At 38.3% G+C, this 288,358-nt stretch overlaps 1 long non-coding RNA gene across 1 annotated transcript; it reads right to left on the bottom strand.

The window, feature by feature from the left end:
• Window positions 1-63,711: 63,711 nt before the first annotated feature.
• Window positions 63,712-229,110, bottom strand: LOC121494468. Its single transcript, XR_005988813.1, has 3 exons — window positions 228,977-229,110; window positions 170,838-170,957; window positions 63,712-63,778 (listed from the first exon to the last, which is right to left on the bottom strand). It is a non-coding gene; the product is annotated as an uncharacterized LOC121494468 (long non-coding RNA).
• Window positions 229,111-288,358: the final 59,248 nt, after the last annotated feature.

Here is a 288,358-nt window from a genome sequence, read left to right as displayed (position 1 = left end):
AAAAGAACCTCTCCTTAGAGACCTCCTTTGAATCTTTCATGAGAGACAGACTGAAAACTATGTGATTAAAAATGTGTGGAGAAGTTCTGAGGTAGAAGTACAGGGAGCCACGGGGGGAAACACAGCAGGGTCATCTGAGCCCATCAGGGGGCCAGGCAACACTTCCTACGAGCTGTGAGTTTTAAACATAATCACTAATGGATGCAGAGGATTTAGGCAGAAAGAATACTCTTGGCAGGAAAAAATGGTTTGTGGAAAAGACCAGAAACGAGAGGGGATATATAAAAGAAATTCTGTGTGGCCAGAGCCTGGAGCTCCCGTGTCTGGGACTGGAACCCAACAGCATGAGTCTGGAGAGACAGCACAGCAAAGACTGTCAAGGACCATGCTAGAAACTGGACGTCATCCTAAGGGCAATGAAAAGGACTGGTCGGTCTTCTAGTAGGAGATTAATTGAATTAGTTTGGGGATTGAGACACATTTAGGCAGGTTGTGAGTTAGAAAAAACAAAAACAAAAACTGGATACAAGACCTATTCCCAAGCTGAGCCTGCTAGCCAAGTGAGGAATGATGCTTAGCTGGATTAGGGGACAGTGGTAAGAGTAAGGCCATATGAAGAGATATAAGACCATGATCAGTGGCAGGTACATGGACAGAGGGAGCGTGCCGAGGTGGTCAGGATGACTTCTGAGTGTCTGAGGCAATCCTGTGCTTGGTAAGCGTCATTCACTGAGATGGTAAAGCAGTCAGACTGGGGTCCTGTTAGATGGTGTTTTGGCTAGAGATCCCAGAAACATCTGACTCTTGTCCAAACATAGTTACAGAGAAGGTCCCTGAAGATCCAGTGGAAATGTATTTAAAAAATATAAAAGACAAGTAAACTAAAGAACATTAGCAGGGCTTTGGCTCCAAAGGACAGAGTGAAATTTAAAAGATGTGATGGATCACACAGGAAAATCCTGCATCCCTAGGCAAAAAGCCTTGGTTTTGCTGTTCTTTTCCTGCCAAGGCTGACATCGTCTCATATTCCACTAGCTTTTGTATTTTTGCCATAAGTCCTCATAATAGATTATAAGTTTCTTGAGAACTGTTGATTTGTTTGATACTCATGATTTCTTTATTCATACAGCAAATACTGAGTGTTCAGTGTATACATGGCCCTCTGCTGAATGGTGAGATTATAAGAAGTCTATTTAAGCTGGTGGGGGAGAATGACAAGGATCTAGGAAAGCGGGAATTGAATCAGTGCTTTTTTTTTTTTTTTAAGATTTATTTGTTTGAGAAAGAGAGCATGCACACGTAAGTTGGGGGAGAGAGGCAGAGGGAGAAGGAGAGAATCCTCAAGCCGACTCCCTGCTGAGCACAGAGTCCAATCAGTCCCAGGAGCCTGAAATCATGACCTGAGATGACACCAAGAATCAGTCACCCAACTGACTGAGCCATCCCAGTGCCCCCAGAATCTGTGCTCTTATGGAGCCATTCAGCAGGATCCCATGGGCTCAGGACAGATCCTGAACCCAGGGGATGGGAATTTGACAGAATCAAGCTCAATGTTGTTCATAAAATATGGTACATATTTGGGCAGCCCGGGTGGCTCAGCGGTTTAGCGCCGCCTTCAGCCCAGGGCCTGATCCTGGAGACCCGGGATCGAGTCCCAAGTCAGGCTCCCTGCATGGAGCCTGCTTCTCCCTCTGCCTGTGTCTCTATGTCTCTCATGAATAAATAAAAATCTTTTAAAAAATCAGTTGTATTAAAAAATATGGCACATATTTGATGAATTAATTTTTTCTCTCATATTTGAGAATCCTCATTCTTTTCTCTGATATTAAGGCCTTTAATAAACACTTCTCAAAACCCATATTTTTTTCCCCATTATATCTTGGCTTACTCCTAGCAGATTATGTTTTCATATATTAGGTGAGGAGGTGTGCTGAGGAAAATGTGTGGTGTGGCCATGAAGGAAAAAGACTGATCTCCCCAAGTTATATCCAAAACAAAACAAAACAAAACAAAGCAATTAAAGCCTCAGTCCTGTTTCTTTGATAGACCGCACAGGTATAGGATACCCCAGTCCTATTTTACAGGAAAACAAAAAGATTAACCTGAGTCTAGTATTTAGATGTCTGATAGGCTCTGAGTACCTTTTGATGATTGTATAGACAAGCTTGGATTTATGAAAATTAATTTCATAATAGAGCAATTTACCTCTACTGCTTTCTGTTTTTAAGAAAATAAATCACACTTAATTGAAATATATGTAATATTAGTAGAAAAATAACTATCTTCCAGATTTTGTGCTGCCATCAGCACAAATGATCATTTAAAAAAATCTGCTGAGGCTTTTCACCAAACAATGCTGGAACAAGTGGACATTCATAGGGGAAATAATGAACATTGGCAGAAATCTCATACTTTAAAAAAAAATTAACTGAACATGGATCATAAACTTTATATGTGGAAAAAAAAACCTGTTAACACCTTTAGGAAAAAAAAATCTTCAGAATCTAGGTCTTAGACTGCAGACCCAAAGTACAATCCATAAAGGGAAAAAGTGACACACAGGATCCCAACAGAATTAAAAATTTTTGCTCTGTAGGTGATCGTCTTGAGATCAAAAGCAAGCTACTGACTGGGGGGAAATATTTGCAAGCCACACCTCTGACAGAGGATTAGTATCTAGAAAATACAAAGATCTCTCAAAACTCAATATTGTAACAACAAACAATCCCACTGGAAAGTGGACAAGAGACATAAACAGACATTTGACTTAAGAGAATAAACAGACAGTAAACAAGCACATGAGAAGATATTCATTGTATTTGGTTGTGAGGGAAATGTGAATTTAAATCACAGAGAGATATCCCTATTCACCTATCACAAAGGCCCAAACAAAAAACAGTAGAAACATCAAATACTGTCAAGAATGTGAAAGAACAAGAGGAGACATGTGTTGTTGGTTGGAAGGGAAACTGGTATTAGCCACTCTGGGAAACAGTTTGCTAGTTTCTTATTACAACCACCACATGACCCCACGGTCACACTCGTGGGCATTTTCTTCAGGGGAATAAACATTTCTATTACCCGCCCCCAAAATATGTACACAATGTTCACAGATGCTTTGTGAGAGCCCAGAACTGTGAATGACCCAGCTGACCTTCAACAGGTGAAAAGTTAAACTGTGGCACATTGATATAATGGAATATTGCTAAGCAACAAGAAGGATATGGTTACAGATACACCCAACAATTTAGATGAACTTCCAGAGAATTATGTTGCATGAAAAAAGCCAATCTCAAACGTTTCATACTGTATGACTACAGTGATATTACACTCTTGAAATTACAAGCTTATTGAACTAGCAAAGAGACCAGTGATGCCAGGTGTCAGAGTGTGGGAGGAGAGGTGGTTATGGGGGTGGCTACAAAAGGGCAAGACAAGGATCCTTGTGGGGATGGAACTCTTCATCCTGAGTGTATTAGTATCAGTATCTTAGTTGTGACATTGTAGCATCGCTTTGCAAGATATTATCATTGGGACAAACTGGAGAGAAGGTACCTTGGATCCCTCTGCATTATTTCCAACTTCGTGTGAACCAGCAATTATCTTAAAATAAAAAGTTTAATTTAAAAATGTCACCTGTATTAATACCAAAAATACTACAACCATGAATTTCTACAAAAGGCTTTTAATGAAGTTTACTCCCTGAGTGTTCAGGGAAGGTAGAAATTTAGTTTAGCTAAGAAATAACTTCATTTATTACCAAGAAACACAATCTGCTCTATTTATTTGGGCACCCCCCCCCACATATCTATATGAAGGGTTAGTGATTACTTTTTAAAAGGATTTTTAAAAATTTATTCATGAGAACACAGAGAGAGAGAGAGGCAGAGACACAGGCAGAGGGAGAAGCAGGCTCACTGTGGGGAGCCTGATGCAGGACTCGATCCCAGGACCCTGATATCACGACCTGAGCCAAAGGCAGGTGCTGAACTACTGAGCCACCCAGGCATCACAGTGACTATTTTTATAAACCAAATCTTCCATGTATCTCTCAGAACTCTTTAAGTTGTCAATCACAGAAAAATCCCACTTAAATGGCATGAACAGAAAAGAGAATAATATTTGGCTCATGAAATTAAAATACCTGGAGGAAGATCTTCTGGCATCGTTTGACTTATGCATGGTTATCATGTTCATAGACCTGTAGCTCCATTTCTATACAATTCTGTCCACTCCATCCTCAACTATACGTCATCTTTATCCTCAGGTTGGATTTCTCACAATACAACAGTTCTAGAACTTACATCTTTAAGCCACACCATTGGCTTTCTTCTCAGGGAAGAGAAAAGACTTTCCTTCTATGGGACCCTCAGCTCCTTTGCCTCTCATTGTTCTAAACTGAATCACTATTCCATCCTGAAACTAAGGCCAGGGTAATAGGAAATGCTGAATGGCTCGAGAAAATGAGGTCCAACCTTCAGGCTGAGGTGGGGTTAACCCAGGGATGCGCTGGACCTGGTGAGGACTTAGTTGCTGGAATCCATCACTGAATTTTCAGGAATTCTGGAAGCGGTTGTAAAAGACAGCTACCAATAAAACTTAAATTATAAAACTTGTAATTAAGGTATACTAAAAATAAAGTGATAATACCCCAAATTCATATTTTCCTAATCATTTTATTATGATCTCTGCTCTTGAGTGTATTTATTTCTATAGTAACTGTGTGGTGGAAATACTGTATCAAGAGGTACTAACTGTGCATGTTTTACCCATCTGCATCCGGGGATATCATTTTAGTGGCCTTAGGTTGGACACCATGGGGATATTTACACCATGTACACTAGATAGACACAAGGACTCAGGGCTTTTTTTCTCATCTTGGTGAGCCTGTTATTACACCATTACTGGCACAACACTGGGCTAACCTCATGCAAGGCACATGGCTGGGAAATGTGGATGATCCTTTGGCAAAGTGGAGAAGAAAATGCTGCTGGCAAGGGTATAGCGCACTGTCTACCATGTTCCAGAGGACTAGTGCACTTTCTAGATCCCTCCTTCAATTATTTTATATAGCGCTCTAGAGATTCATTGAGAGGTTCATAATCAGAGGCCAAAGTAAGAGAACTGGCTTTAGAGAACTGATTTCCTTCATTGTGTACTCTTCCTTCTGAACTACTCCTAAGCAAGAGCAAACTGAGTGAATTCCGAAACTGATTTGCATGACACCAAAATCCCCCTGTGAGGTAATGGGCTTTCCATGCTGAGTAGGCCAGAGGCGGACTCGCTGCTTGGAGACTTCTGGGTACTGATTGTGCTTTTCTTTCCTACAGGAAATGATGCTATGATACTGCCTTGTTGTTGTTGAATCAGACTCAAGAGCCAGGAAAGCCCAATATTTGTGAACATCCCCTTAAGTGGAAACACTCATACGGAGAATGCATAAAATCCTTCTGAATGGTAATGCTGTTCCCATTTACCAAGGTTCTCAAACATCTCACAACCCTACCTAGTACAGCTAACACACACAGCCCCTAAGAGATTTCATGGGACCAAGGAACACCGCAGTGATCTATTTTGCATCTGCCCTTCTCTGTGGCCAGTGCTTTCACCTAGATTCCATATTCATAACCCCAATTATCTCTCTGGAGTCTGGCTTCAGGTATATATAGAAGACTGTGTTCTGCTGGGTACCTTTATAGGTTTGGATATGCAGCTTTGCTGGGGAACACTAAATTATTTACGTAATAGAGGGAGAGGTATCTGGCCTTCTTGATTAATCAGAGTGAATAGATCTGGAGGCTATGTTTATTCTCTAGTTTAATCCAGTGCATTAGAGAAAAAGTATCCATGCATTGGACTCTTGTGTCTTGGGAGGTTTTTGATGACTGCTTCAATTTCCTCCCTGGTTATTGGCCTGTTCAGGTTTTCTATTTCTTCCTGCTCCAGTTTTGGTAGTTTGTGGCTTTCCAGGAATGCGTCCATTTCTTCTAGATTTCCTAATTTATTGGCGTACAGCTGTTCATAATATGTTTTTAAAATCGTTTGTATTTCCTTGGTGTTGGTAGTGATGTCCCCTTTCTCATTCATGATTTTATTAATTTGAGTCTTCTCTCTCTTCTTTTTAATAAGGTTGGCTAATGGTTTATCTATCTTATTAATTCTTTCAAAGAACCAACTCCTGGTTCTGTTGATCTGTTCCACAGTTCTTTTGGTCTCGATATCATTGAGTTCTGCTCGAATTTTAATTAACTCTCTTCTTCTGCTGGGGGTGGGGTCTATTTGTTGCTTTTTCTCTAGTTCCTTTATGTGTAAGGTGAGCTTTTGAATTTGAGATCTTTCCAGTTTTTGAATGGATGCTTGTATTGCGATGTATTTCCCCCTCAGGACTGCTTTTGCTGCATCCCAAAGATTTTGAACGGTTGTATCTTCATTTTCATTAGTTTCCATGAATCTTTTTAATTCTTCCTTAATTTCCTGGTTGACCTTTTCATCTTTTAGCAGGATGGTCCTTAACCTCCACGTGTTTGTGGTCCTTCCATATTTCTTGTTGTGATTAAGTTCCAATTTCAAGGCATTATGGTCTGAGAATATACAGGGGACTATCCCGATCTTTTGGTATCGGTTCAGACCCGATTTGTGACCCAGTATGTGGTCTATTCTGGAGAAAGTTCCATGTGCACTTGAGAAGAATGTGTATTCAGTTGAGTTTGGATGTAAAGTTCTGTAGATATCTGTGAAATCCATCTGGTCCAGTGTATCATTTAAAGCTCTCGTTTCTTTGGAGATGTTGTGCTTAGAAGACCTATCCAGGGTAGAAAGAGCTAGATTGAAGTCACCAAGTATAAGTGTATTATTATCAAGGTATTTCTTGAGTTTGGTTATTAATTGGTTTAAATATTTGGCAGCTCCCACATTCGGGGCATATATATTGAGGAGTGTTAAGTCCTCTTGTTGGATAGATCCTTTGAGTATGAGATAGTGTCCCTCTTCATCTCTCACTATAGTCTTCGGGGTAAATTTTAATTTATCTGATATAAGGATGGCAACCCCTGCTTTCTTTTGAGGACCATTTGAATGGTAAATGGTTCTCCAACCTTTTATTTTCAGGTTGTAGGTGTCCTTCTGTCTAAAATGAGTCTCTTGTAGACAGCAAATAGATGGGTCCTGCTTTTTTATCCAGTCTGAAACCCTGCGCCTTTTGATGGGGTCATTAAGCCCGTTCACATTCAGAGTTACTATTGATAGATATGAGTTTAGTGTCATCATATCTATTCAGTCCTTGTTTTTGTGGATTGTTCCACTGAACTTCTTCTTAAAGGGGAATTTTAAGAGTCCCCCTTAAAATTTCTTGCAGAGCTGGTTTGGAGGTTACATATTCTTTCAGTTCCTGCCTGTCTTGGAAGCTCTTTATCTCTCCTTCCATTTTGAATGAAAGCCTTGCGGGGTAAAGTATTCTTGGTTGCATGTTCTTTTCATTTAGGACCCTGAATATATCCTGCCAGCCCTTTCTGGCCTGCCAGGTCTCTGTGGAGAGGTCTGCTGTTACCCTAATATTCCTCCCCATAAAAGTCAGGGACTTTTTTTCTCTTGCTGCTTTAAGGATCTTCTCCTTATCTTTGGAATTTGCAAGCTTCACTATTAAATGTCGAGGTGTTGAACGGTTTTTGTTGATTTTAGGGGGGGATCTCTCTATTTCCTGGATCTGAATGCCTGTTTCCCTTCCCAGATTCGGAAAGTTTTCAGCTAGGATTTGTTCAAATACATATTCTGGCCCTCTGTCCCTTTCCGCGCCCTCAGGAACCCCAATTAAACGTAGGTTTTTCTTCCTCAGGCTGTCATTTATTTCCCTTAATCTATCCTCATGGTCTTTTAATTGCCTGTCTCTTTTTTCCTCAGTTTCCCTCTTTGCCATCAACTTGTCTTCTATGTCACTCACTCGTTCTTCCACCTCGTCAAGCCTCGTGGTTAGGACTTCTAGCTTGGATTGCATCTCATTTAATTGATTTTTAATTTCTGCCTGATTAGATCTAAATTCTGCAGTCATGAAGTCTCTTGAGTCCTTTATGGTTTTTTCTAGAGCCACCAGTAGCTGTAAAATAGTGCTTCTGAATTGGCTTTCTGACATTGAATTGTAATCCATATTTTGTAACTCTGTGGGAGAGAGGGCTGTTTCTGATTCTTTTTTTTTGAGGGGTTTTCCTTCTGGTCATTTTGCTCAGTGCAGAGTGGCCAAAAACAAGTTGTATTGGGAAAAGGAGAAAAAGAGAGAGAAGGAAAGAAAAGAGAAAAAGAAAAAAGAGAAAGAAGAAAAAAATAGGGGAAAAAGAGAAGAAAAAGAAAGAAAAAGAAAGAAAGGAGAAAAAAGAAAAAAGGGGGGGTGGGGGAAGCAATCATAAATCAAGAAGAAAGAGAGGGAAAAAAAGCACAAAACAAAACAAAAACAAAAACAAAAAAAACAAAAAACAAAAAACAAAAAAAACCACGGGGGAGTATCTTCCGATTCTGTGTAGTTTAAGTCCCTTGACTTCCCTTGGAACTGGTCCGTCTCGCTGGTCTTCTGGGGGAGGGGCCTGCTGTGCTGATTCTCAGGTGTTAGCACTTGGGGGAGCTGCTCTGCCCCTGCCTGGTGCAGGGCTCGGTGGGGGTTGTTCACCCCGTGAGGCCCCGGGAGGAAGCCCCAGTGGCGGGGGCAGCTCTGGGACCCTCGAGTCAGCTCCCGCAGTAGCTCCGGGGCTCTCCGTCTGCAGGGCCTGGAGGCTCCGGGGCGGGGCCGCTGATCTGCTCAGTTCCAGGCAGGAGCGTCCTTGGTGTCCTGGGCCCTCCCGGCCTCTGCCTGTCCCGGGGGAGGCCGGATCCTGGGCTGTGTCCCGGCGCCCTGTGCTCCGGGGCCTGCGCTGTTGGATTCGCGCTCCCGGCGGTGCAGCCCCCTCCGCGGAGCCGCCGCCCGAGCCTCTCTGAGCTGTTCCCGGAGCCGCGCAGCCCCCTCCGCGCGGAGCTTCTTCCTCTGCGCGAGCCGCCGCCGCTGAGCTGTTCCCGGAGCCGCGCAGCCCCCTCCGCGGAGCCGCCGCCCGAGCCCCTCCGAGCTGTTCCCGGAGCCGCGCAGCCCCCTCCGCGGAGCTTCTTCCTCCGCCCGAGCCGCCGCCGCCGAGCTGTTCCCGGAGCCCCGCAGCCCCCTCCGCGGAGCCGCCGCCCGAGCCCCTCCGAGCTGCTCCGGGTCCCGCCGAGCGCTGCAGCCCTTAGGGAGCTCGGCGCACTCTCCCGGGGCGCGGTTCCTCTGTTACTGTCCCAGGGAGCCCGAGGGCGTCCCCGCCTTTCTGGGGATCCTGCTCCAATTCCCGGGGAGCCCCTTTCCGCGGGGAAGGTCGGTGCAGCTCCTGCTCCTCCGGGACGGGGCTCTCCTGTCCTGGGGACACTCGCCCCGGCCTCAGCCCGGCTCCTCGCGGGGCCCCTCCCCCTCGGAGGCCTTTTGTTCCTTTATTTCTTTTTCCCCGTCTTCCTACCTTGATAGAAGCGCGAACTCTTCTCACTGGAGCGTTCCAGCTGGTCTCTCTTTAAATCTCAGGCCGAATTCGTAGGTTTTCAGGATGATTGGATGGTTTTCTAGGTAATTTGCTGAGGACAGGTGACCTGGAGACCCTACTCCTCCGCCATCTTGCCCCTCCCCCAGTATCCATGCATTGGAGAAAAACCTAGAAGGCACAGCTGTGGAATTTGCAGCAAATCTGCAAATCTTGTCAGCAAACTCCCGGGACTTGCACAGACCATGGAGTGGTGAGGGCTGTGTAAACAGTGCCAGGCTATCCAGGGTGTGCGCTCCCACTCAGGGTGCACATGTATATAAACGATGTTAAAATGTTTCCAATTATTTTCCTTAGCGGATGAAGCATTCTCTCCACCATCTTGTATGGATTATTTATTTACTTAACAAATTATGTCTACAAAAGTGGGTTCCACTAATTCTCAAGAAAACACTGGAAACCTTGAAGTTTGTTCAACCTCTGGGAAGTTTCCTAAGGAGTTGGTGAAATCTCCCTTTTGGAGACTTCCATAGAAATTAGTTAATTATTTTGCAAAGTCAAGTTTAATGGCAGCCTTACTGATTTACCAATGGAAAACTGGTTGGTGGTATTTAGCAAAGCAAACCATGCACACACTCTGTGACCCAGCAAGCTCACTCTTGGGTATATACCCAACAGAAAGACATACGTATCTTTACCAAAAGATGTGTACTAGAATATGGATAGTAGCATTACTCTCAATAGCTGAAGACGAGAGATAACACAAATGTCCATCTATAGTAGGTGGACAAATGAGTCATAGTATTGCTACATAAAGGGATACCACAAAGCAAGAACAACGAGCAATCTACAACTAGATGAGTCTCACAATGACGAATATCTCACAATGTGATGTGCCAACACTGAGGAAGAGTGTACATACTGATGATTGCTTCATATAAGGTTCTCAAGCTGACAAATCTAACAGATATCACTGGGAGTGCTGGTAATGATGGTAAGTGGCATGACAGGGCTTCTTGGATGGTGCTAATTTCTTGACTTGGGAATGGTTATTCCACCTTAGAAAAATACTCTTAGCTGCTTAATTATGTATGCACGATAGTATATTGAATGTTCCCCTTGCCCCCAGTCTACATACACATCAAACCCTGGAGCCTGTGAATAGCAACTTGTTTGGTAAAAGGATCTTTACAGATGTAATGAAGTTAAAGGTATTGAAATCATGAGATCATTTGGGATTAACAAGGTAGGCCATAAATTCAAGACAAGGGTCCTTATAAGAGACCCAAAGCGGGGTGCCTGGGTCACACAGTCAGCTAAGTATCTGACTCTTGGTTTCAGCTCAGGTGTGATCTCAGGGTCATGAGATCCAGCCCCACTGTGGGCTCTGTGCTCAGCGTGGAGTCTGTTTGAGATTCTCTCTCCTTTTCTCTCTTCCCCTTACGCTTCTGTTCTTTGTCTCTAAAATAAATAAATAAATCTTTTTCTAAAAAAAGAGACACAGACAGAAAAGAAGGCAATGTGATGACAGAGGCAGAGTGATGTGCTAGGGCTACAGGCCAGACACACAGCGAAGGACACACAGTGGATGTGGAGATAAATGCAGAGATTGAAGCCATGTGGCCATAAGCCAAAGATGGCCTAAGCCTCTAGAAGTTGACACACGGGAATGGAACAGATCCTCCCCCGGAACCTCTTGAGAGAGTGGGGCCACTGCAACCCCCTGATTTAGAACTTCTTCTAGCCTCTAGCACCGTGAGAGAACAAAGTTATGATTTACTTCCCCAAGTTTGTGGCAATTTGTTAAAATATCCCCAGGAAACGACTACATCTACCTTCTGCATATTTGCTATATTTCATCGCAGTCTCCTCTGAAAGGGTACCCTTTCATTTAGCAGGTGGTTGACAGTGAGGCAAATATCATTTTAGCTTGATCTCTTCCAGGCATTTTACCTGCTTACAATAGGTAAGAGGATGTGTTTCCACCTGTGCATATGCATCGTCTCTCTTTCTGAAAAAGAAGCATCCAGTCCTGCCCACACAACCTGCTGCCACATGCCACACTGGATTCTGTCCTCACTGTTTATTTCTGCATGGAGGGCAGTTCTCATGAACCTTCCAGGTTTAAGAAGAAGGTAGGGCCATAATCTGAAGAAAGCCTGAGACAACAGGATACCCAATTTTTTGCATGGTACTGTGCATAAAGAAACACAGTCAACATGACTAAACCCAGTGTGATCTTTACTTACATCTGAGTAAGTAAAGAAAAACATTCCAATATAATGGCTTCATAATTTACTTCAACCATTTAAAAAATCTTTCCCTCTTGTTCCCTCTAACTCCGTATCTCTCACACTTCTTAGGCACCCAAAGGGGCCTATGTGCGCTCTCCCCCAAATCTCCATGAAAATCTCTCCTCTAAAGTGAGCCAACGAGAGTTTTACATTTCCTCCTACTCTTCGCTCTTGCCTCTGGTTTTCCTTCTCTCTCAGAAACAAACTGTGACTTCTTCTTTTGAAAATTCTGCATTTCTTCCTCTTGTTCTTGCTTTGTCTCCTGTTCTCTACCAGCAAGATGGAGGAACTGAGCTCAGAGGCTTACTTTCTCTCTTGGAAACCAGGGCTGAGGCCAAGTGAACAGAGGCTTCTATTTCGCTGAGGGGTTGGGGCGAGTGGGTGGGCATACAGATAAACAGGCTGTAAAGGCTTCGACACTAGTACCTTATTTTATCCACATCATATGAATATCACATAAAGTAACAGAACTCAAACTGGCCAATGAAAATCCTTTGACTGGGATCCCTGGGTGGCGCAGTGGTTTAGCGCCTGCCTTTGGCCCCGGGCGCGATCCTGGAGACCTGGGATCGAATCCCACGTCAGGTTCCCGGTGCATGGAGCCTGCTTCTCCCTCCAACTGTGTCTCTGCTTCTCTCTCTCTCTCTCTCTCTCTCTCTCTCTCTCTCTCTCTCTCTCTCATAAATAAAAAAGAAAGAAAGAAAGAAAATCCTTTGACTGATTTTCCTAACTTTTTTCCTCTGGAATGCCAGCTTCTATCTCAGTGGTAAGAGAAGGCAGACAAATACTATTTCTCAAGGCCCAAGCACTGCCATGGATATTTTACACACTTAACTTTCAGTGCAACCTGGTGATTATGGAGTTTTTAATTTCAACTTTGCAAAAGAGGATCTAAAGAAACAGAATATTAAGGATCACAGGTGTAAAATTTTTATCAGGCCAGGATTCGAATACAGAATTGTCTGCTGCCAAAGCCTAGGCCTGCTTTCTGCTTAAATCATTCATCAACAGTATTCATGGAGCACCCACTAGGTCACCAGACACTGTGTTGGGTGTAGAAATTACAGAGATAGAAGACATAGCTGCTGACCTTGAGGAGCTGCACTGCCCAAATGTTTCCCCTGTACCTCTCACACTCTATCCCCTAGTTTCTGCAAATTCTGGAATCATATCTTGGTGCCTTGCCTATTTGCTTTCATTACTTGCTATGATCCACAAGAATAAAAACTCCTTCTATAGATGCTTCATTGAACATATAGCATTTATATATCAATTGAGTAATGAGCAATAGTTTTTAAGTAAGTTCTAGAGGCCAATCACTGAGCTAGACACTGTACCACGGGAGACACAAAATGAATGAGACACAGTAACCCTCCAACTGTTTGCTTTCTGCTGGGGAAGGCAGCCATGACCAATGTCTTGGTAACTACAAGTAGGGAGAAGGCTTATAGCAGACGAAAGCATTTGCTGCAGGCAACAAAGTGTGAGGCATGATGAAACTACTGGTACGTTTATATGGAGTGGACAGCTTATACTGTAATTATATAGACAGATCTGGAGAGAAGGTCAGAGTATCTGTTGAGATTTGGGTGGTTCAACATTTATTTCTCAGATCGAAAAAAACCCATGAATTACTGATTTTTTTTTTTTTTTTTTGCAATACTATCCGGGAAAATCCATGTGCCTCAAATATGGAAACTGGCTTTTCATGTCCAATTTTCCAGTTTCATTAATGGTTTATGTTTTATACCTTTTATATGAGTTAGGTAGGAAACAATGATCATAAGAAGGACATCAAGATAGAAGCAAGAAGAAGGTAGGGCCAAAATCTAACAACAGATGACAGAGATAGATGGGTTTATTTCTCCTCATTCTTTCAGACACAATTGCTTAGTTCCAGGCAAACAAGGCTTGATTTTCCGAGAATGTGTTTGCAACAAGGCGATATTGTGTATACATATGGAATGCTTTTGTGCACTGAATACTTGGTCTAGAATGCCTTAATGTTTACAACATTCACAGTTTGGGGTTTTTGCTTTTTACACAAGTAATACATGAATAAATTCTGATTAAAAAAATGATAGCCTTCCTTTTCATAGCTTCCTCTACCTTTCATATTCTTTCTCTAACCCTCAATCTTACGCTATGCTTCAGGGGTGACTATACTTCATAGAGAGATATGCAGCCTTCTGGACCTTCTTCTATGGATTTATTCAGTTACAGATACACACTTATTTGATATGTAGTTTTGTGTTACTTTTTTAGATAATAAAAATTATGCAAAAATATGTAAAAATTATGTAACCCCCCCTCCCAGCACTTACTGTTCTTACAGTTCTTAGACTGTATTTGCTTTTTTCATTTAACATTTAACATTTAACCTGGAAAACTTTTTAAGTCAGTATGTGTGTGTGTATCTATCTATATCTATATCTATATCTATATCTATCTATATCTATATCTATAATCTATACCTATCTATCTATATCTATCTATATCTATATCTATCTATCTATCTATCTATCTATCTATCTATTTCCAAGCTGCTGGTCAGACATAAGCTGCTGGATGAAATTCTGTAGTATGAATATAGCATAATTATTTTTAACCAGACCTTTACAGATGAAATACTGGGTTTCTAATTTTTCACTATTATACACTGTTTTGCAATGGGCTCCCTGGTACGTACCACTTTAGGACCAAGTGGGAGTATTTCTTTAGGATAACACTTGGAAGCAGAATTTTGAGAAATACTGTCAAGCTTTCCTCTCCTCTCCTGCCCTAATTTACATGTCTAATAATAGTGTAGTATTGTGTCTATTCCCTAGATTTTTACCAGTACTACATATTATTAATATGTAAAAGTTTTGCAGATTGCTAGGTTGACAACAGAGTATCGTGTTTTAAATTTATATTTCTCTGATTACTACCAAGTTTAAACAAAATCTTCATGTATTTATTAGCTATTTGTATATTTTCTTCTATGAATTGCCTTTTGTCAGTCTCTGACTGGGGGGAAAGCCTTGCTGAGATTTCTGTATAAAACACCTGAAAAGACCATGCCCAAATTTTGAAAGGACATAATGCTAATATGACTAACTTTCAGCTTTACTTGGTAATTTCTCTATATTAAAATTCACTATCTTTTAACATCCAAGGATATTATAGGACTTACCAGAATTGCCACTTTTGTTTTGGCTTTTCCTCTTTGGTGCTCTCTTTTTGTATATTTGCTTTCAGATTTGAAGAATTCTCTTATGCCTAGATTCTTATTCATTTACAGTAAAAGAGAGTAAGTGATAACCAAGAGCTCTTCTCATTTGTAACCTAGGTCTGCTACAGAATAACCCTTACACAAATATAAGCAAATCACCCCTTCTCTCCTCCTTTTATTTCCTCTCTGTCCTGAGAAAAAGAGCCAGCCCACCCTACTTTGCCTGCTCCTCCCTGTCCCCTGGCTCCTGGCCCCTGCTGAGCAGCTCCATCTGGATCTCCACTGCTTAAGGACTGGTCAGCATTCAGAACTCAGATGCAACTTCTCCAACTGGGATGATGTTGTTAGGACAAAAGTGGCTTCAGAGAGGGAAATTAGAGGGAATTAGAAACCTAAAACTGGATCTTGAATAGGGGCTTTTATTGACTGTCAAGAGGGAAAAAGATAAAAACTCAAGCTTTTCATCCAGGGTTTATCTGAGTTCCTAGTATTGCTTCCCTCGTGACTCCCCCTCTGCTCCCTATGTTTAGTGAGAGGGCAAGTTTTCAGATGAATACAGCCACAGGTGTTATCTAACATCTTATAAGTGACCTTGACTCAGAATCACCCAGTCAAGCTGTTCTTGAATGCTAGGTCCACAGAAACTGTGAAATATATAAATAAATTATTATTGCTTTAGCTGCTTGGGGAATTTGTTATACAACATTAGCTAACAACCACAAGCTGTATGGCCTTGGGCAGTGTCCATATGTGTAAGCTGATACTAACAGAACTTCCTTTATAGGATTATTGATAAGATTATATGGGTTAATACATGTCAAGTGTGTATATTAGTACCCAGCATATAGTAATTACTACATATTTGCTGGATATGAGTTATTTTTCACCATGCCAATCTGCACTATGTCCAGCCTTTTTAGGAAAAAAATTTCTCAGCCTGGCTTAAGTGCCCAGTCATGCCCATCTTCCATGGCTAGGACATTGTTGTCTACAGCATCTTGTTGACTCAAGTTTGGGTTGTGTGGACTAAAGAGCCTCATTCTTATTTTGTGAATTAAATATTAATTATGCCTAATGATATCATAGTATAAACCCCTATTATCCTAACCCACAATGGATACTAGTCCTTTGTATTCCTCTACAATTCCCTTCTCATCTGTTTACTTCATTCAAGCACCTTCCCAAACAGAAGAGCTTCCTGCTCCCAATCCTCACCCTTGAGTTTCAAATCTTGAGCTTTCAAGGTTTTGATGCAGTCAGTAGAGGGAAGATGAGATCTTCCTAACCAAAGGGTGACTATTATGGGGAGAGGTTCTTTTCTGTCCTTGGGATTTATTTGCCTTCCTCTCAGAGGTAGACATTCGGCACCTGTGTGCTTGACAGAGGATAGGACTTGAAAGGTCATTTCACCCAATCTCTCGTTTTAGAGACAAAGCTCTCAAGTGACCGGAACTTGGCAGTGGCTACTGAAACCAAGGCTGGGACCGAAGCAGTTTCCTTGACCTTGAGTCCCTTTTGTCCAGCACTTAATCCTTCCTTTTGTGAGGATGCAGCAACTGGATGAGAACAGTTTTCATTGGCCACTGGGCTTGGGGTGTCTTTGCCATCAACAGCATTCCTGTCTATTTCCCTCAGTCTCAATAAATTGGAACAAGGCTGACGTCTCCCCCTCTCCTGTTTCCCAGCAGGATCATGACCTCATAGCAGGACGGTTACCAATTTCATGTCCAGTGTGTTTGAAATCTTTTAGAGCCAAAGAGGTTTGTGTTGCTAATTTTTCTCCGCAATAATGCTCTGTGGTTATGGAACAGTCCTTGGACTTGAAACACTGCTTTACTTGGAGACTTTTCCTTTTCATTTGTGAACACTAATGGGGAAGGTGATTTATTCACAGAACCCTGAAGGTTCTAGATGTTTTGCTTGCCAATTTATGGGTAAGATTCTAAAAGTGGCTAATTAGCAGATTCTACATCTGGTAGCTGTACTGGCTGGGTAAAGCATCAGGCACAGTCACGAGACTCCAAAGGGGATTTTCACAATTATTTTAGAGACTATAAGGAAATGCTCTCTAAATAAACTAGTAAGAACACGTTCTTGCTGAAAATCAGTCTGAATCTGGCCTTCCAATTTGTAGCCAAAGAAAAAAGGTGGGGGGAAGGAATAAAAGCATCTAGACGTCCTTTAACCATCAAACTGCAAACACAAGAGGTATGCCTGGATATGGGAAATCTGCAAATGTAGGAAGCGATGAAACAAATTAGCAACAGAAGCACTAGCTCGCCTCTCCTTCGTGGCACTGTTATTAAAGTTCAAATGTCTTTGATATGATTAAAATAATCTTTTTAGGATACTGCCACATTGGAAGAACCACAAAAGGATGCTGAATGAGTTGAGAGGAATACACAAGTGGATCAGCAAGATGACAGCTGCTGCATTGAAATCGGGATTGTAATATGTCAGTTTGCAACCCATCACATATAATCCAGACAGAGACATAGCTTCTCGTCTGCCTCATTATGATTTCCTTCTGTCTGGTGCGGTTTGGGTCACATCTGTTGGCTGCATTCTCATCTTCGTGAGATCTGCATTGAGTGATAGTTTAAACCCCGTGTTTATCTATGTCTGTGGTTCTTACTTCTCTTCCAGGGAAGTCTTCAGAGAAGCCCAGTATCCCCTGATGCGAGTGACTTGGTTTTATTAATCCACAGTGGGTGCCTGCATTTGGGCAATTCCATATGTTTCATGCTAGGATACTAGATGCATTCATTATGTGTACCTTTTAGTCCCTATCATCTCAGGAAAAAATAATCTGAGAAAATACGAGCTTCCTAAGAACTTCTTGTATATCTCACACTGACGTGAAACACAACTGTTCACAATAAATAAAACAAGCTGCTTGACTTTTGCCTGTTTTCTACTCATACACTGCTTTGTCTCCCATGATAAAAGATTGAGAAACATTGAATATGTTCAAGCCTAGGAAATCCTTTTGCATTTCATCCATTGCTAATGTTTCATATCTGCTCATTGAATCTAACCCTTGATTTCTGTTGTAGACATATGTAATCTGAAGGCATGCAACATTTTGCAAATGTTGGCCCATATTTTTATTTCATAAGGTCTTATTTGGTCTGTCGACCAAATTTTGATTACTTCCATATTGCTCTTAATTGCCTTAATATCCCCAAAGACATTCCTATTTTGTGCATCCCTTTATCTTTGCTTCTTTTATCTCTTGCTGTGAGAGTACAAAATTGCTGACATACTCAATGTATTTAAATCCTGAGTGTTGCAGAAGAGTTTTCAAATCTGTTTTAATTTTCTGATACTCAGCTGAGGACCATTACACATTCTGTTCAGTTAATCTGTTTTTAATCATATCTGTAAGTGCTAACGTTGTACATGAGAGAAATGGTGCATAAAGTAAAACCAGACCAACTGTATTTTAGCATACATCAAGTTAAATTCTTACTTTGTTCTACCTATAAATGTTATTGTCTTATAGTTGTGCTGTTTTGACTTATGATAGAACTTCTCTACAAAGAATTTATGATACTCTACTGAAAAGCGCAGCTTATGCATGTTAAAAATATTTGTTAATTATTACCCATCCTCTTGCTACCACAGTGAAAACTGGGGAATCTAAGTGTGCTTTTAATTCTATTTCTTAATGTATCAGCTAAGATGCATTTAGTGCAGATATGTAATTGCATAAACAGTGGTGTGTGGACCATTAGAACATAACTCTAACTTAACTGTAACTTTACTTAACACAAATTCCCAAAGATCCAGTTTCCTTCAATCCTTTTGTTCTTTCATCCTTGGGTAGTCTGTGTTATTTCCTTTATAGTCACACCTCAGGTACTATATCCCCACACTAGAGTGATGAAGTAAGAAGAGAAAGGACAGGAGCAAAACCCTTGCCCACTCCCTGCAGGGAAACTTTCTTGGAAGCCCTAGGCAGTCTTCCCCTCATGTCTTATCTTCTTGGGACTGAGTCACAAGTCACAAATTCATCCGTAGACCAATTATTAGCAAAAACGTAAGAGCTCATGGTGACTGGCTTAAACCAACCATGATTATACTGGGCCTCTGCATCCTCCTGCTTTATCAGAGTTCTCTTGGCAAGGAATGATGAGGCTGGATAGTGGGTAGCAAGAAAGGATAGCTGTCGTCCACATGTAATGATTCTGCTTAGGTCGTATCAACAGATATTTGGGCCTGAAAAGTCAGCTAAAAATGTTCTCAAGTGCTACATATTTACACATTATTCTTTGTGTCTTAAAAATGCATGTTTTGGGGGCAGCCCGGGTGGCTCGGCGGTTTAGTGCTACCTTCAGCCCAGGGCCTGATCCTGGAGACCCGGGATGGAGTCCCATGTCGGGCTCCCTTCATGGAGCCTGCTTCTCCCTCTGACTGTCTCTCTGTCTCTCATGAATAAATCAATAAAATCTTTTTAAAAATATATGCATGTTTTGTTACATGGTTTTCTCCCTGAGCACTATGAAATACCTCATTCTGCACACACATTAGAGAAAGAAGCAAAGGCCCTGAAGTGGGTGGGATGTGGAATAAAAACAGGAAAAAAAAAAAAGATGTCTAGACTGTAAGATACTTTCACTTGCAAAATCTCTTTTGTGTACACTATCAATGCTGCTTTTTGTTTTGGCCTACCAATGATAAATTATTTCTTCAGAATGGGCCTCTAGATCTCAGTGGATGAAGAGTTGCCTTCAGTAGGCTGTAATTCTGCTTCAGAGTTTCTACATGAATAAATATTGAAATGTGGAAAATGAGAGTCTTCAGCCATTCATCTTCTCACTCACTCCTCTAGCTCTTCATGGGCATTTGGTCCTCTGTTTGTTCTGAGTTAGAACACAAGTAAGTAGAACAAGCTAACTCTTAATCTTAGTGTAGCCTCTGAGTTGACAATTAAATACCCTTAGCTGCCTATCCAAAGGCTGGGAAAAAGAACCACCCAAGACACTTGCTAGCTTTATTTTGAAATTAAAAAAAAAAAAAAAAAAGATAACCATTGGTATTAGGGTTCTCTTGGGTAACAACAGAAATTCATTTCAAACTAACTTAAAACACAGGATTTGGGGGAAGAATATTGGAATAGTACAGAGACTCAAGAGGAAAATTCAATAATCAAAACTCTGGAGAGGCATTAGTGACCTAAGTTAGGGACTCCAAGCGCCCATGGGAAGCTCTTTGCATTTGTCCTTCTTTCTGAGCACTGGTTTCATTGTTCTCAGGTCATTGTTTCCCATACCACCAGGGCCAGGGGCATGGGCACCCTCTGGATGACATCCTTACAGTAGTATAATCAAGAGAGGATGGCAGCCTGGGTGGCTCAGCGTTTTAGCGCCGCCTTCAGCCCAGGGTGTGATCCTGGAGACCCGGGATCGAGTCCCATGTTGGGCTCCCTGCAAGGAGCCTGCTTCTCCCTCTGCCTGTGTCTCTGCTTCTCTCTCTCTCTGTCTCTCATGAATAAATAAATAGAATCTTTAAAGAAAAAAAAAGAGAGAGAGGAAAACACTCTTTTTCTCCAGTCAATGTTTTAAAGATTCTGAAAAGGCACTATGGTTTTTCTGGCTTGTGTCATGCTTATAATGGCCACTATCACCCCAGGTAGGGAATCAATGGATGAGAAGGGAATAGAGGAAGAAGTCCTATAATTAGCCTGTCTTGGATTATGTTTTAGGCTCATGGTTAGGATTGCTAGGACTGCACCACATACTCTCCTATTAGAAGCATGGCTTTGAAGAAATACTTCCTGAAGAAAGGAGTTGTTTGTTCTCAGTGGACCAACTGGCAAATGTCCACTATAACACAGATGGGTAACATAGGCTTCATTTAGAGTGTGTGATTTAGCTGTGTGTGTGTGTGTGTGTGTGTGTGTGTGTGTGTGTGTGTGTATCCAATACGGCAGACTAGTAAATGATGCTCCCCGGGATTCTGTGCTGAGCTGGGATGGGTTCAACGCATGTTAAAGACCCCAGGGTGTATGATCCAGAGTCAATTTGGAGAACCAGCTTAAGACTCTCTTAGGCCCTTGCAGTTGGGCTCTACACGGTGATACCAAAACTGCTCACCTATAAACTATCAAGTCCTCCTAACTCCACCCAACAGCAATATGTCCCCAGCTCATTATTACCAGCCTCTCTGCAGAGCTTAAATTCATTTATTCGTCAGTGTATTCAACCACTCAACAATATTATTTGATGAATCCTAGAGACTGTGCAAAAGATAAAGTCTGTCTTTTCGGGGATAGTTTTATGTGAGAAACCAGGAATAAAGAAGTAAACCAGAGAATGGGTAATTTACTCGCCACTTGCAATAATGCTATAAAGGAAATAAATGGGATGCTGTAACAGAGAATAAGTGTTTATGAAAGATCTACCTAAATAGTGTTTATGTGTCCATAACTCTCCGTGAAGGAAAAAGCCTCTCCCCACTGAGAGCTTTGGTGCCAGGCTTGCATCTGTTCTGCCATCAAGCTCCAGGATCTCTCCTTCTCTGCACATGCTTTCTTCTCCCTATTCTTGTGACATGGGCATCTCCTGAGACCACGTAACTAAGTAGATGCTTTCAACACTTCCAGACCCTCCTTTGATACTCTGAGGGTCCTTCCTCATTTATCTTCCATCTCCTATTATTTCTCTTGCTATGCATGGAAATTAAATTATTGATTTTATTCAAACCTCCTCCCCCAAGATAAATGCCTACGAGAGAGTAAAGATCCCGCTGGGAGATAAGTGGTCAGGGGGAAGGATGACAGGTGTAGGAGAGGTCTTCCCTGTACTTCTCAAGTTGCCAAAGCAACGGCATAGTTCGATTTCTCTGAGCTGACCTGCCATGTGTTAGGGTGAGGCGGTCCTCACTTTTCCCTGTGTGCCCACTATCTCTTTTTCTATTTATATCATTTAGTTTTGGCTATAAACACACTATGATGCTTACAAACAAAGACTGTCATCAGATTTCTTCAATATATAATGGTATTAAAAACAAACCCAGGTAGACACCGGGGTGGCTCAGTGGTTGAGCATCTGCCTTCAGCTCAGGACATGATTCAGGGTCCGAGATGGAGTCCTGCATCAGGCTCCCCACAGGGAGCCTGCTTCTCCCTCTGCCTGTGTCTCTGCCTCTCTCTCTGTGTCTCTCATGAATAAATAAAATCTTAAAACAAAACAAAACAAAAAAACAATCCTAGGGCTGTTTGGACTTGAGACAACTTTCACCTATCACTGGATACTTTTAAAACCCTTTCAGTAATGTTCCTCATCCTCCCATGCAGAGGAATGCCAGGCTCTGTTCACTCACCAGGCAACCAGAGTCCAGGACGTGGGCCAAGCTCATCATGTCACAGCTTCTATGTTTTCTCTCAGAATGAATTGGTATTTGCCTCATTTCCAAACTGGTCCTCAGTTTCGTAATGATGGAAGTCAGTCACCAAAATCTTGGTGGAGTTTCCCTGAATCCAGGCTGTGCTGATGTAAATTATGGGTCCGAAAGGAGTTTGTGGCTTGGAGAAATGATATTTTATTGAAAATATTCTGGTAATGTTTATAAGGCACATTAAGCACTTTTAGTGTATTTTAAAAATCAAGGAAAATTACTTGGTAATAAAACAAGTCTTCCAAGGAAATTGTTTTGAAAGTTGTGGTCCAACATTCCCAAAAGCAAGTAATGAGACTCCTAGCCCTAGAGCCACAGCGTGATCAATCTCTCGGAGACTGAGCCTTTATTAATTCTTCTCCTTCTTTCCTTCCACAGGCTACCTTCTAATACTTTGTTTGCTTTTCTCGTCTTCTCTCTGTTGCCACAATATTGTTTAGCTAGCAGGCTCAATTTTTCTAAGTATTACCTAATAGGGTCTTCCTTTATTATGATACACTTCCGCTGAAATCCCTAGACTCCTCCATTTCTTGAGTCTGTCTTACTAGAGAGTCAGTCCATCATGCAACAATAGAGAGAATTTACTAAATGTTTACCATGTGAACAGAATGGGTGAGGTTGAGAGATATGCATAAACACACAAAAATGACAAAGGAACAAAGGAGTAGCAAACAGTCAGTGAATGACTGCAGGATGGATAGGGCTATCCAATTGGATCAGATTCATTAGAGGAGACATTGTGGAAGAGAACAATTGAGAATGGAGCACTAAAGGGAGGTCTAAAGTCCGGCCAGCTGGGAGTAGCTCTTTCTGTTGCCCTGCAGAGTTATAATGAGAGTCACCTCAAGAAATATACTTCTAACAGCCATCTTAAGAATAGTCCTGGTACCATCTGGACTCTTGAGTGTTCAACTGGTTTCCTAGCCTGTGTATGTGACTCAGAGCCAGGGTCTCAAAGAAACACTTTGCAGGAACATTCTCAAAGTGTCCACAAGAATAAATTTTTAATGCCTTACCATAATTTCAGATTCCGGTTCAAACTCCTTACTGTGAAAACCATGAGTATTTGCAGTCAGGCTAAACATCTCTTTTTAATCCTGGGAAGCCTGGGTCCTCACCATGCTGAACTTTTAGCAGTTTGTAGAATGTGCCAGGTATTCTCATATGCTGCTGTCTTAGTTTTGAATTCTCCTCTCATTGTTCTCTGATGGTCAAACACTTCTTGCTTACATTCCAAATGCCTTCTCTGTCTCCTTCTTGCAGGGCTAAGCAGTCTATCCACTGTATTCTGCAAATACAGTGATCAAATCTCCTCTACAGACTTAGCACAGTGTATCAGCATTTGGGGGAGAACATGCCTTTAGACCTATCACACTGTTAACTCCCCAGGGCTGAGAATATGTTTTATTAGATTTATAACCTACATCCTTAGTACCACAAAGGGCAGATGGTAGGTGTTCACATCATGTTTACTGAATAAGAACTGCTGTTCAGCTTTCTGCAGGCCTATGTTCCCTTAGGGCTGTGATTTTCCCTTTTATAAGTTCTTGACAATGAGAGAGATTTCATCTAAATATACACAGCAATGCAGAGAATTTCAAAAATTCCAAAGAATTTGGGATTATTGTTAATCTCAAATTCTTAAGATACTTGTTATACCTGACTTGCTTTGTCAGTTTAAACACACAGAAATCTATTAATATTGCCTCAACTCACTCAGCAGACTCTTATTTCTTGTGCATGTTCATTAAAGTGTTCATAAGTATAGGCATTCTGATAAACAGCTGAAATAAAAGTACTGAATGAGGGGCACTTGGGGTGGTGCAGCCTATTAACTGTCCAACTCTTGTTTTCAGCTCAGGTTGTGATCTTGGGGTCATGGGATTGAGCCTTATATCCAGCTGCACAGAGCAGAGTCTAAAGATTCTCTGTTCCTCTCCCTCTGCTCCTTCCTCTGCTTTCTCTCTCTCAAAATAATAAATTAAAAAAAAGAGTAGTGAATGAGTTTGATATTGCAAAATAAAAGTATATGGAAAGTTGGTGATTTTGTATGTTGCTTCCTAGTTTAATATCTATTTTACTCTTTTACAATATATACACTTGATACCATGCATTCACCATTTTCCCTACTATTGAGTATTTTATTTGCACTTCATGCTTATTTCCTAAAAGTCCTAAGGATAAACATTCTTGCAGCTTATCAATGAACCTATGGAAAAGATTCAAATGTAGCTCATGTTTTTATATATATATGTATATCTGTGTACATATGGAGGATTTGTATAGAATATTTTTATTTTTGTATTGTTACCTAGAAGGTTTTAGAGCTAAACACAATGGTTTCAGAACTAAGCATTGTGAATTCTACTTTAAAGGGTTTTGTAAGCTAGTGGTGAAAACAGAAGTTGCACTGACATAATTGAAGGAGAAGCAAAAAATATCACAAAAGTGGTATGGGGAAAAAATGACATGGAAGTTCCCTCATCGTGGGAAATAATAGGGGTTGGGAAGTGTCACATATTTACCTGTACTTAAAGAAGACAGGAGAAAGATATTCCTGGCACCACAAAAAATGAGCAAAGGGAAGTGGCTGACTTGGGATCTGTCAGTCATTCATCTTGGCCACGGTGTAGAGTGGACTGGATCTTTCTTTAACCAGGATGTCATTTGGCACATCTACCTTAATTCATAAATCTGAATTTAAATTAAAGTGAGAAAAATAGTCCAACATCCCACATTTTAAAGCCTATGCTTCAGTTGTTCACTCTCTGGTTTTGAGAAACAGAGATGAAGTCAATACATAGAGCTATGCCAAACCTGGATTTGGGTACAAGTTTATCTGTAGGGACATATTTCCTATTTCTGAAGAATACATTATGGATATACTTCGCTTAGAGAGAGACATTGTCCATAATGAAGAAACATGAGCTGCAGATGGGTTGATTTCAAGGTTCACCCTACAATAGTCACATAGGCAGAAGATTGAAATAGGGCTTATTCTCTTTTTGTCTGTCCCCTTGAATAATGAGAGTCGCAAGGGGTAGGGGATGGGAATCATTCTTTATTTAGCAATGGATTTGGTGTAGCATCATAGCAGCATAGGTAAGAGAACAGGTGCAACTGGAAACACAGAAGACCAGATCAGAGAAAGAAGGGACACAAGAAGTAGTAGCAGCAAGGGTGGCTCTAAGTGGATCACAATGTTGGCAAAATCAAACCTTGATAGCATTAATCTCCCTTCCTTTCCTCAACCCACCCCCATTGCCATAGGTCAGTGCTACAGTCTCTTCTTGTAGGCATCTGTCTGGAGTTGGTGGTCCTATAAAGACCCAGGAGGGAGCTGAGCATCAAAGTATGTGAAGGGAAAACTGCTAGAGTTACAAGAAAGAAACAGATGAACTTGTTACTGCTGGAGACTTTAACACCTTTCTATCAGAAATGGAAAGTTGCAGCATGCAGAAAATCAGTAAGGACACATTTCAACTCAAGAGTACTTAAAAAAAACTGGATATCTTGACATGTATCTACTACTTATCCTACAACAGAGGGATTACACATTCTCTTTAAGCTCCTAGGATACGGTCACCAAGACAGACCACATTCTGGGCCATACAACATACCTTAACTAAAAAAACCCCACAAAAAAAACAAAACAACAACAAAAAAACAAACCAACATACCTTAACCAATTTAGCAGAATACAAATCATACAATGTCTGCTCTCAGACCACAGTGAAATTAAACTAGAAATCAATAGCTTTAAAAAGATAGCTAGAAAATGCCCAAATACTTGGGGACTCAAGTTCTAGCGAACACAAGGGCCTGAGAAAAAAATGTCTTGAAAAGTTAAAAATATTTTGAATGAATTAAAAATTAAAACATGACTCACCAAATTTGCAAGATGCAGCAAACGTGGTGCTTAGAGGGAAATTGATAGCACTGAATGTTCATATTAGAAAAAGAAGAAAGATATAAAAATTAGTGATCTAAGTTTCTACTTTAGGAAAACAGAAAAAAAAAGAGCCAGTTAAATCCAAAGTAAGCAAAAGATAAGAAATGAGAATTAGAGCAGAAATCATTGAAATTGAAAACAGGAATCATAGAGGGTATCAGTGAAACCAAAAGCTAGTTGTTTGAAAATATCAATAAAATTGACAAGTTTTTAGGCAGGCTAAGGAGAGAGAGAGAGAGAAAGTGAGAGGCAATGAGGGAGAGAGCAAAAGTGAGAGAGTGAGAATGAGAGAAAGAGAGAGAAATGCAAATTATTGATAACAAAAACAAAAGTGGAGACATTACTATACATTACTACAGATACCATGGATGTTAAAATGATAACAAATTAACATTATGAATGGTTTTATGGACACAAATTTGATGATCTAGATAAAATGGACCAATACCTTGAATGACACAATCTCTCAAAATTTATACAAGAAGAAATACACAGTCAATAGGCTTATATCTACTAATGAAATTGAATCAACAATAACTTTCCAAAACAGAAGCCACTAGACTCAGATACATACACTGGTGAATTATACCAAGCATTTAAAGAAGAAATTATATGAATTCTCTAATTTCTTCTAGAAAATAGAAGCAGAGGGTATATTTTTCTCTAATTTTTTCTAAAAAATAGAAGCAGAGGGTATATTTCCTAATTCATTCTATGAGACCAGCATAACCAGACAAAAACATTACAGGAAATGAAAGCTAGAGACCACTATTTTTTATTAACATAGATGCAAAAATCCTCAAGAAAATATTAGTAAATCAAATGCAACAAAATATTAAAAGTCTTTATACACCATGACCAAATAGGATTTGTCACAAATATACAAGGCTAGTTCAACATTCAAAAATCAATTAATAGGCTAAAGAAGAAAAATCTTATGATCATCTTAAAAGATGTAGAAAAAGCACTTGACAAAATTCAATATCCCTACCTGATACAAACTTTTTGTGAACTAGGGATAGAGAGGAACTTTCTTACCCTGATCAAATAGATCTACAAAACTCTACATACTGAATGGTGAGAAACTCAAAGCTTTCCTGCTACAATCAGGAACAAGGCAAGGATGTTCACCTGCCAGCCACTGCTGCCTTTCAATATTGTAATGGAAGTCCTAGCTAATGCAATGAGATAAGGAAAAGAAATAAAATGTATGCATATTTAGACTGAATACCTAAAGCTGTCTTTGTTTGCAGTCCACTTAATTGTCCTTGTACAAAGTCTGAAAGAATTGAGAAAAAACTCTGAAACTAATAAGTGATTATAACAAGTTTTCGGGATTTAAGGAAAATAAGATATTCATGCAATTTTCAGTTATCATTACTTGAATTACTTATGATTTATAAAGAGAAAATATACACATATCAGAGACATCTACAGTCATTAGCTTAAAATGGTCAAACTTCATACTATCACCAGGGGGCAAATGGACATGTTTCTTTTAATGTGATGTTTTTCTTGATGTACAACACAGCTCTGTAATGCTCCCAACAAAAATCTTCAACTTGAGTCTAACCATAAGGAATACATCAAAATAATCTGAAATGTGTCATATATTCTATAACATAATAGCCTTGGAATCTTCAAAACTGTTCCAAAAATCAGAAAAGGTGGGGGCAACATTCTAGATCAGAAAGGAATTGGGACACATTTTCTGTGAAAGGCAGATAGCAAATCTTTCATCCTTTGTGGGTCACATAAGCTCTCTGTGTGGTGTTCTTCCTTGTTTTTGTTTATTTTATTTTTGTTTGGTTTTATAACTTTTTAAAAATGTAAAAATCCTTGTTAGATTGAGAAACAAAAACAAACTATGCAGAATTGTCCCATGGGCCATAATTTGATGACTGCTGTTCTAGATTTAAAAGAAAAATGAAGAAATAAAACAGCCAAAAGCAATTTGCAAACCTTGAATGAATCCTAGATTGAAAAACAAACCAGCTATAAAAGTCATTTTGGGACTAACAGGAGAAATGTAAATGTGGTTTGTATATTAGAAGATACTTTTGAACTACTGTTCGTTTTTTTTTTTTAGGTATGACAATGGCACTGTGGTTACACTGGAAGATGTCATTTTCAGCAATGCCTACTGAAATATTCTTTTTTTTTAAGGATTTTATTTATTTATTCATGAGACACACACACACACAGACAGAGACACAGGCAGAGGGAGAAGCAGGCTCCACGCAGGGAGCCCAATGTGGGACTCAAACCCGAGTCTCCAGGATCAGGCCCTGCCTGGACTGAAGAAGCGCTAAATTGCTGAGCCACCCAGGCTGCCTGCCTACTGAAATATTCTTAAGAGGATTGTCACAACAACTGCAACTTGCTTTTAAATATTTTAGGGAAAAAAAACAAAAACAAAACCAATAAATAAATAAATAAATAAATAAATATTTTAGGGAAAATAAATAGAAGTAAAATAAATACTTGGAGTAAAAAAACATTTCTTTAAAAAATTTATTTAAATTCAATTAATTCACATATAATATATAATATATAATAATATAATATATATATCATAATATATATAATAATATATATAATAATAATATATTATTAGTTTCAGAGGCAGAATTCAGGGATTCATGAATTGCATATAACACCCAGTGCTCATTACATCACATGCCCGTCACCCAGTTACCCCATCTCCACACCCCTGCCTTTCTAGCAACTCTGTTTCCTATAGTTAAGAATCTTTTATGGTTTCTCTCCTTCTCTGATTTTGTCTTATTTTACTTTTCCCTTCCTTCTCCTATGATCCTGTGTTTTGTTTCTTAAATAATAAATGTTCTTAAATGATTGGACATACATCCAATTTACTTAGTCTTTTGTAAGAAAAAGACATCTGGAGAAATAAAGATCATAGAAATTAATTGCCAGATTCTAGGCAGGAATGAATGAAATCAAATCTGTAGAATATAATTTAAAAGTGATTTATAAGTATTTCATTTGTTTATTGATTTAGTAGGGGGGAGCAGTTAGGGGCAGATGCAGAGGGAGATAGAGAATCCTAAGCAGGCTCCATGCTGAGGTGGGGCTCGATCTCATGACCTCAGGATCACACAGAGAGCTTATGTGATCTGAAATGAACAGTCAGACACTTATCTGACTGAGACACCCAGGTGTCCCAGTATTTTAAAATTTGGGTCATACATGAACAATCAGAGAGGAAAGAAAAGAATATATTAGCTTAAGAGTAAAAAAAAGAAGTATTAAGAGAATCATAATCACAATTTATCATTTGAATTTCAAGTCCGAATTCTGAATTTACAAACATCATGAAGACTATTACTCAAACCTCATTTTGCAGATAAGAAAGCCACTGCCTAGAGAGGATCTGTTCTATGTTTAAATTTATTAAACAGTTAGTAGTAAAAGAGCAGGAACTGTAATGCACAATACATGTGTCTTCCCACTGTATTGTGGCTGCTTAGTATAGCTCAAAATTACATATTTGCTAAAGCTCTCATTTACCTTAATTTGTAAAATTAGCTTTCCTACCAATTCCTTCAACCACAGCAAACTGTTTAATAGTTTTCTTTTTTACTTGTGACCATCACTGTGTTGATAAAGAATGAATAAGAAAATGAGCTATTTACTGGAAATTATGCAGTAAGTTCAGGTTACATGCATAAATAATTCGATAAACATCCTCTTAAACATCTAGCCCCTTGCCTCTTGTAGAAACACAACAAAACTAGCTTACTTAGCTTTATGAAGTCAAAGAAAGGGATCCTGGTTTATTTGTTGATGATTACATGGTAAACCACAGGAGATGTCAAGAAAACGTCTATTTGTAAAACTCTCAATGTCTTGTAGAGGTTCCTCTGAATCAGGACAATTTTTCCCTCATTGTCCCAAACAAAGTTGAACTTGTTAGCAACTGATTGATGATTAAATACACCACACTCAAAGCTAAAGGGGCTAAAAGATAGGATTGAGAGAGAGGAAGAAATGAGAGAGCTTTAAGACACAGAGAACCCATGGTGGAAAGAGACTCATCAGAAAGCAAGTGAAGCCGAGGATTTCTCCTCCCCTAGGACAAGAGGGAGAATTTTATGATTGGCTTTGTGAAACAGAGAATGAAGAGCCAGGGGCTTTGAAGACCATTTTACATTTTGTGGATGTGGATTTCCTCTAGTTTTATATTCAAAATTACTTCTTCATTTGGAAAAAAACATAAGTTGCATGTTAATAGTATCCTTAAGTTTCTAATAGCTGGAATTATTAAAGTTCCAATTAGATTACATTGGAGTTTGACATCCAAGGACATTTCTATTCAAAAGAGATTGCTGGGTAGTCTGCTCTGCAAATATCTTTGATGTCTTTACCAAAAGATGTCTTTTCAATGTAAAAAGAAAGGAGCAGTGGCTGTCTGTAGCTGCCTTTAGTGTGAGAATGTGCTGGAATATTTTATTGTTGGGTTGGCATTGAAGTCTGCTGTGAAATGATTTTTATGAATGCTATTTCCTGGGAAGCTCACAGTACTGAGAATTGCATGTCATGAGGCCATGATCCCAAGGAGCAGAAATCAAATAAATAAAGGTCTTGGGGAATTATGGCCTATGGGATATATTTTCTTCCCAAAATGAGTCCATAGTTCACTTTGATGGTGAGTTTAAATGGATCATACAAGAACAGAAAAATACATCTATCTTTAAGTGGTAACAAAGTTCCATTTAAGAATTTCCCCCATAAAATAATATCTGAGGTCTGAAATTCTAATAGCAAAAATAAGACAAGAAGAGGGAATAGTTACTCTGGTAGAGGACATGGCTTAATACACTGTTTTACAGCTTTTGATTTAATGACATTCCTATTTAGGAAATGGGAAATGGCAACATAGAGCATGCTTGAGGATTCTTTTCTACCAGCCATATCAAACGAGGTTCTCCTTAAGGAGAAGTAGGCTAACTGCAAAAAAGGAAAGATTAAAATGGTCTGGCTATTGTTGCAGAGAGAGGGATCAGCTTTACCTGGACACAGGATGGCAAGAACTACTGGTTAAACTCTGGGTCAGTGCAATCATCTCCAAAGCAGAATATATTGGGATTCTAAAATATATATATTCTCATATCCTTACCCTACAGAACGCTGGGCATATGCTCAGCAGGTCTCGCTCAAGGAAATTTTGTAACTATCTTCCAGATAATTTTAAGGAGGAGGCATATTTTAGACCATGATGAGAGAACAATAATTAACAAAAGCTTCATATTCAAATGAGACACAGACATCCTTCAGACATTCATATTCTGACAGACTATTAGGTTGACTCATTCAGTTGTTAATGACAATGAATTGGGCAACCCTTTGTAATACACACTAGGATTTTAAATGATTAGGGCAATTTGTAGATTGGAGCAGAACCCAAGTTACATCTAAAAGTAATAAATACAGGATTTGTCAAGCTGCAGTAAAAGGAAAAGAAAGTTTCTGAGTAAGTTTTTCCCATCGAAGTGCCATGAGAATCAAAGGATATATTCGATGAGGAAAATATGACAAATAACTATGCGAATATTAGGAAAAATTAATCAATGCCAAGTAGAAGTAAATATATGTGCTTTCAATGATTATGAAGCATTTCAAACAATGTTAATAATTTTGTATCCTATTATATGTATATTCTACAAATCTGCTGTTAAAAATGAGGCAAAGAATATCAAACATAAACATTGCCAGACACAAGGTTGAATCTCAGTATTAAAGGAAATAAGAGATATTATAGTAGAGCTCTTAAACAAGGATAATATTGATATCCTTTATCCAAGGTTGATAAAATTCTCTAGGCCTCTTTTAAGAAATAATCCTTTAGAATACATTGTAAGCTCAGGATGTGGGTTCCTGTCCAGCATGCAAGGCCAGGATTGTGAAGTCCCCCAAGCATTAAAAATAATAAGGACAAAAATAATGGCTACTCTAAGACTCACAATAAGAGAGCATTATACAAAATGCTTTATCTGCTCTAGTTCCCTTTACTCCCAAAGATCAGTGTGGGAATTCTTTTTCCCATTAAAAAGAAGGCAAAGTAACTCATCCCAGGTCATGCAGATAGGTAATAGCCAAGAGAGCTAACTCTGAATCCACTCAGTAACCTGAATTGTCACTTCCGCATTGGAGTTCAAATTAGAGAAGACATGGACCCCTCTTTTCTGTGTAAAGTCATTACGAAGTTCTAAATGTAAGCAGCTCCTGTTTCAGTGCTGCTTTGTTGGGAATACAAATCTTTAGGGTTCCTTTACATTTTGCTGACTGTGAGAGGCTCAGATTTTAGGGGGCAAGGTTTTTGCATCCTCTCCCAATGGGTAAATTTGGGAGGTAGCTAGAAGATAAAGCAAATTTGGATCCATGCATGAGACAGACATGGAGGTGCTCCAATCATCTGCCAACAGGGACTTCCAGAAGAACCTTTAAGGTGACAGAAATGATTGGTCCCCTTTCCTATGTCCCACTTGCTGAACTGTGCTCATCTGGAGAATATAAGTATCAACAAAAAAGTCTTCCCCCTGATTCATAAATGAAGACGAATAGGACCGAGGCTCAAAAATGTTCTCATTTGACTGTTGTTGGATATTTTGGTATAATCTACTCAGAATTATTTTTAAAAGTCTCCAGGACAAAAGACCTTGCAAAAATATTCAAGGGAGTTCCAAATAGTTATAGTAGTAATCTTCTTGCCTACATGATTACCAGCTGAGCAAAATTATGATACGGAGTTTGGTGTCTAGAGCTGCCATTTACTAGAGTCATTCTCAGAGACCCATCAAGTGGTTATCATAACAGTACATCCAAATTCTCAACTAGAATTTTTATTGTGAATTGAGATTCATACAGAACATGTAACCTCTTTTTTATTAGGGTACTCCAAAAGTCAAATAGGAAATAGCAAGAAAACAAAATTTAAGAAAAAAACCCCAAAGGAAATACTAACATAAATATTCTATGTGATCTCTGCTGTAGATATTTTAATAGACACCTTGAGACACCATAAATCCAATCTCAAAACTTACCTCTCTGTCATGTGCTTTCTGATCTCTCACCTCCCCTATCAATTTACAAATATTTGAGTTTGTGAAAGATAAAATGCACCCAACAATTAAGGAGATAAACCTTTTGCCTCTTCTCTAGTATTCAGATATCTGGTAAAAAAAACAAAACAACAATAAAACAAAACCTAGCCATTTTGCATTTTAAAAGACTTACAAATCCATTTTTCCTCCATTCTCAGAGCCTCTGGCTATTTGATTCAGGCTCAGAACACCAATGACTTGGGCTTTTAAAGTAGTCTCTTACTTCGCTTACTACATGCATATCTGGAATTCATCTTCTAAACTACCTCAGTTATTTTTCTAAAATCACAAATCTGATCATCATAATTTCCTAGTGAGAACACTCCCATGACCAAAAAAGATAAAGTCTGAACTTCACTAGGTTATTTAGGACTCTTTGTAATCTGTCCTCAGTTTATAGTCCTCATTCTCTGTGACACTCCTGACCCCCCTCCTCCACACCCATTCCTTAGATACTTGTGCTAGGTTGTATCTGTTCTTCAAATCCGTGACCCTGAAACTAATCATCCAGAGGCATGATAAAACATAGATGTTTGAGTCTCAATCCCAGAGTATTGGATTCAGGAATTCCGAATTGGGGTCTGACTTTATATTTCTCACCAATTCCCAAATGATGTTGCTGCTGTTGGTCTGAGTACAACACTTTAATAATCATTCTCTAAAGCAAGTCAAAGTTTCAACTAAGTGAAACCCTTCAACTCAGCTCAAAATCACTTTTGTTTCCTTTTCTTGGTGGGGATTCTCTTGTCCAATTCCTAAATTTATGTACAACTTCTTCTAGGTTTATAAGTGTTATTTATAATACAGAAACTGTAGTTAATCTGGTTGTCCTCTTCCTTTGACTATAAGCTCTTTAAGGGTAGAGAGTATTCTATAATAATTTTTATATTCCTAGACTTGGCACATTGGAGAGGAACTCAATCTCCTCTACTGAATGAATGAAAGTTGGTGGTATTATATTTGCATTCCTGACTGGGCTATTTTCCAGATATAGAATTGGCCATCCTGCCTGTTAACTTTAAAAGCTACTGGTACATGTATTTCAGTGACCTTTTGATAACATTTCACAGCTCTTAACAATGCACCAAAGGGAATTTTAAAGCAACCCTAATCTTACATTCTAATGAACAAAAGAAACATACATGACAGGTAGTCAGAAATCAGTCTGATGAAATTCAGTACAACATGAAACAAAAGACTTTAAAATTATCCTGGAAGTTTTACGGGTCCTTGCCCCACATCATCTCCTTGCTAAAGGTGTGGCTACCTGATGAAAACATAATGAGGATACCGTGTCAGTTAACTGAAAAACATAAGGTGAGTGAATACACAGTCAAAATAGTGGCTTGGCAATGTGTTGAGTGAGCAAGTAGATGATTTATTATTTCACCTTCAACTGTTCTTTCATTGTGAAGAGTCTAAAGGGCATATATGGATTTATATGATTCACAGAGATGAAGAAAGGATTCTTAGGGAAGGGTGATCTCTCTACTTACTTATTTTTTGAGAGAGAGAGAGTACATGTGTGCAGTTGGGGAGTGGGACAGAGGGAGAGGGAGAGAGAGAGAGAGAGAGAGAGAGAGAGCCCAACATAGTGCTCAATCTCACAACCCTGAGATCATGACCTGAGTCAAAATCGTCAGATGCTTAACTGACTGAGCCACCCAGGTGCCCCTCTCTTCTTGCTTTTAACTCATGATCAAGTTAGTGACTAAGCCAACAAACAGGCTAAGCCTGAATCTTTACTTCTACTTGACTGACACTGGGTCCTTGGAACTCTTGCTCCAATGACCAGAAGAACATATTTCAACATAAAATGCAAGGTAAGGATAGTTTTCTCACCCAGAGGCGAGCAAGGAGAACATAGTCCTAGGATGCTGATTGGTATGGTGAGAGTGGGTGGTGTGGGACAGGCAATAGAGCTGGTCAGGAGAACTAACCCAGATTGGGAAGGAACTTGAATATCATGCCGTGGAACCTGGATTTGATTCTGCAGGCATTTCAAAGCCAATGACCTAATTCCAGATGGGGAATTAGAGAAACTAGAAGCAGAAAGACTATAAGTCCTAAGACTGGGTCCTGATCCACTGCCGAATGGGGAAGAATATTTCAGAGAAAGAATTCATAGAACTTAGTGACTGTATTAGGTAGCATTCTCCAGAGAAACAGAACCAAAAAGGAGACCCAAAGAAGAGCCAATATTACAATTCCAAGACTGTTGGCTTCCTTTATGTCTAGGAGTGAGGAGTGGAGGAGAGGTCATTTTTTGTACTCTGAAGGCATTTAACTAATTGGATGAGACCCACCCACACTATGGAGGACAATGTGCTTCATTCAATGGTTTATCAATTTAAATGTCCAAGTCATCCACAAAAATCTTCAATAGAAACATCCAGAATAATGTGTGATCATTTCTAGACACTGTGGCACAGTGAAGCTCATACAAAAAGTTAATCACAGTGACCAACTGGATGGAGAAATAAGGGTGAAGAAGATAAAGGACCGATGGATGGGTGGTATTCAGCTTGGATATTTGAGTAAATGGTGATGCTTTTAATTAAGACAAGAGTCTTGAGATGAGGGGCAAATTTTGGTGAGAGGAATTTTTTTGTTACTCAAGGAACACTTCTTGGTCATCAAGTTTGCGCCAAGTACTAAGCCAAGAGCTCTTCTTTTTGTAGTATGTGTGGGAGGGAATAAATATACAGAAAATATCATATTAAGAGGAACCATCAGATAGGGATTAAGCATGTGCTTTAGAAGCAGAGACACTTAAATTCGGTAACTTGGACCAGCTGCTAAACACCTAAGTCTCAGTTTGCTTGTGTGTAAAGTTAGGTGTTCTGAGAATTAGAGATTCTATCTATCTATCTATCTATCTATCTATCTATCTATCTATCTATCATCTATCCATACATATTACATAATTATAACAATATATGATTATATATGTATGACATATATAAAATCTCTAATTCTTGGAAAGCCTTGGATATATATGGTACCTGCCAGTGCCCCTTAGTAGTTCATTAAGAAGTATTTCCAAAAGATTTAGCTGTATTTTGACTGTATTAATTGTTGTAACTAATGCACAATGTTAAACAAATATGAGACAGATTTTCCCTAGTGTCATGACAATCTCAAGGGACACAGTTACTGGAAGAGTACTAAGTGACTCTATCTTCTGTTACAGAATGCTAAATGGCTCCATGGTGACTTGAAGCAGATAATGTAGCTCCCAAGGGAACTGTGTTAGAACCAAGAAGTACCTGTGGTACTTGTCTCACTAGAGTCTGTTATTTACTTGGGAAACAATGTTAAAAGGAACTAGTAGTACATGTATAATATTATATTAGAGTTCACAAAGGTCCTAAATGTTTAAATCTAGAAAACCAGTTCAGGGCCTTCTTAAGTCATTTAATTAGAGCTGCTAGGATTACATATTACAAATACACATTTGTACATACAGACTCGTTTAACCAATATGGAAGCAAATTGTACTGGTCGATGCTATAATTCAGTATATTTTGACTACTCGTTAATAAATAGATAATACAGAGTGAATGCACTGTGGATGTTTTAAAATCCAAGGTGGATCAGAAAGCTATGGCCCTTGCCCAACTCTGTTTCATTGCCAGTATTGGTATATAAGTTTTACTGAAACACAGCCATGCTCATTTGTTTAGTTTTGTCTATGGCTGCCTTCACTCTACAATGGCAGAGTTGCACATGAGAAAGATTCCATATGGCCTGCAGAGCCTAAAATATTTACTCTCTGGTGCTTTAGAGAAAAAGTTTCTTGACCCTTCACTAAAAGGATTTTGGAAACATGGCTTTACATCAGAGTTTAAAAAAGCTCACACGCTGTGAAGTCCAGGCATAAAGAGCAACTATAAATTCACGCTGATTAGATGTAAAGGTAGATCGCATGGAGGTGAGGCTGGGGGATATCTGAGGTATGAACAGTACCAGAGAATCCACTCCTGTCTGTGTTTGCCAAAGAGAAATGCAAGCCCCTGCATACCACCTCTTCCAAATTTGGAAAGGAAGACATGTTTCTATTCTTTTAGTTGACTTTCCAGTTTCAGAGTCATTTTCAGGATAAGCCAAAGAGGTCTGGCCACCATTCCCCCCCTCTGGCTTAGAAGCTAAGGAAAAGAGTGCTGTAAAAACAATAGGTAAGAAGTGGAATGAAGAAAGCACACAGCCAACTCTGATTTGTCATATATGCCCCCTTTATGCAAAGGCTCAGTGGACAGACTGAATGTGTGTACTGCAAAGAATGACAGAAGTGTGGAAGGAGAAGAGCACCAGGCACATCCATCAACTTCAATATAAACTCCACAGTTCCAAGGAGATGATGTCTGAAGAGAGGGAGGACACGGACATGGCAGTATCTGCAGGAGGCTGAGCAACTGAAAGAAGGAAAAAAAAAAAAAAAAAAAACACTTACCTGAGCTGCCAAATCACAGCAGATGGTGTGATCTGAAGGGAGATAAACATTAAGGCTGGGAAAGCAAGCAATTCATCCTGTCAGCTTTCAAAGGCTGGTGCAACTGAAAGATCAGCCCAAGAACTGGGTAGAAACCGTACAACAGCAATGTTTGACAACAATCAAACCTGTCTACCAGACAGGTGATGGAGGGTAACCTGCTGAGGAGAGAGGAGCCCCTCTAGCAATGGGAAAGACTCCCACAACTGTTTGGAGTTAAAGAGCAGAAATGAACCAGATGTGAGAAATTGGACGCAAATAGGGCATGCTCTACGGAAAACACAAATCGGTAGACAAATGAAGTGATAACTCTCTTCAGTCACAACACAGAGGAATGAGGTAGCCTTGGGCTGGGAGAGAATGTGAAGATTCTGAGTTGTTTTTCCTGGTTCCTGGCTCCCAAGATGACGCTGAGGATCTGGAGTAAGTCATGGCCAGAAGCACTGGCAGGATAGCAGAGTTGGGGTGGCTGGTCTGCAGTATGTCTTTGAGAGGCTGCCTCCATTCTTATATGATTTCCCATTCACTTATTTAGGTATTCATTGATTCCCTCTTGCATTTATTGTGTAAATATTTACCTAGGTAAATACCTGATTAAGTACCAGACACTGTCCTTGGTGCTGGAGCTAAAACAGTGAACAAGACACTTTTTCCCCTTCCCCGAGCTTGTATTCTATTGAGGGAGACATCATTTAATAGCTTATGTGGCCTGTTCTTCATTTTCTCTTTTATAGAAAGTATATAATCATATGTGCTTTTACTTGTAGCATGGTGTAAGAAGTTTTGAGAAATTCCTATAAGGCAGAGTAAAAAGTGTGTCAGAATTACTATAATTAGCATTCTTATATCTATTTCCCAGGCTCTGTTGGTGTCATCTTGCTAATAAGAAAATTTGATAATGCCATTCCCTAATTTGATGTCTTTTTATTATTGGAAACATGGGTCTGTAAGCTTTTTCTGCAGAGGTTTAGGTAGTAAATATGTCAGGCTTTGTGAGCCATAGAGTCTCTCTCACAACTATTCAACTCTACTGTTGCAGTACAAAAACAGCCACAGACCGTGTATATATGAATGACTGGCTGTATTCCAATAAAACTTTATTTACAAAAACAGGTGGTGGGCTGAGCTTGGCCCGGCGGTTGAAGTATGCCAACCCCTGATCCAGTCTAAAGCATAAGGTTCAGACTCTTAGTATAACACACAGTCTGATCTCTAATTGTAATTCCATCTCATCGTCTTGCATTCCTCCTGTAAAAATAAATAATTTGCTATTTCTTGAACCATAACATAATTTCCAATCTACCTTTTAAAAGTGATGACATGCTTACTATAGATTACTCAAATAATGCAGTTACCTAAAAATTGAATCAGAGTCTACTATTCATATGATTGTAGGACTTTAATTTTCCATTCATAAATGTCATCTAATGCATAGATTTTATCTTTTTCTTTTTAATGCTTGCTTATTATCTTATTTACAGGTGAACCACAATTTAACCAATCACTGCCCTTCAAGCTTCCTGGCCTTGTGCAAGCTGCTTTCTCTTATGAGACTTTCCTTGCCTATTTGACAATCTTCTTACGCTCAAGAGCCAGCTTAAATATAACTTTCTCTGTAAAATCTGTCCCTCATTTCCTAGGTAAAATTCACTCTGTTCTCATTTATAACTCCACTATAGCTCTTCAAGAATCTAAGGAGAAGTGTGTTAGGTATTAATAGATGAAGTTCAATGAGTATTTATTAGATGCCAGACATTTTTCAAAGCACTTAATCTGTATTAAATATATAAAGAATCTGGTTTTTTAGTGGCATTATCAAATCGCTGATGATGTCTTTTATTCTAAATTTTATACAGGGTGAGTTGATTTTTTTCTCTTACATGGAGGCAAAAGAATCCCACCTTACAAAGTATTCAGGAATTCCCACCATTGTGCATTGACCCTGGCAGGTGCAATATAAAAGCCGCTTTCTCTTTCCTTTTAAGCAATAAGTTCCCTGACTGTGGTCATCAGACCTTAATCACGTAGGTATCACCAGGGGCCAGGGTAATAATTTCCTCATGGTGGAATCTCAATAAATATCTGCCTAGTGAGTTAATGACTCGCTATACAGATGAGATAATTTACTGAATGGAATGGAGCTGGACAACTTAATACCTTTCCTGAATCCAGTTTCTTCATCTTCAAGGGGTTTACTGTTTTAACTGCTTTGTGGATGTAAAAGATTAGGGGGAAACAACATGGTGATATTACAAACTTGAGTGCTAGTAATTCAAGTTCTAGCATACACAGGCTGCAGTTTTTCAGAACTTAAGTCGTTAGCAGAGAGCCTTAATTTAAAACACAATCATACTACATGTTATACGAAATTTAAAAAGGACAGTTATTATTATTTTTTTTTAGATTTTTTTTAAAAAGCCTCCTGAACTAGTATCAAGACAAGAGAGTCATAGGTGATTAACTTCTGTGCAGAGCTGGTTCCCTGGCAGCTCATCAATGTCTATTAGCATCCTTCTTTGAATGCCACTATTTAGATGAACAAAGGTGGTGTCCACCACCAAGGAGAGAAGTTGAATTGAGTATCTCACAGCAGTGCACATCTCCATGACAGGGAGAGTATAGAGTGGGCACTGATTCTTGATTTATAGGCTATTTTAAGAATGGATCTCAGGACAGGCAGTAAATTAAGAGCAAACCTGCACTGGTCATGTATTTTATAGCTTCCTGTGAGTGGCAAGATAGCCAATAATAACAACAATTATTCATAAAGCCAGGCACTGTGCCAAGTGTGTTACAAATAGTTTCTCATTTAATCCCCATGATGACACTAGGATATAGTTTTTTTTAATCCCATTTTACAGATGAGTAAATTGAGACCCAGGTTAGATGCATTAAGGTGCCTATGGCCATGCAGGTAGTGACAGTACCAGATTTGAGTCTCTCTGATTCAAGGCCCATGTTCCATTTCACTAAAGCATTCATGGCATCAGCATTCAAATAAAGAAGTCAGATCTAACTTCCTGTTTTCCTAATAGAATCTGGATGCAGTTTCATCTCATAAATCATCATTTAAGAAAGGAATTAGATGGTCCAAGCTGTTGGTCTTCAGCTCCACAGCCTAAAGTGTTTGATTAGTAGAGCGTGTGGACATGATGAGCTACTTATAAGAGCATATAACCCTTCTCTCTTCAAGAGCCTAAGGATGTGGGAGATTATTGCCTCATAGAGAAATTCCAGGAATGAGAAAGGCAGGAAAATGATGACTGGTGAGATTTATATTCATTTTTCTCAATATGACGGCAATTCACAGAATGACTCAGTTATGGACCTGGCTCCCTCTTTATATGACTTGAGGTCAAATGAATGGTACCTCTAACATCTACATGTGCCTTCAGAGCCAGGACGATATTCCCAGACCTGCATGACCTCAAGAGCAAAGCAACTTATGTGGCCACATAGGTTTACCAGTTGTCATCTAGGAGATCCACCCCCACGTAGGAAGCACTGCAAAGCATGACCTCTACTGTCAGCACAGAGGATGAGGCTGCCAGGGGACAAATCTGTTAGTCACTGACCTATCTGCACATGGTGTGAGCAGAAACACTGTCTTTTCAAGGATGTTTGTGTGGTGGACAGCCTTGGAAGACAGAGATAGTATCTTCCTGTAGAGCAGAGGTCTGGTCTGCCTACTGTTCAGTATAAGACAGGGACAGGGCTCAGTCAGGTTTGCTTGCAGCCCATGACAAAAGATGCATGTTCCTCATCCGGGCTGCAAAGCAACAGTGTACTCGGCGTCTACCTGAGCCACTCTGCATCACCACGTGGCAAGTGGTGTGTGTAAGGGAGATCGACGTGAACATGAAGCTCATGCTGTTTGCTATACTATGAGTAATAAAGTCCTCTGTCTCTGCCCCAGGGGTCTGTGTTTTCTGTCAGGTTCACTTGTTTGCTTGCAAGCAGAGTAAAATCTCTGATCCTTCAGTCTTGACACATGCTTACTGATCAACAGCTCCTCGGAGCTCAAGATTGTCCTAATGTTGTATTTAGAGAACTGCAGCCCAAAGGACCTCTCCTTTATTCTATCTTTAAAAGCTTTATTATTATTATTATTATTATTATTATTATATCATCATCATCATCATCATCATCATCACCATCATCATCATCATCATCATCATCATAGAGTAGCCTGAGTGTCACCCAGGTTCCACCATTTCAAAAATTAAGCATGCTCAGGGAGTGAATTTTCTATTTCTCACAGGTCCTGAGTTACTTATTTCCATATAGAAATCCTTGCAAACAGACATGACCCTTGGCGGGGAACACAGTCCAACCCTTTCTCCTCCCAAGTCCTTAAGCCCATCAGAAAAGTTTTGATGAGTAAGGGTCTGTCCTTAAAGAAAATGTAAATTAGGCTGAGCTAGTTAATGAGATGATGGCTTATTTGTCCTTAACTGGTTGTGGACCTCTCCACACACAAGTGTTGAATCCATGCCTGTAACTAGCTGGGAGCATCTGCCTCAAGCCTGTCTTCTCTGAAATGTATGGAAGCATTTTTTCCAAGGCAACCACTCTCTTTTGCTGCAACACTGGTTGTGATAGTGAGGACGGGTAGGATTTCAGGTTGCTGGTTTCAGGAAACCAGCCCACTTTTATCTCAAGAACTTTTTAACTTAAACCTGAACTTTCAGAGGAATTATCCCTAAAACACCTTCCTGTGTCTCTCCCTTCATTATCGGTATGTTTATAGGAAGTAGTAAATATTTGTTTTATGACATGACAATGACCTTCAGTTTTCAATAGATATGCGTTATTGCCTCTACTCTTGAATTCTTGAACCCCCAAATGATGACTTTTTAGGTGACCACTGAAAAGACTCTCAGTTTCTCTTCTAATGCTATGGTTTGCTTGACCTAATGGAAGCATGGAAGCATCAGCATATTGGTACACAATTTCATCTTTTTTTTTTAAATTTTTTATTTATTTATGATAGTCACAGAGAGAGAGAGAGAGAGAGAGGCAGAGACACAGGCAGAGGGAGAAGCAGGCTCCATGCACTGGGAGCCCGACGTGGGACTCGATCCCGGGTTGCCAGGATCGCGCCCTGGGCCAAAGGCAGGCGCCAAACCGCTGCGCCTCCCAGGGATCCCCTACAATTTCATCTTTAAAAAACTTAAATAACTTTATACTCCCCTCATCCGTATCTCCCAGAAAAAGAAATGTTTTTTTTTTTTTCAGTAGTGATGGTAGGAATACTTGGACCACAGCAACTTTTTTTAAAAGAAGATTTTACTTACTTATTTTTGAGAGAGATACAGAAGCCAAGCATCAGCAGGGGGAGGGGCAGAGGGAGAAGGAGAAGCAGACTCCCCGCCAAGCAGGGAGCTGGACACGGGGCTCAATCCTAGGACCCTGGTATCAAGTCCTGAGCCAAAGGCAGACACTTTACTTACTGAGCCACCCAGGTGCCCCAGCACTGCAACTTTTATTAAAACTCTGCCTCCTACCCCTTAACAGCTAAAGTTCCTTGTAGCCTCTCATTCTCCTACACCAACACCAGGTCTTTCCTATCCATATGCCAAGTTATGCACAACCTCTTAGATCTTTGATCCTCACTGTCCAGACCACATGACACCTCCCATCTCATCACGTCCCTGGGCCAACCGTCCTCGCTTCCAGCCAGTAGTATAGCACCTCCAACAGCCTCTGCGAGACTATAGAGCTGTTTTATATTGGATTGGTTTTCTCTTGAGAACAGACTTCAGGAGCAGGTGCACTTTCATCCTTTGGAGATGCTATGCTGGCTACCCCCAAATGCTTCGTTCAAAAAGGAGAAGGAAGGAGACTTTGACCTCTTTGCATGTGATTATTATTTTTTTTTATTCTGTCTTACTGGCCTTGTATTCATCTCTGCTAACTCTCTAACATCTTGTAGCTGATGATGTTATCACCTGATGGTTAAGGGCAACTGTTCCATGTTTTGATTCTATATTTGGGTTTGGTCCCTTGCTCCATTGGATAGAATTTCTTCTTAACAGCTCATATTCCCAGGGAGTTTATACAAGCTTTCTCAGCTGGTTCGGCAGGACAGTTAATTAGCACAGTCACCTCAGCTGTGCTGACATTGGTTGATGAGACCAGTGTAAAACCAGAAATGTTTTGGAATGATAGGCTGTGTGAACTGATGCCAAAAGAGCCCTGCTGCCTTTTCCTCTTCTGTTCAAAATATGTTTAATTGTAGCTCTCCTTCCAAAGTACAGATAACACTAGTGATTAAAAAACAACAACAACCAATACCCCCTCCCCCAAACCCACAACTGGTATTAGAGCAAGCCAGATAGGAGATAATCACTGGCCGTTAAACAAATCTTATTTCCAAAGAGACAATATAGAGTTGTATGGGTTTGAAAGCACAAAATGATGTTATTTTTATCTTGCAATCCAGTTCCACATATGGCAATCCTGCTGAGCAGTGTGACCAGGCAAAGTTGAGGGACTTGTTACAGTGAGTTTATTAGCTGCAATGGGAACTTGTTCCAGTTAATTTGTGCCAGGAGGCTGTTATATGCAAATCACCAACATGGTACTGAGTTGGTTCACAAGCAAATGTCAGGACAGAATGGAGAACTGTCTCCATATTCTTCTAAAAGAAACTCAATGGTATTATTTCACCCTACTGTTTTTTGGAGACATCTTAAAAGTTGCTTGCCATGTCCTGGTAATCAGAAAGGAAATATCTGAGATGAATTAAGGTCATCATAATTTAACACCCTGGGTAATTCATGTAAGGTGCCACTTTCAGAAACTGCAGAATTGTAACTCCTCCTTAACCAAGAAGAAGGTGGTTCCCTACCAGTCTGAGGTACTCTGGAGTATTTCTTATTTATTTTTGTTTTTAAAAGTTTTTTTAAATTGATTTATTCATGAGAGACACAGAAAGAAAGGTAGAGACATAGGCAGAGGGAGAAGCAGGCTTTCTGTGGGGAGCCTGATATAGGACTTGATCCCAGGACCCCGGGATCACAACCTGAGTCAAAGGCAGATGCTCAATCACTAAGCCACCAGGCACTCCACTCTGGAGTATTTGGCTTCAATTTATTGGACTAGTGTTGTTAGTTCTGCTAGTGTTGTTAGTCTCTGCCCTTCTCCTAAGGGCACCTGACATAAGTGCTTTGGCAAAGCATAAGGACATTGCTCAACAGGAGTACTTCTTGGGGAATGGTGACTGGTTGTGTTCAGCACATGTTCTCTCAACACCAAGTTTTTGGACCTTTTTTTAAAAAAAATTTCAGTCACAAAAGGAAGGACATTCAATCAGGTGCATTGGGGACTAAAGAAGACGACCAGGGAGAGGGCTACATCCAATTAAGTGGTCATTTTACAGGAAGACTTATGCTTCCCTAGGACTTCCAGTCTCAGCTTGGAGTTTACATATTTACATGTTTCCTTCAGATGTTTCCTGGCATACTTGAAATGTTCCTAAGAGGCTTTCCTAGACTGTCACTGTTGCTAGAGTCCTCATCTTTTCAGTTTGGCACATGAGACTACAAGAAGTCTACTCAAGGTTGATATTCCAGGGTCTGGCTGTACTGGTGACATTTAGACACCACCTATATCTTGGAGGGTGATATGGGTTTATCTGTTTGAGGAAAATATTACTTCAATTCTCATTTCTCTGTATTAAAAAAAAAAAATGAAAGCAGTATCCTGAGCTGAGATAGCTTTAATGATTTAATCATTCCAACTAAGAAGATATTTAGATGTGCATGTAGCGTAAAAGAGACATAAAAGAGAGCCGAGAAATATGTGTGTGTATGAGGCCCATTTACCCTCTCCAGGCCAAATAGAAATTTTGCAGAACCACTGAGCTTTTGACAACTGTGAAGATATTTTAAATAGTCCCTCATGTTCCACAACACTTTTATGTATCTCAACCAGTCAACGGCAGTTGAATGCACAGAATATTCAGATTTTTAAAATAGTTTCTCCCCCAGAGTATGGCAATCATTTTTACCTCATTGGTAGTTTAATGCCCAATAAATTATTTAAAATCAGAAACTAAACAACATGTGGTCTGACAAGCCGACTCCTGTTCTGCCTTTTAAAAATTCTTCAACAAACATCAGTTGAAGGCCTCCTGGGCTCTATCTGGACTTCGGTTGATTGCCTTGTCACGTCAAGCTCCACTAGAAGAGTCTGGGTATCTCTGCACAGACAGAGCACCTTGTATGTCTGAATGTGAGGTGTTAATCCTCCAGTGGAGAAGGAAATCTTTTTCCAAGTTCTTGCCACACGTTACCTCCTGTATCATCATGGAAGCAGGTCCAGGGGAAAATGATTCAGATACCCTCTGACCTAACAGATCTTTTATCCTGTTTTCCTTTTAACAATAATGATATCGTAACATTGATATTGGTGATTCAGACTTTGCCAAAAATGGTCTTATTAACTAAGCAGATAAAGGAAATATTGCCACATGCAGCTCACTAGAATGCTTTGATAAAAGTCTCCCTTTGTCTGGCAAATGAAGCTAAGGAAACTCTCTGTTTCCTGATATCTACATATCATTGTGAGCCAGGGTTTTGAAACCTTTTGCCTTCAAAACAAAGAGCTGAAGTCAAAAAACGACAGGCGCATGCCCACATCCAAGTCCCATGTTCTATGTCTGCTTAAAGACAAACTCCGGCTGACTTCATATTGAAATTTACTTTTGGACACAATCTAATCTGACCTGTTTTTTGCACATTTTTGGATGGATTTAAATTAAATTTAGGAAATAGCCACAAATATTTGCATGAAAAATGAAAGTGAGCTGTGCAAAATACACTTTTTCCTAAAGATTGTTTTTCTATTTTGACTTCATGAGGGAGAGTCAATACGAATGCATAATTTTGTTGCTCAGCTCATGGGCATTTTCAAAGAGGACCCACATACTAAAAAAATCCGATTGCAAAAAAACCAAGACAAAACAAAAAGTCAGATTCCCATAGGGGTCTATGTCCCAAAGAAAGGTTAAGTATCACTGTGTTAAACCGTGAACTCTGGAGAAGTTTCTGGTTAAAAGAAATACGTAGTCTTGTATAGCCTTCCATGAGAAGTGGCTGCTCACAAACATTGAATGAAACCACCAGCTAGAAGTAATTACTTAGAGCTTTGCACTTAGAGGATGCATTTCCTCTCATGGACCCAATCTTTTCCACAACGTGACAGGTAATTTGGTCTCAGAGCAAAGTGGCAGACCTGAGTAAGGCTCAAATAAAGGGAGAGGACTCACCAGTTCATTAAAACCAGTGAATACAACTCACTCCATTGTGAATATTGTAGATACATGTCTCCCCATACTGCGAACATCTTCAAATTATTGTCTATTTATTTATTTAGCGGGATGAGGCATAAAATGGAAGGACATACCATTGTGCAAAACTGCCAGCTGTATAAGGATGTAGGGAATACTGCTGAGGTTGACAGGGTGTGGACAGAGATCCTATTACTGCCTTGGGTCTTCCTCACTCTCTCCTCCCTCTGTCACCCACCCTCACTCTCTTCCTTGCCCCCTTCCCCGGCCCTGTGTTCTCATGTTAGCACCAGCCTCAGATTATAGGAAAGCTATAGCTCTGTAAATGGCCTGAGGGAGGGACAGGCTCACATTTCATTCGCCTGGAAATTTAGAATTACAAATTAATCTACAGGAAACAATTGCTTGAGCAATTTAAAACTGATGTGGGCAACAGTCCACCCAGTCCCCTTCCAGTGGATGCCAAGGCGGAGTGACGGAGGGGGCTGGTGTGCTGTATTGTGCCTCTTCATGCAGGGCCTCACCGACAACATTTTAGCTTCCTTGAAGGGTTAAGGAGGTAATTGAAAATGTGTATAGCATTATGCTTCTAATACAGCTACATTCATTTTTGACTTGATGAAATTATCAGCTATTTAACAGCCTTTTACGTTGTTTTGACTGCAACATTTTCCTTTATTCCTTAATGTAAAAATGCCAACTGCAGGATTCCTGTTTGCTGGTGGGGGTTGGCTGCTAAAAAGAAGCCTAGACAAGGTGATACACACACAAGATGTGCTCTCAGGAGACAGGTGCTACTTTTGACTCTTTGGAAATTACTAGAACATTTAAATTAATTTCTCTCTCTCTCTCTCACTTAGCATCTGCTGAAATATTTGCTTAGGTGAAAAGACCTCGGATCCAGTGTTTTTTATGTTGAAAGCGACAAGCATCTTTACACACTTTGCTTTATTCAGTTTTATTCATGTATAAATGGTATGTCAGCAACATTTCAAGAAGTGATATAAAGTATTGATTTTATATCCATGATAGATTCCTGCGTTTTGAAAACTTGGGCAATTAGGAGTCACAGTTTTCTCTATTAGTTTTTAAGGGCCCCAACAGAGGACAGAGCCAGCTCTAGGCATGGTTAATTTTAACGTGTGTATAAGGAGACTTCATTACATAGCCAGTATTTTAGTTAAGTTTTATCTTGGTAGTAGTAGCACATTCTTTCTGTTACTACTCCTTGTGACGGCCAGCCTTCACTGATACCTCTTTCATTATAACTCAAATCAAAGACAATCATGGAGAGTCTGAACAAAGTGGGAGTTCTTAAGAAGGAAAGACTTTTTACAAGAGAAGGACTGGGGAAGCTTTCTGGCATTGCCCGGGTATTGGAGAAAAGGGTAGGATGTGGGTGGGCCTGGATGAGGGAGGAACATTCTGATCACAGCTAGAGTGAAGTGATGGTGAATGACAGTGTGCACATTGGATGCTGTGCAGACGTGCTGGGAACGCTGTGGAACCCAAGCCAGATGGGGGGCAGAGAAGTATCCTGGAAGGTGGGTGGAGGCAGACCATGGATGGCCTGTCTCGAGCTGGTGAGTGTGCAATTCTTCACCAGCTGGTGGAAAGTCGCTGAGGACTCTGGAACTCAGGGTACTGTGGCATACGGTCCACTCATATCTTCCAGCCCAGAAGCAGAAAAGATTTGGGAAGAGAGATCAGAAGACAGGCAAATGTGAGTCAGCACCAATTCCCTCTCCCCCCACCCGTTTTTTTTTTTTTTTTTAAGATTTTTTTATTTATTCATGAGAGACACAGAGAAAGGCAGAGACGACACAGGCTTCCCAAAGGGACTCTGGGATCATGACCTGAGCCAAAGGCAGACACTCAACCACTCAGCCACCCAGGTGTCCCCCTACTTTCTTTGTTAAGACCAAAGAATAACTTTAAAAAGAGAAAGCAGAATATATCATGATACATTCTAGAAAAGCTCTAATCTTTTGGTCTTAAATTTTCTTTTTGTGTCATAATCACATGAAGATCCCCATGTCTTTTCCTGTCTTTCTCTTCACTTCTCTGCTGGCCACACCCCTCTTGTCTCTACTTAGCCTCATGAGGGGGCATTCTCATCACCAAGCTTTATGGAACCCAGTGCCGAATTTCCTAGACCCAAAGATGCTTTCATGTGACTGGATGTGAGATGACACAACTTAGCTCAAGTTGGTCATCAGCAAACAATTTATTGTTGTTGTTATTATTATTATTGTTATTGTTGTTATTATTATTATTATTTTGCTTAGCTCTGTAGCTCTATGATTCTAATCTTCTCATCTGCCTGGAAATTCTGTTCCCCAGTTTGAAGGGCAGTGATCTCAACAGATGGGACAGTGACCCTTTCAAATAATCTATATTATTACATGCCTCTGATAGGAAATTAAGAGCTCTAATCTTACTTTCTAATGGAACCAGTAACTTATGGGACTCATTAGTTAACTAGCCCCTTTAATGACCGGTGCTTACCAAAAAGCATAGGGATTTTAGTTTTATGTTCAAAGCTCTGTTTCAGAATAGAAGGAAGGTATTTGCTGAATTGACCAGCTTATCCTCAGTCATGCATATATCTTTCCCTCAAAATTATTCTTGCTTTTCTTGGTTTAACCTATGTCTGCTGATGAATTCCTTGCTACATACTTTCTTTCCATGGACAACTAACCAATATATTTAGTCTCTCTACCAGGAAAGAACATAAAACACAACATGACTTTTATACAGTATTTTTTATTTATAAAATTGACCTTTTGCTTGAATGGACAGTTTTCCTCTTTATATTTGATGCATACAACCGGGAACATAATCAGAAGATTCCTATTGATTGTTCTGAAGCAATTTAGTTCTGGTCATGGTTGTACTGGATTTGCAATTATACTGAGGAGAGGTATTATTGACTGGGCCTGGTAATTACCACACTGACATGGGATTCAGCCAGAGGTGAAACTACCCTACAGCTCCATGTTGGTGTTTCTCTTATAAAAGATTTGCGCCGGTTCTTCCAAACTACGGAAGAGCAACATATGATGCTATGCATGTTTTAGTCACACAATTTATTTCACTATGCAGTTCATTTACTTTTGAGTATAAGCAGCTTGAGATACCTGACTTAGGAGGGGGCAAACATTCAGGAGGTTAATTATCGACCCATGACACATACACTTTTGTCTAGTAAAACAAATAGGTCACCTTTTGTATTAAAACAATGGTTTCTGGACAGGTCTTATAAGTAGATGGATTACTCTTGCATGTGTTTAATCAGATTGAATGTGGCCTTAAGTAGTGAGTCTATTTTTAATATGAATTTGAATTTCTTAGTTCATGTTAAATAAATAGTAGTGGATAGCCCCCTAGCAATAACTCTGTGTTTATGCTTAGAAAACAGAAATGTTTTATGCACAGTAAACTCAGGTATAATTGGTAGTTTTCAGTAAGAAATTCAGGGAAACATGCATATAAATAAAGGTTATGTGGAACAAGCATTCTCTTTTACTTAACAGCGAGCCTGTATATAAAGAAAAAAGTGCTAATGTGAAAATCCACTGGTCCAAATGCAGAGAAGGTTGGCTTAACTATAGACAGCAGGGTATGCACACAGAAAACAGGAAATGAAAAATATATTGTTCATACTTCGCTTATGATTAACAAAAATCTACAAGTTCAAAGTAACTCCCGAATAGTAATTCCCAAATATTATGCCTCTGCATTTTACCTAATATGCTTACTTTTATTTCCTAATTAAAGTTAATATGATCGGAGTAAACCATAGGAATATTGTAAATGAGACTCTTCATATCTAGAACAGAAGGCTATTCTCTATCAACTTTTTTTTTTCTTTAAAGATTTTACCCATTTATTCATGAGAGACACAGAGAGAGAGAGAGAGAGAGGAAGAGACATAGGCAGAGGGAGACACAGAGTCCATGCAGGGAGCCTGATGCAGGACTTGATTCTGGGACTCTAGGATCACACCCTGAGCCGAAGGCAGACACTCAATCTCTGAGCCACCCAGGCATCCCTTCTATCAACTATTGATGCAATATGCCTTCAGGTTTTGTTTAAAAAAATACAAATTATGATTATAACTTGAAAGTTCAAATGGGAAACATTGTCAGTTGCTTCTGCCTGTAGAAAAAAATTCATTTAATTTGCAAAATCCAGATATTTCTTCTTTGCTCTTTTGGTCAGTTTTAGATCTGTTGTACTTGTATCTGAAGCTGGTTTATTTCACCAAAGATTCAATTCAATGAAAGACTACTGTTTTTTCATTGTCTCATGAACTGCAGTAATTCTAGGATCAATATAACACCCTTAAAGGGGTTGTACTCATATCTTTCTGGACAGAACTGTTATTATTATAGAGTGTAGATAGGATAGTTCTTTAACAGAAGATCCATCCAACAACTAAGAAATTCCTCATAGAGCTAAGAGATCTTGATCACATGACATTTCTGATATCATCTACCCCAGCCACAAAAGCACCAATTTAGGAAAAGGCGTATTGTAGAAGATGTAGCCCAACCATGTCCAATCCATCAGACTCTCATGTGAACCAGACTATTAAGAAATCTGTGTTTGCTACCTTATGAGTAAGACAATGTTTTAGAAGACTAGCTTTGGGGCACCTGGGTGGCTCAGTCTGTTAAGCATCTGCCTTCTCCTCAGGTCATGATCTCAGGGTCCTGGGATAAAGCCCAGCATCAAGCCTCGCATTGGGTTCCCTGCTCCTCAGGGAGTCTGTTTCTCCCTCTCTCTTCTGACCCTCCCCCACCACCATCCTGTTCACATACTCTCTCTCTCTTTCTCTCTCTATCTCAAATAAATACAATCTTAAAAAAAAAAAAAAAAAGAAGACTAGCTTTGAGGAGCTGGACCAAATAGAGATAAAGCCGTATTAAATGATTTCATTGTGGTGCAATTAACACAAAGAAGATAAATAACTGAACTTTGTGGTTATAGGACGCACACAAATTTCTGCACAGTTATATTGCCAGGAGGGCCCCTGGCCTCTCAGGGAGCCTTAGAGTACTGATGACTCGGTGCAAACCCATTACCACCACTCAGAAAAACAATGTTCATCAGGGAAAACAGTGAAACTGTCTTAGCTAGAGATACTTGAGGAAATATGGCAAATTAGACTGCGTCCCGGCTTCTGACATGTGAGAGGAGCATGAAGAAGGGAGGCTTTCTCTTCTGGCATGCAGAAATCACTGAGGATGCAATAACTCAGATGAGCAAGTTTTATCTGAGGTATTCAGACAATTTGGGCAAAAGCAAACGTTTGGTTTAAATTAAGTGGATAAGAGACTCAGTTCCTTACTTTGTTTTTGTTGACAGGCCTGGGTTGATGCATGCAGAGAAGACGAACAAGTATTTCCTACTTGAGACTCATTAAAATATTTGCAGAGCTTTACTACTATTTGCGAAGATCATGCAGGGAGATGTTAGATACAGAATATCTTAATCTCTTTAACTGGACTCTACGCTCCTGCCTGCCATAGAGGGATTCTCATATTTCTTAGCCATTCTATATCTAGCACAGTACAGAGCATATAGGGACCAACCTCGGATTCTCTGTTAAATAAAATTAGTAATTAGTCACTATTACTATTGCTATCTTCCTTTGCTATAGAATATTTGAACCCCTCCTTGTATGTTATACAGAATTATCAGTTAAGAACAAAATAAAAGTTTGAGTGGAGTCAAAACATCTAAGTGATTTTTTTTTTTTTTAGAGGATTTTGCGGGCAGCCAGGGTTGCTCAACGGTTTAGCGCCACATTCGGCCCAGGACGTGATCCTGGGGACCGGGGATGGAGGGCTCCCTGCATGGAGTCTGCTTCTCCCTCTGCCTGTGTCTCTGCCTCTCTCTCTTTCTGTCTCTCTCATGAATAAATAAAAAATCTTTAAAAAAAAGAGGATTTTGCAGACAGAACAAAAGATGTTGTGTAATTTTCAAACTAACATAAAATTGAAATGAAGGGGCAGCAGAAACTGGGGCAAATAATCCACTTCTTCCCCACCCAAGGTAGGTGCCCTTAACATTCTCAAAAATCATACCAACAGTGATATAGTTAACTCAGCATTTTGGGTACTTTTAAACTTCAATGATCTTTTAGCAAGTCTTATTATCTTGGGACAGCTTGATGCTCCATGATGTTACCCTAATCATTTAAAAAAATTATTTAGGGGCACCTGGGTGGCTCAGTGGTTGAGTGTCTTCCTTCCACTCAGGTGGTGATCCCAGGGTGCTGGGATTGAGTCTTGTATCCAGCTGCCCGTAGGGAGCCTGCTTCTCCCTCTGCCTCTCTGTGTCTCTAATGAATAAATAAAATATTTTTAAAAACGATTTTATTTATTTGAAAGAGAGCGAGTTTGAGAGGAAGCACAAATTGGGGGAGGGACAAAAGGAGAGGGAGAAGCAGACTCCCCGCTGAGCAGAGAGCCCACCATGGGGCTTGGTCCTAGGACCCTGAGATCATGACCTGAGCCCAAGGCAGATGATGCTTAACAGATAGAGCCACCCAGGTGCCCCTACCTTGATCAATCATTTAAAACACGAAGCTTCAATTAGTAGTCTCAGAACAAAGAGAAATGCAAACGGACAGATTTAAAACTAACAACAAAAGCTACCTTCTCGGAAAAGGACTGCACTTGTGTGAGTTTCATACAAAAGCGCAGAAACTAAAGTATGACACAAGGTGCTGTCTTTCTCTTCATAGACGCACCTGTATGGATGTGCATTGATATATCGAAAGGCGGCAGTCACCATTTTAAATCCAGCTACCTGGGGGATCCCTGGGTGGCTCAGCGGTTTAGCCCCGCCTCAGGGGCTAACCCAGGCCCAGGGCGCGATCCTGGAATCCCGGATCGAATCCCACGTCGGGCTCCCGGCATGGAGCCTGCTTCTCCCTCTGCCTGTGTCTCTGCCTCTCTCTCTCTCTTTCATAAATAAATCTTTAAAAAAAGAGAAATAATAAATAGAGCTACCTGGGTGTCTGAAAGTCAGTATCACACAGCTTAATCTATTTTAAAAAAAATATTTTATTTATTTATTCATGAGAGACACAGAGAGAGAAGCAGAGACACAGGCAGAGGGAGAAGCAGGCTCCCCTGGGGGAGCCCAACGGGAGACTCGATCAGGCCAGGATCACGCCCCGAGCCAAAGGCAGATGCTCAACCGCTGAGCCCCGCAGGCGCCCCGCTCACTCTAATTTTGCCAGAGTTGTGGGGGCCTGCGGAACTCTTATATTTGCAAAAACTGACTTAGAACTTTAATGCGCGGTAACACGGGATTGACCCAGGTGGGGTTTTCTTTAGAAATGAGGCGCTTGGGAAACCGTGAATCCTCTTTGGAGGGACCCCTGTATGTCCCCTCCAGCCCGTGTGCGCGGCGCCCGGCCCGTGGCCTGCGGGGGCACCGCGGGGCGCGGTCAGCCGCTGAGATGGCGAGCCGCGTGCCTGAGGAATGCTGCACCGAACTGTTGCTCCTGTCATTAAAAACTCAACTAGGCAGAAAGCTAGGAACGGCGCAGTTGACAAAGATAAAGCCGAGAGCTCTGTGGCTTATCCTTAATTAGGTGTTGGCATTGGTTCTTGTCAAACAACGGGCCGAGTGTGCGCTGCAGCACACTGACGCACGCAGGCAGCCCTAGTCACAGCTGGAGAGAACACAAAGTGCATTCAAGCTGGCACTGAAAGGGATTTAGATAAGTACTCGAGGTAACAAAAATCGAAAAAGGAGCATGATAGCAATGGAAGCTTTAGATGAATTGCAACTGAGTGCACCTTTATTACAGCTTATCAGCCTCCAGACAGCTACAGACCGACCTTCCTAGCGCATTTCTCTTCGTGCTCTCCTGGATTAAAGGTCAAAGTAACTCAAATTTATACGTCCTGTCTCGCTGTCTCGGGCTCTCCCGTGGCTCACACCGAGGCACCACACAGTTCAGGGATCGGGTGTCCCCGGCATGAAAGCTTCTGCTCTTTGACGGAGGCAAAGCCCTTTTCTCATCCAAGAGGTTCCATTTATTTAAAATAATTCTCTTGCGGGGGAGAGGTTGCAAATAAGGCGCGATGGAAAGGTCACAACAACGCTACTGGCAGAAATCCGCGCCCCGCAATGGGCCATCCCTAACCGCTCTGGTCCATAGGGTGGTTCTCTTCTGCGTCCATTTGACATATCTGAAGACCTAATATCCTGGTTTATTAGAACACTGTCTATATGGATTCTCAACATACACAAAAGCTGTGTGTTTTCATAATATGTATAAGCACTTCAGACGGTAAGCTGTGCACATTGCAGCTAGCAGATGGTAGCTCTTATCGCAGATAAAAGCACATATATATGTTTCTGTAACTACACCCTCAGAGAGAACGGATAAGAGAAGAATCCTCTCCACATCACAGCTTACATTACCCATCTACTTAGGCAGCAAACAGCATATGTTTTACTGCTGTGGAAAGGCTGTACTTGGGAGGAAAATATGATTAAAATAAATGTAGAAATAACCCAATGGATACATTTTTTTTAAAAAAAAAAGTGTGCTCAATCCTGGAAGTTGGGAGTGTGTGTGTGTGTGTGTGTGTGTGTGTGTGTAGCAGGGGAACTTTGCATATTCGGAAAGTTACAATAAAGAGCACATCTTGGGGTTGTCAGATCACATGCAAGATGCCCAGTTAAACTTCAAATGAACAGTGAATAAATGTTTGACGTAAGTATTATACCACTATTGCATATTCCACGGTTCATGCAATATCTGGGCTACACTTCTACTAAAACATCATAAGGCGTGTATCAGAAATTTAAATTTAAATGGGCGTCCTGTATTTTAATTTGCTAAATCTGACAACCACAGATCCTAGCTGCAGTTATTGAAGTGTTTAACCAGTGTTCCCAGTGTTCCAGGTGAAGGAAACCGTCAACAGGAATATCTATTTTGGAGTAGGTATGGGAATGATTCCAGGCTCTGTGTGTACACAAAACCAGCAAGGGTCTTGAGCATTTGTTTGAATGCTGCAGTCAATAAGAGACAGTATGGATAATTTAGGACACATATACTGCACCCCCCCCCCCCACTCCCCAACCCTGCCTCTAGAAGTTTAGATCCCGGTTTGGAATTATCTGGATAATTGTTTCACATGGGTATCTAACTCAGCTTTTTAAAAAAATTATTTATGAATTTGGTTTATTATTTCAGACTAAGATCTATTTGCACTCATAAAAAAGGAGACAGACTTTAAACACTCCACATGTACACATTTGTATTCTTATGGTGAGATCAGCATTCAACTAGAAGGTTAAATGGAGTTCAGATAATTTCTTGTTTTATTCTTTGCTCTGGCTTTTGTCTCATGTCTTGCAGCAAAACTGAATAAAGATGTCTCCATTTTACACCCGAAGATTCAATTACTTTTCGAATGCCGGGTAAACATCTGCAGATGAACGATCTTAACAAATGTATTTTGATTCCACACAAACTTATGTGACACTTTTGTTTTCTCTCTCTGAGAGCAGAGAATAGATTCAAGTCTGCTTTTCTGAGCCTGAGCACTGCATTTTTGGCAGACAGCCAGCCAATCTCTGCAGTCCAATGAAACTCTGATCCCATCTGCTCCAGCAGTGCAATATATTCCACTTCAGGTCAAAAGCAGGGAGCCAGCAGTATTAACATTACACTAATCTGGAAAGACATTTTCACTGGGCTAGATAGGCTAATGTTACACAGGCTTTCAAAGCTCCAAGGGTAAGGAGCAACAGTAATTGTCGGGGGAATACTCAGTGGGCAGTGGATTCTGGCCGAGAATATTCCAAGATGAGGCTAGATGGATGGATGTAAAGAATGAGGGAAAAAAGAACTATCTCTTAAAAAGCACAAGCCACTATCTTGTCAGGCGGGTATCTTCAATACAGCTTTGAATCATATAGTTAGCAATACAAGCTCTTTTATTCTTTTTTTTTTCAGGGGGTTGTTTACTCCTGTTCCCAAAACTTAAATGTGTGTGTGCCCATGCATGTGTGCATACTCACATGCAGGCACACATGCACGCACACACACTGCCTCAAAGCCTACTAATAATTGATGAAGACTACAATCTCCATTACAAAACCTGATGGAAATGGATTCCTCTCAGTATAACCTTGGCATTATGAAACCAGAACCATTCCCAAGCTCCTAAAAGATTTTTTAAATAAAAGGAAGCATGTGTCTAACCTCTCTCCTCCCCACCCCCAACCCTCCTAACTATTTTGCTGTTTGTAGAAAATATGTTCAGTTTGGGGATATACAGCTCTGTAATCAATTGCTCGTTAAACATAACCTACCAAGGACTTTATTATAGGCCCTTGATGCAAAATATACTGAGGGAAAATACTCTGAGAGCAGATTAATGTATACAGTGGAAATTTAATACCAGTAACCAAATGGGTCTTTCTCATTTCCCTAGTTCTGTGGTTGGGGGTGGGGGGAAGTAGTTTAAGATTCATGCCTTTAGGCACATCAGAAACCATTAAGAACTACATTTCAGGAAATTGTAATGAATAAAAATTCAATTTAGACTCCTTGATTTTCTTTTAGCAGAAGACGAAAAATGTTGGGCTGGAAATGAACTGTTTGAAAATCCCCACAATTAGGAAGTATACAGCTATGTTTTTGCCATAATTTAAAGTTATTCAGAGTTGATGTGAAAAACTACTTTGCGCCAGAATAATAGATTTTCCTCTATTTGTAACTATGCGATCTCTATAATGTAAGAAAGTAACAAAACATACACATAATCTCAATTTTCTTTCCTGGTAACAGAAGCCAAAATAGAGGATCGTATATTTTGAATAAGTTTTCGCTTATCTTTCTTTTTTTTAAAAACTTAAATATGAAAGCTGTTTGGAAATTAGTAAAAAAAAAAAAAAAAAAGGACTTTTCAACCTCAGAAAGTAATAAAAATCTGGCAAGCATTTTTATTGTACCGGTTTAACACTTAGCGTCCCTATCTTGTCACGAAAAATCGCTTGTACAAGGCACTAAATTTGCAGAGAATTGAAGACCCTCCCCCTCTAACCTTTTTTTTTTTAGTTCCTCCGTCTAAATGGAAAATTCACACAGGGCACAGATGAATGAATATGCATGAGTCTTCATGCATTGATATACATATGATTTCTCGTCTACAAAGACTGGTTTGGAAGACTTGTTATCTGACCAGGAAAGCCTGTAGTAAGTTGAGATAACGGAGACCGACTCCCATCCCCTCAGCCTTTGCAATTGCTTTATATTCTAATCACTGCACTAAGCATCTGTCCCCGGCAGGCAGCTTGTTCAATCTAGCAGATAACGGATGAATGCAGCCCACGGTGGCTGCTGGCCCTTCGCGCCGGAGCTGGCGGTCCATTCCTCTGATTAAACAGGCAGCGGGAAGGAGCTCTCGGAGCTGTAATTGCCTCCGTTATGAAACATCTTCACCTGTTAGCCAAAGCTAAGTTGAATCACAGCAGAAATTATTAACAGTGGCTGTTTTCAAGCCAGCTTAATTTGAGCCGATGCTGCTGTTCACTTAACACAGATGAATCGGTGTGCAGGACAAGAGCCTAAGCGGAGATGACACCCCGATGAATATTCGCTCCCAGCCCTGCTGCGGGGAGCTGGCTCGCGCAACCACACACAATTGTCCGAAAGCGAAACGGGGCTGGGCCCCTCTGCCTCCCCTCGTGTCGCAGGAGAACTTCCTGACCGGTGGCAGCTTGTGACAGCTAAATCATTTTTTCAATTAGTTTCCACCAATGTTGGCAAACAAACTGTTTTTTTTTGGGGGGGGGGGGAGGGGGCGTGCACGATGCTGTTGGAAACACTACCCTGCTTCAAACGTGGCCAGAAACCCTCTTCTCCAAGAGCCGAAAAGGCATTAAAATTTAATGGTCTGCTTTCATTTTCTCTGCAGTGTGCTTCAAGATGATTATAAATTATAGCATTCTGCTTACTTTTGACGGAATAAGTCATGTATCAGCATTTGATTTAGAAGCAATGTGTGCTTGACATATGAAACACATCTTGCAGATGTGATTTATCACAGAGCTCTTTTTTTTTTTTTTTCCCAGAAGAAAATAGTGGTGCAGGAGGGTCACCGCTGTGACAGTAACAGCCATCCTTAGAGTGGGGGTATGACTGTAGCTCCAGAGAATGAATTGTAAAAGTCTGAGAAGTCTGAATATAACCAGATTTTCCCAATTGAGGAATCCCTTTGTGTGTTCTCTGAAGCTTGACACTGTTCTCCAAGATTTTGCTTTATTTATTTATTTTTTAATTTTTTTTCTGGGAAAAGAGGAGCCAGCCATTACTAGATATGGGAGTATTGTTTCCCAAAGTGGAGGGGGGCGTTTGGGACAAGAGGTTCTCCTGCAATCCCAGGGCCGTTTGGGAAGTTGCTGGTTTGTAGGGTCTCCTCTGGCAGAGGGGACCAGGGGTTGAGGGCAGAGGCAGGGTTTTTCAGTTGAGTGGGTGTGGGGCTAGAGGCATGGAATATAAAGGCAGTGCCTGACTCTCATCAGCTCTTCTATTTCTTTGCTTTACAGGTTATGTTTGCTGGCAAACCGAACTGCAACCTAGCCAATCCATTTATATCAGCATCTTTTTACCATGGGTTCTGATGGCGACAGCCAAAAGCATTGTGTGGGGCCCTAGTGATCACTAAGTGGTTTAACCAAACCATCGGCTGCACCATGTTTTATTTATCAAGTCTCACTAATCACTACAACTGAGCTGCAAAAATCCCCCATATTATTTCAAAATCATCCTCTTACAGTACAAGGTGTAACTTAGAAATACATTCCCCTTCTTTGTCTGTCTATCTTTGTCAAACCAAATGTACATGTCACTCATCTCTGTGCAGCTTTATCCACACCTCCAGTTGCTTATTCATGACCTTATCTGTCTAGACAGTTTATTCTGGTACTTGTGATGTTATAGTGTAATTATCTGTGGTCTTTCCCCCTCCTCCTACTATATTTTCTTAAATAAATATAGTTAAATATTATTTTCTAAATAAATGTAGTTAATGGTAACTCTTAACCATTTTCTTTTCCTCAGTCACTAGTATACAGCCTGGCACAAATAGATTCTCATTAACATTTCTGAGTGAATCAATGTTGAGTGAATAAGTGTATAAATGAATACATGTGTAAATGAATGAATACTTCGGGCCCAAGGAAGAAGTGAGAGTGCAAAGCAGTGCTGACAATAGTCCCCTATCTGTTTCTTCTTTTCATATGGAAAAAGAAATACTAGTTTTTAGCTGGGCATATGGCTTTCTGGAATAAAGACTTCATTTCCCAGACTGCCTTGCAGCTAGAGACAGCCATTTTCTAGATGTAGTCAATGGGATGTGGGTGAAAATGGTATGGTAAGTGACTGACCTTGCTCATGGCCGGGAAGAGGTTTAAGAACTCGAGCACTGGCAGTCATTTTGGACTCTAGGGTGCCATTTGGACTGAAAACCCTGTAAAGCAGAACAACAAGACAAGGAATTTGAGGCTTTGAGACCACAGAGAGTAAGTATATAAGCCCTGCACGGATTACTTCCAGGTTTCCAGAATATGGGAAGGGGGGCAAAACAACTACCCCATATCATGCAATATTGAATTGAAATCCTTACTAGGGTTTACCAGTAGGACTAGCTACATCATTTGTGACATTCCATGTGAATAATTTTTGAACAGAGGAGCTCACTGGTCAAAAAACTGTTAAGAATTTCAAGACAGGAGGAGGAAAGATGAAAGGAAGCTCAGAACTTGTGTGATAGAAGCACCCCTGAGTGCTAGGCCTAATACCATCTGACAATTGCCAAAACTTCTCTAAACTCATTTTGCATCAATCCTATTAAACTTACCTACTAAACTTTAGCTACATCAGCCTTCTTTCTGTTTCCTGAAAGTCCTAAATCCTTTCCTGCCTTACTTAGGACATTTGCACTTGGCTCCTCCAAGCTGAGAACACTCTGCCATAGATGACTACAATCCTCGCCCTTCTCATGCTGGTTCCTGCTCTGCCTTTATGAGACAACAAATCAATGTGACCTCCATACAAGAGTCCTCTTTCGGACCTCTTTACCCCCAGGGTTCTAAGTGCCTTTTTACTTCTTCTGTAGCACACCTAGACCAGTAACCCATTATATTGCTTCCTTGTTTGTTTCCTTTTAAAAACTACCCCGTTCTCCTGACTACAATATAAGCTTCCAGAGGGTAGGTACTTTCTGTGCCTTACTCACTGCTAAGAAATCACAGTGCTCCTTAGAACGGCTGAGGAGCTGTCTAAATATTTGATGTAGGGTGAAGGAAGCCAACCTCAAGCACGTGGGCAGTTGAACTAGATCACTTGGGTTCAAGAAGAGATTTCTGTTTTTAAAACATTTTACCAATTTATCCTATAATTACTTGATTTTCCGTATTTGGTTATATGGAAGTGGCCATGCAAAGATAGAGTTATGTGTGAAAATGTTTCTTGGATTTGTCAGATAAGTGAAAAAGGAGAGATCTCCTCTTTGCTGGACATCTGTCTGTATTGTGATGAACACACACACACACATACACACACACCCTGAGAACAAAAACTACCTATTCTTCTCTCTCACAGTTTACTGTCTATACTAACATGACTAACATATTAAGTATTCCTTATCTTCATTAGCATAGCTGTACTCTTCCAAGAGAGTCTTGCCCAAGTAAATTAATGAGATTATTCATTACAAGAACTTTATGAAATATCCATCAATTTTCAAGAAAAAGCGACAACAAATATTTTTTGCCCTCAGATTCTTTGACTCCCTTACCTCCAAAACCATTACTGGTTCTTCCCACCAATTGTGGACTTTTATCATGATCCTTAACCAACTCTAATCAAGTCCCCGCATTGGAAGACCCTTTTTAGAACAAACTTTCCACTCTCAATAAATTTTGATTTTGCCTTTCCTTTCCAAGATCCTGTCAAAGGCAAGGTGGTATTCTCCATTACTGTAATAAGCAATTCAGCTTTATCTTCTCAAGGGTTATATTGCTAACAGTTGGGGAACTGGTGTTTGACAAGTTTCATGCAGTTCTTTCTTTACAAAAAAAAAGTATGAGCTTATGAATATGATTTTTCAGAATGATCAGTCACAATTATTTGGAGAGATAAAAAAAATGCACACCCTCTTTCTTTCTCTCAAAAGAAGTTCTGGCCTTATAAACATATCAAGATCAAAGGCTTATATAAATGGTAACGTACAATACCCTTGTAAGTCAGAGAATATACAAACATATTTCCACACTCTCATTGCCAAATATGGCAGCCATTAGACACATGTGGCTATTGAGCACTTGACAAGTGCCTAGTCTGAATTGAGATGTGACCTAAGTGTATACCCCAGATTTAATGATTTAGTTTGAGGAAAGAATGGAAAGCATGTAAATAATAATTTTTTATAAGATTATTTAAAAGTAGTATTTTGGATATAGTGCAATATATGGATGTAATAAAATAGAATACTTTGATGTAATGTATACTGCATATGCATTAAATATATATAATATTAAAATTAATCTTAACCATTTCTACTTGTTAAAACTATGGCAAATACATAATTCCAAATGACATACGTTGCTTATATCACATTTCTATCAGACAATGCTGCTTTCTCTCTCTAGTTAAAAAGACACATAAAAACCAACTGTGGCAAACTGCATTATCAGTAGGGAGGCATGATATATATATATCATATATATATATATACACATATTTTATATGTGTATATATACACACATATTACATATATACACACACACATATATAATACACATATTTTGTCTTAGTTCTTCAACATTAAATGCTTATTTAAAGGTCCTTACTAATATGACCATAGACAATACTTTCAAAGCATAAAATATTCTTGGTAAATGCACTTTCCTGGTCTACTGGAAAGCATTAAGGGGAATTACCCATAAAGGTTGAAAATCATTTATGAGTTGTTTTGTTTTTGAATTAAATTTTAGTGGAAATTCTTCCATAGCTGACTTTGCAAGAGATATTTAATGAAATGCACCAAACAAGGAACCCCACACATTAATGCAACTGTGTAAAAAGCCAGGTAGATCTGTGATCCAACATGTAATTCAATTGTGCCAAGAGGCAGATGTAATCTGTCATTTTTCTCTATAGTTGGCTCTTTCGTCTGAAGAATGAGGACTGCCTAGTGTTCACATTGTGGAGCATAGAGAAAATATGCCTATCCCCCTTCTGTCCTCTTATCTGCTTCAAAATACCCTAAACCCACTGGTGTGAGTTCATCAGGGTGGTATACAATTTCTTCTTGGAAGATGCTTCTGGAAGGATAATGCTTACTTTTGACTAGGGTGAGACAGGGATGCGACAGTCTTGGCCACCGACTAAAGTTAAATCGGAACAGGGGCAGCACTGGGGCAAAGGTTTCTGACCTGAGGTGAAAGAAGAGAGAAAAGCTTGTTAGCACAAGTGAATACATAAAATGTCTCAGTACCCTGAGAGGAAGGAACGTCATGCTTTACCACTAAAGACAAGAAAACTCCACTTCATTGCCACTTAATCTTCTGCAACATGAGAGTCAAACGGAGAGACCACATAGCCCCCATCGGGTGACTAAGGTACTTGCTTAATTTTAATGTGTTGAGTTTTTGAGTTTCATCCTTCAAAGTGTTTCGTCCTCTGAAACTGTTTTCACGTTGCATATGTTTGACAGTAGTTTCTAATGTTAAAGTTCTCACATGTTGATAATGTAATGTCAATAAACCATAATTTCAACAGCAAATCTCTATTTCTAAGCTGTTCCCATCTAGAAGTTTTCTCATGTTTGAAACAGAGAAATAGGACATGATTGGGTAACAACATGATAGAGTAGTTCTGAACTTGGACTCTTCAACTCAGCTATTCTGGCAGCGTTGTGACTCTTTCCTTGATGAAACTTCCTTAACACTGTTCTGTGGTGTAAGGAATCAAGAAAAAAGTACTCTGAGAGCATTTCACAAGAAAATCATTTGCCCTTCCATGGTCCTTCTAAGTCACAGAACTGCTGCTTCCTTGAATACCTCACATCCCCATACCACTATTTTCTGAGGAAAAGAGAAAACCTCTAAGGCTGGAAAATTAGTCTTTGTCCCACTTTATGGGCTGAATTGTGTCCTCTTCAAATTCATATGCTGAAGTCACAACTTCCCACTAGCTCAGTATGTAACTGTATTTGGAAATAGGAACTTATTTAAAGAGGTGATTCAGTTAAAATGAAGTCATTAGGGAGGGCCTCAAATCAATAGGACTGGTGTCCTCATAAGAAGATGACATTAGGAGACAGAACCTCATGGAAGGAAGATCATATGGAGACCTCAATAGGAGAAGATGTCCATCTCCTTAGCCAAGGAGAGTAGCAGCCTCGAGAGAAACCAACCCCGCCAACACCTTGATCTCAGACTTCTAAACTCCATAATTTTGAGAAAGTGAACTTCCTTTGTTCAAACCATCCAGTCTATGGTACTTTATTATGGAAGCCCTAGTCAACAAGCATTCAGAATTCTGAAGCAAAAGTTTTGAGGGTCACTTTGATTCAACTAGCTGAGGCTGTGTGCCACCCCTGACCATTGCGACCAACAGCAGTAGGATTTGCCCCTGGATCTGGGAATGGGGAGGAGCTCTTCTCCAACCAAACCCTGGGGCTGAAGTTTGGGTGGGAGGATTCTTCTATGGCAAGTCTATAGGAATGGGCTCACCTTTTGTACCTACAACATTCAGAAAAATAGAGAATGCAACTCCTAGGATGGTGTTCTGTTCAAAGTCATGAAGATACGATGTTTAATCAGGCAAATTCTCCTACCATCACTGGAGATCTCTGTGTGGTTCATGAGTTCACTTCCTTGAGCCAACTGTGTGCTCCTGAAGCCTGCAACTATTTTTAAAATGTAACCTCTCCTTCAATATAGGCTATCCTTTACTCACAGTCTTACTTTAATCCAGGTATTTTGGGTTCTCTTACCACAGCCTGAATTTACAGCTGAGGACCAATAGTAAAAGAGGACTCACTAATTTACTACATTTGCCCCCATGGCAAAAGCCCATTGAGAGGATTTTATTGAAGAAGGAAATGGAGATCATACACTGCACATCATATAACAAATAATTTAGGAATACCTGGGTGGCTCAGTGGTTGAGCATCTGCCTTTGGCTTGGGGCATGATCCTGGGGTCCTGGGATCAAGTTCCGCATCAGGTTCCCTGCAGGGAGCCTGCTTTTCCCTCTGCCTGTGTCTCTGCCTCTCTCTGTGTCTCTCATGAATAAATGAATAATATCTTTGGAAAAAAAAAACCCAGTTTAATAAAACTCCTTACTGAAGATGAGCCAGCACCCTGCTCCTTTTTTGACCTCTCCATGCCCTCCACACCAGCGCGTGACTGCTTCAGGGCCTGGTCCGGATGGCTGCTACTGCTCAGAGTCTCTTCCTTGGAAGTCTACATGGCTACCATCCTCCCTAAGGCTTTTTGTTCAAACCCCATCTCATCTGTGAGGGCTCCTTTGACCACAGTGCTCTCTCTCTCTCTCTCTCTCTCTCTCTCTGTCTTACTTAATTTTGCAGCATTGTACTTGCCCTATATATTTCCTTGCTTCTAGGTCCATTATCTGCCTCCCTCTTTCAGAAGCTTCACAAGGGTGGGAAATTTTGTGTGTTCTATTTCCTGCTATATCTTTCATGATTTAAAATGCTGTCTGGGAAATAAGTCATGCAGTGAATTTTTGTTTAATGAACTCATGTGTTTTTCTCTTCAATAGCCAGTCACTGGGTCTTTTGCCACTGACACCTCCCCTACATGCCTCTCAACCCCAATGTCTACCGAGATAGAATTGCCTTAGAAGGCAGTAAGATGGTATGAAATATATGTGTGTATTTGTGTATATTACAATACATGTATTATATTTTATTATGTCTGTATTATACAAAAACCTGGCCCTTGAACCATGTGGGGGTTAGGGGCATGAGCCCTCCATGCAGTTCAAAAATCCACATACAACTTTTGATTCCCTCAGAATTTAACTACCAATAGCCTACTGCTGAACAGAAGCCTTCCTGACAACATAAACAGTCAACTAACAGGGTTTGTATGTTACATTATATACAATATTCTTACCATAAAGTAAGCTAGAGAAAATAGTAGGAAAATCACAATGAAGAAAAAATACATGTATAGCAATGTACTGTATTTATATTTAAAAAATCAGTGTATAAGTGGACCTGCTCAGTTCAAAGCCTTGTTCTTCAATGTCAACTGCATATGTATGTCCATGTGTACGTCTATGTTCATTCAGATACACTTGTTCTGTGATACTGTCCCTCTGTCTTGATTGCTTGAATCACCTGCCTGCCAGCAGGGGAAAAAACCACATGATCTTTCCAGGCTGAATCCAAGTTTCCCACTTGGTGACCCAGTGAAGCTATTTCTCTCCCAGTGAATAGTGTAAACATAAGAACCCAATGTTTTCTCATGTCTCCTTCAGTTGCTGATCAAAGAGAAGTCATAGCCATCAAATGATCACATTGGGGTGTTTTCTTTTTTTCAGCAGAATGTTTGTATCACTCTGAGATTTGTTTTATACTTTGAATTCATTTGCTTTCTTGAACCTTTAAAAAAACGACAGTACATTTCCCTTTGTCTTTTATATAAGACTCAATTTTTTTTAACATTGTCATAAGGCTCCCATAATCTGAAACCCATCTATGTGATTACTTTCCTCCTCAATCTTTCTTTCTTTCTTTCTTTCTTTCTTTCTTTCTTTCTTTCTTTCTTTCTTTCTTTCTTCCTTTCTTTCTTCCTTTCTTTCTTTCTTTCTTTCTTTCTTTCTTTCTTTCTTTCTTTCTTTCTTTCTTTCTTTCTTTCTTTCTTTCCCATATACTCTGGCTTCTTTCTTCCTCAAGCTTCCTATGCTCCCTCTCAGAACACACCACAGAATTTGAAGGTGAGGTTGAGCAGTTATGCTTGTCTTGATGTTTAAAGTCCAAATCCTTGAGCTGCCCCACACAGCACCAATACTCCTCTACCTCTAAGGCATAAAAAGGGGCTGACACAGAATTAGCTTCATGAAAATCAGTTGGGGTTCATTAGGTATAGGGAGAAGATGGAAAAATCATGAATTTTATGACATTCTTCTGGTACTCAGGCCAGATTCTCTGGTTGATGGAAAGAGGGAGCAGGTAATTTCCATAAGCATGAGGATGCACAGCAAGGTTTTTCTGACCTGACAGAGTCTTTTAAGTGTGGGACAGTCATGGTTTCACCAGTTACTATCCCATCATCATAGAAGAAGAAAGCCAGCATTAGAAGTACTAGTACCTATAAGAATCCTTTTCTATGTTCTTGGCATAGAAAAGGCAAGCTCAAAGGCAGCTCAGCACTTTTTTGCCATATGCAGCCCCCCACACCGTGCTCAAGATTGCAGCTGCTCCTCTTATGCTATCAGGGGAGCCAGGGTTACTAGGCAGAGAATTCTGTGACACACAGGTCTTTTCATATGCACTTTGCTTTGGCTCTGATGCTTACCCTGTGCTTGTTAACCTTTCCATAGGCCTCTAAACTCCATGAACACAGTGATAATGTTTATTTCGTTCACAACTCTATCTCCAGTGGCTAACATAATACCTTGTACATCATAGCACATAGTAATTATTCCTTACACTTATAAATGAATCTTTCATAGAACAAAATGTATACAATGAATAAAACTGATAAAAGGAAGAAAATTTGACACGTGGCTTTCCAAAGTCATGTACATGTAAGGCATTTTAGCTACCGTAGTCAGATATCATGACAGAAATCACAGAGGACATGCACATTTCCACTTGTGATAAACCACTGGTATGATATAGATAGGATTGGAAATCATACACTAAATTAAAATAACTATTTCTTAAGCATATGCAATTTGCTGTCACTTCAGTCAAAATTTCCCTACTTATTATAACACCCAATATTTAGTTCTTCTACTAAAGACACTAAAGTTCATTAAGGTTAAGGACTTTGACCAAACTGACACTGCTGGTTGGGTGCCTCAGTTGGTACTTCAGTATAGTGTACTCTTCCTGGCAAAAAGTCAGTAGCTTCTGTTTATATTTCCACAACAGAGTAACTGATGTGGCCATCCCAGGGGCTGTACTGGGATTCAGAAGATCCTGGAGGATAGTTCATAAGATGTTTTAGATAGCTCCATGATCTGAAATCTCACAAGGGCTAATGTAGCCAGAGCAGAGGGCGTTTTGGCTACAGACTGAAAAGGAAGAAAGAAGAAAGACTCAAGAGAAAATGGGAGGAGGTTTATGGGAGTGGCTGCCATCACCCAGAACATCTGTTTTCTGTAAGTGCCGGGGTAACACAGAACAGCTTTGGAAAATGTAGTTAGACCTGGGGTACAAGAACAATGGGAGCTTTCTATGTCAGATGACATGCCAGTATTCTAAATGAAAGAACTGATCTCTTAAATAGGATCCCTTCCTTTTTTAAACTTCTTTTACTTGACAGGGTTTCACTTCCAATCTCATTTGTGGTGATGCTAGGACCAACCTTTCAGAGAAGCTGTAAGGGAGATCTGTGTTTTGGTTTACATACCTGGAGGATGGGTTATGTAAGACTTATTTTTTACCAGAGCAGCTAGAACTACCCCCTCATTCCTTCTCAATCCTTCCCAAGTAAATAGGACTCAAAAGCAGGATCAGAGACAAGGAGCAAGAACAAGTCTTCATAAGAACCTAAGAAACTATAGACTCATGTGAATTGAGAGTTAAGTGTGGAGACCTGGAAGGGTCCAGGACACTGAGACAGGTTGAGGCCATTGAGGCTGCAGCTCAAGTGGACAGGCTTAGCCGCCGAAGTTCTCATAGTCATTCATTCATTCATTCATTCACTCATTCATTCCTTTTATATTTCAAATACGCAATGGAGAAAGGGAAAAGAACACTCAATAAATAGAAGGAGGAAGTATAGATCATTAGAGGTGTGAGGGTGAGAAAGAAGAATTGAATAGTAGTTTTGGGGGGGCCATACAGTGAAGTAAAAGTCCTCCAGTTTGTTTTAGGCAGTCACATGAGTGAAGAGACTGAGGATCTAGGAGTGATTAATAAAACAATGCCTGGATGATGTGATAAGACTCTATACCCAGATGGAGGAGTTGGGTTTGACAAGCTATAGGATACTTCTTCCTTTGAGACAGAGGGAGGAGATACTACTGTTTAACTCTTTCAGGAGGTCCTGTTCCAGAAAATCCAAGGTATGCTGTTTATTAAATAATCTAAAACACCAATTAGCTTCATATATTGTCATGGATCAATGATTAAAAGTTATTATGGAATGGGTAAATTATAAATCATCTAATGCTTCAACAATATTTACTTATTATTAAGATTTTGGGGTATAAAATCTTACAAAAAATACCCAGTTTCCACCCTCAGTGGACTAACAGAGTAATGGTGACAGGTAAGTAAATAGATCTTTACGAAGGTGCTTAACACAGTGATGAAGCTTGCACTGGGTATTATAGGTACCCCGAGGAGAGGTATCCTTCAGTGGCCGGATATATATTCATGTATGTATTTGGGTATACATGTTAATATCAGAAAAGAAGTTTTGGAAGTAATGTAATGAGGTAAACACATTTTAAAACTTTTACAACTTACTTAAAAAATTCACACGAGTATAATACATGTGCACGAGTATAATACATGTATAGAAAAGAAATTAAAAGAAACCAGAATGAATCCTTTTATCCAAAATACAGTATCACCAAAGAGTACTGGACTTAGTGTCAGACTTTGATGTGTGTGTGTGTGTGTGTGTATGTGTGTTTGTGAAAGACAGACAGACAGACAGACACTTTGGACAAACTTTATCACATCTCTGAGTATCAGTTTCCTCATCTGAAAAATGAAGAGGTTGGCTTCCAAGGCTGCTTAATCTCTGACAGCTTCTAAATCCAAGAATCTAAATCCAAATTAATATAGCACTGAGAGTATAAGTGATTTCTAATTGCTGAAGTATGAAAATTTTAAATAGGAAGACAAAATGGTCTACATAATTAGCTCTGACATATGTCTCCCTTTATGACAAAGGTCAGTCATTTCAATTTCCTCTGTCTTGCTTGCTCTGTCCCCAAAATGGGGATCACACTCTTGATACCTGCCTTTTTTTTTTTTCACGAATCTTTTGTCCAGATTAATAAGGACCTTATTTCCCTGAAGGAAATAGCTCACATGTTGGAGGTACATTAATTCTTTTAGGCCATTAGGGCACCATTTACTTAATTTGATTTCAAAGTGACAGCCATGTACCCTATTTTCCTTAGCAAGCTCATGACTTGCTTCAGTTTGAAATGCAGGAATGCTATTTAGAAGAAAGAGTATCAATAATCACAGAATCTCTAAAGAGATGCAGTTATGCTTTCATTTCCAGGTGTTTTTTCTCTTTAAAATATCACGCAGTTATTTACAACAGGCATTTAATTTCCCTTTACGTATCATTTACCAGATGGGAGACAGAGCTCAAGGTGGGAAAATTGTGAGATTTTATAAAATTAATTCTCAGAAGGACTGCTTTAGACTCATCTGAGGATATTAGAATCTTTATTAGGAGATACACAACAGGGGCACCTAGATGGCTCAGTGGTTGAACGTCTGCCTTTGGCTCAGGGTATGATTGCAGGGTCCTGGGATCAAGTTTCGCATCAGGCTCCCCACAGGGAGCCTGCTTCTCCCTCTACCTATGTCTTTGGTTCTCTTTCTGTGTCTCTCATGAATAAATAAATAAAATCTTAAAAAAAGTAGATACCCAACATAACTCAAAAACCTTTGCTACCAACCTGTTCTTCACTAGCAAGAAGGTGGCAGTTGGTCACTGCAATGTAAATATGCCATTTGGAGCTACAACATTTGCTGAATGAATTCAAGTCAAAGAACATCAGTTTAGTGCAAACTACCAGCAAGGCACTGTGTTAAAGGATATGAAGATTCCCTAAAAAGGTCTACAATTTAGAAGGATGGAAATCTGCAATCTCCCTAACTTCAAGAGGGGTCTAATTAGTGGTTCAAAGAGCTGTGGGAATTCAGAGCAGAGGCAGAAATGATAGAAAAACAGCACCTTTTTGGTGAGTCTTCACTCTACTGAAATAAAATATTCCCATTCAAGTATGAAGAGGGGAAAAGTCTGTCTTGAATTTTTCTCCCACAGCTTGAAAGAAGGAGACCTTAACTGTTGACAGAACACCATGCCTACATTTACCTCCCCAGATAGCGTCAAAGAGACAGATTGTATTGTTACTGGAATTACTGCAGACTGTGGCACTGAGGAATCACTGCTTGCTTCCTTTCAAGGTTTAACTTCTCCAACTAGTGTCCCATTCATGACTACAAGATCTAGAGGAGAAGTGGAATCTCTAGGTGCTTTCCAATTTGGACACGGACACTTGTGCGGAAATAGCAATTTTCCCTTCCTTCTCCTTTTCCCTGCTTGACATTTTAGCCTCCATTTTAGAGTGGAAGGAGAATGGATGCTAAAATGGAGAACTGGACCATTTAAAGTCTTAGAAGACTATGACTGCCCCTTCTGTTTTTCTGAAGCAATCTTACGAAGTAAATAACTAAAATGCTTGGAAAAAAAGTAAGAAAAATATTTTAAAAATTGCTAAGAAGTAGAGTAAGTATGTTATGTGTCAGATAATGCCATTTGATTTTCAAAAGTAGTTTTATATAGTTACAAGGCTAGTGGTATAGTGTAAAATTTCTGTTCCACATCCTTGCCAACATTGGGTAATATCTAACCTTTAAATTTTTAGTAATCAGTTGTGTGTAAAATGGTTTCCTAGTATGGTTTAATTTGCATTCTTCTGATTATAAATGAGATTAAGCATCTTTTCGCATGCTTATTTCCCTCTCCAATTATGGGCTTGAATTTTTTTTTTTTTAGCTTTTTTATCTTGTCGATGAGTAGGCATTCTTTCTGTGCTTATGATTCTAATTCTTTATGTATTATATGTATTGCTAGCTTCCTTCTATAATTTGTGGTTTATCTTTTCACTTTTTTTTATAATGAGTGTTGATAAACTAGAATTCTAAATTTAATGAGGTTAATCAATTTTATTTCCTGTATTTTGGGTTTTTTGTATCTTGAATTAAAAAACACTTTCTTGTCCCAAGATCATAAAGATATTCTTGTATATTGTCTTATTAGAAGTTATCAAGAATTGAAAATTTTGTGTAAGTCCACTCTTTCACTGAGATGTGGTTGGGATTGGGTCAGAATAATGATAGTTAAGAGTTGGAGAAAAAAGCAGGAGGAGGATTTTGAGGCAATAGTTTCAAAGAATCTTAGAGTGTAAACTATTGATACTTTCCTTCTAAGAATTGTTGGGTCATTGGGAAAATTCTTGTAATAAACTACCGAACCACTCACTTGGGTAAGAAAGAGTGAAGAAATGCTATGAAGACAATGGAATAGCACAGTCGTGTTAATAATGTCAATAGGTGTGGTTTTAGTTCTCACTGTCTAGGCTCAGTATGGAGGTAGAAGGTTTCACTCCTAAATATATTTCTGTTCTGGGCTGTCTATTTTGTTCCTTTGGTTATTTGTCTGTGCTTGCTCCAATACCATCCTTTCTTAAAAAGTATTCTATAAGTCACAATATCTGGTAAGTTAAGGGCCTTTCATCTTGGTTGTTTTTTTATTTATTTTTATCAGTTTCTTCAATATTCATGACTCTTTCCATAACAATTTAGAATTAGCTTCCCAAACTCCTTTACACATATACAAATGTATGTATGTGGAATTTGTCATAATTCTGATTAAATTTGTAGTGAGATACTGATAAATTGTGGCAGAAATGATTACAATATTTAGTCTTCTACATACATTACAGTTAGGTGTAAAGAAAAATTTTGCTTCTTTCTATGGATCACTCAGAATTTTATCTGACTGCTATAATTGGGTATTATTTACTATATATTCAGTCTATGAAAGAATACTACTTAAGGGCGGATAATACAATTTATCTTATTCTACTTTTAGACTGTGGACGTAAGAAATTATATGTCTCATCTTCTTTAATATAGAAACAGAAAACCATGAGATCCATAAGCTTGAATTTAACTCTAGCTCTTAAAAATCATGCTGTAGTCAGAGACCCTAGGTCTTCAATTAGTAATGGTCAGCAAAGAATCTGGGCAGGATAAGAAACTGGTGACTCAGGGTTCATGATGAGACAAGGCTCTGAACTATGAAAGCAGTTGGAACTGGACAGAGAAAGATGAAGCTAAGAATGTTTGTCTTAGATATACCACAAGTATTAAGGGTGTTAAGAATCAGAATGAAAGCCTTTTAGCGTCAGATTTATGGTTCTTATCAGAAATTCCTGAAGCTAGGTATAAAAAATTCACTTGAGGTGTGAATTTCCATTATTACTCGGAGAATATCAGAATCCTTGTTTCTGTGTTTTTCTTGAAGCATGTTTATAATAATTGGCTTTAACAGCGTCATTAAAAAATGAACTGGAAATTAAATGCCACTCTTTTGAACAACCAATAAATTAAGGAAGAAATCACAAGGGGTATTAGAAAAATATCTTGAGAGAAATAAGAATGAAAACACAATATACTGAATTATATGATATACAGCAAAAGCAGTACTAATTGTAAGTTCATAGCAATAAATGCCTACATTAAAAATGAAGAAAGACCTCAAATCAGTAACCTATGTTTCTGCTTCAAAGAACTAGAAAGAGGAGGACAAACTATGCCCCAAATTAGCAGAAGAAACAAAATAAGAAAGATTGGAGCAGAAATAAATTAAATAAAACCCAGAAAACCATAAAAAAATCAATAAAATTAAGAGTGAGATTTTTAAAAAGATTAATAAGTTGGCAAACCCTTAGCTCGACTAACTACGGAAAAAACAGAAAAGGCCCAAATCAATAAAATCAGATATGAAAGAAGAGAATTTACAACTAATGCCACAGAGATTAAAAAAAGCTCATAATAGACAACTATGAACAATTATATGTCAACAATATAGAAGAAATAAACAAATTCTTAGTCACATACAACCTGCCAAAACTAAGTCATGAAGAAATGGCAAATCTGAACATATGTACAGCCAGTGTGAAGACTGAAGCTATAATAAAACATCTCCTAACAAGGAAAAGCCAGATTACATGGCTCTGCTAGTAAATTTTACCAAACACTTAATGAAAGATTAGTAACGTCAATTCTCCTCAAACTCTTTCAAAAAATTGAATAAGAGGAAACACTTTCAAACTCATTTCATGAGGCCAGCATTAGCCTGATACCAAAGCCAGTAAGGATATCACAAGAAAAGAAAAGAAAGGCCAATAATAATGCTGAATATAGATGTAAAAATCCTCATAAAGTATTAAAAAACTGACTCCCACAGCACACAAAAAGAATCATATACCATGAGCAAGTGGGATTCATCCCAGGGATGTAAGGATAGTTCAACATACAAAAATCAATGTGATATACTACATTCATAGAATTGAGTCTAAAAATCACATGATCATCTCAACAGATACAGTAAAAACATTTGACAAAATTCAATACCTTTTCATGTTAAAAACTCTCCACAAACTAGGATAGAAGGAAAGTACTTCAAAATAGTAAAGAACAAATGAATATAGAAAAAACTATAGCTAATATCATTCTTAATAGTGAAAAACTGAAAGCTTTTTCTCCAAGATCAGAAACAGGTAAGAATGCCTACATTAACCACTTCTGTTCAACATAGTACTCAAAGTCCCAGCCAGAGCAGGGAGTTAAGAAAAAAGAAATAAAAGGTACTGAAATTGGACAAGAAAAAGTGTTCCTGTTAACAGATGATATGATCTTATACATAGAAAACCCTAAAGACTCCATCACAAAACTGATCAAACTAATAAACAAATCCAGTAAAGCTGCAGAATATATCAGCATACAAACTTTAGTCATATTTCTGTACACTAACAATGAACTATTTGAAAAGGAAAGGAGGAAAACAATCCCATTTACAGTGCACCAGAAAGAATTAAAATACTTGGGGATAAACATAACTATGGAGTGTGAAAGACTTGTATATTAAAAACTATGAAACGTTATTTAAAGAAATTAGAAAAGATACAAATGTAAAGATACCCATGTTCATGGATTAGAGGACTCCATATGGTTATATATGCACATATTACCCAAAGCAATCAACAGATTCAGTGTAATATCTACCAAAATCCTGGCAGCATTTAAAAAACAGAAAGAGAAATAACAATTTTACAATTCATATTGAACCACAAAAGACAACAAATAATTGAGAAAGAACAATAAAGCTGGAGGCATCACACTTTCTGATTTAAAATATATTACAAAGCTGCAGTAATCAAAACAATATGGCACTGGCATAAAGTCACATATACCAATGGAACAGAATAGAAAACTCAGAAATAGACCCATACATAGTCAACTGACTTTTGACAAGGGTGCCAAGAATACATGAAGAAAGGATAGTCTTTTCAACAAATTGTATTGGGAAAACTGTATATCCTCATGCAAAAGACTAAAACTGTACCCTTATCTTATACCATACACAAAAAATTAACTTAAATGAATTAAAGACTTAAGTAGAAGACCTGAAACTATAAAACCTCTAGAAGAAAATACAGGGGAAAGCCTTCATGATACTGGTCTTGGCAATGATTTCATGGATATGGTACCAAAAGCACAGGTAACAAAAGCAAGTAGGGCTGCTTCAAACTAAAAGCTTCTGTATAGTAAAGGACACAATAAAATATGTGAAAAGGCAACCTACAGAAGGGGAGAACATCTTTGCTAACCATATATCTGATAAAGGGTTAATGTCCAAAATACATAAGGAACTCCTATAACTCAACAGCGAACAAACAAAAAAGCAAAACAAAACAAAAAGCCCCCTAATAATTCCATGAAAAATTGGGATAAGGACTTGAATAGACATTTCTCTAAAGAAGAGATACAAATAGTCTACAGGTTTTTTTTAAGATTTTATTAATTAATGTATTTATTTAGAGAGTGAGTGGGGGGAGGGGCAGAAAAAGAAGGAGAGAGAATCCCAAACAGACTCCGTGCTGAATGCAGAGCCTGACATAAGACTCAGTCCCATGACTCTGAGATCATGACCTGAGCTGAAATCAAGAGTCAGATGCTTAACTGACTGAGCCACCCAGGTGCCCTGAAAACAATGTTTAACATCACTAATCAATAAGGAAATGTGAATCAAAACCACAATATGATACCAAATTGTACTCATTAAGGCGGCCACTAGGAAAACATAGAAAATAACAAGTGTTGGCAAAGATGTCAAGAAATTGGAATCCTGTGTACTGTTGATGGGAATGTAAATTGATAGAGTTGCTATGACGAACTGTGTGGAGGTTTCCTCAAAAAAATAAAAAATAGGCTTACCAAATGATCAAGCAATCACACTTCTAGGTCTATATTCAAAAGAACTGAAAACAGGATCTTGAAGGGAAATTTGCATATGTGTTCTCGTTAGCATTATTCACAGTAACTAAGATGTGGAAGCCACCTAAACATGCATCGAAAGATGAATGGTTCAAGACAATGTGTATGTGCACACAGTGGACTATTATTCAGCCTTAAATAAAAAGGAAATCCTGTCGTATTTTATAACACAAATGAACTTTGGGGGACATTTACCCAGTGAAACAAGGAAGTCACAAAAAGATAAATACTAAATCATCCTACTTATATAAGGTATCCAAAGTATTCAGTCTTAGAAATAGGAAGTAGAATGGTGGTTGTCAAGGAAAGGGGGGAAGGGAGAAAAGTTGAGCTATATAATGGGTATAGAGCTTTATTTTGCAAGATAAAAAAGTGAACTCTCATCTAATTTAGCAATTATAAGCTCTTTGCGTCAACTGGTGAGAGTGATCAGAATAGTGGCTTATACTGGGTGTAGGATAAATGCTCAATCTTAGTTCAACTAAACAATGCACACTGCCAAAAGGGAAGAAGTTTATTTACAAATCTGTAGAGTAGAGCAGTGTTTCTCAGCACTTAAAAATGCATTGCCAGAGTGCCTGGGTGGCTCCGTTAAGTGTCTGCCTTCAGCTCAGGTCATGATGTCAGGGTCCTGGGATTGAGCCCCATGTTGGGTTTTCTGCTCAGGGGGGAGCCTGCTTCTCCCTCTCCCTCTGCAGCTCCCCCTGCTTGTGCTCTCTTTTTCTTTAACAGATAAATAAAATCTATAAATAAATAAATAAATAGATAAATAGATAAATAAATAAATAAATAAATAAATAAATAAATAAATAAATAAATATTGTTTTCAGCCAAGCCCAAAATATCTCCCTGTCTTTTGATATTATTTGGAATTTAAAACTAAATGATAGAGCATGAATAAAAATGTGTGCCCATCTCTCACTGATTGTGAAACCCTCCTCAAGTAATTATATTCTCAGGCTTGGAAATGCTGCTGGAATCTAAAGCAAAGATGAGAATAAAGACTCAGATGCTTGTCATTTTCCTCTTTTTAATCCATGGCAGGCATGGACCATGTCACTTTCTTTTCCAGTGAGCCCAGACACAGTATCTGAACTCTTCTCAACACCACCTTCTACACAGCTACATTGATAATATTGAATTGGGGTTGGCCTGTAAGGTGAGATCAATTTTATTTTTTTAAAATTTTTTTTTTATTGGAGTTCAATTTGCCAACATATAGTATAACACCCAGTGCTCATCCCGTCAAGTGCCCCCATCAGTGCCCGTCACCCAGTCACCCCATCCCCCACCCAGCTCCCCTTCCACTTCCCCTTGTTCTTTTCCCAGAGTTAGGGGTCTCTCATATCCTGTCACCCTCACTGATATTTCCCACTCATTTTCTCTTCTTCCCCTTTATTCCCTTTCACTATTTTTTATATTCCCCAAATGAATGAGACCATATATGTTTGTCTTTCTCCGATTGACTTACTTCACTCAGTATAATACCCTCCAGGTCCATCCACGTCAAAGCAAATGGTGAGTATTCGTTGTTTCTAATGGCTGAGGAATATTCCATTGTATACATAGACCACATCTTCTTTATCCATTCATCTCTCAGTGGACACCGAGGCTCCTTCCACAGTTTGGCTATTGTGGACATTGCTGCTATAAACATCGGGGTGCAGGTGTCCTGGCATTTCATTGCATCTGCATCTTTGGGGTAAATCCCCAGCAGTGCAATTGCTGGGTTGTAGGGCAGGTCTATTTTTAACTCTGAGGAACCTCCACACAGTTTTCCAGAGTGGCTGCACCAGTTCACATTCCCACCAACAGTGCAAGAGGGTTCCCCTTTCTCCACATCCTCTCCAACATTTGTTGTTTCCTGTCTGGTTAATTTTCACCATTTGCACTGGTGTGAGGTGGTGTCTCATTGTGGTTTTGATGAGATCAACTTTCCATTCTTAGTTTAGGGTGTAATTTCCAGGTACCTGAATTTACATGTAAGGGTCTGTCAATCAAAATAATGAGCATACCGATATAACACATAGCACACTCAGACTCTGAATGAAGGAGCTACTCCTCACTTCACTGCATCTCCTGTAAGCTCTTAAAAGTGTACCTGGTCCAAGCATCTGCAAATAGGAGAACATGGACATTCTAGACATTGGAAATATCTTTTTTTTTAAGATTTTATTCATTCATTCATTCATTCATTCATTCATTCATTTATTCATTTATTCATGAGAGACATACACAGGCAGAGGGAGAAGCAGGCTCCTCGCAGGGAGCCTGATGCAGAACTCTATCCCAGGACCCCAGGATCACGACCTGAGCCAAAGGCAGATGCTTAACCACTGAGCTACCCAAGCATCCCAGAAATATGTTGAAAAGATAATAGAACTGTATTTGGAGGATATACACGCAATAATGTGAAGTCTTTAACATTTACCATATAGATCCATATATGATAACATTTAAAGAACATACAAGGGAATCTGCTTTCAGCCTCTGTCTCCCAGGATGGCAGGGCAGTTACTGAATCCAATGGGCAGGCTGTGGAATAGTGCCCATGAACATGTGTTCCGCAGTACCATAGCCAAATATACTGCACATCTGCTTCTTACTCCAGGGCTGAAAAAGTTTTTTGTTTTTATCTTTCCTAGGAAGATGCACTTTTACCTTTCACATCCAAGAACGCTTTGTCTGTGGACTAACACTAGCATCTTTCTGATCTGTATTAAACAGCAAGGTCTTTACAAGTCATTGAGCTGGGTCTGTGTACATGTGGGGAGGTGGGTTGGAGGTGGCATTAGGCTGAGAAGGGAGAAAATAACCCATTAAAATTTATTCTTTTAGTTCAACAAATGTTACTGGGAGACCACTACATGTCAGGCACTTTCTGGATTCTAGGAATAAAGTTAGAAAGAAAACAAAGTTATTGACTGTCCTCCATCTTCTTGACATTTTTGTTTGAGGAGAGAAGGATGAACAAATAAGTAAAATCTACTGTGTGTTTATGGGGAATGAATGTTACTTAGAAAAACAAAGCAGTGCAAGGGGATAGGTTATAGCCAGGTAGGGGTGATTATTTGTTCTAGAAAGGTCCTCAAGTATGTCAGTGATGACATTTGAGCTGAGGACTGGAGGGAGTGAGGGTGGAAGCCTTGTGGATGGAGACCAGAGGGAAGGGCTTTGCAAGCAGAGGCCATGGACTGAAACAAGTTGAGGAAAGTTATGTGGCCATGGAATTGAGTGAGGGGAAAGTCGGGGGGAGAGGAGGTCCTAGAGTTCGAGAGGGAGCTAGAGAGTCATTGCCCTAGATGTCATTCTAACATCTCAATTTTCTCTGAGAGAGTTGAGAAGGTTTTTTGTGTTTGAGTAGAGGAAGGGCATGGCTATTGTTCTAGGTGAAAAGGACCCCTCTGGCTGTTATCTCCCTTAAATGACATTGAACACTGTGCTGCCAGCACAAGTTGCCCCTCCGGGAGCCCTTCTGGGTCTATTTTGGGGGCATGCAGAGACAATGGGAAGGAGATCTAGCTGGTGCAGTAGGACAGTGAACTTCTTGCCCTACTGTTAGGGGAGACATTTGCATTTCCCAAAAAGTCTTTCTAGACACCATAGATCCCTCAGGAACAGCGAAAGGTGGCTGCTTGAAGCCGTTGTTGAATGACCACCTAGGCAACCAACTTATTGGAGGTGTGAACAACATTCCAGAGCATTCTCCTTCCATTATCTCTACTTGGCTTTAGCCATTTCCAGCAGCAAGGACCTCCTTTGAAAGTCGAGCTGTCAGGGTAGCTGCCCTGAATGAAGGACTGCTGAAAGGCAGGATGTGTGGCCGAACAATCCCCCGTCCTACAAACATTAACAAAGTCTGCAGTCCTGAGTCAGCTTATGGAGTCTTGAGAGACTCTTCCCTGCCCAGTTGTTACTGAGACAAAATCTGCCAGGTCAATTTGGAAAAAAAAAATACTTCCCCCCCGCTTCAGTCTGGCTTTCTTATGAGAAATAATCTCTGACTTTGTTGGTCATTGATAGTCTGCTTTTTTGGCAGAGGTCAGTGCTCCTTATATTTTCCATTGACATCTAAGGTCAGCAAACACCAGAGAAAGAGATTCTATATTGCAGATCCTGTATGGCAGCTGACTTCCTCATCCAGCTCAGGAGTCAGGCTTAGGAAGTCACTGGTTAAAATGTACAGAGTCGTCTCTGACCTGTCTCAAGGGCCCAGACTCACAAAAATATAGCTAAATCTGACAGACATTGTCATTTCAAGAATGAGACCCTTTGGTTTTCCTGTTTCCTGGTTTTCCTCCCCTTTGAGCAGTTCACTGAAACAGCGTATATCCTACAGACTGAAGCAGGTGGAACTCAGCATCTACCGAGTTCTCCTCCATATCAATTTAACTGAAGATAGAAGAGAGAGACAGACAGACAGACAGACAGAAAGACCCTAGAGCTGTCAGACCTTTAAACTGGGAAGCACCCTTGACAGAATAAAGCAAAGAAAAACTAAGACTTGTTATTGCTGTAATTTCACTGAGGGGCGGTGTCTTGCTTTTTTTTTTTTTTTCTTTCATCTGGTTGTTTTGCAAGCTTGGCATTATGGAAGAAAAATAGAATGTCAATAAATTCAACTTTGAACATCTATTCAATGAGTTATTTCCTAGTAGGAGGGAAAAAAATTGAACCAGCTGAGGCAGTCTAAAGGGAGACCGTGTAAATGACTTGTAACTAAGGGGATATGACCCTCTGCATAATTCATAATCATTAGTCTAAGTGACACTTCTGCAGTCACTCCACCAGGGCACTTGAACATGGCGGGGCTGGGACCCATGCAGGCCACTCAGCAGCCATCCCTGTGTGATCAGGTTTCTCTGAAAGACGACTCCCTGAAAGGCTAGATTTGGGCTGCAGGGGTTTTTTTTTTTTTAAATGCAAGTTGCTGGCTCAGCTTCATCATGTGTGCAATTTAAGGGTTGCTCAAGTGATTCTTTAAAACTGCATAAAAGCAATTCTGCTGTGCCTAGGAGACAGTATTGCTATAATGTTCTGTGCATACATCTGCATGATTTCTCAGAGCTAATTCAAATTTAATGCATTGGTAATTCCTTTTCTGCCGAAGCCACCCAGCAGTAATCTGAAGGTTACAGAATGATCTTCCAGCTCCAATAACACTTTTAGACTAGCATAAATGGAGAGGCAGGAATATAATGGGCAGAATTAGGCTTGCAATGATACATTCCACCCTCATTACCACTCTGACTGAGGCTGACCAGAGTTTAGAGTGTTTTTAGAAGGATAATCATAATAGAGTTTTAATAAAACTGAAAGTCAAGCTATAGTGGTCTTTTATCAGAGACGGTGTAATAACCAAAATGACAGCATATGAACAACTTAGAAAATATTTCCCTAGCAAATGGAAAGACCGTTCTCAGGGTAAAATTAAAGCTTTGATTAGAACACTTAGAAGAAACCAACTCACAAGTTTATGGGGCATCAGAGAATAATAACTTAGCTTGGATGTCATAAAAATATTGACATCTAATTAAGGACCATATGAATAATAACAAGAATAAAGTGGGGAGTGTTTTTTAAATTTTTAATAAACTTTTAAATTTTATAATAAAATTAGATTTTTATAGAAAAATTGTGAAGATAGTACAGAGTTCCCAGAGGCCTCAGGCCTGTTTCTCCAATTATTAATGTTTCACATTACTGTGGTACATTTGTCATAATGGATGAACCAATATTCATACATTATTATTAATTAAAGCCCATATTGTATTCAGATTTCCTTAGTTTCTACCTACGCCCTTTTGCTATTCTGAGATTCCCATCCAGGATACCATGATAGCTGAAATGTTGCCTTACATTTCTCCTCCTATGACAGTTTCTCAGACTCACCTTATTTTTGATGACCTTGACATTTTGGAGGAGTACTGCTCAGGGGTTCTGGAGAGGGTCCCCAAATTGGGACTTGTCTGACGGTTTTCTCATGATTAGGGTTTACAGGCTTTTGAAAAGACCACAGAGGACAAGTTCCATGCCTGTCACATCATATCAAGGGCACATGCTATCAACATGACTTATCACTGTTGATGTTAACCTTGATCACCTGGCTGAGGTAGCGTTTGGCAGGCTGATCTATCTTCCTGTTTTCTATACTATATCCTTCGGGAAAAGATTACTCTTTGCAACCCACATTTAAGAAGTAGGGAATTATACAGATAATATTGTACTTGAATTATCTAGAATTGTTCTTCAGAGGAAATTTGTCTAGTCTCCCCATTTATTCCATCATTTATTATAATTATTATCAATATATTAATATGGATTCATGGATGTTTATTTTGTGTTTTGTGTTATAATCCAATATTATCTTATTTTATCGTTCAAACTGTTACAATTTTGGCCATCTGGAACTTTGTCAGTTGGCTTCTATTTCCCTTTGATATAGAGACTGTTTTTTTAAAGATTTTATTTATTTGAGAGAAAGAGACAGAGATACCAAGAGAGCGCACAAGCAGAGAGGAAAGAGAGAGAAGCAGACTCCCTGCTGAGCGGGGAGCCCAATGTAGGACTCGATCCCAAGACCCTGGGACCATGACCCTAGCTGAAGACAGATGCTTAACTGACTGAACCACCCAGGTGCCCTGGTTTCTTTTTATTATATGTTCACTTGTTTTATTGAGCACTTTCTTACTTTCTGGCACTACAGGATGCTCCAAACTCATCTTGTTATATTTTCTGTTCAAATTCTAGAATCAGCAATTTCTCCAAGGATGCTGGTTCTCTTTACTGGAGAACAGAATTAGAAAACAAAATCTGGGAGCTAGGTACACTGGTTGCTCCTGAGGTATTATTGTTTCTATGTCTTCTTGGCTAAAAGAGCAAGGAAGCACATGTGTGTAAAGTAACTCATGTTTGGTACTGTATCTAAAAATGTTTCTGTGTCTGTAGAAAATATAACATGAGTTCATACTGAGGTCTCCAAGCCTAATATTCATAAATCACCATCGATTCCTCCCTCCTTTATCTGTAGCCTCCCACTCCAATACTAATAAACTTGGCCAACTTAGGAGTATTTTCCCCACTTACTTTGTGACCTCGGTGAGAGTTCCTAACTCAAAGTCTGTCCTGTGTGACCCTCTCTTATCCTCTCCTATCTGGTGTAGAATGTCTTTCTATTCCGACTCAATATATTGACATATCTCAAAAGTTTAAAGGTAATGAGCTCATGGGCCATTTCTGAAGTGAGTCCATGCCAAGGGTTTAGTAGAGTCTTATCCTTAAATGGGATTCCCTCAAGACTTAAAAAAAAATTGTGAAAGAGATGGCACAGCCTTACTCTATGGTGGTTAAACAAAAGCATTTGGCTTTCAGTGTTGTCAAACTAGTAAACTTCATAGGATTAAAATCACTAAAAGCTGTTTTTCCCTGAAACCAAGTATTAGTCATTGGCAGATGTTATCTGTTAGTAAAAGGATTGCAACCAATAAATGCTGGGGATCAAGGTCCTACTTAATACAAAAACCTGACATCATCTGTGTCACTTACAAATCTGGTATTAATTATTTGATAAGCTTGGGGCTGATTTTGTAACACAGACATTTTGTTGTATGAATGGTGAATGTCAAGGATGACTTATTACCCTGAACACATTTAAAAGGAAGGCTAATATGATTTCTTACAGGAAAGACCCAATGGCAGCTGTACCAGAGTGAATTACACTGTTGTGTGCACTGTACAAGACTTATTTTTCCAGAGCCAGAGAAAAAGAATAAGGCATAGGCATATCTTCATAGTGATGGTGTTTTGGCTTCTCTGATTTTTGGATTACAAATCCAGGAAAAGAAAAAAAAAACAAAACAGAGGACAGGGAGGAGTGCATCTTAGCAATCTGAAACCAGGGTCTTTTAGTCCACAATGAACTCATGAAATTTCAGTTCACAACAACAAAACAAAAACAAAACAAAACCACCTTTAATAGAATACCAAGTTGAGAGGACATGGAGAATGATGTCAACATTATCATCTAACACAGCTGGATTTTCTGTCCTAACAACTTTATAAGGAGACATCTCAGAACATAAGTTGTATAATTCATTGCTTTGTTTGTTTGTTTTTTGTGAACATGAGTGATGTTGAATATGGCTCGTTAAGGAAAAAACAAATCAACACGGAACCAAAAATCAAACTTCACGAGACTGACTAAACAACAGTATATAGATATAGTATATAGATACTGTATGTATGTAGCATATGGTATATAGTATACTATATACTACACTGTATAGTACAGTATATAGATATTTCCTTAAAGTTCAGTTTATATTGTGGTTGTTTACCCCAAAAAGAAGAGTAATCTTTGAATAAAGCAGAGGGTAAGTTGAAGCAAGCATGTGGTCCCTGAGCAGACCCTCCCTGCCTGTCTGCAAAAGCAGAGATTTATAAAAGGAAATGAGATCTCTGGCAGAAACAATCCCTGTCTGCTCCTGGTTGATCTGTTCTCTGGAAACTCCTAATTGTCCATATCCTATGTTGACAATTTTATAAACAATATTGTTACTGAGCATATAGTTTTATTTCCAGCATAGTCACACATCATCTAGGCAAACTGGCACCTGTTTTTTTGAACAAAAATACAGGTTTCATAGTCATAGCGGGTCGATGAGGCAGGAGGTGAACAGAATATACCCAAGCTTCATAAGAAAGGCTGAAGCTCTGTTTGCCTCTGAAAGCTGGTGTTAGAATGAAGTCACATGCATGATTATCAAGAGGCATCTGAAAGCCACCGCCTCCTACTATACCTGATTGTGTTCCACCTGCTACAGCAAGGCACACTCAGCCCAAGAGCTGCAATGGGGACTCTAGTGACCCTTTGGAAACACCATTTAGTCGCTATGGGTTTCTATGACCACTCAATACAGTGATGACTAAGTAATGGTCCATACTGTGCTGGAGAATCAGGGTGTGACAAATATTTGAGAATATGAATGACATGAAAGTTAGCCATTATTCTTAGTCCCAACTCCCCCCCCCCCTACCTTTTTAAGGAGTTCAATTACTATGGCTGATTTAAGCAGAAGAAAGGAGTATTTGTTGAGAAATGATTGATAAACATGCTGATTTCATTGAGTTTATGTGGCTAAATATATAAGGCAGCACACCTGCCCCCCCCCCCCCCATGGTACTCTATGCATGAAAGCTTCACTCTTAGTTTTCTTGGGTAGGGTACTCCTAAAACTTGAAAGCTTGATTCCCCCATCCAAATATTTTTTATTCCATAGGCTTCAACAGTAAATTTGATAGAGTCATTCAGAGTATAAATAAAAACAATAAAATGAAATGAGAATAATCACAAAATATGATTTGGTCCTTTCTCTTTCCATTTTATGAACCAGATATTATCAACACTTAACTTTTAAAGATACAGTGATTTTTAGTTCCATGATAATGTTCAAATCTATTAGTATGGTATAAAGATTTCTTCAAAATCTGTGTCCAAAAATGGCTACACATAAGGGCACCTGGGTGACTCAGTGGTTGGGTGTCTGCCTTTGGCTCAGATCATGATCCCGGGGTCCTGGGATCAAATCCCACATCAGGTTCCCCGCAGGGAGCCTGCTTCTCCCTCTGCCTGTGTCTCTGCCTCTCTCTTCCTCGAATAAATAAAATGTTTTTTAAAAAAAACAAAAATGGCTACATATGTTATGAAAATATGCTCAATTATACTCTTTTTAAGAGAAATACAAATAAACAATCCAGAAGTGAAATGTTCCCCTATTCTATGAGAAAATTTTAAAGGCTTCATGATATCCAAAGCTTCTGACAGTTCTGTGGGAAGAAGAGCACACTTGATAAACTATTGAGGGAAGGAAAACTTGTTGCAGAGTCTAAAAAGTTATTTAGCCAAGACATTTATATACTAAGATATTGATAACATTGCAATTAACACAAAATCCAGAAAGCTATGCAAAAAAACCATCAATCAAATCACTTGTTTTAACTCTACAGTAGAATATAGTAGAATATGATGCAGCTGCCAAAAATACTCTGAAAGTTCTATATGTGTTGCTGTGGGAGGATCTACAAATGTGTTATAATGCTTCCAAAAAACCATCAAGATGCAGAAGAGCATGTAAGGTATAATTTATTTTATTTAAAAATTCAAATTATTCAAAATACTCCTTCCTTAAAGGAAACTCAAAAAACTATTAAGCATAATTCCCTTTGGAGAGACACATCAGAGAAGAGAAAGTGATGTCTTTTACCTCCTTCTTGTCTTTTTATGTATGATTTAACAAAAAAACCATACATACATTTGTGATTTTATTTAGAACCTTGTCAACAAGGCTAGTTAATTGTTGAGATTATGAATTCTTTTTGCTTTCTTTTAAGATTTATTTATTTGAGAGAGAGCATGAGCTAGGGAAGGGGGAGAGGGAGAGGGAGAAGAAGTGCTCAACCCTGGGATCATGACTTGAGTCAAAGGCAGGCACTTAACTGACTGAGGCCCCCAGGTGCCCCTTATTTTTTTGCTTTCTTCTTCTTACTTCAGTATATTTAAAATTTTGTGACACGTGCTATTTAAAATTTGGAATAAAGACTAAGTTGTCTTTTTAGCTCCCTTTCTTCCTACTCCATCCCCCTCCAACAACTTAATTTGCTATTTTTAAAATGGGTCATATATTTTCATTTCTTTGCATATAATGCTTTGTGCTGGGAATACTTTCCTCCCTCTTTGTGAATCTGGTAAACTCCCCTCCATGATTTCATAGCAACTCAAATATTCTGAGTCTGCTTTGTTCTTGGTATATGCACTGTTTAACCTAGTGTCGACCAAATGTTACTTGGCATTAATTAATTTCCCTAAAATGTTCTAAGTATTATGGCACTACTTTTAAAGATGCTTAATACTAAGAGTTTAAGAAAGATTTTTTTTTATAAGCTCCTCTTGGTAAAGTTTATAATAGCTTTGGTTTCTGTACAGAATCTGTGATATTCTGAATCTGAAGACACTTGATAACAATAGCGTAATGATACTCATATCCCTATTTATACCTTACAGGTTCATCCAGCGATACCCTAAATCTCATGTCCAACCTCCCCCATGTGAAATACTTGTCCCTGCTTTTAATAGACATTAAATGTGCAGGCTGGGGCTCAGAATTTTTCTTTTCTTTCTTTTTTTTTTTTTAACCTGCAGGGCAGACTGTAGCAGCAGAACTAAGGGAGAAGTAATGGAGTGCACTGCGTGAGAAATTTACATTATTATCTGGCAGTAGATTGGTTTACTTACTCTGTATCCACCAGCTCTGTCCCTTGATAATCACCTTCACACTCAGCTGCACTTCAGAGCTTGTTTACCATGTTGCAATGATGTTTATTCCCTGAGTTTATTTGATGTTGGCCATTTGAAAACATTATCATTTAAATTGGTTCCTGTAACTAATGAGCATATGTTTCATATGTGTTTCACAGGAATGAGCCAGGGGAAGTATCAGTGTGAGAGGACGGTTTCTGTAGGTAGTTATTTCAGCCACAGTATCATGTCAAATTTTAAACTGTTCAGGTGCTAAGGGGGGAGATCTGGCATGAAGTGATAACAGAATTTTGTGAGAACTAAGGAAAAAAAACAACTTGAAACCAAAGCTGAGATCATTATAAGCTAACTTAAGAGAAATCTTGAATGCAGAATCTTGAGACTTGCTTTGGGACATTGTGAGTCTACTGAATGACATAAGTATTCCCTTCAAACTTGCTGGAGGGAGATGACAAGAATGTCAAATTCCTCTCTACAACTACAGACTGCTGTAGTGGGTTACCCTGAATGCAAGCGTGCAGAATATAGTTATCTATAATGACATTGTGAAGGGTGAGGCTTGGTACCCAAAGCAATCCCCCTCAACTAGGAGAACATGAAATGACTGCACTGAAAGTGAAGAGAAAGAGAAAGGTGAGTAGGAATGAGAGGTAGACTCTGAAATATGATTTCGTGGAACTAGAAAACTAAAAAAAAAAAAATTCAAGTGTGAATTCGCCACTCAGTATGTCTCCAATGCCCTTCTGGGGTGCCACCCCCATATTTCCCTGGAGAATCACGTCCTCCCTGGCACTTAGCTCAGTGTTTTGGATACGGCTGACTTCTCTGACCCTGAGGAGGGCACTAATTCTACTCAGTCAGAGTCTTGTCTTCTCTTGGCCTCAGAGCCTAGCTCAAGCATTAGTGTGTAACCCAGTCAGAGTCCATGAAATCTAAGACTCTTGGCAGGGATTTCTGATAAATATGTATACATTGTCCTGTAGACGTGGACCTAGGGGAGTCAGATAGCTCTGATATACAAAAGGGACAAGAAGTGAGCTAAGATCTGAAGAAGGATCAGGCCCTGTGGCACTCTGCCACAGATGAAGCTACATTCATCCAGGACTTCTTAGTAACATGACCCAATAATGTGACTCTGCCTATTTGGGTTTAGCTTGGATTTTCGGTCTCTTGCAATGAAAAGCATTCTGATGCACTATAGAAATATTTAGATCAGTATTTCATGTAAAAATGGATATAATGAAAGTTTCATGGTCTTCAAAGCTCTGAACCAGATACTAACTAATCTAGAACCTAATCATAATGTCAATGAACTATTCAAGAAGAGTTTAGACAATAGCTGCAAACATGGCGGTTGGCATCACTTAGGTGTTTTTCATTATCTTTTCAGCTTTGGATAGTATTTTTCATTACCTGTACATATGCATATTTAAAATGTCAATTGTACTCCTTTTGCTAGAACAAGTGTGGCAACTGACTCTCTATTAAACAAGCAGGAGTTTAACACCTTAAACAGCTTTTTAAACAAGTGAAAAACTTTAGCTTTATTATTGGGTCAAAAGGCTATGAAAGTTCAAACGATATTATTGGCATTTTTTTCAGCTCTGCTATAAATACGTGTAATAGTTACATGATTCCTTGGCAAATATTCATGACTATAAATTACACTAAGCAGAGTGTGCACTTAATGACAGAACAGTACTTTTCATTGTATAATAAACTCTGAAAGCATTTGCTACAATAAAAGAAACAACATTCATAAACCTTAGCTTGGGAACTGGATTTTCATTAATAGCTCTACATGCTGCTCTAGGAAGATGGCTGTCCTAGATATAGAGATAGTCATGCATAGGAGATGCTACAGAATAAATGTCGGTGTCCCCCTCCCCTCAATTCATATGTACATCAACGACCTAGGTATATCTTGGGATTCCATTTCAATAAAGCTCAAAGGTTAGCAAAGCTAAGTAACGTATTGTTGAGGAATATATACACATGAGCTAAATTCCTTTTTAAAGGCAAAGAAAAAAGCATAAGCAACAAAAGCAGAAGTAAACTAGTAAGATTAGATCAAACTAAAGAGTTTCTGCATAGCAAAGGAAACTAATAAGAAGGCAACTTACCGAATGGTAGAAAATATCTGCAAATCATAAACCTAATAAAGGATTCATATCCAAAATATTTAAAAACTCACACCATCCAATAGAAAACAACAACAGTCAATTGACTCAATTGAGAAAATGAGCAGAGAATCTGAATAGGCATTTTTCCAAGAAGACATACAGAAGGCCAACAGATACATGAAAAAATGCTCAACATCACTTATTATCAGGTAAATGCAAATCAAAACCACAGTGAGATACCGTCTCACACCTGTCAGAATGATTATGATGAAAAATAAAAGAAATAACAAGTGTTGGTGAGGATGTGGAAAAAAGGAAACCGCCACGCACTGTTGGTAGGAATGTAAATTGGTGCAGCCACTCTGGAAAACAGCATGGAAGTTCCTCAAAAAGTAAAAATAAAACTACCATATGATCCAGCAATTTTACTTCTGGGTTTTTATCCAAAGAAAATAAAAATGCTAATTCAAAAAGATATATGTATCCCCATGCTCACTGCAGCATTAACTACAATGGCCAAGATAGGAGAAGATAGAGCCCCTGTGTCCACCAACAGATGAGTGGATAAAGATGTGGCATATATACACAACGGAATATTATTCAGCCATAAAGAGAAGGAAATCTTGTCATTTGTCCAATACGGATGAACCCTGAGAACATTCTGCTAGGTGACTTAAGTCAGAGAAGAATAAATACTGTCTGATCTCACTTATATGCGAAATCTAAAAAAAAGGAAAGCAAAACACCAAGTGAATAGATTCAGAGAACAGATTGATGGATGCCAGAAGTGGGGGATGGAGAGAGGTGAAATGAGTAAAGGGAGCCAAAAGGTACAGATTTCTAGCTAAGAAATAAGTCATGCAGATATAGGTATAGCATAATGACCATAGCTAATAATGTTGTATTACATATTTGAATGTTGCTAAAAGAGTAAATTTTATGAGGTCTCATCATAAGAAGAGCAGTTTTAACTGTGTATGATGATGGATGTTAATGGATGTTAACTATTGCGGTGACCTTTTCATAATATATGCAAATACTGATTCATTATGTTGTATACCTGAAACGAATATGTCAATTATACTTCAGTTAAATAGAAAACAGAGCAAGGGAGTGATAAACCCAAATTCCAGATGGTAGTTATGTATTTTGGGGCAGGGAACTGGAAAGGGCATGGTGAAGGGGTACAGAACTAGCTCCCCATGGCATGGGTGATGTCAGCAACACTGTAGGACTTGGGTTTGCTCATGGCATCACCAGTGTTTATTTTAATTTCATTCTTTGTAGTAAGTATATTAGTTTCATATATTCCTTTTCACATATCAAATATTACATAACAAAAAAATATCAAAGATGCCTGGCTAGGAGTGTATAAGTACAGATAGTTTTGACTGTGTAAATCTAATAGTAAAGGCATTAAAATTCAGGCCTACCATTCAAAATGTATTAAACTCAAGGTTTAACTTGGGTCTAAATGGACACACTCTCAAATTCAGGATTATCCCCAACACCTTACGTGCCTCTTCCCCCATTTTTTGACAAATATCAAACTAGTGGAGGATCCCTGGGTGGCTCCGGGGTTTAGCGCTTGCCTTCAGCCCAGGACACGATCCTTGAGTCCCGCATCAGGCTCCCTACATGGAGCCTGCTTCTCTCTCTGCCTGTGTCTCTCATGAATAAATAAATAAAATCTTTTAAAAAAATATCAAACTAGTGGCAAAGATAATATTGGTAAAATATGTAAGAAAAGTTAGTAGTCACTTTTCTTTCCTAAAATTTATGTGAACTGTAAATTTAACTATTTGTTTACCAGTCTTCTCTCCCTTTTTCTCTTACTAAGGAAGACAGATTAAGATAAAGGCTTTCAATCAGCCAGCCCAAGCTTCCAAACAGTTTCTGTGTCACTTACTGGTTGTATGACTTTGTGGCAAGTTACTTAACCTCTTTAAACTTCACTTTCTTGATGTATAAAATGAGGTTAGTAATAGTACCTACCTTGCTGAGCTGTGGGGATTAAACGAAATGAATGACTATAATAAAAACAAATGTCTATAATAAACTTGGTCTCAGGCCTGGCAACTAGTAAACATTCAATAGATTTTAATTATTATAATTATTATGTCAGCAAGCATACAGTAGTTAAAGCTGGTAAAAAATTACTCTTAAATATCAGAGGGAAAAAAAAATCACTTGCTTTTCCAAGGTTAAGACCTCAAATGTATACTTACATTTGAATTCTAGAAAGTGTTACAAGAGAGCCAAACATCCCCATTATGAGTTTTCTCTTTCAGCTTGAAACACTTCCCTAGCATCTACTATAGGAAAGTATCAAAGAACAAAATCCCCAACTTTGTAAACTTAACATGCAAACCTATATGTGGACGTGTTTTTCTTGTAACATTGTACACATTGTACTATCTGCCTGGGCAAGTAGCTCACAGAGTTGATTAAAATAATTCAATAGCCAAACAACAAAAAAAAACACCAATGTAATGTGGGTTTGACAGTGAAACATGAGAAATCTTGATAATTTAACAATTACCTCATACTTGAAGAAAGTCATTCTTAATTGGGGCATCATAAAAAACAAACATGCAAAATGCTGTTTGTTCATATAATTCCAGCATTGCAAATATTTATATATAAATTTAATTCATTAATATTTATAAAAATTTGCCCCAAATATAGATGTTTTTCTCTGGGCTTCAAACATATCATAATTTTGCAATGGGTAACTATGAGTTATCTCAAATTTGCCTCAGGAAAAAGTATAACTGAACTGAATCACAAACACTTAGTTGTAGTTGCAAATGAGTAGCCTTTTTTCTTTCTGATAGAGTAATGACTCTCCTCATGACTTGCAAGTCAGTATTTAAAAACATAATAATTAAAAAAATCCAATGTGTAGTTCTACATATCACCTTTCTTGTAATAGCCTAATATATTCACTTCTTGCCTTCACCAAATAAAGATTTATTTATATAGTTATTTGAGAGAGAGAGAGAGAGAGAGAGAGCTCTCATAGAGGGAGAGGGAGAAGCAGACTTCCCACTGAGCAGAGAGCCAGTCACAGGCTGATCCCAGGACCCTGAGGTTGTGACCTGAGCTGAAGGCAGATGCTTTTTTTTTTTTTTTAAGATTTTATTTATTCATTCATGAGAGACACAGAGAGAGAGAGAGGCAGAGACACAGGCAGAGGGAGAAGCAGGCATCATACAGAGAGCCCGACGTGGGACTCGATCCAGGGTCTCCAGGATCACGCCCTGGGCTGCAGGCGGCGCCAAACTGCTGCGCCACCGGGGCTGCCCTGAAGGCAGATGCTTAACTGACTGAGCCACCCAGGTGCCCCTTGCCTTCGCCAAATAAAGTATTTGAACTTTCCTACTATTTTGCCATAAAATTAGTCCTTTAATGCTGTATGTAAGAGAGAGATAGTGAATTGGATTCTTCAGGGGTTCATCAGTGTGTATTGTGGGGAGAAGAGACACCTGCACGAGGTATCCCATCAAAACTTTCCAAGGATGGGCAACACTTTTAGCTTAGTGCTCGAAAACGAGCCTCATGAGCTCCCCTAATAGTTGATACATTTGTGAAGGTCAAGAGATCATCTTATATCCTGTTGTCTCTAACATAGAGCCTAACACCTGACACAAGTCCTCAAACATTTGCTAACTTGTAAAACAGAACAAAAGAAAACAACAACTGTAAAACAATAGCCTGCATTTTCAGGCTTATATAATATTGAAACTAATTCTGTGCAGCTAATTAAAAGCAGAAAGGGGACATAAACTGTGGATAATTGAGTAAAATTAAGACTCCATTCAGCATGTTGATGTGCACTTACTAGAGCCTGGGTAGAGAGCTACTCACAGCTATAAGCCAACTGTGTCCAGATCATGTGCACTTGTTGTTTGATTTGTGCTGTGAAGATCTATTTGTAGTCTTGGTGGAGTAACAAAATAAAAATTTATTTGATCCTCTTTACCAAGGGTAATTACAAACCAAATTGAAGTATCTCTCAAGTTCGGAAAAGTTCACCCAAACATTGCTATATTACACTTCCTATTACTCTCCGACTTTCCTGAGTTCACAAAGGCTTTTGTTCCAAGCAGATCCACTGATGTAACATGAAAGGCTTTATTCTAATTTTCACCTGGATAAATCAGAGAGTGTGGCACAGTTTGGTAGAACAGATTTTAGTGCGATTTACTGTGTGAAATCTACCTCAAAGCAGATCATGAAAGCAAAGTTGCCAGATGATTGATTCAGAATTAAGTTGGGGTTTCACGTTTTGTCACTTCTGGGTTTCTAGTAAAAAAAATAAGTTTCTCTTTTTCAGTTTCACAAACTGTATGAAAGTCTGTTATTCCTCTGTGGCTTCCTGACTGCCACTAATGGCAAGATTCCATCTGTTTTGGCTTTCCTCATTTAACTCTGACATTTTGAGCTTTGGTTATTGACTAAATGACTGACTTGGGAGGCAGTCTCAAGTAATCTCAAGGTGTATGTGTATTCGTCCAGATGGCCTGTGTGCCTCTGTGTGTGCACGTGTGTGTGCAATGATGGACATTCTGAGCAGACAGGGATTACCATGTTTGGTATTTGTTTTCACTATCTAAATCCTACCCAAGACAACAGGGTTAAAACCTCAGTAATTTGAAAAGCAAGGATCACCACTATTCTGAGCCAGTTTGGGTTATTTGATGTTTTAGTTAAACAACTAAACAAGAGGGTATTTATTTGGCGAGGGAATCAGAGCTATGTAGAATGGTGGGTCATTTTGACTAGATTCAGACCGACTAAATGAGGTGCTTTATGTTCGTTTCCCCAAAGGATAAAATAGAGTAGAAAAGGTTTGTCCACATCCAAAATAGCTTGTCTCTTTTCCTTCAAACATCCTGATTCCAATTTCTAGTTTCCTTTGATATAATGAGGTACAAGAAGATCTACACACTGAGCCCATCTTAAACATTTTCTTTTTCTCCATTAGGATGAAAGGCTACTTTGTGAGTTGCACCTTCACACTCTAGTGTCCAGCCTAGTAATCCCATGGAGGTGCATAAATTTAAGATGAATGATAGAACTGCAAAGTAGTAATTTGTTTTATGAATCTAGACACCATAGGTTTATATTTTAAAAAAAGCTGTAAGTGGGTATAAAAGTGTAGATGGTCTATGGGTCCCTCTTTCCCTTCTAAACATAGGTAGTTTACATCTAGGATTTAAATTTAAGATCTTAGAGGAATTCCTATTTGTTTTTATGTGAATTCTACTCACCCTCCGCATGCTTAAGTTTTCCTCAGAAGCAGTAGCAATGGGACCCATTCTAGTGTTGCCGGAGCTGTCAGTACTCAGGCTTGGCCTAGCTGCCAATGCAGATGTGGATTCCAGAACATTTGAGGTTATGGGGATAAATAATGTGTTCCCCACTGAGAATACCTTAGGGTCGTTTCTTGCTTTGAAGTAACCTGTGGTAAATTTCTTTCTATAGGTAGCAGGTACTTTATAAAAATAGGTTCCAGATTACTGGGAACATGCTGGGTCCATGTGAATTTTTTAAGAGTCCCAAGGCTGGGAGGGAGAGCAAGGAATCCTGCTTGAATGTCAAACACTGTTAGGCGCTCTGCGTGGGCTGTCTCTTCAAGTCCCCAAAATACTCCTGTGAGGCCAAAGACTTCTCAGTGATAAGGAAACTCATCAAGGGGTTCACCTGCCTGCCTGAAGCCAAGGAACTGAACAGAAGGAGTGCAATCTGAATCCAGGTCTGATTCCCAAGCACAGTTTTTCCCACTGCACTGTGTGTGATGTGTCTGCAGGTCTCTTGCTAGACTGGAGGGTACAGTCAGATCTTAGTACGAAGAGATGGTTTATGAAAACGAGACTCTTTGAGGGTGATGATTGGTCATCATTTATAGGGTGGTAGGAAGGGGTGCTTTTCTTTCTTTATGGGGGGTAATTATTTTTACTCTATCAAAGGGTTCTAATGCTATCCTCTGAAGACAGAGGCTTCAAACAACTTTCCTTAAATTATAGTTTTAATAGAATGAAAGGAAATGTCATATGAAGGGAGTGCTTTCCTGAGTTGAAAATGAAGAAGATGCCTGAGTATCCACGCTGATGCTAAGCAGAATCCTCACTAGGAACTTTTGTTCCTTACGCCCAGAAGACTGGTTTTGTTATTAATCAGTAAAGAGCTAAGTACGTACATATAGATGATACATTGCAAATCATAAGACATACTGTATTAACGAATTACAATTGATCATAGGATTTTCTTTTTCCTTTTTCTTTTTTAACCTCTGGGAGATATTTTGGTTTTGTAGGGTGTGGTTTTCACAGAAAACTAGTTGTTCCCTTCTCCTTCAGTCCTTTACACACACACACACACACACACACACACACACACACACACATTCTTAACTGCTTTTAAAAGATTCTTGAGCATGGCTGGAGAGCAAAGCAGCATAGGCAGCAGGCTGATGAGGATGATGGAAACAGACAGAATCAGGTCAGGGAGCTGGGTATGAGGACATGATAGGCATGATCGTTAGACAAACACTTTATAGGTTTTTAAGTTATTATCATGGTGTATGAAAAATTCATACAAAGCTGGGATGAGATATTTATAATGGACATTTAAATAACATATATTCTTCTTTCTGATCAGAAAGTAATACAGATATGTTTGGAAAATGTATGCACATGGAAGAAAAGAAAAATCAAATAATCCCACCCACCTGAGACAATACTCTCAATTGTATCAAGATTGTGATGTATTTCAGACCTTTACCGCATCACCCAGAGGTAAAAACAAAAACAAAAAAACCCCCAAAACCCAAATGACTATAAACCATATATTATTCCTGTAGGCTCTGTCCCTGAATGCTTGTAGGAAAACAAGGTGATAAAAAATGCTGAACTCCTTATAAATAGATCCAGATTGCACGACAGAAGTCAGAAGTTTTAGCAATTTCTATTACATGCTGGTTCATTTTTGAGGATAAACACTAATGAAACTGGAGATGTTTAGGGTACTAATTCTGGGTACAGAAACACTGTTCTGCGCTTCACTTGCTTTTCTCATGCTTTGCAGAAACTAGAAAGCTCATACCAGGCTGAAATGTTAAATTTATAATTAATGATGTTTAACTTCTTGTAAAAAATGGAATTTATAGTAAGTGAAAGGCCAGGAAATATTGCAAAGGGAGTAAAACTATCAATGGGCAGTCAAGCACTTACATTTACTGTTCAAATACATTTGATTTTAATGCTGGAAAAAATCCTTGCACAAGGTGTGTGTATATATATATATATATATATATATATATATATAATGTCAAATTATCATGTGTGCACTTTAAATGTTCTACAGTCTTGTCAGTGATACCTCAACAAAGCTGGTGGGGGTGGGGGGGAGGAAAAAAAAGTCCATATTCTAACCCTTGGACCCTGCTGATATACTGTCTTTTACACAGCAAAACACACTTTGAGGATGTGACTAAAGTTCCAGCTCTTCAGATGAGGAAGTTATCCAGGATTAACTCAGCCCAGTGTAATCACATGAGTTCTTAAAAGCGGAAAAGGAAGAAAGCTGGCAACTTCGTGAGAGAGAAGTGATATGAGAGGGTCCTAGCTTGCTGTTGCTGTCTTTGAAGATGGAAAGAGCAGGTCATGAGCCAAAGAATGTAGGCAGCCCTAGAAGCTGGAGATGGCCTTCAGCTAATCACTGTACCCAACTGAATTTTGCCAACAACCTGAAAGAGCAAGAAAATAGTGACCTCAGATACAGAACTTTAAAGAAATGGATTCTCTCTTGATGTCTCCAATAAGGAACAAAACTCTGGTGACACATTGATTTTTAACCCTATAAGACCAGTGTGAGACACCTGGTTGGCAGAAATATATTAGATAATAAATTTGTTTTAAGCCTTGAAATTATGGTGATTTGTTACAGCAGCAACAGAAAACTAATACACCCTGCATAGGGTTTGAACCATTTTGCACTCTCCCCAGCAAGTGGTGAGTCTCCCGCCCCCCCACATCTTCTCCAATAGAACATGTTGCCAGACTTGGAGATTTTTGCCCATATGGAGGGTGAGAAGAGTACCTCTGTGTGATTCTAATTTGCGTGTATCTTAATATGAATGAGGTTGAATGCCTTTTCATTTATATTTTTGTATTAAATAAATGTCTTTTCATGTTTGTTGCTTATATTTCTATTGAGTTACTGGTATTTTTAATCAAGTTCTAAGGGTTCTTTACATATCCAGAAGATGTAGGCTTTACATGTAATGAGAATTACAACTATTTTTTTTCCCAAATCATTCATTTTCCATGTGGATTTAAAGGTGAACACTGACCCCTTCACTATTATCTCCAGTTTCTTTGAATTTTTCATCAGATTGTTGTAGGTCTCTGGGCAACATAAGCTAAAATACCAAGAGAACACATTTTTGAGGGAAGAAATAAAAAAAGAAAGAATGGTTAAATAGACTTGCTTCTTTCTTTACCTCCTCACCTCCAGTCTGAATCACTGTCATGGCTCCTTTACTTTTTTTTTTTTTTTTTAGATTTTTAAATTTACTTTTTAGAGAGGGAGTATACAGGTGGGAGGGGCAGAGGGAGAGGAAGAAGGAGAGAGAATCTTAAGCCGATTCCATACTGAGCATGGAGCCTGATGCAGGCTTGATCTCATGACTCTGAGATCATGATCTGAGCTGAAACCAAGAGTTGGATGCTTAAGTGACTGCACCACCCAGGCACCCCATGTCATGGCTCCTCTCTAACACTTTGGACTGAAGTCTACGTGTAGCTATCAATTCTAGAGTGGTTACCATCAGGAAAAAAAGGCTTTGTGTATTATAATACCAGGATCACAGCAAGCACAGCATTTTGCAACAAAGTCTTCAGTTAAAAGTTGCATTCTTGGACTTTAAGCTGTCCAAGAACCCCAAGTTTGGTGTTTCATATGAGCAGAGGCAGTGGTATCATTATTCACAGTGAAATGCTGACAGGCCCCTCTCTGCGGTGACACCAGCCAGCTCAGGTTATAATTATCCTTGTTACATCATGGCTTCCCTTGCTATATGCAGAACAAGCCAGCTTGTGCTTGGGAGACAGATTTGTGTTTATAGCCAAAGAATTGTTCCTTTCTAATTCAAATCAGGTTTGCTGATAGCTGGGGAGGGGGCGGGGGGGGGGGGGAGGAAGAAAAACTGTTATAATTAGAGTATCATGAGGAAAAACAATAAACACATAAAGGATGAGGAGGTGATCATCATCTAGTTTGAAACAGAAGATCAGGGTGTAAGCCAGGCATTTCTGACAAGGATATCAGTACTAGGTTCATTAACTGCCCTTCCTGCTTTCAGAATATTTTAAATGTGGCAATTTACATTAAAATGGATTTAGTGACACCATCTTCTCATTACTGTCAGTTTACATTTGGGTTCATAAACTATAATTGTAAATAAAATATGCTTTTCATTACAATGTCTATTTAGTAGGATATGGTAGGAAATTAGAGGCATAATCATGATCTAAATTATTAATTCAGTGATATTTTTCAGGTGCCATATGTAGATTCTCCACCGTGCATAATGAATAGGCACGCAGCGGTTGAATCAGGTCTATATCTTTGTCTCCTCTTCCCTGCCTTTATGTTATTTTGTTTTTACTTCTTCACTTCCTCACAATGGTACATGGTAGAAGGAGGTTTCTCAAGTAGTAAGTCTTTGATTATATGACATTATTTCCATTTCATTTCTCCTACTGAGTTTCAAGGGGAACTGTAATAAATATCATCCTTCCTCCTTGCCATATCCTAAACATTTTGAGAAATCATGAGTAAGACAGATAGGGAGATCAAAATATCAGCTTTATCATGGACAGAATTTAATTTGGAGTGTGTAACTTAGTCTGTGGGCCAATTGGACTAGAATTTGGTAGATTCCTGCTCTGTCGATAATGATGAAACTGGACAGCACAGGCTTCCTCACGTATTGGCCTGAATATCAGCCATCCAAAGATGTGAGATCTTAACTTCAAGCGCCTGTCAATGTGATATGGTAAAGTTTTTGCAGATGTGATTAAGAATCTTGAGATGTGGAGATTTTTCTGGACATCAAAGTGGGCCTCAACTACCTTTAACAGTGTCTGGAGAAGGCAATGTGACCAGGAAAGCAGAGATGGGAGTGATGTGGCCATAAGCCAAGGAATGCCAGGAGCCCAAGATGCTAGAAGAAGCAAAGAGTAGCTCGCCTTGACCCCCCACCTACTCTCCTGAGGGAGTGTGGCTCTCCCAAATCCTTGATCTTGGCCCATTGAAACTAAATTTGGACTTCTGGCCTCCACAACTCTGAGAAAATAAATTTCTGTTGTATAAGTCACTAAATTTGAGATAATTTGTTTCAGTAGTTTCAGGAAACTATATGCTCCCCAACCATTTCTGGTAGAAGGCCTCCAGAGGTGCTGAGAATGAAGGCAGAAGTGCTGAGAGGGCTACTCACGTTCACTTCATGTGGCCCCTCCACTTTTTGTGGTGTGGAGTGATCAAAGAACAGGGAGAAGCCAGAGATGTATTTAGGGTAAATCCCTCTGCACAGAAACACATTCCTTTCCTTTGATTCATGGTCTTCCTTAAATTCTAACAACTGCAATGCTGAAGTAACTTTTGGTATTTAAATATTATGGTCATTGTTAAGTTTGAACAAAGGCTGAAGTTGAAATTAGCTTCTACAATAGTTTTGAGGTTCATGATTTCAGGGTCCTGGGATCAGGCCCCATGTTGGGCTTCCTGCTCAGTGGGAAGTTTGCTTCTCCCTCTCCTTCTGCCCTCCCCACCCCTACTCATGCTTTCTCTCTCTCTCAAATAAACTCTTTTAAAAAGACTATATTTAACTATTTGAAATCTTTTCTTTTTAAATCTTTTACCCTTGCCAAAAAATCTGACAAACCAGGGAAAGTTTAGAAATGCAAAATCACATATAACAAAACAAAACCATTACCTATTGATCTTGCCTCAAAGGAGTGTGATTCATGCGGCATAACCATGTGGTTGGTCAGCATTCCTGTCTTCCCTTTCATGTGGCTTTCCTAATATGATGTGTTAAACATTAGTTTCCATTACAGGTCTAAATAAACTGTTAATTCAACAAATAGTTGTTGAGTGCTAGCACCACGTGCAAAGAATTATTCAATTAACACTGTGAGGGACTTACTTTTTGATGGCTATGGTATCTTTCGGAAAGCTTGATTTAATTCATTTGGAGGAACAGGTTTCCCTAACTGGGCATAGGTAAGCAATGAATAACGTATATGACATAGAAAACATTCAAGCAATGGAGAATAATCATTTTCTTTCTTTCAAATGAAAACTAAATGTTGGACAAAATATTTGAACAGGCCATTTCTGCTCATTGAAGAAGGGATAAAAAGAGATGATACTGTTCTACTGAATCCTTCACATTTACTCCTTAGCCCTTTGAAGCATATGCTCGAGATCTAAAAGAAACCAAATAGACATTTAGTATTAGAGTATTTCATATTATAAGCTTTGTACTTTATAAAAACAGGAATATGTTGTCTTCTCTATTTCTCTTTATATTCACAGAACTGTTTGGGAAGCTGCAAGTTGTTTTTGTTTTTGTTTTTGTTTTGTTTTGTTTTCCAACAATGAGCACTTGTGTTTTAGAATCTGATATCAATGCTACACATAGTTGTTCTCTTATTATTCCATCTCTTTCCTACACAAATATATTTTAAATTCTTTTGTAAGGTTTCACTGTATTTTATGTTATTCTTACTATTTAAGAATATATGACATTTACACACTCCTCACTAGTTTTAAAAAGTTTAACAAGGAAAATACAGTATGGACACGCAGCTGACTTCTCTGACTTAATGTGCTCTTTTTAGTCTGTGGGGAAAAGATAAAGAATTAAATCAGGAAAGGAGGAAATGAGTGTGAATTATACATTTTTTATATTTGTTTTTTTCTTTCTTTTCTTTTTGAGAGAGAGAGAGAGAGGGAGGGAGGGAGAGGGAGAGAAGAGAGAGGTGGGGGAGGGGCAGAAGGAGAACCTTAAGCAGGCTTCACGCTCAGCGAGGAGCCCAACACAGCATTCTATCTCATGACCCTGAGATCACGACCTGAGCCAAAATCAAGTCAGACACTTTAACTGAGCCACCCAGGTGCCCCATTATATTTGAATCAGTTTTGAATTCCTTTTGCCTCTAATTTACAGGGTTAAAGAAGTCTCACAACTTTGCATAATATTCATTTCAAAATTATCATGCTTGACTACTGTTTATTGATTTGGTTTTATTCTTTATTTTGTGAATCTTGAATTACCCATGAAAAATATTTTTTTTTCCTTCGAGAAGTCAAGGATTTGTCATTGCCTAGTTTTGTTTTGTTTTTTGCTAGTTTTTTTTTACCATTCTATAAAGGATTCTATTTGTGCTCTTCCTGATTCCAGGGACTTGAAGGTATTTTAGTTCTCTCAACATCTATAATTTTGTTTGTTGAGTTCAAAATTAAGTTTTCACTTCTTGGTAGCAGTGTAGTTCACAGAGGTCACATAACTCGGAGGTGAGTGGCAGGGAGGCCATGCAGGGCTTGGTTCTTTTTCCCCCTTGATGGCCAGCTAGAAAGTATAAGTCACATTTCCTGTTTCCACTTTCATATCCTACTTATTCCTCAACCCACTGCAATTTGGGTGTCAATCTAACACTCCTTAAAATTGCTCTCTTTTCTATTTTGGGATTTTCTGGCCATCTGTTTCATCTGGTACTAGAATCAACATTCTACAGGAACAAGGATGTTTGTCTGTCTTATTTTCTGCTAGATTCCAGTGCCTAGCACAGAGAAGGCCTTCTAATGGTATTTGCTGTAGGAATGAATGTATAACCACACATTTTTGAAATTCTACTGTAGGCATCCCTGACACAACTCTCAGTTTTCTCTTTCCTCATTCCCTTTCAGGTTCTCTTTGCACCTGTCCCTCAGATCTCAAGGTTCCCCCAGGTTCAATTCTAAACCTACTTTCCTCCTCCTATGTACTCTACCTGGGCAGTTGCATCCATCTCTATGGTTTTAATTGGTACATATACATATACTTAACCTTCCCAATCTCTTAATTTTAGTCTTTTTCTCTTTTCCAAGCTTTTGACTGGTATTTCACCAAGTGGAGTTCACAAGCTACCATAACCTGAATCACTTGGAGCATTTGTTTTGAAATGAAGATTTCTTTCTTTTCCTTACTGAATAGATATTTATTGATCCTGAGAATCAGCCTTTTCAACCACCTTCATATATATATTGTTGTTGTTTTTCCTAAATAAGTTTTCGATGGAGAACTGACAAGAAGCAAACTCAAGATGACACTAGTAACAGTGAACTGACTGGTGCTACAGGTATTCTGAGGAGGTAGTAACTATTGCAGGGCAAATGTCATGAGAAGCTAGGACTGAATCTGGGTTCTTACAAATAGGAACCCCTAAATTGTTTCCCAAATATCCATTTCCCTTCATCTACAGCTTTAACCCCTCAGTTTGATCCATCATCACCTCCCAGGTAAACTGTGGAAATGATAATTATAATGACACTCACCATCATGAAAGAACAAAGATGAAGGAGAGAAAGAAGCTGATTTCACAATGATGTCTAACATTTATTGAACACTTAAAATGTGTGAGACTCCTCTACATGCTTCATAACTACCCTAAAAGGAAGATAACTAATACCCTTCTTCCCCTTGTTGCTCCCTATAATCTAACTTCCATGCAACAGCCGATTTAAAAAATATAAGTCAGGTGATAGCTCTCTGGACTCCCAGCACATGTATATGAATTCTCTCGGGGCTCACCACCGCACTTAGAAAAATCTAAGCTGTTGTGACTCACATTTCTCTCTGATCTCCTTCATTCCATCTGGTTCACCCCACTGGCCCTTCTTCATTCAAATGCCCTGTGTCTGTGGCTGCCTTCAAGTCTCAGCCCTTACCCTTCCTTTTGCTAGGGTTCTCTTCCGCCCTGTTGCCTCTGGTTTGCTTCTTCCCATTAATGTCCAACGTAAATCGTCCCCTCGTCAGCACCTGCTTCCTGATGTAAAGTAATCCCCCAGGCTTCCTGATGTAAAGTAATCCCCCAGGCTCCCTCCATCAGTGCACCCATTTTTCTCCTTCTTAGTATTTAATATTCTCTAATGTTATCTTCTTTATTCTTTTATGTACTCATTTATTGCTCCTTCCTACTCCATTGAACTGGTGTCTCTTTTCCATTTCTGTCTTTCTTACCTGCCTTGTAGTGTTTATCCACAGTAGACACTCACTGGATATTTGTTGAATTGGTAAATGAATAGTAAGAAAATGTTCAGACAGGTCAGGAAAGTGTGTGATTGTCTGGGGTACTGACATGTATGAAGTGCTGAGAATTGTTATTTGGGGACACAAAGTATAAATGTACAGGATACAATTGTTCCTTTCTTCAGTGATTTACAACATTTAGGAAGTGAGCATGATACGAAAAAAACGATTTGTTTCTTCCTTCTTCAAAAGTAAGCAACACTTAAGAATTCTAAAAGCAAAAGTAGGTGGCATATATTTAAATGAGAAGGGAGCCATTAGGTCTAAAATCTACCCACCATTACCATATTCAAGAAATTAGGTGCATTCCAAAATTAAAGGTAGAAATTCAAGAGGTATCTGCTTCACACCATAGATACACAAATTAGCAACTATTCTGTGAATTAGGTGTTGACATATAGAATGCATAATGTGTTAATATTTAACTACATACTGTTACTATTTTTATATCACATTTTATATCACTTTTTTTAGTAGAAAAATCATTTACAGACAAAATGCCCAGAGGCAAAAAAATGGAAGAAGAAAAATTATTTGTCACTGGTAGTTATTTTTTTTAAGTTTTTATTTATTTATTTGAGAGAGAGAGAGAGAGAGAATGTGTGTGTGTGTGTGTGTGTGTGTGTGTGTATGAGCATGGGGACAGGGAGAGGGAGAAGCAGACTCCTAGGTGAGTGCAGAGCCTGATGTGAGGCTCAGTTCCAAGACCCTGAGATCATGACCTGAGCTGAAGTCTGATGCTTAACTGACTGAGCCACCCAGGTGCCCCTGTCATGGGTAGTTTAAGGACAGTTTGACCTAAAAAGAAAAGAAAGGGTACTTCTCTGTGCCCAATCTCTTATGGATGGCTATACGATCACATGTAAAAGACAGGCATTGCTAAGTCATCAGTCATTATAGTAAAAATTCTGCATGACTGGAAAAGGGCTCAAAAATCACTGGCCTTCATCTCTTTGAAAGTTCCCAATTGTGTTTTCACCATGGGAGAGACTAACACACATTTGTAGATAAGGAACATATGGGGTCTCCTTTTTAAGGCTAGTGAGACTAAAGAGTTAATTGTGTATACATATCATTCATCATCAGTCAATCAGGCAACTAAAACCTTCGGGGTCAGGAATGTAATAGGACTGACATTGACAGGCAAGTTGACGTCCAAGACCTGCCACCTAGATAGCAGGTTGTGTGAACCAAGCCATTACTTGTGGGGGCAGATGGCACAGAGGAAGCTGAGCTCCTGGGTATTCCTCATGCCAAAGCTACAGCAGTCCTCTTGAAGAAGCAAAGGCAACCTCTCAGGCACGTGTTATTTCTGTTAGCAACTGCTGGTCCATTTCACGCAAGATTGGGGTGTAAATGGGGTCACATATGCTGAAGCAAAAAGAGCCCTTGGGGCTCACCTAAAATAACCCCAGATTTAACCAATGCAGATACTGAGCCCCAGAGTAAGTGGGACTGTTGTAATCAGAACCCATATTTCTAAAGATTTATTTATTTGAGAGAGAAAGAGAGAGAGAGAGAGAGAGCGAGCATGCATGCATGTGTGGAGGAGGGGACTAGGGAGAGAGAATCTCAAGCTGACTCCCTGATGAATGTAGAGCCCAACATGGGGCTTGATCTCATAACCCTGAGATCACAACCTGAGCTGAAACCAAGTGTCCGATGCTTAACCGACTATACTACCCAGGCACCCTGCATGTTTCTGACTCATAATCCAATCTTTGGTTTACTATATGGTATGTTATTTTAAAGTTAAGCATCTGACATACATCTCTCTTTTAAAAATACACAGTAGACAGAGAATTTAAAAAAAAAATCAAAGTAATGCCATTCAAGCACATATAAATATAAATTAGTTTTTACAAAAAAATAAAAAATAAAAAAATAAATTAGTTTTCACTCCATTGGTTTTCAACCAGAGGTCTAGTTCAGAATCACCTGAAGATTTTTAAAAGCACACATGCCTGATCCCTACCACAGACTGCTGAATCAGCACCTCCAGACTTAGCCATCATATATGTATGCTTTGAAAAAAATCATATGATTTCAACATGCAATTTATATCAACAATGTGGAAATTCCTACTCTTACAAACACTGGATAGGAAAATAAAAATTACAACATCCATAGTTTAGATAAGTATCAAACCCCCTCTTTTCTACCAGATGTTCCACCACTCCAAACATCTTTACAATTATTTAGCCTAAATAGACTGCATTGTGTCCAGATGCGGATACATAAAACAGTTATATTTCAATTATAAGTTTAGATGGGAAACAGTGAGAGCAGAGAAAACAAAAATCCATGGGAAATTCTAAAACTTCATTTCTGTCAAGAATTCCCAGGATTTCCTCACCCTTTACGATATCTATTTCCAAGGATATAGGCTGGCTTGTTTGAGTCTTGTATCCTTGAACTACATTTGACAGAGATAAGAGTGAATAGTACGGTCAAGATAATGCAGCAAGAAGAAAAAGAAAAAGGAAGAAAGAGTCCTTTACACAAAGGAAATAATTAATCCTTAAACATGCTACAGGGGCCTAGAATGAGTAGAAGAAAAACTGACCCTTAGAAAATTGAAACAACAGCTGACGGCAGCTGAAAAACTGCTGAATAATACCTGCTCCCATTGTTGGTGAAGGGCAAGAGTTCAACATTTCTTTTATACTGAATTTAAGAATAATATACACTAAAGAAAAGTTTTTATTTCAGAATACAGCAGTTTTATAGAGAGGATTTCTGATTTTTTATTTTTTATTTTTATTTTTTATGGAGGCCTAAGCATATCCCAGAAGATGAACTGCCTCCACTATAGGGTAAGAGTAAGCCAACTACCAACTCCAAGTCTGAGCCAGGGCCTGTGGTTTAGAAGGGTAACCAGTTTGGAAAACTAAACTAGTCTCCAACCTCACCCCTTCTTCATTTTGTCCTCTGGCCTCAATGTTTTATTTACAGGGATTCAAGTTCTCTTGCTTAGGGCAACAGAACAGACGGAGAGGAAACACAACTACTCCATGACATACTTGCTTTTCTATCTCGGTTTGGTTTCCTGGCAGCTATCAACACCTCTCGTTCCAGCATGGCATTGTGACTTCCAGGAGTAATCCAACCCAGCCATGACATTTGTTCCTGAATGGAATGTCTCCCTATTGGCGAGAATGCAGTGGGAGTCCACTGTTTTGGTTTGGTTTCTCTTTTAACAGCCTCGTCTTTCAATGACATCACTCACAGCCCTGAGATATGACTGCACTTCCCTGGCTGCCTGATAGTAAAGCAAAGGTTACCTTCTATCTCACAGCAGTGTTGTCATCAAAGAGCTCTATTTCACAGATGTGACAATGCAATAAATAAGATTTTCTCCAAGTGTGCAGAAAGGCCAAAGCAACCTTTACAACGGGAAACCAATGAGGCGGCAGGATTCAAATAGCCTCCCTAACAGATAACCGGCTTGGCTGCCTCTGATACCCATCCCAGTCTTCAGCAAAGAGCGACTGCTTTGTCTTCAACTTTATCTTTGTTTGGTTCTTTGGGACTCAAAATTAGACAAAGAAAAAGACCCTTTTCCCCCAGGCTGGATGGGCAAAACACAGCTATTCACCAGCCATGTATAAAGAGACTGACTTCATAACGACTTGGATTTCACAGAGACTTAGAAAAGTAATTTGATAGAGCCTTCAAGAAAATCATGGTGAGAGTTCTAAAAATGAAAAAGAAACAGCCTGGAAAGCATTCATAAACCTTTATGGAAGGATTCTTCTGGGCACGATTGTATTTCTATTAGTTTGGCCCGAGAATACTTACTAATTGGAGTCAGTCGCTCAAGTCAAGTTTTTCATTAGCTGAAGGGAAGTCATTTCTTCCTTTGAGCAATGACAATGGCACTTCACCACAAAAAATAGAGTTTTGTATGAAACTGCTGTGTAATTAGAAGCAGGCTGTCCAAGTATCTCAGAATAAACCAGCTACACGTGTTACAGCAGGTAGAAATTACCAGCTTCCCTTCCTTGGTCCATTTCATCAAATGTTTACTTCATGGGAAAAGGACAGGTTCACCCTGGAGCACTCTCAAAATCTCTTTGCAAGCTAAAACCAACACCAAACCCAGACCAAACCAAAACACTCCAAAGCCCTGTTCTGGTACATCACAGGGCAAGCAGGCTCTTACATAAAAGATGGGAGCTTTTCCTGAGTGTGATGGTTTGACAAGGGAGAGGTGAACAAAATGCCATCTGAGAACTGGCCTCTGCAATGCTGTATTTCAGAGGTGCTCCGGAAGTTGTAGAGGAAGGTCAAGGAGCGAATCTACATCACAAGGTGATTCACGGATGCTGGGTGCTCTATGCTAATCACTCAGATGGTGCTGAGCCCAGCCTCTCTTCCTTCTGCTTACCCTGTCACCTGTGTCACTGCTGGTTTGTTCCATGAAAGCAGTCTTAGCCTGGGGCCCCCACATGCCATACGAAATTCCTACCCAGAAGACCTGATATAGTACCTCTGCTCCAAAAGAGGGTAAAGAAAAAAAAAATTCCTGGCACTTATCTCTCTTCAACCCCTTAATTTTCCAGAGACTCCAATAGCTGTTTTCTAGTTTTCCGTTTCTCCAGCTCTGTGGCCCCACCTTACTCTGTCTGAGGAAGAAGCATAGCACAAGGAACAGAACATGGGTCTGGAGACTGATCCTGTCTAGGCTGTCTTCTAGATACGGGTCCTTGAAAACAAGAATCGGTTAGCCCTAGAACCCTAATTCCAACATCTGTGAAATGGAGATGATGGTGATGATGGGTCATTCTGATGATAAGTGAGATCATTTGGGCAAAGTTCCACTCATGATGCTTGACAGGTAGAAGGGAAGCAGTGCCCATTGCCTTCCCCTTTCCTGAGATTCCCCTACTTTTTGTGGGGCATCATTCCCTAATTAATACATATATTTTGGAAGGTGAAGATACTGAGGCCAGGCAGTTGAGAAAGGACAGAGAGATCTTTTGACATTGATTCTGGTGTGTGTTTCCTTCTAAGATCTGAGTATCTGAATGGCAGCTAGCAATACAGGAGAGGGTGCTCACATTATTCCACTTGAGATTTGAATTTTGAACTGGGTTAAAGGGAAGTGGAGGCAGTGTCTTGGTTAGCAAACAGTCACTTCCAGAAATCTAGTATTTGAGATGACTTGCACCTCTTTTTTTGGAGTGAACTACACTTGGATTCAGCTCATCCTCTCAACTGGAGCAGTACTCTTCTATTATTGGGCTCTTCATGGCCAAATGAACTGTCCATCCTTCATGGGGAAAAAAATAGTGCTGCTGTTTGTCATTCCAGGCTTGAGGCTGAGTAGGTATTGCTGCAACTGCTCCATATAGAGTCCTTTGTCATTTTTTGTTTCCTTCTGACTAAGTGCCCAGGCATTTAGAAGTGTCAGATTCACTCATGGTGATCCATTAGAATTACCTGGCAGCTTTTAAAACACGCCAATGAAATTTCAAACTCTTGGGGTTGGACCTGGGCGTAGGCAATTTTAAAAGTCCTTCAGGTGACACCAACATGCCTCCAGGATTGAGAATCACTGATTTATACCCTCAACCCTACCAGGGTTATTATTTCATAATGATGCCACTGTGAGGTCTCCAACTAAAATCAATTTTGGCCTCTCACAGGCATATTTTTCCTTTGCTGTGGTGCTCTGCACACAGCACACTCTGTCCTGTGCTCCTTAAATTATCTTTTGAATTCTTTCAGTAAACACACCATAAGTTTTTAATAAGCAGTAATTTAGACAAAAATTCAAGGAAAGCCCAAACACTTACGGAGGTAAAAATTGGGTCCTCGAGCTGGTGATTGGTGATTGAATAGGAGGGCTTCAGAAGCAAGATTCTGAAGTAAGCAAAAATTAAAACACAAAAGAGGAAGTCCCATCTCGGGGAGCGTGCACTCAGGTATAAGAGAACAGCATCCAGGCATCCAGTCTTGTAACTGATCTCTTGTGTGCACTTCCGTTTCCTTACAATCTCATTTCCATACCAAAGCCTGAGTGATCTTTTAAAAATGCAAATCACTTCCCTGCTGAAAACATTCTAGTAGCTTCTCACTATAGGTAGAACAAAATCCAAATCCTGTTCCATGGATAACAAAGGCTCCTGCTTACCTTTGTGTTCCCAGCTTGTAGCCTTCTCTGTGCTTCTGACTCTGCTCCAGTCACACTGGGTATCTTCTGTTCTTGACTAATGCACGTACCCTCACCACTTTGGCCATTTGTTCTACTCTGTCTGTTTGGAGACCTCGTGCCCCAGACCACAGAAGTCTGGCTTGACCTCCTGAACGCCCAACAGCCCCCCTCCAACCCTTCTCCGTCTTCCATCTCCTTGGCAGTTGTGATCCCTGGTGTGGCCACTGTCTTAAATCATCATATTCATTTTGTTCCCTTCCTTGAAGGTGAGCTCTACAACCACAACTGTGATTTGTTCACTGCTGTGTCTTCAGCAAATGCAGGGCACAACTGTTGGTCCCTATTTCCCTCTAAGAACACAAGAAAAAGTACCCCTCTTGACAAAGGGCTGCAGACCCTGTCCCAAAGACCCACAGCTCTAGGAGTCCCTTTGAGGTATTTAAAAACATGTGCTCCTTCTTCCAGGGAGATGAAGGCCTGCACTGAGATACACAGGCAGATAGTAGCTTGAATTTTGGTTCTTATTTGGTGCAAAGGTAGGAGGTGGCCAAAGTGCCTGAAAAATGGGAGGTACCCAGTAACTGTTTACAGAATGAATTTATATTGTGGCAATGTTCATCCACAGAACATATCCCCCTGTGTCTGGATGTAGCAAGAGAGTCAGCAGCAAACCAGTGGTATGCTGATAAATGGGTAAAAAAATAAATAAATAAATAAATAAATAAAAATAAATGTCCAGAAGAAACAACAGGCACCATGACATAGTTTGTAGCATTACTGAATTTCCATGGTATAACTAGTCCTACCATAGCCCATTTAAAGCTATTAGCATGATGTTAATGGCACACGAAATTCTTGAAAATTGAATGCTTTCACCATCTATTATTATGATGTTAACAGTTTATACTAGTTCCCACACACCAAATCAAACCCTACCCCACTGTTGAGCCCTGGGGGTGTCACATTCCTGTTCACAGAAAATGACTAATCCCACACTTCCTCACAGCACAGGCAGAGATTTTTAATATATTGTCTGTTGGCCTCATCATGCATATGAGGACCAGGAAATGGCTTATCTTCTGGGCGGAATGGGGAACTTCAAGGTGTTTCAGAAAATAGAAGAGAAAAATAATATTGAAGCTGACACTAGTCACCTAATTCATTGAATCTTGCTTCCTTCATATATAAAGTAAACAATTTGGACTAAATACTCTCCATTTCAACTGAACAGACTAGTATTCTACATGCCATGTGCAGATTCATGGGAAGGGAGGGGAAACTAGAGTGTCTGTGGTTTCTATGTGTGAATGAGTTGGTGCCACGCATATAAGTAATGTATCAATCCCTTTAATGAGTATTTACCACACATTTCTCTTTCTAGTAAAATAAAATGATTTAGATTAAATTTGCCCTGGAACTAAAAACAAGACCTAAGAACATTTCTAAATGCCAAGGACTGTATGTAAGTTAATAAGAACCCAACTCATCCTATTTTCTCTATCAGAGCTTGTGTACTGATTTTCCTTCTTACTTCTCCGTGAGCCCCACTTGACATCCTTTGTTTGGTTGTAGATTTCAAGCAGAAGTTAGACATGTGCCACAGAGCAGAGACAGAAAGGAAATCCAAGCCATCAAGCTGGGGAAGCATAAACCACTGTCATCAGGGGCTCAGTAACAGCTTTAAGAGTTATAATTTCTGATGTTGACCTATCACTTCGCTGGGCAAATACTAGTGTTGAAATATATTATTACTGCCCCTCTCCCCACTTCAACCACCAGAACAAACAGCCAACTTCCCAGAGAAATTCACATGTGCATGGATAAGGCAGGAGCCCTTTGCTACAGCCTTTAACCTGGGACACCAAGCTCTACTAGAGTCTGCCATCCTGACACGAACTACTGAATCATGTTTATACATAACTTGCATATTAAAAAGCAACAGCCACCGTCAATGGTGCCAATATAAAAATATCTTAATAGCCAGTAACTGACTAATGAATACTACTGTAATAACAGTTTAATTTGAGGAATTCTGACAGCTGGTTGCTTTGATGAGCGTGGTTTCCAAGGAGTCCTGTTCCCATGCTGAGAACATCTCCAGCCTGCTGATGGATAGCAGCAGTGCAGAACTGTTAAATGTCACCACCTCTCAGCTCAAGTAATAATAAACAGGAATGTTATGGTTAATTTTTCTGTATGAATTGTTCAGGCTCTATCTGGTAAGTACCAACCAATAGGGCTTAATAGCTGCCATCCTCTTGGGAGTTGTAACTGGAGGTGAGCCTTTTTTCTTTTCCTTTTTTTTTTTTTTTTTTTTTAATCAGCAAGGCTTATATATCAGAACGAATGGAGCAATTCTTGGTTTTCTGGTGGATTTATTTTATTTCTTTACAGAGCTCTCGCTCATCTCATTCTGCTTAGCAAATGTAATTACTCTGGTTAAGACGTAGCTTCCTTATTATTTCTGAACTTCCCAAGATAGTTTAAAGCAGACAGCTAGGGCATGAAATATACGGTTCTACAACTATCTTAATTATACTGCGTGACTCTGGGTTTGATACGGAATAGCAATGTCTGGGAAGTGAATTTAATCTCTACAGATTTAGGACGATTGCCAAAAAGATTCATTGATTTTTTTTTCCAAAAGCACGATCTTTTATTGTATAAATGTCAGAAGCTTCAAATTATTAGGAAATGTGTCAAGAAGCTCAAGGTATAATAACATTCTTTAGAGAGCTTGATTCTGAAGACAGTGCAATGAAACGTTCAGAAAGAAAACATGTCTTATGTTCTTAGAGAATAAAGCTCTGGGATTCGTTTTAATTTGTCATTTTGAACAGGATGAGGCCTCCACTGGGTACTTTGATGCAAAAGCCCTGGGTATGATATACAGCCATCCCTTGGTCATCCACAGCTTGACGGGGACTTTAGCAGTCCTGGAAAAGGAGGTACTGACTTGGGACTTGGGGCTGTGGAGCTGAACTATGAAAAATTACTGGGATTTATCTTGGTGAAGAGGTCATGAAGAGGGGGTCATAAAAAAGGGAGACAATATTAGGAGCTATGTCACCAGCTTAGGCAGAGCTTTTCTATGTCCTAAAATCAAGGGACTATCCTTAGCATTGGGCAATGTATTACTTAGGGTGGTGATTTTATTGCAAGTAATGTAAGACCTCCTCTAACTGGTTCAAAAACCAAAATATAGTGGTTCAGATATCTGAAAAGTCCAGAAGTTGGGTGGGCTTCAGACACGTGGGATTCAGAAGCCAATGATATCATGAGGGTGCTAGCTCCATTTATTATTCTTGTTATTGTGCTCTGTCTTATGCTTTGGATTCATTCTCAGGCTAGCTCCTAGCCATGCTCAACTCTGTTGTTTCTCAAGACCTTCAGGTAAAGTCCTAAGTTTAATGCAAATTTGATTGCCGCTCTTATTAAAAGGTTTAAAGTCACAGATTGGCTTAGCCTGGGACTTCAGGAGGCCCAAATGGAAAGCAGGAGCTCTTAGGATGATGACAGTAGATGCTGGTGAGATGGCTAATAGAAGAGTTTTCAGAGATGGGTACAGTCTTCTTTCTGGACAACTGAAGGCTGACTCAAAGGCCTAGAAGGTATGGATCCTATTGCAAACCTCTGCCTACCAAAATATTAATGTTTTCAACCTATACTGAAAACTTAATAAGCGTTCATTACTGCCTCAACAACATGGTCTATTTATTCAGCTTATCACTCAAGACTTCCTGCTGTGAGTTCATCTGAATTTTCTAGTTGAGACTTCCACTGTTCTTCAGCAGGAAGCCTCCATTCCATCTGGGCTGTTCTGATCTCACTTCCATGACTTTGCTCTTGCTCACTCTTCCTCTACCCTTCATTTGAGCAGTTACACCTGACTCACCTCTGAAGGCTGTATTGGAGGAGGCACAGTACAGTAACCACAAACGGAGATGCTAGAGTAAAACTGTGTTGGTTCAGACTCAGCTGTATTAACAAGTTATTTAACCTCACTCAGCCATAATTTGCTTGTATTTAAAATGAGAATATAATGGTACCTAATTCAAGTGTTGTTGCAAGCATTAAATGAATCAATACATCTAAAAAGCCTAGAATAATGCCTGACAGCATGCATTCAATAAAAGTTAGATATTATTATAATTATTTATGAAATTATCCTCTGACCATCCCACTTCTCCTCCCTTTAAACTACTGTGCTGTTTAGGCCCGAATTCTTCATTTTACACTTACGGATGTATGGTCAGATCATTTTATACAGGATAGGAGGCTCCTATTAGACACTTCCTATTTATCTGTATAATTCAATGCTCTAACTCTATGTTCTACATATCTACAAATCTAGCAAATATTTATAGAAGAACTGGAATGTGGCTAAGAGTACTTCTATGCATGTTCAGAAAGGATCACAGGTGGCCAAAAATACCAATTGAAAACACCCATGAAAATTCACCTTTCCAACAAATACTGTTTTGTGTACACTAAATTAAAACTTTACGCCTATGGAGCTAGTGAAAAGTTGATCAGTTGGTTATATAATCACAGGTTTACAAATTCTATTCTTTACTCTCACAGGAAATATTTAGTGAGGGTTAGGATGATTTCTGCCTTTCAGAATATTCTTGGGAAATTTACTAGTTATAGGAAGATGGAAGGAAATAGGACAATTTCAGACCTAACAAAAAAGGCAAACATTAGGTATTACCAATGTGATGAGAAATGTAAAGGAAAAGTATAAATCCTATATACTGAATGGGCATGTGTTTATCAGTTTGAGATATGGCACCAATTTTCTCCATCTCCCAGGTGTACAGATGAACAGTAGCACTACTGGCACACATACAAAGCTGATACATTATGTGTAGATAACAATAGCTTATCTGTATGATGCTATATGTTTTACATGTCACCTGTAGATTACATGTACATTATATGTAAATTTCATTACATATAAATAATAGCTTACCTGAAGGACGCTATATACTTTACGTGTACATCACATGTAGATTATGTAGATAACAGCTTATATGCGTTATGCTGTATAATTTTACATGTACATCACATGTAAATTAAATGTAGATTACACATAGATAAGAATAGCTTATCTGTACGATGCTATATATTTTATATATTACTTTCTTATTTCTCATCTGATATTCATCATTATATGGCACAAAGAAGATCTTATTCTGTCATTAGAGTTTGAACAGACTAAATTAGTTGAGAGGAATTAAATGCTATTTTCAAGATCAGAAACGTAGAGAGGAGTGAAGCTGATAGTGGGTTTTACTGACTTCATGTTCAGCAATCTCTGCATAGCCTCCATTTGGTGTCCCTCCCCCTCCAGTTCCTTAGTTTCAACTGCTTCTTACATATATTTGATGAGAAGAAAAAGGTGAGTATATTTGTGATAGCAAATGTGGCAATCCTTTAAGGACTATCAGATTGGATGTAAAAAGAAAATTTATTGGCTTAGCATTTGTCTATTGCAAATGATATTCATCTACCAAGATCTCCCTTCTGTCTACACACTAATGCCTCTTCATCCTTGGAGATTCAGCTCAGGTGTGCCTCATTCAAGAAGCATTTCCAGGTTATTCTTCTAAGTCTTCTCTTTCCTGAGTTCACACATCACATGTATTTACTTCTCTGTGTACCTACTTCCTTAAGGAGCATAAACTCCTCAAAGCAGGGTCTATGCTTCATCCATCTTTGTATATTTAATGTCTAGTATAGTACTGTGGGGAGAGGTGAGGAGAGAAAGAGGAAGGGGAAGAAAAATAGAGAGAATGAATATAAGAAAGAGAGAGAGAGAAGGAGGGAGGTGGTATTATACAGTGCCTTTCGAATTACTTTTAAAAGTTGAGCTTGATTTCAAGTTACATTCTTGGACTCCAAGAGAGACATAAACTCTAAGGAAGTTCTTTAAAATCCTAGCATATCTAACTCAACTTTTTTGTCCACAGAAAATTGCTGCCTAACCTGTGGATTAAAGTCAGCAGTTGATGAATAAGAATAGTTTAAAATCACATATAGCTCTGCAAAAGGGAATTGGACTAGATAGAAGTCAGGATATATAAGTTCTAAGTGTCACTTCATAGATCTGAATCTCATTCTTTATGATCAGAAGAGTTTTGTACTAGGAATTTCAAGGGTCTCTTCTAGTTTTAAAACTTTTATGGGGGTATGAAATAAAAAAATATATATATTATATAAACAGAGGAAAATCAGATTACAATGATAAAATTAGATAAAACTGAAGTCCCCAATATACCAGATATTGCAGAAAAGAAAGGCTCTTTATTCCAGATGGTTAATTGAATCAAAGATTTGTGTGAATGCACATGAAAATGGCATGCATAGACATAAACTTGGTACTAAATAAATCAAAATAATCATGCAGCTTTTTCTCATGTAAAAACTTCTATTTATAAGCAAAGATAAAAGAGCAAAGGACAGAATAAAGATAAAGGAGCACATGTGATTCATTTATATACTCAAGGTTCGTGGCTTTTAATGACAGATGAAAGGAAATTATTTTCTTCTTGGATATATTACAAGCTATTTGTAGAGACTGAATACTATTTCAGCTAATTTGTATAGAAGTTCCTACTCTTGCTACTAAAAAAGGCTTAATTTTTTTTTTTTTTACAGCCTGGCTTTTAATAATCAAAGAGATTAAATGGAGCATATGTTGAGACTATCCATCTTTGGCATCCCAACTGTCTTCTCATAAAAAAAAAATCATATCACATAAATAACACATTAGTGGCTGTATCTCCTGCTTGATGAAACTTTTTTCTTGGTCCAAGGAACCCTATCTCTCTGGCATAGAAAATCTGGGTAAAAGGGGATGAAAAATCAATTCTTTTTCTCTTTAAGGTACACATACGGCGAAGGAAAGAAAAAGATAGTAGATTAGGTAACCATCAAAATGCCTGAACCATAATGGATAGTCAAAGATGAAATGGCATATATATAATAATTATCATCAGTAAATCCGCATCAGATTTCTTAGCTGTTAATAGATGTGTAACTAAATGTTATTAGGAGCAACTTGAGAAATTATGGCAAAGCAAACTGCATATTGTTTACATTCTGTCAGTAATAAATCAGTACAAACTGAGGGCACAGATTCCAGTTGCTGCTTATACAGTTCTGTCCTTGACCTTGCAGGTCAGGGTCAGAGCAATAAAATAGCCAGGGAAATTTAAAGGTTGGAGACACTACATAAAGATCTGACATTTTGTAAGACAATATGGAAAGATCCTTCGTTCAGCAACAGATAAATGTAGGTCAAAAGCAACATTGGGAAGGATATGTTGAATTTGGCTTACCATGAACAGTGTCTTGAGAAAGTTGTCATTCTCATCACAAACTGCAAAAATGTGACTCTACTATCAATCATCCCACAGCCCACATATGGACTGTCCTTCATTTTCTAAAAGCTATGAAAATTGCAGATGGCAACAGCCTTTAAGAAACTAAATAGCAACTTAGTAGTGAGGTGTTTGAAGAATCATGTTGAGACAAACCAGGCTCCAGATAAATCAGTGTATTTTTTTATTATTGTTGAAAAGTCCCTTTACCAGATTTTTTTTAACAATAGAGAGAAACTGTAACATGTTTAGATGGTTCTTTTCTAGGAGAGGGTGAAGAGACAGTCTTTTTTTTTTTTCTTTCCAGGAAGTCAAACACCAATCTTTCCTAAAAAAAAAAAAAAAAACCAAAAGACTTCTTTGTATGTAGTAGGAGATTTCATGAACTAAGAATGTTTTCATTTCTCTTTGGTTTCTAATTTAGGAAAACATTAGCATCGGTTAATGGAGTGTACTTTAGGTAGAAAGCCTAAGAATATGCTTGCATTACATAGGAAAAATATCGTAGTGTTTTACCTTAGTAGGGTTCACAATTCAGACATGCATAAGGTCCTAAATTCAATCACCCTCAGCCTATGTTGATACTCCAGCTCTATATTTTGTGACATCTCCATGTATTTCAATATATGAAACAGCATGTCATCAGGCTAAAATTTCTTGAGAAAATCACCTATAGATTTACAGCAATTTTTTTCTCAAGACCAATTCTTCTCTCCATGTTTGCAGCATTTTATTACGAAAAATTTCAACATGCGGCAGAGTTCAGAGAAGATTACAAAGAACATCCATATACCTATTACCTAGAGTCTACCATTAATACTTTACTTGCTTTATCATATATCCATGTGCCTATCCATCCCTCTAGATATCAATCTATCCATCTTAACTTCGGATGTATTTCAAAGTGCATCGTAGACATCAGTGCACTTTCCCTTAAATATTTCATTGCATGTCATTAGCTAGAGTTCAATGTTTGTTTACAGTTTTATTCTTTTGATGTAAAATTGACAATGAAAACAACACAGCTTAAATGTGTATTCTAAGTTTTGAAAAATGCATGCATCTGTGTTACAACTCCTGGCAAGACCTCAAACATCACCATTATTGCAGAAAGTTCCCTAATGCACGTGCTCACATAATACTTGCCTTCAGCGCTCCAGAAACAACCATTGCTCTTATCTTTGTTCCCACCATAGATTTGTTTTCCCTAGAAAATCATGTAAATGAAATCACACACACACACACACACACACACACACACACACACACACACACAAAGGGATCCCTGGGTGGCGCAGCGGTTTGGCGCCTGCCTTTGGCCCAGGGCGCGATCCTGGAGACCCGGGATCGAATCCCACATCAGGCTCCCGGTGCATGGAGCCTGCTTCTCCCTCTGCCTGTGTCTCTGCCTCTCTCTCTCTCTCTCTCTCTGTGTGACTATCATAAATAAAGAAAAATTTTTTAAAAAAAGAAATCACACAATATATGCATTTGTGTAAAGCTTCTTCCAATCAGGATATTGTTGGGAATATTAGCACTTTGCTCTTTTTTTTATCATACAGGGATATTTTGTTATGATTACACTACAATTTATTAATTCTCCTGCTTATGGACTTGGAAGCTGTTTCCAATTTTTGACTGTTATTAATAACGCTGCTGTGAACATTCCTATGTATGCCTTTAGAATCTCACTCCATCTACAGGCATTCTCAGTCTCTTTCCACACAACCAATGGCCCATTTTCTTCATGGGGAAGACTGTGTACTTCTCTGATCACAAAGTAAGTTTAAATTTCAGGCCCTGCTTGCACTTGATGAGCTCAGTAGAGTGTTTTTGTTTTGTTTTGTTTTGTTTTGTTTTGTTTTGTTTTGGGGGGGTGTGTGTTTCATTGAACATTTGAGCACAGATGGAAAGAATAAAGAAAAGGAAGTAATGACCTTAGGCATATTCTTGAAGGGTGAATGCATTGTTTTCTTCTAATAACTTATACATGAAATATCAGTTTGCAAATCTAGGAGAAAAAAAATAAAAGCACTGCTGTATAATCTCTGTACTTCTTTCCATAAAGATTGACTGTGACTTAAAATAGCCTAGGGTTATTAATGCTGTAAATCTCTCTGAAAGAGATTTCAGCGCTTGTTCTTCTTACTCTCAAGGAAAAAAAAATGTAGTGTACCATAGATCTCACATAAATGACACAATTTCAAACTCTATCAAGATTAGACTTTTACTAATGCCCAGGGCTAAAATGAATTATGGAATTCTTATATATTTCTCTAAATAACCAAATGTACTCAAACAAAATTTTCTGCTGTAGAAAGACCATTTCAAATGGCCACCTGAACACTTGAAGCATTAACGTCCATAAGACTACACAAGAATGAGGATTATATTATCAAATTAGTTCTTCAAAGGAATTAGAAACAACTAATTAGGTGTGATTCTAAGTAGCAGGGTGGGGTGGGTAGAAAGGAGGGAGTATAAAGTTTCCATCTAACTTATGTAGTTTTATGTCAAGAGTTCTTATGATGCTATCAAAAATTTTCTTCTCTGAAAACCCATTACTACACAAACACACAATTGGAAATTCTGTGTACATGATACAAATGATTCCTCTTAAATATAGAATGATTTTTTAAAAATAAAACATATAGAAAGAGGATATGTTTACTCCATCCACTCTTTAAAAAAATTCAGCTATGCTGCTATTTCATCTTTATCCATTCACCCACAATATTTCATTTCTAAGACTTCTGTGTTTTTCAGGAAGTCAAATGTACACTCTAAGGTATTACAAAGAAAAGGAGATAAAGTAGCTTTATTAGGTTAATATCAAAAAAGTTATATGTATGTGCAATGTACATAATTCATAGAATGATAAAAATCTATAATCTTAATGAAGCAGATATCATATCAGCATTTGGCATGACAATAATAGCAGATCCTTTCAAAATTTTATTTTTCCTATTTTTTCTTTTAGATAATAACAAAAAAGAGCCAATGGGCAATGTTTTCTTAGCTATCTAGGTCAGGAAAGCCATCTGGCACTGATTTTAATCGCCATGAGAGCATTGAAAGAACCAATAAACCCCGTACTAATATTCCAATCTATTCATAATGGTGATAATCAGAACATCTGGTTAGGGTTTCCCCTACAAAGGTCTCCAAGGATTATATTTGGTATTGGAGTCCATCCTGAGCCGTGTTGACTCTCAACAACAGCTTCCCACACCCATCTTTGCCTGACTCAAGCCAGACTGACCATCTTGTCTTTGCCTATGGCCCAAGCCAATCTACATTCTAAATCTAATCTCAGTGTTTACAGGAAGCATGTCATTCACAGATTCTAAGAAGCAACCTTAGCTCCCACTATTGTTGCTGTAAGTTTGTGCTTGTTCCTCTATGATGTGCCTAGACTCTAAAGTTCTTTTAGTCTGGACTCTGTCTTCGGTTCCTGCTGTCCTAGTGTTATCGGTCATCATCCACTTTGGTAGCTCACCCTTAACTCTTTAACCTCCTGTGTGTTTTCTCTGTTCCCTTCCAGTCTTGAGGTATTGTTTCCCCAAAGTTCCTTGATTCCTTCCTCGTCTGTACATCTCTTGACCTCTCTATATTAAACCAAATGGCTTTAGATTTATCTCCATTTTAGCCAATGCAAATTCTATGTATAATAGAATAATAACTGGACCAGAATTCTAAGATATCTGGATTCTAATTTGGACTTAACTCTAATTAGCATTGCAATCTTTTGGGACCCTCTGGGATTTCTATTCATTTATACCACGGAGAAGGCAGCTCTCCAATTTTGCTTCTAGTTCTATCATCCTATAATTTTGTATGTATCTTTATGATGATAACAATTATGATCCACTGTCTGCTAGTAACTAGGTTCAGTTACTTTCAGAATTTCGCAGTTAGGATGACTATCCCCAAATAAATGAGATTATCTAGGTAATCGAGAGATTACCTGAGTCAGTTCTCAGGACGGTTGCATATAAGAAATATCTGACAAACTTTTACAGAATCTATTGCCCAGGGCCCATTCAGACCAATCAAGTAAAAATGACTAAGAACAGGGCATAGGTATTATATAAAAGCTCACACATGTAATTCTAATGTACAGCTGAGATTATAAACTCCTATAATAACGAATATGAGTCAGTTTATTGGACACAGGCTCTAAAAACAATCATTTCAAGGAGTGAATCAAGGTATTTCCTGGAACAACACAGATATTAATAAATAAATACATGAATTCAAGAAGCAAATTGTACTGTCAGCGCAGACAAATCTTAACTTTTAGAAAATATAAACATGAATTTCGGTCCCTAACTCTGACTTTTACATATATATTGGTTGATCTAAAAGATTCAAGAACCCTTTAACTATGCCAGATATGCTTCCTGTTTGGAAATGGTTGCATTTCCTTTAATAATCTGGTAACATACACTCTGCTGAATCAAGAGGTCAGTAGAATTCTGCTTGTGGTGCTAACATCACAGACCGGCAGATAATGTTGACCAGGAAGATTGCCTGGGTTTACTTGATTGATTATGAATTCCTCATTACCTTTCCACACTCTTGCTGTTAACAGTGAAATTTCACACATATTCACACAAGTATAAAATAATAAGAGCGAAGGACAAAGCCCATGAGTAAGACAAAATGGATAACAAAAGTAATCACTGTGTATTACCACTGTAAAAATCAATAAAGCAAACATGTTCTTTTAAAGTGTCATATTACAATAATGTTTTTCTGAAAACTGTTGTCTGCATCCAGTTTAAAAAGGCATCTGCTTGTGTTTGCTTAAAACAAAAGGGTGGTTGACTTAATGAATTATTTACAGGCATGCAATATGGCAACAGTGTCATTACGAAGTCTCTTCTAAGATCTCCTCTGGCTACTCCTGGCAGGGTGTCAATTTGCTTGTTTTTATGGTAGGTACACGAAAATTGTGAAGCTATTCAAGGAAATGAGATGCTGCCATTGCACTTACGGATGCACACAAACCCAGTAAGAAAGCCATAGTGACAAGAATGGCAGAAACTTATTTGGCATTAAAATGTGTAATGTAGAGTCCATGGAAAGAAGGAACTATTAGACTCACATATAGCTGAAAGCAGCCGAGGGCCTAAAGAAAATCAGGACAGGAGCTGGTGAGGAAAAACAAAAAAAAGTATCCTCTGTGACTTCTTTCTTTTCCCTGTTATGTAAACTACCTACATCTCAGTATCTGCTTGGCAGAGGAGGAATGGGACTGCTTCTGCTTCTGTACCACATGATGAAGTAGAAGAAATTCAATCAACTTTGGAATTTATAAGCCAAAATAAGTCTTAAAAGGAGAAATTATGGACACAAAGTAGTATGACAATGTAAAATCCAATTATTATTATTATTATTATTATTATTATTATTATTATTATTTTGTAATCTCTCATCAATCCCAAATTTGCTAAAACTTTCTTCTATGAAACCAGAATACCTAGACAGGCAGCCTAGCAAGCAGGTAGGTGTCTGTCAGAAACAGGTCAAAGTCCAGGCCAAAAAGAACACCAAACTTCATAGAGGAGATTATTACCTACCTTCAGGTAAGAGCCATGTGTACTTGGCGCAACGCTTTGACTATCATCACTCATCAATGAGACTGGTTGATGGAATCATTTGATCAAACTGAAATTTCAATTTATAAGAATAGCCCTGGGACAAGATTTTGTAAACTAAAATCAGTTACTGTAGTAATTTCTTCCCCATGAACCCACAATGCCAGTCTCAGAATTTGAGAAAGAGGCTATGAAGAGAATGAGTAGGAGGTGTAGCTGTGTATTTACATCCTCAAAACTCTGGTGATTGCCTGCCATGCGTTGGTGCCCTGAGCTAAGCCTGGAGCATATGACGGTGATCCAGGTCTATGTCCTCCCTGCCTTCATAGACCTTATATAGTCTAGCAGGGATTTTTTTTTCTAGTAGGGAATTTTTGCTTGAACTTCGGATGGCCTTTATTATGCTAGGGATTCTAGTGGAGAGCTAGTACATTTATCTTTAGATGCTTAGCATACATGAAGATCATAAATGCTTATAGTTATTTTTTCATATTTGAATCAAGGACATCAAAAAATAAAAGTAGTAGATTTTCTTAAGAACTCTTTGAAAGACAAACTTTTAAATGCTGATAAAAGTGTGAACAAAGTATGACTAAGGTGTATGTTATATTGAATGCTTGCGCTACATGCCCTCTCCTGATGGTATGAACGGGTTCTATTGTAAACAAAACAAAACACTTGTGAGCTACAAAGACCTCTGGTAAAACTGCAGGACCAGCATATACAGATTGTAGCTGGAGCATTTTATAGTTTGAAGGATGAAGAATTGAGAAAATGACCCCCTTCCCACAAGAAGTGACGACTTCTCTAACAGCTTTGAGACACTGTTCAAAGGAAGTAAGAAATTAGGAATCATCAAGCCAGCAGGTAGGACCGATTAATGTACTCCGGCTCTAGTCACAGATCAAATTCACCAGAAAATTGCCAAAGTACTTTTGCTCTTTTGTAGTTTGAGATACAAATTTAAAGTTAAGATTACCAAATCTACTGGTCTTTTTATCTTTTTAGGGTTCCTATAGCCATGTGATATTTATGCACAGAAAATAGCAGTGAAGACAGGGTTAAGGGTATGGACTTTGATGCTTAGGAATCTTGGGCAAAAGAATGGACCCTTTCCATGCATGAGCTGTGCAGTTTTGGATAAGGCACTTAACCTTTCTGAGCTTCTATTTTATCACTGGAAAATTTGGAAAATAATAATACTAATTATTATAGTAATATCTAAAGTAATGATTCTCATGAAGGTTAAGATACTTAATGTAATAGTTCTTAGTCTAATAAGCAATAGTAGTACAAGCTCAAAAATGTTAGATTTATATTATCATTGTTCTAACTTTAGTTTCCCTCTCAATAAAACTCCTCTGACAATCCTTTACTATTAAGCCAACAAGCAATTTCTTAGAAGTCATATGTGACCCCAAGTCTACCACTTGCATGCCTTGAGCTGTTACATAAGAGGAAGGCAGGAAAAGAATACTATTTCAAAATCAGTCAGAAATTTATGCGTGTTGTATGAACTCTAACTTCCCTGGAGAACTCAGGCTTTGTCTCTCCTATTTACAATTCTTTTCACCCCCAGCCAGAGGACCTCTGATGTGTGCATCAAGCAAAGACAATAAGGTCACTACAATAAGGATAGTGGGAAAAGAAAAGAGGTTAAGGGCTCTTCCTTGCCAGTAGAGTATTCTTTAAACTGGTTTCCTTTAGGATTTATTTTCTCTTTGGAATTCTTTCTTCTTTCTTTCTTTCTTTCTTTCTTTCTTTCTTTCTTTCTTTCTTTCTTTCTTCTTCTTCTTCTTCTTCTTCTTCTTCTTCTTCTTCTTCTTCTTCTTCTTCTTCTTCTTCTTCTTCGTCTTCTTTCTTCTTCTTCTGTCTTCTTTCTTCTTCTTCTCTTTTTTTTGCTTCAAATTCCTCCCTATTACTTTGTTGCTCCATCTTCTCTCCCAAGCTACTGCTGAGAGATTTAAAGCTGTCTCCTGTTTGGGCAGAGCCTTCTGAAATGGAAAGGCGCTGAAAGACTGGGATGAGATCTATTGGAAAGGAACAAAGGAAACTCTGCTCTAGAAAGAGAATCTTTTTTCCCTTGTGTAGGGCTTTCATTTCACTGTGTTGGTGTACCGAAAGGATCAAAACCAAGAAAGAGAGACCAATGGGATGGGTCTTCCTCAGTCACCAAGTCAAAGGCCACAGAGGATCCAGAAGCTCCAGAATTGGGAATGCACTGGCTGAGAGGATCTTTTCTGAAGTATCTATTCTTCAAAAGATCTGCTGCCAGATTCCAGGATTGTAATTCTGTTCATATACTCCAGAGTATTGAGGAGCAGAAGTGATGTTTCTCAACGTTTTAAGTACTAAATGCCTTTACTTAAGCACTCCTTGGGAAACCACATTTGACAAATATTCTGCTCATTTAATTTTAGTATTTCTATTAAATTGACAACATAATACTACCAATAACACCTGTCATGTAAGGCCCATAATCAGTAAATAGCCAAGGAATGTAGAATCAAATAGGCACAATTGTTTCTTTTTTTCACTTTTTTATAGTTAGTAGCAATTTTGTGTTCATTTTAAGTTTTAAAAATTAATATATTTAAAAATAAAGAAACCTATTTAAAATACAGTTTATTATAATGTCTTTTACTTATACAAGAGCTAATTACTTTTAAAGTATTTATATACATATTATGGAATTAAGACAATAATCATACCCAGTTTATTATTATCTCAATCTTACAGATAAATAAACTGACAGAGAGTTTGTATCTTGTGTAAGTCCCCAAAGTTAAAAAGGAACAGAAGTGGGAAATAAAACCAGATGCCCTGAAACAGAGTTTTAGATCTTTTTTCGCCTCATGGCAGTTGACTTTCTGTTATGTTATCAAAGCAGAGAGGAATTTTGTATCCCAGTGGCTTTCAACTTATTTTTAGCACTGATTTCATTCCTCAAATGAAATATCATGCATACACCGGATGCATGTGATGAATAAAAGTGGGTGGTAGACCATCTGCTTGATTTCCAACCACTCTCCCTCCCCCACCTCCACCTTGGAAAGGTCTCTGTGGAACTTCCACTAACTCCAAAGGGCTTCTCAGAATACAGCTTGGAGACACTTAGTCTAGATGTATCTCATCACCTCTAGGCATAATCACAAATGGGCAGGACTTGTTACACAGTTTGTGGAATCCAGTGCAAAATGGAAACACGGGTGCCATGTTAAAAAATTAAGAATTTTAGGATGGCAATGGCAGAACCAATGAGGCTAACATGAGTGAGAGTTCTAGGTGATTCCACAAGCTACATGTCTGTGACCCCTGCTCTGTGTGTGGATCAGAATTTATCTCTTTTACTAAATGGTCTCTAGACCAGCATGTTTATCTTTTCTCAATGACCCTTGTCTACACTCTAGTTAATTCTCATATTTATATTTCAACTGGGGAAGAGCTACTAAAGCTATTCAAACTATATTATAATGGGGTAATTTTTAAGTTTTTTAAAAAATATTTTGCCCCATGCCTACATACCAGACCTTCACTCTAGCTGAAAGTAGACACTCATATTCCAGAGGAGATTAATTATTGTTATTTTTTAAAGGAACCTAAAGTAAAAGATACTCATTTTAAGTCATGGAAGCTGACAGCATGAGAGTGGATACTGAAAATTCCTTTCATCTTCTTGTTCTAATCCTTAACCCACTCTTACAATACCAACTATCAATCTTGGTGGGCTCAGTTAATAGACTGTGTCACTAATTTGTGACATAGACATTGCCATATGTTCATCACACCTGTCTCATATTGTGCTGGACACCCAGGAAGATGGTGTTTCCTGATCTCTCCTGTAGTTAAACAATAGTAAGAATAAAGAAGGAGTGATGTTTATCACTTCTAAGCCTAGCCCCCAAACCTATACACTCCTCCAAGCACATGCTCTTTCCTCAGCTACAGCCAAATGCACAGAACCCAGAGGGGAACATAGATATCTTAGAAGTTGAAAGAGCCAGAATATGGAAAGATCCCAGGGCCCCCAAGTAAGTCCATACAACAGAGTATCTTAGTCCCCAACACTGGTCCACACTGAACTGTGGGGTGACTGAGAAGAAATTGGTACCGTATTATGTGACTGAGATTTGAGGCTGTTGTTTTAAAAGCCAGCACCACTTTATCTAATACATACAGTATAAAGAAGATATTTCTCTTTTTTTAAAGATTTTATTTATTTATTCATGAGAAACACACACACACACACACACACACAGAGAGAGAGAGAGAGAGAGAGAGAGAGGCAGAGACACAGGCAGAGGGAGAAGCAGGCTCCATGCAGGGAGACTCGATCCCGAGTCTCCAGGATCACACCCTGGGCTGAAGGTGGTGCTAAACCACTGAGCTACCTGGGCTGCCCAAAGAAGATATTTCTGACATTATTGGAGCTTAGCAGGAGTTAAGATGACATTCGTGATCATTTTATTTTATTTTATTTTATTTTATTTTATTTATTTATTTATTTATTTTTAAATTTATGATAGTCACAGAAAGAGAGAGAGAGAGAGGCAGAGACACAGGCAGAGGGAGAAGCAGGCTCCATGCACCGGGAGCCCGATGTGGGATTCGATCCCGGGTCTCCAGGATCGCGCCCTGGGCCAAAGGCAGGCGCCGAACTGCTGCACCACCCAGGGATCCCCTCGTGATCATTTTAAATAAGACCCTTCTTCTGATACCAGAAAATTTGTGTGAGGAGACATATGGAAGAGGTACAAAGGGGAGTTTTATATATAAATATAAATATAAATATAAATATAAATATAAATATAAATATATATAAATATAAATATAAATCTTGAGTTTTCCTTTTTGGGTATCATTTTGGAGAAAAAAAGGCATGTTAAGTAAATTGACAGGACTGTTGAGGGTATCATTTCTTGCCCTTATCTACATTTGTGACTTTCAGAGGGGACTTTCTTACCCCAATAAAGGATAAATCACATCAACCCAGTGATGCACCAGGTCCAGGCAGAGGAAACCCCTGGTACCAGCTTTTGCAAGCATCCCCTGGATCCTAAGTGGTGCAGACAAAATATATGTAGAGCCTCACTGGAGAAGAGGCTAGAGGAATTACTTCAGTGAGGAAACATGGATGCCTGGCATGGGCAGCTGAGGAGATCACCAAGATGGGGCTAAATGGAAGTCAGAGCCATGTCTCACAGAACTCAACAGAAAGAGTACAAACCCAAATGAGGTCAAAACCACCAGAGAGTGCTAATGGGTCCTGACTGAAGTAGATCAACATCACAAGTGACCCAGCCACAGAGTTTAGCTGGGAACTCCTTCAGAGCAAGCAACACGTGGATGATAAGAGGCAGGAAGCCTGGGTAGAAGGGCCCTGACTATTTTCTACTCCTGGAAAGTTTCATAAGTCACCTCGTTCAACCAAAGTACCCAGATAATGCTACAAGGAAAGAAAGAGGAAATGGGTACTACCTCAGAGAAAAACGTGCTTTGTCAAAAGACTAAACACTGTAACTGGGCTGTTTAAATTATCTGAATGGATTATACTTTAAACAGGATTGGACACTTACCAATTTTTTTCCTATTAATCACTAAGTGGGGGATGGGGAGTAGGCAGGGGATGGAGGTATGGGTGTGTGTGGATAGTGACAGGGTTGGAAGCTCAGATCAGCTTAAGACAAAATGAAGTATTCATGTTTTCTTTGCACATCGGAGTGTTGACAGGAGTTAAACTTGGTCAATCTTCTATCTAAGATAAAAGAACAGTGAACTAAACTATCTCAAACTCTGCTAAAACTCCATACACCTCAGAACTCTTTCTCATGGGAAAGCCTGGCAATGACAGAGTTTTGTAGACGGATGTCACTCTTTTTCTCCATTCAGTGGTGCTGCATTATTTTTTAAAAGTCCAATTTTCCCACCTCCATTCTTGTGCAATATAATACACAGGGAGGAAAAGGGTATAAAACAGTGCCAGGTTTTTCGTGGTTTTTCCTCAAGCAGTGCCCTGGAAAACCAAGCCTGCCAGGAACAATGTCAGAACATCAATTGACTACAGCGATAACAACATACCCAGAAGGCAGATTGTCTGACAATAAAGTTGCCAAAAAAGAAATTGCTGTACCTGTGGAGACCTCGAGTCGCTCCACGAAGGTGGTCCATAACCAGTAATAAAGGCAGCACAGAGCAGCTATGAGGTTTCTTTTAACCCAGTAGGCACTTCCTGAGGATTCTGCGCCAGTTGGCTTTGCTGAGTCACTCCAGGAGAGACACACGTCCTTCATCCCGAGCAAGGAAGGTTTATTTAGAAGACAAGCACCACCACCACTAAACATTTCCCTCATCATGCTATTCTTTACGTTTCACTTTGCTTAATGATTGAGACCAAACTCATCCCCTGATAACGAGCTGCCAGATACAATTGCATGAATAGAAATGTGGTTATTTATTCTCATTTTGTGTGAAACTTCTGCATTTAGCCTAAGTTGCTTTAGTCAACCCTTTAAACCAATTCTTAAGTGCACCAGAATGACCAACTAGTTACAGCCACAGTAGGAGAGTCTAAACTTGAATATTTCTGAGTTCCACAGGAAAATGGATGTATAGTTTTTGTATGAACCAGAACATTTTGGGCCATAGCAGATTTTCTCTCTTGTCCAGAGGACTTACCAGACCAAGTATCCTTGGGAATCTGAGAAAAGGCTGAGAGCATGGAGAACAAGAGTGGAGATGTGTCATAAAGTCCTTGGGATTGATGGGAAACGTTTATAAAAGACTATGTTCAACTCTTCAAAGTGAGGCTGACTTCTAGCTTTTTTGCTTTCTATCTTCAAAGTGTACACTAGGAAAGCAGAAGGAGCTAGGAGAAAAAGACATGGACTTTGTGAACTCGTTTCCTGGTAAAGTATCAAGGTCTGCATGAGTTGGGGTGTGTTACACATTTGCAGAATAACCCTGTTTTCTGGTCAATTATGCAGTGTTTCTTGCTGTTCACCAAGGAGCCTGCGAGCTCATTTTTGCAGGGATATCCTGTCCACCAGGGTCTTAACAAGACGCCGCACTCAAACTGGAATAGTTCAAAGAAGCTTTAAAGAAGAAGAAAGATGTGGGCAAGGTGTAAGATCACAGGGAATGGTAGAGTGCCCAGGATAATTAGAGAGCTACTGTCACCACCTTAGGCTCCAGGAAAGCTGCAAGAAGAGTCCTGGAGCCTCTGCTCTATGACCTTTCCACCTGGTCAGTTGAAAACGGGCCAGAGAGGGGGAGAGAGTTTTCTTACTTTGCTGTCCTTCCTGCCCTGGAACTCCAGGGGCTGAGCCCAAGGGGGAAGCCAGAGGGCTCCCAATCCCCAGAGGCTCTCGGAGCAGAGAGCAGGGTTGTGAAGGGCAGAGCAGACCGGGAGAGGCAAACAGAAGACCCTCAGCAGAGACACGTTACCTTTCCTCTCTTAAATCCATAGCACCTGGCCTCAGCAACAAGCTGTTTGATTGAGAGGTTGCTCTTGGCATCTCAGTGACTCTTTTTCCTTATCTGTATAGTAGCAATGCACCTGCCTGCTTCCAGTGCCCACAGGAAAGGAATGCTTTATATCTATTTGAGGTGCCCTAAAAGAACCTGACTACAGGAGTGATTCGAAAGCATAATTTAAACCAAAGCAATAACAGACCCCGAAAAGCCCTGATTAAGAGTCCTAAATAAATTCACTTCTGTAATTGCCAGTACACGTCTGTGTCCTCAACTTTATGAACCAACTCTGGCATCCCAGAGTTTACCTCCCTCCTTGATCAATTCTCAGTAAGGAATTTACTTCTCTAATAACATGCTTCTCAACATCACGCAGGTCCCAGAATGACCATCAAACAGAGACAACGTGAACAGCTGGGACTATCTGATGGTAGTAAACACAGATGTGCCTGACAGGACATTAACTGCTTAGCACGTTGATGTAACTGACTTCCCAATGTTTGGCGAGGCCCTGCAGTCCCTGAGATGCTACTGCCTGGGTTTAACGATCGCTGCGTTCCCCACCCGCTCTTTGGCAAAGGTGTTTCTGGAGCATTTGATGCAGTGCCTCAGCTTGGTGTTAATTATGGGATCGGCTCAAGGCCTGTGATTTAGAGCCTGGGCTCCGAACCCTTTCAGTAATTCAGTTCCCGTAAGTCTGTGTTATTGGCTCCTGAAAGCACTTGCTTAAGCTAATTAAAAAATAAGCTGAAGAAATTCATTTCTTATGCAAAATTAAATCTGATATACACACTGAATATTGCACCTTGTCATGTTCATTTCTAGGCTCAATTCTACCTTTTACTGTTCACTTCGCAGCTTGAGATTTCCCTTTTAAAACAAATGTTTGTATTCTTGAAAAGACAGCTTGGCCTTTTGAAAATATTTGGTTATGAAGTAACTTTGATAAAAGGATTAAAGGACAAAAAAAGCCAACCTTGTCAATGTTCTGTGGCGTGATCAGTCAACCAACACTGTCGTGCCACTGACAAATTGATAGTCTCTTGATGAAACGGGAATGATTCTTCAAATAATCTGTCCTTTGCACAGGAAAATGGCATTGGTGGACCTGATAGGCATTAGGTATCAGCAATGATAACTTGATGAGTGGGGACTGTAATCTCTACCCTGTCCTACCCAATCTACCTAATAGTAGTAGAGGTTGATGAAATTAAGGGCAGGCTTTCCCAAGAAACAAAATCTCCTTTCACTTTTCAATGGAAACACATAAAACAAAAGCCACCCAGCTGCAGACCAGTGTTCTGTGTGTCTGTTCATGGCTAGGCTTTCAGAGGTAAGGGAGAAAAATCTCAGGGCAGAGTCCTTTCTAACACCTCTAACCTGAGCCAACTCTCTTGGAAATGCATTCTTCACACACAGGCCATACTGACCTATGAAACACATCACTGCTCCTGAGAATCTTCTCAATAGCCTCAGCCTATTGTGGAGAGGCAAAGAATGTCACTGTCCCATAAAGCACTTGGCACAAACTTGGAAAAACTAGAGTACTCTTTCCACTTAGAGAAATACTGAAGTCTCTTGGCAGTTTTGATTATTTAAAACAGTTATACGAAGCAATGATCTAAGGCACTGTCAGGTGAATCCCAGGTTCAGGGGAAAACAGGGTAGGATCAGTTGCAAGCTGTTGGAGGAGTGAGCCTATATTTTTTTTTTCCCTTTAACAGTAGCATTTAATAATGGTACTGTGGGTAACCATAAGTTCTACTTCAATTTTAAGAAATCCTCAAGACTGGCCATGTGGGATGTTGTTACAGGAGTGCAAGCATGTATTTTACAGGCAGAGGTTGATGAGGAGATAGGCTGGATGCTATTAATGAGACCACAGTGGTGGAGGTAATGGAGGAATAGCTGACCCTTCTCTGATCTCTTGAAGACTACTACTGGGTAGGAGATAAGGATGCATCTACTGCTTTCCTAGGCAGCAGGAGGCCAAAGACAATGAATAGAGAGTGACAAGAAATTCTGATGAAGGAGGTTTGAGTTAGTTCTTGGAGCTGGAAAAATATACTCCAAGTCTTTGACCACAAAAACACATGCTTGACCATCCACACCCTGACCTACAGTGTGTTCTTAAATACAAAAATGAGAGTGGGATGTAAAACAAGGATGCCTAAAGAAATTATGGTTTTATTTTTTCATGATGGCTACATCAATTCTTTTTTTAAATATTTCAAATAGAAACTACTTTCAAAAACTGCATATGCTTAGTTTGACTTCTAGGTATTAGGTAATGCTAGTCTCTAAGTATCTGGGTTAATCCCAACTACCTGGAGCTCAACCAGGTCAGCTCTATGCGGACAAGGTCTGTCAGCTAGTTACATACCCAACAGGGGTCCATATTCTGAGCATTGTAGGAACTAACAAATATTTGTAGGTGGACGGACTGACAGATTAAATGAATCCTATGTCTATTAAAGGGAATTTTCACCTATTCTTATCATGTTGGAGGTAGAGCAAATAAGGGATATGTTACTCATTTCACATAGGTAGAAAACACATTGTATTTCCATAATCCAACGTGTTTTTTATAGCTTTTATTTTTAGATTTCATTTTCTGGAATATTTCTGTTATTTTCTGGTATCACTCGCTAATTGCCACCTACTTCTCCTTTATGAAATTAATTTAATTTTATTATTTGTTATGAGATTAATTTTAATCAGACTATATCTGGTATTTACTTTTTCTTTTACCTATTTCTCTTCCCTGTTTCACGGCTGACTCTGTGAGGAGAGCAGATAGAACTGTCTAATTTATACCCATATCACCACAGCCTGGCACAGAGTAAATGATCGATATATATTTGTTGCAAAATGCATGACTGTCTCCTTATTTCCTCCCTCCCTTTCCCAATTGGAGCCCTCTAAGTAAGGTCACCATAAAGTTTGTCATTGAAACTAGTAATCTTTTTTATATGGAAAGGAGATGCTCTTGTTGATTATATGAGGACAAAATCTGCCACTGTCCCACCAAATTGGGACATATGGTCATATACTACCTCAAGAGGTGTCTTCCATCTTTTTCCCCTGGAACTTTACTAATTGGAAGAAATGGGCAAACGAGTTTTAGATAGTAGATGTCAAAATCCAGCACATTTCATTATTGCTTTTATACTCACCAGCCAATAAGTTGACAGTAATGCTTGCCTCTGTCCTAAGACCACACAGTAAGTCCTCTCTCTGGCTTTTTATACTTTGTTTTGTTTGCATGCACGTGTATGTGTTTCTTTTAAGGATCTGTTGTTATTAGGACTGGCTTTCTGGGTGATTCAGATTTTCTTGATTCTTCTAAGTCTTGCTTCCTGCTTTTCATTCCCTAATCATCCTGCTTAGTTATTGTAGACTTCCAGTTGGAGGCTCTTCTCTGACTTAAATGTTTGGCTTCTGCCATTCTGCTCAACTTCCTTTGGAGCTCCTGCTGGCAAATTCTAAACCTCCTCTTAACAAGAACCAGACTTCAACAATGCAGATGAGTAAGCCTGGATGGGGCTAAATTCTCATCCTTCAGAAGTGACATGGAATCTTATCTACTGCTCCCCCTGCCTTGACTGTGCACTTAGTCTAGATCTGGACTAAGGGATAACACTGTTTCCTTCAAACGGAATGTGGACCACAACTTTCCAGGGAAGACAGCTTTCATTGTAACTGCCACCTGTCATGTGGCAAAACTTAGAGAAAACTCAACCAGGCTGTGTGATATGGATTCTGGGGGAAATTTGTAAATCAAGGATCAGAAAGAAGAGAGAGCCTGCAGACTCCTTCCTTCCCAGGCTGTATTGAGAGTTCTAGACACTCTGGGCAGTCTGCAGGATGCACAGTGGATTTTTGTTCCAGTTGCTCTTCATTCTCACAGGGTAGGCATGACTGTACTGATAGTGTGGGTAGAAAAAGAGTGTGAGGGTGCCAGTCAGTCTGAATTTTACAACTTGGCTGTTTATAGGAATTGTCCGGGAAACACAGCATCCAGACCTAGCAGTCTGCAGGCCCACGGGACATTGAGTCCTACTAAGGTGTGGAATTCGTTGGGTGGATGAGAGGTTGAGTCATAGCACTGCTTAAGAGATGAGCTGTAGATGCTGTGTTATTCACATCCTATCTCCTTGCTCTACAAGGAGTCAGCATGACTACAGCTTAGGAGCTTCAAATAAAAATACAAGTAGCCCTAGATGATTTCAATCTAAAAAACAGTCAGGAAAAAGGCCTTCCTATTGTTTTATTGCAAAAGAAACTTCATTGCTTTCTTGATTCCCTTTTAATAGAGATAGTAATAAAAGTAAAATGGAAATGAAAGATTATGGATGGCCTGTAGGTATCTTCCTCAACAACAGAAAACAAGACATATAAATAGAAATATTAATCAATGCTCTGAGCTTAGTTCAGGTGCTAAGCTGTGGAGTGTAATACATCCCACAGCTTAATCATTATTTTTTATGGGTATAGTGGCCCAATGTACCCCAGGCAATTGCATCAATAAAATCTCCTGCTAGAATGGGTTCAGCATAGAGTTGTACTACTTTGCTGCCAGGTGAACAGCTTTGGATTTATATGAGATTCATGCTAATGTTCTGAGCAGTGTGTCCTGGATCTTCTTCATTTTAAATGTATAGTTGAAGACACCTGTATTCAGTTCCCAAGTTGGGCCTTAGTTTTGTTCTGGAAATGTGCCTGCTCACACCAAAAAAGATGTCAATTGAACTGAGCCATGTGACGCTACATAAAATCAAGCTTGCTACAAAAATAAATTGGGTGAAACAAATGCTTTCATCAGAAATGTCACTACTGAACAAGAAATAAAAGAGATTTTTTTTTCTCTCCTGGGCAAGAGTAGTAGATGACAAAGAATATTTTTTCCGGTATTAAATTTTAAGTATAATTTTTTTTCTACAGGGAATTAGCATTTGTTTAAGGCACATAAAGAAAGTAGATCAAAATTTCTCTCATCTAGCAATGACTCTTTAGAAAAATAATTTATTTTTCTGCAGCCATACTTTGTAGGAAAAAAGGAAAAAAAACTGCAGGGGAAATCATGCTAGATCATTACTTTTCCCCTCTAGGTTGTCATATTATCAACCTATTGTCACTAATTACATTATATTCTCCTACTTTGTAAGATTAGATTCTTCAGGCTGGCTTCTAAGGATGATAAGGCCATCAAGCATGCGAGAAAAAGAAAAGAAATCCAAGGAACTCTGTCTTCACCCTCTTCTACAAACATTCTTTCTACATGGCATTAAACATTTCCATCCTCCAAACTGGGAAATGTCTCCGAAATCTGGCTGTCCAGGCTGGGTTCAAAACACTGACTCAGTGAGGGAAACAAGTTCGGAGTGAAATGCTATCCTTACATTCAATATTGACTTTTCCATTTCCTTTCCATAAATGTTCAATAAAATTTATTCTGAGATACAAGATTTTAATTTTCATTTCTCTAGTTTTCATTGATATGTGTTTCCATGCCATGTGGTTTCATCAAATATGATTAAAAGACGATAATATCAAATGAGCTATCAATGGCAAGCTTTTAAAAAGAAATGCAATGGTAATCTTATATCGTAGGGCTGTGTCTTTGCAATGTGCAAACATATAGATGTAAAGAAAAAAATGTCCAACTAACCCGATGTTAACGCTGAAGTAACTTTAAATATTGGGACACTTTATCTGTACTTGCTAACTGGTCCAGTGTTTCTTAGTATATGACTATCCATACTCTGTAGACAAAAGAGATGGACAATCTCTCAGCACTAATCATTTTTTTATCCAGATGTCCTGCCATCGTGTTAGCAAAGCTTTCCCCCGGTTTTAACAGTTGATACTCAATAGAAACTTGAGATCAGTATTGTTACATTGATGGTTTTTCCTGAAAAACCCCTGATTTTTAAAAATTTCTGATTATTCACTCATTATTATTCTGAATAAGTAACTAATTTGACATGGGAAGCTTATTAAATACTGTTAATATGTTGTTAATGGTGAGAGGAAAGTATTATACACACCATACACATACATTTCAACATATATCTATATAGATCATTGTGCAGTTTAAAAATTTTATGTATGAACCCTATTCTGTTAATTGGCTTCTGCATTAATAATTGGAGATGACACTAGCATATAAATAAACAAGTAGGTAAATACATACAAATATAACCTAAAATTTCCCTCTTACATGAATTCATTTCAACTGTTCTGCTAAGGTATACAAAAAAATTAAAAATAAACCTCAGGCTATTTCATATGTTCTTTGTAAGGAGACAGAATCTTTATATAATTTTAAAATTCTGAAGATTTATAGCTTGTGAGGTTCTTTTACCTTCCACTCTAATGGCCCGCATCACTTAGACTGGGAATTTTAAAGTAAGTGTATTTATTTTTGCATTTCTTCAGAAGCTCCAACTTAAATATTATCATGACAATAAATATCTTTGCGTTAAGAACCCTTCATAAAATGTAAGAGCTTTTAACGTGAAATAAATAAATGCATTGTTCACTCAGATTAGGTCAGTGTCTTTGAAATATACTGTGTTAGAATGTTAATTGAGTTTGACATAAGCATGGATATAAAATGCATCGTGCCACTCAACTTACCAGCGGTGGAACTGATTACCAATTCTAATCGTCGTCTGCCTGGTGACAGCATACCGAGATGGAGATGTTGAATATTTTAGTTTGTGATATTATCATGGTTGTTTAAAGTACTGACTACGTGTTTTGAAACCAATAGAAGTAATTGGTATGCATGTAAGAAATAGCAGGCTGAGCACATCATTTATTTAGAGAGTCTTTTGATGTAACTCTATGGGGGAAAAAGTTAATAAAACATGGTTCAAAGATAAATTTATACTCAGCACTATAATATGACATAAAGCACAAATTATTGTACTGAAACAACTGTTTTCTAGTGAAACATGTTCTTTATCCCTTCCGAAGCTACTCACGAAAGCCAGAAAGACCAGGCTAGGAGGAAACAAAAGGTACGCAGGTATTGTTAATTCTTTTAAACTTTTTTGAAGCAACCTGTGACGATTAAAATCTGTGTGCCAACGGAGAAAAATCAAGAAATGTGACAGAGTTCCCAAGCCTTTACATTTGCTCCCAGAAATTAGGTTATAGTCTCACAGGGCAGGCTCACCACCAAGTCAGTATTGAGAAAGACTAGAAAACACATTTGGGAAGGGATAGGGCGGCCTTGTGTGAAAGGTCAGAGGTAGAGGGTAGCTCCGTACACACATCCTTCTGCAGCGAGGGCACGGACATGCTTAGTCTCTACTCAAGTGGGAAAGTACCTTTTATGACAATATTAATTAAATGCCTAATAATGGCCAGAGAACTGCTGACTTCAAACCTGATGGGTTTCAGGCAGCGTCTGAGATTACAACTATGTGTTAGCAAAACCTGAAAAACTGCTGACAATAAAGAATTCGTTAAGAACAGTGTTGTAGGCTAGACATGGACAAGCAGGGAGGGAAGAGGGTTTCTGTGCAGGCAACTCTCTAGGGAGTGTGACTGACTCCTCTCATCAGTGTGGGGAGAAGTGTTCCTAATCAGTGGAGACCACACACAGGAGTTTTTGGGGGATCACCCTGAAAATCAGAAGACTCGATCTTTTGACTTTTAATGACAACTGTGTATTCTTAGGCAGGGATTTGAATCCTTCTGAGCTTTATTCTCTTTATCTTGGACTAGATGGTTTCCCACTCTTCTTTTAATTCTTGGTTCTACAATGCCTTCTTCTCAAGGATATTAAGTGAGAACTTCTAGGTCCAACAAGTAGAAGAGATGGGCCTGATCTAGGGCTTACCTGGATGATCTCATGTGATCTTCCTGACAACCTTGTGAGATATTGTATATCCATTTTGCAGGTGAGGAAGTCCCAACACAGTTGTCATATACAACTATATTGAACAGAGCCACGATTCAAATACAGGCAGTTTGGCTCTAGAGCTCGGGTGCCAGACTTCAAAAGTATCACAGTGAATGAACATTGTGCTTGGCCCAATCTTTTCTGCTGCATGTGACCCCTGCCTTTGTGATCAAGTCACTAGCTATGGTGTGGGGAGGGTGGCTAGCACAGCTGTGAGGAGTAGCGTGGCTTAATCTGAGAAGAGTTCACTTTCACCTACACACAGTTGCTACCTCAGAACTCTTATCCATCAGATTGCCACCATGAGAAATTCTGTCCTTGGTTCAGCTGACTGGGGGGAGCGTATGAGGAGCTCTCCCCTGTGTCTCCTCTATGATCATTTCATCCCTATAATTGGGCTTCAGTGTTTAAAGTCTCTATGTCAATAGTATTTAATTTAATCAACCCCACATTCATCAAGCAGTGTATTATAAGCGGAAGCTTATGTTGGAATTCCTATTAACTTGCATTTTTTAAATGAGGATTTGAGGTTTCAGAATGGCCACTTTTGGCAAAAATATGACTATAAAAATAAAAGCTAATAATTAGAAAAATGCTTGACAGTTCCCCTTCCTACCTACACTTATTGCTTCTGCTGATACTGCATTTCTTCCTAATGAACTCACACCCTTTCATCAGCCACAGCATGCTTCTGCCAGGCTCCATCAACTTTCCAGGCCTGTTCATAATTTCTGTCACTACTTTCTTGTCACTACGGAGGTCAGTGTAAAGAACACATCTCATAGGTTTATGGCTACAGTAAAGCTAAACACGTAACATTTCATCAACTCTTACTAAATACTGAATACTAAAGATGTGTAGATCAGTCCAGGCTGCTATAACAAGATCCCATAGACTGTGTGGCTTGCAACAGAGGTTTATTTCTCACAGTTTTGGAGGCTGGAGGTCCAAGAGGTAGGTGCTGGCAGATTCAGTTCCTGGAGAGAGTTCTTCCTGGATGGCTGACAACCATCTTCTCCTGTGGCCTCATGTGACAGAGAAAGAGAGCTCTGGCTTTTTTCTCTTCATCTTCTTCTTTTTCTTCTTCTCTCTCTCTCTTTTTTTTTTATTTATGATAGTCACAGAGAGAGAAAGAGAGAGAGGCAGAGACACAGGCAGAGGGAGAAGCAGGCTCCATGCACCGGGAGCCCGACATGGGATTCGATCCCGGGTCTCCAGGATCGCGCCCTGGGCCAAAGGCAGGCGCCAAACCACTGCGCCACCCAGGGATCCCCCTCTTCTTCTCTTTTTAAGAGTTATTTATTTATTCATGAGAGACACAGAGAGAGGCAGAGACATAGGCAGAGGGAGAAGCAGGCTCCCTGTGGGGAGCCCTATGCAGGACTTGATCCCAGGACCCCTGGATCACGACCTGAGCCAAAGGTAGGGGCTTAACCACTGAGCTGCCCAAGTGCCCCTCTCTTTGTCTTCTTATAAGGACACAAATCCCATGTGTCATGGGGGCCCCACCCTTATGACTTCATGTAAACTTATCACCTCCCAAAGGCCCCATTTCCAAATTTCATCGCATTGGTGGTTAGGGCTTCAACACAAGAATTTTGTGGGAGACATAGGCATTTGGTCTACAGCAAAGGGCAATGAAGAATTTTCATCTTTTCATCCTCTGAACGGAAATGACATGAGTCCACATAGAAAAGGCAGGACTTTTTTTTTTTCTCTTTCCCATTGACTTTTATTGCCTCTTTTTGATCTTTGCTTATTGATCTCCCTAAAAATGCACTCTCAGGGGTGGTGAACCAGATTTAAGTTTGCCTTACTTACTCTTGCTTCAAGTTCATGCTATCATGGTTTCCAGATTCTTACTCTCATTTAAAAGAACAAGTCTTAGTAAATTTTATAAACAGCGTGTTACCGCATTTCTTGATTTGTGGTTAGTTTAGACAGGTGAGACATAAAAGTTAACATTTAAGAAATATAAGTCCTCTCCTAACCAAAAGTAATTAACATTAATAATTATTAATTAACAATTAATTAAAATTAATAATCAAACATGTATAAAATGTAGACTGTAATGGTAGAAACATAGGTTCTATATATATATATATTTAAAGGTTTTATTTATTTACTCATGAGAGACAGAGAGAGGGGCAGAGACACAGGCAGAGGGAGAAGCAGGCTCCCTGGGGATAACCTGATGCAGGACTTGACCCCAGGACCCTGAGGATCACGACCTAAGCCAAAGGCAGACGCTCAACCACTGAGCCACCCAGGCACCCCAAATATATATTTATAGATTAAGGATGAAAATACCCTAAACAAGTAACAAAAATTAGATTTCAAAAGTTTCCTACCACGCTTATGAAAATTAAGTGAATAATATAAGACATAGTCAAGTTAGACAAATCCTCATTTTCTTCTCTATGTGTTTCTACTTTCTTGATCCCTTTTTTTCTTTTTTTGTCTTTCTTTGTGGTCACAGTTTACTGACTTTGTAACTCTTTTATTTATTTATTTATTTATTTTTTTTATTTATTATTTATGATAGTCACAGAGAGAGAGAGAGAGGCAGAGACACAGGCGGAGGGAGAAGCAGGCTCCATGCACCGGGAGCCCGACGTGGGATTCGATCCCGGGTCTCCAGGATCGCGCCCTGGGCCAAAGGCAGGCGCCAAACCGCTGCGCCACCCAGGGATCCCCTGTAACTCTTTTATAAAGATGCAATTTTATGGAATTTATACCTCTAACTTTTTGCCTATATCAGAGTATATAGATAAAATCTAATAAGTCAGTGAGCCAGGAAGCTGAGAATAGAAAGGAAATGTAAGTCTTTCACTGATATCTCTCCTTCCTGTTTATGGTTTTCCTGTCTGCCAGTCTAGGTCTTCTATAATGTCAAGTCAGTTGGTTAATTTTTCAGAACTAGGTAGTTGGATTGAGGACAGGACAAAACAAATAGAAAAAAGAAATAATAAATTTCAGAAAAAGCCACTTCTGTAGACCAAGAATTTTCTGGTTGCTTTAAACTGTAGTAGGTCACAAAATCCATTCAGGACATTTCTCATAGTAACTGTATAAATATCAAATGTTTACTATGTGCCAGATACCAAAATAAGCACTCACACACATTATTTCATTCAAACCACAAAGGAACCTCTTGAATTTGTTTTTCATATAAGGACTCAGACCATTTATTAAAATAGTTTAGTGGATAATGCCTGGCATTAAAAAAAATAGATTAGAAAAAAGCACAGTGACTCCCATACTGTAATGACAAATACTGCTTCTTAAATTCTTTTGTTTCAATATATGTCTGAATATTTGTGTGTGTGTATATTGAGTCTTACTATAAAATGTGTTTTTTTACTGATAGTTAAAAGCTTCAAAGCCCTGCCCCATAAAGTAGTATTATTATCTTAATTTTTAGAGGAAAAGTAAAAAGATCCAGCTTTATAACTGACTTCCAAAGTTCTCAAATCAATTAGCTTCCATTGAGTTTTTAATGGTGCCTAGGATAACGTTATTGTTGAACTTACTTCGTTACTGTCTCTCTCATGGTTTGCATTTACTTAACATCAAGGCGGCCCTAACACAGGGTGATTAAATCTCCTCAGATCAGGCCATCTGTGCCACTGAGTAAGTGAGATACTTCAAATAAGTGAATGATGAATTCTGTTCCAGACTGTCCCATAAAATTATAATAAAAATAATAATGAAGTGCTCTCTAATAAAAAGAAAGTCGTTACAAATACTGTGCTATTGATTTCAAAGGGCAGTAATTTTAGAGGAGCTCTTTCATCTGTGTTATAAATCTCAGCAACCAGTGGAGAAAATGTCAGGATTTTAAAAGCAAACAAATAGAAGAAAAAAAAATCGCCTCACTGCTCATCTTTCATGCTGTTTTGAGTAAAACTAAGGTAGCACAAATATTTAAACAGATGGCTCGATGATATGCTTTTTTCTTTACTAATCATAGTTATTAAAGCACTCAGTTTATTTTTATTGTGTTTTAAACGAGCAGAGAAAATCTGAGTCTGCTAATGACCTTTGTACATCATGCTGCAAATTGATTTTGATGACCTTTCACTCTCCAATAATTAGGCTGGCTTCATGCACATTCATCTCCCTCCTCTCCTCTCGTCTCAACGTTCGTGGTGCAGTGTTTTTTCTTGCCATCCCACAAAACCTTATCCTCCCCCTCTCCTAGCTTTCTCTCCATCATTGCTGGATTGGGTTTCTATCTCTTCCCTGAAAGCCACGGATTCTTGCATAAAGAATGAATAGAGGTATTTAGAGGCTGGCAAAAAAAAAAAAGAAGAAGAAGAAGAAGAATAGTTACTTCACTGAGGTTTTGAATGATCAAATATCTGAATTGTCATGTAATTATGACCATTACAATGATGTCATTGCCATAGTCACTTGGCAATTGTGTACATTGTGTTGAAGACTTATTACCGCACTGAATTATATCTTGGTAGTTTAATGAATTTTATAAGGGTGTTTCTCTGTGGCTAATGTGAACAGATGGTAGAAGTGGAAAAGAAATAAACTATGCCTCATTTTCCTTTACATTTTCTCGGTTATTATGCTCTGAAATTAAGAACATCAGACTAACACACATTTATACAGACATATTTTAAATCATAATCTTTAAAAATACATTTGTCAGATATCCCCCAATTCCATATTTTCTGCTTTCTTTAGGCTTATTTTTGTCACTTTAAAAAATTATGGTAAAGTATACAAAACATATAATTTACCATTTAACTGCTTCAATGTACAGTTTGGTTGCATTAAGTACATTCACAATATTGTGCAACCATCGCCACTCTCCACTGCCAGAACTTTTTCATCATCTCAAACCTTTAGACAGATTCTGAAGCAAGTACATTTTTAGTCCATTAAGAAACTTCTCTCTCTTCCTTATGTAAGGTTCATTAAGTCATATTCTTAATATAATCATTTATACATGAACCCCTAAGTCTGAGGCTAATTATGAATGTATTTTCCTCAGCACTATGGAATTCCAGAGAATAGCTTACTGAAGGATAGTAGTCCAAGAAGCCTTGCAGGTGATGATAGCTAACGTTTATGGAACATTTATTTTGAGTGAAGCAAGAAGCTCATTACTGTACATGTTAAAGAGAAAAATTAGATCCTCAAACGCTGCTTACAACATCCCTTAAGGCAAAGGTGATGTTATTATTAAGTTCACCTTTCCTACAAAAATATAGCAGTTTGAGTTTTCCAAACCTATGAGCACCAATCCACAATAAGTAAGACCATAAGCAAACTGCACCCAGTCTTGAGAGTTTCTAGGTCCCACTACTGCTCTGTTCCTTTCCTGGTCAGGGTTGAGCCAGGAAAACACAAACCAGACTATGATTTTTATGTTTATTTTTATTTTTGAAATTTTTAAAAAATATTTTATTTATTTATTCATGAGAGAGAGAGAGAGACAGAGAGAGGGAGAGAGAGAGAGTGAGAGAGTGACGCAGGCAGAGGGAGAAGCAGGCTCCATGCAGGGAGCCTGATCTGGGACTCAATCCTGGGACTCCAAGATCATGCCCTGAGCAGAACGCAGAGTCTAAACCGCTGAGCCACCCCAGGGATCCCCAGACTATGATTTTTATTTTTATTTATTTATTTATTTATTTTAAAGATTTTATTTATTTATTCATGAGAGGCAGACAGAGAGACAGAGAGATACAGGCAGAGGGAGAAGCAGGCTCCATGCAGGGAGCGCGACGTGGGACTGGATCCTGGGTCTCCAGAATCAGGCCCTGGGCTGAAGGCGCGCTAAACTGCTGAGCTACCCAGGCTGCCCAGACTATGATTTTTAAATGGAAGAAAGTTAATACAGGAAATGTGGCATACAAGTGATGGTAGTGCCTAAAAGCCAATAGGAAATTGCTAGGCAGCCCGTATGTCAGCAACCATAGGAGCCATTACAAAGCTGCTCGGCCAAGGTGGCAATGCAATGTTAGGAGAGCCCAGGGGCAGGAGTCAGCTCCAGGAAGCTGGAGTCATGAAAGAGACACAGCCATTTTTTGGTTATTGTTAAACACTAGCTCCCATGGAGAGGGAGGAGAAATATTCTCATCTCTCTCTTCCTCATATATTTTAATCTCCTTACAGTTCTTCTCCTGGACAATCCAACCAGAAGTCAATGTGATAAGTAGCCTGGAACACAGCTTGAATGGAAAAGCAACACCCCCCCACCCCCGCCCCCCATGGTATAACAAAGAACAAAGCAGGGGGTGGGGTGGGGAGGGACTTAAGAGCAACTGGGTCAAAGATTGGCCCTAACTTGCCAAATCAGGAAATAGTGAACTCCCTTCCAACAAAGATGAACAGAAGAAAAAACAACAAGAACAGAAGAAAATATAGAAAGATTGATGGAAGCCATGATGAACTGTAAATGGAAATCTTTGATAAAGCTTCCCAAAGAGGATGCCACTTCTCACCTTTATAATCCTTGATTCCTTTCTTTCTTCACACCCAGTTTCTTCACACCCAGTTTCAAAGCAAATCTTTTCTGTATTCTCCAATACATGTCTTCCATCCAACTACTCCCACCATCTCCATTGGTATGTACCATCATCTCTCACTTGAATTTTCACAATGATTTCCTATTTTATTTAGTCTTCTAATTTGTTCCTTACATAAAAAAATTAAGGAACATTTTACATACAATAAATGGCATATATCTCAAATTCTGATAAATGTATCTACCCACATTTTATGGTCAAGATACACAACTTTTCTAGCACCTTTTCATCACTCTTTACTAGAAAATCCCCTCATGTCCACCCAGTTCACCAAATTTCACTTCTCATAGGCAACTACCATTCTACTTTTTACCACCATGCATTTGCTTTCCCTGTTAGTAAACTTCATATAAATAGAATCATACAGGATGTATTCTTTCATACTTTGTTCACTCATCCTAATGTTCTTGAGAGTCATCCATGTTGTTCTGTGACTTTTACTAATTTTGGATCAGTATTGCATTTTGTGGATATACTATAATATGTTTACTCATTCCCCTGTTGATAGATATCTGGACTAGCTCCGTTTTTTTGTTTGTTTGTTTGTTTGTTTGGTTGGTTGGTTTTGTTTTTGTTGTTGTTGTTATTGTTATTATGAGTAAAGCTGTTACAAATTTTCAAGCACAAGTCTTCTCAGGGATATATGTTGTCATTCTCGTGGGTAGATTCCTAGAAGTAGAATTGACCGGTTGTTGCATAAATGTATGGTAACTATAAGAAAAACACTATGCTGTATTCTGAATTGGTTGTATCATTTTACATCCCCTCCACCAGAAATCGAAATTGTTCCACAAACTTGAAAACACTGATATTGCCAGTATTTTAATTTAGCCATTCTAGAAGGTGGGAAGTAGGATCTCACTGTAGTGTTAATTTGTGTTTGTCTGACAATGAATGATTTTGAGATTTTCATGTACTGGTTGGCCATTCATATGTTTCCTCCTGTGAAGGGCCTGTTCAAGTTTTTGTCCATTTCTTATCTATTTATTGTTACTAAAGTGAGTTTTAATAGTTCTTTATACATTCTAAACTTAAGTCTATTTCTTCTAGTCTGAGGTTTATATTTTCATTTTCTTAAGACCATGCTTATACGTTATAATTTTGATGATCTCAAATTTTCAATTTTTGTCTTTTATGGTTAGGGTTCATTACCTTGTACCTAGTTATTGCCTACCCCAAGCCCCTAAGGATATTCTGTTATGTTTTCCTCTAGAAGTTTAAGAAGTTAACATTTTGGCTTTTACATTTAGGTCTATAATGCATCTTGATTTTTTTGTATCACATGAAAAGGGAGGTGGAGTTAAGACTCATTTTTCCTTCATATATTTGTCCAGTAGTTCCAACACTATTTGGGAAAAGAGTTTTTTCCACATTAAATTTACTTGGTGTTCTGTTAAATACCAAATAGACCCATTTACAATTACATATGTTTTTGGATTCTATAGTTCATTGAACTATTTTTTTATCCTTATTTGTCACTTTCTTGATGTGTATGACAGCTTTGTAATAAGTCTTGCTAAGAGATAGTATATTTCCTCCAATTATTTTTCAAGTCTATTTTAGTTTTTTTTTCTTTTTGTACTTCCATATAAGTTCTAGAATCAACTTGTCAATTTCTACATAAAAATATGATTAGGTTTTGATTGGACTTGTATCACACATGAATTCGGGGGAGAATTGACACTTTTACATCATGAAGTCTTCCAATTGATTCACATAGCAGATCTTTCTGTTTATTCAGAAATTCTTCAATTTCCCCAAGCAACATTTTGTGGTTTTTGGTGAAGTCTTGCACATGTTTTGTTTATTTATACACTTAAAAAATTATTTTGGGGGCTATAATAAATAGTATTTGTCCACTTTCAAGAAAGTTCCTGTAGATTTTCACTTCTCGATATGTTTGCCAGTGTGTAGGCATTCCCCACTGGATAAAACTAACCTAAGTGACCTAGAGGACATTTTGGGTATGACTGAGCAGGACTTCCCAGGCTTATTTATAAATGAAACTGTGATTTCTGCCTTAATCTTTTTTTTGCTGTGGGGGAAGCTACTGTCACATCATGAGGACACCCAAGAGGTTCTATGGAGAGGCATGTGTGGTAGCAACCAAGACCTCTTGCCAAGATCAGCATCAACTTGCCAGCCTTGTGAGTGAGTCTTCTGGGAAGGAGATCTTCCAGTCCACTCCAGCCCTCAGAATCCTACTACTCTTGCTGACATTGTGATTGAAACCCCCTGAGAGACCTTGAGCCAGAATCACCCAACTCAGTTGTTCCCAAATTCCTGATGCACAGAAACTGCATGAGATAATATATGTTTGTTATAGTTTTCAGCCATTACATTAAAAGTAATTTGTTATGCATAAATAGATAGTATAACATTTTTAAAGTTTTGTTTTCTAATTATTTCTTGTTAGTATATAGAAATAAAATTGATTTTTTTTACACATTATGTATCCTGTGACATTGTTAAATTCATTTATTAGTGTGAGTAGCTTGTTTGATAGATAAGTTAGAATTTTCTAACATCAACAATCAAGTCATCTGCAAATAAAGACAGTTTTACTTTTTCCTTCCCAGTGTTTCTGCCTTCCATTTATTTTTTTCCTACCACAATGGACAGGGCTTGGAGACAGTATCAATCAAAAGTAGTAATAGCGCAAATCCTTGCCTTGTTGCTCACTTTTTCATTGAAAATAAGTATAATGTTAGTTGCCATTTCTCATAGATGTTTTTTTATCAGATTGAAGAAATTATCATCTATCTATAGTCTGCTGAGATTTTCAATTATAAATGAATGTTGACAAGGTTGTTGACTTTTAAAGAAATTACGAGAAAAGAAAAGATGTTCCCTTATATTTGGCCACATGGTTACATATCCAGAGTTCTTCCACCGTTTTCTTTACATCTGGGTATTACTTCTCTTCACCTTGAAGAATAAACTTTAGCATTTCTTAAAGGGAGATTTGCTGGCAAAAGATTCTTTCAGCTTTGGTTTATCCAAAAATGTCTACTTCCCCTTAATAAAAAAATTTCCTCAGAGTACTTCACAATGTCAACACTTACTTAATTTACTCATATTTCCTTCTACTAGAAGGTGAGTTTGATGAAGTCAGGAGCCTTCTCTTATTTACTTCTCTGTATTCACTTCACCTGCAACTGTGCCACAAAGTATTGGCCAATTTGTTGGCAGAAAGAAAGATGGAAAGAAATAGAAGAAAAGAAGAAGGGAAGAGAGGCAGGCCACCTCAAGATGGGCTTCTCTGGCAGGAACATCATTTTGAGTTAAAAGCAATCAAAACCCCCAAATTCAGGGAAGACTCCTTACCTCCTCTCTCAGCCACCTGTCTATACCAGGAAGACAGCTATTAACAGTGATTTGTCTTTACCTAAGAAACTCTTCCACATAATAGGGCAATCTTTGTTTTCTAAACATCTCCTCTTACCTTCCTGCTTATAGTCTTTTTCCCCTTTGTAGTCTCAGACCCCACCTCTGTCCTTACTTTGTATAAGCTTCATGATGGCCAATTATCTTTGGAATTTCCATGTCTGTGTGGAGTCCCGACAAGTAAACTATTAAATTTGATTTTCTCCTGTTAATCTATCTCATGTTAATTTGATTCTTAGTCCAGCTAGAAAGAAAGAAGAAAGAAAGAAAGAAAGAAAGAAAGAAAGAAAGAAAGAAAGAAAGAAAGAAAGAAAGAAAAAGGAAGGAAGGAAGAAGGAAGGAAAAATGGAAAGAAGGAAAGAAGGGAAAGAGGAAAGGAAGAAAACTAATTAGCACTGCTAGTTATGGTCTCTGCACAAATGTTTGGGGTTGACATTTCATGAAATAGCAGTTATATTAATCAGGTGTTTGAGTGGCATAAATTAGTTTGCTTATGATAGCAATAAAACATATTGGGCATGAAGGAGTAAAGGAAAATTTCCATTATATATATATATATATAATATATATATATTATATATATATATATATATAATATATATATTATATAATATATTATATATATTTATTCATATATATATATGAATATATATATATATATATTTCATATATATATATATATATGAAAATTTATAGGACATTTTAAGGTATAAAATAATAATTTATTATAACCTTGCTGTTATATATGTGTGTGTGTACCTCTTTATCTATAGATAGATTATGGGATTTATTCTCTATTTCATATTCCATATGGAATATATTCATGGAAACCTTATAAGTGTAAAGAAAGCATATAATCTTTATTATAAATAAATACTAATTATGTATATGTATATATAATCATCCTCAAAATTACTGAAACTTTTTCAGAATATGCCTACAATGGTTCTGTACCTAATGGAAAAAAAAAAAAAACAACAAAAAACCATGTACAGGGCCTGGGAGAAAAAAATTGGTGGAAGGGGGCAAAGATAAAGATGACAGGCTTAACATAGAGGGGACTGAAATAATAGATACAATATAGTTGATTGACAAAGATATTTTTGATAGGAAATATTTTGAAAACATGCACAATTCCAAATAACTACTTTGAGGTAACAATGATTTCTTAGCCTGCAAAAGGGAAATAGCTTCTAAGTAATGTCATTTATATTGTTCGCAATGTTGATTATAAATCAGCTAAGATCACTCATCTACAAAACATCAGGCTTTATAGCAGTAAAATTTATTTTCTAGGAAAGAAATGTGTGGAATTCAAATTCTGAAGTTGTAAGCTCCATTGTTTTATAGAACAATACTCTAGGACAAGACTGGAAACACTGAGGTTTGGGTTATTTAAGATGTGCCCACGCGAAAGGCTGTAACATAAGCTATGCAGATCAATTTTGTGGAGAGAGATGTCAGGGGAGTGGACAGGGCTCCTTCATCCCTAATTTTGATGTGGGACAATGTTTGATAGAGCATTGTCATGAGAAGGTTTTAGTTTAAAAAAAATTTTTTTTTAATATTTCTTTATTTATTTATTGAGAGTGTGAGCAAGTGCAGGGGAGAGGCAGAGGGAAAGAATCCTGCAGCAGAGGGAAAGAATCCTGCAGCAGACTCCCTGCTGAGCCCAGAGCACTGTGTGCAGGGCTGGATCCCAGGACCCTAAGATCATGATCTGAGCTGAAACCAGGAGTTTCAACTCAACTGATGGAGCCATCCAGGTGCCCTGTGAGAAGGTTTTAAATGAAAATACTTGATATTGGTAACTTGGGAAAGATAAGTAATGCCAGAGTGTAGGTTTGGGAGATAGACTGAGTTCAAATGTAGGGTTGGCTTTCTCCCTTGTTTACCATGATAGATAGTGTCCCGAATTATACATTACAAGGTTACCCAATTTAAATGTCGTCTCTTACTGTGAGAAACTGGTCTAGGTTTCTTACTTTTGAAACGGGAATAATGAAAAAAATAAAATAAAATAGTAATAATGATATCTCCTAGGCATGTTGAAAGGTTTAAATGAGATAGATCTCAGAAAAGAACCTACTTGTGCCGGGCTGGTCAGTTCACACTGGACTATTATTCCTTTTTGCCTGCAGCCTCCTCAATGAGATAATTAAAGCCATCAGTGATATGACCCCAGCTGTCTTTTTCCTTCATCTACCTTTTTTTTTCCTTCATCTACCTTAAACTCAAACTTCACCTGCCTAAAATTTCTCAGCCTTTTCCAACTCTCAGTCTTGGGCATGTTATTTCTTAGCTTGAAATGCAATCTCCTTCTTTTATCTAAATTCTACTTAATCTTGATGGCTCCCATTTTTGGAATATTTGTAGCTAGAAGTAATTCTACTATTGTACACATAAGCACCTTTTTAAACTTCACTTCATGACAGCTATCACTCTTTAAAATGATTTCAATATATGATTAGGTGATAAAATATTTTCTATTATTTGAATCTATCCCAAATGTATTTATTTAGATATACCACAACTTGTTTAATGTATCTCCTACTGAATGATATTTAAATTGTTCCCAGTTTTTAAATTATTATATTTTTGTTTAATTATACATAATTATATTTTAAATTAATATTTTATACAGTGCAGATAGGGCTATACATTTTTTTCTTCATTGCTTTAATTTGTATTTATTTCAAGGTCAGGAAAGTTGTGAATGTTTCATATATTAACTACTGGGCCTATTTTTGTATATTTAAGATATTTTATATATCTATCTTAAAAATCAATTTGTAAGTATTTTTTTTTCAAGATTAAAGAAATTAGTTTCTATCACTTATTTCTAGTTTTAGTTAAATGTCTTCTGTTCATAATGTTTTAGACCTTGCTGAAAAGGTTTTCCTTTTAAGTGCTGTTTAAATGATCAAATTTATGGTTTCTGAGTTTTGTGTCTGTCTAGAAAGTTCATTCCCATCCCAAGGTTATTAAGAAATTCAGTCATGTTTTCATCCAATACTTTTATGGTTTCATTGTTTATTTTAAATTGCTGATCCATCTGGAGTTTATTTTTATGTAAGAAGTGACTTGAAGATGTGATTTTATTTTTTCAAATGACTATATAGTTACCACAGATTTATTAAAAAATTCATCTTTACCCCCATTAGTTTGAGATGTTCTCTTTACGCTAATTCCCATATGTACTCGGGCTTATTTCTGAACTCATTCTCTTCCACTGACATTTCTGTGTACTCTTGGGCCAAAAACACAAAAAGCGTATGTTTTATTATCTGGTAGAGCTCTTTATTTTTCTTCTTCGGACTATTTCTAGCTAGTTTTATGTGTTTATTTTCCAGGCTACTATAGTCATATGGTTTTGTTTTGTAAATTTTACAGCATTTTGTGGTTGTTATTGTTTTTGTGTTTTTTTGAAAAATTTGTCTTAACGATGTTGAGTCGTTATTTCTAGGAACAGTTTAGGTTGCATTGTTTTTTTTTCAGGTTGCATTTTAATGAAGGCTTTTATTGTGTATTTCAATTGATAATGAAAAATTTTCACCTTATAATATCCTAGAGATTCCTTATAAAGTCATTGCTGCTTGGGACTATGATTGAAATATTTTCTTCCACTATGCTTTTATTGGTTATTATTTACATATAATAATTTATATTCATTGACTGTAAATATTATATGTTTCCATTTGTAATAACCTCCTAGTTCATATTCTTTTTTCACATATGTAATCATATTATGGGGAAGTAATAATATTTTCATTTTCTTTTCAAATGTTGATAGTCTTTTTCTCGGATTAGTATAATTGCTGATAGTAAACTGCTCATCGGGGTTGAATGCAAACATTGTCAAATTAGTTAATGTTCTAATCCTTGGGATGCCTGTGTGGCTCAATGGTTGAGCATCTACCTTTGCCTCAGAGTGTGATCCCAGAGTCATGGGATCGAGTCCCACATCAGCTCCCCAGAGGGAGTCAGCTTCTCCCTCTGCCTATGTCTCTGCCTCTCTCTCTCTCTCTCTATCTCTATCTCTGTTTCTCATGGATAAATAAATAAAATCTAAAAAAAAAAGTTCTAATCCTTAGTTTTCTCATCTGTAAAATGTAGAGAATAGCAGTATTTACCCTGTAAGGGCAATTTAAAGATGAAATTGGTAATGTGTACAAAGCAATTAGCAAAATGCCTAGAACATAATACACTCTCAAAAATGTTAATTATTGTTTTATTTTTCCTAAAAGTTAGTTAAATAGTCTCGTATTTTATCATCATTAAATAATGTTAATAGTCATTTTAAATGACTTTCAATAATGATGTGTGGAATGGCCTAATGGTTTATTTGTAGTGTAGGGATTATAGCATGATAAACGTACAGTCTAGACTTAACAGGGTTACAATATCATGCAATTTTATTATTTTAAATAAAGACTAAATTCTTGTGAAACTAAAAGTCACTTAATTTACATTTTTGGTGAAATATGAGTGAATTCACAGATTAGAGAAAGGGTGAGGATAATGGGAAGTCTTGCATTATGTTAGATTCTTAACTTTAGTGGAAGTATTTATCACCTTACATTTGTATCATATGTATTGATTTACATTTTCTATCTTCCTTGATAGAAGACATAGGTGCCATGCTCAGTCAAATCATCTGCATGGTCAATTTGGGCAAATGACAAACACTTCTGGCACATTCAATAAAATACTTTGGGTAATGGCACAGATAAATAAACAGTTAATATGAAGAAATAAATGGAATCACAAACTATATATTTTTCTAGGTTTCACAGGGTCCAAGCATATGCAATAGAAACATTGTGCTATCCCATCCTCAGCTGACAAGAAACAGTATCCTACTTCATCTGTCCATAATGCATATAACATTCTTCAATAGGAGAAAGATATTTAATCTGGAGCCACTATGGTACATAAAAATTGACTAAAGGTAAGAAGTGTTAAATGCTCTTTCATCAAGGAAGATTTTTTCCCCTTAATGCACATGTGCTACATCTTACTCTAATCAGCTAATTTTTTGTCTTTCACTCATCGTGGAAATTGCAGAGAGCTTGCTTTTACTGTAAAACCTGATTTATATGCTTCTGCTAAATGCAGGGATTTCATTTATGAAAGCTAGTCAGTGATTTATATCATTGTTTTCCTTTTTGGACAAGTCACTACAAAATAATTTTTTTCAAGCAAGATGGTATTAACCTTCTCTAACTTCAAAGCCACTCTCCTAGCAGTATCAATATTCCTTTGTCATTTCTGTCACTTTATTACATTTGGTAAACAAATAAATACAGCCGCACATATCAAAAACTAAAATGACTATTTTGAGGATTAGCCCTTTGATAATCATCTACAACAGATTAAACAGCCTCTATAATATTTCAAAGAATTGGCCTTTCTCCAGTTGATACTGATATTGGGATTTGAGTTAATTGCCGGTGCATCTCCAACAACAGAGCAGGTGCTGGTGGAAAGAACAGTTCCCTGTAGTTTCTGTTATTTATTGTCAGAGCTCTTTTGCACTAAACCCTTGAGCTGACTTTTTAGAGCCCACTGTATAACAATTTCATTCACTTTCATGTCAACAAGCTTGGGCTTGATAAATTAAAACAGAAAAATGCTGGCTAAAGCACCATAGCCCTACATGATTCATTTTGTTGCAAGTTTCTGGCAGCTGTCCAAGAATGACCGGCTATCTTCCTAAGGTCCTTATCATTTTCCCATCTGGAAAGGGCTGAACCTTACTTACACTGGGGAGTTAAAGGCCTGTGCAGGCTGTATCCAAAGGCCATTAACAATCATAACTTTAAAAATCATCACCTTCTTTCAGGCAAGGTTAATAGTAGTCTATAGAATAGATAGGAAGGTCAGTATTTTACCTCTATTTAAATAAATATGAAGCAAATGGCAGGATTTCTTTAATGATGTAGAACTACATGCTAACCTCAACCATTGTATCTTTAGACTTTGTGTTCATCCTTAAAATTATCGAAAAGTGATTCTGAAGAGCCTATCCCAAATTAAGCAACTTCTGGTATTAGGTACTGGTTTACTATTAAGCAAAGTAATTCATTTATTCTTCCTCTATACACCTCAATTTCTCTTAAAGGGTCTTAGGTATGATGGTTATTTTAGTAATTATTTTAGCAATTAAGTACCAGACTTCAAAGGTCATTAAGAAAAAAAAAATAAACATATTTTTGAAAAGAAAGGCTAAATAATAGCAGCACAAGTTTAAACTCTAATATTTAATTTTAGTAAAGTTTTAAAGCTGGTTTTCTTAAGTAAGACTATATGTAGATTCAAAGTAAATTAAATTTAAATGTGATACCAGTTCAGCATCTATCACCCAAGAAATTATTGAAGCCTAAACATAAGGCTGTAAATTCTAAACAATTACAATCTTTAGAAACTGAAAGCTCCCTTATTACTGGATATTCAAAGTGAGAACTTAAAGCTTTCATCAGCTAACTTACGATGCATATTAGTGATTATTAGCCTTATCTTCAAAGCAGAAAAAAAGGTAGAGATGACCAGAATCCCTGACCAGCCCCCATTGCCAGGTTTAATGAGCAAGGATGGAGCAGAGTGGGCAAAGCCAGGCAAACAGCTCTCTCTTTCTAAAAGAAGACAATAGAGAGAGAAGTCAGGTGGACTCCCCAACCTTTACCCGAAATAGACCATTTGTCTAGGAAACGTTACCACTTACAGGGGCTACTGGGTGGTGAGAGAAGTTTGGGAGCTTGGCCCTAGAACCTTGACTGGTGGTTGAAAACTGTGAAGGGAGAGGGAAGAAGAAGCTGCAATTCCAAAATCTGTGTTGCTGAGGCATCTGGGTAACCAGTTGGTTAAGTGTCCAACTCGTGGATTTGACTTGGGTTGTGATCTGAAGGTTGTGGTATCGAGCCCCTGCATGGGGCTATGTGCCCAGCCTGGAGTCTACTTAAGATTTTCTTTCTCTCTCCCTCTGCTCCTCCCTCCTGCATTCTGCTCCTCCCTCCTGCATTCTATTCTCTCTCTAAAATAAATGAATCTTTATTTATTATTTTTTTATAAATAAATCTTTTTAAAAATTGTGTTGCTAAAGTTAAAAACTTGAATTCTGCTTAGTAAGATGCTTATATTTGGGGAGAACAACTCCAAGAGGATTTTGTTTGTACAAAGATAAAGCCTAGATCTAATTCTGGAATGGAAACTGAGAGTTAAATGTCTGTGAATAATAATACAAGAGGTTATCTTCAGTGTGGGTGGATTTGAGCCAGTGGGGATAATAATAGTCTGGGTGGCAGGTCTGAGAATAGCCTATCAATCTCTCTGTGAGAGTCAAGACTTTGGGGGTGGGAGCATTAACTCCAGGATAAGAACATAGTCTGAGGCTCTCCCATGGCATGGGAGATGGCCTGAATCATGAAACTTTTTGCTCAATCGTTAAACTAATGTTCATTTGTTGGACACATACCCTGTGATGGCATTATCTAAAGGGGTAAATTAAAGAAACTTTGAAGTTGGTGGCTACAAGAGCAGGAATTCTTATGTGAATTTCCTTCCTTCCTTCCTTCCTTCCTTCCTTCCTTCCTTCCTTCCTTCCTTCCTTCCTTCCTCTCTTTTTCATTCATTCATTTGATCCCCCCATCTGTCTGTGTGTGTGTGTGTGCTGTAAGTTCCTTCACTATCCTCAAGCCATTAGTGAAATTGTATTAAGCCCCATAACCAAATCTTAGACTGTGATTAGAGATTTTAAGGAATGTTTTTCAGCTTAAAAACCAAAGTGACTTGGCTGTATAAAATTGCCAACATTGAGAGTGAAGAGAATCATTTTATATGATAGCAATAGATGGCCTAGATTAAAGGGGCAAGATGCCAGCTTTCTAGAGGGACCAATAACCAGAGAATAAAGTTATGGGACATAGTAGCCTTTCCCAGGAAAGTCTTAGAAATGCCTCCAGAGTAGTGCTTGACAGCAAATACTACCCTTAATACCAAGCAAAAGGGGTCCCTTAGGTGCCAATGATGCTGTGAAGCCGAGGCACCACAAGCTTAGAACAGAAAAGCATGAACCTTCTTTCTGGTTTTGTTGTTGTTGTCATTGTCATTGTTGTTTGTTTGTTTTTCTCTTTCAGGATTCTCTCCATCCTGTCTACCTCAGCTCACCTTTAACAATGGTTGAGCAGATGCACTAAGAACCTTCATGATCTTCACCTATAGAACTTCCAGGGTCCTGTGGACAGGACTCAGTTCCCAGATGGTGGCCTGGAAAGTAGATTGTTCCCATGGCAAGCCTGGCATATCTTTGTGGGATCATGTAAAACTGAGCTTCGAGAAGGGTGCTGGCAAGCTGACATGTTCCCACTCAAATGAAACACAGGATGATATCAGGGCTCTGGGCTACTGACCACCTACTACTGACTTTTGAGTTTGAGCTACATGAGAAAGCCTATGGGTTGGTTCCCTTTGAGTTTTTACCATCATGCCACCTCAAGTCTACCAAACCCAAAGGTGGCAAGGTGGTCCATGGATGTGATTTCCTCTGAGGAAAGTAGCATCCAGAGTGGTCACTCCACCCCATTATCAGGCAGTCCAGAGAATAGGCTTATTGCCTCTGTAGGGAAACAGGTGCTACACAAAGCCAACAGGCCCTTCCTGCCAGTAGCATCCAGAGTGGTCACTCCACCCCATCATCAGGCAGTCCAGAAGAATAGGCTTATTGCCTCTGTAGGGAAACAGGTGCTACACAAAGCCAACAGGCCCTTCTATTAACATACTTCTTTCTTCTCATGTGGTTATATTTCATTCTCCGTGGTCTGTCTTATGCTGTGCCAGACAAAAGACAGACATTCCTTGTGAGAATGAGACTATTCTTTTCACTCTACCCAATAGGCCTTTTGCCTACTCTCCCTGTTAGTGTGATATAGGAAGTCAAAGGAGCAGTGAACATTGAAAGAAATCACATTATAGGAATTCCGTGATTACAGACTACAAAGGTATTATAGAAGATGTGTTGTTCTATGTTTTTATACTAAAATTCTATATGGTAAATTTAACATGACCAGAAAATAAAGTAATGTTCATGTTTCCTTACATACTCTCAGTGCACATGCATTGTGGTTCTATCAATGAAAGTCAGTAACAACCTTTGAAATGGTCATTTGGAAGCCGCTGTTCATAGGCAACAGAATGGATGATTCAAGGTCATCAGAAATGGTGGACCCAATAGTAAATAAATAAGATTAAGGAATTACAGAGACAAGAAACTGTTTCAATATAAAGAAGTTCTGAAGAGCACAGCATTGTCTACAATAACATTGTTGCTGTATTTTTTTTTCTCAGTGGGAAATGGGACATTAGGATGGTGCATTTGACAAAAAAAGGACACAAAAGGTAATACTTGTGACCTACTTTATCTTGGACAGCTGCTATGGCTGAGGATCCCTTTAGTTTGGATCAAATGGACCATTATCTTTGAATTAAAATCAGCTTCATTTGCATATTTTCCTCAGGCCCATTTCTTATCATGGCTCTTAAGACTATCCAGTGGTCAGAAGAGAAGGGGAAGGAGAAGAAGGGAAGAAGTAAATGATGAAGGAGAGAAAAGACGTTGGAGAGGATGAAAAGCATATCAAGGGAAAGAATGGTTCTTCTTAACTTAGGAATCAAACAGTTGAGTGCATCTAAGGGACTTGGTAGGTTATATAAATGGGTACAGCTTGTGGGCTGAGACAATAAGGAGTGGTAGAGGCTTACATATATGCGAACCACGTCAACATGGGATAGCCACACTCAGCTCCAGGCATTATTATCATAAAAGAAGCAGGGCCCAATATCCTAGATCTTCTAATTTTTTAAGATGCCCCAAATTAAACTTTTATGTGGAATCTGCATAGTTTTAAACATTGGCAATTAATTTGAATGTTAAAAGTTCTGTGCAAACCATAGAATATGTCCGGCGCCCCTATAGTCAGTGTGCCAGCTAAGCTCCAAAACCTGGAGAACAGAATAGGTTCATAAACCAATGATATGTAAGCCTTCCAAGAATAAGAAAGCCCCCATCAAGCAGGAAAGACAACTTTTGGGAGAGGAAAGAAGAAATGCTATCAAGAGATGGAGTCCAAATAGTGTTGGAAATCAAACCATCAAACACTCTTGGTTAGTTCTCTCATCTATTCCCAACCTCTGCTCCCTGGAACTGTGGCCCTAATCTGATGGCTCTTTGCTTCTTCCTGAAAGTATAATGGGAGAAGGGTGTGCTAGAGTTGGTCTCTTCCTGGATAGTAAAGAAGAGCCTGTGACTCTTTACCATCCAGGATATCGATTGAAGTGATATCATCAAGATAGTGACATAGGTCATTCTCAATTGAGCTCCTTTCAGAAGAATAACTAGCAACAGCTATTGACAAGGCATCATTGTGAAAATCCCAGAACCTGGGGGTGAGGTTAGGTACCCTTTGGACAACAAAGACTGAGAAGGGCTGCGTTAGAAGGGTAAGAAAAACAGTTCCATTTTGACTATATCACCTCACCCCCAACCTTTAGGCCATCATAGCACTATATCAAGAGGGCCCCCTTGAGACTGATTTCTCCAGTAGGATAAGAGAATCCAAGATGAACATCTAGCTCCTCTAGTGTTGCAGGATTATCCAAGAAGGACCACTCTGGTTTTGCCTCATGAAAATTAATAAGAGAATTGGTGGGGCTCAACCACTAGGGATTAGAGACAGAGAGAGGATACAAATCTTAGAGCACCCATCAGTCAGATCTTGTTGTACTGTATTTCTGCTTGCAGTGGAACCCAAGCAGAGATCCCAGCCAGTGGATCTACCTATCTGCAGAGTCAACTAGTGGCCATATCTGGCTAGGGAACTTAGTCAGCAGTTCTACATGACTGAGTCCCTGGTCAAAGACCTTATCCTCCAGAGGATAAGTTAATGTAGTGGAGACCATTACACTCCCCCCCACCCCCACCCCAGGCAGGGACACAAATTCAAAGCCCTACCCAACTTATGAGTGTAGCCTACAGACCCAACCATTTAAGACAGTTGCAGGATACAAAACCATCATACAAAAATCAATTCCATTTCTATACCCTACCATCAAATTATCTGAAAAAGAAATAAAGAAAGCAACCCCATTTATATCAGCATCAAAACCAATAAAATACTTAGGAATAAATTTACCTAAGGAAGTGAAAGATCTCTACATTGAAAACTATAAGACTTTGATGAAAGAAATTGAAGATATCACAATAAATGAAAAGATATCCCATGTTCATGGGTTGGAATTATTAATATTGTTATAATGTCAATACTACCAAAAGTCATGTATAGATTCAATGCAATCCCTATCAAGATTCCATTGGCATTTTTTTTTTCAGAACTGGGAAAAACAATCCTAAAATTTGTAAGGAGCACAGAGACCCCAAATAGCCAAAACAATCCTGAAAAAGAAGCAAAAAGCTGGAGGCAACACACTTCTTAAATTTGAACTGTCTATAGAAGTATAATAATCAAAATAGTAGGGTGTTGGCATTAAAACAGAGACTAATGGAACAGAACTGTGAGTTCAGAAACAAATCTTCACATATATAGTCAATTAATATTTGACAAGGGAGTATAGATACTCAATTGGGAATAAACAGCCTTGTCAATAAATGGTAACAGGAAAACTGGATATTCATTGCAAACAAATGAAACTAGTTCCCCATTTCACTAAAAAAAAAAAAATTATTTCAAAATGGATAAAGATCCTGAAATCATAAAACTCCTAGAAGTAAACAGGGAAAAATCACCTTGATACTGGTCTTGGCAATGATTTCTTGGATGTGACATCAAAAGCACAAGCAATTAAAGCAAAAATAAATAAATAGCACTACATCAAATAAAAAAGCTTCTGTATAGCAAAAGATATGATCAACAAAATGAAAAGGCAACCCATAGAGTGGGAGACGCATTTGCGAACCACATATCTGATAAGGGGTTAATATCCAAAATACATAAGGAACTCCTACAACTCATCACACATACACACGTACACAAACTATAAGTGAGGTGACAGTATGTCTGTTAACTAATCTTACTGTAGTAATCATTTCACAATATACACATACGTCAAATCATCACACTGCAAATCTTAAACTTACATAATGTTATATGCCAATTATAGCTCAATAAAACTGGAAAAAGAAAAGAAATATAGATTGAATTTTATTGGAAAGACATCATTTTGGGCTTTGGGATGAAAAGGGAGGAGAAAGCTCCCAAGGCAGTCAGCCCGTTGAAGAAGAAAGAGTTGAAGAATCACACCTCTCTGGGGCACCTGGGTGGCTCAGTGGTTGAACGTCTGCCTTTGGCTCAAGTAGTGATCCCAGGGTCCAGGGATCGAGTCCCACATCGCGCTCCTCATGGAGAGCCTGCTTCTCTCTCTGCCTATGTCTCTGCCTCTCTCTCTCTGTGTCTCTTATGAATAAGTATATTTAAAAAAATAAAAAGAATGACTCCTCTCCAAGCCAATTCACTCTGTGGGACCAGGTTGGCCATGGAGATGGACAAAGGATTCAATTACATTGCCTGGACTAAGTCAGCCAGCTTAACCACACATGCTAACAGTTATGTATATACTCATATTGCAGTTAACTATGAAATTAGTTCAATGGAATGTTCTTGGAAAATTTAGGCAAACTTACATGGCATTTATTATATGCTCCACGCTCTTTTGATATATTAACCCATTTAATTTTCAACACAATTCTAAAGGTAGGCACTATTTTTGTACTTCTTTTACAGTTAAGGCAAATGAGGAAGTGAGAAATTAATCATTTGCCCACAATCAGCCAGCCAACCAACAGGGGAACCCAGGAGACCAAAAGAGGTTGGCTGCAGAGTTGGAGACCTTCACCAGATGATTTATTGGAAAGAGCAAATCTTTTCTTTCACTATTGATTTATTTATGTTGTAAAGCAAAATCAACTGCTAATCAAGAGTGAAGAATATTGACTGAGGTATGTTAATCAGAAGAAAAATAAGGTCATGAATTCTTCTTGGATTCAGACTTTTAGCCAGGAGGCAGAGACACTGCATAGGAGTGAGAGGAAGACTTAGTGTGATTCTTGCTGTGGGAGATAATTCAGTCCTTCCTGTGCTAGGGAAACAGTTCGAGGAAACAGTGACTGTGGAAGTGTTAAGTTTGCGGGAAGAACTGAACTCTTCCCTCTTCTAAGCAAAGAACAAGTCAGTAGACTGGAGTGAAGAAAGAGTTTAGGACAATTCTGAAGGAGAGAGAAGATCAACACTAGATAAGTAGATTTTGTGTGCTTGGGATTAACATCTTCCTCTTTAGAACTCTTCTCTTCCATAGCACACTGTGATAAAGACTGAAAAATTACAGTTTGCCAGAATAACCATCTATTGGCAACTCCATTGCTGACCTCTGCACTCACCTGCAAGCATATTGCCAGGGCTCATATATATTGTCACCCATTTTATTGATGGGAGTGCTGACTCAATTTACTTGACTTGTTTAATATCATACAGCTAATAAGGAGCTAAGAGTTTGCAACTCCAAAAAAAAAAAAAAAAAGTTTGCAACTCCTTCTTGCTTCAAAATCTGTCCTCTTTCCACTGTACTCTTTGCACTCAACCCTTATTTATATGAAATGCATTGAGCAGAAGGGCTTGCTCCAAAACTATTCTTTAGATTCCTTTCTTTACAACTCTAATTACTGGGCCCATTTTTTTTTTTTTTGTGCTGTAATCCTAAATTTTGGATTTCTCATCAAAATAAGCAGGTGGTTTGGCCAGGGGACATGGAGTTTAGATAGGGAATGAGGTCTACCATCATCAGGTCTACTATTTAGCAAGTCAATGTAACTGTTTTATGGAGGAAAATGATTGCAGGTTTTAAGAAATTATTTTAAAATCACAATTTCCCTCCTCTTGTCTATGAGGATTGGTGACTGACAAACAGTTCACTAAACATGGTGGCACTCAGACTCCCTCTTCTTTGGGCAATGGCCACCGTGCCAGACAGTATGTAATAATATCTTTCTTACAAATGATAGGATGCATATTTTAAAAGTCTAAACAAAAAACTCTGCCCAAATAACTTGCTATATTAAGAGACTTTTTTTTTTTGCAATGTTGTACTGAGGCATACTCTACCTAGAGTATCTTTAACTTTTGATTCTAAGATATTGTTTTATGCAGTGGCTTTTCAGTGATTCTTCCAAGTAAAGCAAAGCTTAAGTCTCAAGGTTGTCTGTGAACGGATCCAGCCCCCTAGAGAAATTCCCTGACTGCACATAGTTGAAAACCCATTATGGCTGCTCCACAGCCAAACATTTGAGGCACCGATCAATGCTGGAAGTGCAAGAGAGGGAGAGCTGAGGGGTCTTAATACTGCCAGTTGTTTTTCATCTCGATTCAGCTTTATCAGCATTAAAAGAAATTAAAACCAAAAAAAGAAGAGGAAAAGAAAACACTGAGTCCCAAATTGAAAAACATATCTTTCCCCATAGCCCTACCTCATCTGTCAGCATCCCATTTGGTTCTTCTTAGTAAATTAACACATCAGAATAGCCTTGTAGATGCAAGATATAGGTTCCTAGGGACAAATAATATGCCTTTAACTCTTTAAGGGAAAGAATGCTGCCTTACATTATTATTGTGTGTCAGTTTTGTTATGAAGGAACATAAACCATCTTGCTGGACATGAGGCACTTGGAAGATTAAGGCTTTCAGCCACCAAAGAAATGACAAAAGAGGAGGAATCAGAGTTTAAAGACTTTAAACAAAACAGTGACATTAGTATTTATTACCCGTGCATCGCTGAGATTTACAATGCTTAAAATATGCAAGCAAAAACATTTGTGAAGCAGATAAAGAAGACTACAAAACATCCAAAGAGATTGCTAATATTAACACATAAAAGAAATATCACACCTAAGCATGTTAACACTAATGATTTAAAATACTACTTACACTTTAAGTGGCTGGCCTATGAGACATATTTTCTCACAACCAGGACAATTACTAGAATTTTTTTAAGTCCTTGTTAAGTGTGCAGTGTCAAGGGTTATGGAAACAACACTGGGATTTCATATCTTGCATACATTTAAGAATCTGAATTGAAAATACTTGGTATTTGGGATGAGGCTACTGTACGTGAAGCTTAGGAAAAGCATGTTTGAATACAAAGAATAAACACCAGCTGAAGCCAATGGAGGTGTAAAAAAGCCAAAGCACAAGAAAAATAAAACACAGTAGAAGTGCGCCTCACAAAAATACCAACTTGTGGATTATTTATCAGCGGCGTAATTGGCATCCCTTGATTGATTGATTGATCAAAATGTGAATATTTTGATTTTAAATTAAAGGAGATGCCAGTGGAGTTGTCATAAAGAGGAAAACAAATTTAGATACTTTTTCTTACATGTAATATCTTACTGAAGTTTTTAATGCTGTGGGGTTTTTTTTTAAGATTTTATTTATTTATTTGAGAGATCCAGCAAGAGGGAGGGCAGGGAGGGGCAGAGGGAGAGGGAGAAGCAGACTCTCTGCTGCTCACGGAGCCCAACATGGGGCTCGGAGATCCCAGGACCCTGAGATCATGACCTGAGCCAAAGGCAGATACTTAACTGACTGAGCCACCCAGGTACCTGCCCCAGTGCTTTTTTTTTTTTTTTTTTAAGAATTTAATCAACTTCTGATTTTTCTTATGCTTATTCTCCTCAATCATCCAACCAGTGGCTTTGGGTGAAAATCCTTTAGAGGGAAATGATTTGCAGATCTGTGACAGGAAAGCAAACTTACTCTTCTTTCTCATGATTTGCTCTTCCTTCTCATGAGTTAGAGGGCTCTGGGACTGCCCAAAAGACAGAATGATGACCAGAGCACTGTTGCATTGGCAGCAGGCAGACATGCCAACATACAAGAACAATAAATATAAATCTCACTGACAACAGATTTGGTTTGGGGTCTGAGTTTCCAAGAAAGACATGAATATAGGTTCTTCCACTTTAGGGAATGTTATTTTCCCACTTCTTCAGACATTCTCTATTATTGTCCAGATTCATGTTCCTAAGGTCAGAACTCTTCCCTTTAATTGTGAGCACCACCCCATAGGCAGGCAATGCTTGAGGAACTTATTGGCAAGCATTGTTTTTAGGGATTCACTCTATTTATTTGGAGGCAGGCACAGTGCCGGGGACTTTACGTGTTGTACCACTTAGGATCCTCAAAACAAACAGATGCCATGCTCAAACGGGGCTAATTGAGGAAATATGAATAAAAGGGCTATTTATGAAGGGGTCTTTGGGGCTATAGAGAGAGAAACAAGGGATGTTGCAGTGCATCAAGACTAGCAACAGTAGAGAGCCTTTCCCACTCCGACACTTCGAAGCAGAACCCAGAGGGAGAAAGAGGCTGCTTAACCAGAACTGCAGCCTTCAGTAGATTGATGCAATTTGCCCACAGGGATGGAGCAGGAAGACAATGGAAGAAATCAGTACCCTGACTTCACTCTCTTGTTTTCCTATATTTCTTCTGCTGCCTTCTATCCACCAAGCTAAGCCAGAAGGCAGAGGGCAAGACTGTCCATAGATTTAGTTGATAAATGTCAACCAGGGCACAGAAAGGTGTATAAGGGGAGAAAGTGGATTTGGAGGAGCAAGTGGAGAATAGGCAACATACATAACATCTCGCTCACTCTCACCACATCCTCATAAGCCATACATTACCAACATCTGCAATTTATGGTTAGGGAAAGTTAAGTTCAGAAGGTCAGGGGATTTTCACAAGAATACACAGATAATAAATGATAGCATGAAGATAGAAACCTAGAGCTTCTCAATCCAAAGCTGCCCCCCCCCAGCAATACCCGCCCCCCCCAAGAATAGAACAAGCGTAGGCAAAGAAAGCAGCTGACACCTACTGAGCACTGGCTATGCCCCAGCCATTGCTTTAAGCTTTAAAAAAATGTGCAGGATCGCATCAGCTCTCGCATCAGCTATATGAATTAGGTACTCTCATCTCATTTCTCAGAGGAGGAAGGTGTGTGAAGATCGAGTAAGTTATCAGGGTTGGCCAGCCAGCAAGTAGTAGAATCTCAACCTGTGCAGATTCTGGGCTCACACTTTTAGCAATGAAATCAGAGGAAATGAGGGAGGTGGGGGAAAGACAAGACAGAAGGAGTCTGAGTGTCTGGCGTGATTGCCCAAAACTCTCAGGTGTTCTAAATGCTTTCTCTTGACACAGGCAAATCACTTTTTTCTTCCTATCTCTTTTATGTTCATTTTGCTATTCAAGTGTTATAGTGTCAATGGTGATGACAGTGGCGCAAAAGGAAATGGAGCTTCGTTCAGGCTCTTTATTATTTTGGGAACCCCTATGCAAATCTGACAGAGGCAGTCAAAGCTGAATTCACCACATCCCCTCGACTTCTCTTACATGCTCTCTCATTTATTTATTTATTAAAAATATTTTATTTACTAATTCATGAAAGACACACACACACAGTGGCCGAGACACAGGCAGAGGGAGAAGAAGGCTCCATGCGGGGAGTCCAATGCGGGGCTCGATCCCAGGACTCCAGGATCACGCCCTGGGCCTAAGGCAGGCGCTCAATCATTGAGCCACCCAGGCATCCCTGCTCTCTCACTTAATGGCACAATCTACTTTTTGTTATCTACAAAAACCTGAGCACCTTCCCATACTGTTGCTATTATTATTTACTGGACTCTTCTTTGAGAGATTCTTTAAAATTCTAACTATATATTCTGTTCTCTGCATAATTTTAAAAGCACTCTAATCTTTCTTGGGAATATTTATTGCACTCCTTTGAAATCATGGAAATCTATGTAATTATATCCATATAGGTATTGAGATCCCTGATATATATCATCTGCATGAGTGTATATCTGCATACATGTGTTTGTAACCAGGTACTACATCTTCTGCGCCTCCACCCCAGTCTTCTGTGCTGGGTACATAGTAGTGCCTCAATAAATAGTTCTTGAACGACCCAATGGAAATTGGGCTTCTGTAACTTCTCGGTCGTGTACGAGAGCATTAGACTTGAATACTGAGAAATGGATGCCTCGGATTTTCCAGGTTTTCTCTCCTAGCAAAGGCCAGGTAAGGAGGCAATTGCCTGACTTCCTTTTTTGTTTTCTTTGATATCATACCTGATGTCAGCCCTGCTGTTCTTCAAATGTCAGACTGTCTTGGAGCTAATCCTTTGATATGCTCTTTTCATGGGGTTTGCAGCTACTGAGTTAGGTGCATTTTGATTCTCTTTGTTTCTATTTTCATGAACTCTTTTAGAGGACAGTGGTCAGAAAGTCCTCAAGGTTAACTGACACCTAAATGGCATTTTTTTTTCAACCAAAAAGACTGTATTTTGAAACTCTCAAATGTTTTGGACATCCAGTCAAATGTTTTGACACTTGTCCCGATCATTAATGATTTCAAACCAGAGTGGTGGGCAAAGGATTCTTGAATCAAAGGTACCAAAGTAGAGTTTCTTTAAGGTCACTGAACATAAAGCAGTATCTTTTAGCTTCCAAAAGAGGTGTGCACAGCTTGCTCTGAAGAGAAGAGCAGCACATAGGCTCTACTCTTCAGATTTGGAATGCTACTTACAATGTGTCCTCTGCCACAGAGACAGAAGCATTCGAAACCAACCTCTCTCTCTCCCCACCCCCCGCCCCCTCCCTGTGTCCTATTATGTCTCAGCAAGCCATCTTGCTGAGAGAAGAAGCTGGGTGCTGTAGCATCTGTGGGGGCGGCCTTTCCCACCGAACTGGCATTCCACCCCAAGTGCTGTTCCCAGTGGCCTCCTCTCCATAGGCATCCCTAGCAGCTGCGGCTTCTTCTGGCTCAAAGGACCCCATGTTTGCCTTTAAAATGTCATTCCTTCACCTCTCTCAATATTCAGACCCACTCATCAGTTTGTTTCCAGCTGCCCTCAAATGTATTCAGAATAAATGGTGCACGAAGGACAGTTTAAACTCAGCAAAGCATCTCCAGTTCACCGGGCTGTTCTTCCTTAACAACAAGTGTTGTATTGTCATGTAAATGCGTTTCTGGCACTGGAGACATTGGCTGTGTATCTGCTTTGGCAACTGAAGAATGTTCCACGGTTGCCGGGCAAAGAGTAGAGAAAGGAGTAGATGAAGAAGCTTAGAATGACAGGTTAATGAGAGCTGCTTTTCCTCTGTTTTCTTTTCAATTTCACCGCCCATCAAGTTGGGCTTTACCAAGGCCAAAACCTAGTACTGTCTCTCTTCCCCGCCCCTTTCTCTCTATGGCATACTTGCACCATGACCATATTAAGTCTCCCTCAAGATTCTCAAGTTCGGTATTGGATTGTTTTGGGAATGAAAATATGATAAAGCCATTGTTAGAGGGGCTTTTTTGTGCAATATGAGTTAGCATGAAATATGAGTTAGTGTGCAGTGAGCATAGAAGAATCTCACCTAGAATTTCACTCTTACAATTCAAATATGGTCTCTTCTGCAGGCTTAAGAATAATGTAGCTCAGTTTCTAATTTTTAAAGCATTAAATTCACTTATTAAAATGACATCACTGCCTCGCTGCCATTAGGGCATGACTTTGAATTATTTTTCTAGTGGCTAATTGATGAGTAATGCAGATAGGTTTGCACTGTATGGTCTGCCTCCTTCATGATCCATTTGCCTCATGGTTAGGGAGGGCTGAAGGCTATCTTTGGCCAAGAGCAGAGTGAATCCACAGGACCCATTTAGGCATTAAACCTATCATTTCACCTCATTAGCAATACTTTCTAACCACAAACACGATCTTCAGAAAGTAAAGTTTCCATCCTGTTTAGTCTTAATTTTTGAGATTGAGAGAAACAAAAAAACATTTTTTAGAGCCTAAATCACTCCATAAAAATTGTCTTACTTTCTTCATAAACATGGCTCACATAAGAGAACATTAACTTGCTTTTTTATTGTTATAATCACAATAAACGTTGTATAGCTCTTGCTATGTACTAAAAGGTTCACTTAAAAGTAGTACATGTTGGGGCACCTGGGTGGCACAGTCACTTAGGTGTTAGAACTCTTGGTTTTGGCTCAGGTCATGATCTCAGGGTCGTGGGATAGAGACCCATGTCAAGCCCTGTAAGAGTCCCACTTTGGGCTCCATGTTCAGCAGGGAGTCTGCTTGAAGGATTCTCTTTCTCCTTCTCCCTCTGACACTCCCCCCACTGACATGCTCTCTCTCTCTCTCTCTCTCTCTCAAATAAAAAAATAAATCTTTTTAAAAAGTAGTAAATGTTAAATTAAATTTTAATCCTTACAAAGTTCTATGAAATAGCTGTTTTTCTAGGGTTACAGGTGGGGAAACTGACGCGCGAAGTGATTATGTAGATTGCCCACTGACAGATGACAAGTGGTGGAACTGGATTTAAGCTGAGGCTGCAGGTGCAGAGACCATGCTCTTGACCATCATGCTATCTTGTTCCCCATACCCATGGATCTTGAAATACCAACAGAGGCAACAAAAAACAACATGTACTGTCTCCAACTTTTTGTTTTTGTTGTGATTCTAAGCATTAGTGATCCAACTCAAATGTCAGCTTTTTCTAATCACTTTGCCTGAGATCTTCACACAAATAATAATTATAGCCTATATATCAGTATTTCTTTATTCATGCTTTCATTTTGAAACTATATACTAATACAGGTATTTGTTTATGTCTCTTTCTTTCCTATTAAGCTTGGACAAGGCTGGGTTCATATTTGTATTTCTAGAATCTAAACAGATTCTAGCCTTCAGTTAGAACTCAATATTGATTTATTAAATTAATTGGATCTAAATAAAATAGTTGATACTGTATCTGCATATGAATCTGAAAATTTTAAAAAAATTAAAGACATTTATATAGCTGAGTATTACTGTATTGCAATACAAAAACTATTCATTTGGCTTACTGGATATATATTTAGTACCAAAATTTGAATAGGTTTGAAAATTAAGGGTTGGGTGGCAAAAACTTCAAACCTTGATCTAAAAGGGATCTCGAGGTACAAATAAGTATTACTTTCTGCTAAAGGTATACTCGTAAAATACCCACAAACTTTATTAAAATATATTTCATTCTACTTTGTCAAATGCCAGCTTGGTTGCAAGCTGACACAGTTAGGTCATATAGTTTAACATTTAAAGTAAAATGATTATTTGCCCTCCTTGATAGTGGCTGCCTTATAAAACTGCTATGAAAAAGGCAGAGTGTATGCTTTTATGCTGGCCTCTCTTCTTCAGTGTAGCCCCCTCACATGCACAAAATGAACCAGGATGTTTTCTTCTCCATATAGCTGGTATGCCTTGGGCATGAATCCATACTATCTGGAGATCCATCATTATATCCTCACATCTAGACATAAGCAAGTCCTCCCAAAGGGATTGACAATGAAGATAACTAGCAAATCCTGCTCTCTAAAGAGAAGACTGAGTTTACATTTGAGAATATAATTGACAGTTACCCTATACGGGTTAATGATGGGCTTTCAATATTCTCTTTTTCCCTTATTTTCCACATACATTCCATCAGGAAGACATGTCAGCAATCCTAAATCCTATCACATTTTTACAACTATCACTCTGGTCCATCTCTTGCCTGAATGTTTATTTGCTATACAATAACGACTCTAACTTACCTTCTGGCTTTCACTTTTGAAATCTGTCCTCTAACTTCCGCCAAGTGTTAACTTGAAATTGTAAATCAAAATCATATCACTCCTTGGTTTTCATTGATTGTCTTCACTGGCTTCTTCACCCTTAGAATAAAATACGAATTCATTACTGTAGGCTCATATGATTTGACCCTGGCCATCCCTTCAAACTCTTCTTTCCTCTCCAACTCTTACTCTTTGCCCTAGAATTACACTGGCTTCATTGGTGTTCCTTGAATATGTCAGACACATCTTATTCCAGGGCGTTTGAATGTGCCTCCCAGGATCTCTGCATGGAATCCTCTTGCCCCACATACTCATGATGTTCACTCCTGTTTAATTCATCACCATTTTAGAAAGCACCTTTTTCTAAAAATACTATTCCCCAGTCACCCTCTATTCCCCTATTTGCTTCATCTTTTTTGATAGCAGTCTTTTACTGGAATGTAAGTTCTCAAGTTAAGGACTGTTGTTCATCATTTTATCTCTAGCAGATAAATATGGGACATAGTAGGTAATCAATACCTATTTGTGGAATGGATGAAATACCTAGTCTAAGATATGAGTTTTTAGAAAGCATCTCTGTTTAGTACAGTGAAATTTGAATGGTTCAATTTCAATAATTACTAGTAACATTTTAGGAAAATTCGTGAAAATATCAATTTCTTTAGTCTTTGAAGAACATTACTGACACAGAATAGAACAAAAATGATGTAGATATGGATTTAGGGACACAGCAATAGAGAGATAGCAGTTGAGAAAGAGAGAGACAGAACCTAAAAGACGGGGCCCTCCTATTTCCAACAATTTAAATGTGAGTCCTGCATGCATACACTTGACATGTCAAAATCCAACAAAAACTTGTTAATGTGATAGATATGAATGATAGGATTAGATATTTAGATCTTTTTAGGCCTTATTTGGAAGTCAGTAGATTTGAGGTAATGCTTTAGACTTCAAGCTCTGACAATGTTTGCCAAACTGCAATCCTTTGGGTAAATGCTACCTGAGCCCGGGCATCTGAGACAGGTCTATGGAAGAAGTTGAATGCTACGGGTAGGAGGAGGTCATTGCATTATCTGTGGGTTGCACTTGCGGTGTGCTGGAAGGTAGAGGACCACTATTGTCTTTTACTTTAAAAACTGGGTTGCATTGAAATTCCACATGAACTGATTTGTTCAAAAGTAACAAATGTTGATAAAGCTTACGCTCACATAGCTCCAACCACTATTTTGCATGATTTTATCGAATGAATACTCAGTGATTTCCTAAAGGAAACTCTCTGGCACATTTATCCTATCATACACTCCCAGTGTTAACTCTTATAAATGCTCAGATCATAGACAGGTTGGCAGCACCCCGATGGTGGCATTGACAATAGTTTGGCACTTGGCTGAAAAAATACAAGATATTTGCACCACAGACTTGATAGGTTGTAATCTTTCACTACTGAAGAAACAGTTATATAATTTTAGAGCAATCAGAGACTTTACATGGCATCTACGCAGACTCCTTGACTGTATATTTATAAGAAACCACTTCCCAAAGAGGGCAGTGGCTACCCATTGACAGATTAGCTGGCAGGAGAGGTGAAATTGGAACATGGTCTTCTGATTGTTACCCCAAAGGTCTTTTTTTGAGGGGAAGGGATTTATTGCAAGATTATGAGTGTGGGAGGCAAAATTCTGGTCCCCATAACCTTATCCTTCTGGTATTCTACACATAAGTTGTTCTCTCACATAGCAAAAGAATCTTTCCAGATGTAACTAAGGTTACTAAGTCTCTGAAATTAACAACATAGGGACATTACCCTGATTATCCAGTTGTGCCCAATGTCAAAGGAACCTTTAAGAGGAGGAGAGAAGCTAGAGAGATTAAGAAGCTCAAGAAGCCCTAGATGTGCCATGGAAGGAGACCGTGTGGAGATGGAGGGGTCATGAGAATATGGATAGACACTAGAAGTCTCAGCCAACAGCCAGAGAGGAAATGGGACCTCAGTCCCTCAGCCATACAGAACTTAATTTAGCCAACAACCTGAAAGAGCCTGGAAGTGGATTTTTCCCCAGAGCCTCCAGAAAGGAATGCAGTTTTGACAGCACCATGATTTCAGAGCCCAGCCGAGTCATGGAACTAAAATAATAAATGAGTGTTATTTTAAGCCATAAGTTTTTTGTAAAGCAGCAATAGAAACCTAATACATCCAGTTTGTCAAAATTCTTCTCCCAGTTTCTCAATCTTTTATAGAGTTTATAAGGTGCCCTCAATTTCTCTTTCTCTTTTTTCTTCAATTCCTTCTCTAAGCAGGAAAATGTTTATGCAAATATCAGCTTGCAATGTGACTCCCACCCACACACCGAGAGGGCTTCATCCATCTGAATACAAGCCCTCAGATCTTTGTGGAGTTGTCTAGTGGGATGGATCTCTTATTTTTTCACCAAAGTTGCTCCTAGTTCTTCTCTGGCCCTGTTTGCTTGCTCATTTTCATTGCTTTCCAAATGCCCCACCACATCCTAAGATCATTTATATATAACATTAGAGAGGTTCTGTAGGATGCTCCCAAAGCTTTGAATCTCAGGAAGCAGGAGCTTTGCTGGTTCTGCACAGAAGCAGGGAATAGCTTGATCAGTCTCTCCATTCTACTCGAGGTTGCTGGGCTCCAAAGCAGCTTTCTCTGCGCATGGGGGATTCACGAGGTCCTTTTCACTGGTTGTGAGGAACCACATGCCCCATCATAACCTTCTGCTTTGTATCATCTCTTCTTAGACGGAGAATGAAAACCACTTCATGGGAGGTGAGGGAGAAATCCTGCCACTTTCTTTCCTTTTGTTTCCCCCTTCCTCCCTACCTTGGCTTCTCACCAGTGAAACATGTTTTCTGCCAATGACAAAAATAAAAAATCTCCTTCCCACTCCAATGGAGAAAAGCTGGTGGGTGGGCACATATATATTATATGTGTATAATTATTTGATCAACACAAATATTCCTTATAAGCTTATCAATTATTTGCCCTTGGTTAAAATAAAATAGACAACTTTTATAATCATCCTCAGCATATTTTGATAATAGACACTGCATGGGTGGAGTAGTATCCTTCAAAAAGATAATGCCCACTTCTTAATCCCCAGAACCTGTGAGTTATACATTATACAGCAAAAGATATGATTAAGCTAAGGGTTTGAGAGGAGCTTATCCTGGGTTATTCAGGTAGGCCCTAAATCCATTGAGAAGTATCCTAATGAGAGTGAGGGAAATTTCACAGACACATAGCGCACAAACATACAGAGAGGAGGAGGCAGTATGGCCTTGGAGACAGAGGTTGGAGTGATGCACCCACAAGCCAAGGAATGCCTGCAGCTAGTAGAAGATGGAAGAGCAAGGCATAGATTCTCCCCTAGCACACCCTGAGAGAGGATGGTCCTCTTGAAATGTTGACTTCAGACTTGTGGTTTCCAGAACTATGAGAACATAAATTTCTGTTTGAAGTCAAGGCTGTGGTAATTTGTCACAGCAGCTGTAGGAAACTAATATAGACAACAAACCCCTAGATTCTAATTGTGTAAAATATGCACAATTCTGTCCATTTCACTTGTTTGCTTGTAGATAGAGGAGCTCTACTGCTTATAGATTAGTGTTCACTGTCACCTTGTTAGATGTTGAACTTATGAGAATGTTTGCTCAAAATATCTGTCAATGAACTAGTTCTCCCTAAATGTCTGTGACATTGCACTTTTTATTAATCTGTTTATATTTATTGAAAACTTACTCTGAATAAATTAAGTCAATATCCCAGTAACTATGGGGAAAGGGGAAACAGTACAGAAAATGAAACAATAATATAATAATAATTAGTAATAATAATAATAGTATCTAACTCTTCCTAGCACCATGTGTCAGACACTGTTGTAAGTATCCAGCATATAACACATTTATATATTATAATATTTCACACCCCCATAAGGTTGGAACTTTTATTTATCCCACCGTATAGGGAGTACTGAGGCAATGGCAATAGTCGGGTGATTTTCTGGTCCCAGAGGTGGTGGGTGGCAAAGCCAGGATTCAAAGTCTGTGCTCAATGACTGTCACCAGCCCTTGGTCATGGAGAGAACCATACCTCAGAGTCCAACAAACTGCCTAGAAAAAATTTCAGTTGCTGTGGAGCCCAGCTACAGATAAACTTTAACAAACATCACTACCATTGATTATTTACTTCTGTTTAGGATGATTTCCAAGAGATGAATTCAGATTCTTATCAGACCTTGTAATGATAGCTTGCCCTTAAGTATCCATGTTTCTTCTCAGGGCTGAATTCAGTCTTACCACTGGTGAGAGTGGGGTATATAACATCTCCATTCTTTTTTTTCTACTCTAATTAATTAATTAATTAATTAATTACAGAGACAGACAGCATGAGTGGGAGGGGCAGAAGGAAAGGGAGAGAGGATCTTAAGCAGACTCCAAAGCTAAGGGCAAAGCCTGATGCAGGGCTCAACTGAGGACCCTAAGTTGAAATCGAGTCTGACCTTTAACTGCCCAAGTTATAGTTGTTTCTTTCTTTTTTTTCTTTTAAACCCAGGCCCCAAGGTTCTCCACCATTACCTAGCTCTTGTCTTTGACAATCAAGGCTCTGTTTCTGCAAATGGACTGTATGAAAGAATCACACCCAGAACAAGACTTTTTTCAGTGGAAGGATCCCTGGCCTGGAAGGTGAAGGGAGGAGGGCATGGTTAGAGCTGTTTGTTTTACTTCCAGGGGTCCCCTGTTTGGAGCGGTTTAGAATTTCCTGGCTGGGCTGCACCATTGCAGGCAGATGTTCGAAGCCCTTGTGCTCCATGGAGGTGAAGCTAACAAACAGCCCCTTCGAGAGGCTCCTCTTTTTCACTGAGTTGATGGACAAGAGGCTGTGAACTTTGATACACCAAACAGTCAGGCTTGTGGGGGTTGAAACTGTGCCAAACAGCTGCCTCCTTTGAGAGAGGCAGGGAGCAGAGCCGCCCTGCTGGTGCTGGCGGTGGGGGGGGGGGGGGGGGGGGGGGTGTGAGAAGGTGTGCCAAAACAGTTAACAGAAACCATGAAGAAATTTCAATTTATGTTGTTGCAAAAGAGGAGGGAACCGAGGAAATTGAACTTTCAGTGAAGTCTGATAATTAAACTCAGGAGTACTGACAGGGTAGCTGAACACAACAGATAAATAACTACTTTCCGGTAATTATAAGCCAGGATGGTAACATATTAGACAAGCTGGTTCACTTGGTATTTTCAAGCCTGACATTTCGATTCTAGAGGATATTTGGATCTGTGCTAACAGATTTCTTTCTTTTTTCTCCACTCACTTTCCCTTTCCCACTCCCCATTGCTTGCTGAAAATGAAATATGATTTTAGGGAGGCACTTTCCAGCATGTTCTGTATGTAGGCCTTACGTGATATAGCACACCTCAGAGCCCACTGCTGCTGGGCACAGTTGCTCAGATGGTGCCTGCTTTTCCAAACATCATAAAATATTATTAAAAAGAGCCCAGGCGTTCCCTAATAGAAAAACACGCTACAAATTACACATTCTATTTATAGCCTGTCCTTCATTAATCATAGAATGCGTAAGCTTTTAACAAATCATCTCATAGTACAAACACTTCATTTCACAAAGAAGAAACCGAGGCAAAGAGTTCTTTTCTAAGACGTACTGTTTTCAAAAGGAATAAAACAGACACTTAAGTCAAGGGAACAAAACCCTTCTCTTTTATGAATAGAAATGACACAGAGACACACAATTTTCCTCCTCTCTTTGAGAATAATGTTAGAATACTTTTAACAGCTGAATTTACATAATAGGATAAAGATTTTTGTCCTTTTCTGTGTGCTGTGTGGACTGGATGGGTGCCACGGTCCTCAGGCAGAAATGAAAATGAACACTTTTTTCTGTGCTGGTCCCACAATGAAACCACCCATGAAGAACTAAGAGGTGTCCATGTGCGCCTGCAGCTTGAGCGATCTCAAGTGTCCTGACCCAAACTCCAGATGGTATAGATTTTGCTTTGTTGACTCTCAACCCCATGTTTTCTTTACTTTTTTTTTTTTTAATTCACAGAAGCAATGTCCTAATTTATTAATGTCTGTGGGGAAATCAAGTCCCAACGCCAGCCCTACGACGGCCTGGCAAGGAGACATCATTTCCCAGCTCTGTTTGAGAAGACTTTGTCCACCCTGCTTGGCACTTGGACAGGCTGAAACGGAATGTCTTTTGTTGTAAACACCTAATTTGTTTATTTTGAACTATCTGAGTAGCTAGATCAAAGACCAATGTCAAATGCCCAAAGCAATGTTTGTCAGCAGTGGGTTTTTTTTTTTTTTTTTTTTTTTTTTTTTTTTAGTTCTCCTTGTCCTTAAAGCAACTGAAAGGGGGAAAAAATACTCATACTGTATTTCCACAAAAGCGTAGGAAAGTTCACTTTGGCAGCCTCTTGCAACAGAATGAATACATGCTACTGAGTACAGACCATTTGTCTCCTGATTACAACAGACCCCAGGGGAACTGGTATTGGCTTTGAATTCCACCTCTCTTTCTCCCACAGCCTCCCTGCTGTGACAGTTCCACCCCCAATCCTCAGAGCACAGAGCACTAGGGAGTCAGATCTCTTCGCTGTGTGTTTTAGTCTGCTTTCTAAATTAAAATGGGGCTCTCTTTGTAACATGTTGACTTGTCTCGAAAAAATATATCTTTAAACTGTCCTCCTTTACAATGCACTGGTGCTATCATGAATGCAGTCAATGTGCGTGTGAGTGTCACACACATGGCAATGAGGGCATCCAGTCCCTTCTATGAAAAACTGTACTAGCTTTCTAGCTGTGCTTGAGCCCCTTTGCACTGTTTGCTTGTTGCTTTATGAAGACTCACATTGTGTTTTTCTCCTTGTAGGATTATTGTTTTAAAATGGGGAGGAATGTGTTTTTATTACCCCAAAAGTGCAGTTTTATTGTTAGACAGTCTTGAGGGTGGCCAGGATGTATTCCCCTCGATTACACCCATTTTCACTGATATTCCATAAGCACGGCTAAGACCACCACTGGGAGGGAAAGCCTAGGCTGAAGCGTTCAGTTCACACTTAGCAGTGGTTCCTGCCGTGAGCACTTTTTTCCTTTGCACTTTTGTTTTGTTGCTCATTTCCTTAAAGAGAAAAGTAAACCACAAAATATTTTGCAAAAGCTTCCTCCCTTTCAGATTATATGAATTTGGTTGATACACTTGTCTCTTTCTTCTTTTATATTCCTATTCACTTTATTTTCCCCCTTCACAATTATTTTGTGTGTGTGTGTGTGTGTGTACAGATGAAGCAGCAGCAGCGAGCTGTCATTTGGCAGTTTCTTTTCCATTATGTTTTCACTGCTGGGAAATGCTGGAACAAAGGCATCCAAAGTGTTACTGAATGGGGATCAACACACAGCCTTGCTGGTGAGGCTGTAATCAGCCTGTCTTGGAGGAAAATGCATGCTTTTCAGCACTGGTTGGAGATTTTTGTATTTATCTTTGAAATGCATGCTTAGCCCACGTAGGCAAGTGATGTGTTATTGCCATGTCCTTATGCGGCCCACCACTTTTGTGAGCAGAATGGAAGAAACGGAATGTGACCTGTCAACCCTCAGTGAGCATGAAGTAGTCCAACAGACGTTTTTAAAACACAAAGAGAGGCCCAGCTTATGTCAGTGTCAATTTCTAAAACACGTTTTTATCAGGCATTTTGTTCCTGTCCTCTTATGGCCAGATATGCACGTGGGGAAGTCATGCTGCTGCTGCTGCTGCTGACGTGTTACTCGTGAACAATTCTGGCAGGGGGTCAGGGGCAAGTAGCAAGAATAGGATGAGCTGGGGCACCTGGGTGGCTCAGTAGGGTAAGCGTCAGCCCTTAGCTCAGGTCACGATCCCAGGGTCCTGGAATCAAGCCCTGAGTTGGGCTCCCTACTCAGGGGGAGTCTGCTTCTTTCCCTCTGCCCTGCCGGCTGCTCCTGCTCCCTCTCTCTCTCTCTCCTTCTCCTCTCTCTCAAATAAATAAATATTAAAAAGAAAAGAATAGGATGAACTGAAAAGGTAGTGGGCATTCTCAGCACTGGAAAAGGCATAGGAGTGGGGTAGCAGGGGTGGCATCTAGGTCACACACCAATTCCTATGGAATGCGCACCCCAATCCAGAATTAGAACACCCCTAGGACCCAAGATAGTTCTCTTGTACCCCTTTTCAGGCAACTCCCCACCCCCATCCCACCGGTCACCACTCTTCTGATTTCTATCCCCATAGATTAGATTTCCGCATTTGCTTTCTAATTGCCAAGCCATAGAATGTAACACGATATATCAGAAAAACAAATCGTGCTGCTTTGAGAGTTAAGTCGTATGTATAATTTATGTAATACTTGGGATTCATCTGACACTGTAAAATGTAATCTCTGTGTATTAAAGATTCGTTGAAAAATGTTCCTTGATTTTCCCCCTAAACTACTTAGTATTAATGATATGTCCTGAAAAAGTAGAGATTCAATGAATGAGAGAAGTATTTGATTTATAAACTAAAAACACAGATCTCTTAAGTTCAAGTTTGAAATGGCAAAAAGCCTCCAAGTATCTTAAGACCACCGCTTCATAGTACAGTAGCAACTCTTTAGCCTTAGAGGATTAGGCAAAGTCCTCATTGCCTCTATAAGTAGAGTGACTTAATGGCCACCGTATTCTGCAAGCAGTTGGCTTCTGAGCTCTTCTCAGGTGGATCTGTTCACTTGTCCCCACTTCTTGAATTGGTGCCTACCAAGCATTTACTGTGTTTATAATCATACACGGTTTAATTCTTATCGTAACTCTTTCATTTAATAAGTATCACACCAACTGTCCAAATAAGAGTGTAAAAGAAAGACTACTGAGTTTCCACAGAGGGAAATTTTATGCCAAAGACTCAATAAAGTTGATTTGTTAAAATGACAAAAGAAGTTGATATCAAATTAAATAGACTAGATCACTGTTAAAAAAAAAAAAGAGAGAGAGAAGGTCTCTTGAAATAATAGTCATTTGAAGGAACTAAGCTAGAAGTCAAGCTGAGGCATTATAAAAGTTGTTTTGTTTTTATTTATTAAAGAAACACTTAATGGTATTTTCAACGTACCAGGAACTGTTCTAAGTGTTCTAGAAATATTAACCCACTTAATCCTTATAACTACTCTATATGGTAGGTAATATTATGCCATTTGTCATATGAGGAGACTAGGGCACAGGGAGGCTATGCAACTTCCCATTGAGTTACACAGCTGGCAAGGAGCAGAGCTGAGATTCAGAACCCAGGCAGCTTTGTCCAGAGGCCATTTTCTTCCCACTGTGCTCCCATAACTCTCCTTATCCATGAAAATCTATCCATGACAACTCCCTGACTGGCACATCCACTTGCAGAGGAAACAACAAAAAATGCTATAGTCCATCATCTTAAGACTGTGAAGAATGAATGTTTAAACCTAATTCACGTTTTTGTTAAACAAAGATACTGACATTATCTAGGTTTCTCTCTTTTTGAATATTAGCTTTAACCTATTTGCATTAGTGGTCCCAGTTGGTTCATTGACTAAATGGGCTTCTTCTCCTCAACCAATAGCTCAACATATTCATTTCCCATCAAGGTTTAAGAGAGCACAGCTGTTTACTGGAATTGTTAGGAAGGCCAAGACTATTTGTAAAATGAAACAAAGTTGGATTAAATGACTTATTGGACCCTTTTTAACACCAATGTTTTGTTGTCATACATATCTAGACTTGGAGTGGTTTTACCAGCTTTACTTTGTTTTATGAACACAGATGTACATATCTTTGAGCTCACCCATCCATTTCATAATTGAAAAACAGAGAAAGAGGGCACTTAAGCCCAAACCATTCACTACTATTGGCAAAACAGTTGATACATCATTTTCTTATGTGAAGGAACAAAATCTCTCTTTTTATTCTTATTTTTATTAACTAAAGAGTAATTTACATCCAATGAAATGCTTAGATATTGAGAATACGGTGCTATGAGTTTTAATAAATATGTACACAAGGCAGGAAACAACAAATGTTGGAGAGGATGCGGAGAAAAGGGAACCCTCTTACACTGTTGGTGGGAATGTGAACTGGTGCAGCCACTCTGGAAAACTGTGTGGAGGTTCCTCAAAGAGTTAAAAATAGACCTGCCCTACGACCCAGCAATTGCACTGTTGGGGATTTACCCCAAAGTTTCAGATGCAATGAAACGTCGGGACACCTGCACCCCGATGTTTCTATCAGCAATGGCCACAATAGCCAAACTGTGGAAGGAGCCTCGGTGTCCATCGAAAGATGAATGGATAAAGAAGATGTGGTTTATGTATACAATGGAATATTACTCAGCAATTAGAAACGACAAATACCCACCATTTGCTTCAACGTGGATGGAACTGGAGGGTATTATGCTGAGTGAAATAAGTCAATCGGAGAAGGACAAACAGTGTATGTTCTCATTCATTTGGGGAATATGAATAATAGTGAAAGGGAATATAAAGGAAGGGAAAAGAAATGTTGGGAAATATCAGGAAGGGAGACAGAACATAAAGACTCCTAACTCGGGGAAACGAACTAGGGGTGGTGGAAGGGGAGGAGGGCGGGTGTTGGAGGGGAATGGGTGACGGGCACTGAGGTGGACACTTGACGGGATGAGCACTGGGTGTTTTTCTGTATGTTGGTAAATTAAACACCAATAAAAGTTAATTAAAAAAAAAAATAAAAAAAAAAATAAATATGTACACTAATGTAACCTACACTTCAATCAAGTTCTAGATAATTTCCATTCCCCCAGGAAGTGCTCTCTGCCTCTTTCCAGTCAATACCATCCCCACCCTACAGGTAACAACTGCTCTTCTGATTCCTATTGCCATAGATTAGTTTTCCTGTGAGCATATTTGCTTTAAAATTGCCAACCAATATAGTTTAATACAACATATCAGAAAAACAAATAGTACTGTTTTCTGAAGTGTTAGGTCCAATTTATACAATACTTGGATTCATCTGACAGTATGAAGTGTAATCTAGTAGTCAAATAATACCATGGTGATTTCATCATCTGCTGAAATACTGATTTTTAAAACAATCTCTGAGAAAGGATAAAAAATGAATTTAGAGTTCTAAGGTTTCCAAGTTTTATCACTAAGTTTCTGTGACTCTGCAAATTGTGAAATCTCTTATACCTTCCCTTTCTCTTTGATGCTGTATTGTTCATTCATAACACTGTATTTAAAACACATTATAAACTCAAAATAAAGTCAAGACTTAAAAAATTGTCCTTTGATTATGTGGAAGTCTATGTCAATGTTGTAGAATGAGGCACCTATAGAAGAACAAATTACTTTCAAAGTCATTAGTTCAGTCAGTATCCATATATTTATAATATTTTGTATTCCATCACATGCCTCTTGAAAAGAATGAGTCTTCTAGTTGTTTATTTCTATGTAAGAAACTTCCACAAAACTTCATAGCTTTAAATAATAATTTGTGAATATCTCTTACAGTTCTGTGGGTTGACTGGATTCCACTGGGCAGTTTTCCCTGGGGTTTTGTCCTGTGGTTGCTATCTAATGGCAGCTCCATCTGGAGTCCTCTGAAAGCTTCTTCACTCATGTATCTTGTGTTAGGGCTGGCACAGCTGACAGAGCTGGAAGTGGTTGGGTATCACTCTCCATGTAGTTCCTCCACATGGCTCATTTGGTCTTCTTTATGAGATGGTGGTCTCTGGATACTTTGACTTTTTATGTAATGGCTGGTTTCCCCCCAAAGTGAGTCATGTAATCAGCAAAGACAGAAAATTCTAGGCTTCCATAGGTTTAGCTTCAAAAGTCACAGGGCATCATCTATCACTTTTTCTGTAAGTTATTAGCAATTAAATCATTTCACCTATCCAAATTCAAGTGGAGGAGAATTAGATGTTACTCCTCAGTGAGAGCAGTAGGGAAGAATTTGCAGTTGTCTAATCTACCACAATGAGGTTTATGTTTTTACATCTGCAGCCTGAAGCTCTCTCTTTGTGCTTAAAACACTTCATTGCATAAATCACTACTTTAATTGTCAAGTCATCTATAAGTAAAAGATCAGAGAGATCTCATAATGTTTAGAATTGTAATTTTGACCAAGTCTCTCCATCTGTTTTAAACTTGGGTGTTTTATCTGTAAAACCTGTCCCTTATCCCCTCAGAAGGATTATATAGATCAGTGTGATAATATGTGAAAATGTAAAACTGTGAAAAATCATACAGAGTTAAGGTATTATCTTGGTTATCATTAAAACAATAATGAATAGATTTCTCCTGCAAAACAATAAAACCAAAATAAGTGTCTTTTTAAAGGTAGTTGAATTCCCCGAGACAGTTCTAAATACCTCAACTTTTTTCCTATTGTCATGAGGACCTGGCTCACAGAGAGTCCTTCTCTGACCTCTGATTCTGCTGACCTTGTTGTATTTTTTAATAACAAGAGCATTTATCTCCATCAGAAATTATATTACACATTCATTCATCTACCTGTTTGGTTTTGTGTCTCTTCTGGAACATGAGTACCTTGTGGGTAGAGACTTACTTCCTCCATACTCATAAGTAATTGGCAGATATATATGTCTGACACTTCACAAACATTGTTGAATAAATGAATGAATAAGTAAATGATTGGTATAAATGACTGCCCAATCTGGTATCCTAGTTTTGAAGTCTCTTTACCTTTAGAGATCTAACAACTGTCTGTCTGTCTGTCTATCTATCCATCTATCACACAAACTTTATCTGGATACAGTCCTTCCTAAGTTGTAACATATATGCACAATATATTACAGTGCTCACCTTGAAACCAGTTACTTCCTGGCACAGCTCCTTTTCTCTATCTCCTATCTCTGAATATGGCTTCTTACAGCTGCAATAAAATCCAGGCAACCCTTTCTGAGGTATTTCTTTGGTCTATGTCTTATTCTTTCAGTTCTGACTACCATTGTCTCAAACTCAGGATTCATCATGATCTTTTAATGTAGATGCCTTAGCTAGTTTCCTTTCTCATCATGCCCTAGATAGTTTCCTTTCTCATCATTTTCCACAAGCATTAGCATCCTGAAACTTTAGTTTTGTAATTTTATTCTGTTCTGCAGAAAACCTTGGGTGGTCTGCCATGCCTCTCGGATGAATTGCCTCTAGGATGAATTATGGTCTAGCTGTGACCCCATCTAGTTTCTCTCTACCTTTTTTCAGGAGGGTAGACTTCCAACAGTCCAACAGTGCAAGCATTCTAAACTAGTTAGTATATTTTACTCTTTCGTGGGCATACAAAGAACCTGGGATACTGTTAATATATAGATTCTGATTCAGAAGTTCAAGGATAGAACTTAAGATTCTGCATTTCTAGCCAGCTCCCAGGTGGTCAAACCGTCTCTTGGACTAGCAAGGCTTCATAATAGATTGCATATGTCATGCACTTCCACATACCCGTGTCTTATTTTGTTCTCCTGCCCAGAATGTTCTTTCCTTACCTCACCGCCTGGTGAACTCCTCTATTCCAAAGACACAGATCAAATACCATTTCTTACAGCCTTTCTTTCTACCTTTATCAAGAAGAATTGAAACTTAATCTGTTTTCTTCTAGTGCTTTGATGATACTGATTTAGTACGAGTTTTTCTTCCTAAGTTAGGTGAGTTCCTGGCAGGCAGTGACAATACCATTATTACAATTTGTGTGGGAATAAAACTCATACCCAAAGTAATTATTTTGTGATGTATAACACATAAAATATATAATATAGAAAGTAGAGAGTACTCACAAACTCCTATGTGACTACAGAGGTATATGAAATAATTGTTGCATGTCAATTATGTGCTAGCCTTCTATAAAAAGCCACATGTAGCAGGTGCACAATATATATCTGTTACAATGGTTTTAAAGAATGATTTTAAGTTCTAACACTTTACTAGAGAAAATGCTGGTCTGGTCATCAGACATTCTTACTCTCTGTTGGAGAATTTGGTAGACCATAAATTACCTTCCTGAAAAATGTATAATATTTACTATCTAATTTAATGATCCAAAAATCTGTACTGAATCAGAAATAGAAATGTTAAAGTAATTACACTGAGAAGTCAATTTAATGAATGCCCAATATGTGAAAGCATTATTTCTGTAATCTTTTTTATTGCCCAATTTATCATTTTTATTGTTCATTTACTTATGCTATATAGTTCAAGAATGAATTATAATCTCTACCCCTCCCCGTTTTTTTCAAGTAGGATCTCTTAGAAAGTAACAAAAAGCTTCTATATGAATAGAATTTTTGTCCTTGTTGAAGTGAATCTGTTTGATTCTTAGGTGCTTTGGATGATTTCCCTAGAGCCTTCCCTTAATTATATCATACATATGTTTAAACAAGCATTTGCTTTTCTCACAGTCTAAATTCTTCTAACTTGATTTTTTAGGGTGGCCACAAGATCCAAATTGTGCTGTCTGCAATCACTTAATGGCTCTGGTCTTATAAGCACAGAATTCCGAGTTTGAAAGGCAAAGTCTCTGTGCAGTTTGAATATTTGCATCACACAAACAGCAGGAGAATATAACTGCATGGCTAACACAGGTCATCATGTGACTTCAGCTGCCCCATCCCCAACCCATCCTGGTTGCAAAACAAAAAGTAGCACACATCATGTGTCACCATCACAATGAAAGATTTTTGGGTTTTTTTCTTTTGTTTGTTTGTTTGTTTTTCTGTCAGAATATACAGAAAAAAATTCTTGGTAAGAATGGAGCATCAGCTTTTAAAAAATTGATTCTGCTTTAGCTTCAGACCCTATTAAGAATTTCTTGCATGATTTTGGCCTAATATATCTTAAATACCTGTTAAAAAAAACCCATAACTGAAACATTGCAAAATGCTTCATTGCAAAAGCATTTTTAGATCATCTAGCAAATCATACATGGCAAGAGAATACTTCTACCTTCAAGTTGATTGTGTTAGAGAACTTTAAGAATCAAACAAATGTAAATTTACACAAGATAGTAACAATTTTCAATTTTGTATATTAACCAAATAATTCAAAAAGAAATGTAATAGTAATCCAAGTATTACCAGATAAGTTCTTGAGCCCATGAAGAATGATTAATGATGATGAAGAAAAGGGAAGTTTTTAAAACATAAGCTCCAGAAAAGAGTAATTCATTAAAAATGACTTAATCATTTAAATTATTTGAGTTTACATATAGCTTGTCCTACCTTAAAGTAAATTTTATTTTTCTAACAAATTACAATGATAATAACAACAATACCTGCCATGCTACTTTATTTTAGAATTTGGAGGTGGCTGTGGGGCAGAGAACAAACTTCTATGGTTGTCATGTTTTTAATGTGGGGAAAAAATTTCTTGGGAGGTTTTAGATGCCAGATCGATTTTGCCTGAATATAACTGATAAGTGAGTCTTGGCTGATGAGTGCCATGCTCACTGATATAAACTGCTGATAGATCAAGTTGGTTGAAATAGGTCTAGAAATGTCAAGCAAACCCTACTTGCTAAGTGTAATAGCTTGATGGTAGCCGCAAATTATAATTTGGATAGTCTAGTGTTTCCATAGTGTTTCCATTCTTTCATAAATCTGAAAGTGTAGAGCAGAGTCATTTCAATCCCATCTGTGAATGGGTATCTCAATTTAATTGAAGCATGATTTTCTACCATAGAGATGGCCACTACCTATATTGTGTGGGTAGCTAGCTACTTTGGTGTTTTCACAGTGGTGAAATGCCCCATTCCTGAATAACCATTCTAAAACTGTCCACAGTTGTTCTTTTCCAGGAATCAATAGAAAATTGTGGGCTATTCAGCATACTAAACCTAGGCTTCTGTCTCTTGAGACTAAAAGCAATGTGCGGTAATGAGGGTAGATTTCAGGCTTCATCTTTGCATCTAAAGAGGTAATGATAGTAAACATTATGAGTATTGTTCATGGAAATCATTGGAGATTTTGTTTCTCATGTTTAGATCCTTATTTGGGTAATATATTGGGGGTGAGATACTTTAAAGCAAAAAAGATATATTTCTTCCCCGTAGGCAAAGATAGTAGAGAGGAAAGCTTTATGGACTGCAACCAAAATAACGTAGATAATTACAGCTTTATCTGGGATTGTGTATGCTGATGAGTACATGTGACCACTAACAAAAGAAAGGTTAAAGAGAAAAATGACCTTCCTGGGAGCGGGTTTTTTTGTTTGTTTGTTTGTTGTATTCAATCATTTAGTAAAATAATCACAATATAGGAGGGGAAAAAAAAGTGCTGTTTTTCTCTGTTAAGATGAAAAGTTTTGAAAGGGAACACTGAAGCTATCTAAGAAACTGAGGGAAGTGCAGCAAGCAGAAATGACCACACAAGCTATTACTGAGGCACTAAGAGAGTGGTCCAAGCTAGAGGGTAGGAGAAAGGGTCACAATGCACGAAATAGCAATGAGGCATAAGTAGTGTAGGACAAGAATGTTCCCTGTTACCTCTAGTCACTTAGAGACCCAAGAAACTGGGACATCACGAGCCATTTGCATAGCATATTTGAACTGCATGGTTAATGCTTGTTGCTTAAATTTCTTCCCACGGTCCTGCATTATGCTCTTTTAAATAGGAAGCTTTGGCTTATCTAATAGAAATGGTTTCCCAGTTGCTGAGTGGGACCTCATGTGAAGTGAAAAATCAAAGCCCCTTAAAAAAAGTAACCTAGTCCTTTGGGCCAGGGTCATCTTAACACTAGAATTAAATTATGCAAATATAAATTGAAATTCAAGGTGATTGCTCTGTATAATCCATTCATCATCTCTCTATTTCTCTTTGCTTGCAGAAACAGCTAGACAGTATCTTTTGTTATAGAACAAACTCAAATGGCAGGGTTCACCATAGAGTAATTCAACCCTATTACAGAAGAGATCTCATGATTAATATAAACCATTTGGTCTTTGAAGTTGTCTCATTATAAATAGAAATGCTGTAGTCAAATTCCCTTGAGATGGAATTTTGCTAGATTTGATCTCCTTTCCCTGCCTTCACTTCCCTTCCTTTTCCTTCTCCCCTCTCCTTTCTCCTTTCCCCTTCCCCTTACTATCAAGTATCAAGGTAAACACTAGGGGTACTCTAGGTTATGATGATTTTTTTTCATAATTTTCATTAACACCAGATGTCAGTGACAAATGCCGCATATTAATACTTCTAGCTGAAGTTTGTATCAAAATGCTAGTTTCAAGGCTGGTATTTTGCATGTACTGGGAGCCTAATATCACTGGCGGCCTCCATATGGACTCTGAATTGTGGATCATTCTGAAAATTCTACCATGAATAGCCAGTAATCCCCGAACGCAAAACAATAGTGGAATCTAGGGTAGACTCCTATTTGGGGAGGCTAGTGTTGGAAGGGAGGACAGGATGATTTCATGTTATGCCTACCCTCCTTTCAGATAATAACTGGAAGACATTGCTTAAAGCTATTTGAATTAAAAGAACAAACTAACACATAAAACTCCAGAAATATTATGAGTCAGCAGTAGGAATGTTCCTTGTCAATCACAGGATGCTAAGCTTCATCCATTTCGAGTGTATATAAACCCTTAGGGCTTTTTTTGGGGGGGAAGGGGGAGGGTCGCTGTCTCAGTCCAAAAAAAGAACTCCAAACATTAATCCTGCCAGTTTAGATTTTACTGGGGATTTAAAGTCACCACTACCTTCCATAGGGTTCATTCACGCTCAGTTGGGACAAATAATGGCTTAGCAGGAATTGGTTTACAATCCTGGTGGACCCCTGTGGAGTTAATAAGTCCAGAAATACCACTTGGATGGAAACGTATGATAATCATATGATTATCTTTTTAAAAAATCCATTCCATAGTCTCATGTATAAAAATAAAAAATGCACAGGGCTTAGACATCCCTTTATTGTATCAAATTAAATCGGATTTAATGCTTGGTTGTGTGTCATCCAGCTCAGACCCATTTGTACAAGGCTGTGGAGTGACGAGCTGGTTCAGATGAATGAATAGCTTTCTCATTACTTCACCCCCATTCTGCTGTCTCTTTTCCTGTCCTTTGTATTATAATGGAGGACAGCTGTGGCAGTGAAGTGAATATTAACTAACCCCAGTGCCTCAGCAGATTGTGACTTTAATCCCTGCAAATACCACTAAAATCAAAATTTAATTACACTCAGAGTAGCTCTGTTAATGCCTGAAAAATATTTAACAATTAGTGGTTGGCTTAATTAAGCAAACTGCCTTTCACAAAGCAACCTGAAAAGTCCTCCCAAACCCTTCCCCCATTTTTTTTTTTTTTTTATCCCTTAGACTAATTAGTCTGATGTAAGCTCACAGCACTTCATTTACTGTTACTGAGTCTGCTGCGTAGCTGATCTAGGCTCTGAGCTTAACAGCCTGTAATAGAAGGGGAAGTTGTAAGAAGAAAGAAATTAGGTTCACTGCACGCAGATACTTAATAAAAAATAATCCTTTTAATAAACTGCTAATCATTGTTAGTCATTTCCTCATTCATATTCATATCTGTATAATATATGAATATATGTTAACATGTATACACAACAGTGGCTATCTCTCATTTACAGTATTAGTTATGGAATATTCAGGAAAGCCATTAACAAATAAATTAACCCAGAATAACTTCTAGCAAAAGAATTATTCTTTGTCCATATGGATTGGAAAACTACACTTGAATTTAGAAGAAAGGGACAATATATGCTTTTGTTTGTAAACTAAAGAGGATGATAGAAGAATGAATGACAAAATAGCTGTTAAAATGTAAATCCTATTCTCTGATTGATACATGATACCACCTGACCTACTTTGTTACATGTTTATTCCCTCATCCAGGCATCAAATATTTATTGATGATTTAATATGACTTGCTGGGCCAATACAAGTATATTACTATAAATCTTTGCATCAACACCTATGGAATGTTTTAAAATGGCACAGAGGGGTGGCTTATACAATCTATTTTTTAAGCTTCATTTTCTACTTGGATTCTTAGGAAAGATCTTGCCACTAAATAATTGAGAGACTAAAATACAGTAACACTTGAGAAGGAGGTCACTTATTTGGCAAACTAAGAAAAGAAACAGGGATCAGAGAATAGCAACAACAACAAAAATTGCCTTGAAGAACCAAACAAGTCCCAGAACTATCAATGAGCTTAGAGACCACAGAATCCAATCAACCTCATGTTTTACGGAAAAGAAAACTGAAATTCAGAGTTGAAGTGATCATCCAGGGCCATATGAAGAACTGTTACAGAGTTACTGTAGAGCCCTCCAAACTTCCTGCTCCAGACCTATTCTCTTTCATCTGATATTGGACACAATTAGAGCAAAGGATATTATACGATTTCCCAAATCACAGCAGATGAGAAGCCACAAATTAGAGGCTGAGGGAAGTTTCTAGAAGTTTAGAGTTCAGCTGTTGTGAAATAGTAGAATCTATGATCAAATGTGGACATTGCTAAGTAGAAATTTAAGTAATCTGGAAAAGACAGTCTCTTGGTAACACTCAAATGCAGGGTGTGAATAAACATCACATTTTAAAATTTGCTGCCTGTGCTGCCTCAGCTTATCTCATTTTATTGTGTATGTATGCGTGTGTGCGTGTGTGTGTGTGTGTGTGTGTGTGAGATTCTCTCCTTTGGGGCTTTTAAGACAATAGGACACACACACACAAGATTAAGATAATAAACTGATTTAGTTGTTTTCTTTTTGAGAATATCAAAAGGAAAATACTTTTCTCTGCTCCTAGTAAACTCTGAGAGTTTTAGCTTCAATGATATGTTAATTTGTCCAGTGAAGAAAAGAAAAAGACCTGTAGTCTAATTATTAAGAGATTTTTTTTCACTTGTATGGAGTTCTTATTATTCCTTACTTAAGACTAGTTCCTGAATATTTTGGCTATTGCTTAATTCAGTGATTAAGGGGAAAGAAAGAAAGCAAGCATCATTCATGTGTAAGTGTCTATACATGTGTTCCATACACCCACACCTAACTCAGTCAGCCATCTCTAATCCCATACAATTCTGTACATTGCCACATAATTGGCAGGTTATGTTTCAAGTCTCATGGTTGGTTGAGGATGGAGATGAAATCACAGTTTATAATACAGAAGGAGTGCATATGGGTTGTGATTGAGATACTTGTATTTTGACTGAAGAATTGTGGAGCAACTGGATTAACCACTATAAATCCTTCAGTGGCAGCAATTTAACTTTTTAATAGTAAGGAAAATGGCATATTACATTTCAAAATTGGTATATTTGAAAAATGAGTATTAACATGATGATATGAACTGATGCAAAATCTTCTTATGGGTTTTCCAGAAATAAATGTGTTTTAATGCTACATGCAACTTGTGTTTCAAATTCTTGTGTCTATTAGTCACATACACATATCTTTATTTCTTCTTGAATGTATTCTGCATAACTATTAACCAAATGTTCACTCACCATCAAATTCTGTTTCTTTAGTGTGTTTTCTCATTCAAAAGCACATAATCATTCTCCTTAATGATACAAATAATCCACTTCTAATGGACTATTATACCTCTTTTCCATTCTTGAAAAGCATTATTGCTTTTAGGTTTTTAGTTAAATGTTATACAATTTCAACATAGTATAATATACTTAATTGAACTTTAAGTTTCTCTGTAAAAGAGCAGCAAGTATTAAAAGCCAAACAGAAAAATTGCCAAAGTCAATTCACTTCAATTCAACTGTCAAAACTTTCCATGTGAAAAATGAATGGAAACATTCTATTTCAAATAAGCATATTTGTGGGTATGGTATTCTCTTTTGACTCTGAAAATCCTTTGAAAATAAAGTAGCTTGTCCATGCTTGTTTTCAATTTGCAAAATGTCAGCTATATCTACGAAATGGTCAGTGAGCATCGTCATCTTGACTAATAAGGAAAGAACTGTTCTCTTGGAAGAGACATTAAGTCTTTTGTGTTTCCTAAGTATCACTTCATATTTTTCAGCAAGAATTTATCTAATAGTGGCTAGTGACATAAATATATAACATCACCTCTTCCCTACATCCTGCATTGCCATCCTCGCCATACATACCATCCCTCCCCCAACCCTCCTCCACTAATGTCCTAAGAGAAGAGAAATAAACTCTTAACTAGGTTTAATATTTGTTGTGATTTAAATTTCAAGTCAATTTATGTTTAAATGTATGGATATATTTATTCGATCATAATACAGGAAAAAGATCTTAAGCTCATTAAGGCCCGTAGCATAAAGTAAACCTCAACCTCGAATTCTATTACAAAGATACATTGAATAATAATTTTGGAAGGACAGAAAAAGCTCAACCTCCCTACTTCAGACAGATGGATTTTATTACTCAGAATAATTCATTTTCAACTTTTTCTTAACTATCCCTAGAGCTGGAGATTCTACAATTAACTAGCAGTATATCATCCTGATACTTAAATAGTGATTTCTAATTTCCATTTGAAACCACTTCCACTTCCTTCTACCAGATTTTCCATGGTGGTCAAGAAGAGCTGGTTAGCACACAAATAGAGAAGACACCATATATAATAGAAATTGACTTATTCCTTCTCTCCTGTGGGCTGAATGTCTAAGATTCACTTACTTCTTACTTTTAGAACTTACATTCTTTCCAAATCTCATGTGTTCTTGAATATTCTACCTTTAAGGAATCATCCTTCCTCATAATGGCCAGATAGTATTTTGAGCTTCCATTCCAGGAAATACAAAATGTCTGGCCTTTTACCAAGTGTTCTTCCTCATTGAGTTTCTGGATCTCTCTGAGGAATGGTTCCACTAACTCATTCTGAGTGGTCACTTGTCATTTTTAAAAGCTTCCTAGCTTTATGCCACTGTCTCTCTGGAATATAATATGCCAATAACTCCATGCTTCTCATCTTCATACAATAGCTCATCACCTTCAAAATAGAATGTATTTCCAAATCTCAGTATTTCCAAATTCCTGACAGAGACCAATATTCAAGATTCTGGAATGAGAAGCCAAAATTCCTGGAAATTCTCAGGTAGTCCTGAAATCATAAATTCTCCTTTATTTTTCTAATATTTTTTTCTGTGGTAATGAGTGAAAAGAAACTGTAAGCCATTTTTATACTACACTTTCAGAGACTTTATGTAAAAATGATACAATAATAAAAACATGGCTTTACACGATTGTATCTTTTAATAATGTAAAAAAACTCTCCTGATATGAACATTTTATGATAGAAAACATTAAAGAAAATAACATCCATATAAAATTAATGATAAATAATTTAATTCACTGAAAGATAACGCCACACATATTTAATAATTAGAAATGATCTTCCTAAAAAAAAAAAAAAAGAAATGATCTTCCCTAAAATGAAGTTTTAAAACCCACCAAGTGTTAATTGCCGTATTACATGATCTTGCTCTTTTTCTCAGTCCAGAAAATTTTCGTTTTTCAACAACATTGACCAAATTGTTACAAATTTGTCCACAAGGTTCTTTAAGATTACTATACCTGTTGCTTCATAAATCTCATTTCCTTTTTCATGATAAAAATATTTTGTTTGCTTACCCTGGATTGGCTTTTGTCATTGAAATCAATATTGTTTTTTTAATAGAGATTTAGATCAGTTTTTGAATTCCTCTTGAAATACTCCACACTAATATCTTCTGTTTGCATTTCTTCTTTTCAGATATTTACAAAGCACCACAGCATATATCCAATCCCTGGAAATGCCAGGGAATATTATTGGGTAGCATTTAAATAACATAACATTCAAATACCCTAGCAAAGTTAATAGCAATACACAGAATGCCATGTCAAAATTACTAACTTGAGAATATATTTTGGATCTAAAACTTATTTCTGAGAACATCGGATTTGTATAAAATATACTACTCTTAGTAATACTCTTATTAATATCTGTTTGCGAAAAAAAAATCTGCAAAAAAACCTGTCAGGGTCAGGAACACACTTAAAACATGGCAACAACCTCAAGTAAGATAGGTTAGATCAGAATTACTTCTCTCCAATGTGCTCTTGTCTAGGTTCCAGAAATGTCAACTTTAAGCTTTCACTTCTGTGTCTGCATTTCCTCCTCTTGCTTTCAGCTTGACATTGGCAATTTCTTCTACCAGTAATGTTTGTCTGTTGATGTTAAGCTCTAAATCTTACAGGAAAATTATAGTGCTTTTCTTCTGTTTTCTTGATTCTTTTTTTCTCACATCAGATAGGTAATATACTGAGGTTGTAACAAGACTTGAGGGAGGTGAATGTCATCATGCTTATATGATATGTTTTCTTGATTTTTTGACTCTTTTTTTCTCAGGATTCAGGAGTAAGAAAAAATATACATTTCCTGATATATGCTTGGAAAGTATTTCCACATGGAAAAGGTAAACCCAAGTTACTCCTTTAGTTCTCCCAGAGCTATAATATGGAGGTGATGGAGGTGGTGATACTCCGTTCTTTTTTTGTTATCAAAAATATAAAACATATAAAAATTAAGATGTGTAAAGAACCTCTAGGCATATATCACTCAGGCTCAACAACTACCAATATATGACCAATGTTGCTTAACTTGTGTATCTACCCATTTCCATCACTCTCATTTCTTGGATTATTTTGAACTAAATCTTATACATCATATCATTTTATCTTTAATATACTTCAGTGTAAAACTATAAAAGATGAAGACTTTAAAAAATATACCTACAAAGGACAAAGTGGAACTGACATAAGGACAGATATATAAGATCACTGGACTAGAACTGAGAGTTTAGGGGGAAATTCCAAATACATCTATTGTCACATGATTTTGAAAGAAATCCCAAGACATTCAATGGAAAGAGAGATAGGCTTTTTCAACAAATGGGGTCAGATAATGAATTTCCACTGCAAAAAAAATGAAGTTGGGCCCTTAACCTCATACCATATACAAAGATTTATTCAAAATGGATCAAAGATGTAAGAAAACTAAAACTATAAGACTCTTAGAAGAAAATTTTATGACCTTAAATTAGGTCATGGTTTCTTAGTTATGACACCTAAAACACAAGCAACCAAAGAAAAAATGGACAAACTGGACTTCATCACAATTAAAACTTGTGTTCTTCAAAGGATACACATAAGAAAATGAAAAAACTCAACCCATGGAATCGAAAAAATCTGCAAATCATCTATCTGATAAGAATCTAGGATTCAGAATATATAAAAAACTTTTCCTACTCAACAATAAAGATTTCAATTAAAAATAGACAAAGAAGGGGCAACTGGGTAGCTCAGTCTGTTAAGCATCTGACTTTGGCTCAGGTCATGATCTTGGGTCTTGGGATATGCCTGCATTAGGCCCCCTGGTCAGCAGGGAGTCTGCTTGTCTTTCTCCCTCTGCCCTTCCCCCTGCTTGTGTACTCCCTCTCTCTCAAATAAGTAAATCTTAATAAAAAATTAGACAAAGGAATAAACACTTATCCAAAAAAGGTACACAAATGACAAATAAGCCCATGAAAAAATGTTCAAAATAATGTTATCAGATAAATACAAATCAAAGCCACAGTAAGATTCCACTTCACATGCACTAGGATGGCTACAATAAAAAAAAAGATGGACAATAGCAAGTGTTGATGAGGATGTGGAGTAATTGAAGCTCACATACATTGCTCTTGAGATTATAAAATAGAGCAACTGCTTTGGAAAGTATTTTGGCAGTTCTTCCAAAAGTTAAACTAGTGTTACTGTAAGATCCAACAATTCTATTCCTAGATACATAGTTGAAAACATGTTCATCTAAAAACTTGTATATGAATATTCATAGTAACATTATTCATAAGGGCCAAAAGTTAGAAATAACTCAAATGTCCCTCAACTAATGAATGGGTAAACAAAATATGGCATACATATAACAGAATATTATTCATTCACAAAAATGAGTGAAGTATGGTATACACCATAATATAGACAAATCTTTCAAACTTTACACTATGTGAAAAAAGCCATAATAAAAGGCCATATATTGTACAATTCTATTTTTATACAATACCCAGAGCAGGTAAGTCCACTGAAACAAAAAGTAGATCAGTGACTACCTATGGCTGGAAGGAAGGAGGAATTGGAACTGGAGAGTTGTTTGAAAGCAAGATATGGACACAATGAGTCCATATCCATTTTCTAATTGGGTCTGTATGCCTCCAGCAGCAGAAGACAGTAAAGGCTCCCACTTCCAATTTCTCTTAGTGCTTCCAGCACTGTCTGGTCCATGCCTTGCAGTGGTCTGAGCACCATCTGTGTCATGCATCTCAGTGATTGAAATACCAGCTGTGCTTCCTCCCACTCTCCACCTTCTAAATACCAGCTGTGCCCTCACATGTTGTCTCTACCAGACTGAGCATCCCTGTCAAGGCTTCATTTCAGAAGTGCACAGCTGAGCTGACCTGTGGGGCACTTCCCTCAGTGGTCTGAGCAATAGCCATGGATGCCACTCTTTAAGAGTCTCAAGCACCAGTCCCACAAGGGCTTCTTCTTCAGTCTTCTACTTTCTGGTATCAGCGCTTTTCCCACTTAGTTCCTCTAGACTGAAAAGGGCTGTCTGCCCTCTGCAATGTTGAGCTCTTCATATCGGCTTTCCCTCTTTGTGCTTTCAGACTTTCAACACTTATGCAATCTATGCTCTCTATTAAATGCCCTGTTTGTAATACCTATTGTGGTGTCTGCCTCTCTGCTTGGTCTCTGACTCACATAAGTACAGTGCCTGTTTCAATAAATGTTAGGAATAAATCTGATACATTTACATTGAATTATTTACAAATTTAATTTTCTTTTGTACTTATCCCTTGATTCTGTATTTTGGGTAATATTTTGGAAAATGGAACACTTCTAGTTTATTGTTTTAAATGTAATGAAGAATTTAAGTCATAGAAACCCTTTCTTTTCTTTTCTCCCTAAATTTTAGTGATTCCAGATAGCATTATTGTAGCATTATTATCAGGCCAAAAATTAAAATGAAAATTTTTTGTTATTCGAAAATGTTTTCCTAAATATTAAGTTTTGTATCTGTTCTTAGGGCAAGACAACTTAGAAAGTACCTATTCCTTCCTTAAATCATGGTTTTAAAAGATCTCTTTGGTTATCACCTACCAAGTAGACCAATTACACTTTTACTTATACATATGTATGAGGAATGTGCTTTAAAAGTAAGAAAACAAGGTATCTATATGACTTAAATACTATTAAGGAAAATTGCTTTAAGTTTAAATGAGAGCAGATGGAAGATTCATGTGGCATTTTTGGACATAATTCTGGCACAAAGCGGAGTAACAGGAAAATAGGCCAAAAGTTGGACCAAAATGTTAACACAAAAAATCATGTGTACATAAAAAATTCTAGTAGTTCTACAGAGGTAAATGACTTGGAATTAGAAGATACATACTATCATATAATCTATTTTTATGTATTCTCGCTGTAGCTTAACATATAGATATATTTCCTACATGGGCTCAACAGATGTAGTGGTATTTTTTGATGACTTGTATGAAACATTAAGAAGTAATTAGGAAGGCATCCAAAGCTCATCAGCACATTAATAGGCCCAGAAAGTTCATATTGCTAGGTACTCTCATTTTCTGGGAATGGATTAGCTTTTATGGTAGTTTCAAATCAGCTTAATTTATAAAATAATCATGCAGTGTCATGAATATATGCAAAAAAGTACTGGTTTCACTCTTTCTCTTATTTTTACACTATTCTAAATATAGTCATTCCATGTTATTTTTAACTTACTGATACTTTCATAAATAGATGATTAATCCCCTTAGCTGATTTTTAAAAATTTGGGCCACAAAGGGTCCAAAATGATGCATTAATGCCCAAATCTTTTCTTTAGCAATGAATGTAATAAAGGTTTATAGCTTAAACCAACTTAGTTAACATTTTTTTTCTACTTTGAATGAAAAACATTATTTTCCCTGGGAAAATGTAGCTATTAATAGAATAACAGTAGACTCTTCATTACACATAATTTTGCATTTGCTTACAGTACAAAACCTGACCTCAGATGATTCATGATATCATCATGAAACAGAAGATATAAGACATGGGAGAACTTCTTGAAAATAATCAGTGTTTTAAGACCCTTGAGAGTGAAATGGAGTAATTCTCTGTTACCACTATCGCTATAAAGTCAGGACAACATTTTAAAATTGATTTAACATTCAGTTCTTTGAATTCTTGCTTAAAACCTGAACAAGGTGAAGTTTCAAAACAGGTGAGATAGATGCTGTCAAAAATTTCCATGCCAAACTCTGAACTTGTTGAGAATGTTAAAGTCAAAATTGTCTATCAATATTAAAGTCATCTAGAACACTCATTCTAATTGGCATATTCTTATAATTAAAGTCAGATAGTTCTTAGAATAATAGTTGTAATTCAGTTAAAAATATTTTCTTGAAGTTTCTTACAATTGCTTTATTTCTCAACTGTTCAACTGTAGAGAAGGGTTACAATTTGAATGATCTGCGGTGCCTATCAATTGTTTACAACCCTGAAGAGTGAGCGAACCGTGGAACACAAGCACCGGTGAGACATAGTGATTGTCTGGCTGATGGTATCAGTGTAGTCTGCACACAGTGATTCAGAAGAGGAAAAAAACCTTTAGGATTTAATACATGAGTTTGTCTCTCTATTGATCACATTAATTGGATGATTTCCAAATCTCCACTTTACTGAGTATTTTATTGACATAACCTTTGACCAAGAAGCATATAGATTTCAAAATGTCTTTTCTTATAGACAGAAAATCAATTTGGTCATTTTAATAAATATAATTGTTTGAGCAAAATAGTTGGCTGAGCAATTAAAGGATATCTACTGTCATTACTTGGCAGTTGTGGGGAAGGGAAGTGGCATGAATATGGAGAAAAAAGAGGAAACAGATTTTCAGCACTGAGAAATGAAGAAAGCTACAAAAAAACGCTAGGGAGACAGTTATAGGGAAGAAATGGTATTAGGGGAGCCTTAGTGTGGCTCAGTTGGTTGAGCATCTGACTCTTGGTTTCAGGTCAGGTTATGATCTCAGGGTTGTGAGATAGAGCCCTGTGTTGGGCTCCCCACTCAGCATTCTTCTGAGGGATTCTTTCCCTCTTCCTCTCCCTCCCCCTCTGACTTTCCTCTCTGCTCTTTCCTCTCTCTCTTTCTCAAATATACAAATAAAATCTTTTTAAAAAGGAAATGGTATTTTTTAAAAAATTTTATTTATTTATTCATAAGAGACAGAGAGAGAGAAAGAGAGAGAGAGAGAGAGAGAGAGAGGCAGAGACACAGGCAGAGGGAGAAGCAGGCTCCATGCAGGGAGCCCCACGTGGGACCCGATCCCTGGTATCTAGGATCACACTCTGAGCTGAAGGCAGCCCTAAAATACTGAACCGCCAGGGCTGCCCCTTTTCTATAATTTTTTAAATTTTTTTTAAGAAATGGTGTTAAAGCAAAAGAACCAGCATGATAATTTTGACTTTATGTGGGAGTGCTGCATTATAAAAACAGAGTAGATTTGGACATTACTTATAAAAATTTTATACAATTCAATAGCAGATAAGACAAAATATGAATTTTAGCACCTTAATTAGAAGATATTTTGTCTTGAAAATACAATGGATAAATTGTCACTAAAGGATAGTTTTGAACTGGTGCCAACTTCTTGAAGATGAGATAAGTCAGTCCTTAAGAGCCAGACTTCCAGGGCTGGAATCTCAGCTTCACCTCTTATTAGTCACTGAGCCTCTCATGCCTCAGTTTCCCTTTTTGTGAAATTTGGAAAATAATCATACTTCCTTATGAGGTTATTGTAAGGATGTAATAAGTTAACAAAGAGGAGCAAATTAATATACAGAAACAAACATTTTGGACTAACAAATTCTCAATAAATTTTAGTGATTTTTTTTGGTCTTTATCTTTAAATAACAAATATATATTCCATTCATTTCCTAATAAAATATCATAATATTCTGAAATTAACTTTCTAGGAAATAATTTTAACTAAAAAATGTTAAAATGTTTCATGGTTTTGATCACTGTAGTGTTAATGTCTTTTAATTGATTGGAAGACTATAATAATGACTGCCCCAATTAATGGTGTGATCACATGTGAGAAAAAGATGTACAAACATCTCCACAGAAGGGCAGAGAAGTAACAGCAAGGAAAAAACTTAAAACCACTTAGATTTAATTTACATTATCACGGCCTTTGAGATTATACTGTGCATAGATGACAATCACAAACTATGAACTTATCCAAAAGCCCAACTTTAATACACATCTTTAAAGACTCTCTAAAAAGATTTAATGAATTTTCTGATTATTTCTACTCTTTTGTCATGTGTAATTCAACTACATTCAAGTGCAATAAAAAGAATACTTTAAGAGTAATATTTTGAGCAAATCCGGAAATACTTCCTTCTGAGTATAATCTGAGCATGCCTAAAATCCACAATTTAAACATTCACATAAATGTGAACATTTATTTGAAAGCTTGGTTGATTAAAAGCAATAACACTAGAACTAAGCTGATGCTTTTAAAATCTATGTTTTCTCAAAAATATTAGGCATATTCGTTCCAATGAAATTTGTTCTGGACATTGCTAGTTCATATCATCATGTAATTCTTTTAAAATGACCATATGGGGATAGAATATAAATTGTTTGCTATTTAATAATGATAATTTGCATAATTAAGTTTTTCTGACTTTAGTCTTTCAACAGAGTAGTAAAAGCATACCTACACTATAACAGATGACCAAACTGTATCAAATTGTGTCTCCAAATAGGGACAGAAGCATTGGTATGTGTACATTTCTACTGGAGCAGAAGTGAATCCAAAATACAATCTCTGGAGTTCAATTATAAAACCCATATGCTTGAGTGAATGCATGGTAAAAATATGCAATTTCATTACACATTAGAGGCACTACAAATCTCAGCTTTGATTCAAAAAACACTCAGATTGCTAATGTGGTGTATACTGCTAAAAGGCTAATATCACTGCTGTGTGCAGTAATGGGCAAATGGAAACATCTGTATTTTCTCTGCTTTAAGAACATAGCCTTTTAATCCAAAGGCTTATCTGTGTTGAGGATAAAGGCTGTACTAACAAGGAATGCTTATGTTATGGTACCTAGTTAAGAGTAACCACAGAAGAAGTATACAGGGCCATTGAAATTAAACAAGTTATACTTTATCACTGCTGCCAATGTAAACTTACTCTCAAAATCATGGAGAAATATTCTTGCTCTCTCTTTTTTAAAGATTTTATTTATTTATTCATGAGAGACACAGAAAGAGAGAGTCAGAGACATAGGTAGAGGGAGAAGCAGGCTCCCCGTGAGGAGCCTGATGCAGGACTCAATTCTGGGACCCGGGGATCACGACCTGAATCCAAGACAGAGGCTCAACCACTGAGCCACCCAGGTATGCCTCTTGCTCTCTTTTTTGCATAAATTAAAGATAGAGTTAATGATCTCTGTATGAGTTTTTAGAAAAAAAATGTGTACTAAGTGATAGAGATATCTTTGAGTGCCTGTGAAAGAAAAATGAAACAAAGTTCATAAAACCTTTGAGTTGGGATGCCTGGGTGGCTCAGCCATTGGGCGTCTGTCTGACTCAGGGTGTGATCCCGGGGTTACAGGATCGAGTCCCACATTGGGCTCCCTGTGAGGAGCCTGCTTCTCCCTATGCCTATGTCTCTGCCTCTCTCTCTCTGTTGCTCATGAATAAATAAATAAAATCTTAAAAAATTAAAAATAAAACCTTTGAGTTTATAAATGTGAAGACCGGGTGACTTATCAAGATTATGTACAGATGAAAATGTATTTTAATAAATGCAAATGGAAACTATGGGCTTAATAATTCTCAGTAATTCATTTTTGCTTAAAAGATGTGTACTAAGTGATTCTGGTATTTAAAATGTATCTCAAAGAACAAAAGTTTTAACTTTATAGTATTTCTGGGAAGTTATATTACTGAGGGATCAAGTTAATGTTGAAACTTGAGGGGTACCTGGGTGGCTCAGTGGGTTGAGCATCTGCCTTCGGCACAGGTAATGATCTCAGGATCCTGGGATCGAGCCTCACGTTGGGAATCTGCTTTTTCCTCTTCCTCTGCCTGCTGCTTCCCCTTCTTCTTCTCCCTCTTTCTCTCTGCCACATGGATAAATAATTTTTTTTTTAATCTTGAGAAGTTCAATTATCTGGCTCTGAAATCTGGAAAAGTTAAAATTCTCATTTGCTTATGTGGAAAGCAAACACATACTACTTCATAGAGTTATTGAGATTTAGTGATGCAAATTATTTTGAATTCATTAAACTTTTATTCTATATGATAAGTATTATTTTATATTTTTTCTTTATTCTTTAAAACTGACTGTGGTAAACAGACTTTAAGATGGCTCCATGATTCTCACTTCCTGCTAATCACACCTTGTGTAATCCCCTCATCTTCATTATGGGCAGGGCATGTGACTTGCTTCTAACCAGTGGAATGCTACAAAGGTGATCTAATGAGTCATTATATGTATAAGACTACATTTCAGTGTAGCACCTGTCTTGCTTGATTATTCCTCTGTTGCTTTGAGGAAGCTAGCTACCATGAATCCTATAGCTGCAAGGAAATTAATTCTGCATGAAACTTTAGGATTCTTAGAAGTGGATCTTTTCTTAGTTGAGTGTCTGATAAGAACCTAGTCCTGGGTGATGCTGAGTTTAGCTTGGTGAGACCCTAAACAGAGAGTCCTGCTAGGTTGTGCCTAGAATCTCAATCCCCAGAAACTATGAGATAATAAATGTGTATTGTTTTATGCTGTGAAAGTTCTGCTCATTTGTTACGCAGCAACAGAAAAAAAAATCTATTGACATAGTATATATTAGTATACTGGCATATAATACATTTAATATATTGATTTATTTTGAATTTAGTGGGATAAATTTAGGTAGTTTCTAAACTCTTTTCTTACATTGTTCAGTTTTGCTGGCCATACCATGTAGGAATGGACTCTGGGAATGTGCCAGATGCCTACTATGTTCACTCACTCACACAATATGACTGAAGTGGAAGAGTCAGAGGGCTTATCATGGCGCCTAGAACCAAAAGTAGAAGAGAAATAAGGTTTGAAATGTATGGAGTCAAAGTTAATCTGTGGAAGGTTCATCAAAATCTTGTATCTACTATTTGGAATAAGACCAACAAAAAATTCCTAAACTTGACAATTCTAATCATTGAGGAGTTGTAAAGCTGAAAGCAAATTCTTTATACTAAACATAAGAAAAAATATTTCTTGATGAACAATTCCAGAAGAAAAGCTAAATTATCTTTTTTTCTTTTTTTTAAAAAATAATATTTTGCTTATTTATTCATGAGAGACACACAGAGAGAGTCAGAGGCATAGGCAGAGGGAGAAGCAGGCTCCTTGAGGGGAGCCAAATGCGGGATTCAATCCCAGGACCCTGGGATCATGACCTGAGCCGAAGGCAGTCTCAACCATTGGGCCACCCAGGTGCTCTGCTAAATTAACTTTCTATAGACTATAGAAAATAATATATCAAGATCATTATTATATAAAGAGGTAATAAAATATTATGTAGCCAAACCTATAAGAAAAAAAATTATAGAGGAGCTGTGTTTTCTTTTCTGTTCCATTTTTGGTGTTGGTTGCATTTTTTGTGTTTTTAACACTTCCACTGTTTTGCAATTTATTTTCATTCTAAATAAATATTTGCTTTTATATCAAATATTATAATCATAATTTTTTCATTCTTTTTCTTAAATGGTCTCCAAAAATGCATGAGCTTTAAGTGTCACAAAACCTAAATTTATCCCTACATGTAAAACAAGAAAAGAACAGCATTTAAAACAAATATTTTATTTATTTAAGAGAGAGAATGAGAAAGCATGAGCAGAGGGTAGAAGGCAGTGGGGAGGAAGAATCAGACTTCCCTCTAAGCAGGGATCATAATGCAGGGCTTGATCCCAGGACCCTGAGATCATGTCCTGAGCTGAACGCAGATGCTTAACCAACTGAGCCACCCAGGTATCCCAGGAATAGTATTTTTTAAATGCTGCTAGCAGTTATGGTAAGATGAAGGTGAATCAGGGTCCATTTGAATTTGTAATGGAGAATTATTACTGATTTTGACAAGACTTATATTAGGGGAGTGGTGTGGCCAGAACACAGACGAAGAGATTAGAGAATGAGAAGTGCTTGTAGTAGGTGACAATAGTTACTAACTCCTGTGAAATGTGGAAGTGAGGTTTAGCAAATGGACTAGCTGGCAGATGGAGGTACATGTGAGGACACGGGAGTTTTGCTTTGTTTTGTTTTGTTTTTTGATAGAAGCAACTTCATGTGCTGACAGAATGGACCAACAGGATAAGAGAGATTTACAATTCAGGCTGTAAAAGAGTAACCACATGTGATATTCATCCTCCAAAATGACTCCCAAGGATACTACCTCTTGGTATTCACACACTTGTGTAGACTCATCCCATTTGTATTACAGTTGGTTTATGTGACCAAGAGAAACAAAACAGAAGGGAGGGAGTGGTTCTTTCCAAAATTATTTTATAATAGATTACAGCTTCTACTTGGTCTGTCTCTCTGTACCTGTCTCTCTTTTATATCACTTGCTCTTGGGGGAGCAAGTGGCCAAGTTGTGAACAACTAGATGGAGAGGCTGTAGTGGTGGGGAACTGAAGCCCCTACTAATTACCAGCTTCCACGACAATGAGCTTGGAAGTGGATCCTGCAGCCCTAATTGGGCAGTGTGATGACTTAGGCCCCAAAGAGCTAGACAGCAAACTTGTGAGATTTACCCAGCTGAGTAGCCACTCTTGGATTCTTGACCCTCAAAAACTATGAGCTAATAAATATTTCTTGTTTTTAGTTGCTACGTTTCAGAATTTGTTATATGACAATAGATAACTAAGACACCCCAGTAGCAAAGTCCTTGAGAAGACAAAATAGGAAGTGATATTCAGCACAAGTAGATACCTTGGCTATTAAAAGAAAGAGGGATATGTCTATCTTTTTAGCCGGAGAAAAGATCAATCATATGGGTGCAGATGTGCACTGAATTTGTAGATAGTTTGCTGGGCCGTTAGGAAATTTTAATTGATTGGCTTTCCTTTTCTCAATTAAGTATGAGGGAAGATTCTAATGCAACGGGGAGGAGGAAGGGATGAGAAGCTTAAGAACCACTGAGAAAAATTATGAAATAGTCTCCTTGGAGAGTGAGAAAGAACACAATAGGAAAATGTGACAGAAGCAGGGTTAGTGTTGAATTCTGACTGAAGTTTGTGTGTTGTATTTAAACTGACTTGAGTCAAATTGTACAGTTTCTCTCTAGCCATATTTAGTTGCTTGGGTTCAGCCAGAGAGAAAACAGATGTCTGGGTTTAACCAGAGTCAGTGTTTGCTAAGTGGGTGCAATAGAGAGAGAGGCCACGGAACTGAGGGTATTTGCAAAAGAAGTATTTCAATGAAGACATCTGGAATCCCATCCAGGGAAGACAAGGGAGAACAAGAGGTTATCAGCAGAGAAAAAGTGATGATGTAGTTAGTAGGCTGAAGACCTTGCCTAAGAATGCTTGCACAAGAGTACCTGAGTAAACAAGGTGCATGAGGTAAGCTGATAGGCAGTTTCTGTGAAGACAGAAAAGTAGGGTGCGGTAATGAAATGTGTAGTTGAGGTGAGTAGGGTGGGGGAACATATTAAGGTTGGCTAGGAAAGGTTGACTGGTAGAGTTAAGTAAATAAGTATAGGGTTAAAAAAGAAAAAAAACAATCCTGGAAATTCTTGAACTGAGAATACTTGTAGAACATGTGGGATGATGGACATTATTCAACCCCAAGAGTGAGGGAGCCAAGGATATATTAGTAATCTGAGGAAATGGAGTTCAAGGTCTCTGGGGAGGCCAAGCCATGTATAAAATGGTTCTTGTTATCTTGGCACTGGAAACCAAACCTTATTTTAATGACCTTTTACTGAGGAAACTCACAAACAAATTAAGCAGAAAGTCACCAAAGGCCGGGCCACACACTGCTTTCCTAGCTTCACTTTGGGTGGCAGCAAAGAATGACATCAGGAAGGGAAAGACTCTGAATTATATATTTAAGGGTTATCACAAGCCTGTGTACTTGAGAGTTCCAGGGGCTGCCAACCAAAGCTTTATCTCTGATTTGGAATAAGTCAGTGCTGCTTCTATCAGCAGCAGCCTTAAGCCCAGGCTAAATTTGAGGTTGGACCAATCTAGCAATGAGCTAGTTAGATTGCTCTCCTGGCTTCCATGATTTCCCAGAAAGTTTGGGCTCCCCTAAAGTTTGGGGCAGGGGGTGGGTGGAAATGGTGGTCAATACCATAAAATAGTGCTTGATTATAGGTCATGGTTGGATTTAAGCTCATACTTTAAATCATGCTGGATGATCAAATTAATGTCAGTGTGGATTGTCAGAACAATGATTCTCATTCTCACTGGTGACATATCAACCTCTAGGGAGAAAAATATGTGTAATCTGAAATAACATACTGAATCTCATACTAGAATTTTATACTTAGAAAATTAAATATATTACTCTCATAAATTATTTAAGTCACACACAAAAAGGATAAACATAATAACAAGTAACCATGTATACATTACCCATTTGAGAATTAGGAGCAACAGATCAAATTGAAACTCTCTGTCCCATGAATGCCACTTGTAAATTTTGAATTATATATCCATGAACAAAATATTTTGTTTTTTCACCTTTTTAAACCAGTTAAATGGTTTCATAGTGTATGTAGCATTCAGCAAATTTTTTAAAAATATTTTATTTATTTCTTTGAGAGAGACAGAGAAAGAGAGAGAGGGCATGAGCAGGGAGGAGGGGCAGAGGGAGAGGGGAAAGCAGACTTCCTGCTGAGCAAGGAGTCTGATGTGGGGCTCCATCCCAGGACCCCAAGATCATGACCTGAATCAAAGTCAGATGCTTAACTGAATGAGCCACTCAGGAATCTCCTGCGACTTGTTTTTGCTGCCCTTATTACTACACTTTCAGATTTATTCATGTTGTTATATGCGGCTCTGGTTCATTCATTTTGATTGATGAATACTACTCCACTATTTGCCCCATCACAGTTCATGTATCTGCTCTTCTGCTGATGAACATTTACATTATTTGATTTTTCCATTTTATTAGTGATGGTACAGTGAACTCTTTTAGAATGTATCAGGGTGCATACAGATGATAGTGAAATTGCTAGGTCCTAGGACATGCATGTCTTCAATTTTCTGATATTTTGATAAATTGCTTTCTAAAGTGGTTGTACAAGTTTACCTTCCCTTCCACCAAGCAATTTATGACAGCCTCTGTTGCCTGAAATCCTCTCCAGTACTTTTAAAATTTGAGACTGATGGCTGTGAAATGGAATCTCTCTCTCTCTCTCTCTCTCTCTCTCTCTTTTTTTTTTTTTTAATTCAAAGTTCCCTGACTGCATGTGCTTTTAATAAAAACAAACTCCAGGAAGTAAAGCTCAATGAACTTTCTTGGCTGGTAGGAAAACTCAGTAGGCCATCTCTGTGATTCCTGCAGGATGGGAGAGGAAGTCATGCCCATCCATCCCCCACACTCCCCACTCCCGCCCTGGGAGATGTATGGAATCTCAAAAGAAACAGCAAAGTGTTTTTGCTCATCTAGAACTTCATCACGTTTTAAACGTGATAAAAAGCTGGGTAGCAGAAGAAAGGCCAAATGATATTGTATTGGTTCTATCACTAAGATGAAAAATAGGCAAGGTTAGTACATTAAAAAAGTGATTCAGAATGAAAACGGAGACAGTAGGAAATTTAAAACCTGCATGAAATTAAGGATATGACCTCTGTTTCCTTAGAATCTGCCTGTTTGAATTATATTCTTTTAGTTTACCCTCTCACACACCAGGGTTGCTAAATACGTTTTACTGACAGCAAGTGCCTTGTTGACAGTAATCACAGAAACAGAGAATTACAAATCCTAGACATCACTTCATTTTATATATGAGTAAATGAAGTACAAAAAGTTACACATGCACAATGAACAGGTTTTAATGAAATGATTGAAGAAGGATACAATTAGGATCCTCTATTTACTACTCTGTGTTTACTGGACTATTAACTTGATCACCTATATAGACAAAACCCATCTCTTCTGTGCTCAACTAGAATATGGTAGTTGGGAGTAGAAGCTTGAGATCACAGGTGTGAGCATGACCTCAGCTCAGCAAATGTTATATGTTGTCATCTTGATCAAGTGATTTGACTTCTCTAAGCTGTGCTCTTATTTATAAAATAAGGAGTTTTAATTCCCACTTGTTCTTACCTTGTAAGAATGCAGTGAGATAGTATTTTACTCTCTGGCTCATATCAAACAATTAATAAATGGTAGATATGTTGCTATTTTAACATCTCAATGTTTGAGACACAATTTAGTCATTTAGAGTTCTACTTTGAAGTGCCAATGGAACAGTGGGGAAGGCTTTGCTAGAGCCAAATAGACCAGCAAGTTTGGCTAGATCTCTAGCACAGCATGACAGGGGATGGCTTTGACTATGTTTTCACCTAAATTTAATATTTTTTTTAAATAATGCAATGCTTTAAAAGTTTATTTGCTCAGTTAGTTTCTCTTCTAAGCAATCAATCTATATAATACTTTAGAGTCCTCATAGGAAATGGAAATGAATTTACTTCTCTACTTTTCTAGATTATTTATTTATGGTTTGATTGAAAAGACCTCTGTTTTCCTTTTATGAAAACTTTTTATTTCCAAATTATAAAATATGCTCACCTCAAATTCTTCTAGTATTTTTGAAGGAAAAACAGTGACCATTTAAAAAGTAATTATGTCTCTTACTTGGGTATCCTATCTCTCTTTCGTATCTTTCCCTCCACCACCATATGCCTTAAATTTAAATAATTTATTTTACCATTACTTTTCTCTTGTTTATATGTCTGTTGCCAGCTCCTGTTTCAAAATATCTGAGTACATGTATACCCATAAGCTTACATTTCCTCTCTTCTAAAATCTTACTTGGGGAATGGGGGCGAGGGAACCCAAAACAAAAAATAATACTAAATCTATAGCAAAACAGAAAGATACTAAGTTCCATCAAGTGGTCAAAAATATTGGGAAAGCTTGTGAAGTCTCTAAAGCGGATAGAGGAAATTTTTTTTTTTTTTTTTTTTTACTTAAACCTGCAAAGCCAAAGAAATGTTCACACAATACAGATATAATATAGAAGTGCTGAAATGATAGGTTTCCCTAGAAGGGAAATGTTGATAGGTTTTCCTAGAAGTACATGTTGATGTTGTCTTAGAGCAACAGGCTAGAATCACTATAGTAAACTTTGCCATCCTTTCCAGTTAATCTCTACCTTTTCTATTGCCATGTGACTTGTACCATCTTATACAAAGAGCATACCTCTCAATCCCCTTCATATCAGGAGATGTGACATGTTTTGGCCATGAAAGATGAGAAGACACAAAATATACCATATCCAACCAGAAGTTTTGAGAGTCTTGTGTGCCTTAGTTCTTTTGATTTTATTTTATTTTTCTGTATATCCTGAAAAGGGACTGCTCCTTAGTCTAGATCTGGAATGAAGAAGATATATGTCATAAAGCTAAAGGACAACCTGCAAATATTCATGGAAGACACAAAACATAAGAGAGAAATGAGCTTTCTATGGTAAGCCACTGAAGTTTGAAGGTTGTCGTCAAAGCAAAGCTGACTAATAGAATTAACTAATTAATTCTGATATTGTTAGGAAAATTTATCCAAAATCTTTTTGTTACTAGTATATAATAATTACTAGTAAAATATAATTAAAGCTAGAATTACCTAACTATTGGGAAAATATTAGGATCAAATAAAATGTGGCCAAGCAAACAATAATCAAGAAAGGAATAATAAACAAGATAAATAATAAGAAACAGAAAACAGAACAGAAAAAAAATATAACAGAGGATGGTGCAAGTAAATACACATATTTTAGTGACAACAATTATAATATTGTACATTAAAATACCTTATTAAAAGACAAATATTTTCAGGTTGGGTAATTACTATTAAGAAATTTAAAAATCTGATAATGTAAGTGCTGGATTATTTAGTGTGAGACTGTAAAAAGGTCAGTATTCCAAAATTAAATTTTAATGAGCATGTAAAGATACTTAGGTAACATTTGATTATTTAAGAAAATACCCAACACAGGCTGGGAAGATGCTGGAGTAGGAGGACTCTAAACTCACCTTGTTTCACAGGTACAACTAGATAATACTCATATCACTGTAAATAATCCAGATAACATCATGGGCTATTAACAGCCTGAAGGTGAGCAGAACAAACTTCATAACAAAGGGTAGAGAAGAGGTCACATCAAAGAGGGTAGGAAGGGTGGAGATGTAGTGGAGAGATAAACTCCATGGGTTTGGCCACGGGAGAGAGGAAGCTGTGAGGCTCTAGAGGAGCAAGAAATACTGTCACACCTGCAAGTCTGCACAGGGAAGATGAATTCCCATAACATTTACTTTTAAAAAACAAAAGGGACAAATTTTGTGAGTTCTTACAACCAGCAGGACTTAAAACCTGAAATTTAAAAAACCATCAGGCTCTATTCTGGGAAAGACCAGAGAGCAATAAGAAATAGTCCTTGCCTATAAAGCAGGACAAACAGCCCATGCAGATATAGCATAGAAGCAGCATTTTGAAAAATGCCTGGGACATATAGAAAGGGAGAGTTATTTATTAATCTTAGAGCAGTTACTACAGAGACAGAGATCATTGGGGGAGTCTGCCAAGAATAAAGGAGCTGGCAGGTACCTTTCTTCCCCTCACCTCCTAGCATTAACACTTGGCCACCCGCAGGAAATAGTGAGCAGAGCCAATACTCACTACCTAACCTGCTTGACCCGCCCACCTGACGACTGAGCAGATCTGCCCTTTCTAGTCAGCTTGCCTCAGTCTGGATCCTCTTCTTCAGAAGACCAGCAAAAACCTTGCCAACATCATGGCCCATACATTTTGAGGGGCCTCAGTTCTAGTAGCAACAACAGTGGTAGTGTGCCAGGCGTCCTCCCACAGAAGACCAGGGTACACCTTGTTAAAAATGTGTGCCCCACCTCCTGAGAGTCAGGTCTTAGCAGTGGCTACATGTTTCCTCTTCCTAGCATGCAAATTTCACAAGCCCTGCATGTCCTGCTCCCTCCAATATTCTATTGGCTGGATCCCATTCAAATCATGGCCACAAGCCTGGCAGTGTGCAAGCAGTCAAAGCAGGAACCAGCACTACTCCAGGGGAGAGGAAAATACAGCTACCCACACCAGTCAGACTGCACCCCCAGCAGCAGACTGGGGGCAGACGATGAGTCTGACAGCAGGTCCACCCACCAATGAAAGCTTCTCAGGGGACAATACAAGGAAAGTATGCTGAAGTTTGCTACTTCATTTCTGGAAAAAGCCTAGTTTGACTAAACTCCAGCCCATTGTGGCCCCAGACTGGTCTGCTAACTCCATCATGCATAATAATATTAACATTATAGGGATCCCAAAAGAAGAAGAGAGACAGAAAGGAGTAGAAAATTTATTTGAAGAAATAATACCTGAAAACTTCCGTAATCTGGGGAAGGAAATGGATATCTACATCCAGGAGTCAGAGTGTCCCCAACAAAATCAACTCAAGGAGGTCTACACCAAAACACATAGTAATTAAAATTGCAAAAAGTAACAATAAAGGGAGAAATTTAAAAGGATCAAGGGGGAAAAAAAGATAGTTACATATAAGGGAAACCCCCATAAGCCTATCAGTAGACTTCTCAACAGAAACTTGGCAGGCCAGGAAGGAGTGGCATGATAATATTCCAAGCGCTAAAGGAAAACACCTGCAGCCAAGAATACTCTATCCAGCAAGGTTATCATTCAGAATAGAAGGAGAGATAAAGAGTTTCTCAGACAAACAAAAGCTAAAGGAGTTCATGAACACTAAACCAGTCCTACAAGAATTGTTAGAGGGATCTCTGAGTGGAAAGGAAAAACTAAAAGTAAGAGTAAGAAAAGTAGGAAGCACAAAAGCAATAAAAATAAGTCTATCCACAAAGACCAATCAGGGGACTAACAAAATGAAAGGATATAAAGTATGACACCATATTATCTAAAAGGTGGTTCAAACTTAAGTGACCATCAACTTAATATAGATGCTATATGCAGAAGATGTTCTATATATACTTAATGGTAAGTATAAACCAAAACCCAGAAATAGATATGCAAAAAATAAAGAGAAAGGAATCCAAGTATAACACTAAAGAAAGCCAACAAACTGTGAGAAAATAAGAGAAGAAAGGACCAGAGAAGAACTAGAAAAAAACACAAAACAAGTAACAGAATCACAATGAATACATACCTATCAATAATTATTTTGCATGTAAATGGACTAACTCTCTAATTAAAAGACATAGGGTGATGGAATGTATAAAAAAAACAAGACCCATCTATATGCTGCCTGCAAGAGACTCATTTCAGGCAGAAAGCCACATGCAGATTGAAAAGGGATGGAGAAGCATTTATCATGCAAATAGATGTAAAAAGAAAGCCAGAGTAGTAACACTTTTATTGGACAAAATAGATTTTAAACAAAGACTGCAACAAAAGACAAAGTAGGACAGCATATAACAATAAATAGGGCAATCCAACAAGGAGATATAAGAATTTTAAACATTTATGCACACAACATAGGAGCACCCAAATACATAAAACAGTTAATAACAAACATAAAGGAACTAATCGATAGTAATACAATAATAGTAGGAGACATTAATACCCCAATTACATTGATTGACAGATCATCCAAACACAAAATCAACAAGGAAACAGTTGCTTTGAGTGATACACTGGACCAAATGGGTTTGACAGATATATTCTAAACATTCCATCCTAAAACTCACCATACACATTCTGTTCAAGTACACAAAACATTCTTCAGAATAGATCGCACATTAAGACACAAAACAAGTCTCAACAAATTAAAAAAGATATAAGTTATACCATGCATCTTTTCTGATCACAACACTATGAAACCAGAAGTCAATCACATGAAAAAAATCTGGAAAGACCACCAATACATGAGGTTAAATAACATGTTACTGAAAAAAAGAATGAATCAACCAAGTAATCAAAGGAGAAATCAAAAAGTACACGAAAACAAATGAAAATGAAAAGACGATGGTTCAAAACTTTGAGGATGCAGCAGAAGCTGTTCTAAGAGGGAAATTTATAGCAATACAGGCCCACCTCAAGAAGCAAGAAAAATATCAAATAATCAATCTAAGGTAACACCTAAGGGAGCTAGAAAAAGAACAAATAAAAGCCAAAACCAGTAGAAGGATGAAAACAATAAGCATTAGAGGAGAAATAATAGGGATCCCTGGGTGGCACAGCGGTTTGGCGCTTGCCTTTGGTCCGGGGTGCGATCCTCGAGACCTGGGATCGAATCCCACATCGGGCTCCCGGTGCATGGAGCCTGCTTCTCCCTCTGCCTGTGTCTCTGCCTCTCTCTCTCTCTCTGTAACTATCATAAGTAAATAAAAAAAAAATTAAAAAAAAAGAGGAGAAATAAATGATATAGAAACTAAAAAATAAAAATTTAAAAAAAAAAGGGAGAGAGAGATAGATAAAGATCAATGAAACTCAGAGCTGTTTTTTTTGAAAAATCAACAACATGACAAACACCTGATCAGACTTATCTAAAACAAACAAACAAAAAACAAAATAGATGGAGGACTCAAAATCACAAATGAAAGAGGAGAAATAACAACAGACACCAGAGAAATATAGTAAGTGAATCCTATGAAAAATTATATGCCAACCAATAGGATAACCTAGAAGAAGTGGATAAAATTCTAGAAATATATAACCTCCCAAAACTGACATAGGAAGAAATAGAAAATTTGAATGGCCTGATTACCAGCAATGAAACTGAATCAGTAATCAAAAAACTCCTAACAAATGAAAGTCCAGGATCAGACTCCTTCACAGGTGAATTCCACCAATCACTTAAAGGATCATTAATACCTATTCTTCTCAAATGATTCCAAAAAATAGAAGAGAGAGGAAAACTTCCAAATTTATTCTCTGAGGCCAATATTACTCTGATACCAAAACCAGATAGACACTACAAAAAAGGAGAGCTATAGGCTCATATTTATGATGAACATAGATGTAAAAATCATCAACAAAGTGTTAGTAAACTGAATTGAACAATACATTAAAAAATCAATCACCATGATCAAGTGGGATTTATTCCTGGTATGAGAGAGGGGTTCAATATTTGCAAATCAATCAACACAATAGATCATCAACAAGAGAAAAGACAAAAACCATATGATTAATTTAATAGATGCAGAAAAAGCATGTGACAAACTACATCTGTTTGTGATAAAAATCCTAAACAGACACTTCAACATAATAAAAGCCTTATATGAAAACCCACAGTTAATATCATGTACAATGGTGAAAAAATGAGAGATTTTACCCTAAGGTCAGGAACAAGACAAGGATGCCCATTCTCACCGCTTTTATTCAACATAGTACTGGAAGTCCTAGTCTCAGCAATCAGACAGGAAAAATAAAAGGCATCCAAAGTGGTAAGGAGGAAGTAAAACTTTTATTATTTGCAGATGGCATGATAGTATATACAGAAAACCTAAAAGACTGCATCAAAAAACTACTAGGACTAATCAATGAATTCAATAAGGTCAGAGGATATAAAATCAATGTACAGAAATCCATGGTATTTCTATACACTAATATTGAATCATCAGAAAGAGAAATCAAGAAGACAATCCCATGTATAATTTCACCAAAAATAATAAAAAACCTAGTAATAAAATTAACCAAAGAGGTACAAGACTTGTACTCTGAAAACTATAAAACACCTGTGAAAGAAATGAAAGACAACACAAATGGAAAGAGATTCCATGTTCATGGACTGGAAAAACAAATATTGTTAAAATGCCTATACTACCCAAAGCAATAAACAAATTTAATGCAAATTTAATGCAACCCCTTAACAAAATGCTAAGAGTGTTTTCCACAGAACTAGAGAAAATAATCCTAAAGTTTGTGTGGAACCACAGAAGACCCAGAATAGCAAACGCAATCTTCAAAAAACAAAAAGCGAAAGTGGAGATACCACAATCCCAGACTCCAAGTTATATTACAGAGCTATAATAATCAAAACAGTACAGTACTGGCACAAAAACTGATACAGTGATGAATGGAAGAGAAAAGAAAACTCAGAAGGAAACCCCTAATTACATGGTCAATTAATGATCAACAAAGCAGGCAAGAATATGCAAAGGGAAACAGTCTCTTCAACAAAATGTGTTGGAAAAACTAGACAGCTACCTACGAAAGAATGAAACTGGACCGCTTAACTTAAATCACACACAAAAATAAACTCAAAATGGACTAATGATACAAATATGAGACCTGAAACCATAAAAATCCTAGAAGAAGCACAGACAGTAATTTCTCTGACAGCAACATCATCTTTCTAGATCTCTCTAAGGCAAAGGGAAATAAAAGCAAAAATAAATTATTAGGACTATATCAAAATAAAAAAGCTTCTGCACAGCAAAAGGAACAGTCAACAAAACTAAAAGACAACCTACTGAATGGGAGAAGATATTTGCAAATAATATATCCAATATAGGTTTAATATCAAAAACAAACAACTTATATCACTCTACCCCCCAAAAAATTCCCAAATAATCCAATTTAAAAATAGGCAGAAGAAAAAAAAATAGGCAGAAGACATGAATAGACATTTTTCCAAAGAAGACATACAGATGGCCAACAAACAAGTGAAAAGATGCTTAACATTATTCATTAGGGAAATGCAAATCAAAGGCATAAAAAGATATAAGCCACACCTGCCAGAATGGCTAAAATAAAAAACTTAAGAAACAGTAAGTGTTGGTGAGAATGTGGAAAAAATGGAACCCTCAGGCTCTTGGTGGTAATACAAACTGGTGTAGCCACTGTAGGAAGATAGTATGTGGGTTTCTCAAGTTAAAAACAGAACTACCCTATGATGAAGCAACACACTGCTGACGCATTGACTGAAAGAATACAAAAACACTATTCAAAGGGATACATGCACTCTTATGTTTATTGCAGCATTATTTATTATAGCTAAATTATAGAAACAGACCAAGTGTCCAACAATAGACAAATGGAAAAAAAAGTGGTAAATATATATACATATATAAAAATATATAAATATAAATATATATATAAATATATTTATTTTATATATATTTTATATATAGTGGAATATTATTCAGCCATAAAAAAGAATGAAATCTTGCCATTTGCAACATCATGGATAGACCTAGAGAGTACAGTGCTAAATGAAATAAGCCAGTGAGAGAAAGACAAAGACTATATGATTTAATTCATATGTGGAATTTAAGAAACAAAAGAAATGAACAAAGGGGAGAAAAAGACAAAGCAAAAAATGGACTTAACTACAGAGAACAAACAGATGGTTCCTGGCAAGGGGGGATGGAGGGATGGCTGAAATAGGTGAAGGGGACTAAGTACACTTAACTTGATGAATACTGAGTAATGTACAGAATGGCTGAATCACTATATTGCACATCTGAAACTAATATAACAGTGTATGTTAGCTACCTTGCAGATAAAAAACTAAAAATTAAAATATAGCACTCAACATTCATTTCCACTATTCCCATGTATCTTCTCAGGACATGAAAAAAATAAATGTGCAAATGCACACACACACAAACACACACACACATATATATGTGTGTGTTTATATATATATACGCATAAATGCATACATATTCTGGAAAATCTCTGAAGACAAAAATATTTTCCTTAAAATTATTATTTTGCATCATTGGCCTAAATATGTCTGACTAACCGAAATAATAACTCTCAGATATCTTAAGAAGAGGGAACAAATGTCCCATCCTGCTTAAGGGGAGAACTGTTTTCCTCAGCTACCTCTTATCCTAGCAAAAAAAAAAAAAAAAAAGCACACAAACTAAGCAAGGAAACAAAAAACCCTTACACACCTAAGAAAAGGATTTTCACTTTTGTGGCAAAACAAAACACATAGAACTGAAAAATATATATATGTATATATAGAGATACAGATATATATACACAAACTTGTTTTTGGTCAGTAGTTTTTTACCTGTACTCCTTTCTAGAGTGATCATATAATGTTTCAGCATAATTACTAGTACCATCCTCTTTCATTCCCCAAACAGCCCTGATTTGGTTGATATAAATTTATACTACTCACGTACCAGCCTCACTATGATTGATTACAGTATATATAATAAATGGAAATATAACTACAAAGATTGCAGCCAGAGAGCTTTATTCCTCTTCATAATAGTGTGCTACAGAATCCTGGGAGATTGAAATTTAGAAAGGAAAAATGGCAGGTACACAAGATGACTCATTAACTGCCCTGTAATCTAGATCCATCACCATCATTAAGGTTCTATTTTACTTTCGTCATCCGTGGAGATAAGACATAATTTTAGTATCTTCATGATATTCCTCTAACACTTTGATAATATAACATGGAGCCATTTTGAGTGTGATATAGTGCTTTAATTATTTTAAGTGGTTTTTTTTTTTAAGATTTTATTTATTTATGAGACAGAGAGAGAGAGAGAGAGAGGCAGAGACACAGGCAGAGGGAGAAGCAGGCTCCATGCAGGAAGCCCGAAACGGGACTCGATCCCAGGTCTCCAGGATCACACCTTGGGCTGAAGGCGGTGCTAAACTGCTGAGCCACCCGGGCTGCCCTTTTCTTAATTATAATCTAACCATTATCTATTTAGAGCATTTAGGATTGTCTTTTTCCTCTTTGATAACTGTGTATGGGTTCATGAAGATCATAATGTCTTCAGGCCATGATGTATTATACCATTTAAGTAGGATAATATTATCTTTAAAACTAATTTTTCAGCTTAGTGAATTTTTATAGGAGGAGGAATCATGGTATTATTTTATTCCTACAATTTCCTTAGATACCTTTCTTCTGATACAATCTGAAGTAAAGTAAAAAAGCCCACTTTACTCTCTTGAAGTCCATTTCTCCCAACAGGGAAATAGTTCCCAAACTGCTCAAAGTTTAGCTGCAAACTAAAGACATCCAGAGAAATGTCTCTAATTTTCCTGGAAACAAATGATTTCTGTTACTCAATGACTTTTTTACGATGATGAACTATACTTTATGAATGACTTAAACAAGAAAGAGGCAAATAAAAGTAGCATTGAGAGTCAGATTTTAGTTTTCATCTCCCTAACATGACTAATCTCCAAAATTTTAAATTAGCTGTCAAAATTCTCACAGCCTAACTTTCCACCTACCAAAACAGTATGGCTCCCTAACCTGTTTTAGCAAGACTTTTTAATTACCTCTTAAACCCAGAACATTTGAGGCAAGAATTGATTTCACTTGGCTATCTGGCAAGGCCATCTCTTTTTCTCTTACTTCAAAGTCTGATCCTGGATAACACTAGCAGGAAGTTAACGGAATAAATACACAGAGATGCACGTTTGCCTTGTTCTTGGTCCTGCATAAAACACAGGTTTTAGTAGTTCCAAAACACTATTTGTATTTTATAAAGACGCTACTTTTTCAACACGATTCTGAAGGCTTTGATACAATAGTACACTTTAAAAAATATAGCAATCGCTGTCATGGTGTGCAACTACAGGAAAGCTACTGGCATTGATAAAACTCTCCAGAAAGCCTGACTTAACCTTCTTGACTGTTGAGGAATACAGAGAAAAAGAAAACTCTTTCCATGTGGCCTCAGTTCAAAGGAGCACAGAGCCAGATGGAAATATTGCTATCAGAAGACAGGCATTTGCAACATAAGGAAGGTCAGAAAAGACAACAAACCAGCCCCCACCAACAAGGGATTCTTTCAAAAGGAGTTAGCCTCCAAGAATAGTGGTACTGGGCAAACTGTCAAGAAATTTCGGTCCTTCCCTGGTATATCTCTGGCTGAGAAATAGATCTACAAACTTTCGCAGGTAACACTAGGGATTCCTTTAAAATATGGCAACCTCCAAAATGATGGGCATTATTATAGCTCATTATTGCTGCAGAGTATGTAATCAAAGAAAGGTTGATGCCATTCCTGAAAGGGTTAATTCCTCACCTCTCTTTACACCTAATTAACACCAGGAAGGCTTTAGGCAAAAGGAAAAATAGGACTCCTGGGATTAAGTAATCTCATCCCTGACTCCAAGCAAACCCAAGGAATACCTGTCAACCAGATAGAAGACAGCAGCATTTAGGATTTGCAATCTGATTTTTAAGTCCTTCCAGGGCAAAATAGTTGTGAAGGCAGGAAAGGAATTTGCTTCAGTTAAGCTTCAGATTTCTAGAGGGCCAGTAAATTAAATTCACAATCTCTGAGAAATCTAACAAGTATTTGCCTTTGCATTTAGTAGAATCTCACTAAGTTGGACTAAGGAAGAGAAAGACAAATTTTGATTTAAACAATATCTTTGGGGCAGCCCGGGTGGCTCTGCGGCTTAGTGCCGCCTTCAGTCCAGGGCATGATCCTGGAGACACGGGATCGAGTCCCACTTTGGGCTCCCTGCATGGAGCCTACTTCTCCCTCTGCTTGTGTATCTGCCACTCTCTCTTTAAAAAAAAAAAAAGAAAGAAAGAAAAGAAAAGAAAAATAAAACAGTATCTTTAAGGAAAATGCTAATGCTAACGTCTTTAAAGTAGATAAATAGAATGTGGCCTCAGGGGAATTAAATAATAATGACTTATAGTTAGAATATCAATTTAAAGTCAATTTATTACTTGTTTATAAGGACAAGAAATAACAGCTAACTATATGAAAGGTTGTCACACAGTAGAGGCGGCCAGACTGTCTTACAGTGCTCCAGAAGGCAGAGTTAAGACCCATGGGCTGACATATCACAGTCTGATGCTGGCTTTCTTCTGGATATAGATTTACCATTTCCCATGAAGAAGTGAGCATCCCGTCATGCAACATGTAACACAGTCCATCTACCCACTGACCATCTCTAAGGGATGTTGAGTAAAGAATTCTGGCATTTGGTGAGATTTTGAATTAAATTAGTACTTTGATTTTCTTTTTCTTTTCTTTTCTTTTCTTTTCTTTTCTTTTCTTTTTTTTTTTTTTTGCAACAGGAAATTTTGAAACCTTGAAATCTTACTCAGAATTTCATTATATACAACAAACAGATGGAAGAGCTGAAATGATTCCTTGGTGAGTCAAAAGTTTCACTACTCGGGAAGAACATACCATGGTTCAAATACTTTATTGAGGCCTTATGCTTCACGGAGAACAGAGGGAAGACTCACTCCAGGCAGTGGCCTTCTGATGGAGAATAATAGTTTCAAAGTACTAGGAATGATTATTTAATTGAAAACAAAGAAACAAAAAGCTCAGTACTGCCTGAAAATTTGTACCTTAAGTTTAATAGATTCTTTATTTTAACTAAAAGAGCTGTTAACTTCAACTTCTGGGTGAACTAACAACTATGTCACAAATTAGATTCAGAGATGTGGAAATTTTCCAGACTCAGTAATTGCAGTAGCCAGCTTCCAAGGTAGGCCCAATGGGTTCACCTCCTGGTGTTCATTCCCTAGTGTGTGGTTTCCTCCCGCATTTAATTAAGGCTTGTTCATAGAATACTGTGGATGGGATCATGTATGTTAACTGAGGCTAGGATATAAAAGGAGTCACAGCTTTCAGTCTGGTCTGTTGGATCATTTGCTCTGATGGAAACCAGTGCCATATCCTGAGGTCACTCAAACTTCCTTATGGAGAAGCCCAGTGATATGAGCTGAGGAATCCTACCATCAGCCATGTGTCAGAGAGATCTTGGAAGCAGCCTTTAGGCTAGCCTGATCTTCAGAAGATAGTCACCCAGCCAACATCTGACTGCAACTTCATGACAGATCCTGAGTCAGAACAGCCCCCACAAAGCTGCTCCAAAATTCTTGATCCAAAGAAAATGTGAGATAGTAAATGATGATTGTTTTCAGACACAAAGTTTTGTGATAATATGGTGTATAGCAGACACAAAGGTAATACATTAGTATCCATTTCTTAGAGATTTTCTTCTAGACCCACTACCTGTTGATGATGGTTAGGAAGATGGCCTCAAACATCTACAACCATCATGAAAACATGAGACCACATTGGTTTTACACTCCTGTATCCCTAGTAATTCCCACAGTTCTTAGAGAAGTTCATGTAGATTCAATACCATTTTATTGACTAGACGAACAAATAAACAAGATTGTTGTTTATTATTCAAATATTGTCAAAAGTGAAAATGAATGAGATCACATTGAACCACTTAATAACTGTTTTATTATAAATCCCAAATTTCAATTTTAAAAAAGTAATTTTTTGAAGGAGGAGGTAGAGAATTTCCCTCAATTATTCATTAAATCTCTACAAAATATAAATAACATTAGTCTTATAGTCAGGAAAAGCATGTCTTCGTGGTCTGATTTAAACTCAAAGCTAAAGAACAATGTATGCTCTTCCCTCTGAAATGAATCTGGCTTTCGGGCTCCAGGCTAAATCCCCTTATCCTTCAAGACTCAGCATAGTTGTAACATTGATCTGCAGGTAGCCTTTTCTGATTCCTTTTGTCTGGGTTTCGTGGCACACTGCATTTGAAAGTATGGCACATCCAGTTTTCTTTTTCAAAAAATCCTTGCTGTTTTTACAAAAAAGAGTGCATGCTTATTTAAGAAGAGTAACATAATATATGGCAATGGTTACAAAATTATTCTCTTCCTGCTAATAAAGTATTTAAGTGAGTAACTGTCAAATGATAAGAACAGGTCTAAAAGCAGAAGAAGGTGCAGCTACAGGTTCTCATAGGCTTATGGAGAATATCATATTTTACGTATGTAATAATAGAAAGAAAGTTTCAAAACTTTTCTAAATGCCAAGATTCATTTCTTTATTTGTACCTTATAATCTTCCCTCCTCCTCAACTTTAACTATTGCTTTAACTCAACTTGATGCATTATTTAATTGTATTTTAGGAAAATAATCATTTTTGCAATATGAGTGACTTTTTATTTTACTTATTTTATTTTATTTTAAAGATTTTATTTATTTATTCATGAGGGGCACAGAGAAAGAGGCAGAGACATAGGCAAAGGGAGAAGCAAGCTCCCTTTGGGGAGCCAAATGTGGGATTTGATCCCAGGATCCCGGGATCATAACTTGATCCAAAGGTAGACACTCAACCAGTGAGCCACCCAGATGCCCCAAATGACTTTTTAGTCTCTGAACTTCTATCTAGGCTTAAGCAAATTCACAAACAGAATATTCTGTGAGTAGGAATGAACATTTTCATATACTGATGATTACACTCCTTGTGCCCACCACCTCAGAATGAAGAATGAATATTCAGGATGCCGTCATTATTTAGATTAATAAACATTTATTGAACACTTACTAAAGGTGAGCCATTGCTAAATGGCTAGATTTCAGATGAGGAAGGTGAGGCAGGTAAATTCTCTACTTTCTGGGAGTTTACAGTTTAAGTAATTGAAAAAGGAACATATCAATTAAGGCCATGTGACCTTTATCTTAAACATTTTTCAACAGCTGGGCATTCCTCTGAGATCCAGGCCATGTCAAGAGAGTTCTACCTACTCAAAAAATGGTACAGAATATTTTTCAACTAGATTAGGGCGGCTAATTGACAATAGCAAGGGAGTCTCAACTCAGGCATAGCTAGGTGTGCATTAGAGTATTTGAATTTTTAAAACTCATTCAGCATAATGATGAGAAAACTTGCTTGAACTCTTGCAGGTATTTAGGTACAATAAACACGAAAGATTGATAGAAAAAAGGAGACCAAATCTGCCTTTGTCTAAGTAGCCACAGACAGTAGACACCAGAAGCATTTTCCCCTCACCAGTATGTGATTAAAGCCACAGTGAGCTGCTCTACACACACTTGGGCTCAGAAGTGACTTTATTAATCCTCTACATGTCTAGCCTGCAGTAAGTGGTTCCTTCTTTCAGGTATAATATTCCTAGATACTCTGTTATAAGGTGAGGAGCTGAAAAGTAAAATCATGACAGCACAGTTGTCTGTCTGGACAGGGGCAGAAATGGGGAAAGAAAATAAGAAAGCAGTGAGTAGACAAATGCATGTATTTCCTAGGAAGTACTGCATGTGTGGGCCCTTGGGGAAGCTGATAAAAAGAGGCATTGCGAATACTTCAATTTGGTCTAACATCTAAATTTTAAAACAAACCAACTACTAAGACTCAGGACTGTTAAAGAGTATACTTCAAAAACTTTATTTTCTAATTTTTTAAAAGATTGTATTTATTTATTTATGAGAGACACACAGAGCAAGGCAGAGACATGGCAGAGAGAGAAGCAGGCTCCCCTCGAGGAGCCTGATGTGGGACTTGATCCCGGGACCCCAGGATCACGACCTGAGTCAAAGGCAGACACTCAACCACTGAGCCACCCAAGTGCCCCTCTAAGTGTTTTTTTAACTGAAACATATGTAATTCAAACATATTTCTGTATGTTCTTTAGAATCACACATGGAACATATATAGTGGGTAAGAGAAATTTTGTCGGAGCATGTCTGTTTCTTTTTTAGAAAACCGTGGTTAGCCTAGCAAAAGAACCGAATCAATCCTATATTTGTCACTGCAATAAAGCTGATAGTAATGGTCCTTAAATGGGCTTTTTGTACTCAAGAATTACAGAACCAACTTGTCACGAGTGATAACTTGAACCAATACCTAGAGAAAAGAAAATTTCAGATGGGGGAAGCCTTCTGTCTTTATTTTCACAAGTATATATTGATGTGCACATTACTTTCATTATTTCACCTAACTTGACTTTAACACGTACAAAAGACTGAATAAATAGCATACTAGGAAAAAAAGGTAGTTTGAATCCTGATCACAAGAGGAGAGAGTATATTTTTAAAAATGCAAAAGAATACGATTACCAAATATTTTAGAGCTAAATCATATGACTTATATGGTCTACTCAATGATAATGTAGTCCTTTACGGCTGCAAAGAACAGTCGCTGAAAGAAACGCACCTATCTGCATTAACTCTACCGAATTGGCAGTTAACAAGGAAATCACAGGTTTACTTCTTCCTATCCAATATGGAAATAAAGAGCTTCCTACTTGTATCTACTAAATATCCTCTATTTATTTACAGATGCAAAAAAAGCAGCTCAAATAATGTACCACACACATCCTAGAGTTTTAGTTTCAGAAGAACAATGACGGTCATGCTGCCTCACTGTGCTATGTCACAGGTAAGGCTCACAGAGGTTAAAGGAAGTGTCCAGAGTCACTGAGCTAAGTAAGGGACAAATCCAGGGCTGGAACCTGGGGCATTTTCCATTATCCTAGGCTTGATCTAAGGTCAATGCTATCTAAGGCAACGCAGTTTTGTAGTTCTATCAACAGAGCTAGATAAAGCTACAACACTTATTCTGGTTCACACCAACAAGACCGTCTGAGGTCATCATATTTCTAGCTCCAAAGCTTGATCAGCGTGTTACAGAAGATCCATTAAACTGCAAGGGGAGGGAAAACTTAAAAAAACAAACAAACAAACAAACAAATAACTGTTTAGGGAAAGAAAAAGAAGAAGAAGACTAAGTTCTGTGCATCATCTGGAATGTTCATCAGCCGGGACAGACTTTGCGAAGGCAAGTCACGTGCCCAGTGGGAGCGCTACATCATTTTCTTTGTAAATCGTGCTTCCTTGGAGGGATACAGAATGCAGAACTGCCTTCTCCAAACATGGAGATGTTTGGTACCGGGAGAAGTTTTAAAAAGGGAGTTGGGAATCAGCTCCCTCAGCAAGCAATCTGCTCCCCAGTAACTGGATGCACCATATTTGCAGCCATCCCCGTGGCTTGAGCGGGGCAGCGCATTTTTGTCAATCCCCTTTAATTAATCTTGCCCTAAGTCCTATGGTGGGGTGGGCGAACTCTCAAACATTAAACAGTGGAATGACTCGCCGGGTGGCTTTTCCCAAACACCCCCAACCCCAATTAAAGAGCTGTATTTGGTTTGGGTTTCCTCAAATGGCGCTCTTGTTAACACTCATCAAACACAGGAAAAATAAAACAGCAATTTAACTGCGCTCACAGTGTGAAAGGCTTGTGCAAATAATCAGCACATTTCTAACTGGTTCGTAATAGGCAGAGTGCAAAAAACAAATGACCAGATTTATACCACTGGGCAGGTCTGAAAGCAACATTACAGCTGAAATATAGTCATTGACAATTTAAAGCAAGCCTTTCAGTGAATAATTGTTTACATAACGGTGAAGAGCGCTCGCGCAGCACAACTGGGATCCATTTACAATGTGTTAAGCAAAGAACGCATGTTTACAAAAGAGTTTGAGTTCGTTTTGGGGAGAAAAGAATCGTGGCACTCATGCCAACAAAAGCAGAGCAGTATGTACAGTTAGTAAATCTTTTCTGAGCTGCAAAATCGGCGGCAAGATGTTTGAGCCCGTAAACTACGTCAGCATCAGTCACTCTCATTAAATTGGTGTGTGAAGGTGGCATTCTCAGACAGCAGGTTGCTCCATTCTCTCTCTCTCTCTCTCTCTCTCTCTCTCTCTCCTCTCTCGCTCTCTCTCTTTTTAAATCAGCCAAATAATGAGCTGGGGGTGAAGTTCCTTAACCAGGCCAAGGCAAGAAGAAAACGGAATCGTCTTAAAACGGCCATCCTGGATTTAATAGCCTACCACAAAACCCTAAGCAGGTCAGCTTCATGGTTCAGCAGTTCCTAAAAGCCTTGTCTACTTCTCCAAAGCTTATCGGTGACGGCTGGTATATAAGAGCTCCCAATGAGGACTGATTTATAGCACTGGAGGGCTTTGCAGTGACAAAGGAGGGCTGGGGTTCTTGAGAGCTTTCTGTATTTTTTTAGATCCCAAAAGATGATGTGGTTCTGTGATAGGAATCTCGTACACTTTACTGGTGACATAAACAGGTCACAGTGCCTGCAAAAGCTTATGTGGGAGTCAGGAGCAATCTCTCTCTCTCTCTCTCTCTCTCTCTCTTTTTCTGGGTCACAGTCAGATTTTATTGAGTCAAAGTATCTAACTGAACACAAATCATGTGATAGGACCCAAACAGTGTGCATTAAAAATGAAGCAGAATGGGGCCAGGTTTGTCTCAAGCTGGTGCTGTAACAGGGATATGTTTCAGGCATCACTTGAATACAAATGAATTTTTTTTTCCCCCTGCATTGACAAAAGTCAGGCCGGAAAAAAAAGTTGAAAAAAAAAAAAAAAAAGAAACCCAAAACCACAAATCTAGTTTCATGCTGGATGTATCTGTTGTGAAGCAATATGTTGGCTAAATAGGAAAAGTCAGGTGAGTTAAAGTCTCGTGGCAGCTTGATTTAAACCATGGCTACACAAACCAGAGCCCTGTCCAGATCTCAGGAAAGTGAATTATATATAATAACACTTACAGTTTCCTAGTACTATTAGATTTGCCTTCTTACATAAATGCTTAAGTTATGATAAAAAACAGGGCCATGTCAGTTTCTTTCAGCCTCAGCACATTTGCTATTAGCATAAGAAATGCTGCTTATGGCAGAGCTAGTCGGGCTTGAAATTTCTGAATTAATGGATTTGATTTCCTCTTGAGACAAACCATCAGCCTTGCAGTAATGGAAATAGATATAGTTGGTAAAACAAATAAAAAGCTGGCATGCAGATAAAATGGGTTTCAGTTTAAAATAGTAATGTTGTAATTGAAGTGAACAATTACAGGGTTGCTCCTAGGCACAAAAGAAATACCATGAAAATGAAGTAATGTTTTTGTTAAGTATAGTCATTTCATGAAAATGTAGAGCTGCAGATGTCATTGTCTGCCAAAGGGAAAACTATACTTATTCTTCTATACAAAGATCATTTAATAACATTTGGCTAATTTTAATAATAATTGCTAATATTAACCCTATATTTCACTAGGAGTTTGAAGACAAAGAGTCCCTGCCCCCGCCTGTTCTTTCCTTTCAGTTTGGTAGAGAGCCAACAAGAGCAAGTTCCTGTAGAAAGCTATTGGCAAGGAACTATCAGAAATCCCCACACCGGCATCAGCCTTCTCCTTTTAATGTCTTATTTCTCTTTCTTTGTCAAGCATCTGTTATCAGAAATGGAGCCTGTTAGCTGGCAACTGGAGTGGCAGGAGGGAGTGAGAATAAAGGAGGGGGTGGGGTGGAGACTGGGAACCCCAGGACAGGAAAGTAAGCTCTGGAATGTTCAAATCTGATTGAATCCCTTCCTGTGTGTGTGTGTGTGTGTGTGTGTGTGTGTGTGTGTGTCTGTTTCAACTTGTCTGTGAACCATATGAAATTCAAAACAGAAACTTCCATTTTTAGAACTTGAAATCTTTTCATGTTCATACACACACAAACTGAGGCAGCCAAGGCCACAGGATGTCACGAGAAACATAAGTGTCTCATTGAGTCTGCAAAGGCAGTGACACAAATTCACTCTAACAAAATGCTCAGCTGGGTCCCGGCCTACCACGTGGCCCTCCCTCCCTCCCTCCCACTCCTCGGTTTTATTGCAACGCAGGAAGAGACACGCACTCTGTTTCCTCCTCAGGTTTTAGGAATTAAAACAACACTGTCGCTCTGCAGAATTTTATTTGGAAATGCACCGCACTTTGTTCCCTACAACGCTGGCTGCTTGCACACAGCCTTTTTTTGGCTCATTTGGCATCTTTTATCAGAGGGAAGCACTTTTCCCGGGGTTGGTTGTTTTTTTTTTTCCTCCCCCTGTATTGCAGCAGAGGAGTGAGAAAATGAAAGCCCCCCTAACAAAGGATTGAGCCGTGACTTCTTAAGAGAAAAGGTTAAATCGACCGGCTGTGTGTCTCCGAGTGAGCCGGGAAGAAGGGCCACTTCCCTTTTAACTCCGTTGGAATAATTCATTTCCTAACGCGGCCTACCTGTGACAGGCACAGGTGACCTCCCAGCCTGCTAAGCTCGGATGATTTCCCCTTCCCGTTGCCCAAGTACAACTCCTGCCAGAAGACAAATGTACTGCAAGGCGGAGACGTATCTGTAGAGCCGAGGCCAAGCAGCCTGTCTACATATGTCATTTTAAAGCCGAGCGTGGAGATTTTACTGCTTTCTTCACACTCTCACACTTACATAAATACACCCACACGGTACAGGCAAGTCCCCGAGACTCCCGAGCGTTTCTCTTCCATTAGGAGACATTTTAAAACAAATTAGCACCCTCCCCAAAAGCCCATTGGCCTAAAATGTGTTTATTACTTTGTTTGCTGTTTTAAAAGCTCTTCCTAAAGGCTTCAAATAAGACCGGGGAGTTCCTGCAGAATGAAGCACACCCCTGTCTGTTGAGGAACATACACATCTGACAAAGACTTAAATCTTTCCTCCTCTTCTTCTTCTTCTTCTTTTTTTTTTTTTTCCCTCTTGACACAGCGGCTGGTGACACATAAATGTACTTTTTTCTTTTGACAGAGTAATAAAAATCTCATTATCTCTGAATAGGCAGCAATTTCGTTATCTAATCTTTTTACCAAAAGGTTAGTTAATTAATCAGAAACAAATCCTGATTATTATTTCAATAGAATTAGAAAGACAAATCACCAGAGTACAGCTAAATAGGGCAGGCCTGCGGTTTCACCTGCCTCATTGCCATGCGCACCCCGTGATTGTCAGGGCTCCTCCAGGCAGACAGCCCTTGGAACAGCAGCCAGCAGATGGCTGCTCCGAGCGGCCAGCCTGCCTCTGCTCTAATGCCTGTGATCCCATTACCTCACTGAATCCGTTACCAGGGTAACTGTTAAATTGCTGTGAAAGGCATGGTAATAAAGTAACCTGTCACATTGGCAATAAAAGGAGCAGAATTTTCCTGTTCACTGAACTTTGCAGCTCATCAATACTCACTTGATGGAGAAATTCGCCACTACTCCAGGGTCCGCCGCAGGAATCTTTCCATAAGGCTTCTGAAATGCAAACTAAAGTTCATGTAAACACAAGAAAGATATAATTAAAAGCTGGATTCTTAGCTGCACAGAGCTCACGCTTCCCTCTTTTCTGTGGAAGGTTATGGAGGCTTGAAGAACATCAGATCGCTTTCTTTGTTGTTGTTTTTTTAATTTAAAGCGTGCTAGACAAAAATAACCTTTGCTGGTGAAAGACAGCTGTGATTAATTCAAGACTGGGAAAACAAAGCACAAGGGGAAAAAAAATCCCTTGTTCCTAAAAATCTGGCTTTTTCCGATCCTATCTTATTGGCTGTTTTCATTAAAGGGTCATGGTGCTTTAAAAATTATTTGGATTTGAGCATTTAACAGTAAGAATGGAAAGCCTCGGTTTGAACAAGCATGAGGAGTTGAAAACAACAATCTCCCCACCCCTCCTTCCCAGCCCAGCAGTTAGGGTCCATCAGCTGTAACTGCAAAGAGATAAACGTATGCTGAATGGATGCATATGACTTTGTCCCCACCGCACTCCCACCCCCCCACCCCCCCGCTTCTGTAAATGCCCTTCAAGGGTTTCTGTGTCAAGGATTCTAGTGGTGACACCATCAGACACAAGATTTGCTACAATTAACTGAGGTGCTTTAAGGTAAGAAACGAGAACAGCAAACACTCAGCATTAAAGGAGAAGAAATAAATAGAAACCCCCATTTATTTCAATTACATTTTGCAGCCAGCCCTATGAACATACATGGCAAGTGGGATATATCTATCTAGCCCTCATTATTAGCCATTTGCAGACTTCATGCTTTTGGCTCCATTTGGCGCTGTCATTAATTAGGCAGTATTAACCTTAGAATGCGTTAGAGCTTGCCTATTGAAATAACTTTGGACACGCTTTTTTCTCTCTCCCTCCCTTTGACTTGCAAGTGCTTATAGCTTGTTATTGAAAAACTGACAGTATTTCTTTGACTAGCCGGCAGCAGACGTGAACCATCCTTCCAGTGGTAGCTACAACCCATGAAAGAGTCATCTTCATTACAGATTGCTCAGCATGGGATCACAGCCGAGCGTCTTTGGCTGGCCACGTCAGGTAGGGCCTTGGATTGGTATCTTAGAAATGATGGTGCTTTTCAGAATGAGGTAGCAATGTGCCGCACATGGAAAAGTGGATGAGATTTCAGCCAGAATCAGGCAAATGAAGGCTCTGGCTTTGTGATAACCAAATTTGTTTAAAATATGAAATGTTTTCTGTCCTGTTGAAAATAACTCTTAAACATGTGTGTGTGTGTGTGTGTATGTGTGTATATATATATACACACACATATGCAAACACACACATACACAATCATGCATGACATAATTTGTAAAATGTATATTTTACTGCTGATGCTAAGTAGCAGAGAAAGTAGAATTGCAGAGGTAGCTGCTTGTAAACAACTTCCAGCCCACAAATGGTATGTTATCATTCCTATGAAGGTTTCCATGGGTGTCAGGAGGGGACAAAGTCTTTTTTTTTACCTACAGATTACCTAAATAAATTTGGAAGAACACGATATAATATAAATAATCACCAAATATGAACTAGGCCTTTAGATCAGATTCCATAAATACCGACAGAGCCGGTGCATTGGGAGTAGAAAATGAAAGATGGTGACATTGTGGTCAACTGGATAATCCAGTTCCTCTCTAAAGATAACAATATTCGTTACTCAACTGCCTTCCATTATTTCCATGTAGCTGAGGCAAGTTCACTGCTGTCAAAATATTTCGACTTTCAAGAAAATCCTCAATTATAAGTTTTATTAGAACATTCCTATTTTTGAAATCTGACTGTATTAGTTTGCTAGGACTGCCATGACAAAGGACCATAGACTTGGGTATACTAAAATACAGAAATCTATTTTTTCACAATTCTTAAGGCTAGAAGTTTGAGATCAAGGTATCAGCAGTGTTGATTTCTTCTGAGGCCTCTCTCGTTGGTTTTGCAAATGCTTCTCCCTGTGTTTTCTTCACAGAGTCATTCAGTGTCTGTGTACTCATGTTCTCTTCTCAAAGGATGCCAGTCACATTGGATTAAGGCCCACCATAATGACTTCATTTTAACTTAATTATCTCTTTGAAGACCCTATCTCCAAATACAGTCACATTCTGAGGTTCAGAGGGTTAGGCCTTCAATATATGATTTTCGTGGAGGACACAATTCAGCCTAAAACACCAGTGGAGGTCCACACACAAGTTTACTGTAAGATGAATCCTGACAATTATACAATGCTTACGATGTAAAAGCGACTTATTTATGGGCCATTTTAACTTAACTTACTTAATTCTCACAGTAACCCCATAAGGTAGACAATACTATGATCTCTCTTTTATAGATGAGACATGAAGGGAGAGAGACTAATTCACTCATGCAGTATCTGGTAGAGATAGAATTAAAATTCAAGCAGTATCTGATGTTTCTGCTTGGACAGGACAGAGCTGTCGTCATGAGAAAATGCCCTACTTGGACCCAGGAACTGTAAAGGAGAAGCACCTAACTGATGAAAGAGTCGGGACTCCGGGGTGGCTCAGTGGGTAAGCGTCTGCCTTCGGCCCAGGGTGTGATGTGATCCTGAGGTCCCGGGATCGTGTCCCGCATCGGGCTCCCTGCATGGAGCCTGCTTCTCCCTCTGCCTGTGTCTCCCTCTCTATCTCTCTGTGTCTCTCATAATAAATAAAAAATAAAATAAAAAGAGTCTTGTAACCCCTAGAAACACAAATAAAATAAAATAAAATAAAATAAAATAAAATAAAATAAAATACAAAAAAAACCCCACAGAAAAACAAAAAAGCCCAAAAAACAAACAAACAAACAAACAAACAAACAAAAAAACATAAATCATCCTCCTAAGAACTGGCTTCTATAAATGTCGTATGGATGCGTACCTATTTTTATACCAATGGGTCTTGCCAGGTCTTTCTGTTGCACCAACTGGATTTGAAATAACAAAGCAGTCTTTATCATCTAGAGAAGGTCCAGAGACTGAAGGAAAGCAATGTTTGATTAACTTAGCACTCTAGTGCAAAATAGATCAGCATGAGTCTCTGGGGATCTGGGATAATCACCAAGACAAAGTTGGAAAACTTCTGGAAACACTATAATTTGTGTTTGTTTTGGCCACTGTTGCTGCTTACCACTTCAGCCACCATTAGCGTGAAAAGTGAAACTGAAAAAAGTCTCGGCCTATTTATTTTCCAGATTTCTAAAGAAAGAATAACTTGGAGATCACATCGTATTTGGAAGTTACTCTTAGGAGACCAGGACCATAAGACTCATAGGTAGCCCTAAGGAGTAAAACTCTGCCCAGGAGCTTTACATAAAACTCAGAATTCTGTAAGAAAGAAGTTGGGGTTTTAGTATTGGTAGCTGAGGCTCAACCAGATGAAGAAACCTTTGGGCATCTTCCTATTTGTTCTCTCTCTCTCTCTCTATCTCATAGGGTAAAGCAATAGAAAAAAAATTTTTTTTTCACATTTTCTCTTCCTGTTCCAATGAAATGAAGCAGTTTCTCCACAGGACTCATTATGCCTAGTTAACTGATTTTCCTAACCGGGCATTTTGGAAAAACAATTGAGCTCTGTGAACTTCTGGATGTTTTTCTCACTGCAGACTTGAGAGGCACACACCCACTGATTTTTGTATTTTTAGGCTATGTTATTTGAACACTGATTAAAGCAATTTTTTTTCATGCCTTCATATAATTTTCTTCCCTGAGTCATTTTTCTTCACTTCTCCTATACTTGCATTGAGACCTAACAGGTTGAAACTGCAATTCTATGTGGAGCATCTGAAACTTAGCAGTGTGAGGCTATATGTAAAAATCGTTCATTATCACAGGTCCAAACTGGAGCACCCTAATGGTGATGCATAGCAACTTAGAGCAAGCTTTCTTCTCCTTACTGTGAGAAAAGGCATTCAGTCTTTTCTGCCAAACAGTTATTTGATCATCCAAATCAGCATTTGCTCTAACTTGGCTGAAATCATGTCAGAGACTGAAGAGGAAGAGGCCTGAGGAAGGTGGGAGGGAACAAGTGAGACAGTTTTGGTTTGGCATAGTAACCTAAGATACAGAGGTGTTTTCTAACTGCATTTCTTCCCCTCAAATGCTCTTTGAAACAAAGTGCCCTAAAAAATAAAAACAAAAACAAAAACAAAAAACAAGCTGTGTTTACTAGCTCTTAATATATTGGAATTTGCATGGGTGTTCTCCTAGTCTGTTATTTGTCAGTACCACAATTTGGTCACAAGGTAACAAATTAACTCTAGGTTTTGGAACAAGGTTGATGTTGAAACATCTTAGCTACCTGCTTACAAGTTTTCAAAACCCAATAGCTATGCACCCAGGTAAGTAGCTGAAAAGCAGATTCATGGATGTATATGTGTGTAAAGACTAGAAATGTATTATTATATTATTATAATATCATTTGGTCACTTCTGGGTAGCAGGATTATAAGTAATTTTTCCTTTAATCTATGTTCATTTCTTATTCTCAAGCAGTAGATAACAGATGTGAAATGTAGATGACGTCCAGATCTGTATTTTCAGCCTCAACATCTTTACCTCTTAGCTGTTTCCATCTCTCATCTAGCTATCCTAACCTGGAAAACTCAAAAGATTCTAAGCTGAACTCTTTATAGGATCCAAAGATTCCTGTTTCCCTTATTTCTGTTCATACAACCATATTTCTTTCAGCTACTCAGATCTATAGGCTGGTGAATCTGAAGTCACTGTTGGTTTCTGGTCTCTTGCCTCTCATAAGTGATCAGTCAAGTCTAGGGGGTAGTATCACTGCAGGATCTATACATTACAGTCTTTCCTTGTATTATCTGCAGGACTAATACCCCTATTCTTTGTCATTTCTTACCTAACTCCCATGTGAGAGATCAATTAGCCAACTGGCTCTATATTTTTAAAATATATTTTCCCTCTCAAGTTATGATATCTGTAAAGAGTTTTACAAATAGCTCTGTCATAACCTCAGTAGGGGGTAATTAAACATATTATATAAAGTATTTTTCTTAGATGTGCTAAATAATGATGAGTAGTGCTCCCAATCTGTAATTTTTTTTTTTGAAAATTATAGACATTTTGAGCAGTAATCTTCATCCAGGATAATTAATTCTATATAAAATTTAATTCCAATTAGTTCTAGTGCGCTGTATCTGGCATTCTAAGATTTTTTTTGATTTCACAGTTTTTTACTAAAACTTCCATTAAGATAGTTGAACAAAAGATTAAAGGAAGTTCATCCATACAAAGTTAGTAATAGTAAAGTCATTGAAATTACTTTAATTTTCAGTGGGTTTGATAAAGGAAGATGAATTTATTGAGAATCAACGACAGACATAAAATGGATTATGACATGGCAAACACAGTCCACATGAATTGTTACAGCCATCTTGGTAGAAGAGTATCTGATCCATATAAGTTTTATTTATGAAAATCTGAGTCAAATCATACATTGCCTTTTCTATCCTAAGGAGCTAGTAACAAGGGATTCTTTTTAAGTATTTTATATTTGTCACACTGAAAACCTTCTTAATTAAGAAAAAATTTAAATCATTGAATTTTTCAGAAATTCAAAGTTTATATAATAATCAAATACAGCAGATATTCTGGTAACTTCCTATGTCTCTAGAGGCTATTAAGCAGGCAAGAAGAAATATAACCTCCCTGTGGGATACACTTCCAACTTTCTCAAGGAAAATATCAAAGGAACATGTATCTATTTTCCTGCCTCAGAATCTGCTGACATCATCTGAATACAATGAAACCACAAAAGGCAGATCTTTTTCCACCCTGATTAAAACTTAGCTAAAAGGAGACTGTAATTACTGAATTCCATCTTACCTTAAATTTCCCACACTTTGCATTCAAAATTTAAACATAAATATATTTACAAAACCAGTGAACTGTTCAAATGCAACTTATTTCTCCTTCTCTCTCTCTCTCTCTCTCCCTCAAACATAAAAACAAAAATCTTTAGAATTCTTCAAAATTCAATCTGGTAATGATAATTGGGTTAAGATCACATTTAGAACAATCTTTTATTGAGAAATGTTTCCTATTTCTCTTTGACAATGCAGAAGTCCAAAATGGATAAATAAAACAAGTTGGAGAAAAAGAAAAAAAGCAACTCCACAAAACATGCTTGCGGCTTTTGAGAAAATTGCCTTGGGGTTCTTATTTATTTATTAAGATTAAAAAAAATGGTAGGAAACTCTAATTGATGATTTGCTTTTCAGGATATGAGTGAATTCTGACCAGACTACTTTCCATTAACTGATATTTCAAGTTTCACTTCTAAGGGATGCTGATAACCAAGCTTTCTATTTTCAGAAATGTTTTCTCACAGCAACCTACCTTTAAAATTTATGGAGATCTTGGCTGTGTGCAAATAGTTCTTTCTATGTGTTAACTCTGCAAATTACTGCTTGGCAGCTATGTTTTTTTTACTGTCATACTTACATGTAATAGAAGTAGAAGTCCATGGACATCTAGGATTAGAGGTATCTCAACCTATGTGGAGGCATCTCACTTATTCCCTCATATCTAAGGGTAACTGGTATGGATTCTAGAGGCTAGTAAAGCAGCTTAAACATTAGTTTTCTACTTTAGCTACTTATTCGAAAAGGTGCTAGAAATAATCAGGAGCAAGATCTTAGAAGGAAAAGGGATAATAAAGCCTCTAATGGTTTCAAACATAAGTAGTGCCAATATTGTGTGTGTGTGTACAGAAAATTTATATTTTAAAATCATGCATATGGAAAAGCATCCATACTCTATATTCACTATATGGTGTTAATTTGTATTATGCATTTGAGAAACTAAAGTACATACAGTGCTTCGGGCTCAAAGGAATTCTGATTATTAGTGATTCTAAGGGTTGTTCATAATAGTCAACACTGAATGGAAAGAAAAAGAAACCTTATTTCTTATTGGCTCTTCTGTTTTACATTTGCTTTTGAATTCGAATTCCAGTTCCCTAAAGAAATGAGATGTGTCAAGTAGTACTTTAAACACAGCCTCTTAAAAACATAGGGAATGATTATTTCAGCAAGTTTTACTTTTCAGCAGCAACATATGCAGTGGCAGCTGTGTATCGGAGCTTGGAGACCAGGGATCCTTTGGAACCCAATAAGGAAACTGTGACTTGCATGCAAAGTGCAAAGGAATCGCTTTTGCCTCATTCTGAATTATGCTGAGACTTCAGGAGGATAAAAGAGACAAACATATTGCAGTTTCAATCTGATGATCTTCTACAGAAAGCTAAGCAAATTAAGATGAAATTAATTATATGAAACTATCCCCCACCCCCACTTCCTGTGAGTATATTGCAGCAGGCAGTATGTAGTATCTAGTTATGTTTCTTGCTCATTAAATAGTATCATTTTCATTGTGTCTTCTCAACATTATCAAAAAAGTCAAGGCCACGGTGAAAGATCAAGGGGAAAATTTATTCTTCAGGTGTTGACTGTGTTCTGAAGTCACTCAAGCATTGCTCCATAGCTCTGTGGCAGCCTCAGAACATTCTATTCAATTACAGGCTGCAGCCATGGGGGATCATGTTTTAATCTGTGTATAAACAAAGGGATAAAATAAAAACAGCACACTTACAAATTCTAAAGATGCTGCTTTTATAGTCTGATATCAGGAATTATTGCAATCATATTACTTGCTTATGGGGAGGAATAGGGCAAACATGCATGTAAGGCCCTCAGGCATCCTCCATTAGAAATGACATACAATTAACATGAAAATAACCACCCTGTAGTAGCAAAAGGAAGATCTATGAATATCATAATCTATGAATATCATATAGTCATGTAGTTAATGTTAACTTTCATGTATTAAAAGATGCACATTTGCATATTATTGCCTTTCTTCCTGTTGCCTGAAAAGAGAAAAGGAATCAGAAAAGGTGAGTTCCACTTTTAACGCACGGTCTAATCCCATTTTAGGTAGGCTTCTGGAATCTGAAAGAGATTCCCATAATTCTGCATGGCTGGTTTTTTTCAAAAATGAAAATTGCTTTGGGGAGAGAAGTTTGCCACAGTGTGCTAGCATCTAGACACAAACAAGAGCCCATAAAAATCCCCTCACAATTCTAATGACTTGTGGTAACCCACCTGCCAGCCACCTGAACCATTTAGCACACCTCAATAAAAACTGTATTACTCTAACATTAAATGTGATTAAGGCTTTATGCTGGCATTTAATTAAAGCTCTCTGCATTTTGTTGCCATTGCATCTCCCGTGAGCATCAGTGTTGCATGTTTTTAAAAGAATAACATACTAATTTAAGATATCCAGGAAACAACACTAGAAATGGTATAACATAGCCTATAAAAGATTTTTTTTTCACATTTGTTAGGACAAAAACAAATCTTTTACTGGCCTCTATTTCCTTGCACTTTACCAAATGAAGGAGAATTCTCCATCAGAAGATGCTCCAGTCTGCAGTGCTGGCATACTCGTGTTTGACCGTAGACGATTGAGAAGCTGATTTTTGCATGACCTTTTTATCCCTCCACCAGGAATGCTATATTAATTTAAATTCTCATGAGAAAAAAAAAAGTCTATATAACAAGGTAGATGCATGATTGGATGACCTTCCTCTCACTGCCCCCCTGGACAGGTCAAAAGCGGTAGTAATTCCTGTTACTGTGAAACAATCAATCAACCAGTTCCTTTAGAGTAGGACCACTGTGACTGAACTTCTATCTCTAACAGAGAAGTGAGAATGCCTTCATGTTTGGCAGACACCTCATCAATGCTGAAATCAACAACTAGACAGATTGGAAGACATCAGCCATGCTGGGTGCAACCTTCCTACCTTTAGTACCCATCATCTTGACTAGAAGAACACAGGTGTGCTGGGCTTGGGTCTCACCTCGGGTCTGTCAGACCAATTAGCTGGACAATGTTTGTGGAAGTCTAACAGGCAAGAAAATGAGATCAATGCATGTCAATAATTCATTGTGAAATGATCTCAGCCCTCACCGAGGCTTGCATTTGGTCCCTCCCAAACTGTAGGGAATGGAACACGTGGGGGAGATTGTCCAGAGATACGTTTTGATATTCTGAGGCTAAGAACTTAGGGGATGTACTTCAAATGACTGTATGGAAAAAAAGGAAACTATTCAATTCTGTTCGCGGTATATATAATTGGAAAACATTTCATCTCAGTATCTATTTCTCTTATATATATGTGTATGAGATAATGCTAATATCTATAGTTGATACATAATATGAATGACATAAATTAGTATAGGCATAAATGAATACTAATGCCTAGGCTGGATAGAGAAAATGAGTGATTTGACTTGCTTTATTGATTGGTTTACAAATTATGTTTACTGTCATATAGAAATTGTGGCTGCCTTGAACACAGCTAGTTAATTTGCTACATTAATCTGATAGCAACAGAGCTTAATTTCTCTGAGGCCTATCCAAAGTAAATATGCCTGGATTCTCCACCACTGGTAGTTCGAAAATGTTTCCACTTCAGCAAAACTATTAACATCTACTGCCCTAAAACATCATAATTATTGCAATAACCCCCAACCAGGACATTTAATTAGTATTTCCAGGTAGAGGAGGGTATAACTTTAAGTATAACTTAAACTTTTCAGCATGGCTTCAGAATCTCAAAAATCACTGCTTAAAGAAAACCTGTAATTCAAAAGTACCTATTCAAGATCTTGCTATAAATAAAGTTTCTATATCTGTCTTATCAGCAGATGGAGTTAGGGGAGAGGCATGTGGCTGGGGAAGGATGGTATAAAACTGACTCAAGTATATAAAAGACCACTTTTATGAGAAGTTGGAGATAGCCTCTGAAAAATCTTTACTTATAAGCAATCTGCAACCTTTGCCCTTCCTGTTGAAAACCTCTGTCGTGTATACACCACAAAAGAAATACTCTCATCAAAAACCCAAACCCTTGAGCTTTGCTCTGTAAGTACAGAAAATGCAATCCGACTTCTTTTGGTTGACGTATTGATAAAAATTGGGAAGTAAACCTTCCGTGAACTTGTAATTAGTTTACCATGCAAAGTGTTGACAAAAGCTTTAGTTCAACACCCTGGATTTCCCCCCTGCTTGGCTGAATGAGAACAGTTCCTAGTGGCAATCATGCTGGGTCATGAAACTAATTGTGCTTTGTGAGGGTGAAAATTCTCCGTTTCCGAGCCGGGGACACTGCTGCATGACAGATGAACGTTAGAAATGTGGTAAGCTGTGCTCTTTCATCTCTGTCACTGGATATTTATTCTGACTCGGCTTCTAAATTATTCATTTTCTTTAAGCAATCAATATTAATAATCTGATTTGCTCCCTGGCATTTTTAGTCACACTTCTGTTTAACTGACTGTAAATAAAGGTCACTTGGAGGCTTCCTGCTGCTGTTCGGAAGGTCCTTGCCTAATTAATTCCCAACACTTTTTTCCCTATGACTGTGATTAGCAGTTGCAATCAAGTTAGGCAATTAGCTGCCTCCTTGCACTGTGATTTGCTCAGTGCAGCCCCCAAGATGAAGCTCCATTTGGTCATTCCGTCATTACTCTCAAAAGAAACCTGAGTAGGGAGGATTTATTTTTCACTTCAAGGTTTACAAATTTGCAGATAATTATACAGGAGATTATCAAGCCCATCTGCCAGCTGCTTTAGTAATCTCCTTGGTTAGGGTCCTCAAATCCTGAGTACCTTGGGAGCAGCATAACTGGCTGATACTCTGCAACCGGAAAGGTTGGGGTTCCAATCCAGGCTCGCCCACCGATGAGTTCTTCGATCTTGAGCAAGTTATTTACTCTCTTGGTCAGTGAAGGGTAGTACTTCCTCAGGGTTTGTAGTGAGAATTCAAGAACACTAAATTCATGAATGGATGCTACAGATGTCTATTAAGAAATGGAAGAGTTCTAGGTGAACAGTTTTGAATAAAGTAAGTATGTGGTGGGCAAAAAGAATGGATATATAAACAAACAAGCAAATCCATAAATGTTCACAAGTCAAAGAACAGGATGCTACGAGAGAGAGGCTTTCACTTTAAATTAGGTGGTCCAAGAAAGCCTTCCCATGAAGGATATTACATTTCATGTGTTCCAGGAGCCAAAAGTGAGCTTGGATGTCAATAGTACAGCTTGGTGAGTAGAAGGCATTGTAGGAGATGAAGTTGAGGTGGTACCTTTGGCCAGTTTGCTCATGTGTGGTGAACAGGATAGCAGCGTGGTTAAGTGACTGGGTTCAAATCCCAAATGTGCTACTTATTAAATACATGACACTGATCAAACCACTTAACCTCTTTATGCCTTTTTTTTCTACCTCATTGGATTGTTGAAGGCATTAAATGTGATAATTACACATAAAGCATTCAAACAAATGCTTGAAAATAGTAAGTACCCACTAATGTTGAATATTATCACTGGATGCTGATAATGAGTCTGGATTTTATTAAGTATGGTGAGAAGGCTCAGCAGTGTTTGAAAATACTTTTAAAAGTCAGGAAGACTGGGGCAACTGGGTGGCTCAGTGGTTGATCATCTGCCTTTGGCTTAGGGCATGATGCCAGGGTCCTGGGATGGAGTCCTGCATCAGGCTCCTCACAGGGAGCCTGCTTCTCCCTCTGCCTATTTCTCTGCCTCTCTCTCTACTTCTCTCATGAATAAATTAATTAAAAAATCTTTAAAAAAATTATAAAAGTCAGGAAGACTACAGTGTGAACACAAGATTGTAAGGGAAAAAAGTAAAAACAAGGATTCTGATTGAAACGCTACTTCAGAAGTTCAAATTCTTGATCAAAGTCAACAAAAGTGGATATGATTTGAAAAGAGAGAAAGCAAAGTCTCCAATATACAGTAGGAGCTCAATAAATATTACTTATCATGACTCTGATCACTTACTAGTCCAATGATTGCCCTTTTATATACCTGCACCAGGTGATGATGGGTACTTCCTTAACACACAAGTATAATCACTCATCTAAATTATTAGGTTTAGATGAATTAGTTTTCGGTGATCTTCATAGTGTCAAATATAGAACCACAAATGTGTTGTATATTATTCATTTTGAACAGCTTTCTTTTTTTCTTTTTTTTTAAAGATTTATTTATTTATTTATGAGAGAGAGAGAGAGAGAGAGGCAGAGACACAGGAGGAGGGAGAAGCAGGCTCCATCCCGGGACTCCAGGATCGTGCCCTGGGCCAAAGGCAGGCACCAAACCGCTGAGCCACCCAGGGATCCCTGAACAGCTTTCTAAAACTATGCTGGGAGGTAGCCTAAGAGGAATCTCTAATGTGTTATACCAGCTTCTGGCTGGCAATGAGGCAGATCAACACTAGCAGAGCTGGAAGTGGGTGAGAGTTGGGGAGGTGTCAGGAGGTCTCAAGCAGTGAGGGATGGTGATCCAGGTCACGAATGGGGCAGGACACATGATGGTTGGGGGCAGGTAAGGCCCAGAAACTAGGAGGATAGCAAGATGAGGAGTAACCAAGTCAAAGCAGTTAAGAGGGAGGACTCATTAATTAATTTATGCATCCACTCAACAATTATATATCAAATGCTTGCTATATATTTACTTTTGTAGGAGCTGGGGCTTCAAAAAAGAGACAAAAATCTGTGGTCTCATTCAGCTTACATTCCAGAATGGGAAAGTAGATTAATGGATGATAAATCAGTAAAGAACTATATTAGAAGATAAGGAAAATACAGAAAAATAAAGGAGGAATGGAGTACTCGTTGATAGCTTTTATATCACCTGGTGAAATAGAAGGTACTAGAAGGTTCTGAGCAGAGGAGTGAGGTGATTTGTCTTTTAAAAGGATCCCTCTCAGGATGCCTGGGTAGCTCAGCAGTGGAGCCTCTGCCTTCTGCTTAGAGAGTTATCCCGGGTCCTGGGATTGAGTTCTACATCGGGCTCTCCACAGGGAACCTGCTTCTCCCTCTGCCTATGTCTCTGCCTCTCTCAGTGTGTCTCTCATGAATGAATGAATGAATGAATGAATGAATGATGAATGAATGAATAAAATAAAAAAAAATAAAAGGTTCCCTCTGGCTCACAATAAAATGTATGGGGCACAGGAGATCAGTTAGGGGGCTACTGCAAAACTTCAGATGAGAGATGCTGGTGACTTGAACAGGAATGGCACAGTACAGGAGCTGAGAGCAAGCTGGAGTCTGGATATAGGTTGCAGGTAAAGCCAATTGGATTTAGTTCTGAGCTAAATGTGATATGTGAGAGAAGGAAGCAAGTGCCCAGTAGTGTGCTACAGCCAGCTGACAGCAGCCTAGGAGAGGTGACTGTGCAATCATTTCTTCCCTCTGCCCAGTGGTCACAATGGTCACATTAAAGCCAGCTGCAATGACAGCATTTACAACATGGAACTCAAAAAAACTCAACAAATACAAATAGATAGCTACACACCTACGCACATTTACATATATAAGCACATATTTCATTAATACACACACAAACATATTTATACACACATATACACACAAATACATTTTTTTCCCTGAAGAGTTGATTGTGAAACATTTACCAGCACCACACTGGATGATATACAAATGACTCTGAAGGTTTTGGCCTGAGCAATTGGAAGCTGGAGTTGCTATCAACTGAGACGGGTGGACCATATTTATGTGAGGAATATCTGCAGTTAAAATTTGGATGTCATAAGGGAATGGAGATCTGACTTTAGGAATCAGCAGCATATACATGGGATTTAAGGTCCTTGGCCTGGATGAGATGCCCTGAAGGAGGTGGCAACCCAGGGGGAAGCGCAAGCACTGGTCTCTGGAGCACATAGACATTAAGAGATAGCAGATGAGGAGAGGCTCGTAAAAGACAATGAGATGTGGGTGACTATGAGGGATACATGGTTTCAAAGTGTGCGAATCTGATTATTCAGAACAAAATCATACTTCGTGTCATCATCTTTTACAATCCCTGCTGGGCCTGAGCAGGAACGTATACTTTGGGGGTTGAGGGTGTTTTTGAAGGAGTGGTCTTGGTCGACAGAAAGCACGGGAGACAATCATACCCTGATAGAGATACATACATCCACAGGCTGGCCCCAGTAGTAAAAGGAGCAACTGTAAGAAATGAGAGTCTCTGGAAAGCACTTACTTCTTTTAGGAGGGTTTACAAATTATCAGAAGCAATTTCAAGACAAAGCAAATTCTTTTTGGTGAAATATTCTCTCCAAAGTGTTTCAATGGGCATGCCCAAGGAAACTACACTTTTCTAAGGAAATCCTATCATTAAGCAGCTGAAGGAGGAGCCCATTTTTACCACTGGCTTCCTCTCTTCCTGACAGCTGCAAGCCAAAGCAAGTGTGCCCCTGCCTGAGCAGATTTCCTTTTGCCTTTCTGTTCTGTTGAGCTTGTTCATTTAATCTCACAGGGGATCTGACAGCTTTCTCCAGCTCCTAAAGCATTTCTTTAGCACTCATTGAAAAGCACACGGAGAGAGAAGAACGATGGTGATGGCGGCTCACATGCAGAGACCTGCTATGGGCTACGTGAGCAAAGTCGGCCTGTTTCCCAAGTGTCTAATGCTCAGAATTAGGACTAGAAGTAACAATCCCAGCACTCTGTCTTTATGACAGCTCAACTAATGAATGCAAATGTTCAGCATAACCCATTTACTGGACAGTGGATGATTCATATCATCGGGATGTGTTATAGAAAATGTCAAGTGCTTTTAATTTATGGACTGCATCTACAGTTCATGTGGCTATGTTCGCTTCTTCTTGACATACTGAACAGGTGATAGGTATCTTCCGTAGTATATACTTTGCAGATGGGAAAGACAACTTGACAATCTACACAATTTTGCCATCAGATAAGCTCATTTTTGTGCTCACTAGATAATCAAAAGATTCTGTTCACCCAAATGGACATTTTCTCTAGTGGCAATGCAAGGCGGAAGACTTGATAGAGAAGTTACTTCCACAGAGGACTCTGCAACTTAGAGAATTCATCACCACTTCCTCACAAAGGCTGTCTGCAGAACTCATCCCCAAGGGGCTCCTCCTCTTCTGTCCTAATAGTCCCAGTCACTGACTGCTCAAATCTGGCCCCTCCCGCCTCTCCTGCTAGCAGGGATATGCCAAGGACTCGCTCCTCCCTCTGTATTCGTGAAACCTAAAGCAATCCTGATGACCACAGGGCAATAAAAGGCTAACTGAGATTCTAGATTGTGGGACTAACAGAAGTTCATTGTCCTATAGAATTTTCTATGAGGAAAAAAATGCTCCATTTGCACTGCCTAACACGATAGCCACTAGGAACATGTGACTATTGGGCAATTGAAATGTGCATAGTCAATGTGGGGATGTGAATTTTTTCTTTTATTTCATTATGATTAATTTAAAATTTTAATCACCACCTGTGCCTTGTGGTTAGCCTACCGGGCAACCAAATAGATGCAAAGTCTCCCAGGCCTCTGTCCTGAGTCTGAAAAGTCAGTTTCAGTACTTAATGGAAAATTTCAGGACTGAGGTATTCCCTAAAAAGCCCCTCAGACAAGGCTGGTTTGAGAGAGAAATTTGTGGTCCTAGCAGCTGGGCCCTAAGGACTTTGTGCTCACTCCATCTCTAAGGTGTCAGACCATTTACGTATCATAGTTGTCTCAATATTAGGTATTTAAGACTTGAGGTTACATGACTCCAGGGATCTGTATTCTTGTCTTCTTTTAGGCCAGTCCACCTCCTGGGGCACAATTCTGTAAAATGTGAATGAATGATACCCTCTGGAATCATGCAACCTTGGTGTTACACAAAACATCTGACAAAATTTTCTAGACTCAAGAGAAAGTAATCTCCTGCTTTTTTGGGAGTCTCCTGTTGTCTCATGTAGTCATCAGTGAGGGAAGGGGAAACAGTGCTAGAGGGAGAGTAAGGGTGGGGGATCTGACCTGGATTTTGGATGTCCCTTTCTAGGCACCTTCTATGCATACTCCCTGTCTCTCAAGAGAAGACAGAAAAGCCAGGTGTAACCGCCATGTGACTCAGATCTTTTAAACCAGCTCCTCTCCTTGCTGAGATAGCCTTGGTCCATGAGCTTACAGAAAAGTACATGCCTGGTTCCCTAGTCCCACCTTTTCCATTTATGATGTAACTCAGGTTCTCTGGACTTCAAGTTGACAGAACCAAATAAAATCATAGATATACAATATCATTAAGTATGTTATTAAGAGCAGAAAAAAAGCCTTCTAGGGTCATAGGCTGTCTTACTCTGTTTAGGAGCTGAAGTTTGCTTTGGTATGTCCATGATATAAGATCTAGGGCAGGATGGAGAGAATGAAATAAAGCCACGGTGAACTATCCTGCCCCTACTCTCTCCATGCTTTTGGCCTAGAGACCAGCACTGATTTATCAGATGGCTTTTATGTCTCCTTTCACTACAGTTTTCATGGGGACTATTTTACCTCCTTTGCCTTCTTCTGTCAACCTCTTCAAAATCTTTTCCTGCAGCTGTTCCACCTGGTCCCTCAACTACTTCAACTACTTTGACTCAGATGACATGGAAGTGGTTGAGGATGAGGACTCATTTGGTGACATTGGCTACTTAGGCTTGAATGTGCTCAGTAGAGGATGAATCCTTGGCACAAGGTACAGGATTCACCCGTGGAGCATGAGTTGTAGATATCCCTGAACGAGATCTGCTGCCCAGTCAATGCAGATCACAATGTCATATCCCCACTCTGATGATTAAACTTTTTGTATTAAGGATGAAGTCTGCACATTATCATCAAGCATGGCTGAACAGAAGTCACATAAGTCTCCTTCTCCAGGAAGGGCAATGCCATGCCTGAGGACATTCATGCAGATATTTTCCCTGTGCTCCAGAAGAAGTCCATGCATGCTTTTGCCAAGATGGCACCAATGTGCTCTATAGTGCCCTGATCATACCCAAGGAGATGGGGTTTGAATCAGGGTTTGTGTGTGTCTATAGAGAAAAGAGGGATGATGCAGATTATGAGAACACTACTATTCCTTCCCACAACCTGATCCATTCTTTCTTCTTTCCATCCTTTTGCTTCTTTTCCCACTTACTCTACATCTAGCCTCTTCCTTACTGTTTGCCCTATTTTTTCCCCAGGCACTATGTGTCTTTACCATGAACATTTGCAATTGTGATGGCCAAGAGAGTCTTGTGCTCTGCAATGATATATCATCAAAGCAGGCCTAATGAAGATCCTCTGTAGAGAGGCTTCCCATCATCAAGGTACCATCTCAGTGAGAAGAAATAATCATCTCATCCAGTTATTTCCCAGAAAGATTGATGCAACAGATCTCTAAGCAGTATCTACCCTGTTCCTAGGCTCTACCCTGTCTGGCTTAGTGTCCATCAAAGCAATGCCCCACCTCCAGCACATATTTAACCAAACCAATGCTTACCTTATTCTATGACTACTGGCCACTTATGCTATTATAAGTATAAAAAATTACTATTTGTGGGAGAATGTTTCTGTCCATGATTCTCTTTAGGGCTGGGATATTATGGAATGAGATCACCAAGGATCAATTATCATGGCCCTAGATTTCAATGTAGTTGCCATCGAGTAGCCAGAGAATAAGTTGCATACTACTTGAAGATGTAGTCCAAGCCAGGAAATAGCATGTTCTCCTTCCCCTCCCGTCTTTGATAAAATCTTTTTTCTGCTCCTTTTTCCCCTTAGGCTCCCCCTATCCAGAAAAAGGAAAAGGAGAGAAAAGGCTTTCTTTTGCCACAAGTACCACCCTGGGTCCATAGTATCCAGCAGTCAGAAGGCCAAGGTACTGCACACATATCCACGCACAGTTACTACACTTATAGAACTGTCTATATCCTTTCTGGGACTGAGATAGCAGGGGAAGGACAGCTTGTGATCCCACTGAGCATAGGTCACTTTCATTTTGTGTTGGGAAGTTGTTAAGCCCACAGAAGCATACCTGAGAGCTCTTCAACTACGCACACACACATTCTGAGCTCTCTACTGCTCTAGAGCATATACAAGGGTGGAAGATGGGCAAGTGATAAACTACCATGTATTTTTATTGAATCTGGGTTAAGAGGTGGGGAGCAGGACCCATCTCCTAGCTTCATTAGGAAGAAAAGGAGCTTTTGGGAGGGAGTGGCTATTCCTCACCATGAGATCCAGGGGTGTGGAGTTTTCTCCACCTTTCTGAACTGATGCCAGTTACCCCCAAACTTCTAGTTTCCCCTTCTATGATATGTAAAGCTACTTGGCTTCTTCCCCTTGCTAGAGTCTGAGTGGGGATTTCTGATCCTGTTATGTTTATGTAACCCCAGATGCCTGCTAGAGCTCTACAGGAGGAGGGGAAAGACTGTTAAGCCAGGTTTTGGGATTAGGTCTTTTATGATTTTCTCATTTTGACAAACCCCTAAATACTTTTTAAATTAAGCTTTTGGTGGTGGGGGAGAAATAACAGTATTATGGGGAAAAAATGAAGTATTTAAGACATATGACATGATCCAGTGCAAACAATTCCATGAAGCACATGACTAGGAAGGAAAAGTCACAAAAACGTAATAGAGTAGGTAAAGTTCCATATTAATGTGGAATTAAATGAATTGTGCATTGTAGGTATCACTGTAACTTGTGCTGTTTGCATAAAATATTCAAATCAACACATTACAATGTTACATCTGGGCATAAAAAAACCATTCATACTGAATCAATCCACTGACACTGACTAGCTCTGACTAGATCTGACTTGATTGGTGATGTATTTATGTGTTAAACTGGAAGCAAGTCTGACATGCACATTGTAATGCAACAATGGCATCTTAAATGAAGCAAATGTTAAAGTGAAATGTCTTAAAACTGATAAAGGTGCATTTAATAGAAATGTAATTCAACATGCTTCAGTTTTTAAGTTTAAATGAAATAAAATTTATAATTCAATTCCTCAGTCACACCAGCCACATTTTAAGTGCTCAGGAACCTCATGCAGCTATTGGTTACCAAACTAAGCAGCACAAGTGGAGAAGAAAGCTTGAAGACTAGGTTGCCTCATGTATCCCCTTCTCTGTGCGAGGGGGTGGTGGTGGACATGGTGGTGAGATGGGAGGGGAAAGATCCCCGAGTTACTCCTATGCTTTCATTCATGATTTCTGATAAGGAGGAGAAAAGAAAAAACATGCTCTTTGGCCTATAAAGGAATGGATGAGCTGGTGTCTTATTCCTTGGATTTCTTTCCTTTTAGGCACTTTCTCATGACTGATATGTTTTGGGGAGTATTCTTAATGAGAAGAGAGGAACTGTTAGTATCATTTGATAAGGCAACAAAAACTAGCTTATCAACAACTAATGGCTGCAAGTCTTAGCAGCTTACTTAAACTCTCTATTTCAGCTTGCTTATATGTTAAATACGCTAAGCACTTGTCTTACCTATTTCCCAGAGCTGTGTAATAATGCTTTTAAACATTAAAGTTGCTCTAATTATTTTGGTAACTATAACGGTAACATTGCACCATGACAGTTTTTATTTCATGGATATCTATCTTACTAGAGACAAAATCCAATTCTTTTTTAAAAGACTTCAACTCAAAAAAAAAAAAAAAAAACCAACTCATTGCATATTTTAAATTAAAAAAATAGGGAAAATTAATATGAGATACTTGAGATAAAGTACATTTTAATATATCAAATTTACTATAGGTCTTTCTTCTTTCTCTTTAAGAAATAATATGTTATTCAAAGAATACAAGTCCCACCAGTATAGCCTGCCATTTAAGAGCACAGACTCTGGAGACAGCTTTGCCACTGCTTTTGATAGTGTGACCTTGGACAAGTTATTAAACTTCTTAGTTTCCTCAACTGAAAAATGAGCATAATAATACAGTCTAATTTATATGGTTATTATGACAATAAAATGCACATTGAATGTTTTTAAGGGCCCATATTAAGTTCTGTATAAATATTGGCTATCCTTATGAGTAGTACAGATGTTTATACAATTGTGTGTGGCCAAGATTTATATAAAAGGTAATAATGTGTTTTTCTCAGTCAACACATCTCTGTGATGCACCCATGTGAATATACTCAAACAGAGTGAATTAATTTGACTTATTTGTACTGTTCCAATGAATGTTGATATCATGGGTTATTCATTTTCTACTGACAGCTATTTTTACTGTTTCTATCTTTTTTGTTATTACACCCAGGTAATGCTTGTACATCTTTCCTGGCATACATGTTCATATCCTATTCATCTTTGTATCACAGGAATTAATGCCATTCCAGACACAGGCAATCTTAATGAGTCACTGTTAGAGTGAACTAGCTTTTCAGGTACTCAGATCTGGGCTCCCTAACATGATGGCAAGCTCCTGGAAGCAAGACTGATGGGCTCGAGGCAGATCCTCAGTAAGTTACCATGGCCCCAGTAGAGTGAGGTGGTGCCTGTGGCTAGTACAGTATATCTCCTGCACATCAGAGGTGAACACAGTGCAGAAGAGGCTTATAGCTACTGTTCCAGGAGCATACAACACTGACAGTCCACTTCAGAGAGACAGCAAGAGAGGAGTTTTTAAAAGAGAACCTGGTAGTGAAACTCATACTCATATGCTATTTATCCTGGCCTTCTTTCATGTAGATTTTGATTCTCCAACTCAAAGAAAGGGATATTACTCAAGCTTTTAGGACAGCTTGGAGTGGTTAAGCCTCAGCACTCGGAAGACAGAGGAAAGCAGGAAAGGAGGAACTCTCTGCAGTTGTCCAGTGACATCCGGCCACATCTCCACGGCTTTGCCTGATTCCACCTGCCTAAAATGCCCTTTCTTCTCCCTCTCCAGCAAACCTCTAAATCTCTACGATGTGATCTCATGAAAGAAGCCTCCCAGCCTGGGTTCAGGGTTCTTCACATGACACTATACTTTTCATATTATGAGCTAAATATGAGACGGATTCTCTCCCTGGATTGATGGACTCACTCATATGGAGCCAATCATCCTACCAAGAATAACTAGAAGAGCTAGATGAAAACCAATCAAATGAAAGAAACCTGTTTGAAGGGACTCCCAAGACAGCAAGGACTTCAAGAGTAAAGGTCTTCATGAGAAGGAAAATTCATAAGGGGGAACATGACATTTTGCGCTGCTTTTCCCTTTGGAACATTTGGAGCATTTGCCAATTTACCGTATTGGTAATAAAACCATACAGAAAAGTGAGTAGATTTATAAAATATAAAAAGTGAGTAGATTATAGAAAGAAAATTCAGGCAACTGATTACCCTAGAGGGGAGGCAGGACATTTTGAGACAGGGCATACAGGTTTGATTTTGTTTGTTCTCTCTTTCTAAAAAAGAAACAGGCAGTATCCTATTTCTTAAACTAGACTGTGGTTACATAGCAAATAAGTTTGTTATTTTTCTTCAAATTTATGTGCACATACAGATACATATTTATATATGTGATATATATATATCACATTATTTTGCATGCACATTTATCGCGAAGAAGAAAAAGGAAAGAAACTCTAAACTAATAGCTCTTATCCACAGAGAACATATTCCAGCCCTCAGCATGATTTTGTATTTCAGCAGTTTCCTCAGAGTTGCTAGAAAACCTGCTCTTCTCATCCATCGCTAGTAACTTCTGTTATTCCCAAATGATAATAAAAATCTCCAGGGCTGGAAGATAAAAAGCTGCTATGCAGAAATAAGAGTATTAAAGAAAGCTGGATGTGTGGCCTCATCCTAGGAGAGATTAAAAAAGAATACAAAGAAGGCAATGTTTAGGTTGGGGGGTAGAAGAAAGTGTGAGAAATCAATCTGTTTACAGACTCAGCCATATATAACAATTCTTATACCTGTATACCTTTGTATATATACACATATAATAATGTGTACATCCGTACTGGATTTGGGGAATGAAGGTCAGAAAGAATGTATAACAAAAGGGTAAAACGAGATTAGGAAAAGGAATGGAGATAGTAGCTGAGTTCCTGAAGAGATAAAGCTTGTGAGTTTCTGAAGCAAAAAGAAGAGGATGGATGAGCAAGAACAGGTTGAGAATAAAATGTAAGAGACGGAAGGAACCAAGGAATCAGTCAAGTTAACATCACTTTAAGTGTGGAAGAACCACAAACAGAGATTTCCATACCCCAGGTTTTATGGTGCTTCCAGATTTCCAAGCAGAGGTTTTCTCCTCATGCCCTGGCGTACAACATCCATAAAGAATGGCCTTGGAAGTAAAGTATTTCCATAAGGCAATTGCCTTATAAGTGAGCACACACCTTTGAAGCCTCTATGCTTCCTTAAACACAATGCAACTTAATACATAATGCTTCAACTAAGAGAATGAGAAACTTCAAGTACAAACACATGGCAGATTTCTGGAAATCAACTTGAGTACAACTGTCAAGAAGGAAGATTGCTTAATCTTAAACAAAAGCCTGGAAAAAGCATACTGTCTAATATTTCAGATATTTATCAGCAATCTCTAGGCAATTCAATTGACACAATAGATATTATTCTCTGGGAAAATACTGTACTAGATCTCAGAAATATAAAAATCATGGGACCCGAATGACTTTTTTTCTTGAAAAAACTGGGGGGAGAGGGGTCTTTGAAGTGAAAACATCCTGGATGATAATATAAGATACAATATTAAAATTAATTTTATGCGAGACAGAAAAGCAATGAGACTTTCTGATCAGTAGTAAAAATACAAGTACCTACAGCATATATAAAGTATCTACATACATAATAAATAAATACATATAAGCACGCATGTGTGTGCAAAGAGGTAGATTTGACATCTAATTTCTAAATAAAGATAGGTCCGCATCAGAAAATCATTCTCATTATATCTATCCCATCAAACCTTCCTGGTATTGCCTATCTGGAGGATTTGTATTACGCATTATCATATATGCATTCTCCTTTTTTCTTAGATACCTTAGGCATGGTCAAAGAACTAGTATTACCTACTAATTCAGTAATTCCTCATTTTGTTAATGATTTCAAGAGGTATTATAAATTTCTTTAGCAATCAGAAACAAAATTAATTACACTTTCTTTAATTTCTAAAAGCATTTAAAATATTTGCTGTATAATTATTTAGGCCAAAAAATAAATAAACTGTGGCATTAAATTATGACAACAAAGCCTACTGCAATTCACTAAACCACCTCCCATACCCACCCAGCAACAATTCCAACAGCTATTTCCAAGATATATCCTGAATCCATGGGATCCATCCACTCCTCTTTATATAGATTGCCACAAGCCTAATCCACACCACATTTTCTCTAGTTGGAGCAAAACCTGCTAATTCAACTTCTTGTTTTTCCTCCTGTTCCAAGAATACAAATTTGAATACTTAATATATTTCATAGAAATTATTTATATTTTATAGTTTTTAAGATATCTTCACAGGGCAGCCCGGGTGGCTCAGCGGTTTAGCCACGCCTTCTGCCCAGGCCGTGATCCTGGAGACCCGGGATCGAGTCACACGTTGGGCTCCCTGCATGGAGCCTGCTTCTCCCTCTGCCTGTGTCTCTGCCTCTGTGTGTGTGTGTGTGTGTGTGTGTGTGTGTGTGTGTCTCATGAATAAATAAATAAAATCTTTAAAAAATATATCTTCACATAGTATTGAGTGATTGCCATAAAGTATTAATCAGATCTTAATATGTCTCTGTTCAGAAATCTGGCTGTTACTCCCTGCATTTAAACAAAGGTCCATGGATGCCTGGGAAGTTCAGTGGTTGAGCATCTGCCCTTGGCTCAGGGTGTGATCCCAAGTCCAGGGATCAAGTCCCACATTGGGCTCCCTGCAGGGAACCTGCTTCTCCCTCTGCCTGTGTCTCTGCCTCTCTCTGTGTGACTCTCATGAATAAATAAATAAAATATTTAAAAAATAAATAAATAAACTAAGGTCCAAACCCTATTCTATGGCCTCTGAGACCTTCTATGATTTCACTCCTGTTTAGTTCCCCAAGCTCATGTTCCGCACCCTCTCTTTGCTTAAACTACTCTGACCGCACTTCTTTTCTGTTCTATTTTGCCAAGTTCTTTCCCACTTAAAGAGCTTTTCAACATGCCTGGAGAGACTTCTCATCTGCCTTCTCACACCTAATGATTTCTCTTCCTAAAAGTCTGGACTAAAACCTTATCATCTTCATGAGGTCTTTTCTTCATCCAACCTTCCCTCTCATGCTACTTCTACTACCACTCTTCATTTCCTTTGTAATCTGTCACAACCTTGTTTTACTTTTAGTTTGTCTACTTGTTATTGCTATGAACACTGAAATGTAAATTCTATATTGGAGGCATTTTTTGTACCTTGTTCAACCTTGTATCACAAGTACTAGTTCAGTTTCTGCTATAAATATGCATTTAACAAATATTTGCTAAGTGAATGAATGAATAATTAAAATTAGTACATTTCTCTTTCTCCTCCATATGTTATGCCTATGCTTAAAGCTCTTCAACGGCATTCAGTTGAATTTATAATAAAATTTAATTCTTTACCATAGTAAAGTTCCTCTATAATCTACCCCTTAACCCTTTCCAAATTCATCTTTTATCATTCTTGTTTTATTCACGTTTCAACTATATTGGCCCTGCTCACTCTTAAACCATATATATATAATCTTCACCACAAATAATCCCCCAAAATAGTGGCTCAACAGTCACATTTATTACATTACAATCTCTTTTGATCAGAAATTTGAGGTGGTTTATCTAGATGTTCAGGCTTGAGATGTCTAATGGTATTGCAATTAAGATGCTCACTGGGATCTCAGTCACTTGAAGGCTTGCCTGGGGCTGGAAGATCCACTAACACAGCTATGGGCCGCAGACCTCTCAGGTCTTCACTGATTGGTAGTAGAAGGCCTATAGTCCTTGACACATGGTTTTCTTCCTTGGGTTTCTTGAGTAGTTTTATGCTATGGCAACTGACTTCCCTCATAGCAAGTGAGGAAAAAGAACTAGGTAGATCCTTGTATGGCTTTTACAATCTAGCCTCAGTAATCAGACTCTGTCATATCCAAAATATCATCCTGATAATAAAAGCCTGTCCTTCTCAAAGTGGGAAAGATAGTACCAGGAGGCAGAAATAATTGAGGGTCATCTTGGAGGCTGCCTTGCAAAATCTGCCCTTTGTCCTACAATGATCCACATATTCTCTACATGCAAAGTATACTCATGGCACTACCTCCAAAGTCCCATTCCATTATAGTACCAGCTCAAAATCCAGAACTCTGTCATCTAAATAGAGGTCCCAATGCAGATGAGGTTCCTCTGATGTAGTTCCTTAAATATAGCTCTTCTAGAAAAGTGTCTTCTAATCTTGAAATCCATGAACTGTAGCAATGAGTTAACTATCCCTTTATATGTCCAACATACACTGGTGAGACATTAGGATAACTTTTTTTTTTTTTTTTTTGGTATAACCATTTAAAAGGATGGTAAATTGGAGACACAAAGAAGTCACTGAAATCTAGCCAGATCAATTCTGGAAGTTCCTTTATTAGGTATCAGTCTTACTCCTGTTCAGGAATAACTCTGTATGACTCTTGATTCTGACCTCTGATCTCTCCGTTCCTTCCTGGAACTCATCTTTCCTTTCCCACAAAAGATAACCTATGTTTGCAGCTGCAAAACTTTCTTAACCTGCTTCCATCAATAGAATTTGGGGGGTTTTCTTTTCCTTTTATATATTGTCTCTATCCTTTCCAGTTCAAGCTGTCAGTGTTTCTACCAATATAATATGTTTTAAACCTCTGTGGTTTACTTGTGAGTCACGTTGGAGTTCAAACCTTTAGATAAAATCCACATCTTTACTTCTTTAAGATACACCTTTCTTTATGTTGATCTTCCCTGGAGACTGCTGAGGGACAGAATCTTAGGTTTCTTAGAAACCCTACTGTTTGATTGAAGGTTCTCTGAGGTGCCATGTTAGCTCTTTATTTGATCTTGACAAATGATCTTTACCGCCACTCTCTGACTTTATCATTACAACACATTTTCCTAGCAAGGCCTCAGGTTTTATCATTGCCTGGAAACCATTTCTTAATTTTAGCATTATTTGGCAATTGGAGAAGCTTAGGATTTAAAAAAAATATATTTTATTTATTTATTCATGAGAGACACAGAGGTGGGGGGCGGGGGCAGAGACACAGGCAGAGGGAGAAGCAGGCTCCATGCAGGGAGCCCGATGTGGGACTCGATCCCGGAACTCCAGGATCATGTCCTGGACTGAAGGCAGCGCTAAACCACTGAGCCACTGAGGCTGCCCAAAGGTTAGGATTTTTAAAACCTAAGTCCTGTCTCTTTTTGTTTAACAGCATTTCCTTTAGGTTATCCCTTACCTCTTTTGTTTTGCTGTAATCAAGAAAATATTCGGAAGTCTCTTTAGCTAGATCACTCGATTTATTAGCCACATTTTCTACTTTCCACATGACTGCAGAGAACAGCGTTGCTGAACTTTTTGTCAATATACACCAAGAATCCCTTTTCCCTCAATCCACTTTGAGCCCTCACTACCAGCTTTTTTAAAAGCCATCAGGCTTCTACCCAAAGTCTGTTCAAGGTACTTGTGTTTTTCACTTTCTTCTCTCAAAGCCCTTCCATCTTCTCACTGCCTGGTTCCAAAGGCTATTTAGATATTTGTTACAGCAGCAGGGCACCTCCATTACCAAACTCATTAGTTACATTAGTTGTCTATGGGTGTGTAACAAAGTATCCCAAACTTAGTGGTTTAAACCACAAACATTTATTATTCTCTCTCTCTCTCTCTCTTTCTCTCTCTCTCTCTCTCTCTATTTTATGGTTCATGAATCTGGGAGCCCTTAGCTGATAAGTTCTGGCTTGAGGTCTCTCATGAAGTTGCTGTCAAGAAATTGGTCTGGGCTGCCAATCATCTGGAAGCTTACCTGGTGGTAGGCGATTCATTTCCTCTACAGCTAATTCACGACTGTTGGCAGAGGGCCTCTTTTACGACTGGCTCTTCACAGAATGCCTTTGTTCCTCACCACATCTTTCTACGCATGTTTATGTGAATGTCCTCACAACACGGCAACTGGCTTTCCAAGTAAGAGTGTTGCAGGGGAGCAAGATTAAAGCCTTAATATTTTCTATGACCTGGCTTCATAAGCCACGCCCCATTATTTCTGAATTGTTGTGTTTCTTACACAAGTTAGCACTGTTCATTTGGGCAGGATACTATTCAAAGGCCTTCAAAACAAAGGATCCATTGCAGGCTTATTAGCACAGGGATATTGCTTTTTTGCTCTTTCTTTTACCTTCTGCTTCTACCTGGGTCACTTTTTTCTTTTTTCAGATCTTTACAAGGGTAACACCTAATCCTTTAAGTATCTGATCAAGTGTTACCTCCTCAAACCATTCTTCCTTTCCTACTATATCTTGTTATTGCCTATTCTTTCTTTTATATCATGCCATTTTCTTCACACATTTCATTATTTTAAATCACTATTCAAATATATTTGCTTATTTATTTAATTGTCATTGCTTTTGTTTTTGTTTTGTATTATCAGTGATTCTAGTAAGGCTGATACTTAAGATTTATCCAATAAATATTTGTTCAGTGAATAAACAAAGGTATTCCATAAGGGTTATAAATGACTTACTTTCTTTTCAGAACGGTCTATTTCAAGAAAGGATTTAAGTCAGTATTGAAAAACTCTGGAATTATCCAATACAGAAACATATGTAATTAACAAGAAACAGGTTCTGAGCTGCTTGGGGGTGAAATGTATCACAGTGTTATATAGATCCTTTGCTTGAAGAACCCTCTGTTTTCAAAATGGAGTCACCTAAGAAGGGATTTTTCTTTCTTTCTTTCTTTCTTTCTTTCTTTCTTTCTTTCTTTCTTTCTTTCTTTCTTTCTTTCTTCCTTCCTTCCTTCCTTCCTTCCTTTCTTTCTTTCTTTCTTTCTTTCTTTCTTTCTTTCTTTCTTTCTTTCTTTCTTTCTTTCTTTCTTTCTTTCTTTCTTTCTTTCTTTTTTTTTCCAAACAGGATTTAAGACCATACCTGGAACACAGGACACATATTAGAGAACTAAGGTAGAGAATGTACAGATTACAAACTAATATAGAACTGTAGGGGCAGCGTGACCTGGACATGGCAGAAAGCCAACGTTTTTTAGAAAATACTAGAAGGCCACCTAAGAGAGTCTCATTGCTTAAGGTAAATGTTTAGCAATTGGAAATGCAAAGGAAATCAAAACACTACAAACTACTGCACAGCTGTGTGATAAAATCAAGGACCTAATGAAGAAAACCAAGATAACTAAGCAATACAAGTGTGAGAGAAATTCAAAACTGTCTTCTTATTTTTTACTTACTCTGTATTGTGTCAGGTAATTTCATCAACCTAGAGGTGGAGTCATTATGTATCAGTCAGAATGTTTTGAATATGAGTCACAGAGTACTATTAAAACTAGATTAATCACAAACAGTTTTTTTTAAGCTGTTGTAATCTGGAAAGATACCATGGTAAATCCTCATTGTAAAAAAAAAAAAAGGAAAAAAGAAAGAAACCCTCAAAAAATAGGGCCTTGGACTATACAACTTGAAACTTCAGGCCAAATGTCTGTTATTTCTATTTGCCTTTCTTCTCTGATTCTGCTTCTTTTAAAATATATTATTCCCTTTTTTTCTTCAAGTCCCTCTACCACTTCTTACAGTATTTTTTTTCAAATTGCCTATAATTTAGATAATAGGCTAAATGATACACCCCAGTGTCAGTGATAACATTCAACCAACTAAATTTCATCTTGAAAATTTGCAACTGACACACAAAACTTCTTTCACTGTTGAGTCTTGGACTTGGAGGTCATGAGGCTCCAGAGAAGCCATTTTCAGATGAAACTAAGAATAAGGAGAAAATGTTCATATACAGTGTAAGAGATAATGAAAGAGGAATTCTGATTCTCCTAGTGATGGTGAATTGATTTGCAGCCCATCAATCTTCATAATAAAACAACTGCAAAAGCTGTAAAAAATATAATAGTAATCTGTTTGAAATATTGTTAAAGTATCAAAATAACCAGTGCTTAATGGGTCAATGTCTCTGGGAGAAGAGTCATTGTGGTAAGCCTGCCATTCCGTACTGCTTTTGCCTCAATCCATTTGCTGATTCATAAGCAGTGTTGCCTGACACACTAGTAAATCAAGCAGAAAGAGTTGACTAAAGATATGGAAGCTGAATATAGCTGTCTGGCATCTCATGGAACTGGGAAGTAAAATTTTAATGTTCAAGACTAGCAAGGCAGGGGATCCCTGGGTGGCTCAGCGGTTTAGTGCCTGCCTTCAGCCCAGGGCGTGATCCTGGAGTCCCGGGATCGGGTCCCATGTCGGGCTCCCTGCATGGACCCTGCTTCTCCCTCTGCCTGTGTCTCTGCTCCTCTCTCTCTCTGTGTCTCTGATGAATAAATAAAATATATAAAAAAAAAAAGACTAGCAAGGCAGCCCATAGTTGAGGGGCCGGTATTCTGAAAAGTTGGGGAAGCTCAGAGAAGTAAACCTGACATTCTAAGTAGCTTTCCCTGGAATCACTTGTCATTTATAAATGCAACAGACTGAGAGTCTGGGGGACCAAGCAGAAAACAGTTGCTAATAGGCTGAAAACCTTACTTACCAGTAGTCTCACTGTGCTGAGAGATAAAAATTGGAGGGAAGAACCTACAAAAGTCAAAAGATCCTAGTAAACAGCTCAGCCTTCAGTGGGGACATCCAAACAACTAGATAGATCAATCCTTTACTAAAGGCTAAAATGTAGTCCTAAACCAACTCAGGATAAGATTGGATAAAGCTGACCCACTCTGTTCTAACATTCTGTAAGAAGCTAAAGAAATTCTTCTCTTGGAGGAAGGCCATATTTATTTCTAAAGTCTCTCAATTTTTCTTAAAAATTCTAGCCTTCAATCAAAATTTACAAGTAAGTCAAGAGACAGGACTAAGATAAAAGGCAGATAACAGAAGCACAGATTTTCTAGGCATTTGGGTTATCTCACATGGACTTTAAAATAACTGATGAGAGTTATTTGTGTATTTAACTATATTATGTAAATATATACTTATCTGTTATATATTTATAACTATGATAAGTTAAAGTCCAAAAACTAATTTAAAAAAAATAGATGACAAGATGGAGACTTTCCTCTGAGAAAAGGAAACTATATCAAAGAAATTAAGTGAAAATTTTGGATCTGAAAAATCCTATACTTAATAAACTCTTAATTTAATCCTGGATATGTACTACTATAATATAATTTTATAGTATAGCAACATCTTATTGTGCTTTTAATTTGGGTTTCTCTTGCTGTGAGAATGTGGAGCAAATAGAAAAGCCACACATTGTTTGTATACCTATTTGCAAATTTGTCTAGCAGGATCTACTAAAGTGGAATATGCATATATGCACATAACCTATGATCAAGGAGTTCTACTCCAAAGTATATATCCAACAGAAATGGACAAATGTGTGTACTAGAGCCAAGTGAGGGCAGCCCGGGGGCTCAGCGGTTTAGTGCTGCCTTCAGCCCAGGGCATGATCCTGGAGACCCAGGGTCGAGTCCTACGTTGGGCTCCCTGCATGGAGCCTGCTTCTCCCTCTGCCTGTGTCTCTGTTGCTCTCTCTCTCTCTGTGTCTCTCAGAATAAATAAATAAAATCTTAAAAAAATTAAGGAAGATTGTCTACAGGAGCACTTTTATTTAAATAAAGAAGAATGAAAAATCAAATTTCTAACCACAGTAGAAAAGGCAAAATGTGGCATACTTGCACAAAGCAATACTATGTAGCAATGAAAACAAATGAAACTGTAGGTAACACTGAGGATGGCTCCCACAAAGATAATGTTGGGTGACAGAGGCCAGGAATAAAAGACTACATATAATAGTTCCATTTTTAGGACATTCAGAATCAGAACTAATTTATGATAGAAGTTCACCTTTGGAGAGGACAGCACTGTGGGTACTATCCTAATTACTAGTCTATCTAGATGATAGTTTCACTGGTGAGCTCATTTTCTGAAAATTTATTGAACTGTACACTTATGACTTTATATGTCAATAAAATAATTTGGAGGGGAGTGAAAGAGAGAAGCAAAGATAGAACCCCATGCAAGCCCAACATGAGATCCAGAGCGCATCCTAGGCTTCTTCTGACTCTCCTGTTCATGCTTTGGTTTCTCTGAAGCCTAGCTGTTTTCTCTGCCTTGGTTTCTGTGAGATGCTTTTCCAATAATTTCCCTCTCCTCCATGCCATCTTTTTTTTTTTTTTTTAATGAGGTACCTAAACAAACCTTGAAAGTATTTCCTTAACAGGGGACTTTTTGATTTATTTTTTTGTTATTATTTATGATAGTCACACACACAGAGAGAGAGAGAGAGAGAGAGGCAGAGACACAGGCAGAGGGAGAAGCAGGCTCCATGCATCGGGAGCCCGACATGGGGTTCGATCTCGGGTCTCCAGGATCGCGCCCTGGGCCAAAGGCAGGCGCCAAACTGCTGCACCACCCAGGGATCCCAACAGGGGACTTTTTGAAGGAAAAATAGTAAAAAAAAAAAAAATGCTAAGAACTACTCACACACTACTGATATATATATATATATATATATATATATATATATATATATATATATACCATCTATTTAGTGATAAGCAGCTACAAATTCTTTGAGCATGATTCTGACCTATAATCCCTGAATTTGTAAGAAACTTTAATGAAAGCAAATATCAAAATGAAATTTTCATAGAGCAGTTTAATTGCTTTGCAAGAGCAGATTAAAGTAAATTTAGTAAAAATGAATAAATAATCTGAGCTTTTTTTTTTATTCAGAGAATGTTTGAATTAATTCAAAATAAGCAAATGTTCTATTGCCCAACCTCTAGAAAGAACCTCTGGAAAAAAAAAAAAAAAACAACAACAACAAAAAAGAACCTCTGGAAATTTATTTCTAAAATAAAATGATGCTGATTAGAAAAGAGATCAATTAGGTAGAGATTGAAGTGTCTAGACAAATGTGTTCATGACGCAAAGTGATTAGCAATGACCGTGAATGGTCCATAGTTCCTAAGGATTTTGAGAATCAAATGATCAACTATGTTTGACTCTAATTGGTCCATAAGTCTATCTGAAATAGTTTAATTCCAAAGAAGTTTTCAACTGATCATATTTATCTAAGGAGGCTTAACTTATATGTTTTAATACAGGTGACTTTGTTGGAAACTCCCATTGGTTTTTTTTTGGGTAAGATAGTTATACTAATGAAGTAACTCCAGCAAGAAACCAAGGTAAGGGGATCCCTGGGTGGCGCAACGGTTTGGCGCCTGCCTTTGGCCCAGGGCGCGATCCTGGAGACCCGGGATCGCATCCCACGTCGGGCTCCCGATGCAGGGAGCCTGCTTCTCCCTCTGCCTGTATCTCTGCCTCTCTCTCTATCTCTCTGTGACTATCATAAATAAATAAAAATTTAAAAAAAAATTAAAAAAAAAAAAAAGAAACCAAGGTAAGTGGAAACATTGCTAACTTGAAATTCTTGAACATCAGGTCTTTTACTTTGTGAAGGGATTAGACTGCTGAGTTGTAAGAGGCTTATTGCAGCTTGTTATTAATTTAACATTTCAAATTTAACATTTCAAAGCATCTATTCATGAGGTTCTATTTAATTGAATATTAATGTGCAAATGTTTAAGGCACCTCCACATAAAATATCTCTGTTAACTCTCAAAAAATTGCTGTAAAAAAAGGAAGGATAAATGTCATGCTCATTTTTTCAGATTAAAGCTTGGGTACTTTCTCAAAGGACTTGGCATTTGTCATGGACAGAACTAGAGCTGGCCCACAGGTTTCTTCCTTCTAATAAAGTCTTCTTGTCGGTACTTTGAAGTGATAGGTATCAGCTAGATATTGCACAAAGTTATCTCGATCCAGTCTCTTTATAGGAGTGGCCTTCTCTCTATGTAGCCCACATCTGTCATCACCATTTAAAAAATGTAACAGGGACGCCTGGGTGGCTCAATGGTTGAGCATCTGCCTTTGGCTCAGATTGTGATCCTGGGGTCCTGGGATTGAGTCCTGCATTGGGCTCCCTGCAGGGGGCCTGCTTTTCCCTCTGCCTATGTCTCTGCCTCTCTCTCTGTGTCTTTCATGAATAAATAAATAAAATCTCAAAAAGAAAAAAACCCACAACAAATTTATAATTAACACAAAAGCAAGAAATTGTTTATTCATATCAACTCCTTTATTACTAGAATTTATAACTTCATGTCAATAAGTTTATGTCATGTATCTTTCCATCCAGAAATAGGGCAATTTAATATTTTTCATAGCTTCTGTTTGATTTATTTTGGTTCCCATTGTGAAAATTCTGTGCATGTGCAGAATGACAGGACTCTAGGACCCCTACACTGAGGTTCATGGAATGAGGAATATCAGAAAGTGAGATATTGGTCATTTTCTTCTGTTTGGCAAACCACTGGATCTCTGCACTAAGCTTCCATTTTCTATTGTTGGATTGTCACTGACCTTCCAAGATCTGAGTTTCTCTTCTCCCTGCCTCTCACTGAGCACTTCCTTCCCTGGGCTGCACTACAGTATACACACAAGGACAGGGAACAAGGAAAAGATGTTGAACAACAGCCTCATAATAAATTAAAACCCCTTTTGATGCAAGGAGCCCAATTTTAAAACCAACATCTTGCTAAACCCTGCTACCAGTTGGATTTTCCATCTTCTCTGGAGAGCTTTCCCCAACATGAATTGTTTATTCTCTTGGCTAAACTTGGTCTACTTTATATTTCAGTCACTTATATCCATCTCATGTCATTTACATGATGGTGAGGTGCCTGACGGTAGAGTTTCACATTTGCTCATTTTTGTGTCTAGCAGAGGGCCTAAGAGAGAAGCTCTAACACAAGCCCACCTTCAAGCCAATGGCTCCAGGCCTGATGAGGTAGGTAGATTTAGCCCTGTCCAAACATTTATTTGCTGTCATTGCTCACTTTTTCTCATCTCTTTTTCAGGCATCTGGCTGAGTATTTCTTACTGGTTGATGGGAGTGGCTCTATTTAATCCTTCCCAACCAAAGAGTCTTCTTCTGGGAATCAGGGCTGGGTTCGGAGGTGGATGTGGGCAAGACAGAAATCGTGCATCCAGAAAATTTTAAAGGCTTGGCGTGAAGAGGAAATTGTAACTATACCATGTTCAAGTGGATTTTTTAACCTCCTGAAATGTGTTTCTCCTTTTCCTAATCACAAAAGCCAGTGTAAACTATTTAATTCTGCAATTACAGGATGAGGAACCGAAAACAACATAGCCTTAGGCAAGAAGTGAGCATCCTCACACTGTACCCTCATTAGTGAGGATAAATGTGCCATCGCTGGGCAACCCATTATGTATCCTTTATTTGTGTATTAATTAAAAAGAAAGCTTAGTGATATAGCATGAATCTATATGACAGAAAACCATACAATTCTCTAATTCCAAAAAATAGTGTTAAAAAAGCAGTTTTAGGGTCTAATTAAAAAGGCCTCTATTTTCGTACTACACTACACTGCACATATGTTCACGGCTCTCAGGCTCCCATGCTGCCTCCGAAACACGTTTTGTTTCATTCCAGGAAGACTACTGCTGTTAAAACACTGGTTTTTGGATGGCGTTTGGAGAGCAGAGAGAGGAAGGGAGGTTTCTCAAGAAGAGGAGGGATTTCCATTGTTTCCAGAAAATTGCTAAAATATGTGTATGTATGTGTGTGTTTTCCAAGCTTTTCTCACATGTTTCCAAGACTCTGTTTCCCACCTCTGATTCCCCCCCACCCCCCCAGTCTTCCGCCTTGCCTGCTCATCGCTAACGTAAACAGATGGGATCCTCCGAATGCGAGGAACGTGATCAGACAGTGACTCCACAGGAAAAATGGAGAGCTCCTTTGCAAATGGCAGATAAAAGTGTTCTGCAACTCAGTTCAGAAAGCAAAGGCTTTTTGTTCTGATTTTTTATTTTTTCAAATGACAGGAACTGACTTAAATGTAAAATCCGGCAATGTTTTGTTCCTATGATGATGCATAAAGATTGATTGACATATACTTAAGGGAGGCTTTGAGACTGTTTTCCTCAGGACAATTAGAAAACCACTGAAAGGCCATGTGTCTTGAAACAGTATATATTGGAGTTACATCGACACAGACCGGGGACACCCAGAATATTGGCTGTTGCCCACTGTCTCTCCTTGTATGCTTTCAGCTCCTCATCATTAATCTGGAAAGGTTTTCACTTTCATATAGTGGATAGCTGGGCTCTGCAATGTGGATGATTTGAGAGATAAAGGGCAAAGGGGGCTCCCCTCCTCCAATTTTTATAAAAAGAAACATTTCAAAATAAGATAAAGTGTGAGATATTATCCCCTTGTTCTTTGCAGACCCATTACTCACTTTCATCAGCACAAGCAATTTTGATTATGTCAGGATATGAACCATTTTGGCAAAGGAGAACTAAATGCTTTTTAGGTTTACATTTTTTTAATAAATAAATGGAAATCAGGAAGGTATATTTTCCAAGTGGATAAGATCATTTCTAAAAATGTTCATCTACTCAGAGCTACAGCTTCATCTGTACAACTTAAGCATTTTCAAATTTATGACATCTTTTGAGCAAAATCATGTTGCTTTAATATGCAGCTTGTATACATAATTAGAAGTGTATCAGTGAAGAAATGGTGGTTTGCATCCATGACCTCATATTTAGGAATGGTACAGTCCACTCTCCCCGTACTAATTCCATCTATCCTAGGGTAGAGGTAAAACTGGCAATGCCAAACAACTCTGAAGACCACAATTTCTGAGAACCAGCTTAACATCCAGTCTACACATGCCTCAAGATTTTAGCATATAAGAAAGGCATTTATAATTATGTGTTACAATTTTTGAAGGCCATGCCTTCATGACATTTAATCTATATTCCTGATCTCTTCTGTTTAATACTGCTTTCAGACCAGTTATATATGAATCAGCAAATGTAGATAATTTAGGAGCAGGGATTTTAGGTTCAAAAATAGATAAAAGGCTCAAAAGAAAGAGATTCCCCCCCCCTACAAAATTATAGCTATTAGTGATCCTTAACCATGCTGAGCTCTACCTCCTGTACTTATCTTCCACCCCACTTCCGCCTAAGGTGCTTTAATTTGATCTTTGTTGTACATGCTGCTTGAAAGATGAAGCCCTCTGGTGATAGCAATAATCAAGATAAAAAGAGAGAGAAAACCTGAAACCAGAGTGGGCTCTTATTGTCCGTGCACCTGTGCAGAGAAAAGAACTATGGTTTCAAGTGCACTATTAATCTTTCATATTTTCCTTTCTTTACAACCCACCCTCATTTCCTTTCTGGAATTTCTTTGTAAGAAAAACACCCGTGTCTTCTCAGGCACTGTTTTTAGGTAAACTAGTTTCAATCATAGTTATTAAAAAGAATTTTGCCCCCAGAGAAATGATACACTGAATTTGAGTAGTCACACGGGGTCCTCTGAAATGGAGCCTTCTTTTGATTCAAAAGATTACTATGCTTTACAAAACATTAAAATTACTTGCTACAGATTGTATGTTGTAAAATAAAAGGTAATCAATACTATAGCCCACTGCATTTCAAAGGCACATGTAGTTTTGGAAAAAGAACTCTTAGTAAAAAGTAACTCACTGCTATGCTGAAAAGCATGAGACCAGTTATTGTCTTTTCACCATTTATCTTCACTCCCGACGACTCTGAAGCAACAGGCAGGCCTGATTTGCTTTTGTGTCTATTACTACATAACTATGGGGAAGGACTCAACTCAGCCACACAGTCTGTTCTTTTCCTGATGTAAGCTGTTTTATTGCCATCATAATCACTGAGAGTGACCCTCTCTCCCATCTGTTGATTTTTTTTCCTTTGCTGAAACAGTGCTTAGGTTTCAAAAATACTGATCTCAAAATCATTAACCTAGAAAGAACCTGGCCTTCATCCACTCCATTTATGGTATGTTAAAGCAGTCTCAAGGGTTTGCTAAAATAAACTAACAGGCTGTAGAGGAGAGGAACACACCATCTGGCCAAGCCAGTGAGGCTGAGAATATATAGTCTAGGTAATTACTTTAGGTGAATCTATTACAACACATGGAAATGACAGAAAATTTGGGTACTATTTTTCTTCACCCTGTGAGGCTTCTTACTTCTGAACGATGGACGAATCAGCTGGAAGACAGAGGAATCCAGAGCTGAGGTAAAGAAATGCTATGTGAGGGATGGGACCTTAGGGACTTACGATTCCTAAAGACTTCTGTTCAGTGAAGATGGAAATTCTCGTGGTTTATGGACAGACTTGTTGGAGGGACTGTGTGTAAATACATTTTTGTACACTGAATCATTCAGTACACAAAGGAGTCCAGGACTGTGAAAGGAAATTTGTGTTGAAATCTCCTTATGCCCCATTCATTTACATTTTGTAAGCATGATGGCTTACATTCTCTCCCTCCCTCTCTCTCTACCCCCCCACCCCCAGATTTAAGGAGAAAATCTCAGGTCTTGCCCTGAGACCTAGATGTTACCAATTAAGAAATATTCCTTGAGGGGAAAACAGCTTATAAAAGGCCACTTTATTTCCATCTTTCAGAATCAGGACAAATCTCTTTCTATTTTCTCCATTTTCTCATCTCCCAGCTACTGATCAAGCCAAACCGATGAGGCTCTGCCCTTGTCATTCAGCTGCAACAGGAGCTTCTTTTTTGCCAAATACAAATTCACAGACTTTCATATCAAATTATTTAACTTCGATGGATCATTCAACATCATTGTCTCCTCCTTCTCATAACATTATTTTATCTTTGCTTTCAGGGCACCACATCTGCTTGCTCCTTTCTGCCAGCTGTATCAGCTGTTTTGTTTCTTTCTCTCCCCTAAATCTCTATTTTCACAGGACCCAGGATATGGGCCTCTCCACAAGCTAATCATCTTTTTTGATGACTTTAGAAATCATTTACTATGCTAGACAGAAGAAGTTAAGTAAAAGCCCATTGATTAGTCAATCAATCAATCTTTTCTTTTTTTTCTGCTTTTCTAACTTGAGTATGTTTGACACACAACATTGCATTAGTTTCAGGTATACAACACAGTGATCAAACAATTCTGTATGTTATGCTATGTTCATCCTGAGATAGCTACCATCCAAAAGTAAAAACTCAGTAATTCTGAATTTAAAAATACAATATCAATATGAATGTGTGACGTATCTCCTAGCTGTAACCACAGTGACGAACCCAATAACAACGAGAACCCAGCCTGTGTCCTCTAAATATCATTTTCAACTAAAAGGGACTGGGGTTCCTAAGAAAAATGGTTGATTTCAGGTATAAAGCAAGAAATGTGTCCAAATTACCCAGAAACCAAACTGAAGAGGCTTTTTGCAACATTAAATGAAATAATGGATCTAGGCAGTGATCATCTGTGATTGCTAATATCAGAAAAAGCAAGACAACCAGACATTTTGTTCCCCTTGATAGAAATAACTACCACGATGGGTGAAATATTCTGAGCCAAAAATAAATAATCGGAGTCTGGTAGAAACCTACAGATCCAACTACTAATATACAGGAAATAATAGAGAAAGAAAACAATGGGGTAATTGACACCATTGCGATAAGATCAGAAAAATACAGATTGTGAGAATCTCCATAAGACCATAAATTTAGTTTATCAACAAATAAATTGCCAAAGGCAAAAAAGAGAGGAAAAAGAAAGAAACATAAGAGAAAAATCAATTAATTATAATGTATGGACCTTATTCAGATCTTGATTTGTAACAAATTTATGGATCGGCAAGGAAATTGAAACACTGACTCAGCATAGGATAATTTTAGAAATTTCTATTGTTTTAGTTGTGATAATATTTTTAGAAAGAGTCCTCAACTTTTTAAATTCCAATATTGAGTGATGATGGAAATTATATGAGATCTAGCATTTGCTTCAAAATAATCCAGTAGTGTGGTGGTTGTGGGGAGTAGGGGAGCAGGGAATGGATGGATATGGTTGAACAAGACTGGCCAGGAGTCAATGACTATGGAAGCTGGGTTAAGCACACATGGGGAGCCACTGTACTAGTCTCTACTTATGTACACATTTCAATCCCTAACAAAAAAAGTTTTAAAAAATCCATATGCTGATGTTGACAGAAGCTGTATCAGCCCCATCTCTCTTCTGCACACAGGAGTGCAGTTATATATCACTATCTCTTGTCATCAAAGGGCTTATCAGAAACTCAGATTAATGTATACAAGATACAACTCAAATACCGTAAGTCCCACTAAAATAATAACAACAAAAAGAACAATAAAGCCTGTTTTATATTCAGTAGAAATTCATTTCCCCTTTCAGTAATTTTTGCAGCATACACCCAATTGTTCAGTCCAGAAACCTGTGCAGAAGCCTTGATTCTTCCCTCTTCCAAACTTCTTCATCCAGTCCATTGCCATGACTTGTTAGTTCTACTTCTAGCAATTATTAAAATGAATCCAAATCTATCTCCTCTGCCCCATTTATAATCTAGGCTACTACCATCATCGCTCACAGAAACTACTGCTCATAACACTACCTATATATTGGTTGTGGTGGACAGAGAAGTATAGCAATAATAAGAAAAAAAAATGCTCTTGGGGAGCGGAGTGGCTCAGTTGATAAAGCATCTGTCTTCAGCTCAAGTCATGCTCCCAGGGTTATGGGATGGAGTTCCATATTAGGCTCCCTGCCCAGCGTGGGGGAGCCTGTCCCTCCCTTTCCCCTCTTCTTGTGTTTACTCTCTCTCTCTCACTCTCTTTCTCTCAAATAATAAATAAAAATTAAAAATCTTTAAAAAAAAACAATCGATCATACCTATACCACAGCATTAAGGAAAAAAAAACAAAAACCTCTCATTATCCATCCCTGGCACTAAGACAGAGCAAACTCATTGTTGTGGCACTCTTCACACTGGAGGTGCCTGGTGTTAAGAGTCTATGCTGTGATCTCTACTAGCCGCTAATTTATCCAGTTTTGGACACACATCATTAGCTGCTTGCTTTTTTATTTTTTTTTAAGATTTTATTTATTTATTCATGAGACACAGAAAGAGAGAGGCAGAGACATAGGCAGAGGGAGAAGCAGGTTCCCTGCAGGGAGCCTGATGCAGGACTCCATTCCAGGACCCCAGGATCATGCCCTGAGCCAAAGGCAGATGCTCAACTGTTGAGCCACCCAAATGTCCCAGTTACTTGCTTTTCATAAGAAAAGATGAAGACATGGACTCAGACCTCAAATGTAATCTGTGTGAACAAGATGGGTACTTTTATGGTTCTGTAACTCAATGAGGACACAGGCTTCCTACAGTGTCTAGACCTTGTCCTCTCCACCAGAACAGACCTTCACCAATCCTTTCCTTTAATGTTTTATATTCTGAGAAACAAAAATCTTAGTATTATTGTTTCAACCGCTTTATCTCACTTAAAGAAAACTTCATTTAATTAACACCAGATGTGAAAAACATTTATGGTCTAATTTCATGAAACAGGAAAAAAAAATCTAATTTCTTTATTCAAAAGAGCATATTAACCTAAAACCTAAAAAAAAACAAAAACAAACTAAAAACCTAAAAACACTTGACATCTCAACATGGACAATCAGAACAATTGTAATTTTTCCGTTTTTTTTTTTCAAGAGAAATAATCATCACTATTCATGAGGAAATTTCTTGTATCAAGAATTAAACAAAATGATGAGCCATTAATCCACAAAGGGTCATCATGGGATAGTGGAAAGTCTTATAAATTCTTAGGGGACAGGATTGAGATCCAACTTAACAATCACCAGTTCCATGCATTTAGACAAGTTCTATAAATGCTCCCTGCCTCTATCTCATCATTTGGGAAATGAGAATAATGATAAAACCAATTCATAGGTCTATAGTGAAGATTAAATTAATTAATAGAAATAGAATGGTTACACAGTGCCTGTCATCTTGTGAGCACTCAATAGGTGCAAGCTATGTTTAGTTGCAGCACAACCCTGAAAGTATTAAGAAATTTATTAGAGAACAGACATGACAGTCCATAAACCATATATGTTGTTATCAAAGACAAAATAATTCATTGACCCAAGGTCTGATATGGTACAGTAACTCATGTATTACTAAGTTTCCAGACTGGAGGTTTTTTACCTAATTGGAGTGGTCTGGGCTTCTTGTCAGAGCAGAACTTGGTATTGTCTACCTATTGCAACAGCAGATACAGGGGACCCCCTACCCAGAAGACATGATTTGGGGATTTCAGAGTTAGATAAAGATATCATAGTTTACATCCCTACAGGGACCTGAATTCCCTCTTAGGACACTCTGATGATAGTGACACTTGCAGAAACACCTTGCCTGGCTTCTGATATATAGCAGGTGTAGAATACAATGGGGCACCTCCATGTTCCCATACCGTTACATTTCTCCGAACACAAATGCATAAGGAACCTGAGAAGCCACCTGCCAACAGTTTTCAAAATATGTTCTGTAGACCACTTCTGCTCTATTTCCTCGACTTCCACTGAACCCTTACCCCTGCCAGCACAGATTTCAAAGTTTACTTAGCTTGGGAAAATTGTGTCTTTATGTGTAGGATCGAGATTACAAAACTCAGAAGCATATTAAATGAAGCCAGGAAGGAAGCTGCTTCAATTTTAAGTTATCTGCTTATCTCTTGGCTCCCAGCTTTGTTCTGCAGGGCTGGGAACCACATTTACAAGTCTTCCTTGCCTATGGGAAGAGCTGCTGGAAACTAGACAATAAATAGCAAGAGGGGAGAATTCAGTATGTTCTCACTTCCCTTCAATGATGCCTCCTTCAGGGACTATATCCTCATAATGATTCCAAGCCTATTGGAAAAACCCTTCCTTTCATGATCCCAGCCCTTAAAGACAGCCCAAGAACGGGTCCAGCTCCTGCTGGGTGGCCCTAGCTCTGGAAGTGCCACTTATGGTGATGGCACTTTCCTTTATTGCTCATCTCTGCAATATCCCATAAACCTGGTATATCTCTCAGCTCTTCTACAACTTGTGTTAACAAATCCCCATATTACAGTCTATTTGTTCTATTTTACTAGTAGAACCCTGACAATGCCATGAGTACTTCCCAATGAACCTAATTATGGAAAAGTTTTGAATTGTAAAAGCTGTTTCCATTCTTTAGGGCATAGTCTGAGCTTTTGGGAAGTGTCTGAACCACCCAAAAGGCAAAGCAGATTCAGATAGGTCAGATATTTTGAAAATATATATACATTTAAATATATACTATATATATATATACATTCTGCTTATCTCCCTTGATGAATTAAGAAGTTGCTCAATAGATTCCACCCCACTTTGTCCTATGAAGTCAGAACCTTCATCTCATTTCAAATAATGGCTTTTCCCAAAGGAAGTGTCTCCTTTCAGGATATCATAATAAGCTAATGGACTGAGTGATCAATGTTGTGTGCGGTGGAACATTAGAAATGTGCCATAAAATATGGAAAACAATTTAGCCACTCTCTAATGCAGGCAATTCTTGTAAAAACTATACATGAAAAACATGTACCCAACCATTTTTTTCATGCCTTACGACAAGATTAGCTGCAATAAAACCCTTGTCTTAGCAAATCAGCACGTTAGAGGATGCTGTCAGCAATAACTTTGCAAAGACATGTCCATTACCAAAGAGGGGCATTATCCTAAATTTACTCTCATTGAAGATTGATGTCTGCTATAAGCCACCATCTGTCTCTAGATTCTGTGGTATTACAATGCTGTCACTCCACACAGTGGGAGCAGTTTGTGGCTTCTTGTTTTCTTTCACTTTTTATTGTTTCAAATTGGAAGATGGACAGGCAATTGTCAGAACAAAACAATAAAGTATGACTGACCATGTGAAGTGTAAAGATCAAGTCCAAACAACTTTTTTTCATATGTAAGATGAACAATGCATAAAATGAATTGCTTGAATGTGATTACCTTACAGTGATTTATCAGCTATTTTGAGGCAAGAAAGTATATTTCAGCACACTAGGTCAATTTCACAAATTCTCCAAAATAAATACCTTAATGACATTTTTACCAAGCAAATAATTTTCTTCATTTGAATATCTTTTTTAAGGGTAAAAAACAGATGTTCTTTGTCCCAGTGCTGTTTATCTACTGAATAGAACAGTAGTCTCTAACTTTTTTGATTCCTTTTCCTTATCTGGAATAAATGTTTGGCTATTCAGTCCCATTAAATATTTATTTGTAAATTAAATATAAATCATATACATACTCTACTATACTACTACACTGTATACACTGTAAAACAACACCATATAAATATACAATGATGGGATAAAAATAAATGTACAAAGGATTTCTATTATTTTGAATCACATTCCTTTAAATCATTTCCACCAGACCACTGGATGAGCGCTCTCAGCTGTCAGGCTATGTTGAGAATTCAGTTTTGATGCCAAAGTTCCCCTTAAATCTTGTCTTTTGGAGCTAGACTTGCCAAATACAATACTGAATGCCATGTTAAATACTGATGGAATATACTTACACTAAAAAATTATTCATTATCTATCGCAATGCAAATTTAACTGGGCATCCAGAGTTGTTTGTTTACTAAATCTACCAATTCATCCACTGGTCTGAGGATCCACCTAATACTTTTCCAGCCTCATCTTGTCCACATCTCTCTTCAACTTCCTCAGCAGGTCTGTAGTCACTGTCTATTAACACAGAACTGACAAGTATAAAGTCACGTATTTTGCTATGATTTCTCTAAATGATATTCAGTGAGTTCTATGTTTTCAGATTTATCCTACATGGTAACTGTCTAAATAGGACATCACAAAGCCATTCTTTATATACCATTTAATTGGTTATGTGAGTGTATGTGCAGTGTTGACTGAGTAGACTCATTCATCAATCATTTATTCAGTGCCTAGCATGTTTTAGGCAATGGGCCCAGTACTTGTGGTATTCAGGAGCAAAAGACATGATTCCATTTCTCTCAGAGTAAATGCCAAGATCCTAAAAATGATCTATGTGGCCTCACACGTATGGCCGTGTGGCAGTTGTGAAAATGTACCTCACAGCTCTCAGGATATAACATTCTTCCCCAAATATCTCCATGGCCCCTTCCCTCATTCTTTCAGATCTTATTCTCAAATGCCTTTTATGTGTGTGTGGGGGGGGCAGAGGGGGAGCAGGGGAATTTTCAATTGGCCAACTTCTAAAATTACCCTTCATCCAAAATGTATTATCCCTCTTTATGACGTCATTCTTCTCCTTAGCATTTACCATTAACATACTTCATGGTTCATTTGTTTACATTACTGTATTTACCCTACGGGTATACAAATTCCATGAGGGTAGGATTTTTGTTTGTTTTGTTCATAACTATAGAACTATGCCTGGAACAGAGTAAAATCCCCAATAAATACTTGTTAATAAGTGAATCTCTGCTCTCAAGAAGTTAAAAATCTCATAGGGGAGACATAAACTAATGAGATACCTTACTTTAACCTCTTGTGGATGGAAGGATAGAAACATAAGGTAAGGCTAAAGGTATTAACAGTTAATAATAATAGGGATAGATAGTATTTTTTTATTTAATGACTACTGTGTTCCAGGTTTATTGATTTATATATATTGTCATGTAAGATAGATAACTTATATAGATAAATTCAAATTTATAGGTAAGGAAACTTCAACTTGGACTTCCTCAAGAGAAAAGCTTTCAGCTCAGTGGTTACGGGACAGAAGCAGGATTTAGATCCTGAAACTGCTTGAGTATTTTCCTTTACATTAAGCCTTTTTCCTAGATTCCCACAGCACCCTATATATACCTTGTTCATAGGACCGAGCACACTGTGTAATCTCTTTTTATTTGTCCCCTGGGTATAAAATGATGAAGACTTTAGTTCTATAAAAAACCAGCTGGTGTGATTTACCACAGGTCACCAACCTGGATGAGAACAACAAAGCAGGTTTCTGGAGCCCAATTTACTGACTTTAAATCAAAATAAATTGAGCCTCCAGCATCTGTACTCAGCAGTGCTTTGATCACCTCCCTAAGATTCTTCCCTAAAACCATGAGCTCTAGATTTAAAAAAAAAAAAATTATTAGACCTAAGGAGGCTTTCTACACATTCTGTTCTTAATCCTTCCTTCTTCCACCCACCTCTCAGCTTGAAACTTGGAAGCCATAGATGTGTAGCATATCTGGTCACTGCCTTGGAAGGCCACACACCATTATCATATCTAACATCTAAGATTTTTTTTCAATCTCCAGGCCAATGTTCACACCTTTGGAGGTGATATAGCCTTTGTTGACAATACATGGTCTAGGGAAATGCATGTTTCTCACAGTTGACTTTGTATACCTAGACACATCTTAAGAATACCAAATCATCTTAGCAACTAATCACTGGTACAGCAGACAAGATTGAAATCAGGAGTCCTGGGACGCCTGGGTGGCTCAGCGGTTGAGCGTCTGCCTTGGGCTCAGGGCATGATCCCTGGGTCTGGGATCCAGTTCCACATCCGGCTCCCGCGGAGAGCCTGCTTCTCCCTCTGCCTGTGTTTCTGCCTCTTTCTCTCTCTGTTCCTCATGAATAAGTAAATAAAATCTTAAAAAAAAAGAAAGAAAGAAAGAAAGAAAGAAAGAAATCCTGGCTATGCCTCTAATAAGCTGTGGTAATCTTAAATAATTTATATTTTCTGGTCTTGGTCACCTTCATTCTAAAACAAGGGGCTATAGTGTATTAATTCCAAGATTCCTTCCAGTTGAGAAACCGCATAAACTTATGTAACGAGTCCTGCTTCTTAGCTGTTTTACCCATTTGCTTTTGGAAGCTACATAGCTCATGATGTTAAGACAGTATTAATGGTTTCGTTTGCTGGTGAGAGATATATAGTACTTTCCTCTTTTGTATGACTTGCATTTGCATTGTAGGACAGCAATCACGGACTTCCATAGATGTCTTGAAGAATATCATAAACTTTTATTTCCTTAAGGGTTTCTGCAATCTCATCAATGGAGGCTTGAATGATATGGCAATATCAGAGAGATAGATTTTCTTCACAGTTTGGCATCAGAATATTCATGGGATCTTGGCTGTGGCACTACGTGAATTAAAATGAAGTAATGAATCTGCACTGTGTTCCATGGCTTTAAGTTAGACATGACCTTTGAATCACATTTAACAGAGTGCAATCATAGGTCACAAATCACAAAGGTTTAAGTAATGTTCTCTTCCATCAAGGAAAACTGATTTAATCAAATTTGACTTTATATGGTGCTCAGAATTTAGAGAACTTTAGAATGTCACTGTGAGTTACAGAAATCTATTAAAATATGGAAATGTTAGAGTTTGGAGTATTTCACAAAACTGTAATGTACACATACATACATGAGTTTTATTTGTATACATTATATAAATATATATAAGATATAGGTCATCTTAGGACTTGAAAATTGCAAGCATTACATGATCAGAGCATGAACCACCAGGGCACTTGTGAAAGCAACAGGGTACTTCTTTATTCAAGAGAATTCTGTTAGAAATTCTGTATAACGATGAATTACTTTTGTATTATGAATAATTCTCTTTACTCCATTTATTTGTTTCAAAAATTTGTGTTCTATCACATTTGTTTTTGAAGAATGGGATTCTTCCTCATATTTCTCCAGTTGTTTCTAACTCCTCCATTCTCTTCTTCATTCCTTGTTTTATCAGGAAGGACCAGCAGCTTTTCACAATATTCCTTGGAGTGAGTTTAGTTTTTTAGACTATTCAGAGCAACATATTCATGAAACAAAGAAATCTTTATTTTAAAAATATTGACTGTTATATACTTTTATGGTAACAGTCTCTGTCTTTTTATCGTGTCATACAAAAAACTCCCATCTCATCAGGAGTGAGAGGGGAAGAAAATAAGAGTGCAAAGGGCATTAGATCTTTCATTCAACAACACGAGTACAGAGTTATACTCACAATAAGCCTATAGTATTTGGGATTTTAAAAAAATTATAGTACACTATTAATATGTTCTGCTCATCACAGAAATATTAATAGATTACAACATCTTTTAATAGTATATTGTTCCACTCCCATTCTACATAGTTGAATTTTGGAAGGAGGGTTATGATTTATTTAAATATGACATAAGGACAAAAATGTTCCTAGAAGATTCTTCTTAAATGCAGATATTAGACTAGATACATGCATTCATCCATTAGACAGAATCATTTTTGTTTTATTTTATACATTAGTTTCTATCAAATTTTAACCCTTGCCTACTTTTGGAAATCTGCCAACTACTAGATTTATTTCAAATTCATATAACAGTATGCTAAACAGCACTTTTGCAGCTTATAAAAATTAATGCAAAAACACAGATCAATTATACAAATCTAATAAAATAGTTTGACAGAAAAAGGATGGCACAAGATTGTGTGAGTATTTGGAAAGCAGCAAGGCAAAGAGGAGGCTTTATTTATTTTATTTTATGTGGTATAAGGTAGACCTGAGCAGATTTGTAAAGGAATTGGTACAGCAGAAGGAGGGCAAATAGGGATCCAAGTGAGATCAAGTTGGATCAAGTCTCTTTACTAACTGGAATGGAGATGATATCAAGGTTCAAGGTGGAAGGTTGGTCTTAGAAGGAGGATCCAGAAGAGGAGATAGCTAGATAGTGAGGAAAGGAATTTTGAATAAGTATTCCAATAATGAGCTGATCCTGAGTATAAAGGTTTATATTCCACGTAATCACCTAAGTGCTAAACTAAACCAGGATCTACTGGCAGAAGCTACAGGACACAGATTTCAATGAATCCCAAGGAAGCTTTTCCTAGCAATATGATCTGTCCATGAGTAGAAAGAATGATCTCAGGAGGTACTGAGTTCCTATCTTTACCACATGTCCAGGACACCTACTTGGCAGATGGCTACAGAGAAGATGCAAAAATGGAATGAGGAAGGGACATGCCAAGCTGCATGAACAAAAGCCTTCAGTTACTAGTAGGGACACTCAGAAGGCCCAGTTAGGGGACATCTAGTGTTCCTGTGATGACTTTATTCAGTCACTTGGGAAAAGGAGCCAGAAAGTTGAAAAGACTGAGGTACTTTAGCTAGAGGAATGATAAAGTGGGTACAGTACCAATTGGAAGGGAAAATAATAAAACTAGAAAGAAAACCATGGCCTGGAAGAACCAGTTTGGAAGGGTTAAAAGACCAGATGTTGGGATCCCTGGGTGGCGCAGCGGTTCGGCGCCTGCCTTTGGCCCAGGGCGCGATCCTGGAGACCCGGGATCGAGTCCCACATCGGGCTCCCGGTGCATGGAGCCTGCTTCTCCCTCTGCCTGTGTCTCTGCCTCATTCTCTCTCTGTGTGACTATCATAAATAAAAAAAAAAAAAAAAAAAAAGACCAGATGTTTCAAGGGTGAAAAGATCAGTGAAAATTACTTCTCTAAAGGATCTTTGTCCTCCCTGCAACTTGCAAGTCCTACTCCAAACCTACTTCCTTAACCTATCTCAACCAGGTGTCATTCAAGAACTTATGGTGTGAGTTTACCCCAAACTAGCCTGGAATGACTTGCTGGTCATAAACCAAGTTAGTTACTTTTTATTTTTAGGAAGAAGGCTTTAGGGACAATAATCTCACAGTAATACCATTTGTAGTGTCAATAAGTTAAAAAGATATACTCCCTCCATTCAAAAAAAAAAATCTTGCTACATTCTTGATAGGTTTTTTAATTCAGGTTTTGTATACTTTGCAAGTCATATGAAAATCTCAAAACAAAAGAGAACAAAAAAATCAACAACCCAAAATTACTACTAAAATAGGGGGCAGTTATAGAAGACTTAGATTGTAAATATACTTTGGACCACCTCTGAGTTTAAGCTCCTTCTCAACTGCCCTTATACCTAGTTTTTCCCATTAACATAAAGTTATTAAGTTGGAATTAGAAGAAGTGGATAAAAATGAATTTGTACTGATTTTTTTAATCACTGATGACAATTGAAAAGTATTCTGCATTTCAGCTAAAGGCAAAAAACCATGAAACAATAAAGTGCGGTCAGGAGGCTGTTTCAAGAACATTTCACCAACACAAAAAGTGCATCAATGACTTTCATCAGAAGACTGTATTCCTCAAAATAGCTGCCAGCTGAGCTTGAGATATTATGCGGAAACAAAACTCAAGAAAAGACAGACTCTCGTCCCCTTACTTCATTAGTGAGTATTTAGGTAGACATCCACCCAACTGAGCTAGGCTTTTATTCCTATAAAGATAAAATGTGATGTTATACAGAACCCAGTCAGTCAAATTTTGCAAATAAAATGCCATGGTCCATAAGACCCAAAGCTGTAGATAAATCATGCACCCTGTAATACATGACCCTTACATCCATAGGCTTATAGATATCAATTGTCACTTTTAAAACAAATGCTTTAGTGGTTAGATGAGATAAGAGGAAACCCGATTTCTGTAAAGCAACCTACTAGTGTGTCAGCACATCCTCAACCCGTGATTTATAAATATGAGAGTAGGTAGGAGGGATGCTGCCAATATGTCCTGAAGAGTTGCAGAGATAAGCATGCATTTGAATCACAAGGTGCCAGGATTTTACCAAGACGACAACATCATGGTCTTTCCCTCAGAAAATATACATGCCTGCATAAGAAGATGAACATTTTTTTTAAAAGATTTTATTCATCTATTCATGAGAGACACAGGGGTGGGGGCGGGGCAGAAACAGGTAGAGGGAGATGCAGGCTCCATGCAGGGAGCCCAATATGGGACTCGATCCCAGGACTCCAAGATCATGCCCTGGGCCAAAGGCAGGCACCAAACTGCTGAGCCACCCAGGGAGCCCGAAGATGAACATTTTACGGGGAAAATGAGCAGTTGTTTCAGAAGCATTTAGTTGTCACTCTGTTAAGCATCTTTGTTTCTTCTCTTCTTCTTTGCTAATAATCCATAAGTCCAGTAAAAAGAAGAGATTACTATTTAGCTGATCAACTCGATAAAAGGAACTTTCTGTCTCCCTAGGGGTTATGGGGGATTTGGGTAGAAGATGGAGACATGAAGAGGAAGGGAATGGTGCATCTAGGTAGCTTTTGTTCTCGCCATATTGGTCAGCCATCACCCAGTGTCCATCTTACTAAATATTATTTATATTCAATCACTGCCTCAATTATTTAAAGGGAGGCACTTCTTACAATAAGAGTTGACTCTAATAATTTGTCCAGGGGAAGCTCGCCTTACTTCTTCAACTAGATTATCAACACTCCAAGGTTGAACATCTAATTATGAATTTCCTCCTAAGGTCTAATACAGTCTTGTCTGCAAAAATAAAATTGCTTGAGAAACTCTTGTAAATAAGATTGGGTAACCTGCCTAGCTAAACTCCTCCTCCAGATCACTGCTAGTTCTCCGGTGTCACGTTTTAGTGAAAGTAAAAGCAAACAGTCAGCTTTTTATTTTGAAGAATTCAATTCTATAGTTTCTTCGAAGGGTTGCTTTATTAAACACACACACAACCCTATGAAGCAAATTTTTAATGCTTGATATTCTGCTAGTTTGCTCCCTAGCCTACCAGGTACGACTATTGCAAATGAAAAACACCATTAAGGATCATTATCTCTGACAATGTAGAAGCACACACTTAACTACCGAGAAGACTCTTTTGAGATTCTCTTTGTGCTATACTTTCAAGGCCAGCTCTTTGCAGTTCATCAGGAAATATGGCTCCAGAAGTCTCAGTATTTATTACGTTTCAGGTACAAGATCTTGCAAGTATGCGCAGAGAACCCACAGCACAGGTAAATCAGATTGATGCTTATTAATGAGAAACTGTTTCCTCATCTGGACTTGGCACAGATCCACTGTTCTTTCTAATATGGGATATACTTTTGCACGTATACAGAGTTATTCTTCCTTAGAATAAATTATTTTCAAAATTCTCTCCAACATTTTTTCTGTATGAAGGGCACGCTGCATTGCAATCTTATTCCTGGATTAAGTCAACCGAGTCGTCTGAATTAGCCACTCATGAGAGCACTTCAATATGCTGTTTTTAAATGTATAACATTCTGTGTACTTTCTTCGTATATTATGTACACAATATCATTCTATGATTAGCTTAATTTAAGATGATTCACATATAAAATCTTGACTAATTACCCCTTTGAGACCAGGCTAATTTGGGGTAATGAAATTGTTCTGAACTGAATTTTGGTTAAGTCTGAGCAATTTTGTGAAACTTTACTAAAAATCATTGAATTGTGCAGTTTAAATGGTGAATTTAATGGTTATGTAAATTGTATCTCAGTAAAGTTTTTTTTAAGTCATTTGGCATTATTTCCTACTTGAATTTGATATGAATGAGGTTTTCCAAGCAGATTTTATGCTGAGCTAAAATCCATGCTTGTCTGTAGATGTTCAGTAAGCACTTCCTATAACTGAGTTTCCTTTCACATACCTGATCTTATCCAGTTTAGGGAATTCCAGTGAACACCCCCCAGAAAAAACAAATTAAGTTCATGAACTATCTGAAGCAACTCATGTATCATGGAGAATAAATTAAAAGTTTTCAAATGAACTTTATATAGCTTTAGTCGTGAGCAGTTTTCCCCTATTTTAACTGATAACCCCACAAAAGAAAGTGAGAGGAAAAAATTAGGGGTTTAAAGGAAAGACTAGGGCAGCCCGTGGCTCAGAGGTTTAGCGCCGCCTTTAGTCCAGGGCATGATCCTGGAAACCCCGGGATCTAGTCCCATGTCGGGCTCCCTGCATGGAGCCTGCTTCTCCCCTTGCCTGTGTCTCTGCCCCTCTCTCTCTCTCTCTCTCTCTGTCTCTCATGAGTAAATGAATAAAATTTTAAAAAAAATTTAAAAAATAAAGGAAAGATTATAAATCATACTGTATATTAAGATGTACAATCACCTATGCAAGAGTGAACCTAGATTAACAGGAAGATTCCATGCAGCTGGTAGATCCAGGTACAGCTCATAGAAAAACATCTGGACAGTAGGTGGTTATGAGCAGTCTTGCCACGGGCAGTAAGTGGTTAGTGTCATGGTAGGCCCCTACTTTGGGATCAAAGCAGTACTCTCAGTATTCTGAAAAGAAACTCAAAGACTAACAAGATAGGCTACTGACATAGAGATATGGGCACAAGAATAAAAACATGGGAAGCCATTCCAAGTGGATTAAACATCACTTAGAGGTTGACTACAAAGCACACGAGCAGAGCCCAGCTTCTAATACTGAGGTAGAAGATTAAAGTGAGCTAAGCCACAGGCTGACCTGAAGTGGATTTGCCTGAGAGACCTACCTAGACTCCTTTCCCTGATTTGTTCCAGAACCTGGCTGGAGATGCAGGTAGGGGCTAAGTGGCCCCAGCTGTAGGGAATAGAGAACCATAACCCAAGGAGCCCAATACATCATTACAGTATATGTAACTGGGACACACAACCATTCATTTGTAGACTAGTGAAATATTTAGGCTGATTGAGACCTACCTGTTTCTCTGCCCTCCACCTTCAGCAGAAATTGCAACTTGACTTACCTTCCCTCCATTCTCCACATGCATTGTGGAGTTTGGAGAGGATACTTTTTAAAATCTATTTGCTTACAGTAAAATCTGGGGAGGGAGCCCCAACTGTAACATTCAACTGAATATGCTATATTAAAATAACTGGAAAGGAACTTTCTACAATTTGGTGTTCCTATTTATGTCTAAAATCTAAACCTGAATATTTAGAAAGCCATAACATGGAGCAAATAGTCTGTCAACTTATAAACTAAATTTAAGAAAATCATCAATCTCTTTTACTCTCTCTGCCCACAAGCCTATGCAAGATGCTAATAATGAACTCCAACGCAGTACCACTTTTAAATCGGCCCTCTTCAGGCACACAAACCCACAGAATCTCATGCTTTCAATCACATTGACAAGATAAATTCAATAGTTTACCATCCTACCAAAATAAGAAAAACACAGAGAAAACTAAAATCATAGCAAAATGAAAATGCTACTTATTTATAGACTGTGAGTCCCCAAAACCAGAATGAAAATATGTAGCATGAATGTCCAGAAAACAATTCTGCAAGTCAATATAATAAATCAGGCCCAGATGTCACAAACACAATAAATCAATTGAAACTGCCAAATCACTTTTCTCAACCTACTGGATTTAATTAAAACCACCACTCAGTTCATGAGAGGCCTTCTAATAGAGAAGATAGTATCACTCAGACTCAGCCATCCACCCAAACCTGATATGGGAGATGTAGTATGTTAAATTTTCATCTATAGGCCTGTTGTACATGGCAGGGTTTACTCCACATGTAGAGCAATGCATCGCTGTCCTTTTCAGATACTCTTCTCAGCCTCCCAAAGCACTCGTTGAAAATGCCATCAATCAGCTTTTGCCATTGGAACACAGTAAGTCCCAGATAAATGCTAGAGGAATATTGACTCTCTGGTCCTTGATTTTGTATTAAAAACATAGCACCATCACTGAAAATTAGAAGAGCATATTTAATCAAATGTACTAGAGGTGACTCAGTGCCTGTTTTAGATTCTTTTGTTTTTTAAGATTTTATTTATTTATTCATGATAGACAACGAGAGAGAGAGAGGCAGAGAGAAGCAGGCTCAATGCAGGGAGCCCGATGTGGGACTCGATCTCAAGACCCCAGGATCACGCCCTAGGGCAAAGGCAGGTGCTAAACCGCTGAGCTACCCAGGTATCCCTGATATTTTAGATTTTTCAGTGAACCTTCCTAAGACAACCCAACTACAGAGCTCATCGTTTGTAAAGATCTGTTCCTAAACAACCAGTAAATGCCACTCAGGAGAAAGAAAGAAGGGGAGGGGGGGGGAACTGAAGCACTCATAAGCGATTATGAATTCACGAGGCTGACAAAGGGCACAGGTTTCCAGGCATCTTCTAGGACTGGAGGTTAGGAGTCTCTTTGGCCCTTAAATAGAAAAGACCTCTTGAGTTTAGTACAGAAAAGACACAGAGACACCCAACCAAAAGGTTGTTTTAACTTGAAGGATCACATTATTTATCATGAACAATCTCTAAACTCAGTCAGCAGAAGCCTTCCTGGCACTTTCCTTGTGTATACTTGGCTCCATTTTATAAAGACAGAACAGACTATGTTTGGCATTTTTGCCTTGAGTTATTGACATGTTTTAAATTATGCTGTTTTATGTCCATTCTTAATAGAACAGAAATCTGCTACAAACGATCTTTATTAACAGACCGCCTCAGGTGCTGAGACTCTCGATTTAACAATGTCTCCAAACAGACAGGCAGGGAGCTTGTTAATAGGCTTTTCCAACCCTTTGGCTTCTGTGAGACGTAAGTGGATTATGGAGGTTTGTTTGTCAGGCTATCTTTTTACATCACTGTCTGAATAATTGCCACAACGGCCTATTGCTTTGGCCTAATTAACAAAATGTACAAAATCCTGAACATGGAACTTTTATTGATTAGCATCTCCATGGGAAACTTTTGAACCCTCATGACTCCTGGCCCCAGACAGATGCTCTTCATGATGTTATACACTGGACCATAGCCTGTTAAAATAACAAGGACTTGGCTTAGCACCCTGGGCTACTCAGAAAGTGCCACAAGAAACCATGTTTATTGGTTATCCTTTAAAAATCAGTATCCTTGGAATGGAATGAGACAAATTCTTATGTAAGTTTCACCATTTGTTTACTATAAAACAATACTCTCTGGTACATTTTTCCTTTCATAGAAACTGACCTTTGAAGAGGTGGTTTCGATTATAAAAAATACACGGTTAAGAAGCAAAGTTTTTATCTGAACAAGGGAAAATACGAGGATAAAACATGAGAAGGTAAAGTCAGAAACATGAAGGAGATGTGAGTTAATTTACTGTTCAGTTTTCCTTAACTAAATAACTATTTCAATAAATACTTCATGGCTTGTGTTTCAGACATCAGTTTTAGGCACTAACCTAGGGGCAAGAAGACAGTATCTCTGCTTTTGTGGAACTTTTAATATCGAGGGTAACAGATATTTTAAAAGCCCGGGTATTGAAGTTCAACAACTATATCCACCTTAGATTATACTTAACTTTTCTTTAAAAAAGTAAAAGCCCATAAGATAAAAAATTCTGTTTGATGACATAGGAAGTTAGATTAGAAATGAGAAATTAAGCCAAGGATAACATTTTATGTACTAGTCGGTAGGCATATACTGAAAAAGATGCTATAGATATTTTTGGCAGTTTGAGAAGTCAAAGAATACAGTCTTAAGGAAGTTCAATTTAAAATGGAAAGCAGGACAAATAAAAATTTCTTATGCACCTATACATACATATACATTAGAACATTTTGACCAAATTTATGTTTTTGTTTTTTGAAATCAGCCAAGTAACCAGGTAATAACTGCACAGCAACTAAGATTAAATTCAAACATCTGAATGAGCTTTGATTGGGTACTCAGCTAGAGCAACATGCATAGGGTTGAATTAATTCAGCAAGCTTCTAGACCCTGAGAGTAAATTACGTTTTTTTTCTTTTTATATTTCCCAATGTGAAAGGGGCAGCAGTAGTCTTTTTTTAAATATGTAGATGATAATTGTCTTTTTAAAAAAAAGATTTGTATTTATTTCTTCATGAGAGACACAGAGAGAGAGGCAGAGGGAGAAGCAGGGTCTCTGCGGGGAGCACGAGGCGAGACTCAATCCCAGGATCCTGGGATCACAGGACCCGGGGATCACGTCCTGAGCCGAAAGCAGATACTCGACTGCTGAGCCACCTAGGCATCCCAATAATTGTCTTTCACAGAAAAAATAAAAAAAGATGAACTCAGAGAGGGAGACAAACCATAAGAGACTCTTAATCATAGGAAACAAACTGAGGGTCTCTGGAGGAAAGCAGGGTGAGGGGTAACCTGGTGATGGGCATTTAAGGAGGGCACAGAATGTAAATGAGCACTGGGTATTATGTAAGACTGATGAATCACTGCACTCTGCCTCTGAAGCCAACAATACATTATATGTTAATGACTTGAATTTAAATTTAAAAAATAGTAAAGCTTCATTTCGAAGGACAAAAATAAATAATAAAATCTGTAGATGATATCTTGTCTAATCTTGGGAATGCATGCTGAATTTTGGAGAAAAATTTATCCTAGCCAAGTTTATGTATGTGGTTATAAGCATACACACGTGGGCATTTGTCAACATGAAACTGAATTTAACAAAAACAAGGTGCTCACACCCATCATGCATCAGCCTCTCTGCTCAATGCTAAGTATTAAGGTGATTATCATAGCAGCTATCTTCAAATATATTTTTTAAAAAAACGAAACATCACAGTAGAGGAGCACCAAAAGGTTAGGTAAGGTCAAGATCAATGTGCTGAACAAAAATATGAGAACTTGAATATTCTTCAGGTGAGGATAGATCATGCCAAGAAAAGGCAAACTCGACTGTATCAGCAGCTCCTTCCAAAAGCCACTGGGAAACTGAAATAAAAGCATAGACTTTCTTTTAAGATCAACAGCAATAAAAATAGCAATATCAATAATTAATAGAAACTATAATTTGGGGGAGTCAGGATGGCTCAGTTGGTTAAGTATCCAATTCTTGATTTTTGGCTTAGGTCATGATCTCAAGGTCATGAGATCAAGCTCTGATTCGGGCTCAACCTGGGGTTGGAGCCTGCTTAAGATTCTCTCTCTCCTTCTCCCTCTGCTCCTCCTGCTACTCTCTCTCGCTTTTTCTGGAAAAAACCCCAAAACAAAAACAGTTAAGAACTAACCGTTCCCCATTTACTTTCCTCATGGCTTACATTCCTGACCATCATTGATCTTAACACCACAGAAGTAGATATTACTATCACTTCTGTTTCACATGTGAGGACGCAGAGAGCAGCAAATTTTGCAAGATCACAAAGCAAAGAAGATGCAGAGTCAGTTTTTAAACCTAGAACCAACTCCGAAGCCCATCCCTTTATCTGAACACGAAGTTTGCCAGGGCCTGGTGGATGCAGAGGCATTTTAGTGACTGTGGAGTGGGGGAGGCCGCGATTCATCACTCTGCCCACCCAGCTGTTTTCCCTGTCTTTTGCAAGAGATCGTGTTTAAGGTAAACTGGTTATCACGTGCCTAGACACCAGTGATTTACAATTACTTCTTTATTAAGAAAACGTTCAGTGTGTGAGTGGTCTCTCTCTGAAAAAATGCCAACAAAGAGGCCTTGTCAGTTTTTTGGCAGAGGCACATCTAAACACATAAAAACAAGTTTAAACACTATCATTTATGCATAATTCTTTCTTGGCATCATCTCTCACTTGCCACAATTTGCAGCCAGAAAACACTTATTTCTACTTTCCTTACTCTAGAAATAATCCAGCCTTAAGTGGATCTAATGCCTCCCCAGAAAAGAAACGGCCCTGTCAGGACTTGGTTGTGTGCGCTGTGTTTGAGACATCAAGGTTCCCATTTACTGCACAGCTGCACGGACCCGAAAGCTGGTGCTAAGCCAGAGCTCTGTACCCACTGAGATCTGTAGTCTGGAATGATAAACACACAGCTGCCTGTGGTGAGGGCCACGGGCATAATAGATGGCCACGTCTCCACCAGAGTCAGGCAGCGCCAACACAAATCATTAATCCAACTGCTTATATGCTAAATATCACAAAAGGTGTAGGAAATGGGGCGCTGTCTCAGTGGAAGGCAGTAATAGGTGGGGGGAAAGGTAAAAGCGATTTAAGGGAGCCAGAGAGAATAAGTGTTCTTGAGGCCTTTGCAAAGTCCTGCTACAGAGCTGATTTACTGCCATGAAGCCTTCTTGCTGCAAATAGTTCATAAAGCCTATGACCTGAGGACTTGCCCACGGGACCACAATAACATTTATCTAGCATAAATTAATGTGTTTCAACCACTAATTCAATTTGGCCGTCTCATTCTCCGGGTTTTGGCAAAGCCGAGCTTAGCTATAAAGTCACTTGGTGACTCACACGAATGGCTGTGTTTGCTAAGGAGTCACACACCACTAGGAACAAAGCGTGCTATTAGTTGAGCAGTCATAAAAAAAAATATACCTCCAGAGCACATTTGGAGCTGTGCTAATTGAAACTTCCTCTTTAGAGGAGCCTGATCAAAACCAGCTGTAGGAGTCAAGCAGGAGCAGATTTCAACATCGCATTAGAAGCCCGGCGGATTCAAGGAAGAGCTGCGGGTCTCAGAGAAGAGGGCACTGCGTCCTGACCACGCGCTCTAATTGGCTCCTGACACGACACTCTGCACAGCGAGCTTGTGGAGCTTGCGGTGGAAGGAAACTTCTCCGCGAGCAAGATTTGCAAAAAAAGAACCCCGTGGCACAGTGCCCCCCCACCCCCGCCCCATCGCGGCCCCCCATAAAACCCCTGATCTGCCAACCTTCTCAAGGAACATGTGGGAAAAACCACAAAAGCCTCGTAAATTTAGGAAAATGAAGTGGGATATTGTTCTGAAAAGGGGAAAAACAAGCGCTTAAGTATCTTCATTGGCAATATAGCCTTTTAAGAACATCCCGCTAGTATTAAAAAAAAGAAAACAAAAAACAAAAAACAAAACGTCCAACACACAGAGGAGCAAACGCTCCAAATCCAAATAAAAAGCAAAAGCCTGGATGAAACGCAAAAACACAGACTATATTTAAAGATGAGAATGGGAACTAGCTCATCCTCTCTGGCTGTATGTGAGTTTCTCCTTCCAAGACATAAGGAGCGCATCCTGCCAATGTGTGTAGAAGCAAAATCCATCCATAGGTTTGCAGAAGATGTGGGATAATCACGCATTTTCTGTTTGCTTTACTTGACGGTGGGTTGGCCATTTGTAAAGGAAGCAGTCACTGATACATAAATATAAATAATAGCATATTTTGCCCATCAAATATGTGAATTTTATTTAATTTAGATGAGTGGAGTGCCTGGAAATATTAAAAGCAAGTTTTGTTTTATAACACCTTTAAGTAGCATATAAATTAGGAAGGACTGCTGGTCTTTTTAATTTATTTACTCATCAATTTAATGGAGTGTCTAGTTTGGGAGCTGTGTCACAGTGATTTGTAAAGATAGAGGGTGGGGAGGTTTATTTATGTAGATGTGGAAAGGATCATTATGTTTTATGCCACAAAGGGATGAGAGTTAACTATATGTAATATATGAAGTATAATGATTTTTCTGGGGGATATAATTATACCCTCACAAGTAATAACCATGAAAGTTGAA

Source organism: Vulpes lagopus, chromosome 7 (genome assembly GCF_018345385.1).
Source record: "Vulpes lagopus strain Blue_001 chromosome 7, ASM1834538v1, whole genome shotgun sequence".
Classification (NCBI taxonomy): domain Eukaryota; kingdom Metazoa; phylum Chordata; class Mammalia; order Carnivora; family Canidae; genus Vulpes; species Vulpes lagopus.
Note: the sequence above shows the minus strand (reverse complement) of the source record. Positions and strands in the feature narration are given on the sequence as shown.